The 261,800-nt window shown below is 52.3% G+C and overlaps 21 protein-coding genes, 2 long non-coding RNA genes and 5 other non-coding genes across 45 annotated transcripts; 9 read left to right on the plus strand and 19 right to left on the minus strand.

Annotated features, from left to right (window-relative positions):
* Window positions 1–299: 299 nt before the first annotated feature.
* FUNDC2 (FUN14 domain containing 2) lies at window positions 300–7,651 on the minus strand. Its single transcript, XM_005527439.3, has 5 exons — window positions 7,500–7,651; window positions 6,911–7,061; window positions 5,531–5,606; window positions 3,474–3,608; window positions 300–3,051 (listed from the first exon to the last, which is right to left on the minus strand). Exons 1-5 carry the CDS (start codon window positions 7,516–7,518, stop codon window positions 2,974–2,976), a joined length of 459 nt encoding a protein of 152 aa, XP_005527496.1. The 5' UTR covers window positions 7,519–7,651; the 3' UTR covers window positions 300–2,973.
* Window positions 7,652–11,724: 4,073 nt separating this feature from the next.
* Window positions 11,725–36,760, plus strand: F8 (coagulation factor VIII). 2 transcript variants are annotated; one of them, XM_014256491.2, is made up of 27 exons: window positions 11,725–11,979; window positions 12,373–12,549; window positions 16,108–16,232; window positions 16,533–16,655; window positions 17,086–17,298; window positions 17,840–17,911; window positions 18,333–18,440; window positions 20,217–20,438; window positions 20,696–20,930; window positions 21,338–21,512; window positions 22,435–22,525; window positions 23,167–23,378; window positions 23,677–23,827; window positions 23,973–24,182; window positions 25,405–28,066; window positions 28,389–28,554; window positions 29,380–29,577; window positions 30,668–30,896; window positions 30,992–31,174; window positions 31,374–31,490; window positions 32,698–32,769; window positions 33,079–33,164; window positions 33,638–33,793; window positions 34,586–34,730; window positions 35,574–35,722; window positions 35,989–36,165; window positions 36,387–36,760. In XM_014256491.2, exons 2-27 carry the CDS (start codon window positions 12,398–12,400, stop codon window positions 36,540–36,542), a joined length of 6,585 nt encoding a protein of 2,194 aa, XP_014111966.2. In that variant the 5' UTR covers window positions 11,725–11,979; window positions 12,373–12,397; the 3' UTR covers window positions 36,543–36,760. The 2 variants fall into 2 exon arrangements, with proteins under 2 accessions (XP_014111966.2, XP_014111965.2); XM_014256490.2 differs by lacking the exon at window positions 11,725–11,979 and adding an exon at window positions 12,045–12,255.
* A 5,463-nt stretch (window positions 36,761–42,223) lies between these two features.
* MPP1 (MAGUK p55 scaffold protein 1) lies at window positions 42,224–60,855 on the plus strand. 2 transcript variants are annotated; one of them, XM_005527436.3, is made up of 12 exons: window positions 42,224–42,418; window positions 48,802–48,945; window positions 49,285–49,363; window positions 50,356–50,441; window positions 51,571–51,639; window positions 54,473–54,669; window positions 54,935–55,041; window positions 55,941–56,021; window positions 56,576–56,656; window positions 56,997–57,199; window positions 57,570–57,644; window positions 59,634–60,855. In XM_005527436.3, the coding sequence occupies exons 1-12, from the start codon at window positions 42,311–42,313 to the stop codon at window positions 59,808–59,810; spliced, it is 1,407 nt and encodes a 468-aa protein (XP_005527493.1). In that variant the 5' UTR covers window positions 42,224–42,310; the 3' UTR covers window positions 59,811–60,855. The 2 variants fall into 2 exon arrangements, with proteins under 2 accessions (XP_005527493.1, XP_087918865.1); XM_088062739.1 differs by lacking the exon at window positions 42,224–42,418 and adding an exon at window positions 44,262–44,385.
* A 203-nt stretch (window positions 60,856–61,058) lies between these two features.
* Window positions 61,059–71,269, minus strand: DKC1 (dyskerin pseudouridine synthase 1). The gene is made up of 15 exons (XM_005527435.3): window positions 71,196–71,269; window positions 70,985–71,046; window positions 70,695–70,781; window positions 70,070–70,161; window positions 69,350–69,534; window positions 68,812–68,876; window positions 68,127–68,253; window positions 67,637–67,767; window positions 66,532–66,675; window positions 65,964–66,084; window positions 65,119–65,237; window positions 64,018–64,121; window positions 63,510–63,576; window positions 62,757–62,915; window positions 61,059–62,389 (listed from the first exon to the last, which is right to left on the minus strand). The coding sequence occupies exons 1-15, from the start codon at window positions 71,209–71,211 to the stop codon at window positions 62,321–62,323; spliced, it is 1,548 nt and encodes a 515-aa protein (XP_005527492.1). The 5' UTR covers window positions 71,212–71,269; the 3' UTR covers window positions 61,059–62,320.
* Window positions 64,762–64,837, minus strand: LOC148183090 (small nucleolar RNA SNORD83). The gene has a single exon (XR_015773920.1). It is a non-coding gene; the product is annotated as a small nucleolar RNA SNORD83 (small nucleolar RNA).
* Window positions 65,482–65,727, minus strand: LOC148183091 (small nucleolar RNA SNORD17). The gene has a single exon (XR_015773916.1). It is a non-coding gene; the product is annotated as a small nucleolar RNA SNORD17 (small nucleolar RNA).
* LOC148183092 (small nucleolar RNA SNORA36 family) lies at window positions 67,340–67,474 on the minus strand. The gene has a single exon (XR_015773915.1). It is a non-coding gene; the product is annotated as a small nucleolar RNA SNORA36 family (small nucleolar RNA).
* Window positions 67,853–67,928, minus strand: LOC148183093 (small nucleolar RNA SNORD83). The gene has a single exon (XR_015773919.1). It is a non-coding gene; the product is annotated as a small nucleolar RNA SNORD83 (small nucleolar RNA).
* LOC148183094 (small nucleolar RNA SNORD17) lies at window positions 68,465–68,710 on the minus strand. The gene has a single exon (XR_015773917.1). It is a non-coding gene; the product is annotated as a small nucleolar RNA SNORD17 (small nucleolar RNA).
* A 1,094-nt stretch (window positions 71,270–72,363) lies between the features above and the next one.
* F8A1 (coagulation factor VIII associated 1) lies at window positions 72,364–73,781 on the minus strand. The gene has a single exon (XM_005527517.2). It carries the CDS (start codon window positions 73,779–73,781, stop codon window positions 72,714–72,716), a length of 1,068 nt encoding a protein of 355 aa, XP_005527574.2. The 3' UTR covers window positions 72,364–72,713.
* A 1,244-nt stretch (window positions 73,782–75,025) lies between these two features.
* Window positions 75,026–81,487, plus strand: TRMT2B (tRNA methyltransferase 2B). Its single transcript, XM_005527516.3, has 12 exons — window positions 75,026–75,447; window positions 76,227–76,281; window positions 76,743–76,862; window positions 77,276–77,375; window positions 77,515–77,585; window positions 78,022–78,168; window positions 78,302–78,396; window positions 78,915–79,129; window positions 79,240–79,341; window positions 79,511–79,630; window positions 80,545–80,644; window positions 81,233–81,487. The coding sequence occupies exons 1-12, from the start codon at window positions 75,272–75,274 to the stop codon at window positions 81,357–81,359; spliced, it is 1,428 nt and encodes a 475-aa protein (XP_005527573.1). The 5' UTR covers window positions 75,026–75,271; the 3' UTR covers window positions 81,360–81,487.
* Window positions 81,488–83,170: 1,683 nt separating this feature from the next.
* Window positions 83,171–87,839, plus strand: TMEM35A (transmembrane protein 35A). Its single transcript, XM_005527434.2, has 2 exons — window positions 83,171–83,439; window positions 86,282–87,839. The coding sequence occupies exons 1-2, from the start codon at window positions 83,320–83,322 to the stop codon at window positions 86,666–86,668; spliced, it is 507 nt and encodes a 168-aa protein (XP_005527491.1). The 5' UTR covers window positions 83,171–83,319; the 3' UTR covers window positions 86,669–87,839.
* Window positions 85,475–89,180, minus strand: LOC148183095 (uncharacterized). Its single transcript, XR_015773890.1, has 3 exons — window positions 89,033–89,180; window positions 86,539–86,639; window positions 85,475–85,690 (listed from the first exon to the last, which is right to left on the minus strand). It is a non-coding gene; the product is annotated as an uncharacterized LOC148183095 (long non-coding RNA).
* A 191-nt stretch (window positions 89,181–89,371) lies between these two features.
* CENPI (centromere protein I) lies at window positions 89,372–106,149 on the plus strand. Of its 5 annotated transcripts, none has more exons than XM_088062586.1 (22): window positions 89,372–89,490; window positions 89,907–90,039; window positions 90,811–91,121; window positions 91,770–91,907; window positions 92,258–92,376; window positions 93,405–93,512; window positions 94,614–94,662; window positions 94,972–95,018; window positions 95,709–95,798; window positions 97,221–97,349; window positions 97,594–97,758; window positions 97,999–98,119; window positions 98,326–98,414; window positions 98,714–98,831; window positions 98,930–98,994; window positions 99,496–99,578; window positions 99,992–100,127; window positions 100,887–101,011; window positions 102,076–102,124; window positions 102,281–102,514; window positions 104,371–104,412; window positions 105,206–106,149. In XM_088062586.1, exons 3-22 carry the CDS (start codon window positions 90,923–90,925, stop codon window positions 105,335–105,337), a joined length of 2,238 nt encoding a protein of 745 aa, XP_087918712.1. In that variant the 5' UTR covers window positions 89,372–89,490; window positions 89,907–90,039; window positions 90,811–90,922; the 3' UTR covers window positions 105,338–106,149. The 5 variants fall into 5 exon arrangements, with proteins under 5 accessions (XP_087918712.1, XP_005527572.2, XP_087918714.1 ...); XM_088062588.1 differs by having other exon boundaries at window positions 89,377–89,490; window positions 89,875–90,039; XM_088062589.1 differs by having other exon boundaries at window positions 89,419–89,490; window positions 89,839–90,039.
* An 8,177-nt stretch (window positions 106,150–114,326) lies between these two features.
* DRP2 (dystrophin related protein 2) lies at window positions 114,327–143,216 on the plus strand. 5 transcript variants are annotated; one of them, XM_088062632.1, is made up of 24 exons: window positions 114,327–114,636; window positions 122,573–122,709; window positions 126,767–126,900; window positions 127,692–127,848; window positions 128,920–129,040; window positions 129,544–129,812; window positions 130,290–130,436; window positions 130,944–131,022; window positions 132,176–132,236; window positions 132,632–132,693; window positions 132,964–133,038; window positions 134,986–135,187; window positions 135,363–135,448; window positions 136,113–136,270; window positions 136,405–136,571; window positions 136,881–136,992; window positions 137,354–137,490; window positions 137,726–137,791; window positions 138,508–138,573; window positions 138,851–138,994; window positions 139,627–139,864; window positions 140,001–140,121; window positions 140,270–140,356; window positions 140,490–143,216. In XM_088062632.1, the coding sequence occupies exons 2-24, from the start codon at window positions 122,602–122,604 to the stop codon at window positions 140,633–140,635; spliced, it is 2,943 nt and encodes a 980-aa protein (XP_087918758.1). In that variant the 5' UTR covers window positions 114,327–114,636; window positions 122,573–122,601; the 3' UTR covers window positions 140,636–143,216. The 5 variants fall into 5 exon arrangements, with proteins under 5 accessions (XP_087918758.1, XP_087918761.1, XP_087918759.1 ...); XM_088062635.1 differs by having other exon boundaries at window positions 140,270–140,395; window positions 140,490–140,570; XM_088062633.1 differs by lacking the exon at window positions 140,270–140,356 and having other exon boundaries at window positions 140,396–143,216.
* A 957-nt stretch (window positions 143,217–144,173) lies between these two features.
* On the minus strand, window positions 144,174–148,126 carry LOC102110652 (uncharacterized). 2 transcript variants are annotated; one of them, XM_088062508.1, is made up of 6 exons: window positions 147,636–148,126; window positions 146,841–147,002; window positions 146,448–146,636; window positions 146,195–146,371; window positions 145,924–146,065; window positions 144,174–145,546 (listed from the first exon to the last, which is right to left on the minus strand). In XM_088062508.1, the coding sequence occupies exons 1-6, from the start codon at window positions 147,729–147,731 to the stop codon at window positions 144,294–144,296; spliced, it is 2,019 nt and encodes a 672-aa protein (XP_087918634.1). In that variant the 5' UTR covers window positions 147,732–148,126; the 3' UTR covers window positions 144,174–144,293. The 2 variants fall into 2 exon arrangements, with proteins under 2 accessions (XP_087918634.1, XP_005527571.2); XM_005527514.2 differs by having other exon boundaries at window positions 146,841–147,020.
* Window positions 148,127–148,211: 85 nt separating this feature from the next.
* TAF7L (TATA-box binding protein associated factor 7 like) lies at window positions 148,212–153,872 on the minus strand. 2 transcript variants are annotated; one of them, XM_005527432.3, is made up of 11 exons: window positions 153,663–153,872; window positions 152,637–152,715; window positions 152,338–152,471; window positions 151,865–151,991; window positions 151,608–151,666; window positions 150,533–150,605; window positions 150,014–150,130; window positions 149,724–149,912; window positions 149,510–149,622; window positions 149,172–149,231; window positions 148,212–148,629 (listed from the first exon to the last, which is right to left on the minus strand). In XM_005527432.3, the coding sequence occupies exons 1-11, from the start codon at window positions 153,726–153,728 to the stop codon at window positions 148,585–148,587; spliced, it is 1,062 nt and encodes a 353-aa protein (XP_005527489.1). In that variant the 5' UTR covers window positions 153,729–153,872; the 3' UTR covers window positions 148,212–148,584. The 2 variants fall into 2 exon arrangements, with proteins under 2 accessions (XP_005527489.1, XP_087918635.1); XM_088062509.1 differs by having other exon boundaries at window positions 152,637–152,824; window positions 153,663–153,860.
* Window positions 153,873–153,925: 53 nt separating this feature from the next.
* Window positions 153,926–157,769, plus strand: LOC102110788 (magnesium transporter NIPA2-like). The gene is made up of 5 exons (XM_005527431.3): window positions 153,926–154,274; window positions 154,378–154,434; window positions 155,440–155,530; window positions 155,749–155,909; window positions 156,827–157,769. Exons 1-5 carry the CDS (start codon window positions 154,157–154,159, stop codon window positions 157,444–157,446), a joined length of 1,047 nt encoding a protein of 348 aa, XP_005527488.1. The 5' UTR covers window positions 153,926–154,156; the 3' UTR covers window positions 157,447–157,769.
* Window positions 157,770–157,902: 133 nt separating this feature from the next.
* On the minus strand, window positions 157,903–160,367 carry TIMM8A (translocase of inner mitochondrial membrane 8A). 2 transcript variants are annotated; one of them, XR_001331779.2, is made up of 3 exons: window positions 160,175–160,367; window positions 159,113–159,806; window positions 157,903–158,964 (listed from the first exon to the last, which is right to left on the minus strand). XR_001331779.2 is itself a non-coding variant. In XM_005527430.3 (2 exons), the coding sequence occupies exons 1-2, from the start codon at window positions 160,295–160,297 to the stop codon at window positions 159,645–159,647; spliced, it is 285 nt and encodes a 94-aa protein (XP_005527487.1). In that variant the 5' UTR covers window positions 160,298–160,367; the 3' UTR covers window positions 158,986–159,644. The 2 variants fall into 2 exon arrangements, 1 of the variants encoding a protein (XP_005527487.1); XM_005527430.3 differs by lacking the exon at window positions 157,903–158,964 and having other exon boundaries at window positions 158,986–159,806.
* Window positions 160,368–160,451: 84 nt separating this feature from the next.
* Window positions 160,452–171,294, minus strand: BTK (Bruton tyrosine kinase). Of its 2 annotated transcripts, none has more exons than XM_014256392.2 (19): window positions 171,175–171,294; window positions 168,186–168,367; window positions 167,924–168,022; window positions 167,618–167,686; window positions 167,015–167,096; window positions 165,510–165,638; window positions 165,345–165,412; window positions 164,624–164,805; window positions 164,273–164,335; window positions 163,982–164,036; window positions 163,580–163,662; window positions 163,352–163,479; window positions 163,132–163,206; window positions 162,632–162,803; window positions 162,149–162,365; window positions 161,832–161,896; window positions 161,257–161,375; window positions 160,992–161,149; window positions 160,452–160,898 (listed from the first exon to the last, which is right to left on the minus strand). In XM_014256392.2, the coding sequence occupies exons 2-19, from the start codon at window positions 168,324–168,326 to the stop codon at window positions 160,827–160,829; spliced, it is 1,977 nt and encodes a 658-aa protein (XP_014111867.1). In that variant the 5' UTR covers window positions 168,327–168,367; window positions 171,175–171,294; the 3' UTR covers window positions 160,452–160,826. The 2 variants fall into 2 exon arrangements, with proteins under 2 accessions (XP_014111867.1, XP_014111868.1); XM_014256393.2 differs by lacking the exon at window positions 171,175–171,294 and adding an exon at window positions 170,056–170,145.
* A 764-nt stretch (window positions 171,295–172,058) lies between these two features.
* On the plus strand, window positions 172,059–175,150 carry RPL36A (ribosomal protein L36a; the record flags this gene model as incomplete). Its single annotated transcript, XM_014256536.2, has 5 exons — window positions 172,059–172,298; window positions 172,536–172,641; window positions 173,340–173,407; window positions 174,874–174,996; window positions 175,082–175,150. Coding segments are annotated over 5 exons (558 nt in total), but the record flags the coding sequence as incomplete, so codon positions are not given.
* Window positions 175,151–176,151: 1,001 nt separating this feature from the next.
* GLA (galactosidase alpha) lies at window positions 176,152–181,782 on the minus strand. The gene is made up of 7 exons (XM_005527512.3): window positions 181,613–181,782; window positions 181,238–181,412; window positions 180,863–181,040; window positions 179,291–179,382; window positions 178,252–178,413; window positions 177,484–177,681; window positions 176,152–177,300 (listed from the first exon to the last, which is right to left on the minus strand). Exons 1-7 carry the CDS (start codon window positions 181,780–181,782, stop codon window positions 177,037–177,039), a joined length of 1,239 nt encoding a protein of 412 aa, XP_005527569.2. The 3' UTR covers window positions 176,152–177,036.
* A 4,781-nt stretch (window positions 181,783–186,563) lies between these two features.
* Window positions 186,564–198,004, minus strand: LOC102110216 (glycine receptor subunit alpha-4). Of its 2 annotated transcripts, XM_014256444.2 has the most exons (10): window positions 197,877–198,004; window positions 195,249–195,382; window positions 194,849–194,916; window positions 193,202–193,425; window positions 192,992–193,074; window positions 192,668–192,808; window positions 192,370–192,584; window positions 191,967–192,116; window positions 191,032–191,136; window positions 186,564–188,648 (listed from the first exon to the last, which is right to left on the minus strand). In XM_014256444.2, exons 1-10 carry the CDS (start codon window positions 197,957–197,959, stop codon window positions 188,361–188,363), a joined length of 1,491 nt encoding a protein of 496 aa, XP_014111919.2. In that variant the 5' UTR covers window positions 197,960–198,004; the 3' UTR covers window positions 186,564–188,360. The 2 variants fall into 2 exon arrangements, with proteins under 2 accessions (XP_014111919.2, XP_005527485.2); XM_005527428.2 differs by lacking the exon at window positions 191,032–191,136.
* A 12,482-nt stretch (window positions 198,005–210,486) lies between these two features.
* On the plus strand, window positions 210,487–217,565 carry PLP1 (proteolipid protein 1). Of its 2 annotated transcripts, none has more exons than XM_005527426.2 (7): window positions 210,487–210,608; window positions 212,837–213,023; window positions 213,465–213,726; window positions 214,550–214,718; window positions 214,932–215,005; window positions 215,113–215,178; window positions 215,564–217,565. In XM_005527426.2, the coding sequence occupies exons 1-7, from the start codon at window positions 210,605–210,607 to the stop codon at window positions 215,633–215,635; spliced, it is 834 nt and encodes a 277-aa protein (XP_005527483.1). In that variant the 5' UTR covers window positions 210,487–210,604; the 3' UTR covers window positions 215,636–217,565. The 2 variants fall into 2 exon arrangements, with proteins under 2 accessions (XP_005527483.1, XP_005527484.1); XM_005527427.3 differs by having other exon boundaries at window positions 213,465–213,621.
* A 4,350-nt stretch (window positions 217,566–221,915) lies between these two features.
* On the minus strand, window positions 221,916–227,717 carry RAB9B (RAB9B, member RAS oncogene family). 2 transcript variants are annotated; one of them, XM_005527425.3, is made up of 3 exons: window positions 227,672–227,717; window positions 226,111–226,163; window positions 221,916–225,265 (listed from the first exon to the last, which is right to left on the minus strand). In XM_005527425.3, exon 3 carries the CDS (start codon window positions 225,228–225,230, stop codon window positions 224,625–224,627), a length of 606 nt encoding a protein of 201 aa, XP_005527482.1. In that variant the 5' UTR covers window positions 225,231–225,265; window positions 226,111–226,163; window positions 227,672–227,717; the 3' UTR covers window positions 221,916–224,624. The 2 variants fall into 2 exon arrangements, with proteins under 2 accessions (XP_005527482.1, XP_087918961.1); XM_088062835.1 differs by lacking the exon at window positions 227,672–227,717 and adding an exon at window positions 226,573–227,352.
* Window positions 227,718–237,343: 9,626 nt separating this feature from the next.
* Window positions 237,344–238,815, minus strand: LOC102109545 (thymosin beta-15A homolog). Its single transcript, XM_005527424.2, has 3 exons — window positions 238,701–238,815; window positions 238,277–238,381; window positions 237,344–237,843 (listed from the first exon to the last, which is right to left on the minus strand). Exons 2-3 carry the CDS (start codon window positions 238,374–238,376, stop codon window positions 237,806–237,808), a joined length of 138 nt encoding a protein of 45 aa, XP_005527481.1. The 5' UTR covers window positions 238,377–238,381; window positions 238,701–238,815; the 3' UTR covers window positions 237,344–237,805.
* A 4,229-nt stretch (window positions 238,816–243,044) lies between these two features.
* Window positions 243,045–255,024, minus strand: PRPS1 (phosphoribosyl pyrophosphate synthetase 1). The gene is made up of 7 exons (XM_005527420.2): window positions 254,755–255,024; window positions 252,420–252,603; window positions 251,980–252,078; window positions 250,208–250,332; window positions 248,314–248,487; window positions 247,421–247,580; window positions 243,045–245,140 (listed from the first exon to the last, which is right to left on the minus strand). The coding sequence occupies exons 1-7, from the start codon at window positions 254,874–254,876 to the stop codon at window positions 245,048–245,050; spliced, it is 957 nt and encodes a 318-aa protein (XP_005527477.1). The 5' UTR covers window positions 254,877–255,024; the 3' UTR covers window positions 243,045–245,047.
* A 1,326-nt stretch (window positions 255,025–256,350) lies between these two features.
* Window positions 256,351–258,517, minus strand: LOC148183096 (uncharacterized). The gene is made up of 3 exons (XR_015773874.1): window positions 258,383–258,517; window positions 258,232–258,300; window positions 256,351–258,147 (listed from the first exon to the last, which is right to left on the minus strand). It is a non-coding gene; the product is annotated as an uncharacterized LOC148183096 (long non-coding RNA).
* Between the last annotated feature and the right edge of the window lie 3,283 nt (window positions 258,518–261,800).

Genomic DNA, 261,800 nt, shown 5'->3' on the forward strand with positions numbered 1-261,800 from the left:
CTTGGGAATACGGGTGATCAGTGCCAGGATGATCAGCGAGATGGATTTATTAAGGTAGCCCAGGTTACCTGCATGGATGAGGGGAGGCTTGTGCCTTCACAGAATGGTTTATGTTGGAAAAGACCTTTAAGATCGAGTCAAACCATTCCCCCAGCACTGCCAAGTTGACCACTAACCCACGTCCCCATGTGCTACCTGCTACACTCCTGCTGCTGCTCTGGCTGTAGGTGCTCCCCTCAGTCAGTGAGACAGGAACGTGCTGGTTCCCAGGAAGCCAACAAACATCACATAGAGAAGCATTTAGAGCAAAACTGTTTAATAAAATATCACTTCAACAAGCATTTACATATAATATATAAAACCACTTTAAAAGCTTAATGTATTTGAAATCTTCTCATAGTGTAACAGATGTCAGAAGTTGTTGAAACACGACTAAAAGAAGCAGGAGGGGGGAAGGGAAGGGACACCTCATCTTGGCACCTGCAGCAATGAAAATGCATCCCCACAAAGACTGATTCAGCATCAAACCTTCCAGTGTGGACCCACAGCATCAAACAGTGCAGCCACGAGCCAACACCAGCACAGCAGAAAGATTTGCCACATCCTGATGTCCTTGTCCATACCCTGCCTACATTCACATCAAACTCAGCATAAATCTGTTAATTGTTTCCCCTTTCAGCAGCAATACAAGCATTTTAGCTCCCTCTATGGGCCGTTTCTCTCTGTAGCAGCAAACTGGGACTTGAGCAGAACTCACCCCACCTAGGGTAAGGCAGAAGTAGTGAATTATTTGAGCCCAAAAAACAACCCTAAGGTCTGCTAATTATTTCCTTTGAGCTTTGTCGTTGGAGACAGCTTTGTGGAGATCAGTGCATCTCAGAAGTTGTGTTCTGCAGCCAAAGAACAACAATGCTGTTGCCCTACAGGAACAAGAGATACCCTGCAAGACCAATGTATCAATTTATGCATGTTCACGTCTGCAGATCCTACAGAAAAGCAAACCAAATCCCAAAAAACCCCACTATCTGTCACTCCACTGCTAAATACCAATTTATTGAAGACCTATTTGCTGCATGCCATCACTCCTGCAGTCAAACATGGCCTTTAGGAAGGCCATTGTTAAAAGGATTTTACAGTGAGACCAGCTGCTCCTTCATTTTCCTTGGCCATCTATGGCAGGACAGGAGCTAAGACAACAACTTCTGTCTCTGCAGAATTACCTGCAGCCTCTTTCCAGATCCTGAAGGTAAGAAAAGCAGCTTACTCAATGTGGTGCTATATGGATGCTTCAATCAACAGAGCTGAAACAAAATTACCAAGTGCTCATGCTCGTTCCAAACCCTCTGGTGGAAGAACACACCATTTCAACTCTGCCAGCAGCTCCCAGGGGAAGATCCCCTTTCCAGCCATACTGAGAGCAGCAGATCACAGAGCCACTGCACAGTACTGGAAATGGGGTGCAGCTGCTGAGTCAGGTGCTGCAAACCACCCACCCATGAGTGTCATTATTCCCTACCACATTTCCCACTGAAGGATGAGCAGACTTTCCTATAAAACCCCACATTCTGGGCAAGAACTCCTCCCTATACCTGCTGGAGGACATCACCATGTTGTCAGGCAAGTCTCTATGCTCCCAGAATACCTCTGGGGGATTTCTGTACTACACACAACTGTGCTGAGTCAGACTGCCCAAAAACAGCTGAGCTCTGCACCTAGGCTGCCTCATCTCCTGCAGAAGGGCTGCAGCTGATAGAACTAAGCAAACAGCTTTTCTTGTGAAAATGGCAAACACAAAGAAAGAACAAAACTGAGGTGGAAATATGCAAATGAACCGCTCTCACAAGAGCACAGTCTGGTTTTCACAAAAGTTTTGTCATTTCAGTTGCTTGCAGAAACCAGGGAGAAGGAATTTGTGCTCTTCAGAGGCAGGTAAAGGACTGCACTCCAGATTTCACCTCATGCCCCTTTTTCCAGTAGAGCTGGCAACAGGGACCTGGACCAGTACAATGTACCCTAAGTAGGGATGCAGTTCCTGTCTACAATCCTGTCCCACACAGTTACAGCTCAACAAGCATCACCAACACCAAAGCAACCAGAGAAGGTCGTGGTAGACATGGAAACCCCAGTCAGAGGCCCAGGGTGATTTACAGTAAGTGGCACAGCTGAAATGCCCCTGTCTGACACAGCCAGGCTGGACCTGCTGGAAGCAGGAGAGAGCCTCAAATGCTGAGCAGTCAGGTGGCTCTACAGCACAGAACTCGGTGACTTTCAGAACACATGATGAGGAAAGGGCCTGGAGAGTCAGCCTCAGTGCTCAGTTTCCATCAGCAGTGCCAGTGCTGCAGCTCCAGTAGGGGGAAGGATACCAGCAGAGACAGCCAAATGGCCATCTATGTGCAGTGCAACAACAGGAGGAGGGCAGGAAAATCCATATTCCCCTGTCCTGGACACAGCTCAGGCTGTCCTCTGACACTTCTGCATCCACTCCAGGACAGTCAACCACATTTTGGATTGCACAGACCACCTCTGTGCAGAGGGAAGCAGAGGTTTTCCAGGTACCAGGGCAGGAATACTGAAAGCTAAGTTGTGGTGAAGAGCTTACAGCTGTTTGACACATATACTGGCAGACAAAGGTACACAGAACAGTCCTGAGCACCTGGAAGAAGCACATTTAAGAGGTTTCTCTGCCACTACATTTTTATGAAGTTGAAACTCAGAAAATTTGAGACTGGGCATATTTGGTGGGAAATCATGATACAGTGGGAGTTGTAAGCTTCCAGATCAACCCTGGCACACTAAGAGCCCAGACAGAAGAAAAATGTGGAAATCAGAAGCAGCGTTGTAAGAAGTAAGGGCTGGAACCTGTGAGCAGATGGGACCGAGTCTGTTGGCAACATCCTTTGACTTCTAAGTGAGAGATAACAGCAGTAGAGGAGGAGAGGGGTGGTTGGGCATAAGAGGAGAGTGCAGCTTCTAGGATGCCATTCCAAGCAGGAATCCTCCAGCAAATCCTCCAGTCAGGATAACATTCTTCTTCAGAAATATGATCACCTAAGCAGGGATGAGAAGAGACAACAGTGTTCAACAACATCAGGCCACCCACTGACCTTCCTGCTAAGAAGAAATCCCTCAGGCTGTTCTTTGAGGCAAGTGATGCTCACAGAGATGCCACTGCTCAGATTTGGGAAAAGCTTCCTACCTAATGACCTCCCCTCTCTAAATGCAACAGCACACAGCCACATCTTCCACCTGCTCAGCCATGAGCAGTCAGGTCCTCCAGGAGAATGCTATGGGAAATGACATCTTCCTAAACTTTAGGTAGACAACACCCATAGCTTTTGCCATCTCTCCCATTTTGCTGTCATGAAAGAATTCCCTCCTTGTATTTGCACAACTGAACGTCCATAACAGCTCAGGAGTAAATCCTGTTTTCTGCTGTCCCTCCAGCACATGCCCTGGGAGAGCTGTCTCACCTCATCCACTCTGCTTTTCACTTCTGGAGGCATTTTATTACCACTGCTGTGAAATTTCAGCTGCTGCTTGGCTTTGTTCATGTCCCGTTGTACTAGATTCCAGTCCACCTTGATGTATCCCGTGTGGTTTGCAATCTAGAGTTTTGAGGATTAGAAAAAAGTTCTTGACGTCCTGCATGACCACAGCTAAACAGACCCACCTTCCCTGACCACAGCCACCTCCCACTCCAGTCCTGTCCAGTGGGCACACTGTCTTAAAAACTGGACAGAACACCACCCCTGGAGCTGTGTCAAGTGTTCTGTAACATGTCACCCACAGTAATCCCCCAACAGCTGGGCACACACTGCACCTTAGCCTGCTTCAGCCTCTCTTCCGCAGTGTAAAGCTGGCATTACCTCCCCCTCACAACTGCCATGGATATTGTTAGGACTCCCTGCAGTTCTCCTGCTGCTGTGGGTGAACACAGCTATTAATAGCCCATTCCTTTCAAACTATTTTATCTGCTCAGGGTGATTCAGCTGTGGAACTCCCTCTGCCCAGAGCAAGCTTTTGACTTTAAGCAGAACAAGCAGAAGCAGGAGAGTGAGGGAGAATGAGTCACACACAAGACCTGTCTGCCGGAGGAGCAAACAGGTGAGAGCTGAACAAGGCCTGACAGCTGCTCTACCTGCTCCAGGATGCACCAGGAACATCCCAGGAGCTTCCCTCAGTGCCAGGGCTCTTGGAAACCAGCAGAATTGGTAGGGAACAGAGAGAGATCTCCTTTCTTTCCTCCTCCCCAGTGCAGTGAGCCCCATCTGTGCTGACTGGACTCCTCAGGAAGCCAGGCTGGCATGAAGCATATCAAAGATATGGCTAAATCCTTCTTGACATCCAGGGCTGTTCCTCCAGGGACAGTATGTCCACAGGCAAAGCACTCAGCATGGTAGCCTGTCCTGCAGAGCAGCACGGCTCACTGCAGCTGAAGGCTGTCTCATGCTCCACTCAGCTGCCCCTGCAGTAACAGCTCTCCTGTGCCTCTGGCCTGGCCTTTGGTAGCAGATCCTCAGTGGATGTGTTGTAGTTGATAGCCTGAAATGTATCTTTTCCCATCTTTTAGTTGTGATTCCCCCCCCAGCTTCTCTTTCTCCTGTTTACCTGGCGTCAAGTTACCATGGTTACGGAAGTTTCTCTCCTCAGCCCCACGGCGAAAGGCCGGGTAGAGTAAAGAGAGGACCCCGCTGGCATTTCCAGCTGCTTGAAGTTTCGTTAGCCCAGGAAAGCACGGGGTTGGGAGAACAGAACTCTTCTTTCCTACACGGAAGTTTGTAACTTTTTCCTGTCCCAGAATGCCTCTGAGCTATGGAAGCTGAGAGGGCATGCTTACCTTGCCTTCCCTTTCTTTCCCCCCTGTGTTGCCAGGAAACCAAGCCCCCCCTCTCTCCCCCTCTGCCCCTCTGTATAGAATACTCCCACACCTTTGTGGGCATTTGAAGAAGTTGGTGTCTGTTATTTTTTATCTTGGCGTGTGTAACCTTGATTTGTAGAAAGTTTGTAAGATGTACTAACTGAGAAAAATAATTGGTTCCCTCTCTGATGTTCCCTCCCTCTGAGAAACCCTGTTAAAAGAGACCCCCCCAAACCCCAAATCCTTTGTCTCTCATCCTTTGGATTCCCCTTCACAGAAATAAACTGTGGAATGCAAACCAGAGAGAGAGTCCCCCCCTGATTTCTTTACTCGCTCTATAGACTTGGATTCTTGAAGAAAATCAGTGAACCCCACAAACATATGCTGGCTCGAAACTCGAGTGAAGAGAAACCTCATCACTGAGCTAGCCGGGCCACACTCGAGAAGACTGAGTCAGATGTGCACTAGCATTCCTGGAGTTTATGACCCTGCTTTGCTGCTGCATCCATGTGCTCTGGAGAACACATACCTTTGACATTCACAGCCACACAAAGCCCCTGGCAGGGAGGGGGACTGACCCCACAGTTCCCAACAGGCAGTGGTTCCTAGAGAGACCTCTGTCCCCAGCAGCACAGTTCTCAGAAAGCATGGGCTGCTGTTCATACACACCTGAAGTAGGAAAAAGCCTCCTCCCACTGCTGTAGCTGCCAGCTTTCCAACTTTCTGGAAGATGAATCCAGTACACCTACAAATCAACTAGGATTCAGTCAGGAGAATGAAACCACACACACTACTCATAATGCTTCCCACAGGCAAGGCTGCCTTTGGCAGGAGTTACCCAACACTGGAGACAGCCTGACAAACAGCAGAAGAAACTTATATGCAACCAGAGAGAAGGATTTGCACCCAGCCAAAATTGATGCTTTATAGCTTTTCACTTTGTGCTGTCACATTCCAGCCTTTTTCAGTTTGATTCTTAACCTCATCCTTCTCCCAAAAGAGTAATCACAGACCTGTGATTTCACCAAAGTCAACAAGTGATTTTACATTTTGATGTTTTTTTTTAACCGGTATCATCTCGAAGGGGAATTTAGGGAGTACTGTTGTACTGTACATGTGCTGCTCCATGATAGAGCATGGGGAGCAAATCACAAGCCTCTTTCTTACTTATTTGTAAAGTAAGAAGTAAACAATTACTTACTTTATCTTTTCATTTCTCAGAAGAGAAAAATGATGGAATAAGCACACAGCAGTGATCTAAGGCTATACTGGTCTCCAAAATGGGTTTCCTGCTTTCAACATGAAAAACAGTCCTGCAGCCACCAGAACTGCAGCCAGCACCACCCCACTGCTCAGTCATGCAGCCACAGGCTGGTGCCACCCAAACCACACTTTCCTTGGAACACAGGTTCCTTATGAGCATTGCAAACAACACAGCAACCTGCCTTTACCCATTTCTGAATACACTTAGTGAAGATATGAGAGAGAGGTGGCCAGGTGACTCTTCCCTGAGAAGACAAAGCTCTGTCATACAGTGTTAAACAATTACCCTGTTGCCAGGTGAAGACAAGGGGAATGGTAAGAGGCAAAGCAGTGACTGCATAAAATTTTCAACTCAAATGATGCTGTGGGAACAAAGCTGCAAACAGAGCCACACTCAGTCCCAGCTACAAGTGAAAGGAAACCCTGGGAACTTCCAAACCCAGGAGGTTTTTAATGCAGATGCCTGAAGCACACCCACCTCCAGTGGATAAGACATCTTTGTTTCAAGGGGTGCATATTTGCCTGTCCTAATTCAACAGCACCACTTTTTGCCAGAAGTTAAAAATAATTGCAGTCTGGTGCAATTTTCTTCCCTTCGAGACAGTCTCAGCTCTTCAACTTATAGCCATTTAAGACCTCACAGAGCTCAGCAGATGATGCCAGGGGACAGCAGGCTGAGCCTTCTCTGAATGACTGCCACATGACTACCCAGCACCTGTCAGCGTGATCCCGAAGACCCAGCCAGCGCCTGCCATGAGCAGCGAGGGCAACCCCGGCACATCTTACCATCCCGTGACCCCTCCGATCACCAGCTGCGTGGCCACATTGTACTTCTCAGCGCTCGACCCCGAGTTGGGGGCGAAGATCTTGCGCCACCAGGGCCGGTTCTTGGTGTACTCCGCCAGGTCCAGCACGTTGAATGTCTCGTCCTTCGCACCTGCAGGCACCTGGAGAGGCTCAGTGCTGGGACCACCGTACCACAGCCCCCTGCAGCCGCCCGGTGCCTCCCCAGGGGCACAGGATCCCTGCCCAGACACACAGCTCACGGGGAGCGGCACTTCCCCAGGTCTCCGGCAATTCCCAGGTCCCTCAGCCCCCTCCCAAGGCCTCCGGGACCCCGTGCCCGGGACCCCTCATCCCCTCGGGGACGCCCCTCGCAGAGCGGCCGGGTCTGGGGACCTGTGCCCGGAGCCTCCCCCTCGGGCCCTCAAGCGGGGCCAGGCCCCGGCAGCCGCCGCCGCGCTCTGCAGCGGGGAGGCCGAGCTGGGGGAGCCGGGCACCCGCTGCCAGGAGGAGAGGGGTGGGGAGACCCGCGCCCCGAGCCATCCCCGGCCAGCCCGGCCAGCCCGGCCCGGCCCGGCCCGGCCCGGCCCACCTCCGCCCGGCACCGCCATGACGCCGCTGCGCTCCGCGCAGACGCGGGCACGGCGCGCGTCACCGGGAGCGAGGGGAGAGGGACGGGGAGAGAGGGACGAGGGGAGAGGGACGAGGGGAGAGACGGACTGCAGGAGATACGGGCGGGGACAGGGGCGGAGAGATGGGCAGGCACGGGGAGAGGGGCGGGAAGGAAGAAAGAGGGGTCTGAGGGGAGAGGGGTGCAAGGGGAGGAGCGGGAGCGCGTGTGGGTGCAGCGCGGCCGTGGCCGTGCCCCCCGGGCCTCGGCTGTGCCGCAGTGGTGTCCTCGGTGCTCCCCTCTGGAAGGGCTCCTGTGCCGCAGTGCTGTCCTCGGTGCTCCCCTCTGGAAGGGCTCCTGTGCTGCCGCAGCATCGCCCGCCCCGGGGCGGCTCCTCGGGGCCCCTCGGCCCCGCTGTCCTGGCGGGTGTGCAGTAGCAGCACTGCACCAGCGGCCTCCAGGGAGGGACAAAGGGGTTCCTAAAGGCCGCCGTGGTTTGCTTCCTCTGGCGTGGGAGCTCTTGCTTGTCTGCGAGCTGTCACAGAGCATAAACCGCTTTTTGCCATTGCTAAAAGGACCCCAAACCCAGCAGCGTTCTGGGCAGCCGAGCACCCTGGCACGCGAGCTCAGATGCGTTGGAAGCAGCACGGGAGTCCTGCTGGAATTTGCAATTTGGGCAGCCTGGGCATGCTGCCTGGTAGGAACACATTTTACTGTTTCCCCTGAAATAATAACACCTGATTTCTGGGCCATTACTCACTCGTGCTCCTCTAGAACAAATGCCACCTACTTCGCAGCTGGGGATGCACCTGCTGAGGGCGTAGCAAAGATGGAAATCCTGAAACAAAAAGAAAAACAAAAACAAACAACAAAAAAACCTTAAACAAACAAAGTGAAAAAAACTCATGGAGAGATTGTGACAGAGGAGACTTGACCCTCATTTGGGGTTAATGGAAAGCAGTGTGTGATTGGGACCAGGAGCACAGGCAACGCTGGATGGGTAGAGGAACAAATACTCTTCTAGGAACTAAGCACTCTTCTAGGAACTAAAAGCAGCACTCATCTACACTGGTCAGGACATCTTTGCATGCAGGTCAGGACGTGTTGGGAACTGCAGCAATATCCCATGTGTTTCCTGCACTGTCCTGATAAGGGGGAACGGGCTGGAGCAGTGTGTCCACATTGAGACCAAAGTGATAGGACAGCACTTCCCTGGGCACGGAAGGAAGTGCCCAGGGCTGGGGAAGGGATGGCTGGAGGCAAGTTGGCTCCTAGAAATCCAGTCTGAACACCAGTGCCAGGTGGCACTGGGGTGTCCTGCATATCTGGTACATGACAGACTTCCACCCCTGGGCAGCACATGTCCCTTGTTTTGTCTCCCATGCCCTGAGCAGAGGGATGCCCTCATGCCAGGCCAGGTGTTCTTTGGTACCTCCAGCTGTGGGCTCTCCTGCACACACAATCCCAGGGGCGTCTGATGGCCTGGGCATCTGCAGCATGGCCTCATCTTTCCTAGCACATGTGCACTTTCATCTGGTGCAAGCTCTCAGCTTCCTCCAGCAGGAGAGAAAGATCTCTCCTTCTCTCAAGGAGAGGTGACAAGGTGGAGGTGCTTCATGGTTGGGGGCTCCTGTGTGTGGGGTCAGGCACAGCCTGGTGCAGTGGGTGGCACAGGGATGGTGGGTGCAAGGACAGAACCCAGCAGTAGCACCTCAGCAGCCTACAGCCACTTCAGCTCCCTTCCAGGTGCCTTTCTGGTGTTCACCTTGGAGGCACAGGCATGAAACACCACTCCCCATCTCAAAGGCTTTCTCTCCCTCCTGGCACCACCACAACCTTCCAGCCTCCATGGCCAGGCTGAACTCACCAGCCCATGGGAGCTTCCAGTGAGTGCTTCTGCTGCCTGACTCATTCAGAGACGTCTCTGATGTGAGGAACAAGAGAGAAAGCAGAAATGCTCCACTGACTTATTTACTTATTGCAGGGAAATGCAGCAGAGGAAAGCAGGCTTCGTTTTGGGACCTCCTCCATGTCAGTATTTCTACTGTGATGCTAAGGTAGATCCATTAGGGATGGATTTTCTGGATACTCAGGGGTGCTGATGGCATCAGCCCTGCTGTTCCCTGGTGGTCCCTGTGTCTGAGTTTGCCCATCCAAGAACTGCACTGGGCTGCAGCCTCTCTTTGCCCCATCGCTGCTGGGGTGCAGTAACTTGGAAGTGCTGATATAAGGGGTCCTGCCTGGTGCTCCAAACACATCTGTGCCACGTGGCACAACCGTTTTCCAGGTGCCAGGAAGGGTGAGTGCCCTGTGTGTGGCTGCTGCTTCTGAGATACTCAGTGTTCCTGAGAAGCTTGTTCTCTCTCACACACAAAAAGAAAGTTCCAAAAGAAATGCAACATAGTTCAAATGATTTTGAGTAATTTTTATCTGCTCCAGTTGAGAACTGCACATTTCAGGGAAACAACCAGCGCTTTCTGCGTGTGTGTGGGTCCTTGGCTCTGGCAAAATATGTTTCTGTGTGAGTCTGCATGGCAGGAGCCTGTCATGGCTTTTCCATCACGTTTGCACAGGAGGACAGTGCCTTTGGGGATGGGCAGATGAGCTCCAGCAGGAATGCCAATACCTCTCTGCAGCTTTCTCAAAAGCACAGCTGCTGCCTGGCCCAACCATGGGTGATGCTGAGAGTTTGCAGAGGCTCCCACATGGGTTTGCAGAGCCCTTGGAAGCTCCATAGCTGTTAATGGCACTCACTGGCTGGGATCACACTTGCTCTTGCTGGGGCATGTGAGGTCCAGCTTGGCATGCTGGGCCAAGGAGGATGTCCAGTTGGGATGGGCCTCTGGATGTCCAGTTGTCCTTGGCCTGATTTGCTCCACACTGGCTCTTGAGTGCCTGCACAAAGCTGCCACTGTGTGCAGCTAAGGCCAGGATCTGAGCCCCCTCCCCAAGTTACTTCCAATTTTCACACATGGATTCCCTTTCCCACAGCCTTGAGTATCTTGATAATATTTTCTTTCTGGCCCCCTGGGTTAGACCTTGTCTCTCAGGTTTGCTCTTATTGCCCTGGGCCAGGAACCCGGAGCTGCCTCCCAGTAGCAGAAAATGGTTAATTCAGCACTTGCCAGTGTCACATCCATTAATTTCTGGCTGTGTCCAGGCTCCTGCCACTGCAGACCCCAAGGGATGCTTTTCCTGACTGTCCTCTGTGATCTCCAGTTGTCATCCCATGGTACCCAGAGCATCCCTACCAGGGTTAGAGTCAAGAAGCTTCTGTGTTGCCCCATGCAGAACTCTGGCACTCAGAGTTGGAGCACCCCTCCTGGAAGCCTATCCCAACCCTCCCACATGCCCATCCCATGCTCTCACCCTTCAGCTGCCCTCTTTGTGGTCATGTTGTCTGCCTGGCCATGTTTTCCCCATCTGCTTGTTTCTGGAAGCCTTTCCAGGTGAGTCACACAGCACCAGGAGATTCCCAGATGGGATGACTAAAATAAAGTCACATCCATAGCAGGGGACACTGGTGCCTGAAGCACAGCCCAGATCTCCTGTATCTCTCCCAAAAAACTCTCTTTTCTCCATTACTGAGTACTCTTCTGCTTCACTGCAGTAGGGCAGGATGCAAAGCACCCTGGGGCATCCCCAAATGTGACACACCATTTGCTTTGCCCCAACATACTTGCTGGAAAAAGTGAGGTGAGTTGTTGCTCACAAAGAAAAGGAGCCCCAGGCTAGTCATGGAGCCAACTGCGGGTGTACAAGCTGGAGAAAATGTTTCTCACTCACTCTTTGCCTCCCCAGGAGCAAAGTGGGTGGTGTGAAACAGAATCTGTTTCTACCCTGTGCTGAGGATTCATGTAAGAGACCCCCAAAAGCCCATCCCTCCACTGTCTCCACTGTGTCCCTGTTTCCCAATCACCAAGACCTGTCACATGGATGTTTCTGCGCACACTGGGACTGTCACCAAAGGGGTCACTGCCCCCGTTGCACTCCTGCTGCCCTGTGACATGATTTATGGGACATTTCCCTACCTCCCTCATCCAGGGGATGCTGGGACTGTGCAGGGCGTTCCTCCTCATCTTCCTGCCTTCGTGAGCCAAGGGACAACCACATGGTAGCGTGTGTGCCTGAGCACACGTGTGTGCATTGATGAGGGGAGGGGGATTTCATGGGCTTTTAAAAAGAGACTGAAAATTTGTGAGTAAAATGAAAGAAATTTGAAAAAATATTTTGGTGCATCTTCTCTGAGCTCTGCTGCAGGACCCTGGGAGAAGAGGAGCAGCTGGTGGGAAGGGGACTCTAAGGATCATCCCAACCCACTCCCTCCCATGTGGCTTGAGGCAAGGTTGTGTGGCCAAATCATCACTGTTTGGGGTGCAGGCATCCCAGAGACAGGAATAAATCACGTGTGTACATGTGCATCCCTGGCAACCCTCTCTCCTCTTCAGAGGTGACAGAGAAGGTAAGACCAGGCAAAGACCACACCTAAATTCTGCTGCCTCTGCAGCCCTCCCTTTCCTCATCTTGCTCCCAGACAGGAGCCAGGACACCGAGCCAGCTGGGTCCTGCAGCGGAACTTACCACTGTGCTTGCCCTCCCTTTCCTTTTGTTTTTTCCTCTTCTCCTGCCACTGCCAGAGGAAGAACAGGAAAGTCCATCATTCACATGCTGGTCTTTGCACAAACCTGCTCAAGTGATTCCCCTCCTGACATCTTTGAGAAACTTTTCAGTGCTCCGAGTGAGTGCTGGCTTTAAATCATCATCTCCGGTGGATTACAACAGCTGGATGAGAAGATAAAGGCTTTTCTCTCCTCTTTCCTTTCTCATTCCTTCCTTTTCACTTTTCCTCCTGAAGTCAGAGCAGTTCCCAGCCAGGAGGCATGGTGCTGGTGGGAGCCCTGTGCAGCCTTCTGCTCCTCTGCCTGGTTGAGGAGGGCATCAGCAAAGTGAGAAGATACTACATTGCTGCAGTGGAAACTGCCTGGGACTACACACACAGCGACCTGCTGTCCGTGCTGCAAGCGCCTGCAGGGTAAAGCTCTTCCTTTTGCAATTCTAGAACCCTGTCCTGGGTGTTCTCCCACACTGGCATGTGGCACTGTGAGCTTGGCTCCAGGCAGGCAGGTACATGGGGGCAACCTGGCCAGGTGGGTGCACTGAGCTGCTGGTACAGCTGGGAAGGGGTGGTGTGATGGGGAGTCACTAAGTGCAACCCCTGGTGAGGGGCAGGTGGAATTGAGAGAGAAAGATGCATACCTGCTCTTCATCACTGTCCTGCACTGTTTTATCTTAATGACATTTGCCTATAATCCTTTAAAATCTGTGCTAGGAGCCATGAGCTGATTTTCTACCTGTGTTTTCTTTTCTGCTCTGCATCCTGGGGGCTTTGGGGGGAGGGTTGAGGGGAGACAGGCACTTGTGACTCCCTGGGCACTGCAGAGGAAGGTTGGCTGTGCCCACCCTGTCATAACTGAGCAGCAAAAACTTTCCACTATGTCTGCCTCTGGTAAAATCCAGCTTTAGTTATTTATATCTTTGCATACATTACATTGCTGGGGCTGAAATTTTTCTTTAAGGAAATGAAAATAATTTGTAGTGCTTGGGCAATGAATGGTATTCATGCACAGTGGCAAAAAGGAGGAAGGCATGATGTTTTTGCATGCGTACTTTGAAGTAAGAAGGAAAAATGGGAGTTGCGTTGCTCAAGCATCAGGATGGTGTTGTTTGAAGACATATTTGGCTTGGACATGCATGGTTGTGAGTGTTCTGAGCATGGACAATGGATCTGGATGGCTGCACCCTTTGTGGATCAAGATGTGCCCATTCCCTCTGCCCTGTTTCCATATCCCCTTCCCCAGACTCTCTGCTGAGGCAGTAGCAGCCCATGGCCCCATCTCAGACCCACAGTGGCCTGAGCAGTGAGGAGCTGTGGTCAGGCACTAGAAGCCAGGCTCTAGGGATGACCCAGGTCAGCCTGACTAGCTGCTGTAGTCACTGTATCCCAGTAATGTTGGTTTTCCCCCTTTTGATTACTTCAGTAGGAAAATTGCATCCAGCACCCCCTATTTTACTAATCTCCCTTGCCCTGCTTTCACTGATGTTGCCCACAGATCCATTAGGCTGTGGTAGAGATGATGACGTTGCTCACACTGTTATTTCAGGCTTGTGGCTTTCCATTTCAGCACTGGCTTTATGATGCACTCGGGCACTATTTCTGACCCTGGAGTGACTCAGGGACCTGACCTTGCCTGGGGATGAGTGGGGCATTGGCAGGCAGCGTGAGGCCACTTGTCCTTCTCTAAAAATGGGGAAAGATAACACTGGCTATCTCAGAGGGACTTGGTTGTGTGCTCCAGTCTGGAGAGGCAGAGAATTCCTGGGCAGCTGTGCAGCTCCTGGGGAAGCCGTGCTGGGAACCAGGGCTTGCTTGTCATGGCTGTTCCCAGCTGAATGATGGTGCCTTTTCCGTGGCCCTGCAACCTCAGCCCAGTTCCCTGTGACAGAGGAGGGCACAGGAAAACAGCCAGGCTGGATACAAGGGGCATGCAGGAGTGAGCCAGGAAAGCATGGCAGGCAGAGCTGCCCCTGGAGCTGGGCTGTATCTGAGCTGTGTGTATGGTGTCTTCTGCTCCCCACGTTCTCCCTCAGTGCATCAGCATCTCATGGCAGCTCCCAAAGGTGCATCTCCAGGCAGGACCTCCAAACCCCTCGTATGTATCCAGGGGTTTCCTCTGGCATGTTTGTAGAAAGCTCTGTCAAATTAATGGGCTGCAACACACCAGGCCAAAGCTGCTCACACCTTCCCCATGATTTCAGTTTCTCTTCCTCCCAAACACAACCCCACCAGCAGGGTCGGAGCCAGGACCAGCACATCCTGCAATGGCCCCAGGGATCTCAGCTTGGACATGGAGCTGGTGGACACGTAGCAGCAGCCCATGTCTGAGTGTTTTGGCAGTGCAGGATGTCTTCCAGCTCCAAGAGATGAACAGATAGTGTGGCTAACAATGCTGATCCAAGGTGCCAGAAACTTATCGGCCTGCCTCAGCTTCTGCTGCCATTGGGAAAGGAAGTTCACTGGGACCCCAAGTACAGAGGAAGCTTGTCTCCTGTGGGCTCTGCTCTGCCAGCACTGGGACCCAGCACTAAGCCCTGTTGTCACTAGGTCCCTTCCCAGCCATGCCTCTGCATGCCAGCAAAATTCCCCCTGGCTCCAGAGGATTTCTGCCTTGTTTACTGAGCAGGACCAGACCATCATATCTCAGGGCTGCATTCTCAAATTTGGGCTTTCCATGAGCTAGAGATTAAGGCACAGCTTCTTGAGAGTGGACAGCTACCCTGCAGCACAGCTACCTTCCAGTGTGGGGACACACTGAAGAGCAAAGCTAGGGCTGGACTCCACTGCCATCAAGCCAGGAATGATAATGGTTCATGGGCAAAGTCATCTGAGTGCAGTGGCACTGGGCTGTGCCTGCTGGGGTTTCCTGCCAGCCTGGATGTGGTGTTACAGGAGCTGGGTGCCTGTGGGGTTTTCATGGGCTCCCATCCTGCTCTGCCCCTGAGGAGAGTGGGGCCCTGCTCTCCCCACAGCATCCCCCAGCTGCAAGTGGCTTCCAGCCAGTGTTGTAGGGGTGAGCGTGCATTGCTTTTCCTAAATTTGAGTCACACTGTCTCCTTCCTCTTCCGTTTGGGGAAGAGTCACAAAGGGAAACGCTGCTCGAATAAGGGTTAGTCAGAGCAGGACAGCAACCTTCCCTGCTTCTTAAGTGGGAAGAAAATACCACCTGGCTTTTGCTCCAAACAAAACAAGGCTGGAAAGGTCTGTCTGGTTACTGGAAATGGTCTTGGGCTAAATCAGCCTGTGAAATCCTTGAAGAAATTAATGCCTTTGTTATCCAGATAAATGTGCAGCATTCCTTCTGGAAAAAGAATTTGTTAAGCTTCTTACAGATAGAAAGTGGCCAGCAGAGATAAGTGGGGTTTGAAATACATTCAAGGCTCCTTTATCTTCCTGCTGTGAAGTGTAAATCCCATTTTGGGCAGAAAAGAACCAAATGTGTAGACATTGCTGAGACACAAAGCAAACTGCCACACCTGCCAGCAGCCGACAGTCTCTTTCCTGGGGGGCGGAGCTGGGGAGGATGTGAGTTACACATGATGTGATCTGTTTGCCACACCTGAAGGTGCTGGAGTTGGGGTGGGGATGGCTTCAGGGCACAGGTCACCATGGCACTGCCAATGCTCTGTGTCCCTGCTGCCAAGGAAACATGAAGCTGGACAAGGCATGAGGCAGGAGACTGGCAGCAATACCTGCTGCTGTGCCCTGTCCCAGCTGCATCTGGGTATGGCCTCTTGTCTTCTTCCATCATGACTAACACCACAACACTAATCACTGCCCTGTTGTCATCTGTATGATGAGCAAAACATTTCCAATCATACCTGGGAGCTGTCAGGAAATCCAAAGGACACAGCAGGGTGAGCAATCGCTGGGGCTCCAGCAAGCAAGCTGGTGGGAAGGGAAGGAAGAGGATGGCTGCTGCCCATGCATGGATGGGTCTGTGCAATCAGCCTTGGCTTTTCCTTCCTCCTGCAGCATTTTGGGGCATGCAGGCCCACGTCTGCCCCCAGCTGGTGTCCCTCCCCGCTACAGGAAAGCTGTTTTTGTGGAGTACCCTGATGGCTCATTCACACAGCCCAAGATCAAGCCAGCGTGGATGGGTAAGAAGCACCTGCGGTGTGGGGAGCTCCAGCAACACCTGACAGCCACCAAACTCATCCTGGGTTGGGTGCTTGCTTCTCTTCAGCCAGGAGCAGGAAAGCACCTGGGTGGATCCCAGTTTGGCAGAGCTCCTGGGGGTACAGAGAGCCTTGCTGGAGCTGATGCAGTTGATGCTGCCATGCTGCATGAGGGACAACCACTTGTGTGGGGCTTGTGGAAAGCCAGGACCCTTTAGGGTTTCTGGCACGTGTGAGCTGCCTGACCCCAGCTGCCTGACCTTGTTGTCTTATCCCCTTCAGGTCTTCTAGGCCCCACCATTCGAGCAGAAGTCTATGACACAGTGGTCATCACGTTTAAAAACCTGGCCTCCCGCCCGTACAACCTCCATGCTGTCGGGGTGTCCTACTGGAAGGCGTCAGAAGGTGAGCTGGGCAGCCTCAGGTGCTGCAATTCCTTGTGTAGCACCTCCTGCTCTGGCACCTGCCTGCCAGATGTGTATCCCACCCTCACCCTGCTATTCGTGTCCCTCTGTGAGGACAGATGCCATGCCCAGCCCAGAAATGAGCTGAGCAAACAGTGCAGAGCAAACCTGTATCAGTTATAGAGGTATTACAGGGGTTAAACCTTAGGTTGGATGCTTAGGGCAAGGAAGACTGTGCTGTCCAGCCCCAGGGCAGGTGGTGGGTGCACAGCCCAACATGTGAGTGTGGCACAGCTCTGTCACTGCCCATAGGACTCGCTCCCCTGAGGTGGAGAGGGGCTGTGTTCTGGGTTGGAGGAAAGGGCATTTCTGTAACCACGGTGGGCTGGGGATGAACCTTCAGTGACATCTGACCATTTCTTTGGTTTTAGGAGCAGGGTATGAGGATGAGACCAGCCAGACAGAGAAGGAGGGGGACAGGGTGGACCCTGGGAAGACACACACATATGTCTGGGAAATCCAGGAAAACCAGGGCCCAACGGAGGACGACTCAACGTGCCTGACCCACTCCTACTCCTCCAACACCAACAGTGTGAAGGATATCAACTCTGGTTTGATTGGAGCCCTGCTTGTGTGCCGACCTGGTAAGCACAGCACAGGGTGGGGACAGGCCACATGCAACCATTAATTGAAAAGCAGAATAATCACAGATGCCCTGAGGCTGAGAATGGCAGTGGAGTCAGTGAGCTGTGCTCAATGAAAGTGCTCCTGGGTTCAGTCTTGAAATCCTGACAGAACAAGGTACAAGATGTGACTGAAGTAAGATTGGTCATCCTTGGCTGAGACATATCCTGGAAGTAGTTGTCCAGACCCCTCTATAGTCACTGGAAATGACTGGGCACTGTCTGCAGGCTCCAGTGACTCACCAGGAGCAGCTTCTCCAGTGAGGAAAGGTCTAAGAGGAAGCAGTACTAAACTGACCTTTTGATGCCTTCTGAGGGCAGCTGCCTCTCAAACATGGACTTTTGGGGGCTGCAAGACTGGAAGCAGGGCTGTTGCAATTGTGAGACATGACAAAAGCAAAGCACAGCCTGACCTTGGTTTACCAGTTCTTGAAGAGCACAAGGAATTCTCTGGGTGGTGCTTGCTGATCTTTAAAGAAATCCATCTCATTGCATCTTGCAGGGACCCTGGCAAGTGATGGGAATGAAGGCCGGCAGAAAGAGTTTGTTCTGCTCTTCGCAGTGTTTGATGAAGGTAATTGTTGACTGACTGGTGTCAGGCCATGCATTCAGCCAGGTCTGGGGCATTTGCTTTGGTCATGGTGTGAGCACAGCTTCTCAGCACCCACATCCCTCCCAAGGGTTTAAGCTTGTGCAATCCCCCCAGCCAGTGTGCTCCTGGTGCAGTACTGCCCCTCCTTCCCTTCACCAGGTGCAGAGAGCTTGCAGCCCACCCAGCTCTGCCATCTCATACCCTGGCCTTGTTCCCATCATACAGGTTAAGAGGAGAGTCATTCCCTGTCCTGTGTAGTGGTCACCCCCACACCCATGCAGAGCCATGGCCAGGTGTGCTGTGGATTTCCACAGGCACCACAAATCCGACCTCCCTGAGAAGGTTTAATTTTTCTTTGAAATGTTCTCAAGTGAAAGCTGACTGCACCCTCCTCTCTCCACAGGGAAAAGCTGGTACTCTGAGCAGGGTCCCTCAGCAGCTGCTCAGCCCCAGGCTCACAACAGGACAGAGCTGCACACCATCAATGGCTACATCAATGGCTCACTGCCTGGTGAGTCCTGGTGGGACAGGGACAGCAGTGAGGGGCATGGGAGCTGCTAGGAGTAGGGGTGGAGCCAGGTCTATAAACTTGAGGTAGCTTGGGAAAGGATGTGAGAAAAGAGATCAAGAGGAGTTTCCAGGTGATGGATGTGTTAGGCTGTATTGACCTCAGAGGGAGCCTTTTATTTCAGCTCCTTGATCTGCCTTTCCCATTTACAGCAGGGCAGGAGCTGTTTCCAGCTGTCTGTGTTGCCAAGTGCAGCTGACTTCCTTGGAGGTCTAAAAGAATAATGCTGGTAGCAGTTTTATAGCCCTGTGAACAAGGCTGGAGGTAGCATTTAGCTCTCACTAAAACACCTTCATAGGATTTTGGGAATAGAATCATGGAATCTTTTAAGCTGGAAAAGACCCTTAAGATCATCAAGTCCAATGGTAAATTTAACACTGCCAAGTCTACCACTAAAACCATGTCCCTGAGTGTCAAATATACAAGTCTTTTAAATACCTGGGCAGCCTGTTCCAGTGTTTGGCAACCCTTTCAGTGAAGAAATTTATCCCAATATCTGACATAAACTTCCTTGGTGCAGCTAGAGTGATAAGGTCTTTTCTCAGACTTCTCTTCTTCAGAAGAACAAAATAAAAGGCTGGGTTTGACCTCAGTGAACACAAAAGTTGGTATTTTCTGGGTTCTCCTGGGAAAAGATCCAGAGCTGTCTGAGAGTAAGGAATCTCCAAGGCAAACTTGGATAGGGAAACACTATCAGGGGAGTCATTACCACCAGCAGCTTTGGTGAACCACATCCTAAAAACTCCCACTTGTGTCTGGCCATTCTTCAGTAAAAGGCAAAGCAAAACTCCCCTAAATTCCCTGTCCTGATAAGTTCATAAAGCTTAAGAGCTAAGGAAACCACATGGTCAACCTCTGTGTCTACAAAGTGGGTTTTCCCTGGAGAAATTATCCATCTCCACTCAGCATCCCCCTCCCTGGATGCAGGACCTGGTCTGAGAGGTGTCTGATAGAGAGCTGGAAATGGAGAGCTGAGGGCCTCAGGATGGGACCTCCACCCAATTTCCTCCCAGGCCCTTGGGATCTGTTCCAGTCACCTCTGCACTCTGCCAAAAGCAAGCACTTGACGCTGTATTTGACTTTGGCTTGAACTTCCAGGAACTTGGAACTTCCCTGCTAGATTACAGAGGCCTTCAGCACACATCAATTTCTCCCCAGGAAAGTAATTTTACAATGCAGTCAAGTTCTTTCTAATTTCCTAAGCACATTGAGCTCTTTGAGTGTCTCTGAGGAAGGAATTTTCTCCAGCACTCAAATAATCCTGGTGACCCCTCTCTGCCCTTTGTGGTATTTCAGCTACTGCTACGTGCTGGAGCCCTACTCCAGATTTTATGTTTTAGTATCTGCCTTGCCAGTGTTGTGATCAGACAAATGATTCTTCTTTTCCAGTGCCCAGTTTCCCTGTTTATAGAGTCAAGGAGCACATCTTTTGCAACTGCACTCCATTGTGAGCTCCTAACAGCAACCCTCCCAGAGTCCCCCAGTCTGTAAATCTAGTCTTATCTCAGGGAGATGATGTGACCTGTGTCTCTGTTTTGCTCAGACAGTCCACATTCATGTGTGATTTCTCCAGCTTGAAGCCAGCACAGGAGTAGGGGACTCTATCAGCATAGATAGAGTGTCAGACTCAGCGTCAAACTCTGAATCTAGGGCACCAAGAGTGGGGACAAGGGCTGGTTACAGTGCTGACTCCTGGGTGCTTTCCTTGTTTCCTGGCAGGTCTCACACTGTGCCTCAAGAAGCAGGTCCACTGGCATGTGATTGGGTTGGGCTCTGGGCCAGAAGTCCACTCCATCTTCTTTGAAGGCCACACATTCCTGGTGAGAAGCCACCGTCTCAGCAGCCTAGAAATTTCCCCTGCCACATATCTCACAGCCCAGACCACGCCAGGAACAGCTGGCTGGTTTCGGATGTTCTGCCAGATACCGTCCCATCAGCAAGGTAACCTTATTTTCCAAGAGCCTGGGGGAAAAGCAGTCCAGGGGATGGCCTGGGCTCAGGGTTCTGTGTGGTGCTGCAGCTCCAAGGCCCCTCCTGCTCCCTGGTGTTACATCCACCTGCAGTCTGGCCCATACCAGATGGCATGGGTTGATCCATGTTGGCTCATTTGATGGGAACAGTATGGAGAAGATTTCTCCCAGGCAGGGCCTATATTGGCACATCAGTGTGACCCTTTCTGCTGGCTTGTCTGAACCCAGCTGGCATGGAGGCCTATGCAAAGGTGGAGGAGTGTCCTGAGGAACGTCTGCTGAAGACAGGGAAGCTGTTAAATGAGCCAGAGGACCTGGATTACCCTGAGGAAGATGAGGAAATTTACCATATTATCCAAGTACGCTCTTTTGCCAAAGACAAGCCCATGACCTGGACTTACTACATCGCAGCTGAGGAAATGGACTGGGACTATGCCCCTGTGAAACCAGTGTCTCTGGACAGGTGAGAGTGGGCATGTGTGCTCATGAGGCTGCTCCAGGCAGCCCTGACAGCTCTTCCCTTTTTCCCCAAAAATTACTTTTCATTCTGCCCAACCTGGACAGTCTTGTTCTTCTTTATTAATGCTAATAGTATGGATGCAGGACAAGAATTGTCTTGGGGAGGCCATGGGAAAGCAGGACCTGACTTTGCTCCATTTTACCAAATGCCCTTCAGAGACATTTGTCTCCGGGGCATTTGTCTCTCTGCCACCAAGGAATCACCTCTGGAATCAGTCCCTTCTGAGCAGACAACAACTCCTGGTGAACTTCTCAGCCATCTGCCAGGTCCTTGGATGATGGAAGGTCTTGCTCTGTTTCTGACAGTGTCCTGCATGTGGCCACTTGCTCTTTCTCTGCCTTTGCCTGCAGAAACATGGCAAGCCTGTACCTGGAGCCTGGCCCACAGCGGATCGGTTCAAAGTATAAGAAAGTGGTGTTTGTGGAGTATGAGGACAGAACCTTCAAGAAGCGCAAGGTGTCCAACCAACAGGACAAGGGAATTCTGGGCCCTGTCATCAAGGGGGAGGTGGGAGATCAGTTTAAGGTAAGAGAAATGCAGCTTTCCACTGTGGAAACATCAGAACTTGATGCTGTTCCTACTAATAGCTCTTGTCTTGTGGCTAATGTCTGACTTAAGTCATTTAGGTGCTCTCTCATGTTTGGCAATATTAAAAGTTCACTGGAAAGGCAAATGCTACTGGCAGCTTAAGGTAAATATTCTCAGTGAGATGCACAGAATATGGCCCAGTCCCTCTGATTTGACTTCGTTGCAGGTGCCTAAGGAACTGTGTAAGTTAATACATGACATCCAGCACCTTCTTCTGAGGCAGGAGTGTCCTCTCATCCTCTACTCTTCTCCATCTGTTTGCTGTTACTTCACAGCACTGGGGACTGTCACTTTTGTCTCCCAAAGTGCCTCTCCTGACCACTTGACTTGTTTGCAGCTGGGAGGAATGGGATGGTTTCCAGCAGCTTCACATTTCTGCTCCCTCTCTGGGGTTCCCTGTGCAGTTGTGGGCATGTGACAGAGCTATTTAGAGAAATAAAGGAAGGGCTTCATGCAGTGAAGTGGGGAGCACTTTAAAGCTCTTGACTGCTGTGCATACTTAATGTCCTGGTCCTCTGAGGCCTGGATTGATGGACCCCTTCTGACTCATATGTAAAGTAAGACTAAAGACAGCAACTTTCTCTTTGATAAATCTGATATTTTCATGCCCTCCCTAAAACAGACACCTCCCAGAACAGTGGACAGTATACAGTTTCACCCCAGAGAAATTGTGGTTTCTTGTATTCTGACTTTGTGGTCCCAGACATGTCCGGGTACCTCCTGTTGATCATTGACAGGTAGCCAACCCCAGGGCACTGCTGTCTGGTGTTTCCCTCTCTGCAAGGACACTGAGAACAGCTTTGAGGGCTTACAGGGATCAGAAACCACCAAACATTCCTGCTGCCTGTCCTCATTTCAGATCGTGTTCAGGAATCTGGCCAGCCGACCCTACAACATCTACCCTCATGGCCTCACCAGCGTCAGGCCCTACTATGCTGTGAGACCCTCAGGTAAGGCAGGCCATGGGAACCTGGGATATCACCTGGGCCAGGAGAGTTTCCTGAAGCCTTTGGTAAGACTGTCCATTCATCCAAGCACCTACACTCTATAATCCCAGGCATTGTGATGATTCCAGGTTCATGTTTCCATCGGTGCCATGTAACCCTGTCTTTAAGGAGGGCTTCAGTGACGAGTGGGGGAAGGGGCATTCTCAACCAGAGAGCTGGGACCATGTTAATTGTTCCATCCTGGAGGCTTCCACTTTCTGAGGAGGCAGGAACCATCCTGGTGATCCTGCCTGTGTTTGCAGTTTATCTACAGCCCTCATTCCCTGGGCTCCTTCTGATCTGCATTTGTGTAGGGGTTCACTGTGACTTAGGCTCTCCCTCTCGCAGCTTTGTAGTTTTTGCTCTGGGGTTGTTTTTTCCCCCCCACATTTAATTCCCAGAACTGTTTTCACCCCTTGTTATTGTGCTTCCAGGACCATGACTTGTGCAAGGCCACCCCACATCCCACCAGGATCCTGGGATGGGCATGGGTTGTTCCCTCTGCAGCTTGTGTGGTCAGGAAACCTTTCTGAGCTCAAGTGGGATCACTCCTTGCAGGAGCAGCCCAGACATAACTGGTCTGCTCTTGGGTTGTGTGTTGCCAGAGAAAGATGTGAAGGATATTCCTATTCCCCCTGGGCAGTCATTCACCTACAGCTGGAGTCTCACCGCTGAGGATGGCCCAACAGAGGCAGATCCTCGCTGCCTCACCCGTTTCTACTACAGCTCCATCGACGCAGTCCGAGACACGGCCTCAGGCCTGATTGGGCCCCTTCTCATCTGCTCCAAGAAGTCCATGGATCAGAGGGGAAATCAGGTGGGTCTTTCCTTTGTTGCCTCAACTTCTAGGCTGAAAGGCTGGAATAACTGTGGTAGGTGAAATGTTTAGGTAAAAACAAATTTGTCTGTTTTGTTTTCTTCAATCCTATCAGCAGTCCTAATGCCTCTGCCTTCCCCATCCTCCCTCACATGCTCTCTTTTCTCCAAACCTGCACCCTAAGTCCTGTAAAATAGTAGTAAACTTCTCCATGCAACCATACTGAGAGCTGACAGCTACACTGGCACCAGGGGTGCTCTGATCAGACCAGGAATAATTTCTTCCTTCTCTTTTCTAGATAATGTCAGACAACATGAAGTTGGTGCTGTTTGCTGTCTTTGATGAGAACTACAGCTGGTACCTGGAGGAGAACATCAAGAGGTTCTGCTCTGATGCAACCCATGTGGATACCCAGGACCCCCAGTTTTATGCCTCCAATGTGATGCACAGTGAGTACCCAGCCAGGGGCTCCCTGGAAAGCCCCTGCAGACACAGGCTCATCCCTGCCCCAGGGAAGGAGCAGGGGATACACAGCAGTTCAGCAGCCATGGGAAGAATTTGGTCTTGAAATGTTTCACCCCTGTCCTCTTCCAGCTATTAATGGCTTTGTATTTGACAATCTCCAAACAAAACTCTGCCTGAACGACGTTGTGTACTGGTATGTCCTGAGTGTTGGGGCCCAAACAGATTTCCTCTCCATCTTCTTCTCTGGAAACACCTTCAAGCACAACATGGTCTTTGAGGATGTGCTTACTCTTTTCCCATTTTCTGGAGAAACAGTCGTCATGAGTTTGGAAAAGCCAGGTTAGTAGCATGGGCTATTCTGTAAACCATGGGCTTGGCATCCCAGCAGAGATCAGCGAGCGCCTCCAGCCAGTTCTCTGGTGCCCAATTCCTTTGGACAGCTCTGAGAGCAAAGGGATGCACAGCCTGCTGGAACAGCAAAGTGAGAGGCAGTGATTAAATCTTTCAAATCAAATAAATTGAATTGTGGTATTTTACTTAATTAGTAGGGTGTGTTAAGGTCATGCATGCTGCAAAACCAGTAAGCTGGCTGCAGTAACATGAGCCTGGTGGACATTTGCAATCTTGGCTCCAAGCTTGGAGGTCCAGGGGAGTGGCAGTGCTGTCCCAGCTGTGGGTTCAGCTGCTGGTCATGCCATTTATCTCCAGACTTTTGCAAGGACAGAAACAGCAGCCACAGAAAAGTCCTAGAAAAGATTTGCTTTAGAGTTCAGTTATATTTCCCCCCACTCAGCACTTTTTCCTTAGTGCTGGCAAAAGAGGTGCTGTCAAACTATTTCCTCACTCACAGAGGAGACACAGGATTTACCATGTGGTTGCAACACTGATATGATGATAATGGGCACTGCACCCTGAGCCAAGCTGTCAGGGTTTCTAGACACCGCAGGGAGCTCTGTATAACCCAGCCAAGCCTCACATCCGTTTGAGTTCAGATTCCTACCTGCTGCTCAGAAGCAGAGCAGCAGCTCAGCTGGCAGCAGGTGGCAGCTCTCTCCAGCAGCAGAGCCCAGAAATCACATATCTCACCCTCTCTGCTGGGAGCAAACACACTGGCTGGGGATGCGAGTGAGAGGCAGCCTTTCCTTTCTTTCCCCTTCAGTGGGAGAGATGTGGTGGCTGTCTTTGGGAGAGAGGTGTGTTTGACAGCACCAGGATGTCTTTGGGCGTGGGTTATGGTGACTGCTGCTGCTGGAGGCTCCGTGGGTTCTCACTGCATTAACTGCTCAGCTGTACTTGGGCCCTCACAGCTGTGTGTAGCTCACTATGCTTTGCCAGGAAACACCAGCCCTGCTGATGGTGCTTGCCCTGCATGTTGCCAGCAACACTATGGGTCCAGCTGTAAGACACTCTAGGGACTATGAAAGCATGGAATCACTACCATGAGCCAGAGGCTGCCTGAAAATATAGGTTGGACTAGCAAGGGAGCAGCACGGGAATGGCATCTGTTCCAGTTTCCCACTGAAGTGGGCTGATGGTGTCCTTTTGCCCTCTCTTGAGACAGGTGTCTGGACACTGGGGTGCCTAAATCCTGATTTCAGAGACCGAGGGATGCATGCCAAGTTCACGGTCTCGCAGTGCCAGTATGAGCAAGACACTGATGAGGAAGATTATGTGTATCACGATGGGGAGGAGGTTGCCTTTGAATTCCAGCCCAGGGGCTTCTCTAAAAGAAAGAAGGCCTGTGTGAATGAGCAACTGAACAACATCTCCTCTTCTAGAAATGAGACAGAGAAGATAAGATTGTGCCTGACAGAACACGGGGCTGTCCTGAGCAACAGCAGGATTTCTGATCCCTCTTCCAATGGAACGTCAACATTTTTAGGAGCAATGCAAAATCCACATGATATTTCCATGTCTTCCCTGCCAGAGAAAAGCTATGAGCCAGTGTCCTATGAGTCCTTCCTGGAGGATGAAGAATTGTCAAAAATCATCAGCCAGGATGAAGGGTTTGGACCAACTCCACCTGGAGAACACTTGGGGAGTGTCAGGGGAAGGGTCCATGGTACTGTGAGCTCAGAAGATGAGCAACGGCTGCACCAAGCCACAGCAGCTCTAGGAGATGCTCTGGCAGGAACAAAAGTGACAAAAATCCCAGAGGTGCAGGAGCCAGTAAAAGGAACGACAGTCCAGTCTGGTGGTAGGATAGAGAACCTGGAAGCAGAGCCTCAAAAGACAACTACTCATGCAACAAGCTTGTGGGACTCCATTGCTTATGCTGCTGGCAAAGCCCCTCTTCAGGAGAGCAGGAGCTCAATTCACCAGAATGATCTGGAGCACAACCTGGCACTTCAAGATGTGTCTTCACAGAGTAATGAGTTGCTAAAAGGGGCTGATAAAATATCCTTTAAACTGTATGACTCAGAGGAGACAATCATTACAGCACCATCTTTAAGTACTGATCACAACTCTTCCTCCACATTGAACAATCCTTCTGCATATCCAGATGAGACAGAAGATAATAGGACTTCTCATGCTGTGGTTCAGAGTCATGCCATAGAAAGCAATTATTCATCAAATGACCTAGATGCTAGGCTGGAAAAAAGGCTTCACAAAGTGGTTTCACAAGGCTTTTATGAAAGTTTTGAAGAGCAAAATGTTTCTTTGTCAGATAAACCTGTACCAGGAGAAATCTTCACAGCTGAGAGTAACTCCTTGCCTGCAAAAAGTGGCATAGAACAAGCCAGTAGACTTGCCAAAGGCACCAGCCTCCTAGACACCACCTTTGCAGACACCAATGACCTTGAGCCATCCAGCTATGTAATGACAGAAGAGAGGGATGAAGTAATTTTGAAAGAAGTGTTTCAGGATGCTAAGGAATTAGCAGAGTTGGACAGTATTGTATTTTCTGAATCAAATGTTGTGACCAATGACACCAGGCCATTCCCAAATAGTTTCCTGAAGAGCTCTGAGCAGTTTCTGAGACACAGAGTTACAACCAGAAGCACGAGTGGCTCTGACTGGAGACCTAAACAAGCCAGGTCACTGAAGAGCAGAGCTTTGGGTCTTCCCAACACCAGCAGCAAGAAGCTCTGCTCTGATGGTAAGACAGCAGAGCAGGATCTGGCCAGCCAGGCCCCTGAGACAGCAGTGAATAAGGAAGCTCCAAAGGCGTGTGGACCTCATTCCCCTTTTTGCATCACTCGCTTCAAAAAGAGGTCTTTGGTATCAAGTGACGCCTTGCCTGAGGTGATGGTGGCCCCGCAGAGCCTGGAAGAAAAATCCAAGGTGGCTGAGAGGAGGCTACACCCAGGCAGGGATGAGATGTATCCTGAGGGGAGGCTGAGCACTGACAGGGCGGTACAGGGCAGCAGTGAGCGGGCTCAGCGCAGCAGACGCTCCCTCCCCTCACGGGGAGCACTGGGGACACGACCAGCAGTGGCAGCGAGCAGCTCAGAAAGGCAGGTTGCTGCTGAGGCTGCACACCTGGCCTCAAACTGGGACCCAGTCTCCCCAGGGGCTGTGGTGAACACAGGGGACTTGCACAGCCCAGCTTTGGCCGAGCTGCAGCCAGGCAGAGCTGTGGTGCTGGGGGCTCCTGGGAGTGAGCAAGCTCAGAGGAGAAGCCAGATGGAGGAGGAGACGAACTCTGTGGAGCAGCTGGGTCTGTTCAGTCCTGAGCCTCAGCAGCTCAAGGCCAATGCCACAGAGGACCATGTGCCTGGGAGAATGTCTGGGCAAAGCCCAGAAGGAATGTCTCTGAAATCAGCCGTCAGAGAGAACTGTTCACTGTCTCCAAGTAGTCCTGCTCACAACAACAGCACCAAAAAGCCAGCACAGTATGTGCAAGATACTCCTCACGGATGTCAGCTGCTCAGCAGGGAAGATGTCCTCAGAGAAATAGGGAAGACAGAGGGCCAGGGCCTGGGAGAGCCCAAGGAGGATGGGGAAAGCAACAACACATCTGGGGAGAGGAGCCACATCCCAGGACAGGGGGAGGAACTGGCCCTGAACAATGAGACACGTTCCAGCCCCTCAAAAACTGCCAAGACAGACTATGATGAGTACAGCGACACAGAGCAGACCATGGAGGATTTTGACATGTATGGGGAAGAGGAGCATGACCCGCGCTCCTTCCAGGGGGAGATACGGCAATACTTCATTGCAGCAGTGGAGGTGATGTGGGAATATGGGGACCAGAGGCCCCAGCACTTCCTAAAAGCAATGTAAGTGTGATTTTCCTGCATGCATTCCTCCTGCACTGCATGTCATGGTGTGATGCATGAGATGGCATATCCTGGCAGGCAGGATCACAGTTCTGTACCAGTACAACCCAGCCAAGCAGCCCAGGGGAAGGATGGTCCCAGCAACTCCCCTCTGCCTTGGGAGGGTGGGGAGGGGTGTTAAACCTCCAGAAACTTTGAGCTTCCTTGCAAGTGGGTAAGGGATGCTCTGGCTCTGTATCCTCCCGACCTATAACAACCCTGCCATGGCTGTCCTCACTATGGGAAGTGTCACCTGACCTACCTAACTGGCATCCCCCTGCAGGGACCCCCAAAGAAGCAGGAGGAAGCATTCCTGGCAGTACCGCAAGGTGGTTTTCCGAGAGTACTTGGATGATTCTTTCACGCAGCTGGTGCAGCGCAGAGAGCTGGATGAACACCTGGGCATCCTCGGGCCCTACATCAGGGCAGAAGTTCAAGATGTCATCATGGTGAGTAGAAAGTTCCCATTTCCTATAAAACCATAAATTCCCCCATTATTGTTGGAGTTCAGCCAGAGGGAGTGCTGAGGTGGGCCTGCAGGCTCTGCAGTTCCCATGGGTTAACCTTCAGGGACTGGGGACAGGAGCTGCCCTGCTGGCATGTGAATGGCACCAGACTGGGAGGCAGAGCCACCATTCAGAGGGACCTCAGTGGCTGGAGGAATGGGCCAGCAGGAACCTCAGAGTGTTCAGATGCAAAGCCCTGGAGCTGAGACAGACCCAACCCCTGCAACAGCATGGCCTGATCAGCTTCTGGGCTCCATGGGGAGCCTTTTGGGTGAAGAGATTGCAAAAAGGGTAGTGAGCTAAGCAGGGCTCAGTACAGCTCTTTTAGGTGCTCTGTATGAGGGCCGGCTTGGGCTTCCCACACTACCAAAGGTCCTTCAGCACCTACCTGAGAAGAAGGTGAAAGGCTCAGGACTTGTGTCCCTGGAGAAGTTGCTTTTTCATTGAATTCTTCATTGAAATCTTCACCAGGATGGATTCAGCCCCTCTGGGCTCCAGAGGCAGTAGTGTAGCTGACCTTGCTTCCATTGAGCAGGAAAAGGGCCTCGTCCAGCAGACATGAACCCAGGATGTGCTTTCCACCAGAGATTGCACCACACAGCTGCAGCTTGTGGTTCAGCAGGGTTGGCCACTGCATGGAAACCAGCTGGAGGTCTGGGAACCAGGGACATCCTTCCCACCAGCTGGCTGGACCCACCACCAGGGTCCAGAGCATTGTCATCATTGCCCCCTCACATATTCTGCTGCTTTGCCTTCCCTCTGGTGCAGGTGACATTCAAGAACCTGGCCTCACGGCCCTTCTCCTTCCACTCCACACTGACAGCCTATGAAGGCACAACACAGCAGGGTGGGGTGGTGCAGCCTGGCGGCCACCAGAAATACTCCTGGAAAGTCCTGCCCCAGATGGCACCCACCACGCAGGAGTTCGACTGCAAGGCCTGGGCTTACTTCTCCAACGTGGACCTGGTAGGTGGGAGTCTCCATGGGGCATCCCAGGAAGGGGAGGTTGGCAGTATGCTGGGTCCTGACTGTGAGGCCAAGAAATTTCTTGTGGGGCTGTGCTGAAAGCTCCCTGGGGCTGTATAGATTCTCTGGTGTCTAATACAACAATGAATACATGCTGGTGCTCACCTTCCCTTCCCTTCCCTTCCCTTCCCTTCCCTTCCCTTCCCTTCCCTTCCCTTCCCTTCCCTTCCCTTCCCTTCCCTTCCCTTCCCTTCCCTTCCCTTCCCTTCCCTTCCCTTCCCTTCCCTTCCCTTCCCTTCCCTTCCCTTCCCTTCCCTTCCCTTCCCTTCCCTTCCCTTCCCTTCCCTTCCCTTCCCTTCCTTCCCTTCCCTTCCCTTCCCTTCCCTTCCCTTCCTTCCTTCCCTCCCTTCCCTTCCCTTCCTTCCCTTCCCTTCCCTTCCCTTCCCTTCCCTTCCCCTTCCCTTCCCTTCCCTTCCTTCCCTTCCCTTCCCTTCCCTTCCCTTCCCTTCCCTTCCCTTCCCCTTCCCTTCCCTTCCCTTCCCTTCCCTTCCCTTCCCTTCCCTTCCCTTCCCTTCCCCTCCCTTCCCTTCCCTTCCCTTCCCCTCCCTTCCCTTCCTTCCCTTCCTTCCCCTTCCTTCCTTCCCTTCCCTTCCCTTCCCTTCCCTTCCCTTCCCTTCCCTTCCCTTCCCTTCCCTTCCCTTCCCTTCCCTTCCCTTCCCTTCCCTTCCCTTCCCTTCCCTTCCCTTCCCTTCCCTTCCCTCCCAGCATTCTGCAGTTCCTTACCCCTATGCCAAATCTGTCTGAATTTGGCCGCTGGGTCCAATGCAGTAGGGACTGTTGGACACTTGGACAGACAGACACACATCTCTTGAAAGCACATGCAAACACTTGCTGAGCAGCCTTTCTTAGCTCAGGGCAGAGTGGGGATGCCTCAGTGAACCCAACATGTTCTTCCTTCCCTACACGTGCCCCACAGTGGGAGCCAGGCCAGGGATGCAGACGGGTTCCCCGCTTTTCACCCTGCTGTACCTCTTTCATCAGCACTGTCTCCTGCTCGGAGGCAAACCCTGATTTTCTGGCCCCCTGGCAGGAGAAGGACCTGCACTCAGGCCTCATTGGGCCACTGATCATCTGCAACCGTGGGGTGCTGAGCTACGTTTCCAGGAGGCAGCTGGCTGTGCAGGAGTTCTCCCTGCTCTTCACCATCTTTGATGAGACCAAAAGCTGGTACTTCCCAGAGAACGTGGACAGAAACTGCCGCCCTCCCTGCCGGATCCAGCAGGACAGCCCTGACTTTAAGAGAAATCATTCCTTCCACGGTGAGGATCCTTGCTCTTGTTCTTTCCATCCCATAACCTATACTGGGATGGAAATCTCAGAGCCTTGAGTCCCTCCTGACTGCTGCCTTTCCCAGCCATCAACGGCTACGTGAGTGACACCCTGCCTGGGCTGGTGATGGCCCAGCAGCAACGGGTCCGATGGCACCTCCTGAACATGGGCAGCACTGAGGACATCCACTCTGTTCACTTCCATGGGCAGCTGTTCAATGTCAGGACTAGCCAGGAGTATCGCATGGGAGTCTACAACCTTTATCCTGGTGAGATGCAGCACAGGCACTGTGCACTCCCCTCTGCCAGGGCTTCATGTTTGTGCCGTTAGGAAGTTTCTGTGGGGGAACACCAAGGAGGGGAAGTGGATCTGGACTATCCTGTCCCTGTGGTTGCACAGCACTTGGTACAGTGGCATCCCATTACAGGCAGTAACTCCCCTCTGCTCTGCTCTCCATTCCTGGCCAGGTGTCTTTGGGACAGTGGAGATGTGGCCCTCACATGCTGGGATCTGGAGGGTGGAGTGCAAAGTGGGAGAGCACCAACAAGCCGGAATGAGTGCCCTGTTCCTCGTGTACGACCTGAGTGAGTGATCTCTTTGTGCCTGACCCACCTGGGCCACAGCCATGACCAGTGTGTATTTGAGCTTCCTTCCCTACAGATCTCTCAGCATTTCTCTTGGGGTGACCCACGTGGGATCTACCAGGTTTTCATTCTGGAAGAAAGTCAGCAGAGAGCACAGAATCAGGGACACAGCTGGGGTGAAGGCTGGGAGACTAGCTTCATCAGCCTGCAAATATTTACTCCAAGAGCTCTTGTTTTCCAAATCTGAGGGTCCCTAGACATTCCATAAAATGCACTTACCCAGTCAAGTGCATGCATGGGCTGGTCCCTGCCCGTGCTGTCAGTAAGGTACAGTGCCCAGTTGCCTGGCCATATATCAGGAGGTAAAGTGAGGCACAGAGCAGTGACAGGAGATAGTGGGTGATGCTCACTGCAGGTTGGTCTAATAGAAATAACTCCAAGAGCAACTGCAAAATCCACAGTACATCTCTGATTCCACCCCAGAACAACATGAGTTTCTAACTCACCATAAGTAAGGACTGGGAAGTGGTGTGGGAGAGTGGTATTTTATCACTGTGACAGTCTCTCTCCTGTTTCTAAAGGATTATTAAATGTCAGCCAGAAAACTTTACCGTAAGTTAAAAATCCTCTTAAGATTTCAAATTTGCATTTTCTCCAGGAGCATTTGACACACAGTGGAGCTGCCAAGGTGTGACAAGTCGCTAATAATAATGGTTATTATAAGAGACAAACATCCCTCTGCTCAGCAGACCAGAAGAGATACAGAGAGAGACAGGGGTGTCAGGTAGACTTTCCTTTAGCAATGTGATATTTGTTTTCAAAAGATGCTGCCTAGCAACAAAAAGGCACAGGAGCAAGATGTGGGTATAAGGAAGAGACACTTGTCAGCACTGCTGGAACATTAGGACATAGGAATGAAAGGTCATAGACTCAGGGAAATGAGTTTGGCAGAAGGCTGCTGTGTCTGATGCTGGAAACTCTCTGCTCCTGACATGGGGGGTGTGAGCAAGAACCTCTGGCTATCCTAAAATTCAGGGATGGATGTGGAAGCCTCTGCAGCCTATCCCTTGGTGTGAGAGAAACAAGCCTGTGAGCTCCTTGAGGCTTGAAAACCTCCCTGAGCCTGAACACTGCTACCCTACTTAGACTTTTGTTATCTAACCAACAATCTATCTCCCTGGTTTCTGCCCTCCCCTGTTCCCTGCAGACTGCCAGAATGCCCTGGGTATGGCCTCACGTGGCATTGCAGACTCTCAGATCACAGCTTCGGGGCAGTATGGTGAGTAGCTGGAGGGCAGGTGGGGTCAGGGCAGCTTCAGCCAGCATAACTCACATGTTTGCCTGCCCCAAGTTCTGCTGTGCTGAGTCCCTGGGACAGGGATCCTCCATCTGTGCTCATGTCAACATCCTAGTCAGGATCTGGAGCCTTCTCACACGGCTGGCCCATTGTGTCAGGTCTCTGCCCCGCTGTGCATGGCTGCTAAACCCCAGGGTGATCCTCAGGCCCAGTCCTGTGGATGGACCTCTCACCACCTCAGGCAGCACCAAGGGCCAGCAGCATCCTTGTGTCTGTGCTCTCTCCTTGCAGGGCAGTGGGCTCCTTACCTGGCCAGGCTGGACAACACCGGCTCCATCAATGCCTGGAGCACCGACCGCAGCAATGCCTGGATCCAGGTAAGAGGGGCCTTGTGTCTGGAGGCACCACTGGGGGCATTGCAAGGTCATGCTCATGCAGAAGAGCTCAGGGATGGGCAGGGCCTCCCCTGCTATATCCTTCTGTTTCCTCTTCCCTCTGACTGGGGAGCACTAAGATCCTAATGGCAGCTGCTCTGCTCAGGTTGCTGCTGTCCTGACCCTCATATCCATCCTTAGTGCAGCAGAAAAGTCACTTGATGGTCCAGCTGCAGCACTGGATTGTGCAAAAATCCCCCAATGACCAAGGCAGAACAGCTCACCTCAGCAAAGGAGCTCTCCCCTGCTCAATCCCAGCTGTTGGCTGACTTGCACCCTTATGAACAACTGTTTTAATAACTTTCATAACCGGTGCTCAGTTATGTCAGGAGAAGCAAGTTTGTGGGTTTATGGGGCATTGCCTGAACATGGCTTGGGTTTTCCATCAGATGTGAATCCCTGACTTTCATTCTCAGGTGGATCTTTTGCATCCCACCATTATTCACGGCATAAAAACCCAAGGGGCCCGACAAAAGTTCTCCAGCTTCTACATCTCCCAGTTTGTTGTGTTCTACAGCCTTGATGGGCGAAGGTGGAAGACGTACAAGGGGAATGCCACGAGCACACAGATGGTAAGGTGAAGGGTCTTGAGCAGACTGCTTTCCCTGAATGGGGTGTCCTGGGGTGATGAGGGCTGGGGAGCTCTGTACACAAGGCAGAAACCTCCTGAGCCCCTGAGATCAGGGCAGAAACAGAGACCATTCAGTGCCAGGTGACTGAATCACAGATCAGAAAGGGACTCATTGTCTGTGTCCATCTGTCTTATTTTAAATTGTCTGAGCTACCTCTTTCTACCATCCCACATGGCCGTGAGATCCACCTCTTAATGTCATGTCGCATTTTACTTAGAGTTAGGCACAAGATTCTACCTGCATATCTTTTTTGACCTCAAAGGCAAGTTTGCCTTTCTAAAAATACTGTGCAGATGCAAATGATTTGGAAAATCTATAGTCACTAGAAAAAAACCCATAACCTAAATATGCATAAGCTGATCAATCCATTGGGAAAAGAGTAGCTGGAAAAGCCTCCATTGTGTATACCATCTGTGGCTACAACTTTTCCCAGGTTCAAATGTTTGAGGACTGACTTTTTTTCCCTCATTTTTCTCACCCTTGTTTGGTGAAAACGTGAAATCAAGTTAATTTGCACAGACCCGAAGTTTCTTCTCCTTTTCTTTCTCAGTGGCCCACTCACACTTCTTTGACCTGAACCTCATCTGAAATAATTTCCCTGAGTTGTCATTTTTGTAAAGATGGTGAAAAGATACAGAAGTGCCTGACATGAACATTCTTCTCCCCAGTAATCCTTGTCCTGTATATTTCTTTCCACTGGTACAACAATCCTTTTCCTCCCTTTCCCTGCAGCTGTTCTTTGGAAACGTGGATGCAACTGGAGTGAAAGCAAACCAGTTCAAGCCCCCAATCGTAGCCCGGTACATCCGCATCCACCCCACCCACTACAACATCCGGGCCACGCTGCGCATGGAGCTCCTGGGCTGCGACCTCAACAGTGCGTCCCACCCACAGACACCAACCACCAAAACTGGGCTCTGGTCTGCTGGGGTGCTGAGCACCAGCCCCATGTGTGCCAGGACTCCCAGGCACTTACGGAGGGGGAAGGAGGGAGCTGGAGATGGCACTGAGGTGTTGAGGGAACAAAGCTGGAAAGTCTCATTGTGGTCTTGGAGATAAAAAAACCAGAGGGAGAGCCTGGGGCCAGAGCTCAGCAGCCTTTTTACTGAAGCATAGGAACCTTCCAGCAGCAGCTAAGCTGATAGATGGGGAGCTGCTGCCCCAGTCTGGGGGAGCAGAAAACAAGCAGAGACAGATGCTGTTGGCTTTTACTCTGGTTTTACCAGTTGAAGGTGAGATGGCTCTGATCAACAGTGCAACATGAAGAAATGGTGCCCTGGGATCCTTTCTTTGGCTTTGCACACCTGCTCTGTAGCAGCTAAAAGCAGCAGGGGCTGTGCTGTCAGCCCATTCCCCAAACCTACCATCTGGCTCTGAAGCAACTGTGCACAGGCACACCTGATCACATATATGCAGGGTGTCTCCCTGCCAGGTATTCTTGTCCTTCCCCTGGATACAGGTTCTCCTTACATCTCCTTACACCATAAATTCTTCACATTCCTCTTAGATAAAATCTCCAGGGAGAAAAGAAGGTAGGAATAGTTTGGCCAGAGCCATGCTGCACACAGGGGCCCCAAGCAGTGCAGGGACCATGGCACTGCAGTAAGGCACAGAAGAACCTGTAGCCAGGGAAAAGGGCAGCTGGAGCAGTGAGCAGGCAGAAGGCATCTCCATAAGGTTACTGTTCTACCCCATGACAAATATTGCTCTTCTCTTCCAGGCTGCTCCATGCCCTTAGGAATGGAGAACAGAGGGATTCCTGATGAGCACATCTCTGCATCCTCCCACAGCGCCAACTTCTTCTCCAGATGGACACCTGCCCTGGCCCGCCTGAACCTTCAGGGCAGGACCAATGCCTGGAGGCCAAAGGTAGCCTGTGCAAGGAGATACCAGGCAGGCAGCTGGGACCCCAGCAGGGTCTCCCAGTCAGGGCTTTGTGGGAAGTGTGTGCAGCCACATGCACCACACAAGCTGCACACTCACTGCCACATTGATCTAGCACCCAGCAGCTCCAGCCAGATGCCTGGTAGGGCAGGTGAAGCACAGGGAAGTGCAGGGCCAGCTTGGCTTCAGCTGCAATGAGTGTGTATTTCTCATTGCTGCTGGAGGGCTGAAGGCAGTCTGTCCTTCCTCAGAGCAACAGCCCCAGAGAGTGGCTGCAGGTGGACTTTGAAGTAACCAAGAAGGTGACTGCAATCATAACCCAAGGTGCCAAAGCTCTCTTCACCCAGATGTTTGTGAAGGAGTTTGCTGTCTCCATCAGCCAGGATGGCGTGCACTGGAGCCCAGTCCTGCAGAATGGCAAGGAGAAGGTAGGCAGAGCTGCTCTGTGGCCAGAGCCAATGGCCACCCCCAGGGCAGCAAGCACAGCCCTTGGCAGCAAACATGCTCACAGGATTTCTTTCCAAGAGCAGTGAGCCAGGCTGTGCTTCCTCCTTCCTTAAAGCATTCCAAGGTGTGTTTGTGTGGGTTGACCCTGTCCTCACTATGCCAGCAGAGGAAAGTGCATCCCTGATTTCTCTCTCCTCTCCAGATTTTCAAGGCAAACCAAGACCATCAGAGCACAGTGACGAATACCCTGGAGTCCCCTCTCTTTGCCCGCTATGTGAGGATACACCCTCGCCAGTGGCACAACCACATTGCCCTGCGAGTAGAGTTCCTTGGCTGTGACACTCAGCAAGAGTACTGATGGCTGCAGGGCCAGCCCAAGGACACACATCTCACCAGGCACTGAGCCCTCCCCAAGGCTGGAGCCATCCCTCCAGGGGCCTGGCTGCCCCTGCTGCTGGGGAAGAGAAGGGCTGCAGAGCTTCGCAGTGACTGGGTTGTTATCTGCCTTTTCCCGTGTCTACCAGATGCCATACACTCAGATGTAATGATGAAGAATTAAACAGTAATTTTCCAGTATCTCTCTGCACTTCCTCCTCTCCTTTAGCCAAGGAGTCCCCAGGGGCCCAGTCAACATTACCAGAAGCTACTAAATAATTAGCCCCAGGGCTTCTCAGCCTTGTTTTGCACAAGCTCCTGCTGCCCTGGGCACAGTCCTGGAGGAGGAAGAGGAAAGATAAGGATGGGGGGTGGAGGCCATGCTCCAGGCTCCAGTGTCTGTTTCACAATCAGTGGGGATCGGAGACTGGAGGGAGACAGCTCTTGCTCAGCCTGACTCAGCACTGGGCTTTGGCCCTGCACTTCCCTTTGTCTCCTTTCCACGGTGCTCCTGCTGCTGTGGCTGGGTCCCATCACCCCACTTTCTGTTGCTGCCTTGAGCAAGCCCTCCTTATTCTCCACAGGAGGAGTTCTTTGGGTGCCTGTGGCTCCCAGGGACCCTGGTGGGACATTGACCCATGGATGAGCTGCCACCTTGACATAATCCCCAGCAAGGTGTGCAGTGGGCCAGAGCCATCTTCCTGATACCTGTGGCTTTCTCCCTCCCTGGCACCCACCCAACACAGTGGCAGATATTTCCCCTCCCAGGAATGATGATGAGCAGGGTGACACTGGCTCCTGCCTCATTCCTCTCATGGGCCGGAGACCTTCCAGAACAGCCACCTCACAAGGGTGGGGAGCACCCTTGTGGGAAAGGTGTGGGGCCTTCCTTGTTGGGCAGCACTTCTCCTACAAGCAGCTTGTGAGAGCTTGTGCCAGGGCAGTGAGTCCTTCATGTGTGATGGGGGAGCTGGCTGGCCCCACAAAGCCTCTGGCAGCTGGTGTGGGAGGGAGAGCAGGGTAATGAGGGGGCTTTGGAAAATGGCAGGAGTCAGCAGGTGTGGCAGGGAAAGCAGGGTTATGAGGGGGCTTTGGAGAATGGCAGGAGTCAGCTGGGTGCTGTCACTGTGGGATGGGCAGGATGGCTGCAGCAGCCCAGCAACATCCAGCAATTGCCTTGTGAACTTCCAGGGCATCAGAATGTCAGTCTCTGCTCACACCTGTATGAGACGTGGCCTGCAGCAGGTCCAAGAACAGCTCTGCCAGCAGCACAGGGGACAGCTGTGATGGGGCACCAGGGCTGTGCCATGAGCAGGGTGGTTGTGTGAGGGATGGCTGCTCTGCCATCAGTTGCACAGGGCTGTGTGGTGCACAGAGATGCTCCCCTCCACAGCCTGTGTCTAGAGGAAGCAGGGAGATGTGCTGCAGACCACCCCAGTGGTGTGACCTGTCTGGGAACCCACACCCAGAGCAGATCAGAAGCTGATATTTCAAATAACAGCTTGAAAAAGCCTCATGCATCTGCCACATTTTCCAAGCTGCTATACAGGGAGCCTTTGTTGTGGCCCTGGCAGTGATTACATTACAGCCCAAGCAGGAGATGCAATCACCCTTTGGCTTAATTGCATTCTGACAATAACCAGGCACAAAGGTGAGGAGAGGCTGCCTGGCAAGCAGTGGCCTGAAGAGAGGGATAGGAGCCAGGAGCTTCTCAAAGGGAGCACCCCTGCCTGAGGCAGAGTAGCCCTCAGCCTGGGAGGACAAAACCCACCACCTCAGGCCCTTCTCAAGGCATCCTTCCTCAGCTCCAAGGCAACTCCATCTCTCCTGTGCTTCAGCCCAGCTGAAGCATAAATACCCTTCAGGGCCTCTACCAGTGGATGCTCAGACTCATCTTCCCTCCAGAAAGATGCTGCCATGTTGTGGCACATTTGTCTGGTGACACAGAGTTAGATAAGAGGAAAAGCTCTGTGAACCAGAGCCCACTCTGGATTATTTTCAAAGAGGAAGCACAGCTGAAATCTCTGCAGGCGTCCCAGCAGCCTTCACCCACCAGCCCTGAGCAGTTCCAGGATGTTCTCCAGCCTGCCAGGCAGCAGGGAAGGGACTGTGCTGAGCAAGAGCAGTAGTGGGCAGGCAAGCAGGCAGATGTGTCTGAGCCTGCCAAGTTCTGGCATCCATTACTGGAAGCATGTCTTGACATTTATCTTGTGAGGAACAGAGACCAGACGCTGTTTCCTCACAGCACGACGCAGATCTGAAATGCATCACATCCTCCCCCAGCCACAGACGTTTCTGCGCAGGGGAAGGGCTTGACCAGCATGAAGCCCTCTGCCTTTCAGCCAGAAGATGCCCTGCCCAGTCACAACCCTGCCAAGAGCCCTGCTGCAGCACGGGCTGCCTGGCTGAATCCTCCTGGACCCCAGGGATCTTTTGTCTTTCATGGCTCAGGTGCCAGGGTTGCCTGGGCTGGGTGATCTGGTGCTCACACAGTTTTCTGGTATCTCCAGGAAGACAAAATACATCCTGGCTGTCTCTTTCTATTACAGCTCAAGCAGAGATTAATTTGAAAGCCAAAGTGTGTGAAGTTTCAATGCTTGGCCAGATAAGCCATGGGCCATGGAGGTTTCTGAATGGCCCTTCCTTCATGCTGGATGGAGAGATCTTGGTGTGGTCCCCCTGAGTCCGGTGTGGGGAGTGTTTGCAGGTCTTGCAGCTGTGCAGGTGGGCACCATTCTCTGAAAAAGATGCCAGCACATAACAGAAACAGGCAGTATCAGGCTGAAGAGAGCACCTGAGCAGGGACCATGGCCAATGGGGAGCAAAGCAGATTTGGGCAACCGCAGCTTAAATCCAAGCTCAGCCATGGAGCTATGGCCAAGCTGCTCACCACCTCCTCCACCTCAGTTTTCCCATATGCAACCAAGAGGGAATGAACAGACTTAAACATAATTTTTCTGTCTGTCAGGTGTCTCTTGTCACATTTCTCCCTCCTACTACCCATTCCATGATTAACTTCAGGGCTTGTCTCTGCTCTCTGTATCTTTTGCCTCCTACTCCACGTTTCTACCAGCCTGTTTCTAGCCCGTGAGGACAAAGAGAAGCCCTACACAAAGGGGCCCTGCCTTCAGCACATCTCAAAGCCATGCCCCACCAATCCCAGTGTGCGTCCACCTCCCCCCTCCTCCTCGCAGGCTGCTTCAGCTGCTGGGTGAGGATGCTACAAAGTGCTCTGCAGAGCCTTCTTGGTCAGCTGGGCAGAGATGGGGAAGATGAAGGCTCCGAGCAGTATTTTCCAGCCTGGCGGGCACATCTGCTGGGGCTGAAGGCAGCCAGGCACCCTTTGACTTTTCTAGTCCATTATTTTTTCATCCTAATCCGGCTGTCCAGGGAAGTCTGCAGACAGTCTGGGCCACAGGTTCCACCAGGTGCAGCTGCAAAACATGGCCCATTTAGCTGTCTTTTTTCTGCTCCTGGTATTGACTCACCTGATCTCCTACTAACACTTCAACCCTATCACGTGCTTGGTACACAGAGCTTGCTTAGCATTAGGAGCTAAATTTGCTGAAGCCTTAGACCACAAGTTGTGAATTTCCACCCAGATAGGCTGAACTTTTACCAAGTTAAGTAAAAGGGGGCCCCAGCGCTGGTTTGAGCTGGAAGATAAGGAAGCAGGGAAGGCTGCTACCATCATTAAGTCAGCTGACACAGCAGTCTTAGAGATAAGAGAAGGAACAGCCCACCTAGAGACAGTGAGGGAACCCAGTAAAGAACAGGAACACCCCAGATCCTAATATTACTAGTGGTCAGAACTGTCATGTGAGGGGTGGGGAACTTACATTGTAAGACTATAATTGCCCAAGGATTTTTTTGATTTTGGCTCCTCTTTGGAGGTACCCTGCTCAAGCTGCTCCACATATAAGATAAACAACCCATTTACTCAGTGGACCGGCAACTGTCTTCTTCAAGCAGGTCCAAGCCCTCTTGATGGTGGCATAAATCCTGGCAGGTGGGGTAATTCCTTCAACAAAGCCTAAGGCCCTAGATGGGCAGTGTGAGGCTGAGGATAGGGCAAGAAGTGGAGCTATGTCCAGGCAATGCAGGACTCCAGGCAGGCGATCCCACAAAAGTGCTCAACAGCTGCCACAGGAATGGGACTGCTGGGAAGAGCACTCCCAGACCTGTGTGCTTTGGGATTCTTTGGTCCTGGTAGCACTAGAACAGCTTGCTGGAGTCAGTCACATCAGTGCTTGTATCTCCCACACCTCCTTTTCCCTGCATCTCACAGCATTCTAGATTTTCTTATAGCCCAGTCAGTAACAGTTTTGTTCCCACAAGGCATGAGAAACTTGCTGTCAGAACATGAGATGGATTTTCCTTCTTTCTTCTCCCCTTCCCCTCCCACCCCCCTCTCTGTTTTCCTGTTTCCTTTCTCTAGGAGTTTGCACCCTTCTTCTCCTTGTATCTCTTAGGGTAACTTTAGACCAGCTCAGCCTGGAGAACTCATCTAGCAGCAGTGTGGGAGTCTGGCACATGGCAACTTCTAAACCTGCAGGATCCCAGGGATGGTGTGAAAAACCCTTTCAATGATTTCTTAAAGAATAATTCAGCAGAATTAACTTCCAACCTCAAATAAAGCTCAGACTTCACTTGGACCCTCTCATCAGTAAGACCTACAGTAAGGGCAGAAATGGTTTGACAGAAGTCCTTTGCACCACGCGTAGCTCACAAATGCAGGGATTTGCCATCCCACCCATGCAAGTTGAAGGAGGTGGGAGACCCAGAACAGCTCAAGAAGAGGGCTGTCCTTGCTAGAGTTCAGCAAATCCGTGTATATGTGAAGGGTCTCCTTGCCTTGGAGGTATGCTGGAGCTCTGCACAGTGGCAGAGCCCAGGAATGACCATTGGTTTGTGAGAGCCACCCACACACCAGTGCCACTTTGGAGATGTGCCCCCCATGCCCTTGCTGGGCCTCTGCCCAGAGTTTCCAAATGAGCGAGGATGGTGAAGGGCCTTGAGAGGAAGCCTTGTGAGGAGCAGCTGAGGTCACTTGGTCTGTCCAGCCTGGAGAAGAGACTGAGCACAGACCTCGTTGCAGTTACAACTTGCTCATGCTTGTTACACTTCATGCTGAAGCTGTGTCAGGGGATATTTAGGCTGCATGTTAGGAACAGGTCGTTCACCCAGAGGGTGGTCGGGCACTGGGACGGGCTCTCCAGGACAGCGGCCACAGCCCCAGCCCGACAGAGCTCACGGAGAGGTTGGACAGTGCTCCGGGCACAGGCTGTGGCTCTTGGGGATGTCCTGCACAGGGCCTGGAGCTGGCCTCGATGGCGCTTGCGGGTCCGTTTGGGACAGCTTGGGTGCACTCTGTGACCTGAGTGCTTGGGCACAACCAGGGGCAGGCACGGCCGAGGGCTGGCACAGCCCTGACGCGATGGGGACACTCGCACGGGGGAAAAGCCCCGGCGCGGCGGCGAGGCGAGGCTGAGGGGCGGCGGGCAGGCCGTGCGCGGCCCTGACAGTGCCGACTCCTCCACCCCGGCTCCTCTGCTTCGCTGCCGCCGGGCGGCCCTGCCGAGCCCCCGGCCCGTCCCCGGCCCGCCCCAGCCGCCTGGCCCCGCCCGGCCGCCGCCGGCCCCGCCGCACACGGGCGGAGCGAGCGGGAGCCCGCGGGGCTGCCGCAGCCGGGCCGGGCCGGGCCGCTCAGCGCTGCCGGGGCCAGCGGGGCCGGCCGCAGCTGCCGCCGGGATGACTCTCAAGTCGGGGCGCAGCGCCGGCAGCGGCAGCAGCAGCATGAGGACGGCGCTCTCCGACCTCTACCTGGAGCACCTCCTGCAGAACCGGCCCAAGCCCGAGGTGAGCGGCCCGGTACGCCCCCAGACCCTGCGCCCCGCTCCCGGCCCCTATCCCGCTCCCGGCTCCATCCCCGCCGAGCCCCGGTAGGGAGCCCCGGCGTGCCCCGCTCTCCTGCGGGCCCTTAGCCCAGCGCTGTGCGCCCGGCTCAGGCCCGGCACGGCTCCCCCGGGGGTCCCGCTCCATCCCGCCCCACCCGCACATGCGGGGCGAAGCACGGTCCCAAAGGTCCCGAAGGCAGGGACCAGGCTGCGCATCCAGCCGCGTGCCCTGTGCTGGTTCCCGGCGCCCCGGGAGCAGGGATGCTCGCTGGGGACCTGGGGTGCCTCCGGGGAATGGTCAGCCAGCGTAGCCGGCAGGGCAGAAGGAGCTGGGTGCAGGGGAGGAAGGCTCCAGCATCCTGCCACGCACGGATGTGCTTGTTTTGCTGCAAAGTTGTAGCTGGTCTGAACTGGAACTGCCTGTCACATGAGCTGATTCAGCTGCTGAGCGACCTCCGGGTCCACAGCATGGGCTGGAGGAGGGTGGGGGTCTCTTCCCCAGGGAAGGAGGATGCGGGCAGCCCTTCTCAGGCCTGCCAGGGACAGGGAGTGAGCCGATGGCCGCAGCACCCCACCTTCAACAGAAGGGGAGCAGGCTGCAGGAGCCCTCTCGGTTCTGCTGGGTGGGCTCCTTCTTCACTCAGTGTTGTCTGGGGTAGCTTGGGTGCAACCAGGAGAAGGTCGGCAGTTGCCAGCGTTGAACAGCTGGTGCTTTTCTCCCGGCAGAGATTTCCAGCTTTGAAAGACATCCTTGGTGAAGCCATGGCATAGTGTGCCTGGGCTAAGGTTCCCTTGCAATTGTGGGAAGCCTCTGAGAGAGAGTAGGGAGGAAATTTCCCTGAAGTGCCGTCCTTTGCCCATCGTATTGGACACTTAAATGTGCAAAAGAGGCTTGTCAGATCTGTCTCACACCAGTGGCTCATCTGCTTTTCATGGTTCAACCCTGGCAGGGTGCTTTGAAAAAAAAGTAGGAAAAAAATAATTAAAGCAAAGCATCTGGACCAGGCAACTGCTGAGAGGAGCTCTCCCATCCCTCTGCCTGCCAGATCCAGGCAGAGGGCCTGCCTGGCTGCAGAGCAAGGATAAATTGCCAATAGCAGCAGAGCATGGAAAGTGCAGGAGCTGCCCTACAGCTTCCTGGTGTTATGGTGTATTATTTTAGCAGGGATAAAGGGAGAGATGGTGAACTGAGATCTGCATGAGGCCTTTCAAAAGGAGCTCTGAAGGGCTGGCTTCCAGCAGTGTCCTGAGCTTGTAGTCACAGATACCTGTCTCTGTGTCATGGGCATGCAGAGATGGTGTTGGCCCGCAGTGGCTGTGGCCCCTCCATGAGACACCAGGACATTGCCCAGCAGCAATGTCCCTTCTTGGGAAGGGTGCTGAGTCTGCCTGGCTGCTCCCGGTCTGGAATCAAACAGGGTGACTGGGAGGTTTCTCTTCTGCATTTTCTGTGGCAGAGCCACATGCTGGGAAATGCTGTCCTGTGTTCCTCACGTGGTGACAGGGCATGCAAATCATGCAAGTGGAAGCCATGTTATTGCTAGAAAACAATCCCAGGCTTCTCCTCTTGAGCCTCACCATGTGCCTGCATATCTTTGCTGTATCTCCTGACTGACAAGTACAGATTTACAAGAAAGGTGTGGGCTTTATTCCCAGCTGTGCACCTGGTTGGCAGGATGACCTTGGGCTTGTCCCTTTATCATCTGTGACTCAGTTCCCCAGCTGTAAAATGGGCAGCGAACGTGACCTTTGGGAGTTTGGTGGACAAAAGGAGGGTACTTCTGGGGAGAGGTGATCTTGACGGTGCAGAGGGAGCAGAGGGAACACTGCACTTGCCTCTGGGCAGCAGTTCTCAGGATCTAGCTGGCAGCAGCTCCAAAGCAGACTGAGGCCACAGTTCCCAGGGACAAAATCCTGAATCAACCACAGGTAAAACCTGGTTGAAAGCTGAGCTAAAACTTCTGGCTTTGACTAATGAAGTGGGGATGGCTGGTTCTAACTTTTTAATCTCAAATGTATTTTGCTGTGTTGCTATGTGTAACAGCAACTGGGAAAAAGCTGTTTTGCAGGGCTTGTTCTGGAAGCTGGGATGGAGTGGCATGGCAGCTCCTCCTTCTGTCAGTGTTGTGGTTTCTCTGGCTGTCCCTTGGAGGTTACCAGCTTCACAAACACATCTGGAAGGCTGCATCAGCCTTTTCTGGTGGGAAGGTGGTGCCTCAGCAAAGCTGACTGCGCTCCCTTGAAAATCTGGCCCATCTCCATTGCAGCACTCTGTGATCTGGAGTCAGTGTGAGGGCACACAGAGCTGGCAGCGCCTTCTGGCTGCCACGACCATTTCGTATCCCTCCTATTTCTCTTTTCCCCTTCCCACAGAGACCTGTTGGTGTTGCAGGGCCTTTTCCCTGTGTCAGCAATGTAATCCTTTTTGGTTTAAATGTTTGTTGCTTTGATTCTTGTTTTTAAACTTCAGTCATACTGGTAGAAAGGGTTTGAGGTGAGATTGTTCCTGTGACTGTGCAGGCAGACTTGAGATGTCAGTACCTGGCAGAATGAATTAAATGTCCACGTGGCTGCTGTCTCCAGCCTGCTGGAGTAGCCCTAAAGCAGCTCCCAAGCTCAATTTTTTGCTACTTTGCTTTTTATACACATTGCTGTATTTTTTAAGCTGTACAGGACTGAGCTGGACGGATCCTGGATGGGGAGGGAGGCAAGGCTGGAAGCATTGGGGGGTGGGAGAAAAAAAATACTGCTGGATCAGGACATCTCTGCACCAAGAAGTGCCCCAATCTCCCTGCATGCCCCCATGGCGATTATAATGTGAGGGGTGATGATTCATGGAGGGAGCTGGGATTTTGTTCCTCACAGTGTGAGAAGAGTGTGTCTTCCTGCCAGCCAAGAGGGCAATCCCAGAGAAACCTGGCTCCAGGGTTCCTTCTTGCATCCAACCTGCTGTACTTTGGGGGCCTGCTTGGCAAAACCAGCAGTACTTTTCACCAGGTACTCACCAGGCAGCCCTGTTTTTCCAAGGCTACCTGATACAAAGTCTCTTGGTTAGGGCAGCGAGGAAAGCCCAGGAACCAAATCTCAGAACCTGCCCTTTGCACTGCAGTGCTGCTTTCCTCGAGTGCTGCTTCAGCCTCCTGCAAACAAGCTGCCCAGTTAATGTTTGATTTGCCCATGGCATGCAGCCTGGTGGAGCCAGCACAGCAGCAGCAGCAACCCTGGCAGACAGTGCTGACCCCACTGGGGGCCAGGATGCCAAGTCCTGGGATCCTCACCACATTCCCTGTTGGTAAATACTGCCCACGGAACTGCACTTCCCTCTGCCCCAGGGGCAGAAATCTGGGCTCTTGAGGAAAGTGCAAACAGGGGGTTGTGGGGCACCTCTGTCTGACCCATGGAGCTGCTGGCTTTTGTGTGCATTGCCACTGGAGCAGGATTTGTGCAGGAGGATTTGTACCCTTGTCAGCCGGCTGCAAGGCACACAGGGCTTCTGGGTGCTGGGCTGTCCAGCACCCCTAATGCACAGCTCAGCCCCACAGCCTCCTTGCCCCACATCTGCCCCAGCACGGGCCATGGCAGTGGCAGAGCCCAGGGCTGTGCAGAGCTGGCAGTGGCTGGTGGCCACGCTGGCTCTCAGCAGCACTCACAGAAGTTTCCTGTGGAGCAGTGCACAAGGAGCAGAGTCTGGCCTGTCAGCAGCGTGATTCAAAAGGCTCTTGAGGTCACAGACCATGCTGGGCCAAGCCAGCCAAGAGCGTGGCAGCTGCCAGGAGAGTGCAAGGCGATCCAGCCAGCCAGCTCATGTGTATGGGACATGAGAGCCACGCACGTCTCCTGTTTCTGGGTGGCAGCATCAGGGCTGAATCTGCCACCCCGAGGATCCTGGTTGTCTTTGTGACCCAGGCATTTTCCCATCACCATCCACTGGCTGCCCAGTGCCATCAGCAAAAAAGCCCAAACCATCCAGCATGGCTCTGGTATTGGAGGACCCTTCTGCATTCAGAGTTGCCATTGAGTGACTGGTGGCCATCCCCAGGCACAGCAGCCAGACTCTGGTGACAGACCTTGTTCTCCAGGAGTCACCAGGGAGACACTGGTGCTGCGTCAGCATTGAGGGCTGGGTGTTTTTTCCAGCTCTCAGCAAAAAGCAAAGGTCGGGGCCAGGAGGCTCAGCTGATGGGGATGGTGAGGATGTGAACTCCCAGTCCCTGGAGCAGACTGTGCTGTGTCCTGGGTCACTGGGCTCTGCTGAGCCTAGATGTTTGAAGCCAGGAATTGCATGGTCTAACACTTCTCCAAGACATGACCAAGATAAGTATGATCTGTGCTGACTCCAACCACCTCACGGGCACTTTGGCCTCAGGTCCAGCTGGAGAAGATCCTTGTCCTCCTATTCCTCCTTGCACCTGCTTGGTTTGGACCTGGTTTGGCAGAGGGGGACAGCTGACAGAGAGCTGGGGGACAGCTCTAGGCATACACACTGGATCTGTTCCTCTGCACTGCAAATGGTGTGGGAGCATTTGCTGAGTGCTGGCAAGCCAGGCTGGGGGGGATGGATGCAAGTTGTTCTTGCTTCCATCCTGCAAGTCCATGACCTGGGTGCTGTTCTGGGCTGGGATTCAGCCTTCTTCTCCACGTTTAAACCATTGGCAGCTGGAGCCCACATGGTCCCCTTTTGAAGAGGAGGTTGGTTGGCACTTTTGGAAGTAGTCGGCTTAAAAATAAATCACTGCATCATGGGCACACAGCTCCCTGAGCCCTTCCCTCCCTGGCCCATCCCCACCAGTGCCCTTTCTGGGGGCTGTGACAGTGACCATGCCTGACTCTGCTGCCCCTTTCTTTGGCTCCCTCCCTGCTTTCTGCCATTGCAGAGAGCTGGATCACTGTTTCAGCCAGCAGCATTCCAGCTCATCCCTACCAAAGCTCATATTATCGTGGTTTAGTGCCATGGCTGCAGCCCAGTAGCAGATGCTCTTCATGAGCCTTCCCCTGGCCTGACCAGATCTGCCTCCCCACCTGGCAGTGTGGGGCTGCAGCTTCTCCTGTGCTCCAGGCCAGGGGGCTGGGGTGACTGAGGGCGAGCTGGGGCAGGGTGGGGGTCAGGCTGATATTTCCCAGCTCCTGGCATGGAGCTTCTGGCCCTGGTGCTGAGTTGACAAGCAGGGCTGTGGTGGGGAGAGGTGTTGGCTCTGCCTGTCTGGGCATGGTCACGTCGCTGATACAGGACTGACGCCGGTGAGGACCTTGCTGGGCATCCCTGCAGCTTTGCTGGCTGTGCCTCAGCTCAGGCACTGCTGGGAGGGAGGGTGAGGGCTGCAAACTGGGCAGCAAAGCCAGGAGTCTGGTGTGGAGTGGGACAGTCAGGAGGGTTTGTTTTGCATCATGGGCTGGTGTGGGAATTTGTGGCAGGAGGGCATGCAGGGGCTGCAGGTTGAAGCTGGTCTGGGTTTTGCTGGGCCAGCACTGATTTGGGAGAGCTTGAGGAAAGTCCACTGCACTTGGGGATAAACAGGTCCATTTGTGAGCTGTGTGGAGACATTGTCCATCATGTCTGAGGGATTTAACAAGACTGTGTCAGGCTTTCTTGGGCTGTGAGGGAGAAGCTTACCAGGCCAGATGGATTTGGAGGTTTTTGTATGGGACCCCAAGCATTCTCCATCAGGCCTGGTGCCAGCACGTGCTGGAAACCAAGAACAGAGGTTTCCTCAGGACTGAAAGCCTGTGCTTGACTGCCCAGTGCAAACCAGCATGAAAGGAGCTGGGAGCTGGGATGGGGAGTGGGATGTTTCTGGCTGGCTTGGGAGCACACTGCCTTCAGTGCCTGGATGTTGTGTACATGACTCTGCACAATGTCAGTTGCCCAGAGATGTAGGTCAGGAAAGGTTCAACTTGCAAACTGAGCACAAACAAAGCCTGGCTCCAGTTCTCAGAGGTGTGTCCCAAACTGTTCTGCTTACTTGTTGAAGATGTCCTGGGCTTCAAGCTCTGCAACAAGCCATCTGTGGGCCAAGTGCTGCTGTGACACACAAGGAGTGTTTGTGACTCTTTGCTTCAGCAGATCAGCTATGGACCCTTTTGGCTTCTGCTTCCTGTAGCTTTTCCCAATTTTTCTTGCCTCCTGTGTTTCCCAGGCTGGAAAACTGCAGATTAAACTCACATCCACATCTCCAAGGCTCAAATTCTTCTGCTAATTTCCTTTTCTTGCCCTTAGTGTCTTATCCTCCCTCATGCTCCACCTGTGCCACAGGCACCTTAACACGTTTGAGTAGCTCAGCCCCAGAGTAGGGATCCAACATTCCCAGGTGGAGCCCCTAAACCGTGGTCTCTGTTTTGCCCCGACAGGCCATGACTCAGTCCCCAAACGCCTTGACTGAGGACATTTACACCAACGGCTCAGCGACCCTGGGCAGCCCCTCGCACAGCAACAGCCGCGAGGTGCGCAAGATCCGCCTTGTCCAGTTCGAGAAGGTCACCGAGGAGCCCATGGTGAGACCTGGCAAGGCCCCAGAGCTGGATGGCACCCGGGGGGTGGAGGGGCAGGTTGAGCTGTGCCAGCAGGCTGGCCCTGAGGGGAACAGGTCACTGGAGATCTTGGCCATGGGAAAAAGGTGCTGGACTCTGCCTTCTGCCCAGGGACCCAAAGTGAGCCCCACAAAGGGTGGTGATGCTTGTGCCAAGAGGAGCTGAAGCAGCCTAAGCTGGCCTAGCAGGGTCTTCCCCCGAGCCACTGCACAGCCCACTGTGGACGTGGGCTTGGAGAGGACTTTGTGAGGGCAGGAGAGCTCTCCCCTGCAGTGAGCAGTCATGGATTTTCCTGTCTTCCAGGGAATCACGCTGAAGCAAAATGACAAGCAGAGCTGCCTGGTGGCCAGGATCTTCCATGGGGGCATGATTCACAGACAAGGTAACAAGGCCTCTGTAGAAGCAGTGCATGGGGTGCACGTCTGCAGGTGGTTTCTTCCCATGCAGCAGTAATGCAGGTCCTCAGCACTTTCCCCCGTGTCATGGACATCTGTGCCTGTTCCTCCCCTAGGGGTGTGTCAGGAACTTGGGACTCACTGGTTTCTCTGCATGGTTGTCAAGTTAAAACACTGGAGGCTTTAGTGATAAATAAAGGGTTGGGGGAAGGGCTCTCCCAAAAAGGAACTGGAGATCATCTGTCTCTGTCTCATGATGGGGTCACTGTAAGAAGAGATGGATCATGCCCTGGAGACCATGGGGGAAGCTCTTCCCATTCCTAAAATGCACAGGTGGGACAGGCATCCTGTAGATTGGCCCTGCAGACCAAAAGAAGGTGCCAAAAGAAATAAATAGGTGCTATTTTCTGGTTTTGGGTCTTGCCAAGGAGGCGTGGATACGAGATGTTCTCTGCTTAGAAGAGGCTGCTTTTCCAGCCTTGGATCCAAGTGGGAAGTCTGCTTACCACTGCCAAAATAAGACAGGAGCCATTCCAATAACACTACTGGAGCCTGATTTTTAGTAGTATATCTGAGGCTGTAATCTGCCTGGGTATATAAACTGAAAACACACAAAGTCAGGAATGCTTGTGTTAAGGGTTCTGTAAGGAGGTTGTGATTGGCTTCAGGTGAGGTACTTGGGGCTGTGTTTGAAATGCTGATGCAGGTGCTTTGACCAGTCCAAAGCGCTTTCCATGCAGTGGAAAGCAGCCTGATGACCTTCAGACTGCCTCAGTATGTGTATTGGGTGGAGGGGGAAGAATTCATTCCCCTTGTGCTTTCCTCCCATGTGCTTAGATGGCATGTGTGGTTCCAGAAGCACTGCCAGGCAAACACTGCAGTGCTCTGGCTCTGGAGGCTGATGGAGCTGTGTAAATTTGGTTTGGTGAGCACCTCTTGTTCCTTTTCTGCGTTTTCATGTTTCTCACATTGCTGGCAGGCTCCCTTCACGTGGGTGATGAAATCATAGAAATCAATGGGCAGAGTGCGAGCAACCACTCAGTTGACCAGCTGCAGAAGATGCTGGTAGGTATCTGTGTGTGTCAGGGCTGTTTTCTGGGAAAGACCCTTTTGGCCTGCATGCTGTGAGCATTCATCCCCACCCCCACACCAGAGCCAGCACACAGCTGCCTACATACAGCACTGTGATGTGGCAGAAACCATCCTGCATGCAGCCCCGGTGGGGTCTGTGCTTGCTGCTTGTTTCTGGCCTCCTGGAGCAGCACTGAAGGCTGTTGACTGGGCCCCCGGCTTGTGCTGATCCTGTGTGGAGCTTGGAAACCACCTCTGTTTGCCAAGGCTGGTGTGCAGCTCCAGCCCAGGGCTGGCTGCGCTTGCAGACCTGAGCCACACATGCATGTCATGTTGGTGCCGTTTGCCTGCTGCTAATTCATGGTGATCCTGTCAGGCCCTTGCCAGAGACAGCTTTGGACAGGGCCTCAGACCTGCCTTGGGTTTGTACATTGATGATCTTGATCTATGCCCAGCATATGACACCTTGTTGGAGGGAGGTGGTGGTGCTGCTGAGGTCCCCCACCAGCAGCCTAAGCAGGAGGCTTGGCCTTGCCAAAGGTCCACAGGATGTCCCTCTTCCAGACAGCAGGATCAAGGAGGAGCTTCTTTGTTTTTGCCTCCTGAGAAGAGTGGTTGGCCCAGGAGGCCCCTCCAAGCCTGCACATGTGGTTGTCCCACAGGACCATGGGGGTGTGGTGATGCATGTGAGGCAACAGTTCACTGGCTTGTGGCAGGCAAGAGAGTGCTGGGCCTCTAATATCACCAGGAGGGCCAGAGCAAGGGGCCAGCGTGGAGGGCACCTGGAAGAATCAGCCTCTCCTCCCAGGTTCCTCACTGGAGCAGCCAGGGTGGAGATGATGCAGGTCTCCATGTTCATTCTGGTGGTGCTTAGCAGTGCCCACAGCCAGACCCTTGTGGGGGTGCTGGTGTCCCCCATGGGAATGGGACAAGCATGGCAAAGCCAAGCACAGCTATTTCTGACCAGGCTGTAGTGTCCCCCAGCACCACAGCACGATGGGGTACACAGGAGCCCTGCCTTTGCAGGTCCTGGCACTCAGCACCTCCCTGCACAGGTTGCTGCTGTTGACCTGCCTCCAGACACCACTTCCTCCAACTCTTCTTTCTCCCCTTTGTTCACTAGAAAGAAACCAAGGGGATGGTCTCATTAAAAGTCATTCCCAACCAGCAAAGCCGCCTCCCTGCTCTCCAGGTAAGTGCAGCCTCTGGACCTGCGGGCAGTGCTGGGACATGGCTGTGGGGCAGGGTGGGACCAGAGCAAACCATGCAGGACCAGCGCTGGGGAGGGAGCTGTGCTCAGCCAGGGCAAGGGGCTGCCTTGTCTGAGCTGCTGGAGGGACCTGTCCTCTGCTTACATCACTGCAAACAACCGTATGTTGGGCCTGTGTGGTGTATTTACCAAAGTGTGCATAGGAACCTGGGGCTGGGATGTCTGAGCCAGCAGTGCTGGTTGGGGATGGGAAAGCAGTGGCAGGTGCACACCAGGGAGCACCTGAGGGTCTCCTTCAGAGCCATGGCTGTTCGTGGTGGGGCAGCCCTGGCTCTGTGGTCCCTGCTGTCACCGAGGCCGGGTGCACCAGCCCTGGGAAAGGTGACGTCGGTCCGGATGCTGCTGCACACAGCGTGGGAGGAAGGAAGCAGTGGGGGGGACAAAAGCAGTTCCTTGCACCTGCTGTCACTGCCAGGATGTGGGGGCCATGCTGTGTCACCAGGGGGTGACACCTGTGTGGCTTTGCCTTGGAAGTCCTGCTGTGGCTGAAGTAGAATAGTGGGGAGGGCTGTGTTCTCTGCCAAGACTTCAGGGCCTGCTAGCTGGGTTGCTGTCTTGTCTTGGTGCAGGAGCCAACCCCAGTGCATGAGGGATGTCATGGACAACCTGTTGTGGACAGGCAGGGCAAGGAGAGGAGTTCAGAGGCAGAGGGTAGGGGCTGGATGGTGCTGGGTTGGGCTGAGGGAGCACATGCCATTCTTTACCGAGAGAAGAAGACGTTCTGAACATGGTGGCAAGTGTTGGTGACTGTTTCTTCCTCAGTCCATGCTGTCCCCAGTCCTGCTCAACCAGCTTTGCTCATGTGTTTATTAAACACTGGCCCATGCCTGTCCTTCCCTGCTGTCAATCTGCCCTCCCTGTCTGACCCAGCCAGCTCCAGTTGACCAACTCCATGCCAGGGGAAAATCTACCCCAGAGGAAAAGAATGCAGTTGCTGGTTCACCTGAGGCTGGGAAAGATACAGGGACAAACTCCTTCCCAGCACAGTTGTACTCCGTCCTGCAGTGCCCAGAGCAGTGGTGCTGTCTGCTCCCCAGAGCCACAGCTGCTCGTGTCTGTTTGTGGCAGTACCACCACCAAGAGTGGACTGTCCACTCCTGGATCCCCACCATCACCTTTGTTTCAGTGCCTGCCAGGCAGGATGGTGGAGATCTGGCATCATGATTTTCCCCTGCCCTGGCTCACGAGGCTGAGTGTCTCTTGCAGGTCTGCTTGGGAGTGGCTTGATGAGAGGAAGCACAGAGCATTCAAGGCTCTTGAGGTCCCCTCCAGCATATTCCCTGCAGCCCTTTGACTTTAAAAGACCAAGACTTCTCATGCTGAAGCCTGATTAGCAGCTGAGTAGCCCCAGAGAGGGGCTGGCAGCAGCAGGCAAAGAGCCCTGAGCAGCTGTGGGTGATGTGTGGAGCTGATGCCAGCTCCTAACTGCTGTAGGGGGGTCTTTCCAAAGTGTCCTGGCTGGGGACACCAGTGCTGCAGGAGCAGAGAGCTCTGGGCAGTGCCTGCTGTGTATCCCTCGTGTTTGTGTGGATGATCAGCTTCCTGGTGCCGGAGAGTGCTTTCAAAGCAAGCAGCAGTCCTCATCCTGAAAGGAGATTCCACTCTTATTGTTCTTCCTAATTCCATTTTTTTGTGAGCACTCTCATGTCACAGCTTGATCCATATGGTCTTTTCTGGCAGTGAAAGGGAACCATGTTTGTGTCCTGATGGCTCTGTGCCTCCAGCAGCACAGCTGAGGGAAATGGTTTTAATGTGGAACAAGGACTGCATGGTCTACCCTGCTGAGGGAGGATGAGTTTCTATTTCTGCCTATCACATCTGATGACGGGATAGGCATCACCCCATGTGAAACTCTTTTCCCCCTTGCTACGTGCTATGTTTCTAGGGTAACTTGCCATGGTCATGCTCAGTGTTCCCTAAACTCTGCTTTTCACTCCTAATCCTCCACACTCTGCCTGGCTTTGCCTCCACTCTGGTCCTGACAGGGTCATGCTGGGAGTGGGTGCTGTAGACTACCTGCCAAGGAGCTGAGCAAGCAGAAAGGACAGGGAAAGCAAACTTTCTCACACCTTCTTGGTTCCCGGGGCTTCCCCAGCCTCAGGAGGGTACACAGTGGCCTGGGAAGCAATAGCAGCAGCTCATTTCCAGTTGCAGCTGTGATGAATTGTAATTTTGTGACAGTAGCTGATGCCAAAGGGACCAGGAAACCCCAAGGCAGGGATGGATACAGCACTGCAGCCTTGGCTCTCCAAAGGCCTTGTGCCATGCAGGGATTGCCCAGCTGTGAGGAAAGGCAGCACAGAGCACTGAGATTGAGCCATGCCTGTCCCTGGGGTCTCTATTGCAACATCACCTCTGTGCTCACTCCACTGCAGACCCCAGTTGTGTACCATGTTGGTGGGACTCCTCTGTGGCTGGCCAAACTCACCAGCACTGTGCAGCACCCAGGGCACTGCAGGGAGGCTCCATGGCAGGGTTTGAACAGCGCCTATGGGTGGGTGTGTGCCTAGAGGCAGCAGCCCTGTCATCAGCTCCCAGTAAGGCCAAGATGCCCTCATCCATTCACCACCACATCTCACTACAATTCCATGCCCAAGACTTTCCCCCTGAGCTTTGTGCATCTCCTTTCACCCCACACAGCCTTTTGGGGCCTGCAGAGCCATCTCTGCAGTCACTGCTTGGGAATGCAGTGTGGGGGCCAAACTCAGCCACTCCGCATGGCCATGCTGATTCTGGTCTCCTCTGTCTTTTGCAGATGTTCATGAGGGCACAGTTTGACTATGACCCCAAGAAAGACAACCTGATCCCCTGCAAGGAAGCAGGACTGAAGTTTCAGATCGGTGATGTGATTCAGATCATAAACAAGGATGACAGCAACTGGTGGCAGGGCCGGGTGGAGGGCTCCTGCACTGAGTCAGCAGGACTCATCCCTTCTCCAGAGCTGCAGGAGTGGTAGGTCCCTGGATTTGCCCAGAAGGGCTGGATCTGGGAGTGGAGGTGGGAGCAGTGACCATGAGCTGTCAGGAGTTTGTGTTGGGTGACACCACTGTCACTGCTGGGACAAGGAGGAAAACGTCCCCTTCATGTGCTGCAGGGTGAGCCTTTGCCTGTCCCAGCAGCCAGCCTGTTTCTCTTGCAAGTCTGAGGGACAGTCCTGCTGCTGTCCCAGGGCTTGGGGTGACAGTTGGGCTATGGTGGTGTGCTCCTCTCTTGGCAGGCGTGTGGCAAGCGTCACCCAGCCCAGCCAGAGTGAATCCCCCAGCTGCAGCCCCTTTGGGAAGAAGAAGAAGTGCAAAGATAAATACTTGGCCAAGCACAGCTCAAGTAAGTGTGAGCAGGGCAGTGGGCTCAATCCCCAGCCCTGGCCATCCCTCTCCCTCTAGGCAGGGCCAGGTCTGTCCTCCAGCCAAACAGCCCAGCTGTGTCAGCTGTGGAATCTCAGGATACCCCACAGCTGTCAGCTTTTTTATTTTGAGTATCTTCTGCAGTCTTCATGTTCCTCATGTGGCCACAGCTGTGTCCCCATGTAGAGCACAAGGCCAGGGCTGGCTCAGCACTGAGCTCCTGTACTCTCCCCTGGTGCCAATCCCTTGCAGTCCTGGCCCTGTGAGCTCAGGCTCCCCTGCCTCAAATCCCACAGGCTGCTGGATACAGGGGAGGCAGTGGCAGTGCTGAGCTGTCAGCTGAGTGTTCAGCAGCCAGGGAACAGCCTGAACTGCTCCCACAGCTGCCAAGGCCTGGCCTGGTGGGGTAGGGAACTGCCCCTCAGCCACCCATGCAAGCACCCCATGCTAAACTGAGCAAAGAGCTGGCAAAGGTGGGTACCCAGAGACTGCTGGCTCCTGGCCCGGCCTGTGGCTCCAACCAGCAACAAACAAGGCTTAAAGTCACTCAGATATATAAAGCTCCCCCAGCAACAAGCTCCTTGCAGCATCCTGCTGCCTCCAACCCAGCTCCCAGGTCCTACTGTCCTGAGCAGAATTACTGAGCAAAAGCAGCCCTGGCTTCTTTGACAGCTCCCAGCACCCACTCTGCCCCTCACATGCTGCTTGCTGTTGGTGCTGCTCTTTTTCCCAAGCAGCCAAACAATGGATGAGCTCCCAGCCCAGTCCTGACCACTCCTGTCCATTTGACCTGGCTTTGGTCTGACACACACACACAGTCATGCTGGTGTGGCCAAGCCATTTCTGACCCCTCCATGTCTCGTTTCTCCTCCACCCCAGTTTTTGACCAGCTGGATGTCGTTTCCTACGAGGAGGTGGTGAGGCTGCCTGCTTTCAAGAGGAAGACTCTGGTGCTCATTGGTAGGTCTTATCCCAGGCATCCTCTGCAGCTCAGGGGCCGTGTGCTGGGAGCCAGGGGCAACCAGGACTGCACAGGGGCTGGGGCAGCACACCTCTTCAAGACCTAGTAAGGTCTGGGGAACATTTCTTCAGCCTGCAGCAGTCATCCCATAGGCTGACCTCCTCCCTGCAGCATTGTGCATGGTCAGGCATCTGTGCTGCAATGCTGGGGAAGAGTTAATTCAGGCATTTGCAACTCCTGAGTATCTTCATGGAAAATGTCTATTAAAAGCAGCTCTGCAGTTGCACCAAAGCAAGAGCTCCCATGCTGTGGGGACTGAGCACTTAGTGGTGGACTCCACAGGCATGGGCAGCCCCCACCCAGTCCAGCCAGGCTGGTTGCTCTGCAGGCAGCAGTGCTGTCTCTGGCTGGGACTGGAGATGAGCATCCCCAGGGCATGAAGAGCCTCTTCCAGAGGTAGAAGACACCACAGACCAGCCCAGAAAACACATCCCCAGCGTCTCCCACCAGGCTGCTCTGAGCCCAGCTCTAGTGTCCATCTCTCTCTCTCCAGGGGCCAGTGGTGTGGGCCGCAGCCACATCAAGAATGCTCTGCTCAGCAACAACCCAGAGAAGTTCATGTACCCACCCCCATGTAAGTACCAAACACAAGCTGCATTTCCTCTCACCTCTTTGATCCAGCACCTTCTGACAGCAAGTGGGAGGTGGGGAGATGCTCCTCCCTGCCCCTGAAGTCAGAAGTCCCCACATGCAAGGCCTCCCTGCCTGCAGTCCCACATGGACCCACCTTCAGACACAGAGGCACCCACACACAGACACCTCACCCTTTCCATCCAGTGCCTGTCCCCAGCTGGCTGAGGTCCCTACTTGTCCGAAGCAGTTAGCAGGGGATTAGTACAGCTTAGTCTTGATGCCTGCTCCACTGTTCCCCTCTCCTCTGGGGGTGGGCACTCACCCTCTCTCTCCCTCCCCAGACACCACACGCCCCCAGAAGAAGAATGAGGTGGATGGGAAGGACTATTACTTTGTCTCCACCGAGGAGATGACCCGGGACATCTCAGCCAATGAGTTCCTGGAGTTTGGAAGCTACCAGGGAAACATGTTTGGCACTAAGTTTGAAACAGTGCACAAGATCCACCAGCAGGATAAAGTCGCTATTTTGGACATCGAGCCCCAGGTAGGGAGCAGGGGAAGAGGTGGGGGGTCAGGGGCTACCACAGACTGCATTACCTGGTGCTGGCTGTGACTAGCCCTGCCTTCTCTATCCAAAGGAAAAAGCCAGCAAGCCCTGGGGTGGCATTTCCCTTCCCAAGACACGGGTACAGTGAGGGTGTTCCCTGTCACAGCATACACCTGGCTGTGACAGCAAGGCCACAGCCTGGCTGTTGTGGGAATGGGTGCAGGGACCCTTTCCCAGGAATCCACCCAGTGAGCTCATGTCCCCAGAGGTGTCTCTTACAGCCCCCATGCATCACAGGCATGATGCTGTGCTTGCTCCCAGCCTGGGGAAGGGCCAAACTCTGTTAACTGCACCCCTCTCTCCACAGACCCTCAAGATCGTCCGCACAGCCGAGCTCTCCCCGTTCATAGTCTTCATTGCCCCGACAGACAAGGCAGAGGAGGTGAGTGGCAGGGTTGTCCCCTCCTGTCCCCCTCTGGCTGGGCTGCTTGGTCCATGGCAGCACCTGCTGCAGCAACCCAGGGCCCCCCCACCAGCATATTCGTCTGCTTGGCTTTTGGTGGTCCAGAACCCAGCCCAGAGCTGAGAAACAGAACTGCCAATTCCTGCAGCTGTAAACTCTGGCAGCCCTCATCCCAGCAGCATAATCACAGTGGGGAGCACAGCCTAGCAGAGGGGCAGGAGCATTTATCCCACCATCAGCTATGCAAATAGACACACAAACAACTGCTCCTTTCATTCTCTGCCTCATTAGGATGCTGATCCCTTTAACGTGAGGATTAAAGCAGCACTGATAGCGCAGTTAACTCATTCAGTGCCAAGCATCAGGCTGGCAGCCACGGGCTGCCTCTTCCCAGGAAGCCCCCTGGATGCAGGGATGCTGCCTACCCTGCCCCACACCCCGGCCTGGCAGGGAGCTGGGAAGACAGAGGCCAACAAGAAAACGCAGAGCTGTGCTCCTCCTGGATTCAATGGCAACACGGCCATCTCCTCCAACCTATTAACTTTGTGTTTGTAAAGCTTAAGCTGCAGATAGTTTGCAGAGAGCATATTTATGCCACCTTCAGAGCAAGTGTTGTGCAGGTATTTAGAGACACATTAACTGCCTGATGCAGCAGGCTGGGGCAGGGGGAAGGGGACAGATCTCAGAACAGAAAGGGCCACTGTCACCCACCGCTGCCTCCTTCCAGAGAGGAATAACATCCTGCTGCAGTGGGCAGGGCCAGCACTGCTGCCAGGCACTAAATATAACCCTGCAGCTCTGAGGGGAGGGATGCAGCAGAGTTAATGTGACCCCGCAGAGCTCACAGGAACAAAAACTGCTGCATGCCCTCCCTCCCCACTCCCGACAGCTGCTGGCTTCATCCACAATGTAGGAAAAATTAATTTTTTAAGAAGAGATGAATATTTCCAGTAACTCTTTCAAGATGAAGGCAGCTAAGCATTATCTTTTTTTCTTTTGCCCCTGCAGTAATAATTATATTTAAATTTTGTCACTGCTGAACTGAACACCTTAAAGACAGAAGCCTGCTGTGCCCTGAAGGGAGGGTGTGGTGTTACTAATATTACTGTGCCACCTGTGACACGTTTTTACTGCTGACCACGAAAGGTATCACTGTTGTGATATATACCCAGGTGGTCTAACAAAAAAGCGACTGGTCTGATTTGGGTCTGTTAATGTATTTTTAGGTCTATTTCATCTATTGATAATAGATATAATTATATAATAGATATAATTAGATATAGATATAATAATAGACTGCTTAGGTCTATTAATATCTGCTCAGAGCAGAGCTCAGCCAAGCACTGCACCCCAAGCTGTCCCTCCTGCCCAGGCACAGAAGCTGCCTGTCGTTCAAGCTCCATTAGGAAATATGTGGAAACAGTCTGGACCTCATTGCTAGAGGCAGAGCTGCACTCCTTGGATGCCCCCACAAGCTGGGCAGGCCGGCCACACTGGCAGGAGGGAAGTGGCAGCTTGGCTTTTACTATCGAGGTACAGCACTAAAACCAGTGGAGAGGCTGGTAAAGCTCTGCCAACTGGTGCTGTTCTGGTCAAAAGCCAGTGGGGAAGTGAGCATTCTGCAGGGATCCCACCTCCAACCTCTGAGGCCTGGAGCTGGTGAATGCCCACCAGAGCACTGAGCAGCCTGCTGCTTGTGAACCTTCTCGCTGGGAGCTGCCACAGAGCATTTTAAAGGTGGCCTCACTCTGGCAGGTAACCTGATGCTCCCAGCACCACATGAAGTCCAGCAAAAGCCCCGGACACAAGCCCAGAGATGACACAACAGCTCCTGACCCACCCGACAAGCTCTAAGGATTCTCTGTGCTCTGATTCTTCACAACCACTGGAGTTTTGGTGTTGGGAGGGCGTTTCCCTTTGGGGTGTGCTGTGAAGCTCCTCTCCTGAGCACTGTCTTATCCCTTGCAGTCAGAGGCTCTGCAGCAGCTCCGCAAGGACTCGGAGAGCATCCGGAGCCGGTACGCACACTACTTCGATCTGTCCCTGGTCAACAACGATGTGGAAGAGAGCCTCCAGCTGCTGCAGGAAGCCTTTGAGCAGGCCTGCAGCTCTCCACAGTGGGTGCCTGTCTCCTGGGTCTACTGAAGGGGCACCCGAGCCCATCTGCTTCCCATCAACCATCCTGCAGCCACTGGGAAACACCTCCTCAACTTCCCCTGCCCCACAGCCCAGCACAGCTCCCCTCCTCTGCTGCTCCACGGACATGGTCTTGGTTCACACACACTCACAGGGTGCCCACTGCTCCCCTCCTGGGGGAACAAACACAGGACAGAAGCTGCCTGGGGGCCAGGCACCTCCTGTGACACTGCAGGGCAGAGCAGGGGCTACAGCAGAGCCCAGGTTAGCTCAGAGCACAGTTACCTGCCCTCCCTGGGCAAGGGAAAGCACAGTCCTGCTGTAGCACCCAGCTGACTTTCCCTGCAGCAGTCCCAAGTGGCAGAACGGGGGCTTTTCCAGGCAGATGTCTCCTGGCATGGCAGGAATGCACACAAAGCAAACCCTTCCCTTCTCAATCCAAGGGTTTCCTCTCACAAATGGGGAGGATGATGAATGTGGCACGGAGCACCCCCAGGCAGGCCTCACCCCATGTTCCCAGGCTGAAGTTTTCTCATTCACCCTGTGCAGCCATAAAAGGTGTAAAAACTCACTCTATTGGAATTCTCACCGTGCAGCTTGGATTGTTACTGCCTGGCCAGAGAAATCTGGGCAGCAGCTGAGCCAGTCCCACAGACCAAACCCCAGAGGGACCCTTCAATGGGTAATTACATCCAGCCACAACTATCTGTTGCATGCAGTAGAAAAGTGTCTACAAAGATTGTCCAGGCATGTTTTCCAGTCTAGGGTGTCTCTCACTGTATGCAAACATGAAAGCCATGTTCAGCCCTGGGTTTGTACTGACTCACAAGCCCCATGCCACCATGTCTGGGAAGTATCACCACACCCACCACGTAGGTGAAAAATCTCATTTGTGTGTTCAGTCAGCTACAGGGGCAAGGGGAAGGTGGTTAAAAAGTCTTGTGCAATTTTTTTTTTAAGGATGCCAAAAATAAAAATCTATGTGCAATAGGGACCTTTGTTCTGATCCACTGCAGGGAAACAATGAGCAGCAATAAATGTGCGCTGAAACATTGCCATGGCTGGTGTTTTACCTCACAGGCTGGGTGCTGACAAAGGCCCTTCTAGTGATGGTCCTCATCAACATGAACATTTCTCTGCCCCAGCAGCTTCTTCAAGAGAGGAGCAGAGGCTGGGCACGTGGTAAAAGCTACCCCCCCTGCCCCATGAATACCACTGACCTTTTGGGAGGAGCCAGAGGAGCAAGAAAGTCACCTGTTCAAAACCAGAAGTTTTATTTCTTTTTTGTAAAAAAAGAGTAAATAAAAATGGACCTTTTTTTTTTTCTGATCAGGTTGTAACACCCACCAGCTGCTGTCCCCACAGCCTGTATCTCCAGCAGTGGAGGGGAGGATAGACCACTAAGACTAAAGCAATGCACGAGGTTAAAACCAACAGTTAATAGAATCTCTGCAGGGATGAAACTCAGAACAAAACAGCCTTGGGTCCTTCCCCATTAGAATGAGCTAAATGCTGGCTCAGCACTAACCCTGTAACAGAGCAGAGACCTTCTGCCCCCAGCAAGTCATTCCAGATAGGCTAGCAACAAATTTATCTGAAACCATTCAAGCCCACACCCAATGCCCCTTGGCAGAGCTGCCTCTGACCAAGCTTTGCCTCAGGACTCCAGTCCCAGCAGCATCAAGAACATGTTGGTCGGTCACCTTCTGCCCTCCAGCCACATCCCCACCTCCAGCCTTCAGAGCACACACCTGAACCAGGCAAGGCAACCAAAAGTGTTGCAGTCCAAGAAACAGATAGAGAAGAGCAAAGAGGCAGCAAAAAGGAAACACTGCCCAGGTCACTGAGGCAAGGGGGTTTGGGAATCAGCACACACAGAACAAGCACGTCCTTGTGCTATAAACAGAACAGAGGAATTAAATTTTCTAATCCTTTCATGATAAAGGTGAAGAAAAGGAGTGAAAAATAATTTGGGTGTTCTCATTGAACTGAAGGTCAAGCCAAGCATGTGGCCAGGTTAAAGCAAAACATAGTCCTTCAGAAATAACTGATCTGACTGTCCCCATGCAAACACATTCACATGGGCTGTGACAAAGCCACTCTTCCAGGCAGCAACACATTCTTTAACTGTCAGGTAACAGCTTCAGCCTTGGGAGAAAAGGAAAGAGCCAGTACATTAGTGGGGAGAGAAAGATTATTCCACCCTCTCTAGGTGAAAACAGAAACCAAGGAAAAGCCAGAAGCTACAGTTTCCCTGAAGATACCGCATCTGTTGGCATCATGGTGCTCAGCTTTAGAGATCAATCCAGTGCAGGAACAGTGAGGCACCCTGCTCCTCTGGCAACCCTTAAAACAGGATGAAGAGGGGCACCTGAGCAGGGCAAACACCCACTCACTCATATAAAAAGAACTTGGAACTTGCTGGCTCCTCTGCCACGAAGCCAGTCCTCCTCTTTTCAAGGCCTAAAACTCCTTCCTCCTTACTGATGAGGTTGCCTACTTTGGACAGACGCAGTTGCTTAATCCGAGCTTTCTTCTACCTCTTTTTGCTTCTTCTTCTTCTTCTTGGTGCTGCTGGTCTCACTGGTCTGTGGAGAGGTTGGAAAGGTCAGCAAGCCATCAAAAAGGAATCCCCCACTGCCCATTTCAGGAGGAACAGCTCCATCCTAGAAGCAGTGCAGGCTCCCCACAGCAAACTCCAGCACCATCCTCCCTCGGGGACCATGACGGCACCAGAGCACAGAGGTGGCCTGGCAGGAACCCACCAAATGTTCTGGGCCACCTGCCCTATTCTCCCACCACCAGTTCAGTTTAAAATACATCTCTAATACATCCTCCTCTGCTGTGGAAGGCCTGGCACTCTGTGGACACACGCTGCATTAGTCCTGGTACTTAAGGACAGACAGCAACCTCCACTATGTTTGGACCATACCATGGCAGTACACAATTCCATACCCTCTCTGTTTGTTCTTCCCCGCTCTCAGCTGCCTCTCTGGCCCTCTTTTCTTTCTTCTTCTTTTTCTTTGCCTTTTTGCTCAGCTCCTCTGGTGGTGGGGTGGCAGGGGATGATGGGGTCACATCTTCCTCATTTTCACTCTCTGAGTCTCGCTTTCTCTGTTAGGAAAACACATTGTCAGAAATACCAACACCTTCCAACAAAGCTCAGGTGAGGAGAAAACTGCCTGTTTCAATACAACTTCATTTTACAGAAGGGTGACTTGCAGACTCTCCAGCATACACTGCCTAGGAATTGCCCCCTGTATTTTTCAGTGTTTCCTGTATCCCAGATATTAGTTTAGAACACTGCTGGAACCTTTCCAAGGACATGCAAAAGCCCCGAGTTAGGGAACTTTAGGTGCAACTCTTGCATGGACATTTCTGCAGCTCTCTGTAGCCTCCAAAAAGGTTCTCTGGCACAACAAATCTCTTTTGTGGCTCCATACAATATATTTCTTGTGTTGTGTTGAGGAATATGCCCAAGGACAGTAGCTTGGTGTTTGAGCTGCAAATTGTGCCCTGGGTGGTGGGAAATTGCTGGAGCCACAGGTAAGGAACTGTGAATGGGTGCTGACCTTGTGCCTAACAAAGGGCATGGAAGACCCTGGACTAAAAATCATCATTGGACCAAAATGCAGGTGCGAGGTATGTGCAGATAATGGGAATAACAGGGCCATAAAGTAAGAGCCAGAGAGCACTGGCAATACTCACTTTTGCAGCCCTGTCCACCTCTGAAGCAGCTTGGTGATCAGCAGCTGCTTCTTTCCTGGAAGTATCCCTGAAAGAAGAGATCCCAAGGTTGCACTGGACAGTTGTTGCCTCAGGCTGCTCTGGACTGGTACAAATCCCTGTCCTCTCACAAGGGCTCTGTAACCCACCCCAGGAGCTGGGTGGAGAAGTTGTTGTGGGGGAGACCTGCAGCCAGCACCAGAACCAGCTGGGCTGGGCAACAGCACAGCCTCCCCCATTTAATTTAGCAGACTGACTCCCTCTAAAACCACAACAGGCTAAAAAGGGATAACTGTCTGCTCAGAGCCTTTCCTTCCAATGCTGCCCAAGAGCAACACACTCCAAGAAATGCAACTGCATCTGACAGGTCCAGCCAGCCTTGGGCCAAGCCTAACATGATCCATGCACAAATAGCAGCATCCAGCCCAACCCTTGCTGCGTAGGGCTGCCCTCTGAACAACCCTGTGGGAGCCACACACCCAGTACCCACCTGTAATCCACATATTCCTTCTTCCATAACTCTGGTGTGCTCTCATTGGGCTTTCCATGCTTGTCCAGTAGACCCTTCTGGATCATCATCTTCTTCTGAGTGGCCTGAAAGCAAAGTGCAACAAGTCAAACTGCAGCTCCAGGTAGGAAAAATCTTCCCTCAGGCTAAGAGAAGGGAATCTAGCAACAAGCCAAGCCAACAACTACAGCATTACCTATTTACCACTGCTCAAAGATCTTAAATAAGACAGAACATCCCCTGCACAGAAGCCTAAATCTCAGACAAGAAGCACTTTATCAGTAAATAATGGATAATCTGAAGGGGCAGTCACAGCAACAGTAATACATGGAGGCTGGATCTTTGACTGGGTTTTTCCAGCTTAATGACCTGCAGCATTTGAGCTGAACCACTTGTTTGCGAGGTTTTGCCAAGGACTCCAAAATGCTTGAAGTGTTCTGTATTACCCCATCTTTGCTGTGAGACATGTGCAGGCTGCCCCAAAGCTTTCACCTGAACTACAGGAATGGGATGAGCCACAGCAGCTTGACACAGAGTTTTGAATCCAACCTGCATCAGGCCAGCCTGGCTGCAGTTAAGCTACCACCACATGCCTGAGGTGGGAGAGGAACCCAACACTGGGTGTTCCCACTGCTCCTGTCCTTCAGGCACAGTTTCCTGTCTCACAGTGTGAATTTCAGCAGTGCTGCACCAGAAGGAAAAGAAGCACCTGCCCAGCCCCTCCAGAGCCATCAGCATGGGGTGATGGATGAAGGTCATCTTTGCACAGAGTGCTAATGCCATCCACTTCACATCATTTGGCTCTTCACCAGAGGAGGGCTGGCACTGTACAGATCTGAGGAGCCCATGCCTCAACACCAGCAGTGGCCCCCAGGCTCTTTTGGGGGGGAAAGCCTTGCTTCTACCAGCAGTGGGCTGCCACAGCCCTGACGCTGGGAATTGCCACCATCACAGCAGGATTGCAGCAGGGCCCTGAAATAGACACAGGCACAGCTCTGCCTAAGGGTCCCAAAGTTCCACATCTCAACAGCTGGGCTCCCATCACTGCCCTGAGACTGACCCCACTCCCACAGGAGCGCTCACCTTGGGACCCAGCCCCCACTTCCGGGGATATGTGTCTCTCTCCATGATCACTCTCTTGATCTTTGCCACGAAGCCATGGTCACACGTAGAAATGACTGCTGTGGTCATCAAGGCAATGGCTGCAGAAGCAGACATGGAGGTCAGTAACTCCTAAAGAGCAGAACTGTGTCAGCCTGTTCTGCCTCTGTCAGCACAAAGATGACCAACATCTCCCACCAGTGTCACCCCAAGGACTCACTGACTGTCACACAGCTCCTCTGAAGACCCTGGTTAGAACTGGGCACCCTTTCAAGTCAAGCTGGCAGTTGCTGGAGTCTGTTTGCAGTGATCTACCAGGAGGTGTGATGTGCCTGGTGGCAGCATGTGATCAGACACCATGCCTCGTCCTAGTGAGGCTGGAGCCCCCAAAGAGGGGCTCCAACCCTGCCAGCACTGCTCCCCTCCTGCAGGCAGCCAGCCACACACCACAGCAGCTCCCAGTAGGACACTGGGACACTGCAGGATGTCTGGAGGCTGCACAGCACCCAGACCCTAGAACAGGAGCTGGGGTGCTGCAGGAGGGCAGCTCCACTGCACTCAGAGAATGGATAAACTGTGTCATCACCTCACACACAGCACACCTGAGCATCACACAGCTGCTGAGCCCCTCACACCTTGCCCAGGACTGATGCAGCTACTGTTTCTTAACATCCTGCCCAAAAACAGCTGCCTTGGGCCCACATTCCCTATCAGGAAGCACTAATTACACCTTCTGCACACAGGAACTAATTTGTGGTGCCTTTACTGTCACACAGTCTGTTATTTCTGCAATTAGCTGGACACAAAGAGAAAGAGGCATTTCATACCTAGGCAGATGGCTTCTCCTTTTGTGGTGATGACAACAATTTCCTGATTAACCTCAATCCCATCCTCATACCGCAGAACACCAGGCAGCATGATCTTGGCTCCATAGCAAATGGCATTAACCTGAAAATGTAGGGAATGGGAGGGCTTAGAAGCTATTACAAGAATTGAAGTACAAAACATCTCTAATTTTTAGCTTCCCACTGCCACCACCATCCCATTAATATCATCCCAAGGTAACTACTCATTTTTGTCCACTACATAAAACTTGGGAGCTTTGGAAGGAGAAAGCAAAGCGCCTATCACAGCAAAAAGTGTGTGAGGCGGATTTCTCATAACCATCAGCATCCTCCTCAAGTGAGGAGAGCAGATCCTCTGTCATTTAATTCATTGCTCATGCACCCTAGTGCTGCTCTGGCAGGAGCCCATATGAGGTTCTACACAAGTCACCATCAGGACAGCACAGGACATCACACAGCTCCTGATCCCCTGTGTGTTCTATCAGCTGCACAAGTCAGGAGGACACTTTGCAGTCTCTGTCTGTCCCCTGGCACTGCCTCAGGAACTCACTGCACTGTCTTTCATGACGAGCCTCTTGTGGGAAGTCAGCAGCTTCTCCAGGGGCAGGATGACCCTTCGCAGGTAGCTCTCATCCTTGTTGTTGTCGTACTGCCACTGGGCATCCAGCACGTCGTGCATGGTCACCATGTTGTCCTGCAAAGACAAAACCCTTCTAAAGTCTCCCACCAGCCACCAACTTGAAACATGCACAAGGGAATAGCTAAAGTCCAACAGCAAGTAATGTTTGAAAAAGGGAATAAAACCAGATGCCCATCACAAGCATGAAAACACAACTTAAAAGAAGAAAGAATACTTTCCATCGTTAGCTGGAGGTCAGCCTGGCTTGAGCTACCAGACTTCAACCTTCCTAATCTCAGACAGCATTTGGGTCTAAGGTCTGCCCACATGAAACCTTTAAATATGACCTAAATTAAATTCCTGGGGCTCCTAGACAAAGGTTAGTGGGCAGAAGTCTAAATTAGCCAGCTCTTTAATCTGTGACACTGAATAAATTCTGAGGCAGCTGTGAGCACCCAACACCTGGAATTCAGAAATGAGCCTGTGGTTACAGCTGTGCTAAGAGCACAAATGGGTGGGGAAGCACTTGCACTCTCATACTGCTGTTTTGCAAAAGAAGAAATTAGTTCTGGAGTTTGGACCAGCAGCAGGACCTGTCTATCACCAGAGTGCAAAGACTGTAAAAGAGTTCAAGATGACTTAAGACTGCTTCTCCAGGCTCATTCCAATGAGCCACATTCCCTGAGCTGTGCTGACTCCAAGCAGTCATTTCACACTCCTGAACTTGTGGGACACTGGGGTCTGTAGGCTGAGAAACACAGGTGACATAAAACAAACTTTCAGCCACCACAGTGCACTTCCCAGTCATTCACTATCCCAAAGTTTAATTACCAGAACAGGAGCAACATCCTGAACTGAACTCAACACTTTGGTTAGAGACCACCTACAGCAAGAGCTCTCACTGCTTGGGGGCTATTCACAAAACTCCCTGAGCCTAAACCTCCTCCTAACACTGTAAAACTCACACAGTCCCAAGGAATTCTTGCAATTCTGACAGTTTCAAATGAGCTGGTTATAGTTTGAGGTGCCACTGTACCATCTCTCCCAGGATGCCTGAGCGGACTCTGCGGAGCTCCTGCATCTGGCCCCCCACGCCCAGCAGCAATCCCAGGTGAACACAGAGGGTTCGGATGTATGTGCCCGCTTCACAGCTCACCCAGAAGATACCTAAAAGGCAGGGCAGGATACAGAGTTTTTAAGCAGAAAATAAACCACATCCTTCAAGAAAAGCTGTATGCTCAGCCCATCCCAGAGCCATCAGTATGGGGTGATAGATGAAGGTCATCTTTGCCCTGAGAGCTAATGCCATCTAATTTACATCATTTGGCTCTTTACCAGCGAAGGGTGCAGCAGTACAAAAAGGGATGAGATTTGCTTCCCAGCACACCGAAGTAATGCATGAAGCAGTTACTGCTGGACAATGGGAGGATTTAGGTCTTAAGACATCTGCCAAAAGCAGCACATTTCACAGAAAATTTTATCAGTTGTCAGTTTTACAGGAATAGGGCAGAAAAGCCCTATTTTACCTAGTCTTCTCTCAGGATCATACTCCACCAGCTTGCTCTCATAAATGGTTCTGACTCTCAGTTGTCGTTTGACAGCAGCAATGAGGGGTGGCCGCTGGAACAGGGCACCTGTCAGGGTTTCTATGGCCTAAGGAAGGAAGGAGAAGCAAGAGTTCACACCTGTGCCCTAATGCAGGAGCACCCTGGAGTCTGCAGCAACTGTGTCCACTTCCAAGAGTGAGAAACCACAAGGTTTATCCTGATTTGGTGATGCCATATTTAATAAAGCAAGTCCAAGCCAGTGATGTGATCGAGATGCCAGTGAGCACTGCCAGGATTTTTCCATTAGATGGCAGCATGTGATCAGACACCATGCCTCGTCCTAGTGAGGCTGGAGCCCCCAAAGAGGGGCTCCAACCCTGCCAGCACTGCTCCCCTCCTGCAGGCAGCCAGCCACACACCACAGCAGATCCCAGTAGGACACTGGGACACTGCAGGATGTCTGGAGGCTGCACAGCACCCAGACCCTAGAACAGGAGCTGGGGTGCTGCAGGAGGGCAGCTCCACTGCACTCAGAGAATGGATAAACTGTGTCATCACCTCACACACAGCACACCTGAGCTCCATTCCTGGCCCCTCATCTCCCACCAGTGCCCAGCACTCTGCATGCCAGATGCCAGCATGGCTAAGAGCACATGAGACTTACCCTGGCCAGCTGAGCCTCACTTTCAATGGCATTGTGCAGCCGAACAATTCCCACATACTCTTTGCCTGAAAGAATGACAAGAGCAGTCAGGAGCGGCCACTTGAATTTGATGTTGACCTCAAGGTCCATTCTGCTTCACAGCCACATGTCCCCAGAACCCTGAAATCCTAACACCCCTTCTAGGAAATGGGCATGTTTTATTACAGAGCTGGCTATTCTTCCAGGGAAATAAATCTAAGCTACATGTATTTCTTCTCTGGACTTGTAGAGGCCGAGGCCGTAAGTTCAACTAGTAGATAAAACCATGTCAGAGGTGTTTTCACTGACTTAAAACAGCTCAAGCACCAGAAAAGCAATGGAAAAATCACCTGAGGCAACACAGATGTGTCCTCAGTGGGTTGGAATAACATGCAACCCTTAAGGTCAAGGCACTGAAAACTAAGATTGGCCTTTTCAAGTTCTAGAAATCTTCATATTGTCTCCAAAATCACTTCACACATCCCTGGTCACTGCAGATGGCCCTGAGCATCAAACAAACCTGCGCTCTGTTGAGATTTGACCAGCCGTGTTGCCCTCTCGATGCACACAATGAGGCACCCAGTCACCTTGGGATCCAGGGTGCCACTGTGCCCAGTCTTCTCCACGCGCAGGATGCGCCGGATCCACGCAACCACCTCGTGAGAGGATGGATTGGAGGGTTTGTCGAGGTTAATAAAGCCAGACCTATAGTACAAAATGGCAGGGAATGGGAGCTAAGCATCAGGCCAGACATGGCAACAGTGCAGTGACTTTGAAATATTGTCCGGGCTGCAAAGAGATGTATTTCTATACAGCCAGATAAGCAATGAGCCTCCCAGCAGCTCTCAGTGAGCCCACACCCACCTGCTCCATGCACAGCAGATTATACAATCCATGCTCAAGGAATTCTCCCTTGCCTTATCACTACTATGTATTTTAAAAAAAACCCAAATTCTACAAACTCCAAGCAGTTTCAAAGCCCAGCAGGCTTTGAAGAGACTTTTCCAAAGAGCCCAGAGAATTCCTTAGGTGGTTTGCACGTCCATCCACAGACCTGCTACAAGCCCAGAATAAATAAAACTTTACAGGAAGAGATCAGTGGGTCCTATTTAAATGCTCGGTGATTATGGCAAGGCACTGAGTGAAGAACAAAGGTACAAGGGGAATCCAGCCAGAAAGTATTTTGAAGGTGTTAACTGTCAAAAAAAATATAAACCACTCTGGCCTGTACTGAACTCACCTAACATAGTCAGAAATCTCTCTCTTCAGGGGATTAGAACCGGAAGGAAGAGGTGTGTAGTGTGCTGTCCTCACATTTAACTTGTCAAAGTTCTATAAAATCCAAGCAGAAGTTACAAGTCTTTTAAAGCTCCCTTGATTTCAGTGCTGCTGTGTTGCAGTACATCTCCCCAGATACATCAGGTCTGATTTGTACATTTAAGTGATAGAGCCACTTCCAAAATGAAAATGACCCAACAATGAAACTACAATAATATTTTACAAAAATCGAGAAAAATAGAAATCCTGGACTGAAGGAGATAGGAAGGCAGTACAATATATGCATTGATAATGCAGGATAAACTGAACATTCCCCAGAAACTCAGCAGAAACAACCTGGAAGTCTACACGGACTACAGGCCATGGCCAGACCCAAATTAAAAACTCAACCAATATGGCGGGATCTTTCCAAGGCATGGAAAACTCACAAAACTGAATTGATACTGCTGGAGAGAGTGTGTACCACGATTTCTGCAGGCAGAGCACCACGTGCGCTGCTCCCTGCAGCGGGGTTACACCTCCGGGGGCAGAGGACAAAAGGAGCGCCGACACGGACGGGCCACGAGGGTGAGCAGAACCCGCCCTACCTTCAGCAGCAAGGGCCACTGCGACGTGTCCAGCTGGGCCACCCGGGATTCGGGCCTGATGAGAAAATCCTCGGTGTGCTGAATGTCCTGGGGAGGATGAATTTAAGCGGGATCAGAGAGGGGGAAGGCGGCGGGCCGCGCTCCCGCCGCCGCACGTGGCCCGGGAGGCTCCGCTGCCGCCACGCGGGGCGAGCCCGTCCCAGCCCTACCCTCGGTCCCACGGATGGGGCTGGGGGAGCCCTCCGGCACCCCGAGCACGGCCCGATACCCTCCCCCAGCCCCGCTCTCACCGCTATATCATCATCGGCAAGCGCCCGCTTCTCCTTCTTCCGCCGCTTCTTCGTGCTGGAACCTGCGGGAGCGACACGGCGGGAGTGAGCGCCGGCAGCGCGGCAGGGCCGGGAGGGGAGAGGGCCAAAGGCCCAGGGGGACAAAGCCGCCCGCAGACCTTCCCCCGAGCCCTCCCCGTGCCCCTCCCCGCCGGTCCCCACCGCTGCGCACCGTCCCCGTCCGCCATGGCCGCGCCGCGTGCTGTCCCCGCCGCTGCGCCCGCCCCGTCCCGCCGGGCCCCGCGCGCCGCGTCACCGGCACCGCCCGCCCGCCCGCGCCCCTTCCGCCGCCAGAACCGCCCCCGGCACCGCCCCTCCCCGCCGCTAGCGCACAGTTACACTCGCACTAACTGCTTCATCCGCTGGAATTTTAAAAGGACGCGGCCGTAAGCAATCTCGGGTTTTTAGTTTTGCCTCCCGGCCTGGCGCATCCGCGGCTGACTTAAGTCGTAAAATAACATCCAGCTCGGATCCGAGCCTTTCTCAACTACAATTTTACCTTGTCAAAAAGAGGCTTGTGGTAATTTAGGCCTCTTAAAATTAGTGGCTTCTCTGTTTGCGTTTCAGAGGGGAAAACGGCAAGTTCTTCATTACTTAAGTGTGGGAGGTGAAAAACACTGGAAAAGCGTTTGAAAAAACTGCAGTCTCCAGACCCAAATGTTAAAATCAGATGTTATACCACTGTTTAACAGAATTACCTCTTACCTCTGGCTCCTCTCCCACGTGTACAAAAGGGATTGCTGTCTTTCCGAAAGCTTCAGCCTCTGCAGGGTCTCTGGAAGTGCTGGCTGACAGGGCTTGTTTCACTGCCCAGTAGCTGGGTAGCCTAGAACTGCTCTTTATCCACCCAACATGCACGCCCCCGAGGCGTCTCCAGCTTCCAGGATAAAGCCTGCCCTGCTTGAGGTTGTGTATTAGCACTGCTGGAGTTGAGCAAGGCCTGTACCCAACAGCTGAGTGCACCAAAGCCAGAAGAACCTTTTCTCCTCTAAAGACCAGCTGCCTTCACCTAAGGGTCCCAAGAAGCAGAAAGCAAGAGACAGAAGTGCCTGACAGCAGACACGTAGAATTAAGCAAACAGTCCACATTGCAATAACTCTTGTAGCTTCACCACCTCCACCATTAATTCTGTTCCCAAATTCCCTCAGCTGAAGTGGATTTGCCACCGTGCAGGCTCAGTTCTCTGGGTTAACAGCTGCTACAGAGACTGGAGTCAGGCCACCATCATCTCAGGAACCACTTGCAGGTCAGCGACCAACTCCCTTCACCCACCACAAAACTCAGGGGCCTTGTGTTGGCTGCAGTGTCAGTTGTTTTCAAGAGAAAGAAAAATGAAAATATTTTATATGGGTTTTGTTTGTTTTTTGAAAGGCAACTCTAACAACATTTGATTCCTAGATACTCAAATTCTCCAACACATGCAAATTGCAGCCAGTCTTTTAATGAACAGCTTCCTTCTGCCCTAAAATAGCCTGCTTTAGGGCTACACTTTTGCCAAGCATGACAACTTTCAGTTCATACAGTGAGCAGTTTACTATGACACAAGGCAAACGTGTAGGTGAACGTATTCTCTCATCAACCATTACTTCATTGAGTTACAGAACTCGTATTAAAAATAAATAACCGAATAGAGTCTGTGCTGGAACTGTCTGAAGCGACCGGTCCGACCTGTCCCCGCGGGCGGCGGCGCTCAGAGCCCCTGTCCGGCGGGGCTCAGCATCTCCTGCAGCACGAGGTGGAGCAGATGGTTCTGCTCGGCGGTCAGCAGCGGCCACAGCTCGGCCTGCAGCGCCTTCAGCGCCTCCGCGTCCTTCTCCTGGCACGCCAGCACTGCCGACTGCAGCAGCAGGAACAGCTCGGCCGGCAGGTAGCTGGCGGCCGGCGGCAGCCCCCCGCCCGTCCCGGTACCGCTGCCGGTGCCCGGTCCGCCATCGGGCGCCTCCCAGCAGTATTGCTCCAGCGTGCGGGCGTGCTCGGGCAGCAGCTTGGCGGGCGGCGGCTGCAGCAGGAGCAGCAGCAGCACCCGCGACACCTCGCAGCGCGCCAGCACGTCCAGGAAGGCCCCGCCGGGCGCGGCCCCGGCCCCGACCGCACCGCCCAGCCCGGCCCCGGCCAGAGCCTGCGCCCGCGTCAGCGTGGCCAGCGCCCCGGCGTAGTCGCGGGCCAGCAGCAGGCAGGACGCGCGCTCGGCCAGGCAGCGGAGAGCCTGCAGCGGCAGCCGCGCCGCCGTCAGCAGCTCCGCCGCCCGCTGCAGGGGCGCGGCGGCGCGGGCGGGCTGTCCCGTGTCGCGGAGCGCCGCCGCCAGCTCCAGGCACGGCCCGGCCGCCAGCGCGGGCTGTCCCCGCTCCAGGTGCAGGCGGGCGGCGAAGGCCCCGCAGCTCTGCGCCGCCGCCACGGGCTCGCCGCAGCCGCCGCGCACCCCCCGGCGCTGCCCCAGGCCCCGCTCCTGGCGCAGGAAGAGCCGCGCGGCCTCGGCCAGCGCGGCCGCCTCGGCGGGGCCGTGGAAGAGGCTCTGGGCGCAGCGCGCCACGGCCAGCTGGCACCAGGCGGCGTAGGGCAGGCTCTCCTGGGCGCGCAGCCCCCGCGCCAGCGCCGCGAACTGCTCCGCCGCCTCCGCCACGTTCGGTTTCCGCAGGAACCGCCGCCGCAGCTTGGCCGACACCAGCCGGTACCGCGAGAGAAAATCGCCGTCGCCGCCGAGCCCCGGCCCGGAGCCGCCCGCCCCGCCGGGGCCGGAGCCGCCGCCCGCCGACAGCATCGCGGGCCCAGCGCGGAACTGACGCGCCGCGCCGGGCCGCGTTCCGCCGCGCGCCGCCGGCCAATCAGCGCCCGGCCCGCCCCGCGCGGCCGACCAATCAGCGCTCGCGCCGGCGTCTCGTGGGCAGTGGGGCGTGGCGAAGGCGCGGCTACTGCAGACGGCGCGTCCCAGCTGTCACCACCCACGATGGGCGTGGCCACGCAGCACAGGCCCCGCCCACGGGGCGCGGTTAAACGCCGCGAGCACCGCCCCAGGCACGCAGCGGGCCTGAGCAGTGTTGCGCCCCCTTGCGGCGTGGAGGATCTCCGCTCCTGCTCCGGCCTCACCGGGAGAAGACGGGACGAAACGAGGACCGGGACCGCGACCGGGACCGAGACCGGGCGGGGAGACTGCCAAGCTTGGAGCTCTTGGGGAAAACAGCAGCAGCCAGGTTCACACAAGAACAATTCACCCAAATGGTAGAAGGTGGGTGGGTGAGCCTCCTGGCCAAAGGATGTGTGGCTGCAGGAATTTTAGGTGACATGGAAGGGTGGCAGGTATCACAGAATCACAGAATCACTAGGTTGGAAGAGGCATTCAAGATTATCGAGTCCAACCCATGTCCTAACACCTCAACTAAACCATGGCATCGAGTGCCCCATCCAATATTTTTTTAAACACATCCAGCGATGGTGAGTCCACCACCTCCCTGGGCAGTCAATTCTGATACTTTATCACTCTTTCTATAAAAAAACTTTTTCCTAATATCCAACCTCTATTTCCCTTGGTGCAGCTTAAGACTGTGTCCTCTCGTTCTGTCAGTTTCTGCCTGGATAAAGAGACCAAATCCCACCTGACTGCAACCACCTTTCAGGGAGTTGTGGAGGTAAACTAGTGGACAAGAGAACTCTTGGGGTCCCTAAGTAGATAAACGATGCCTGACTCGGGGAATCCCCAGCGCAGAGATTATTTGGTGCCCGAGGGAGTTAAGTGAGCATGTGGCCACGTGTGCTTGCGTGATCCCCGCTTTTCCTTCCGCATCTGCGGGAGGCACGGCCTGGGCTGGCTGGGAGAGGCTGTTCTTGCCCTCCTGTCCACATGTACCCAACTACACCCATCCTGCGAGGTGACACGGTAGACAGCCTTCCCTCCTGCTCTCTCCGCTGTCCCGAGTGTCCCATCGGACAGGCTCGGTGGCAGGTGGCAGGTGGCACTGAGCTTCCAGTGACTGACCAGCTCAGCGCGGCCACTCAGTTGCCGTGACACTTTGCTAGCCGTGTCCGACCGGCTCGGGGTGAAAGCTCAGCCCTCCCCAGCGCCGCGGGCAATCCGCGGGCAGCACGGGGCCGGGCACGGGGAGGTCCCCGGGCTCTCACCGCGCCCCTTCCGCTCCCGCCGGCAGCCGGTGCCGCTGCTGGAGCGGGTCCCTGTCACTGCCCGGAGCGGGGCCGGGTCTCCAGCCCGTGCCGCTATTCGGCTGCCCGCGGTGGGCGCAGCCCCTCGCCCCTGCCATGGCTCTGTCCTGCGTGCTGAGGCCACCGCGCTGCCACCTCCGCCCTCCGCCGCTCTCCCCGCTCAGCCTGCCCGCTCCGCACCGCGGCCTGCTGACAACCACAGCAGCAACGTGCCAAGGGAAGAAAAAGGCCAGGGTGAGCTGCATCCTGCCAGAACCTTCCTGGGAGGAGAGGTATGGCTTCTCCAAAATGATCGAGCATTTTTTCAAAGCAGCAAACACCTAAAGCTGTGGACGTGGTGTGTTGAGGGTTTACTTCCACCCTGTAGGAACAGAAGATCCAGGGCTCGTTTGCCTGGAGTCTGGCCTGGGGAGGGGATAGTGGAGAAAACAAATACAATGTTCTGAGAGAAAAGGAGCAGATAATAATTGCCATATTGACAAGCAAAAAGTGATAGTCTATTTGCAGTCCTCGGGGTAGTTGGCACTGGGTGCTTTGGAAGCAGCTCCAAAAACCCTAGGTAGGCAATAGCTGCAACTTATCCAGCTGTGGGGTGCTGTTCCCCATGGTTGCAGAGAGTCAATTATGAGTGCTTGAATCATATCACTCACCTCTTTTTTGCGAGCTCTTTTTAGGGTATATGTATACACACACACACACACACACACATATATATATATATATATATAATTTTTTTTAAAACCAGCTTTTATATGTTTTGTTCTTGCTTGTTTTGCTTTTCATATGAGTAGTGGCAAGTTCTGAGGTTTATCTCTAAAATACTTCTGTGTGGGTGGCTGGGTCAGTGAGAATGGGCAGCTTGCAATTCCCTCCTGCTGCACACAAACTGCATTTCACTGTGGTGCCCTGGGAGTCTGGGTGTTCACAGCCAGCCCTGGTGCAGAGCCCACACGAGAACAGTCCTGCCCATGACGTAGCTGACAGGGATGTTATGCCGTAGGAGTCAGGAGTCGAGTAGCTCTGGGCACTGCCTTGCTGTTCTGCTTTCCAGGTTAGCAAATGCAGTGACACCACTGTGGAGACTTCCCTACCAAGAGCAGCTGCAGGTAAGATGAGTTTACACAGACTTTTCTCTGTTGTGTTGCCCCAACTGTCCCTCCTATCCCCTTGAACAGTAGCCCTTAGCATCATAATGCTGCAAACTGTTCAGACCCCATTTACTGCTGCTTTAATCCTGTTGTTGTGAAGGATAGAACTGGGAGGTTCCTTGTAGTACAGAGGATGGGCATTTGCACAGTGATCCTGGCCTCTGTGAGACTGCTCTGCTTCACTGGGGCTTCAGGTTAGACAAAATGTTGTAGGCCAGTATTTGGGGACTGCAGACACGATTTTTCTTTCTTCCTGTTTCTCCAAGCAGCTGTGGTTATGAAAAGGACAGAGTTCCTCTGGGGCTATATTTTCACTTGCAGTTTTTCCTCCTGTTGGACTCCCCAGAGGTGGGTGATGAAGAGCTGCCCACCATTGTGTGGTCCCATGAGAGTGTTTCTGCCTCAGAACTCCTCTGCAGGTCAAGTATGAAAGCCAGAGGAAGATTTTGCAGACATTGGCAGCTCGTCTTGAGGAGCTGGGCATAGATGCACAGAAACCTGGTGGGCTCTGCTGTCCTCTGCAGCCTATAGTCCCTTCGGTGAGTGTGCCATGGGAATGCTCTTCCCTCTGAGCCACGAACAGCCTCTCACTCAACAGCTCAAGACTCTCATGGGGGGCATCATTTGCCTGCAGAGAGTGTCTGAGTCAGTCCTTGCTAACTTGTGCTTTGCAGCTTGTGACTGCCAGGGAGTGAAATAAACCCAGTGCTTAGGAACCCTTTTTTTGTGCCTAAAAGGCCTCCCTATTAAACCTGTCACCATTCTGTCACAGAGAGCTACTTTTGTCTCCAAGGGGCAGTACTGGGGTTCTTGTGCACAAACTTTGTTTCTGTGTTTTGCCCATTCACATACATCTTCCCATGTTGGCAACAGAATAACCAGGCTGGTTGGCTTTCCTCCCTTGTTTTTTCTTCTAATCCAAGGCTTTGCTTTTCCTTCTTTTCTCCCTCAGCCCATCATTAATGGCTACCGAAACAAATCAACTTTCTCTGTGAACCGAGGACCAGATGGGAACCCCAAAACTGTTGGGTTGTATGTAGGAACTGGCAGAGGTCAGTGCAGGACAAGGAACTCATAGAAAACTGCTGGCATGAGCTGTGAAAGGCCTCTCCACAGTTTACCATGTCAGATGCTACGGTGCTTTACGTGCCCTGAACCAGAGCAATTAAATACCCGGCCATCTCTCTACAGGAAGAAATATTGTCTGTGTGAAAGCAAATCATGTGGAGAACATACCTTCAAAACACAAACAAGTAGCCCAGGTAAATAAATAAGTCATGTCTGTCCATTCACTGTGGAATAGAGAGACTGCAATAACTCTTACTTGGGAGAACACTGTAATTTTTATTATAATGTGTTTTCAAGTCCATTTTCATGTTCTGAAAATTTTCATTCTAGTTGGTGGATAAATACTTTTATAAAAACTCACATGTTAATATTGCAGCCCATAAAGTGTCCCAAGTAATGAAGTTAATCAAGTGACAATGAATTCCTGCCAATCTATTAAAATACATAAGAATTGCAAATTAGAATTATTAAAATGTGTTGTCTTGCAAGAGCCTGGAAGGAGCTTTCACCCAATGTATGGAAATCAAACAGAAGAAGCAGACTACAGTGGTGGAAGGGCTGCCTGTCTGGGGGTTAAGAGCAGGGCAGTTGTCTTCATGGTACTAAAGGTGCCATTTCCCCTCCCCTCAGTGCTATGAGGAGTTCATCTCTCGCTCCCCCCTGGACTCCTGCATCCTCTTCCATGAAGGTGGACACTGGCGAGAGCTCGTGGTTCGTACCACCAGCTGTGGCCACACCATGGCTACCATCACCTTCCACCCCCAGCAGCTGGGCCAGGTGAGCACATGGAGGACAGGGCAAGAGGCACAGCAGATACCTGGCTGAGCTGAGCCTGCTGGGTGTGTTGCTGGGGAGAGAGCTCTAATCAGGTTACCCAAAGAGGCAGCTTTTCCTTTCTTACTCTTGACAGGAGGCACTGGCTACTCAGAAAGCATTGCTGAAGGAGTTCTTCACATGTGGGCCTGGAGCAGTCTGTGCCTTGACTTCACTTTATTTCCAAGAGAGGTAAATGTCTTGACAAGGAAACACAGCCACCTCCTTCTTCTACCCGCTTTCTGACCAAATTCAAATCCCACCAGTTCAGGGAGTGCTGGAAGAGAATGACAGATGTTTGGATCCCTCTTGGAGATGTGTCTTTAAGATGACCCCATCTTTTATTTTTCCAGACTTATTTGAACACTCTATGGTTCTACCTCATGGGAATTATGCGTCTGGGAAACTTAAAGAAGAAACTTCCAGTTTCTATCCCAAGACAGTAAATCACATTAGCAGCAAAACTGGGGAATAGGCCCGAGGAATGCTGCCTTCTGCTAAGTCATTTTGATCCTTTTAATGAAATTTAGGCTGTGCAAGTCACAGATCCCTTTCAAAGAATCAAAATGCTTTAATCTTGTTGAAAGGCTCATATGAAATATAAGTCACTGGGGGGAAGAACCATCTTTTGCTGCCCATGAGCACCCTGGGAATGGAAACCAGCTCCTCTCTGCTGCCTTCTAACAGCTGTTTTTTGTGTGATCTGCCAGCACCATGACACGCTGCTCCCACGAGCAGTCCCCCTACCAGCTCCTCCACGGAGCACCACACATCTTTGAAGAACTGCTCGGCCTGAAGTTTCGCATCTCTCCAGATGCCTTTTTCCAAGTCAACACAGCTGGAGCAGAAGTTCTGTACCAGGCAGTCGGGGAGCTCTGCCAGGCTACAGGGGACACTGTTCTCCTTGACATCTGCTGTGGAACAGGTGGGTTCCTGGGCTCCCAGAGCTTTGCATTCCAGAGCTGATCATCACTATGTTAAGGCCTGTTTCTTCAGCATGACTGTATGGAGTATTTTTGTTTCCTGTGTTTCCAGGCACAATTGGTCTCTCTCTGGCTCACCAGGTGTCCAAGGTTATTGGTGTTGAGGTGGTGGAGAAGGCAATAGAGGATGCTCAGTGGAATGCAGCATTCAATGGTGAGTTCAAACTTGCTGTGGCAAAAAGTTTCAAACTAAATGCTGAAAAATCGGAGTAGAAGTGAGCAGAGGGACCCTCACCAGTTACCTTCACACAGCACAGGGTGGTTCATGTTACACCTAACTCTTGGTGAGATTCAGTTCATGTGGTTGCTTTTTTGTTTCACAGGGATCTCAAACTGTGAGTTTCACAGTGGAAAGGCAGAGGCTGTGTTACCACAGCTCTTGGCATCGTGGGAGGATGCCCGACCGCTTGTTGCTGTGGTGAACCCTTCTCGGGCTGGCCTACGTGAGAGAAAATGCTATTTATTTTCATCTTGTAAACAGAGAGTTCTGAACAAGTTCTGTGAGACCTGTTATACTGGCTCCAAACCCTTTCTTTGCTTAGTCTCTCATTTCTTGTCACTGACAGCAGCTAAAATCCCATAAAGTCTGCTGTTTTCAGCACCTTCATTGTGCTTTCTCTTTAGCTCTAATCTTTTTTCCATCTTTCACACAATTTCACAAAGGCTCACACAATTATTTAAGAGAGAAGGGACCTCTGGAGGTTGGTGCTGCAATCTCTCAACTATAGCAAGGCAAACTTCAGAGTTTTATAAAGTTGCATAGGGATATAAAGCCTAGCTGAGGTTTGAATGTGTCCAGGGGGTATCTCCTCTCCTGAAAATGTTTTCCCTAATATTTTTAATCATAATTTTCCCTTGCTGCCATACATCTAATACTTCTCATCCTCTTCTCATGCCCCTCTGAGAAGGTTCTCAGTTATCTGTAATCCCCCATGACATCCCTGAAGATAGCAAATGGATCCTTGCTTACATTCTCTTCCCCAGCCCTCAAATTGTCTTAGTGGTCTTCCCTGGAGTGGATACTGGGAACTCAGATGCACTCTCACAAGTGTGTGTGGAAGATTTTATATGCCTTTGCTTAATTGAGTAACATTTTTTCTCTCATTCTCCATCTCCCTGGGAAGCAGAGGGACTTCTCCCATTGCTCTCTGCAATTGGCTTCTCTCATTGGCTCCCTGCCTGCCAAATTGTCTAAGCTGTCAGGAGTGTGGGTCACACCTGTGGTCTCCTGAGAGACTCCAAGACAGAACATGGCAAAATATGCATCTGTATTTTTGACAATTCTGTGATGCTGTTCAGTCATTACTTCTGGAGAGCTCAGGGTGGTGGTGGGAAAGCAGGCTGTCTGTTTTTTCAGATTACAGGGTTGTACGAGCCATCCGGAACTGCAGGTCCATCCGCAGGCTGCTCTACATCTCCTGCAAGCCAGAGGGTGAAGCCATGAGGAACTTCCTTGAGTGAGCACTCTCCTCCTTTCTGTTGATCTCGGTTGCAGACCCTGTTAAGTCCAGACAAGGCATCAGTGAGGAATAGAAAATAATTCAAACATGGCACAATGACATCGTGCATCCTTCTGAGAAAAAAAGCACATCTGGATGTGAGATACAGAGTCCATCGGGTTCACTGCAGGGAGGTTGGCCCCTCACCAAGAAAGTGGAGCCAAGGGGATTTGTCACCTGCTTAGGGGTTAATCATGTAGCTTTATGTGGTCAGCCTTTAGCTGGGGTAGACCCAGGTGATAAATCTGTCTGCAGGCAGCCATAAGGGCAGTCCAAAACTGAAAACAGAGTGTCTTTCAGCTGGGATGACTTCTGAGGAAAGGAGCTTTAAACTTGCCACTGACTGTTCAGCTTGTCCTTGAGGTTTTCAGAGCTGGTTTGGGATTCAGTATTGATGGTTCTCCACCTCAGGCAGTGTCAGCTTCAGACTCCAAGGAATGTTAGTCAAACACACAATACCTCCTTTGTGGATCCCCCTTGGATTGTGATACCAGTGGTGGGAAGGCTTCTGCTACAGGTCTAAAGGATGCTCTTTGCTTTCCACAGGCTGTGCTGCCCACCTGACCCACAGAAGAAGCTGGCAGGGGAGCCATTTGCCCCTGTGTTGGCTATTCCTTTTGATATGTTTCCTCACACTGTTCATTGTGAGCTGGTGCTGCTCTTTACCCGCTGAGGAGGCAGGAATGAGCTCTGAGAGCTTGGGAAGCAACCTCTTCCTGTCCTGAAGACCTAATGTAGTTAGGATTTTAACTTATTTTCTGTGAAGTTGTATAAAAATAAATATTTTTGTTTTTTCTTGTACTTTGGGTTGCCTAGCAACACTGTTCTGCAAAGAACTACTTGGATTTCTGGGGTGAAAAGGTTCTCTGTAGCATTTCATCACCCTTCCTTCCCCTGCAACTTGGGCTGCTGGTTAAGCAGCCTGGGAAAGAGTCTCTCCCTGTGTTGAGGAATATGTAGCTCAGTGATTGAGCTGCAAATTGTGCTCTGGATAGTGGGAAATCGCTGGAGCCCCAGGTAAGGAGCCTTGAGTAGGTGCTGACCTTGTGCCTAACAAAGGTCACGGGCCTTCCAGCGCTGGCTGGGTGTGGGTGGCTCCTCCCCCACAGACTGTGCACAAATTCATGAAGTGAGAAGACACCAGACTAATTTTCCACTCGTCAGAACTGTTGTGCAACGGGTGGGAGATTTAGGATATAGAAGAGTATGAAAGCCCAGGGATTCCTTTGTTGGTGTCCCTGCTTGGAGGAGGCACCAGCTTTGGCAATGAGATTTTTCTATAAAACAAAATAAAAAGAACAGATTTCAGTGTCTCTCTTTCCCCATCTGTCTCCCCCTTCTCCAGTAATAATTGCTGATGCCTAAATATGAAGTGCCCTGTGAAAAAATCAGCTGCAATATTTTCCTCTTCAGGATGTTCTGCAATAGCTAATTAAATTTTTTTCTTGTGTTTTGTATGTGTCCTGTCCTGTTCACAGTGTTATATTTCTCCAGCTCTTCCAGAGATGGAGCTGCTGTAATGGGGAGGGAAGTCTGAGTGAGCAGAGTTCCCTTGTGTTGTGTGAGTCCCAGACTGTTTTGAATCAAGGCGGATAAATTCTCAAGGAAAGTGTGAGAGTTGCCTGTATTTTTCAGACTTTTAACTCCAGTCCTCAGCTTTGAATAATAACAACAACCAGTTCTCAAGCTATGGGAGCTCAAAACACATGTGTTTAGGACTTGAGAATGACTACACCATAAAGGGAGTGATGATAAGGTTCCTGACAAGCATAGGAAGTATCACTCTTGCACTATCCCATGATTGTAGGTTTTTACACACAGTTGCAGCCTCTTGTTTTCATTTTATACCAAAGGATGCAATATTCCAGCAGTTCTGTTTCATGTAATTATACCTTGGTTTCTCGCTGCGAGATCTGAATAAATTTCTGCCAGGTTTTGGTCAAAAGGAAATTTGTTGCATTAATTGCAGGGGAGACAATGACTTTAAATCAGAATATACCAGAGGATCTTAAAACCTTTCCCCTAGCCTCTGGATAGCTGAACATGCAGGATGGGTTTTACCTGCAATGGGGGCGGATGACACAAGTGGCCTCACCTTCCCTTTTGAGCATCAGGTTCCAGAAGAGCCACAGGGACAAAACATTTATTTTTCTTTCCTGGTGCAAATAAACACAATATGTCGTTCGCTATTTATGAGTATCTGAATATCTGAAACTGAAAGCTGTCTGTGTACAAGAGACCCCTGCCCACTTTCCCTCCACAGCACGTTACTCCTGTGCCCTCTGCTAACGTCCTTGTTTCCTCACTAATGAGTAAGTGTGCTCTGTCTTTGGCTGCCATCCCACGTCCCTATAATTGACTCAGTTTCGGCTTTCTGTGGGCGATTTATGGAACACGCAAGGTAACAAGAGGATGAGCTCCTCTCGGCGCTCCAGTGCTGGAGCTGAGTGGCTCTGGCTGCAGGGCTTTAGGACCCAGGGGTTGCTGAGTGGAGGAGGCTGAATCCCCTCCCGCTGTCATCCTCCTGCCTCTGCAGCTTTATTCCTACAGCCTTCAATGGTGACGGACTCCCTCCCACCCGGGCTGGCAGCCAGAGCCACAAGGCCTCGCTAGGACCGGATCCCTGCGGCTCTATGGCATCTCCCAGGACCATCACCATCGTCGCCCTCTCGGTGGCCCTGGGGCTCTTCTTCGTCTTTATGGGGACCATCAAACTGACCCCCCGGCTCAGCAGGGATGCCTACAATGAGATGGTGAGTCGGGCAGCACGGAGGGAGGTGCTTTAGGGCTCTTGCCGCAGGAGCACTGGGGCACGCTGGGGGTGACTGCCCTGGAGCCCCGAGCGAGGGGCAGGAGAGAGAAGAAGCTGATCTGACTCCTTACGTGACAGACATGGAGAGAAGCCAATAATACGCAGTGCCCAGGATATCCTGGCAGCCCTCGCCTGGGCTCCAGCTGAGCCTATCCACGGAGAAACCTCTGGTGGATAAGGATGGGGAGGGGAGGCAAGGAGGATGGGGTGGCACAGCACACACAGCCTAAAGAAGCTGGGGTCACAAGGGTCTCTAAAAGCAAGGCCTGCAGAAGTGCCAGACATGCAGCAGGCAGGGACAGCTGATCCCTCAGGGGAAATCTATCCACTGGATGGGGGTAGGAAAAGCAGATGCCTGCTCTGGCAGATGTTGATTCTCAAAACTCGATGCTTTAAAGCAAGGATAATGATACTGACTTGACTGTCCCTACCTCACCAGACTTATGCAGGGATTAATTAATGATTGTGAAATGCTTTGAAATTCTTAGCTTGCAGAGGAAGGTATTATTATTAGTCTTCTTATTCTCTTTGGCCTGGGGAATGAGCCTCTCCCCCTCTTGCCTAAGAGGAAGGGGGTGAGGAGAAGATGGAGAAGTTATTGTGTGCATTTCTCACCTGGTGAACTGGTTTATGCTCCTCTCTGCTCAGGGCCAGCCCTGCTGCAGAGCACTGCCAGCTGTGAGCTGCAGGCAGGTGGGAGACTGGCTGCCACATTTTGCTTCCTCATCTGTGTTCATTTATTCTCCTGCCCCCCCCCACCCCCCGCTTCCCCAGTTATTTATTGTGGTGTTTGAAAAGATTAGTATAATTTTTGTGCCCCTAAAAATATAGTGCTAGAAGTTTCCAGCACATTCTGTTCTCTCTCCCTTTGCTCCACCTGCCCAGCTGCTTTTCCTTAGCTCTCAAATAACATCTGAATGGCAGTGCCTAGTCTGCAGCCCAGCACAGGGATCTCACAGAGGAAAATCCCCAAGAAGTAACTCACGGGCAAGAGACACATGAGGTAAAACCCCTAGAAAACAAAGCTCTTAAGCTTCTGCTACAGAAAAAAAAAAAAAAAAAAGAAAAGAAAAAAGCAGAGGCTTTAGGAGCATTGCAAAATGCTTGCTCTGTAAAATATTTTGCATCTGTGTCCCCTTCTGCTTTATCACGAGTCAGGCCTACAGGTAGGAATGATCTCCGGTTTTATAAAGCAGCTGTTACACAGTGTCATTATTTTTCATAGTCCATATTGTTACATATTCATGGCTCATTCGGCTCTCCTGCCTTTGCTGTGCTACATACTGTGGTGGTCTGCCAGGTCATGCAGACAATTAGGAAAAACCTGACCTTGCTAATCCATAAGGATGGCTTTTTGCCCCCAGAAAACAAAGAACCTCTGTTATCTACCTAAAATACCAAACTTGTAGTTTTTCATTCAGCAATAAACACATTAGCTTGCCCATTAAAATACCTAAAATACCAGAGTACTCTAGGACATGCTTATAGTACATTTCTTAAAAGTGTGTTTTTCACTACTGTTTAAAAATACTCTGCTCTGAGGTTTTAGTCACTGATGGTTTAAAATACATCCTTACAATGCAAACACTTGGAGTAAATGTGTCATGATATCTTCAATTATTTTGTAGCAAATATGACAATGCTGGATATTTTTTAACCACCTGTGAAGCATCAGAGCCTCTCAGAAGGAAGCATCAAACTCTATGGAGACGCTGGAAAGTTCTGTATGCCTGTAATGTAGATTTCCAAAATTGTATGGAAGTAAATCCAGAGTCTGATCAGTGCCTGTGAGAGCTGAACAATCTTGTACCTGGGATTTGGCTTCCATTTCCCTCATGCTGATTAGAAAACAGAGAACACAATGTCAATAATGTCTTCAGGGTTATTATACTCTAGTAAAAGTGGAAATAATTTTGGTGTCATGCAGAATATAGAAGCTTTATTAAAATATATATCTATAAAAGGAAATACTTGATTGCAAAACAAAAAGAGAAAAAACCCCAAACAAAACAGTAGGGCCACCGACACCTAATGTTCAAATGCAAGAACCTGGACATGTGTAAGGACAAAGGTTGTTTCTTTCCCCAAAAGAATGAGGCAGCTGTGTAAGCAGGCTGTCTTGCAACTTACACTGCTTCTAAATCCAGCATAAACCAGGGAGCAAATAATGTCAAATGTCAGCTTGCTTTCACCTGAGGAAAGAAAGGATCATAAAGGTATGTAAGCACAGGATAGGACTGGTGAATCTCAGCTTTGATGTTTAGTACCACCCTAAGCCTGCACTGCCTATAACTACTGTAAGCTGCTTGGGAATACTGTAAGTTGCTTTGGGATGTTGTAAGTTGCTTTGGAGTAGAAAGAGACTTGTATTTACTTCCTGTGCTTTGGCTTTGCAGGGATTGGGTGAATTAGCCAATTTTAAAGCAAAAGGTACTCTTAGAAAGAGGTTTGTTTGTTTTAACAACATGGTTCTGCACTGCTAAATCCAGCAATCTGAACCTCAGATTCCAGGGTAAGGTACACCTGGCCTGGCTGTAGCTCCAAAGATGGATGAGAGGTTGCTGAACTGTTTTCCAGCGAGGAGACAACAGCTTAGAAAGGGGAAATTGCAGATTGATAATTTAATACACCCCCAAACCGAAGCTTTACAGATTGGGTATTGTGCCAGAGGGGTCTGTGACAACTGAAATAATTTTTAGGTCATGTTGCACATCAATCTGTTTCTATGGAAGTCACCTTTGCCTTCACTTTCTCACATGATGTCCTTGGCTGCTTGATTCCAGAAACGAGCATACAAAAGCTACGTGCGGGCCCTGCCCATGCTCAAGAAGATGGGAGTCAGCTCCATCCTCCTCCGCAAGAGCATCGGCGCCCTGGAAGTGGCGTGCGGCATTGTCATGACACTGGTGCCTGGTCGCCCCAAGGACGTGGCCAACTTCCTGCTCCTCCTCCTCGTGCTGGCTGTGCTCTTTTTCCACCAGCTCGTGGGGGACCCCCTCAAGCGTTATGCCCACGCCTTGGTCTTTGGGATCCTGCTCACCTGCCGCCTGCTGATCGCTCGCCAGCCCGAGGAGCTGCCGCCAGAGAAGAGGATGCTGTCGGTGAACGGGGATGAGCAGCCACTCATCCATGAAGCAGCTCCTGAGAAAGGCAAAATGAAGGTATCCTAGTTGAGTGCATGTGAGGAAACACGGACCCTCGAGGCAGCTCTCTCCAAAATCACCCAGAAAATTTGGTTTTTATTTACCTACTTGCATTTTTTTTTTTGTGTCTGTCTAAATAAAGTTGCACTTGGGGTCTGAGAGATACAAGGTATGTCTACACTGTAGTCTTGCTTTTGCTGCTGCCCTGTAATGTAGAAAAACACAAGCTAGCTTCCACAGGGACAGCTTGGAGGCAGCCAGCAACACGGCTGGAGCAGTGCTGGCCTCAGCAGGAGCTGCAAAACCAGCCTGAGACCCTGGTCAGAGACCTGGGTGGGCAGTCAGGCCACCCTGGCACTGCTGCAGTGGGGAGATCGGTCCTGAGCTCCAGCCCTGAGCCCCATGGCAGCAGAGCTGGCCTGGCTGCACTGCTCTGCCCAGAACAGTGGCTGGGCAGGACATGACCAGTGTCCCTGAGCAGCCCCACCACACATATCTGCATTTCCCTTTCCGTGGTCAAGAGGTAAAAGGGACCTGTTACCAAAAACATGCTGTTTGTTGTGTTGGAGAGAGGGATTCCTTGGGCTTTGCTGCCTCTGTGCCCAGTCCTTTCTATGGAATGGTTATCCAGAGAGAACATGGGATGCTCTGTTTACATCTTCTTTGATTTCCATGCAGAGGCTCCAAAACTAGGACAATGGCCTGATAACAGTTGATTTTTTGCCTGCTTCACACGAGGCAGTGGCATCTCTTTACCCTTCTTGGCAGACAGTAAGGGTGCCTGGAGAGGGGATGGGGAGCAGAACAGCCCAAAGAACTCCAAAATATCTCTCTGATGTTGGCAAGTAGCATTGTGCTCCCCAGTTCCCTGCAAGTTCCTCTTTTTCCCTCCCCACAGGTACTGTGACTTTATAGAATTGTTGTTTATTTCTGGTAGATGAGGGTCTGAACAATTGCAGGTACCTCACTGCTCATCCCACCTACAGCCTCAGTGAGCTGGGATAAGTCCTGTTACCAGAGCCTGAATCCCTGTGTTGTATCTGAAATCTTAGATTGTCATAAGGAGCATGTGTGACCTCTGAAATTTGTCTGGTTTTCTTAATGTTTGTCTGTTTTCAGTTTTACATTTTTTTTTATTTTCTCTCTTTTTTTTTTTTTAATTAGTCAAAAAATAAACATTTTGAAATTTGGAGAAAAATGTCTTTACAGAAACAAATTTCTTATTTGAGAGACATGTCTGAAACATTTTCCTCTGGTCAAACACTCCACCTAAAATGGGTTGAATCATGTCAGGCAATTTGAGAGACAAGGTGATGCAGAGTGGAAGTCAGATAAACTCTACCTGGTTATATATTAATAACCACAGATACTTAAAAGAGACATTTGGGTATCTCACTGAAACAGTCTCAAATAAATTTCTGCTACAGTTCAGTGCAGCAGTGAGAAAAGGTAACTCAAACTGTCAGCATTGTATCTCTATAAAAATTGATGATGGATGTTCATACACAGTTTTCTCCTGAAGTTTGCTAAAACAGCCCTGTATAAATAAAATTGCATATATATACACATATATATGTACATATACATACATACATATATATATATATATATATATGCGCTGAAAAAGCCTCCTCCCAGAGCTCCAGATGGACTAGATTCTTATTAGATGTGCACCCTGAGCAAAGGAACCAGAAGGCCGCCTCTGTTAGACAACCTCCTCTTCAGAGATTATCTCAAGGTCACCCAAAATATATATACAGAATTCCCTTTAGTTCCCAAAAGATGCTTTAACTACCATGCCCCTGACTGGGGTTATTGTGTTTCAATTCAGAACTAAATAAAAATACCACTAACTCAAACCCACACCATGCTGTGCATTCCTACACAACTGAACTGCTGCAGCCCTTTCACCTAGGCATCCAACCCAGGAAACCTTTGGAAGCAATTGTCGTGTTTATTTTTTGTAACATTCCTCACTGAACCTTGTAGAGATGATGATAGTAAAATAAAGCATCCCAAGGAGCAAAGGCTATCTCTGTAAAAGCTCCAGTCTGTTCAGTGAATACTAAAAAATTCCCTTTTTTCACATTTGCAGGGATATGAACAACCGACCCGCAGCAGTGGCTGCGTGTTGTTTGTTAGAGAGCTAGACAACTCATCTTGGAGCCCAGTAACAAGAATTCTGTATTTATCTTAGCGGGCTGACCTCTTTCACTGCCCCCAGCATTAAATAGCTATTTTTGGACGCTTCCAGCCATCTGCTCGCTGGAAGTGACAAGAACAGATCCACTCCTTTTGTAAGACCTCGATGCTAATTTACTCTTCTTCTTTTTTTTTTTTTTTTCCCTTTAATTCTTTCTTTCTGTTTTTTCCCCTCTTATCTCCACACACCTCATTTCGTTCCGGTCGGCCTCAGGGTTACTGTCTCGCTTTATATACGCCTTTTCCCCTCTCACCCTCTTCTTTAAAACGTAATCTCAGGCTGACGTTCCCTGCCCGGTAGCTGAGGAGACACCTGAGGGGAGGGAGCACTTCCCCTCACGGGGAATTCCCGCCCCGCCCGGGCCGCGCATGCGCAGGGGCGCCCGGCGCAGGAAGGGCGGAAGCGCCGCCGTCATTGCCGCCCACAGCGCGCTGTGGCTGCGCTGCGCATGCGCGGCCGGGCGGGAACGCGCCGGGCAGGGGCGGTGCTGAGGGGCGGCTGCGGTCATTGCGCATGCGCGGGGCGGTGGCGGCGGGGTTTGAACGTAGGGACGGTTGGAGCTGGCGGGAGGCGGCTGCTGAGTGGTCAGTGGCCGTGTGGAGGGGTGATCAGTGCTCAGGGCAGCAGGAGGCTTGGCCCTGGAATGGTGAGTGGCCAGAGCAGCGGCAGGGTCAGTGATCGTGGCAGCAGGGGTCGGTGCCCAGGGCAGCGGGAGGGTTGCCCTGGAATGGTCAGTGGCCGGGTCAGTGGTCGTGGGAGGGGGTGGTCAGTGACTCCCCCCTTCCCCCCGCTCGGCTCCCCACTGAGGGCCAGGGGGCCCCGCCGCCGCTCTGAGGGCCCCGGGGCCGCTCGGCTGGGCTGGGCCGGGAAGGCCTCGCCTCCTCTGTCCCCTGGGGATGCTCCGGGTGGCCCTGGGGCAGTCGCGGTGGCGGCTGCTGGGGAAGAGGGTGAGGAGCGCTGGTGCCACATTCCTCTTTTCTGAGGGGCTGTGCAGGGCTGGGCTCGCTGTCAGCCAGAACTTCCCTTCCAGCTGCTCTCCTCTTCACCAAACCTTTCTGGTAGAACTTCTGCAGGACAAAAGAAATCAAAACACATGTAGAGAAGGTGTTGAGGGAGCTGAGAGAAAGCTGTTGCTGTACTCCAGACTGTGGTCACTGAGCTTTGCTGCACGGGAAAGTGACAAACAAACCTATAGGTAAATAGTGATGATTCTAACTTGATAAGGAAGTGAGAGATGGAGAGGGATATGAATTGAAAGTCATTCTGTTTTATTGTGTCAGGAAATAGGTCCCAGCAATCCAGGGATAGGGGTGCACACTCTACCATGTTCATGAAATTGTAGCAAATTTTCTGATTTTGTGGGTAAAACGTTGATCTCCAGCATGCTGAAGAGAAAATGCCACTTTTTGTGCCTGTATTTCACCCACTGCTGTGCAGTTTGGCACTGTTGGTAGCTCTTGTGCCTCATTTGGAAGCTTATCAAAATTTCTTAATTTTTCTAATCCAAGATGGTTAGTAGGAGGGCTGCAGAAGAATCTAATTTTTGTGAAATAGGAAAAAAAGTGTTGCTATGATCCTCTACCATCTGTATGTAACCTTGCAGAGAATCATGACTTGTTGACTGTTTGTATTGGCATACACAATACAAGTAAGGAAAATAATAGTGTACAGAATTAACTCAGAAGAAAACTTGGTTGTGTTTTGTTAACTTTCTAGTTATGTTGATTTTTTAATCAAAATGCGATATGCAATTGTATCAGATAATATTTTACTTGAAAGGAGCTTGTGTTAACTTTTACTTGGGATTTTTTTTTCTTTTTTAATGTGAGATGAGAGTTTTGATACACTATTGTCTGTGCATCTTTGAGGATTTTCTCTGATCTTTTGGGGAGCAGTCATCTCTAAATTATTTCTTCTGAGTTTAAAATCTGCTTGTTAAGAAAACAAATGTTTCTTTTCCTTGCAGGGAACCAGTTCTCTGACATTCGTCGGCTGATCTCTTTTCTTGCCTAATGAAGGATTGGCTCTCACATGACAAATGAGTAAAATTCTCCATTCTCAGCTGTGAGTCTGAAAAGATGCAGCGAAGGCAGAGTTCCAAGGCCCCAAGGCAGTCTCTGCAAGGTCATCATAAAACCCAAACTGATCTCTCTGCATGGCGAAAAGGAGGGAGAATTGACTCTGAAAAAAGTTTGCAGAATCAGCAATCTGTTCATGATCAGAAATACGATAGCCAGGAAGGATCTCTAGAGCAAGCTTTGAGCTACTTGGAGAAAGGTAAGAGCATTTATAGGGTGGCTATTTAGGATCGAGAAGATAATAACTACATTCTTAATTAAAAAAAAACCCCTAATTTATATCTGTTTCCCCTCTTTAATGCTTGAGGTATGTATTATTTGTTTAGTATCGTAGAAGTTTTGTGTTACTATGTAAAGAAAAGGGAATAGCATAGAATGGTTTGGATTGGAGGTACCAAACACCCCTGCCATGGGCAGGGACACCCTCCAGTAGATCAAGTTGCTCAGGGCCCCATCCAGCTTGGCCTTGACCACTTTCAGGAATGGGGCAGCCTCTGCTTCTCTGGGCAGTCTGTGCCAGAGCCTCATCACCCTCACAGTAAACAATTTTATCCCAGTATCCCATCTAAACCTCCTTCAGTTTGAAGCCATTTCCCTTGTCCTGTCACTACATGCTCTTGTAAAAATTCTCTCTACATATTTCTTATTAAAATATTAATAATTTTACTTCTGTTTTCCCTCTTTAACCCCTGAACTATGTAATGTTTCTTTAATGTCTTAAAAGTTTTTCTGCTTTGTTACTTAATTTTAAAATGTCAAGAAGATGTGCAGGGACAGCTCAGAGAAGCTTTAAGTTAATTTCTGTTCAGAAGTTTCATCCTGTGCTTGTACTATTTGTTTTTCCTAGTTCAAGACTGTGTTGCATTGAAGAAGAACAGTGTTCTGCAGAAACACTTGAATACAGTGGAAAGCACTGCCCTGGAACAAGGGCTGCCCCCTGAAGGATTCGAGATATTGCTGAATGTGGCGCTCAGTGGCAAATTTGGTACAGCATTTCTATACTGCTGGTGTATCTTCTGTGAATGTGCCTTTCCCCTGAAATCAAACCTGCTGAGATAATGTGTTTACAGTACTGTAGCATAAAATTATTTTTTCTGACATGCTTTGGTATCGTCTCCATTTTCTTTTGTTAAGCTGCATTGAATTATTTGTCATCATTTTGAGGTATAGGCAAGTCCTTAATAAATTCTTATAAGTCCTTATACACTGTTATTTGAGCAAGGAAGCTCTGAATCATTTTGTCCAGAGGTAATTTTGCTGCAAATTAAGCTGCAAAACAATATTGAAGAACCTGGTACATGAGCACTATCTCATTTGAAGTTGTTTTTTTTCCAGCTGATACAGTGAATACTCGTTTATTGAAGAGCCTGATTCCTGCCTCAGTGATACCAGAAAATTCTGTGGTTACAGCTGTGTCTTGGCTCTGTGTCAGCAAATGCTCAGGCAACATCCAGGTAACTTAGTAAGTGTTTACAGTAGTTGTTGCTTCTGCACTGTAACCATAAGAACATGTTATTTTGGGGAGTCAAAAATCCTGAGGTTTTAATGTACAGGGTACATTTTAAATGACAAGGTACTGTCATTTAATAAGATTGGCAGAGATGCCCATTGCTGGAATGGCAATGGGAACCAAGAAGCACATTAAAAGTGTCAGTGGAGATTTGGTTCCTGCTTGTCTTTTATCTTTCAACTCCTCAAGAATGGTGTCTCCACAAACATTGTGAAATACTTCTGCTGCATGAGGTGTCCCTTAGGTTATGTGCACATTGGTTGTGGCAACATGGCTTAACATTAGGAAAAGAGTCTTTTTACGTTCTCATGGTCTGCTCAAAGATTTATGTGATAGAACCATTTAGGCTGGAGAAGATGAAGACCACAGGATCCAACCATTAACCTAATGCTGCTAAGCCAACTATGTCCCCAGGATCTACATCTGCACATCTAAATCCCTCCAGGAGTGCTGATTCAGCCACTACCCTGGGCAGTCTGTTCCAGTGCTTGATAGTGATGAAATTTCTCCTGTTAACCCATCTCAACCTCCCTGGCAGAACTTACTGCTTGTTTCTTGTCCTATCACTTTTGTACTTAGGAGAAGAGGCTGGCCCTTGCCTCATTTCAGCTTTCTTTCAGCGAGTTGTAAAGAGTGAGAAGGTCCCCCTTGAGCCTCCTTTTCTCCAGGCTGAGCCCACATGTGTCCCATTTATCAGATTCCCTCTCTCTCAATCACCACTGATAACTAAATAGGGTCCCATGGTTATGGAAACCAAAACCCAGTTGACACCAATCATGGGGCTAGTTGTTTACCTGGTCAATCCCTTTCTGCATCTAAATTACCCCAGAACTGTTTGTCTGTAGCTCTCTGGTTATCCTTGAGAATGTGTATCCTTACTGATTGTGTCTTGAGCTGACTTCTGTTTCCTCTGCCTTGCTTTTGCCCGTCACTTGATGTAATGTGTTTTTTTGTTTTTTTTCCTGTCTGCAGCTGCTTTTTTTAAAGTGGCTGATCACAGTGTTTGACTTCATTGATCACAAGGAACAACTTCATGCCCTCTATGGTTTCTTCTTCTCCTTCCTGCAAGATGAGAAGATGGTAAGGAGAGCTGAAGAACATATGGAGCTGACAAAATAAACCTAAATGTTCATTAGTAGTATGCATATTAATGCTAGAATTAGTCTGGAGTAGGTGTTGGTTAGAGACCATTTTCTGATGTCTGGATTTCCTTTTTCATTTTCTCTGTGCATTATAAGACTGCTGGGTAATTCAGATCCATAAACAGCCAAGTACAGTAAGGTTGCTGTGCTCTGTTTGCTTAAACATGTATCCAAGAATTGCTATGTTGTATCACAGAGAGTGTGACCATTTATTCTGTCTAAATTCCCAAGAGTAACAGTGGTCTCTGGGATTGTCAGACATCAGCAGGTAAAGTCTCCTGCTCTTGAGCAGAAACTGACTTGTACCTTGGGCAAAAAGAAAGAAACATTTTAGAGCAATGTTTATTTAAGGTAAGAAACTAATTACTGTTCTACTTAATTAATTTGAAATATAGCTTAAAAGAGAGCATGCAATCAGGCAATTTCTGCCATATGGCAACTGTAAAATGTAGGAATTTTGAGGCGTTTGAAATCAGTGCATACTAAAATGATCTTGGCAATCATGTTAGGTATGAGATTGTTAATATTCTTTCAGTTTAAGATATTTTATAGTTAAAAAAAATCCCAAAGTTCTGAGTTATATTTCTTGTCATGTTTTTAATGGTTTTATATTAACTTTAGTTATAATCTTTCCATAAAACTGGATTTAACTTCTTAATGTTTAAAATTGCTTTTTCAGGCATGATGGGTCAGCTGGAAAGTGCACCAGAGTTGGCTTGAAACTAATTTAAGACCCTTTACAGCCTCAGCTGCAGTTAAAAGCTCTAAAAAAGTATACTGGTTCAAAGGTGCTTTTCCTTTAGAAAATGTAATTTTCAAAAGCACTTTCACTGCTGACTCTTGTAATTTCTAGATAATGTTGCAAAAGAAATTATCCAAGTTAATTAAATAGCTTGGTTACTGTCAGGACTGCTCATAGTGCAGTGATGAAGTTTTAAATGAAGTTGATACATGGAGCTTTCTCTTGTGCCGCTTTTTTGCGTGTCCTGGCTGTGTGTCTGCAGCAGCAGGAGAGCTCATGGCTGCCTTTGCTTTGCAGTGCCCCTACGTCTGCCACCTGCTCTACCTGCTGACCAGGAAAGAAAATGGTGAGTCTTATCTGTGTGAGCTGAAATACCATTTTATTTCTGATCCTGTTTGCTGGTACTGCCTTTTTTTTCCAATATAGCTGATACAATGATTAGCCAATATTGTGCTTTTAATGCAAGGACGTTCAGGCAAAACTTTGTGTAACACTTGCTGAATTGGAAACCTCTATATTACCCTAGAAATAAGGATTACTGGTTCTGCTTGCTTTTTCATGACTTTATATAATAAAAATGTTACATATATAACTTTTGCTTAAATGTCTGATACGGTATTTTTAAAATCCTTTATATTCTTAATTGTTTTTCCAGTCAAGCCTTTTCGGATTAGGAGTCTGCTTGACCTCCAAGCAAAAATGGTGAGTTTATTTCAGATGTTGTAGAGTTTGAACTGTGGTTAATAATGTGGTTAAAAATTTAACTTTGTAAGACTAATGTCCTTACCGAGTGGAGAAGAGTGGATGGACTTGGAATTGTAGGTTTTAGTCTTTATAGCATCAAAGTTTCTCTCTTGGGCATGCATCCCTAATTTTCATGTGTGTTTTGTGAGCACATGCAGTGATATATGCAAAGCTCAGTGTTTGGTGACCAGGTATGGTGAAATCTCTGAAGCAAGGGGCAGCTTCATTTATCTATTAGTATTCAATTTTCTATTCATCTTCCTTTTTCAAGTGGTACCAAAAGTGTCTGAAAAATGTGAGATTGTAGAGGACCATGCTCCCTTTTTTTAAAGAAAAAAAACATTGCTATAATAACATGTTTTTTAGACAGCAGAAGACTTTATTATCACTTTGATTTGTTGAATTCCCTTTTATCAGTTATGATTACAGAAAGGTCTTCAGACTTCTTCCTATAGTTATTTATTGTTCCATTTTTTGTTGTTTTTGTCACTTTCACTGTTGTTTATCTGTGTTTACTTGGTGATGTGTAGCTCTAGAATTTTAGCTTTTACTGATCACTGGGGTTTTTTGCTTTTAAAATACAGCATTCAGTTTCTATATTAAAAACATACCCCACATGTTTTCCCTCTTGTTCTGTTATTTTGACAGGGAATGCAGTCTCATCTACAAGCTCTGCTATCACTTTACAAACTTTTCTGCCCAGAGCAGGTGACCATAACCCTTTCTGGGAAAATGAAGGTAAGGAATTAGATTTAGTCAGTTCAGAACCAGGATTTACTACAGTATTTGTATGGAGCTTTCTATTTAAACTGTAGCTGATTTACTAGTGAAGATTAATTCTATTTCCTATTTTCACTGAGTAAAATCAGGTTTAGATGAGGATTCCTTGTCTTGCGTTTGTTTCCTCTTTAGTACAATGAGCAGATTTAGTAAGGAATGACATCTACCTTTGTTTTATGAGGATTACTTTAATCCTTCTTTTGGTGTTCCTGCTGGGTTTGACTTGTTTCACACAATATTAAGTTCTGCAGGAAACAAACTGTCTAATTTGTCAAGGTATTGTTCTAATTGCTGCCATTCTCAAGTACAAATGACAGTGGAGCTCTGCACTTGGAGAGAGAAGAAAGCAGTTAAAAAATGTAGGAAACTGATTTGTCAGAGATGCAAGGAACAGTAAAAAATGACTCCCCTTTTAGAGAGGCCTAAGAGAGGTGTGTATGCTCAGCCCTTTGACCAAGTAGAAACATGTACCAGAGCCAGATATATAAGAGAAAAGAGCAGCTGGTGCTCTTTGCTGCTGCTGCAACAAAATTTTCTTTCAGTGGGATAGACTTAAAAGTTTGATATTTTTGTTGGTTTTTAGAACAGACATTTAATTTATTTGCAGGCAAGTTGAGTTTCTATAAAATAAAATTTGTTTTATTTCAATCTGCTTGTGTATTTATATTCTCTAAATTTATACTCTACATTGTGCTGCACAGTCATCTGTTGGAGAATTTACATTTTTTAACATGCTCAGAAGTGCAGTAAATTACTAGGAACTAGATCCCAAATATTTCTTCAACTGTCTTTATGAGCACACTATGTTGTGTACTAAAAGCTTGATTAACTAGGTCCAAGACAATCTGAATACTTTTGTGATGGTTGGCACTTGATTAAAGTTTAAAGACTGATCGGCATTGAAATGTCAAATTTATTTCTTTTTTGTGCAGAAAAAGTGTTAGCTTTTCCAACTTTCTGTGGTAATACCTACGTTAGTTTATTTGGTTACTCGTAGCATTATGTTATGCGAGTGTCACTGATGCTGAATTCAGGAAATTCTTTTATTAACTGCATGAGCATACCTTGGTTATGTTTAATTTTAACATATACTTGAGATTTAATCTATGAATTGATGATTGGTTTGAATTAAGATTATAAAGTAAAAGTGTTGGAGATCCCTTCTGAAAAGGGGGACGTTGTTCCAAAGGAAATAAAAGCCCAACTGTTGAATTGTTGACCAAAGGTGATGAAACTGGGGAATGATGAGAGTTCTGTGCTGTGAAAATCTATCAAGTGTCTCTACATGACTGTGGTGATGTTTATCAGAACAGAAACTAATCTTTCTGTTGCTTTGTCTTAGCTTGGCTTCTTGCATGGATGTCTGATTTCTGTTTCCAGAGTTACTTCAAGAATTCAGAGGGCCCATGGAAAGCAGCAATCACTGCAGTAAGGCAGAGAAACCAGGGAACCTCTCCTCTGTCCCAGGCAGTGTTTTTAGGCACATCCCAACCTCAGTCACGAAAAAGGGTACGTTATGGGCCTAAGACACACCTAGAAGGTGCCAAGTCATAGTTTTCATTATGAATATTGGCAAATAATGGGAGTCTGGCTTTATTTTGGCACAGGAAAGGGGGGTGTAATTATAGAGAAATGCAACAGTCAATTATAATGAAAGCCTGGATACCTTTTTTGTAAAATTGGTCTTTCTGGGAACTGTTCATGAGTGCAGCCAGTTCCATTGGAATCTGAGTCATTTTTTTCCTTTCTACAGAAATGGAATGCCCAGTTGGTTATACCTGCAACCAGTACAAACACAAATAATTTAGAAGAGGAAGGGGAAGAGAGGAGTGTTTATTTGTACAGTACAAGCAGGTCTTTTCCAGTGGAGCAGCTGCAGACCTTCCCTCAGCTCCTACAAAATATCCACCATCTAGAGGTGAGTTTCAGAAAGGTCTTGCTGAATGTTTTGGGAGATCAAAGGATGTTCCTCTATGCCCTGTTTATATGTGAGTAGTGTGTGGGCTATCTAATTCTAAGAGAGCATCTAGTCCTAACTGAGGATGGTGGATGAGTCCTGGGAATGGTCTTGTTGCTGGTAAAAAGATTGAATATGAGATTCTCTGGCAGTTTATTGATGTAAATACTGAATAATTATTCTTTTCTTTTTTTCTTGCAGTTTCCTTCCCAGATGGGTTCAGTGCTAACAAACCCCTTATTGCTCCACTACATGAATTGTGTGAAAGATGAATCTATTTACCTGAGGCTGTACTACTGGATGGGCCAGATGCTCCAGGAAGGTAGGAACTTCAGTATTAGCTTGTGAGGTAGGGAGCTAAAGGGTGTCTGAGGCTTTTGACTTTTCTTCAATGGTACTTTGCTATTCAGATTTACAGAGATAACCATAGAGTGTTAAAACAGCTACTGGAGGAGAACTGAATTTGGTTTCTTGTTGTGCTTGTTCTTGCTGTGCTCATATTCAAGTACAGTATTCTCTCCTGTTCAGAATGCACCTGGTGTGTGCTTGATAAACCACATGAAGAAGAATTCAGGAGCTTCCTGGAAACTATCTACAAGGCAGAATGTTTGTTGCAGGTAAGTGCATGTTTTGTGGAAGCCAAGGGTTTCACAAAGTCTTCCCTTAAAGAACTTCTGGCACTTATCTGTTTCCTGTAGTATTTCTGAGACAGTGACTCAAGTGATAAAAATACCTTTATGTATGGCAAGTCAATATTCTGGAAATGGCCTTGTTTTCTGCAGGAAAAATAATCTAAGAATAATAATTTGAATGTCCTGGTGGAAGTAGGTGTAATCCTCTTCCCTTCTCCAGAGTGATGTGAGTGTGGCAGGGTGCAGTCAGATGAATTTTTGAATGCTTCTCTTCTGCTTTGCAGGAGGGATTTTCTGCCTGTGAAGAGTTCCTTTATAAGACCCTTCCTCTCTGGGATGGTGTCTGCTGCCGCTCAGAAATCCTCAAACTTGTGAGTTGGATCCCCCTCAGCAGTTCCTCTGGTATGTGCTGCAGATCCTTTGGGTGACTTGGACTGTGGGGCTATCTCAGGGCATAGAATTTGTGCACTGATATCCTATTGCTTTCTCATTTTTTTCAGACATTAAGTCATATCTCTATGATCCCCTGGCACAGCTCTTTTTCACATCATCTATTTACTTTAAGGTAATTTAAATGAATATGATGGCTGTTTACTTCTAGTTTATACTCCTATCTGTACTTGTGTTAGGTGTAGCAGACTGAGGGATTGTATAGGAAACATCCTTTTGAGAAGTCTGTGCCCAAACAGGATAAAATATATACTTACAGTTTAACTTCTTTAGGAAATTGATGCCTTTAAGATATCTTCCTTTTTTTGACTGGAATTAAGCTGGGGCACTGGAGATAAAAAGAACTGATAGCACACAACACAATAGTTCAATTAACAAGTTTAACTACTTGTTAAAACTGGTTTTTTGGTGTTTTTTCACTATTTGAAATTCACATTCTCCAGAAATGCTATATACAACACATACATTCAGTTCTAGGGGTTGTGCAACTATGTCACTGCTCTTGGGACACTCCTGGCAGCTTTCCTTGGATATACCAATTCTCAAGGCATTCTTTGTTTGGGATTATTTGCTTGCATAAATTGTCATCAACCTGATTTCTTTTTGCCTATTGCAGTGCAGTGTTCTTGAGAGCCTGAAGGAGCTGTTGCAGAACTGGTTAAATTGCAATGTGATTCAAGTGGATTTGGAGTTTTCTTTGTAAGTTTGACTTTAAAGAATGCAAACCATGTTCTGTACATTTCTCACCAGTGTATTTAGATCTATATTCTAGCCCTAACACCCAGCATAAAGACCAAACAGAAAGTTAATAATGCTGTTATGATTCTGCTATATTGTAAGCTACCTTTTCAGGACTGTTCTTTGTCTTTCTTTAGAAGCATTTCTGCTGACACTGGAAATTGAAGTGTCCAGAATTCAAGATCTGGTAACACTGATATCTGGGTGTTTATAATGGTGCTGGTAACAATGTGTTACTGGCTGTATTGGAGAACAAGTGTCTGTTGTTGAGTATTTGATGGGGCAAAAGCATAAACTTTAATTTTGTTTTACTATTTTCCATGTTGCTGTTTGCAAAGACATATCTGTAATGTTGTGCCATGTCATTGCTGCAGGAACACCACCCTCTCTGGACTAGTGAATGTGGTGGCTGAACTGGTCCACTTTGTGGGATGGATCTCTACTGTTGCACTGCGTTTGGAAAACAATTCCACATTCTTGATGTACTTCATTCTGGATTTCTATGAGACTGTGTGTATCCCAGTCATTTTGTCTTTTGTTTCAAGTACTCCTAAGGCTGTTTGTATTTTTAAGCTAAAGCATAAAACATCTTCCTCATTCTAGTTTACAGAACTTTTTGATCAAATGCAAGAATATTCCAAATACTTGGTAGATGTACAGGTGAAAGCTGCTATTCTTGCATCTACAGGCAGAACTAAATATGCTGCTAGAAAGTGTTTGCTCTTAATTCAGAGGTGAACTGAGGAGGGAGAAGTAACAGTAGGGCATAACCTGCTTTTTTAATGTTGACTTAAAGAAAAGAACAGTGATCAGTTCAATTTCAACCTACATATCTTATTTTTTTTCCTTAAATGTTTCCTTAAAAATGTGGGTTTTTTTTTTTCTAGTTTGTGCTGTAGGCAATCAAACAGCATCAAATGGCCTTAAGTCTATTCTCCAGCTTCCTCATGTCCTCTCTGTAGTTGTGCTTACTGTGAACTCCAGCCATGCTGTAACAACAGCAACAGCTCCTACAATTTAGGTTGGGAATAGCTGAAAAAACAGTGATAGTCCTGGGATCTGTTTGTAACTGAATCGTCCATTAAAAATGCACAAAATTAATGGGTAACAGCACTTGCATAAGACATCCTGGCCTTCCCTTTTGGATGAAGTTGATGGATCTGGCTGGAATTCAGTGTCATGCTCTCTGTTGCTCTTACATCCTTGGAAGTTTGTAATAATCATTGCTTTGGCAGTAATAATCAGCCTGGATGTGCTTCATTTCTGCAGGTGTGTGACATGTACCTGAAGTACAACCTGCCTTTGCTGATAATGCCTCCTGCTGGGGTTTTCTACCCAGCACTGCTCAGCATGGATTCTGTCAACTTGAATCAGCTCTGCTACATTATGTACAGGTACTACGACAGGTGTGGGCTTCAGGGACTCCTTGTCTTCTCTGTCTTTTGGAAATGAAAGGACTTTGTTGTAAAAACCTGGGATCTACTTCTTGCTGTGCAAGGCAGAGGTAAAAATTCCTCTTGTGTCCAGCTTTCATGATAAATGATTTTATAGCTGTAGTTCCTCTTTTTTTTTTTCAGTCTGTTATCCAAAACAGCAGGATTCTGACCTCTTTCCTGGTGTTATTTGCATATCTTTGATATGTGAAGGAAGAAGTTCCCATATTGTTTTGAGAGAACTAAAGTCAGCCAGCTTGAGTTAACAATAGTAACTACACAACTTCTCAGTCCTGTACTTTGGCTACTACACTTGAGCTTTTCCTTACAAATTCTGTCATGTGCTGAGCAGGAAGGACTTCTTCCACCTCCAAACTCCAGGAATTTGGGACTGCCTTGTGCTGGTGGCAAGGCCAAAGACAGGACTGTTTATTGCTCTGCAGGATCCACCACCAAGGCTACACTTCTTAGCCTTGTTAGTTCCAGTGGCTGCATCTGAGGAGAAGAGTGGTCAATAGCTGACAGCTGGTGCAGGGCTCTCCATGTGGCTTTTCCTCTAAGGAATCTTCAGGGTAATTAACATGACAGGAAGGTCTCTAGGAAATAAGAAGAGCTAGTGCTTATTATATAGAACAACTGTCAAGTTGCATTACTTCCAGTGGCTTCTGTTTCTTTGCTTAGTGAATGAAAGTCTCCCTTCTTAAAAACACACTGCATTTCTCTGCTGATTTTAAGGCTGAATGTCCATTCTTTTGTGTTGCCTCTATGAAGGTGACTGTCCCAGGCAAAACTGGTCATGTGTGAATCATTTAAGAGACTAATATTATTAGATATGTTCCTACTCTGCCAAGTGATAAAGTCCCTTTGAATTCTTTTTCATGTCTCTCTTTCACTAACAAAGTTTGATGATCTTTCTCATGGTGGAAATAGGTTTTCTTGATAAATTCCTCCAATGTTTTTCAACACAGGTGCATAGTAAAAATTTATAGGCCCCTAATTTTCTCTTTCTTTGTTTTTTTTTTCAGGTATCGAACCAACTTGGTGGCTGCAAAAGAAAATGAGCTGAATAAAAAGGTATTGTGGACGCATCTGTTATGTCCTAGAACAGACTTTAGCAAGGAATTGGGTTGAATGGAGGGGAGGTGTACTAATGGCCATCTTTTAAAGACTGGAGGGAGCACACAGCTGCTTTGAGGATGTTATTTATTGATTTTTCTTTTTCCCCCTCAGAAAATACTGCAGTTCAAGTTCAGTAACCAGACATACCAAGAGTACAACAAGTACATAATAGCTATGGTGGGCTGTCTGTGGACATCCAGTGCATTCCAGAAGGACATTCATTCTCAAGGACTTCGTATGGATGATAAGCTGCTGAGTAAAACTGCAGTGAAGGAAATAAAAAACAGCTTTAACATTGTCTATCATCCAGCCTTGATGGGCTACTCTCTTCAATTCTTGCAGCAGGTAATGGTGTGGGCCAAGATTTGGATCTTTCATGGCACCAGATATTCTGTCTTGACTGCTTCCCTAGAGAAGTGTCTCTGTGTCCTGGCTGACTGGAAGAAGCATCTTTCAAAAGCTGCTGTAGCATTCTGTGTTTGTCAGATTAATGGCACAATTTGAAGAGTCTTACTTTGTGTGGGATGAAAGCAGTTGAATGTATGAATGTAGCAGTTTTAGATGTGAATTTGTACTTATGACAATTTTGAGCTAGAACTGAAATTGCTAATTAATGAAATAAATGACACTTCTGTAAAAGCTTACCAGAGGTGCTTTCTGCCCCACAAAATAGGCAGAGTGATCTAAATATTTAAACTCTAGAAAGTCAAGAAATACATGGTTAAATTATATACAGCAATTCATGGCAGAATTTGTTAGCAGTGCTTTCTGCCTCTTGTGGTAGCTCTTTTTGCTTATTAAAATAGAAATCCAAGTAGCTGCTTCAAGAACAGAAGCAAGATAACATGGAGCTGTGTTGTCTTGGCTGGTGTGAGTTCTGCCAGGAGTTCTCTTGAACTGTGAGTCTTATCATGTTTTCAGTGCAGCTGCTGAGGGAGGGAGCAGTTTGCCAGAGCTGTTATTGCTCCAAGATGTGTGTGCATCTCCAAGAAACCAGGTTTGGTAGGCTGTCCAAGGACACAGATGCCAGTTTGTTGTGAGAAACACTGGCAGGCTCGAGGCAATAGGTGTGACTCCTGAAATGAAGCAAGGGGCACCTGAGAAGTTGAAGCAAAGAATTCTGCTTAGGAACACTTGACAAATTTGTCTTTATGTGCTCGGTGTCTTGAATCAAGCTAGTTTGTGTCGTACTGCTGATTAAACTCAGGTTTTGTCTTTGCTCAAGGAATCTATTTTGGTTTGGTTAGACCAAGGAAAGGAGTTGTATATTTCTTATCTCTCTTGTCCACATAATTTTTGTTCTGGGCTACCTAGAATCATGGAATATTCTGCAGTGGAGGGAACCCACAAAAATCATAAAGTCCAACTCCTGCCTCTGCAGAGGAGAAATCCCAAGAATCCCACCCTGTGCTTGGGAGTGTTTTCCAGACACTTTTTGCATTCTGTCTGGCTTGGTGCTGTCACCGTTTCCCTGGGGAGCCTATCCCGCTGCCCAGTCACCTTCAGTGGGAAGAACCTTTTCCTACTATCCAACCCAAACTCTCCCTGACACAGGTTCCTAATTCTTCTTTGTAGGTTTTGCACATTAAAAAAAAAATCCCAAACTACAAACCAACAACCATAACACAACCAAAAACCACCCAACCTCAAAATCACTTAAAAAACATCCAAAACCTTCTGGTGGGGAATTCTTGCATTCTCTTCCTACTGTAGAACTAGGAGAAATTTTGCTTAGCAGGTATGACAAATGTGTTTTACAGCAGGAGGAAATGATGTTGAGCTGCAGGGACATGTTTTCCTCAGCAGTGCTGAGCACCAGAGGGCACTGCTCTGCAGCACTGGGGGAACACAAGCACTGCTCTCAGTGTCAGTTCTCTCTTCTTGCTCTTTCTCATTGTTGTGAATTTCTATTGTTTTGAAAACAAAACTTTCACACTGTAGAGAAACAATGGTAAAGATACCTTTGCATATTCCTGTTGCTATCCTGTAATGCTGCAGCACAGGGCAAGAGGGTCCAGATATTACCTTGCCACTTATGCACAGAGTATGATGCTGGAAGCCCCCTCTAAAGCAGGATTAAAAATCCCTAAATTTCTTTGCATGCCTACAATTCCTGCTTTAGGAGAGGACTTAGCAGAGACCCAGCAACCCTGGACATACTTTTTATCTGATTTGATATTGTTTTATTCCCTTTCCTTAAGGTTTCTCCTGATGATACCACCTTAAACTTCAAATTAATTAAGGTAAGATTTCTTGTTTTGGTAAATAAAGCAGGCAATTTTCAGCAGCTGTGTTGAAGAGAATGAGGTTATAATATTCACCAAACTCACAAATGCTGTAGAAAAATTCTGGAAGGGGAAAAATTCCAGCTGTAGGCTTTGATTCAATTTTTTAACAGGGCCAAACAAGAGGACATCAGCACTTGAGAAGTTACGTATCTGTGGCTAGTGATTTGAGATTTTATGAATTTCCTCCATGAGTCAGTGCAATGTCAGGACAGGGCTGTTGTTCTCTGCAGCTCCAGAAAAAGTTACATTCTTGATGCACTTAAAGTTCATTGATAATACAAATTCTGCTTCATATTATATTTCTGAGACAGATGTGTAACTTTGTTACAGCTTTGAACAGGAATCCTCCACTGAGCAAATACAGTGGCACTTGGTTTCCTTTCCTATGTCACAGTGTACTTCAAACCTGATCTGGAGGAATCACCCCTAGTGATGGAAGGAAGGCTTTAATATCCACGCTCATTTAGTTCCTGACATATTCCCTGTTGATCCAATAGGCTGTTCTTTTTAGGACTGGGATTTATAAAACTCTTTCAGTATTAAAGAAAGATCATGATTCAGTCTAAGAATGTGTATTGTGTAATTGTGGGCCTTTGGGGACAGCAGGTGACCCTGTAGACCTGTGGGTATTTACAGATGTCACACAACATGTGGATATTGTCCCACAGGAAGGCAGAGTTTGCAGACCTTTTCAAATTGGCTTAAGGTAAAGCTTTGTTCTGCTCATCTGACTCTTTCTGGTTTACAGGGGAAGAAGTGGGACTGGTATCTGGAATATCTCTATTCCCAAGGTTTGAAGGGGCTGAAGGTCTTTATTGAGAGCAGCATCAGTCGTGTTTCCCAGGCCTCTCGCAGCAAAGCAGGGAATGTGGAAGCGTGACCCTGGGACTCACTGGAACTCTGTCATCTGGAGCAGAGTAGCAGACTCTAAAGGACTCTGTCACTAATTCTTCCTTCCTCAGAGGAGAGAAACAGAGCAATTACTCTAACCTGAACTTTTGTACTGACATCTCTCTTATGAAAGTGAAGACACAGATGTTGAGGCTGGCTTGGTTCACTAACACCGAACCCCCTCTTGTCCCAGTTAAACTTCCTGGTCTGAAGCCGGTGAGCTAAGTTATGTAACATCTACCTTTTTCACTCTAGTGTTTCTCTGTTGGAGTATCTGTTTTGAATGAGAAACAAACATTTTCCATCTCAAAACTGCGGTGAGCAGTGGTGCTTCATTTATAAGTAATGTTGACCCCTGACCTGCTTTACTTAGCAGCACGTAATCAGCCTATCAGGGGTGCTGTGCTGGATTGGAACAATATGAATTTCCCAATCCCCTGTTATACCCCATATGACTTTTAACAGGCTGACCAAGCTGACTTTCCTGAAATTAATTTTCATTTTGAGGCCTACAGAACAGTTTTCAAGCAAACTTTGGTTATAATGATCTTCTAGAGCAGCTGGAAAGTTTGGTGTTCACTTGATGGTTTATTGATTTGAGCACTTGTACAGTGTTGCCACCAGCTCACCGTTTTCTATATTGACAAATGCAAATGTAACTTTTCCTTTTTGTGTTTGCAGCTCTGTAGGTGTTGTATATTATTTGCATATATATGTATAATTTATTTTCTGTAAAATATTTCTAATGTGTCATTTTGAAAAAACTCTTTTACAAAATGTATCTTCTGTCATTTCATTTCAAGTCTGAGTAAAAGCTGAGAGAAGCTGAACTGATGTTTCCAAAATCTAAATGAACTGTATTTTTCTGCTGTAAAACAAGGTTGTAAGCACTTGAGAGTTGGGTTAGATTATACTGAATTTTACATTGTGAATCTGTACTTTGATTCTCTAAAGGAATCAGTCCTAAGAGCAACTCTGGAGCCACTCAAGATGTTTGCTTTCTTCATCCCTTCAGAATCAGACTGGTTGAGTACCACTGTTCTCAGCTCAAGTACATCTGGTTAATATGCCTAAAGTATTGCCCTTCTCATTCATCTGTGTTATCCCAAGTAGTATAAGTGCTGCTTGCTAATTTTTGTCAAGAGAAACAGATCTTCAAAACCCTAATTATATTTTTTCAACAGGAGAAACTCCACATATTAAAAAATCCTCCAACTGGATATGTTTCAAGACATGGCCCTAACATATTTACGGGTTCTATAATTTTTCTGTGAAACTACCTTCAAAAAGAAGTTGGAAATATTATGTCCACTTATGCTGGAGAGGCTGTGTACTGCAGTCCCTAGGGATACCTTAACCCTTAGCTTTTGTCCTTACACCATGCAGGTGTCTTCAGATGCTGACCAGACTTGTACTTCCACACTGGGACTCTGTACAACAAGGCTGGAGTGATTCCCTGGGGCCACTGACAGATGTGTGCATGGCAGCCTCGTTCAGTAGGGAAAGGAGCAGGGGCAGAACATCTAAAAGAAGCATTAGCCAGGGAGAAAAGGCTTCCTGTTGTCTAGGTGCTGTTTGGAGTTTGTGGAAGGTGCATTCCCGTCAGACTGGAGGTGCTGCCAGAGGCTTCACTTCACTCGTGAAACATGCCTGGGTTCTTAAGAGTGTGTGTGATTATGTAAATGTATTTAAAGGAGCTTATAGCAGAATCCTTTGGGATATAGTGAATGTTTTACAGTTACTGGTCCCTGACATCAGTTTTCCCTTGGGGTTGGTGTTTGGTTGAGAAAGCACAGAATCATATTATGGAAGACATGCAGCATCACAAGACTTTATTATACCCTGGATTGTGAAAGTATTTAGGCAGACTGTGCACAGTTTTGACATTCAAGTACACAGGCTGGGCACTTGGAGGTGCAGAACTACAGCAACAGGACAGATAACATGATTTTAATGTGTTGGGGTGGTGACGTTGTTACTTTTTGTGGTTTTTTTGTTTGTTTGGTTGGTTGGTTTTTTTTTGTGGGATTTTTTGTTTTGTTTTTTGGTTGTTGGACAAGATGCCTGTCTAAAATCCATCCCATGCAGCAAAAATGTGCCTGGTATTATTGGATTATTGGCCTCTAGAGATTATTTCTAGCCACTTTATGCTGTGGTAACTCTTGTCTTTTTTGACATTTGGACATTTTTTTTCTCTTTTTTTCCCCTCTAACTATCTGAGTAGCATTGCACTTGAGTGGAAGAATGGCCCTTTTAGGGAGGAATGTGCCACTGTACCTTTTCACTTTTCTTATCTTTTTTCCCCTGCTTGCTCTTTGCATTTGAGTCATCACAGCAAATTTTGCAGACCATTTTCTGTGAAAAGCATGTGCTCAAAGACCTGGCTGACCACAGCTGCTCTGTCTGAGGACTAAAATGGACGTAATGAAGACCCATCCATTTCCTGGTAAGTGGCAAATGAGTGATTTACCTCTCATGACTGTTTCAGCCCATTGTAAGGTAGGTGGACACTATGAAATCATAGCAGAAACAACTGTGCTGGGGTATTATTTGTCACAAGGCTTCTACAGGCTTTTGATTTAGGGGTTTTGTAGTATCATATACAGGCCATGGCAGTGGCCATTTCATTTTAACTGCATCCTCTGGTGTTTCTAGTAGCTTTTTAGCTGATTTGAAAAAGTGAGGCCTCTCCTTTGGAGAAATCTCTAAGTGGGTAATAAACAGGATTTCAAAGTACTGGGCCAGAATCCTGTCTGGGGTAAGCAGCCACTGCTCCACTAATTTCTAATGGATCTGTGTTGAGTTGCACCAGCTGAACATCTGGTCCCCAGTTCACACAACCAAAGCCATTAACCCCTCCCTGTCAGACACAGTGAACATGATGCATCTGAAAATCCAAATGCCTTGGGCTAGAGTTAATCCAAATTCTTCTGGAGCCGTGTTTGCTTTGTGTTTCTGTTTATAATTTCTGGTTTGTGGTGGGAGACTCATTTGTGCTTCTTGATGCATCAGAGCCTTTCAGAGAGAGCCTGCTCTGAAAGAGTTAATAATTTCAACCTGTTTTTAGCTGGAATGAAGAAACTGGTTCCTCTGTATCCCTGCTTTCTATTCTTTTGTTGGCCTACTTCCCTCTGCTTGCATTTTGCATTCCTAATGCCATGAATAAATCAGGACCCAAGGATTTAGAAGGTGGTACAGCTGTAACCACTCAGGAAATTGAATCTTGTGAGCCTTGTACTGCAGCTCTAACAACTGCCAATATGGGTCCTCCTGAACCCTTCTAATAACATTTAACTGCTAGCAAAATAAAATTCACTTTGCCTTTTTTTATACAGTGTTTGAGATTTTTGTGCCTCTACCCAGTGTCTCCTCACTTGGTTACCTTTGTCTTTTAGGCAAGGCTCAGTTGTAAGGCCTCTAGGGCAGGGTAATCACCTCCTGGCTGCTGTGACAAAATGGCTTATCACAAATCTGTGCACAGTGGAGACAGGAACAAGGGAAACTGTGGGATCTGACCTGGCAAAGGGTTCATTTTCTCTACAGAATCTCAGCACAGTGAAACTCCTGGCTGGCTGTTGTCCTAGATCTTCTGATAACTTGTCATTAATAATACACTGGGCTGATTTGTAGTTCCGTGGCTCCTGAGAGAGTGTGTGAGGGAGCTCTTTATGTGCTTTTTAGTCAGAGGGTGCATCATGGATGAAAAACAACAGAGATTGGTAAAAAGCTTGCTCTGGATGATGAATATCTTGAAAGAACAGAGTCTTCAAGTATTTTCTTCCAGGAAAGATGATTTATGTTGTATCAATGGGTTTCCCTCATTATGGCTCTGCTTTTTAAAATGGAAGCAACAATTGTGGTCTGATGAGGGCTGGATGCCACCAAACCTTGCTTTTGACCAAGAATTCCTTTTATGTCCTTAGCATTTGGTGATGTGGTTTTGGGCACAGGATTCCTGAGAGAACTGTATGTATCTGTTAGACCTGTCCAAGTAATTATAGTTGGCAAGGGAGGTGTTGAAGTACATAAATAACGTTCTGCAAGGTGTGTACCTTTGTGAAGATGCCTCTCTGCCTCTCAGCTTCCTGTCTTGTAGGAGTAAAAAGTCTGCATAACAGAGGGTAAGATTTTTTTTTTACAGGCTTTAATCTCCAGGCTTGCCCTTGCACAAATGTAGAAATCAAAACAGTTGATCTTCAAAAAGAAAAAAAGAGAAAGATGCAGGTACCTACATAGGCTCTAAATACCATTTTAACCTTGACAGTGTTTAGAAATCTGTAGGCTGAGGCGTGATCCCATTCTGCAGTTTAATGAGTGAACATGCATCAGGCAAGCTGTGGTACCTGCCAGAAACGTGACACAGGATGGGCTGTTCCAGCACTGGCTCAGTCATGGGATATTTAAGTCACTGTAACGTGGCTGAGCTTCAGGCACTGGGTTTAGGCTGCAAATTGCAACAGATTTTACACTCTGCCCAAATCCTTTGGGCTCTTCCTTTGAAGAATTCAGGGATAAGCTTCTGCTGTGAACATATATTTTTACGTGCAGCTGTATCCCCATGCAGTCTGACTTGCACTGCTCCAGTGTCTGTGCTGCCTGTGAGTGCCATCTCTGCAGGAAGAGGCTGCTCTCTGCAGGTTTCCTCCCAGCCCTCTCTCTCGGGTCTCTGGGCCTGTAACATCCCCATCATGGTTTGTTGTGCACGGATCACTAAGCAGTTTCCTTTCTCTTAGGGCACCTCTGTTCTGTGTCCAACTGAATCTTCAGCAGCTCTTGTGGATTGCTTTCCTGCTCCTTTGAGTGCACTGCCCAGTAAATAAGGAGGGGGATGGAGGCACATTGTAAACATGTTGGCAGCTTTTGAGGAACAAAACAGCCCCTGAAATCTGCCTTGTGTGCCTTGCCCTCCTCTCCTGTATGCTTTTGCTTTCTCTTCTACCATTTTCTCCTTTCTCTTTTTTTCTCCATCTCTTTCCCAACTTCTTTTACACTCTTTTGTTACCCACCCCTCTTTCTTTTGGCACTCTCTGCTCTGAAAAGATTTCCTTCCTCCCCTATAGACTCTATTTCTCATTTTGAGGAAATTGTTTCAAGGCTTGTGTGGGAACAAATGAAGAGAGGGATTAATTCTGCTTCTGAGTGCATGGCAGCTGTCTGCTTGTATCAGTTCTCTGCCCATTCTTCTCTCTCACCCCAGGTACCATGTGTTTAGAAAGTACCCTGCTGCTTTTCTAAATGTTTTCAGCAGGGTAGAATCTGCTCTGGGAAGGTTTTTCTGCTGATTGATGCTAGCAAAAGAGGTACATTTATTTATTTGATATCAGTTATTTAAACAAAACAAAAAGCCCCCCAGGATGGTACCATATCCAGTCAACTAAATAATTTTCTTAGGGCCCTAATTCTAGTTTTGTTAATTCTTGTTGAAGAGGGGCTCTTTGTGCTCTGATCCCAAGCCTGCTGGCCTGTCTAATGTACTGGAATTGATGGGCAGGTCTGTCCCTTTGTGCATGACCTACTCCTCTGGCTTTCCCTCCCCAGGCAGGAGCAGCACAACCACTGAGATCAATGATCCTGAATCAAAACAGGTACAGCTGTTTGGATGTGGGCAGCTGTGAGAGAACCCAGTCCTCTCTGATGCTTTAATTAGGATGAGACCCGGGTGAGGGAGCCCCGTCTCAGGAAGATTGGGATTTGTAGGCTCTTGGGGAGAAATTGAATTTCTTCAAGCCATAAGGGACCTTGTCCTGGCTCACAAGCCTTTCTCTGAGCTCCTCTTCGGCAGATGGATCCACAAGGACTGTGGGTGTATGGCTCTAGGGAAAGTGCTGCTCTTGGTGTCTGCTGTATCCTCCTGTTAACAAGGATAAGTCTACATTCTGTTGCTGGGTAAAGCATTGTTCTCTAAAACACTTTAACTGGGATAAATGGATAAATATGAGCTTTACTCCGAAAGGGAAAGAATGTACCAAAGTTTCCAAAGGATGCTTACAATACTTCCTCTTCTGTACCAGAGAGATGAACTTGCTCTTTCAGGAGATGTGATGTTTCAAAGGAGGGAAGAGAGGCTGCACGTTTTGGGAACCAATTCCCTGTTACAAGGACTATTTTAGAAGATAAAGTTAATTGGTGGGAACTTATGGGAAGAAAAATGTAAAAATAATAGCCTTTAATTATATTGAGCCCTGAAGTTTTATGTTGAAAATGTGAATGCCAGAATTTTATGTAATGTTTTTATTTGGTTGGTAACGCAAGAATAATTAGTGTGATGGATATTCCAACTTAAAAGTGATTAATAATAATGGCTTTGTATAGGGAGAAAATAATACAGAATTTAGGCTGAAAGTAAACACAGCCCTTATTTCTTAGCTTTTAAAACTTTCAAACTAAAAATACTGTCAGTGTGTGTGTCTCTCTCTATATATATGCCAATTTTATGTCCAAGCCTTATAAAACCTGTCCCAATTTTTACCTCTTGTATGATTGTACACTGTATTTAGCACTGTGCATATTGAGATGTCCCTGTTGGGAAGGTGGACATTGTTAGTTTTCCTAACAAGATACGTATTTGCCGTTTCATGAAACATAAGTCTGAAATGTTTCATTAGGGGAATATATGAAGTGTATCTTCTGGAAGCTTAGCTCTTGGAGTTCCTTGGGAGATTTTTTTGGCTTAAATTCTCTTCAGAACTCATAGCACACCAAATTTAGCCTCTCATCTCAGAAACCTTCCCATACACTTAAAAAAGTTGTAGTGCTTATGTGAAAACTGCGATTATGACACATCCGAGTTCGTCTCCCTCATTCCCTTTGAGTTCTGGATTCCTCCTTTTTTTGCCCTAATTATATCCTTAAAACAGAAAGTATTGGAGGACTTGGGAAGATGTTCCCAGCCCTGGAAGCAACCCTCCCAGCAGACATTCTGGTTCGCCTCATAATTTAAACTAAACTGACACAAGAGATTTTTTTACTCTACTGCATTTAAACAATCAATAATTTAGGATGCTTGTACTGCAAAGCACCTTGTTTTTGTGGTTCATGCTGTCTGTTCATGCTTCTGTGCTGAGTGCATGTGTAACTTGACTTGATATGTTTATCCATGTTGTCATGTCCCTTACAGATGCTGGTGGTGACAGATACATGCTGCTATCGGATTTGGCCATGTCTCTGTGGAAAATGGTGTCTTTGGAGCTGCCTGGACAGCCCTTCCAGACTCTGCTGTTATTTTCCCCCTCGCTCTCCTTATTTAACCCAAGATTTATTATTTGTGTATGTGCACAAAAATAGCCCAGCAGTCTCTGCTCATTTTTGTCTTCTGATCCATATCTGTTTTCTTTGGTCTAAATACAGCTTTCCAGGAGGGATTTTGTTGCATCAGTACAGCTGTTGTGGAAGCAGAAGCTGTTGAAGAAGCTTTTAAGAGTAGAAGGTGTGGAGTGAATAAGTAATTCTTGGGTTGGTACTCAAAGTATTCAGTGTTGCTCCTTTTGGAACCAACTATAAGGAGGTTTCTATTTTAAAATCTCCTTCCAGTGCAGTTACATGAGTTTTGTGTCTCACTGCTCTGCTCCTGACTCCTGGTGCACCTGTCTAGGATGAAGGGAGAACTTAGGGTTGGTCACCCACCTGCTGCAGGTTCTAGCTGGTACCATCACAAGGAGCTCACTGGTTTCTTGAGGACACTCTCAAACATGTTTTACACAAAATCAACTATATTTTGAGTTTTAAACCTCCATGTTTAAATTGGTGACTTTGAAAAGCTTTTGATCCATTCACATCCCCATGGTGTGGGATCAAAGTTTTGCTCTGTAAGACGCCCAGACTGGCTGGAAGGAGGTCATGGGCTCCCCAACCTGCTGGGGCCGGGCCAGGGGTGGGTTGGGCATTGTCCCTCTGTGCAGCATCATCGTCCTTAAACCCACAGGAAGCCTTGTGATGCTGCAGAGAGTTTGCCACTTGTTATTTCCATCGCTGGCTTGGCCAGAAGTGATTTTTCAGGAATGTTGTGGAGTTGTGAAGCTGTTACATTTGATGGGTCTGAGTGAGCCAAGTGAACCTGGATTTTGGGATGCACCTGAGATGGGGAATAAATGTATAAAAATGGAAAATGTTTACAAACACCACTGATATTTCTGGGTAACATGACTGTGTCAGCAGAAAAATAACATATTTAGTCTGTCAGCTCTGGGAAAAAAAAGGGCTAAGACTCATGAAAGACCACTCTGACAAGGACCAGGAAGATTGTATTTCCCAAGTTTTAATTTTCCCATGGAAAGGCTGAGACAGTCTTGTGCTTAAAACACAGAGCTAAGATTACATTTGAATCCTCTTTCTCACCAAGTAATTTAATTCTCTTTCTTTTTGTGTTATATGAAAATAACATCATTTGGTGACTTGTGCAGTTTGAAATCCTTAGGTGGAATGATGTGAAGAACTGTAAACTGTTATCTGTGGACCAAAATCCCAACTCTGTGTCTATGTCCTCATCCAAGCTAGCAGCTCAAATCCTCCTGTTTCTTGTGAGCTGAGACAAGATACCCTGACATTTAAAAGATCTCCCCAGCCTGGAGAATTGCCTTCTTTTACTTATTTTTCTTTTCTAAGAAGAACGGGAAGCACATCCGAAATGAAGTGATAATCCTATTTTTGCTCCTTTAATTTTGAAACGGGCTATTCTTAAATTATAAAGTCTTGTGTCAGATACCCAAATTGTGGTTAAGGAAGGAGGCGAACGTGTCTGGCATTTTCCAGCACACGCGTGGCCATATCCAACCTAAAATGAGAGACGCCAGCCCCGAGAGGCGGTGGGAGATGTCGGCGAGCAAGAGGGAAGTGTGTCTGAGCCCGGCAGCCCGTGTCAGGTCTCCAGAGGTCAGACCACGGCGCTTTCTGTGTGTTTGTACATCTCCCCTCCTCCCTTTCCCCCTCTCCATGTGTATTTTGTCTCCTCCTCCCGTGCGTGCCTGTCTTTGCATCTCCACTCTTCTCCCTCCCTCCTCCGGATCGATCGCCGGCCGAGCTCTCCGAAGGGCCGGGCACTTGGTGGGCTCGTCCTTGTTCCCCGCTGTGTTTTGCCGAGTCAAGGGGATCTCTTTGGAGGCTCGGCGAGATGCTGCTCGTGGTGATGTGATCGCATAGCAACACAGCAGCCGGGGCGGTGGAGGAGGAGAGGCAGCGGTGCTGAGGCTCAGCATGCATCCCTGTCACAGGGACTCCTCTGCTGATTCACACGCACAGCCCCTCTCCCCGCTGCCCGCTGCCCCCGCGGCTCAGACCTGGCGGACTCGGAAGGTAGGCCATGACAAAATTTGTTTCCCACTCAGATCCTGGCTGGGCTGGAAAAGGGGAGAATTTAGACAGATGGTTTAAGCTCGGAAATGCGCTCTTTGGGGGTGTCCCTTGGCAGCAGCGCTGCCCATGCATGTGCGGGTGAGGAAACTTGCAGAGAAGAAAAGAAGGGTGTCAGGGTGAGAGCAAGAGAGGTGGCCAAAACCATTTCCACCAGGGAGAGGCTAGGCACCGGCTAGGGATGCGGATTCCCGAGGCAAACAACAGTCTCCAGCATCCCGGTTTCGCCGGCTTCGATGCATTTCACATTGAAGGCTTATTTACCCTGGCAGTGTTTCTGCCTGGGCTGAAGGGCTGCTCCGGGCAGGGTGCATGGTGGCCTTCTAGCATCTTCCTGGGAGGATCAGGCAGCAGGGCAAGGCAGGGACCCAAAGATTCCTCACGTAGTAAGCAAGGATCAGCCCACAGTCCTAGGTCTGCCCTTTCCATTCACTACCTTACACGGTCCAGCCTTGCTCCTTTATGTGTCCGCCCTCCCCTCCCCCAGCTGCTCCCCAGCTCCTTTCACTCATCTTTCCTCCTCCTCCTCCCCTCTCAAGGGCTTCTATTGCCACCACTGACCTTCTCTTGGATGCAGGCAGCCCTGGCCGACTGCAGGATTGCCTGCAGGCAGCACAGGACCTTTCCTGCTCCCCAGGGCTCAGCACTCTGCCTCCCTCTCCCTGCCAGACAGGACAGCCTGGGCTGTGATTTCTCAAGATTAAGTGCCACAGATTATTACAGGTCCCCAGTCCAGCCTGTATCCTTCAGCCTTCCCTCCAGCACAGCATCACAGCTGTGGAGGTCCACTGGTGGAAGTGCCAGCATTGTATTTATGGGCTTTTGATGCTGAGATTGCCCATGTGCAGTGACAGGGGTGCGGAGCAATTACTCTCACACCCTTGAATGCCATGGTTTCTCTGTGAGAAACCAATATTTGTTTGTATTTTGGGTTTTAGTGCTGAAAAAAAAGAAAGTCCATTAATTTTTTTGTCAGTTTGTTTTCCTTGTTGTTCCCTAATCCAAGGTCCCTCAAACCTCTCCTGCTGCTGCTCACCTCTGTCTTGGACCTGTGAGAGTTCTCACTTGATTGTTCTTGTTAATGGCCTTTCCTGCCTGACCAAAGTGCCCTTGTTGAGGAAGCTGTGTGAGGTCCCAGCCACAAGGTTCAGCTGTGCCGGGAGGGTTTCCATTCTCCTGGCACCCGTGTGTGGCTCGTGTGCCTGCCGTGGCTCTGGTGCCATCTCACACCCTCCCCTGCCAGCTCCCCGTGCTGAAAGCTGCTTTCTCTGCTGCTGGGGGAGCTGTCCAGGCAGCGTTCTGGAGACAGCAAGGATGTGGTGGCACTCTGGAAAGGAACTGGAGCAGTCTCATTTTGCAGCAGTGTCCAGGAATGTGGGTGCCTGGAGAGCTGGGAGGGGAAGCGTTGGAGTGGGCACTGTGATGGGATGCTGTGTTCAGGTCCTCTCTGGCAGCTGAAGGAGCTGAGATGAGATGAAGACCATGTTTCTGGATTGACACCTGAGACAGAGCAACGCTGCTCTCTAAAACTGGCCAGCACTGTAACTGTGAATGGGGCTGCTCAGGTTGGAGTGGCTCTTTGCAAAACTAAACAAAGTGAGACAGGAAAGGGATTAAATGAATGGGCTCAAACAAAAGTCCTGAGTTCTGGAGACATGGTGAATTTCTGAATATAATCATGTTTTGAGAAATATATTCAAGGCTTTCACTTAAGCCTGGATGTCTATGATAAAAGCATAAAAGGGGAATTATGAGTCTCATGAAATAAGACATACTGACCAGAAAGAATTCAGTCCTCAAAGAAGTCTCATTTTCATAGGTGTATAAAGATGAAATTGATCTTTTCAGAATTGAGCCAAAATAGCTCCCATTTTCCTTTGCTGTTTCCCTTTGCATAGGAATAAGGTCACTGATACATCTCAAGTAGGGAAAGGAAATGTGACTCCATGGGGCACACAGCCTGGTCATTTAATTCATGGCCTCAGAAGGCCAGAGAACCTTGTGCTTTGGCAGGGAGTTTATAATAAAGACGACCTTGGGGGCAAGGCAGAATGTCGCGTTTGGAGAAGCAGGTGCCAGCTTTACAGTGAGAATGAGAAGCAAAGTGCCAAGGAAGCCAGGAGTCAGCAGCATTACCTTGGCCATCATAACTGAGTGTGGGTGTGCTCTTCCCACTGTTGCTGATCACTTACACAGCGTGGCAAATGGGTGATGTGCTTTTCACAATGCAGCAAAACTTGTTTGCTGCTTCCAGCAGCAGGGAAGGGAAAGTTCAGGTGCTTAGAGGAGAAAGGCAAAGACAAGGCTTGAGGTTTTTACTGGTTTAAATTGGCAGGTTTCAGGGGCCACTGAAAGGGGCCATTTCTGAAGGAATGCATTCAATTTTTATGCTTGGTGCAACCTTGTTTCAGTCATTAAGCAAGTGATTTCCCCCCTGTGCTGCTGTCCCTTTTGGGAGGTTGCTGCTTGCCCTTCTCCTGCTCCTTCTGTCTGCCAGGTCTATCAGGCAGCAGCTTCTCTGTGTCCAGCACTGCAGGGCTGTGGGCTCACAGCTGGCTCCTCTGCCTGCTTGAGTCATTATTTAAGTACTTTAATCTGCTAAGATATGGAGAGAGTTCCTAGGAAAAGTGAGCCTCAGAGAGAACAACTTAGAACCCAGCTGGGAGTCTGAAATGACATGCACAAGAAATTTAGGTTTTTCAATCTTCCTTAAAAAAATCCCATAAGTTATTTTTGAGCAGAGAGAGGGCTAGTCAGTTCTGCATGACCATGTTGTGGGCATACACCCACACTCACCTGGTGAGGTGGGGACATCATCATCACAGTTTCCTAGTGCAAAGCCAACTGGTGAAATTTTTCAGTTTGAGATTTTGTGAATGTGTGTATTCTGTTGGGAAAATGGGGAGTGAGTGAGCCAGGGCAAAGGATGCTGCTTCCTTATTAAGATGTGTGGCACCTGTTTATCCATTGAATTAAAATAACATTTTGGTTATGAGCTCAAAGTCCAAGTGGCCATTTAAGAAAGGAGCTCATTAGATGTGAGAGTCCCCATTTCACTCACCCTCAGTGAATAACACATCTTCTGTGCTGCTTGCTCACTACCAGATACAGCAAAGGTTTTATGGTAATTCTTATGGACAGGTGCTTAATTGAAGCACTCTTCATTTTAATTAATAAAGGGGATCTGGTTCTTTGGTGGAAGTGCAGTGTGAAGCCCAGTGGCAGCTTTGGTTTCTGTGATTTTTAGCCCTCAGATGATGGGGTTGGAAATGCTCCCACATGTGGAAGATTGCTGATAGTCCCCTTTCAGGGTACACAGCAGCACATAACAACCAGGAGGATGTTGGGATGATTTTTTGTGGGCGTGTGTTTGGGTATCTATTCTGGCTTTGTAAAAGGATGGAGATTAAGGGCCTGTGCTCTGAGAGGGAACTGTGTTGTTTTTGTGTTGATCCCAGTGGGACAAAGGTTGCTTCTCTCTCACCAAACCTTGACCAGTGGCGTCTTGGGAAGTAGGTCATCTGGCCCATGATCTCAGGCTTAAATTATTTACTTACAAGTGCAGAAAACAATTTTTGCTGAAACAGGATGTGTTTTTAAGCTGTTGAGGGAGTCCTGCTGTCTGTCAGCCTGGGAATGCTGCCTTTGTTAACATCTACATGGGAGCTGAACTCCGAAATATCCACAAGCCTCCCACCTTTCCCCTTAAAGGACACTGAACATGCTGAGCTAAAATGTTATTACTTCTCTGTACAGTAAGTTAAACAACAACAAAGTCATTAACATTTCCAGCAGCAGGGAACATGTTTGTATTTCCACTCTCCTCATGGGATAAAGACTGAGCTGAGCTGCCTTGCTTCAAGATGTTCCCATGTTTTTTTCCTTATAGGCCAAGATCTGAAGTGGAAAGTTTCAGAAAAGTATGTTGAGGAGGAAATTAGCAATTCAAAGCATAAACCATGTGATTAAGAGACCTCTTGATCTATATGCTGTGTTTGCTGCTGTTATGTGTGGTAGAGAGCTGGAGATTCAACATCTGACACTACATTCTACTTCCTGTGACAGGTTTCTAATCCTGGGGGTTGCCTTTAGCTGTGGAGGGTCAGCTGCAGTGTGAATTCCCTTGACATTTGGGAGAGTTTGGATATGGGTTTGTATCAGGAGGATTTCAAACAAATGCAGCAAAATTGGAGAATACTGAGCACCATGTGCACTTGCCTTTGGCTGGGATGGAGAAGAGGTGTTGCAGGAGCTGGGACACAGGCTCCAGCCAGCCAGGGATGCTACTGCAGCAGGTCTGTAAAGCAGAGAGAGCACAGAGATCCCTGAGTGGAGCAGTGAGCTCTGTGACAGAGCTGAAGCCGAGCTGGTTGAGCAAAGGCTATTCCAGCTGCCTTTGTCAGACTGCCTGGGAAGCAGTGAGTGGGACAGGCTCTCTAGCACTGAATTTGTAACAGCTACAGCTCATGTAGGAAGAGGCAAAAGGCAAATATTTTTGTTTTAATACACTTTAATGCCCAAGCATTCAGCTGTTGAAATGTAACGTCAAGATTTTTGGCATTCTCATTTTTCAACTAGATGATCATCAAGGTCTCAACTGTGGTAGTGGCTTGGGTACTGAAGTGTTTGGAGGCTGTAACACAGCACTGTGGAACATGTACTGCTTCCTTTCTTAAGGTGTACTGAGAGCAGAGGCAAGTGTTGGGTATTGTTCATGTGGGAGGATGCAAAGCAGCACCAGGTAACAAGGTTGTACCTGCTCCTTCTGAGGACTGATCTGACCACCTTTGTACCTGGAGTGGGACCTCCAGCAAAGATCAGGTGAGAGGCACCAGTCTCAATCAGAGATTTCCCTTCTTGCTGTCTCCACTGTGAATGCAGTGCCCCAGTCCATGGTGACTCTACAGCTGCTTCTTGCAGTGTCCACCTGTGGGAATTCTCCTCTGCTTCTGCTCACCTGAGCCTCGATTTTTGTTCTGCTTGCACAGAAGTGTGCCCAGGGGACCAAGATCACTTTATATCCATTTGAATAGCCTGACCATGTTGTTCCCTTTGCCTTCCAAAGGAGGATCTCTCCATGTAGAGGTTTGGAGTAGGCTGTGGGGATGATAGTTTTTGTTGTCTGCACTTAAATCTGGCTTCTATGATGCTGAGCCTTGGCTGTTGTGTGCTGGGTCTCCAGCACCAACCTAAAGCAGAGTGCAGAAAGTGAATGGTGGTGTGGGAGAGGCAAAGTGGATCACAGGTTTGGCTCTTGACAGTCACAGAAATCAGGCAATAGGAATTTAGCCAGGAAGCATCCACAAAATCTCTACTCCACATGCTGCAGTGCCCAGACACAGAGCTGTACAGAAGCACTAAAGTAGGAGTGCCAGAACTGGAGCTGTTTTGTGTGCCTCGGCAGAGAAGCAGAGCAGATCAAGAGCATTTCTCCTTGCCTGGTTCCAGTAATAGCAGGGAATTTGGCAAGGGGTTATAGGGAGCTGTTGGCTTGCCTGCAGACGTGCCTCTCCGTCTGGTTGTCTCTCTCTCCCCCTGAATGTCCTCCTTTGTGCTGGCTGCTGTGCAGCTCAGCCAGTTCCACATTATCTGGGTTGCCTACCTCTGGGCTTTGTCTTTGCTGTTGCAGAGTGTCAAAGGGCAGCTGAGCCACTGCCCTCCAACCTGCTCTAGTGTTTGTGGCAGCAAGGTATTGCACAGGATGTGACTGGGTGGTACCCTTTGCTTGGCACTCAGCTCGTTCTGTGACTGCTGCCTTGGACAGGCTTTAGTTCCCCGTGCCATCTGTGTCCTGATGGGCTTTGTCGTCCCTGGAGGAGTTCAAGGAGCCCAGCACTCAGGAGGTGCAGCAATGGCTGTCCTTATTTCCATGATGCTGGCAGGGAAACCCTCCATGTCCAACGCATGGATACCTGCAGGACAAGAGTTCCCCAGCCCTGTCTCAGAACTGCACCTGCCCTGTGCATGCAGATCTGTCACTCAACAAAATGCAGTCAGAGCAGAGCTTGTGACCGTCCCAGTGCTGCTCCTGTCCTGCGGTGCTGGTGGCAGGAACGAGGGGCCAGGCTGTGCTGGGAGGACTAAGAGCAGAGAGCTCCTGTGTGTGTGGTGGTGGAGGACTGGCTGAACTTATCTGGCCAGCACACATCACTGCAGTTTCACTGCACTGTGACACAGAAAAACCCAGGCCTCAGGACGGCAGCTACAGTGAGACATCACAGAGCCTCACCGGCAAAAGCCATTGATTTCCCAGTCCTGGGGAAGAGCTCAGTGGCATCCCTCTGACAGAGGCTTTGAGGAAAAATAACTTTCCACACTCTGAGAATTATATCTCGGCTAGACTGAGATTCAGAGGTCATTTAGAGGAACAGAGTCCAAATTGCACAAACAGTGGAGGGAAAAGGAGGTGGTGTTACTTTCTGTCAGAAATCTTCTCTACCCTAGGAGTTGGGTGTGGTGAATTCGCCCCAAGAGGCTAGGGGGTTTTGAAGACCCTGGAATTCATAATTATTAATGTGGGTCTCATAATCCCCTCATAATCCCCTGCCTGCATGGGGAGAGGAGCAGGGATACAGAGCCTGCTGCAGTGTTCATTGGTGCTAATGGGCAGGAGAGAGAGAGGATGAGACCTTGGATTGTCAGCCTGCTGGAGAGCTCAGCACAGGCTGTTCTGCTGGAAAAGGAGAGAATTATGGCTGTAAAAATCACTAAGAGATTAAAAAAAAAAAAAGTCATAACAGAATAATCTCTTAATGTGTGTAATTGAAGGGAGAGAGGCAGTGAAAGCTCAGGCAGGGGCGTGAGGGATGTGTCAGAGATGGGCAGTGCACACAGGGCCGGGGGGATTTCTCCTCACCCCTCTGTCCAGCGTGGCTGCTGTCAGTGCAGGATGTGCTGCCTGCTCCTGCCCTGCCAGGGCCAAGCAGGAACATTCCCAGCTGTCCAGCTGAGCTGGGTGTGAAGGAGCCAACAACCTTCTTCCATCAGCATCACTCATTCCCCTGAAAGCAGGCCCGTCTCCACACAGACGTGAGCTCTGTCTGCTGGAGCAGGTGATTTTTACCTTCTAAAAGCAGGAAAGCACTCACCAAGTTTTCTCTGAACTTTATTTTTCATGGCTTTCCATAAAGCTGAGATGGTGCTGGCAATGAAATAAATCCCTATTTTAGCTAATTTAGAGTCCAAACAACAAAACCCAGCAGCATTTTGACCAGAGGTTGCATTTCTGATCTGAATAGAACAGTCTGATAGAATAGTCAAGGGGCCACTGCTAACTGGTTTTTACAGGTCATGTAGCTCAAAAATGGGGATAATGAAGGGGATTTTATAGCTCAAAATAAGCAAAAACTCATAAAAAGCTAGCTCACAGTATGAGATACGTGAAGCTGTGGCTCTAGGCAATTCGCCTTCTGAATATAAAAGGAAAAAAATATGCTTGAAGATGTTGTCTCTTATGGAGATATGTCTGTTCTGTCTGAACATAAGTTCTTCTGGATTAAAAACCATACTGTACCGCCTGCTAGGAAGAAAGTGAATGTTATCTCACAGATACAACAGTGGTCATGACAGTGAGATTCTCTCTCCCTTCCTTTAAAGCCGTGGGCATCTTGTACAGTTCAAGAAACCCAACCCTTTCTAAAAGTTCAATATAACCTATGGGACTTACTAGCTGTGTATCAATACAGCAAATTGCATAGCCAGGTGGAAAAAAAGAGTTGGATGTTTAGATGAAGCAAGACTGCAACACTAGGAGAAGTATATTAAATTAAAGAATGCTTCCTTTTAGTCTCCAGCTGCCGTGGAGGCAGTGCTCCAGGTGGCTGGGCCAGCTCTATGAGGAGGTGCAAGCTGACCCAGGGACTCTAACGCTGCTTTTCAGGTGCTCCATCCCCATGACCATCAGTTCTGATGCAGCCCCTGGTGATGCAGGAATGGCTCTATGTCCTCCCGCGATGTCCTGAGTGGCACATCCCGGACCAGGCGCAGCACAGCAGCACTGCCCGCCCGCTGTCTCAGGTAAGAGCTGGCTCTGGGTGTCTTTCTCTGGCAGCTTTTTGCAGAGGTTGCAGATTCCTGTGGGGCAAAGCAGGCCCTCTGTTCCTGGTGGCAGGGAAGGCTGTCAGCTCCAGCCCCCCGTTGGCTGCACTTCAGGAGAGCGTGTGTTCTCCTCCAGCTCTCTGGCTGCAAAGTGTTTCCCAAAGTAGGGGAAGAGAGACAACCTGCAGAGCTGGATTTCAAGGCTCTTTCATTATGAGGAACGAGAGGCTACTGTTAACAGCTCTTATGTATTTGGTTGGGCTATTTTTTTTCTCCTGGAAACTTGGAAGAATGTCAGCTTTTGGTGATAATGTAGGTTTTCTACTCTTCCTGGCTGCAGAGAAGAGCTTGGAAATAAGCTCCTGGTGGATGCTGAAAGGAGAGGAGGAATCTGACCTCTTGCTAATCTAGTTATATTGAGGGACAGATCTTGGTCTCCCTCCTCCTTCCCCCAGGGTCTCTGAACCTCAGGCCAGGCTCCTCACCAGAGGGGGAGGGAAGGTCTCTGGGGACCCCTGGGTAAATGGCAGAGCAGAGTGAAGAGCAGAAAGGTGTGCTGGCAACTGTCTGCAAAGCTGCCTGCGCTCTGCATGGAGCTGCCTTGAGGTGGTTTGGCACCTCTGGTTTGGGGAAATGCTCTGCCAGGTCATGGATCCCTCTTTGCCAATTCTGGTCCCAGGCTACCTCTCACCTGACTGGACACTGATGGACAGTGCCAAAGGTTCCCCTGGGCACTGGCAGTGAGGTCCCAGCTCTGCCTTTTCCTTTTTTGTCGTGCTTCAAGAATGAATAGCAAGGGCTGAGCTGACCGTCAGCCTGGACCCGTTCTGCCTCAGGGAGCTGGGACCTGCAGCAGGAAGGCAGAGCTGTCTCTGGAGAGGCTCCAGCATGCAAGGCTGAGGCAGGGGGACAGTCTCTTGGTGGCTGAGTCAGGGTTTCTTGGCCCCAGGGTGGCTGTTACAATGCTGCTGCCGGGCCAGTGCACGGGTGGTTGATAAACAGCCGGGCAAATGAAGTGAGGAGGGAGAGGGAAAGAACAAGATGAGCAGGGAAAAGCCTTCCTGACCTGCCTGAGCAGTCCAAGCCTCTGTGAGGGGATCAGAGCCCTTTGGGATTTGCTGGGAGAGAGGAGGGGACTGGGAGCAGGAGCAGCGTTAATGGCAGCTCCCCTTGTTTGAAGGGGCTGCTGTTGCCATCTAGGAAACAGCCTCCCTCTCTTGTCCTTGCTAGTCCTGAAAGCTCCTGGCAGGCTGCAGACAACCTTAGCTGTGTCCTGGCCTCACTGAAGCCCCCTCCTCCAGTGTGGGAGCTGCTCTCCCATCTCTTGGGCCCGATACGTGCTGAGGACAGGAGCTGGCTGTGCTGGTCCCACAGGGAGGGACAGCACCCGTCAGATGTGCAGGCAGGGAAGGAGGGGAAGAGAGGGAGAGATACTGGGAGCTTTTCTTTCCCTCCCTGTAGGTGGAAGAGAGCATGATAAAAATTCTGGGCGTCAGGACTGTGGGGGACACAAGAAGCCAGCCCAGAGCTTTTTGGCAAAAAGCAACTATTTGCACTTGGTCCAGGCTGGCATGAACATCTGCTGGTACCCGACACTGTGCTGGGGCACGTGGGGGACAACAAGGGCACCCTTGACTTTTTTGGGATTAGATCTCAAGAACCTATTTACCTTCTGGGTCACTGAGGCTTGATGGGATGATTTCCTGGATAAATCCCTTCCCTGGCAAACACCCCTGTCTGCTCTGGATGTGCTCCAGCATCTGAGCCAAGCTCTCTGCTGCTCATCCCAGCGCATCCCCTTTGCCCTGCCCTTGCAGGGATGGATCTTCCCCAGTGCCCAGGGCGATGACCCTGCACACGCCTGGTGTCCCACCTGGGGTTGCCCTGCAGCGGGCACATCTCTGCCCGCCGTGTGCTTCGAGGGCAGCCACGGGGTTAAGGCAGGTTGGAGGCCGCTGGAATGCCGCTGGACAAAGCTGGGATTGAGGCTGCCTGTGAGGCACTGCCGCCCCCCTCCACATTCCTGGGGGGTCAGTGGCCAGCTCTGCCGGGCACCCGGTGCCTGCCCGCTGCCCTCCTGGCTGCTGCCGCTGGCAGCCGGCGGGGCAGGAGCGATGCTGCTCCTCCGGCGGAGCTCCGGGGCTGAGCGCAGAGAGATGCACTGGCCACAGCCTGCGTGAGTGTTCCGTGCCCGAAAATAAATCTGTTCCAGGCTGGAGGGGGAGTGGGGGTCCAGGCTGCTGCTGCTGGGGCTCTGGGGAAGGGATGCTCAGAGGGAAAGCACTTATTTCTCCCTCTGCTCGCTCGCAGGGGTTTTGTCCTAGGGACGCAGATGTTCAGCACCTGCTCTCTGTTTGGTCACTGCTACATGATTATCTACGGGGCTTGGGAGTTACAGGCATGGTGGGCTTTTAACTTATTTAATAAGGCTGGGAGGACTGTGCTGTCTGCAGAGCTGTGCTGCAGTTGCACCCAGGTAGAGCTGATCCCTTCCTTTGGTATCCCCTGGGGTAGAGGGGAGGGCTGGAGCATTCCCTGGCAGTGCCGTGGGACTGACCTACTTCAGTGCCAGGAGCACCTGCACATGCAGAGTATTGATTTTCCTATGTGCAAGCAGCAGCTTTAGCTTGAGTGGATCATTATTCGTGCCCCCAAGAAGCCTGTGAACTCTGTGGGTGATGGTTTTCTCTGTTTTCTTCGTGTTCCTGGAGTGGCAGGATGGGAAGGCAGAGAACAGCCTGTTAGATGTTTTTAGATGAATCAAACTTAGCACCAGTCTTGGCGATCATTTGATTTTTCTCTGAGAACTGGTGTGGAGGGGGTATTTTTAGCTGTGCAGCCAAATTCCTTGTCTGGTTGTTTTCTCCTGCCTGTTGTTTTCCTTGGCTTGGCTGAATCCCTTCTCCAGACACCTCCATGAGCCCTTGGACAGCACAAGTGACAAGAATCTACTCATTCCCCTTGGAAGAGCTGCTGCTTTTCCCCCAAGGCAGCTGCCCTTATCTGGCCTGTTGTATGCTGTTTAGAAAGTACTAACACATTTAATTATGGTTGATTAAGCACCTGGGGATAATTACCTCAAGCGAGCTCTAATATCAAAGCAGCATTCGATCGAAATGTTGCTGTTTCTCCAACACAGCTCACTGATGTCTCACTTATGGGGAAGTGTCCACGTGTTTTGCTCAACAAACTGTGTTTTTTGGAGAGAAAATCCCCCCTCACTCACTGAGTCCTGTGTGAGGGGCTTCTGATCCTGCGTGTTGCTGTCACCAGGACGTGAAGCAGAGTGCTTTGTGAGCAGGGGCATGATACAGTGCTAAAGGCTCAGGAGAGGATTCCAGCAAGGATTTGTTGTCCAGGGATCAGAACCCAGTTTTTCCAGCTGGACATGCTCCCCTTGTGTGGCTGGCTTAGGATTTGCTGTCTTCTCTCCATGGCCTTTTGCAGCACCCTTCCCACGGCTGCTCATTCTGGAGAGCTGCGGAGGAGAAGCAGCATCTGTGGAGGAGAAGTGGCTTCTCAGATTTGCCACGCAGGCAGGGAATATCCTGGAGCCTTTGTAGAGGAGCAGGTGGCAAGTCCCAGTATTGGGGATGGCAAAAAGGATGTTGGCAGATCCCCTTGGTCCCTAGGAACAGCAGGATCAGCCTCCTCTCAAAGCACAGCAGCTCTGTATAACATGGGAAAAATCATCATTAGCCCTGCAGGCACTGTGACACATAAGGACCAGCTCTGGCTTAGCAGCTCTCAGTGAGATAAGCTCATTGCTGGATAACTGAGGAGAACAGGAGATGTGCAGCAAGCCCTCCCTTAAACCTTTGCCCTTAGTGCTCCTGGAGCTGGCACCGCATCCTTCTTCCAGAGACAGCCAGGAGTTTCCTGGGAGCTGCTAGCAGACCACTTAAGGAGAAGACAGCTCCCTTGAGAGTTGAAAAGCCAGTCAGGGTTAGGGCAGAGTGGGGTGGGTGTCCCCAGGTGAGTTCCCATAGCACCAGGCAGCAATCTCTGGATGCAGCGTGGTTCTGTTTCTGCCCAGGTTGAAGCCTCGCAGGATGGTGCAGGACCTTCGTGTGTAACCCCCCGGGCTCCAAGCAGTGCTGCCGGGCCCCAGGCCCCTCTGGAGATGAATCTTTGCTGGAACGAGATAAAAAAAAAATCCCACAGCCTTCGGTAAGAGTCCTGCCTGGAGCAAACTCCAGGCTAGCCTGGCCTTCCAGCCCTGCCTGCTGCTTGTGATTGTCAGGAGGTTTTTGAACTTTTTTGCTTGATGAACCACATGAATTCACAGTGACCTTGGCTCAGCTCCCCCTCTGGTGCACAGACTTTTGCATCTCCTTTTGCTGGAAAGCATCTCCTCTATTTCTACCCATCCCATCCTCTTCTCCCTCCTGCTTGCTTTCTGCTGCTCGCTCTATCCTCTGCCACCTCTGCAGTTGTCTCTTTTTGCCCCAAGGCTTTGCCTCCACCTCCTCTGTGCCTTTCCCTTCCCTGGGAGCCCTCTCCACTGCATGAGGGGAACATGCCTTCCAGACTGTCAGAGTTTGCAGCTCCACAGCCAGCATGACAGAGAGCTTAACTGGGGCGTGTTAATTGTCTCCTGCCTTAATCCAAGGCTCCTGGAAGCTGCCCAGACATGTAAATGCCATTCCAAGCCCCCCTTGCTAGCCAGAGCAGTTCTGACCCACAGGCAAACACAGAATGAGTGTCCTCTACTCTGGGCTCCAGGGTGAGGAATAGCTTCAGTTTCTTGTCCCCGGTGCCTCCATGCCTCACCCCACCTGGCAGTGCAGCCTCTCTGCTGGCTGGGGGTCATGCACAGCCCGTGCTAAGGTGTGCTACCAGTCCCTGAGGATGTCCTGGGGGTCAGCACCCAGCCATGGTGCTGTGCTTCCCCTCCTCAGGGAACCTGCTCCTCTCCTGTCTGTCCGTCTGTCATCTCACTGTCCTTGCTGTCCTGCCAGGGCTCGGCTGGAGGCCTTCTCTGACCACAGTGGGAAGCTGCAGGTGCCTCTCCAGGAGATCATCGACTGGCTGGGGCAGAAGGATGAGGAGCTGTCGGCACAGCTGCCCCTGCGGGGTGATGTCCTCCTGGTGCAGCAGGAGAAGGAGACACACGCGGTGCGTTCCTCGTGCCTCCCCTGTTCTACTGTGATGGGCTGTGCTGGGCAGCCCTGCTTGGGACCCCTGCCTCGTGTCACTGCCATGCCACAGCCTGTGGGTGCACCACTCCTTGAGTGTCTCCATCTCTGCTTCCTGAGAAAAGGCAGAGCCCATCTGGTTTTAGACAATAAACTCACGCTGTAGCCTCAAGTCACCTGCAGCTGGTAGTGAACCCTGTCATTTGTAGTGGCTTCCCTGTGCCCTACCTCTCACTGGCCTCTGCTTTTGGGATCCTGGAGCCTGAGAAGGCTGGTTGATCTAGGGGCAATCCTGTGGCTGGGACATGAGTGATGCCTGCAGGGACACGTTATCATCATATCTGAACCTGGGGTATACCCGGGCAGATCAGAGTTTCCTGCTCCCATGTTCACAGCATTTTCTTCTCACTGCCAGTGGCTGTTGGGCTTTAGTTGTTTCTACCTTGAAAACAAAATTTAGATGTTTACTGCTGCTGTCCCTCATCCTTGCTGGGGCTTCCCAACACACAGCCCATCCAGCAGACAGCACTGGTGTGGGAGCTGTGGTTGAAGGGGAGGAGAGGACATACAAGACTAGCATGCCTCTGAAGTCTTCTCTGGCAGATGTGCTGCTTTGAGGCATCCTGCTGTTCCTCTCCTTGCTCCTGCAGCAGCTGGACCTGTTGCTGAGCAGCTGCTGGAAGGGTTGTTAGCGTGGCCATGCTTTCACTGGATGAGTGAAGAGCATCTCCAAGCAGTGCATCTGAAAGCACCATAAATAAAACAGCTCCTCTTGTGCAGCCCTGGCTCAACATGCCACTCTGGGCTTGCAGTTCTGTGTCCACACTCCAGCAAAGCTGCAGGCCAAACCTCTGCAGGAGCCACCTTCTGGCAGGTGGTCATTCCTTCCCTGAACTGCAAAAATATTTCTCTTAACACTGACTTCTCTCTGTGCCTCCAGTGAGGTTTGGGCCTTGGGGTGAATAAAGCACTGCAGCATTTGGCAAGGGGGCAGCCAGGGCACAGCTTTTTGGCTCAGCCTGCTGTCTCATCTCTGTGCTCTACTCTCCAGGCTTTCATGGAAGAAGTGAAGTCTCGGGGACCATACATTTACTCTGTCCTGGAGTCAGCACAGGCTTTCCTTTCCCAGCACCCATTTGAGGAATTAGAAGAACCAACTTTGGAAAGCAAAGGTCTGTGGAGCTCCTCCTTTTTTTATTCTCTGGTTTCTCAGCTCCTCCTGGGCTGGCCTGGAGAGGGTGGAGTGGAGGTGGCTGCTGTGGCACAAAGCAGCATATCAGTGCTCTGCCTCACACCACTGAGCCCAGGCTGTGCCCAGTCCTTTGGCCAAAGGTCAGGCTGGTACAGAGCAGTGTCACTGTCCCTGGAAAAGACAGAGGCTCCTGGTGCAGTCCATGATGAGGGCACCTCATGAGGCAGCACCAGATGTGCTCCAGGGTAGGTTTTTAAAAGGCAGCACAGCTTCTGCCTCTGAGGATAGAGAGGCTTGATACCTAGGGGAGCAAGCTGGTGCAGAGATGGATACTATTATTACCTGTTTTCCTTCCCTTTTTCCAGTTTTCCTTAGATTTTTTTATTTCTCATTTCCCTGTCCTCCCTCCACCCCTTGCCCCACTCTCCTGTGGGTTGGGCTCTCAGTTTTGCTCCCTGTTCCCATCCTGCTTTGCCTTCACAGATGTGTCTCCCCGGCACCGGATCCAGAACATCAGCCGCTTTGTCTGGAAGCAGGCCAACGTGGCCAGTGAGCTGTGGGAGAAGCTCACGGCCCGGTGTGTGGACCAGCACCGCCACATTGAACGGACCCTGGAGCAGCTGCTGGAGATTAAAGGGGCTATGGAAGAGCTCAGCACGACCCTGGACCAGGCTGAAAGTGTGCGGGAGACCTGGGAACCCATCGGGGACCTCTTCATTGACTCCTTGCCAGAGCACATCCAGTCAACCAAGGTACTTCTGGCTCTGAGAAGGCGCCAGCCTTGGCTGTGGAGGTTCAAGCTGCTTCTCAGGAGGACAGAGCTGCTCCCATGGACTGCTCAGTGCAAGGCAGCCTCATTACCTGGGATCTCAGGGCCAAGGCCTCCTTCCCACAGCCCCTGTGCTTTGTGAGGGGAGTGTTGGCCAGCAGTGTCCTGAGCAACTGGCCATGCTGAGCGCCTCATCATGGCACAGACCTCACATAGGTACAATGGTTCAGCACAGCTGAGTCACTGTCCCCTTTTCATTTAGCAGGAGTAATCTGCAGCCTGGTTAGTTTGGTTGGGTGTTTTTCCCCCTGCTAAGACACTCTGTGGGAGGGTTAGTCAGCAGTGGCTTGGCAGCCACTAGCCCACCCTAGCTTGTAGCAAAGGAAAAAATCCAAGTCCCAGCTACTCACCTGCTTCTTCTCCTCCTTCCCCTGCTCTGTGCCTGGACACTGGACTCCAGCTGTTCAAGGAGGAGCTCTCCCCCATGAAGGATGGGGTGAAAGTGGTCAATGATCTTGCACACCAGCTTGCCATCTCAGATGTCCACCTGTGCATGGAGAATTCCCGCACCCTGGAGCAGATCAACACCCGCTGGAAACAGCTGCAGGTGGGAAGGGGTCAGGAGCAAGCAATACAAATAAACCATGGGCAGGAGGCTGGGAAGGGCTGTCACTGCTGAGCTTCAAGGATGATAAAGTAAGGTTTGGCACAGCAGGATGTTATAGCTGGTGTTCCTGGGAGAGATGAGTGTCAGTTCAGTGTGAGGAAAGAGTCTGGTAAATCTGCAGAGACCTTGGTCAGGAAAAGGCAGTGGGAGGAGTTAAGGGAGAATCAGGATGTGTTAGTGGAGGGGGTCAGTACCAGCTGTGAGCTTTGATGTCTGTGAGAGTACGGATACAGGTGAGCTGCAGATGCGGCTGTGCTGCCTCAGCCTGGGGGAGGAGGTGTAGAGGGTTTAGCAGGCTGGAGGAAGACACAAACACCAAGACAGGAGAGGAAGGAAGAAGCATCTGTGTGCTGGGGCATGTCTGAGGCCACCCACAAGCCTTCCTGAATGGGTCATCAATCCAAAATGCCTGTTGGACTGCCAGTGAATTGTTTTTCAATTGTCCAGGCCTCCATAAATGAACGCCTGAAGCAGCTCCAAGATGCCCACCGTGACTTCGGACCAGGCTCCCAGCACTTCCTCTCCTGTACGTGAGTGGATCCCCCTGACTTCTGCCACAGGGTTGCCTCAGCAGAGCAGCCTGGGTTGTGGTACAGGAAAACAGGGTGCAAAGTCCTTTTGCTGAGCCCAGAGCCATGCACGAGGCTGGAAAAGAGCCCAGGCTGGTGCACAGGAGCTAAATCAGGAGGCTCCAAAAGTTGGCATTGTGCTGCTCACCTTGTGGGACCAAGGGTGGGATGGGAATGTGGTTTCCCTTCAGAGCACAGAGCTGTGACACTCGCAGCAGCAGCAGCTCCCACGGGACACTGGGACTGTGTCAGCCTCAGAGCAAGACAACAGATGGCAGGAAGAGGCAGTCCCTCTTATCCCGTGTTAGTTATTTGGAGGCTAAAATTGTGCCTTTTCAGGAGGTTTTCATTCATGGGGCGAGGCAGAGGGATGCTGTTTTTACAGACCAGAGCTGTTGGCTGACAGTTCTCAGACTGCAAAGGGTGAGCAGCAGGTTGTGCTCTGGAGCCTGGGGTCTGTCCTTGGAATGCTGAGCCCTGCAGAGTCTCTGGATGTCAGTGGGATTTGCTGGCCTGTGCTTCTCTGCAGACTGTGTTCTCCTATCTGAAAGGAAGAATGACTTTTCCATTTGCTGGAATGGATATTCTACCTGTGAAAAAGAAAAATAAGTGAGGGTCATGCCATGGCTTCCATCCTCTATAAAACAGGGTGGCAGGCAGGTGGTATGGGATGAATCCTCATCTTCCCAAGATACTGCAGCTGGCACACAGAGCAGCAATAACAGGAACAACAGATGTTTGGGTGTCTGAGCCTGGTCATAACAGGCAGTGCTGTGTCTATGTGCCCTGCTATGAGCCCTGCCCACTGATGACCACAAGGTTGCCTTGGGCATCATCAAAGCATCAGGGAATGTCTCTTCCTGAGTTCTGAGCTCAGCCAGATACAAAGCCCCTGGCTCAAGAGGCAAGATATCTCTAACAAGACCAGCAGTCTTGAGCCTTTTTAATAGGCAGCATCCCTTGCCTGCACCAACGCCTCCAGATGGTGATTTGGAAAGTCTTTTCAGAGGCTCCCACCTGTTGGCACAGTCCTGCAGGGCTGGCGTCAGAAACAGCATCAGCTTAGAGGAGCATTTGGTGTTGATCTGACATGTGCTTCTCTCCTTGCAGCCTCTGTCCAGGTCCCCTGGGAGCGAGCCATTTCCCCCAACAAAGTGCCATACTACATCAAGTGAGTGTGTTCCCAAACACTGCCCGAGGTCTTCCCTGGCCTGGCAGGATCAGGAATTGGGCACCAATTAGGGGAGTGGGTCAGTGAATGGACTGGAGTGAGAACTCACCTCCAGTGAAGCAGGTCTTCCTCATCCTGGCAGATCCAGGATTTCCCTGCTGGGATGCCCAAGATGAGGGGAAACCCCAGCTGGAAGGAGAGGGGGCTGGCAGCAAGTGGGGATATCCTGCTGTGGGCATCCTTCATGCTGCTGTGGCTGGGGACTGTGCTCAGTCTGCAGTGTCTGCAGACACTGAAACACTTGCTCCCAGCTCTGACCAGGTCCTTTTTTTAATCTCTCATGGCAGCTTTTGGTTATCAGATTGACTCTTGGTCTCCATCTATTTTGCTTCCAGCCACCAGGCCCAGACGACGTGCTGGGACCACCCAAAGATGACAGAGTTGTACCAGACGCTGGGTAAGGAGGCTGTCACAGAACCATTCGAGTAGTCCTTGCCTTTTTGCAGCATGGGGTGCACGTGAGATTCCCCCAGGCCACCTGCTCCCTTCTGTGCCCCAGGGTCCCCCAAAGCAGTGGGGTGTGACCCCTGCCAGGCTCTGCTCCACGCTCTCCTGCGTGTGCTCTGCTTCTGCTGGTGAGGCTGGGGTCTGAGAACTGCGACTGCTGCTTCCTGCCCTGGAGATAGAGATGTTGTGGTTTTATTCTTGTTTTCCTGTGTCTCTGCAGCGGATTTGAACAACATCAAGTTCTCGGCATATCGGACGGCCATGAAACTCCGGCGGGTGCAAAAAGCCCTTCGATGTGAGTGTGGGAAGGGTTTCTCTCCTGTTGGGCCTCCCTCAGTGAGGGCATTAAACTAACACAAGCTTTTATCAGCACATCAAAGGCAGGAGGCACCAGGGGACAGGTAGCTGAGGCGAGAAACCAGGAAGATCAGCCTGGGAAGCTGAGCAAATCTCAGTCTGTGTCAGCGCCTTTCTTTACAGGCTTGGGGTGGAAATGACTCAAGGGCAGGTGTTAGCCAAAGGGATATGAGAACAAAGTGGTCCAGCTCAGGGTTACAAAGCTGTGGGATCAGGCAGGGGGTCACGAAGCAGCTCCAAAGGAACATGGAGAAGGTGTGGATATAACTGAGAGATGAAACCAGCTTCACTGGCAGGGACAGAGAGGGATTCACTGCTTAAAGGGGAGGGAGGGAGCCAATAAACCTGACTTCTGCACTCTTGGTGAAAACTGGAGGATTAATAGCTGGGTGAATTTAATACAACAGGAGTTCAAGCATCTCTCAAAGAGGTAGCTGCTTCCTGGAAACTGCTGAGGAGTTTCTGGTGGAACTGGCAAGCAGGCAGATGGGAATCTGATAGATGCAGCATCCTTGGCTGCTCAGAGCTTTAGACAAAGCCTCTCACCTAAAGCTCTGTCAAAATTAAGCAGCAGCAGGCTGAGGGAAATCTTCCTCCTGAAGTAATTGTTCATGGAGGGGAGGAGGTACAGCCAGGCAGCAGTGGGGTCCCAGGCAGACCTGTGCTCCTTGGCATCCTGTGAAAGGGCTGGAAGGCAATGAGTCAGGGTAAGAGGAGGTTGGGTTCTCAAGGAAGTCAAACCCTGGCTGTGGAGCATTTCCATAACACTGTGGTGATCAGGCTGTCCAGTACCCAGGCACATTCAGAGGTGATGTAATGCAAATGGAAGAAAGCAGTAGTTGGCTTTTGCCACCCTGTTAAGGTGTCCATGCAGCAGCAGGCAAGGTGTGGAGAGGAAACAAGGACAAAGAGGAGAGCCCTCATGTGTTCTGCTTTTGCATCTTTGGTTGTGTATCTCTAGCATCTCACATGCTGCACTGTCGCTTTTTTTCCACCCCAGAAATGACTTGAATAAGTGCTCTTTACTCAAGATATACTTGAGGAAAGGGCAAGGAGGTTGCCAAGGCAGCTTTCCCATAATGAGAAGTTTGGTAGAGTGGCTGTGTAGGAAAGAGGCAGTGAGGGATAGATCAGAGCCATATGCAGTCGTGGGCAGTGTGGACACGAGGGTGGGCAGGAGCGATACTCCCTGGCACAGGAACTGGGGCTTCCCAGTGCAAGTGTAGCAGCTTTGACAGGAGAAGGGAGGATTTTTTCAGAGTGAAGTTACAGTGTGGAAAAGGCACACAATCCCCTAGGTACAGTGAATTTAAATGGTCTCAAAGATGGAAAGACTTTCAGGAAAGAAATATTGCTGGTTGCTGACACAATAGAACGTACAACCTGCAGCTGTAGAAATCTGAAAGCAGAGCAGCCGGGGCAGCTCATGCTGTCCTACCCCTGTTTTGGGTTTGTGTCTTAACTCTCTCACCCATGCAGAGCTGGAAATGGGACTGATCCATCTCTGGGCAGTTGCTTGTAGAGCCTGTGTGGGTCTGTGCCCCCTCACCAGCCCCACAAGGCCTGGCATGTGCAAGGAGGCCAGCACTGGGCTCTGCACAGAGCCTCCCATGGCTAGCATTTTCATGGCCATGGCTGGACACAGCAATGAGGAAGGAAGGTCATGGAAAATGGTGGGTCAAGGTAGAGATGTGGTATTTTGGGAGAAGTTTACAGGCAGGAGAGAAATTCTAGGAGCTATACCCATCCTACTAACATCTTTCCCAGCATGGTGGGACTAACACTGCCCCAGATTAGGGCAGGACTGCATCTCTCTCCTCTTGGTTCTCACCTCTCTCATCTCCCCTCTTTCCCTCTGATCCCTCTGCCTGTGCTTTCTGTGCAGTGGACATGGTCACCCTGGCCACGGCTTTGGAAATCTTTAATGAGCACGACCTGCAGCCCGGTGACCGGGCGATGGACGTGGTGGAGGTCATCCACTGCCTGACCGCCCTCTACGAGCGGCTGGAGGAGGAGCGGGGCATCCTGGTGAACGTGCCCCTCTGCGTGGACATGAGCCTCAACTGGCTGCTGAACGTCTTTGACAGGTACCTGTCCCTCGGTGTCCCCTGAGCCCTGGGGCTGCTGTGCTTGGGAGGAAACCTCCCTGCTGCTCTTCCAGCTGAGGGGAGGCTGCCTGGTGTGTGCTTGCCTTGATGATCCCCCTGCCAAGAAAACCCACTCTGGAACATTTGCCAACCTGTGCAATGTCTTGTCCTGCAGTGGCCGCAGCGGGAAGATGAGAGCTCTCTCCTTCAAGACGGGCATCGCGTGTCTGTGCGGGACAGAGGTCAAGGAGAAGTTCCAGTGTGAGTCCCTTGAACCTAGAACCTGGTGGGAATTCACCTTGGGAAAACAGGAGTAGTTTTGTTTCCTGGCTTAGACCATCCTTGCCCAGTGAGAACAAAGAAAAAGCTTTCCTGCAGTGACTAAGCTGCTTGCATCATCACCTCTCCCTCCCTCCCTAGGCCTACGCCACCAAGATTAGGAGGCGTTTTTGTAGACTGACAGGTGCTGCAGTGATCTTGCTTGCATGGCACTGTAAGGAACAGTGCAGAGAAGGCACGCAGGAAAGTTATCCAATGCTTTCCCGAAGGAGCATACCAAGGGGTGCATGGCTGGGGGGGAAGCAGGTTTCAGGCAAGTTGTTTTCCTCACTGCATTTTAACCATGGAATGTTGTGTAGCATAGGGAGTACCAAGGGGTTAAATAAAGGGATCGGGCTGATTCACAGAGGACAAGCTAGCTAGGGCTGTTTAACAAATGCTGTATGTAACCCCTGTCCGAAGAAGATGCTAAACTGGTTATTAGGAACTGAAAGGATATTGGTGAAAGTTATTTAATCATAGCTCAGGTTTCTCCTCTTACTGGAGCTCTCTGCCAGAGGTGGCCAGTGGGTCCCTGGTGTGGCCCACGCTCTGCTCCCAGTGCCTGCCTGGTGCTGGGTGTCAGCTGTGTCTGCCGTGCCCGCAGATCTCTTCAGCCAAGTGGCGAACGCCGGGGGACTGTGTGACCAGCGGCACCTCGGCGTCCTGCTCCACGAGGCCATCCAGGTCCCACGACAGCTGGGGGAGGTGGCAGCTTTTGGGGGCAGCAACGTGGAGCCCAGCATCCGCAGCTGCTTCCGCTTCGTGAGTGCGGGGCCACGGCCCTCGCCCCGTCTGCAGCAGCTGTGCTGGGGACAGGCTCCCGAGGTGGCAGGGGACCTGCACCCCGCCACGGCTGGGAGCCAGCTCTGAGCAGCCCCTTCCTCTCCCCTCTCCAGAGCAATGGGAAGTCTGCCATTGAGGCATCCCAGTTCCTGGAGTGGGCCAACCTGGAGCCACAGTCCATGGTGTGGCTGGCGGTGCTGCACCGGGTGACCATGGCCGAGCAGGTGAAGCACCAGACCAAGTGCTCCGTGTGCCGGCAGTGCCCCATCAAGGGATTCAGGTAAGGGTTCTGGTATGGGACCCTGGCCCCAAGGGAAGTGTGTCCTGCAGGAGAGAGCCCAGTTTGCTCTGTGCTCTTGGGGGAGCCTGGAGCTCTGCAGCCAGCAGTTTCAGGCTGGGCAGGGCAGGTGACAGCTAAGGGGAAGGGAGCAGAGTGCTCTTCTGGGGACTTCAGCCATCAACACTGTGGGTTCACTGCGGTGTTAGAGCAACACAGGGCACCTCTGTCCCTTCCCACTGACCTCTTCTTGGGCTTTAAACATGTTTTACTGACCTCCAGTGCTTCCCTATGGCCTCTTGACCTCTCCAGGTATCGGAGCCTGAAGCAGTTCAATGTGGATATCTGCCAGACCTGCTTCCTCACCGGGCGAGCCAGCAAGGGCAACAAGCTGCACTACCCCATCATGGAGTACTACACCCCGGTATGGAGCTGGGCTGGGAGGGCCCTGGCTCAGAGCAGGGCCCACTGATGGCAGCAGCCTTGTGATGCTTAGGCTGGTACAGCCCCACAAGTGGATCCCTTGTGTAGTTTTGTACCCTCTGCATGCTGGAGGCTGCCTGTGTCCCTGCTATTCTGGGGCTCTCGTGGTGAGCAGGATGCTCAGTGCCCAGCTTGGCCCCATGAGAAGCTTACAGAGCTGCTGTGTGCCCTCCTTGCTTCCTCAGTTTTATCTGCCTCTTGCCTGTGGAGCTCATGCCCAGCCTGAGGGGATATCTTACTGTGGGTGCTGGTCCCCCACTTTTCATTAAACAGGCACCTTTGTCATATTTGTGTCTCTGCAGACCACATCCAGTGAGAACATGAGGGACTTTGCCACGACACTGAAGAACAAGTTTCGCTCCAAGCAGTACTTCAGCAAGCACCCACAGAGGGGTTACCTGCCCGTCCAGTCTGTGCTCGAGGCTGACTTCTCTGAGACGTGAGTTGGCTGTGCCCTGGGTTATCTTTTGGCCCAGAATGAGACGTGGGTTCTGTGGATGGAAAGAGCATCTCAGCTTGTACAGGGCTCCTGGGGGAGGGCTCTGGGGGTGATATGGCACCTTGTTCTTGAAGGAATGGAGATTTCAGTCTCTGTCCAACCCATCCCTGGCTCTTCTCAGCCAGGTGAGATCAGTCTCTCCCAAGCCCTGCTGACCAGAGTGCATCTCTTGCAGCCCAGCCTCCTCCCCGATGTTACCACACGCCGACACACACTCCCGGATCGAGCACTTTGCCAGCAGGTACCACCACTGGGCTCTGCTGCCCTGACTGGGCACAGAGCATGACCCTGATGGGTGTGGGGTGGGCTTTGGGGCAGATATATGGTCACAGACCTCCCCACCCGCCCCAGCATGCTGCAGAGGCAAGCAAACCTGCCTGGAATATGGCTGATGCTGTGTAAATTGGCAGCAAGGACCATGCATTTGACAGCAGATGTCTCGGTGGTGTAGCAGCCTCCATGTGCTGTCCTGCTCTTCCCAGTGTGAGCTGCTGGATGGATCCTCAGCAGGCACATCCCTCTGTGTCTTGTTGTGCTCTGTGTCCTCACTGGAGCTGTTTGCCAGCTTCCCACTGCTGCTGCCTTGTGGTTTGTAGTGCCTCTGTCCTTGCTGTGGGGACCCAAGGGGTACAGGGAGCCTGTACTTGTAGCTCAGGTCCTAGGCAGGAGCTGGAATTCTTACACTGCTTTCCTTTGCTTGTGAGAGAGGAGGATGAGCTGATTGCACAGCAGCAGCTCTTTATTCTAGAGATTCTGACTTACAGCCAGAGCAGCAGTGTATTTTGGTTTTTAAAAAGGCAAAACTCTCTAGAGGTTGTACAGAGGGACAGACTGGTGCAGGCCAGGTGGGAGACCCTGACAGAGAGGACTCTTGCAGGGGCTGCTGCAAGTAGGATGCACTGAGCAGACATTTAGGGTGTCTCTGACAATATCTCAACCTTTACCTCTTCCTCCCAGGCTTGCAGAGATGGAAAGCCAGAATTGTTCCTTCTTCAGTGATAGCCTGTCCCCTGATGACAGCCTGTGAGTTCTCCTTTCCCTTCTCCTCACCTCCTGATGAGTCAGGGCTCCTGGGGCTCTATCCATGCCTAGCCAGGGTACAGAAATGCTTTCCTTCCCATTGAGTGAGAGGCTCTTGGGCACCCCCAGCTACCAGGGATGCTGAGCCCTTTCTGAGCTCTAGACCTGGAGCTGCCAGGAGCTCTGCTATGAAACTGCCTCCCTCCATGCTGTCCTTCCCCAAGGGCACACAAATCCCATGATTTTCCTAATTAAGGTGTTTCTCCACCTGCTGCAACAGGGATGAGGACCAGTACCTGCTGCGCCATTCCAGCCCCATCACCGACAGAGAGCCTGGGGGCAGCCAGCAGGTTCCAGGAAGCCTCAACATGGATGACAAGGGAGAGCTGGAAAGAGTCCTGGCCCACTTAGAGGATGAAAACAGGTAGAAACATGGACAATTCTGAAACTGGGGGTTATACCTGAGAGGGAGGAAGGGACTGGAGAAGCCTTGTAGAGCTCAGAGTGGTGCCAGGGGATGCTGCTGGGCCTGGAGGTGGGGGTTGCAGATGCTGAGAGGGCAGTTTTGGAGGGTGTCTAAGCAAGCTGAGCACTAAAACTCAGTGAGGGTGGGCTCTCCAAGGAAAGGAGATGACTTTATATTCAAAATATAAAAATATATTCCTTCCTACATCCACAGAACCTGTTCCCTCCTGAACCCCAAACAGGTTGAGGTGAGCCCAGGGCACTCTGTCTTTCTTGTCCCTGAGCCCCTCATGCACAGTGGTATTGCTGCTCTGGACCACACAGGGTGAGGCTCTAGGCAGGGCACACCAGCTCAGGAGGAGGTGATGCTTTCCCTGCCCTTGTTTTCAGCCTCTTGGGAAGTGGTTGCATACCTGTGCACCCCCTGTGTGGGGTAGAACCACAGCCAGGCCCCTCTGCAGTGCAGCATCCTGGCCCCTAAGCTTCACAAACAGCAAAGCTTTGTCTGAGTCGTGGGCCAGCCCCAGTGTGCAGCTCCTGGGTCAGTCTCTAGGAGGGATTGAGGGGATGCTGACCTGGGCTGTCCTGCAGGATCCTCCAGGGAGAGCTGAGACGTTTGAAATGGCAGCATGATGAGGCAGTGGAGTCTCCAACCTTGGCTACAGGCTCTCCTGAATCAGTGCAAGACCCGCGTAACGACGAGCTCCTGGCAGAAGCACGAATCCTCCGGCAGCACAAGAGCCGCCTGGAGACACGGATGCAGATCCTGGAGGACCACAACAAGCAGCTGGAGTCACAGCTGCACAGGCTGAGGGAGCTACTGCTGCAGGTTGGCTCAGAGCAAGGATGGGGTGGGTTTTACCACAGCAGAGCTGTGACAATGGCACTAAGGGCATGGGCAGAGCAGGGGAAGCCAAGGACAGAGGATCACGACAGCCTTCTCACAACAACTCTTCTCACTTCAGCCTCCAGCAGAGTCAGAAGGCAATGGTTCAGCAGCCTCGTCCTTGGCTTCATCTCCACATCAGTCAGAAGGCAGCCAGGCAAAGGAGAGAGAGCACAACACTCCTGACACTGAAACTGCAGGTGAGGTTTGGGCTTGGGCTGAGCCCCTGGCCCCGCTCCCTTGTTTCCATGCTGCAGGAAGCTGCCTGCTCCCTGCTGTCCTGAAGAGATGCAGGCAGTCGGGTGGATGTCCACTTTTCATACCCACCTGCCCTCCTTCCTGCTGCAGACGAGGTGGAAGCCAAAACCCAGGAAGTCAGCATGTGCCTGGAAGACATAATGGAGAAGCTGCGGAGCGCCTTCCCCAACTCTCGAGGTACTTGAGTGAAATCCTCCTCTCTTACTGCTCCCTCAGGTGAGGTTTTCCCCACAGAGCCCTGCCCTGGTCCCAGCTTCCCTGCGACAGCTGATGACCCACAGTGCTTCAGCCAAGAGCTTTGCTGCTGCAGTGCTGCTGGGACAGGAGCGTGGCCTGGGAACGGAGGAGGAGGAGGAGGAGGCTTCACACCTGCAAGGAGAGGAGATCAGAGCTGCCAAGAGCACAGACCAAACAGATCCCTGTGATGAGCTGCAAGGCAGCCTCCTGCCCTGCTGAGGACCCTGCACTCCATGGGGCTCCCACCATGAGGATGGACAGACCTGTCAGCACCACCTGCAGCAACAGCTTTGAGCCACCTCCTGGCTTCATCCCTGTCCAGACCCCTCTGCAGGAGAGGTTGAGGCCCCAGTAGCCTGGTGAGATGGAAGCAATGGTGCAAGCTCTCCTGGCTGCTCATGGATGGCTCTTCCCAGCAGGGATGGAGACTGGGGGATGTGTGTGCGAGTGGCACCCCACTCAGCGAGGTTTTGGTGTTGGTCATTCTGCTCTTTCCCTCTGTGCTCCAGTGCAGGAGCAGCACTCGGTCTCTTGCCCAGGCTGCCAGAGGGAGACATTGCTTGGTGCCAGCACTAACATGAGGTGGTGGTCTGCCCATGCAGACTCTTGCCCACTTTCTGCCATCCCTGAGCAGGATCCTTCTGGCTCTGCAGCAGCCCCTTTCTAACCAGGTGGCTCTGGGTCCTGCTTTCCTGACCTGTCTATTTCTCTTTCAGGTATGACCTCCCTTATCTAACACCTCCTGTGAGCCAGAGGCTTTTCCTAACCAGCTACCTGGCTGCTTTCCTCCCCCTCTCTCCCTGCCATGCTCCCTGTGCTGCAGCAGCCCTCACACAGACTCCCTCCGAGCTGGTGGTGCAGGATGCTTGCCAGCTCCAGAAGATCTCAGGGGAACATAGGTCATGCAGGAGTGGGACTGTGGGCTCCCCAGCAGGCTGGTTTGGTCACACAGTGGCTGAGCCTGGGTGGGATGGTTCAGAAGAAAGAGCTGAAGCCATGAAAACTGCCTGTCTCCCCTGGCACCCGTGGGCTGCTGCCTTTGCCTGTAGCCCTTGGGGGATGCAGAGCTCAGCATCCCACTCTTCATTTGTGCCCAGGAGCCTCCAGGTCTGTGGGCATCAAAACACTCCTGGAGCCACACAACTTTTAAAATAACTCTTTATAGCAGTAACCAGCTGCCAGCCTTATGGTTTGAACTCTGCCACCCAAGGCTCTGCAGCCAGCCAGGCACATACCACCAGGAGAGAGTCTGTGAGGTTTATGGAGTAGGGATTGAGTCCATGTTAGAGCTTCAGCCCAGCTAGTAGCCTTATATTGAGAGGGTCTTTATAACAGAGCCTTATTGTTTAATTTGCATATATTTCTATATATTATATATATATACTGTACTTAAACACTCTCATGGACTCACTCTATTAAACTCTAATACCTTAAGTGTAGCTGCCCTTCACTTTCAGACCAGCCCAACTTCTGCTCCCAGGGGAGCCAGCACCTTCCCTGTTGCTGGTGTTGCCTTGCAGGGCTGCTGTGAGGGAGCTCAGTGAGGGCTGGACCCACAGCAGGTACTTCATCCTGACTGGTTTCCTGGGAATCTGTGCCTTTGCCATGGCACAGAGAGCCTGTCCTGCACAGACCCAGCTCCATCCCTGGGGAGCCTCAGGGGTTTCTCCAGCCACACTCCAGCCCTGGGGCCACCTTGGTCTGGTGCAAGTGCATGGCAGTGTGGGTGGGCAGCAGGACAGGCAGGACCCCTCCTTGCTGCCCCCAGGGAGCAGCTGCCCTGCTGCTGTCCCCACCTTTGAGTTGAGTGGGGGGCTGGAGGCCCTGGTTGGGAGGGGTCCCATGGGGCAGTGCAGGGAGGCTGTTCTGCCAGCTGGCAGGGCAGCTTGGGGCTGGTGGCTCCAGGTCCCCAGGGGTCCCTCGGGCTGGCTGTCTGGTGCTGTTATGTCGAGAAAGAGGCAGAGTCAGGTGCTGCAGGGTAATCCAGAGCTGGGGCTGAGATGGCCCTGGTGCTCTGGAGACACAGGGTGTGGAGAGATGAGAGGCTTGAGCCCTCGGGACAGGGTAGGGCTGCACACTGAGGTGAAACATCCGATTTAAACAGGGCTTGCAAGGACAGAGCCAGGGCTGTTGTTGCTGGCTGGGATGGGACATCATACTGAACTCTCTGGGGAGGTTGTGACCAGGGCAGGGTGTCAGCCCAGGGCTGTGGGCTTGGCTCTGGGGTGTTGGCAGAGGTGAGGAGCAGTTCCCACACCAAGGACAAAGTGGTGTGAGCCTTACAGCCCGGACTATTGAGCATGTAGTGCTCCAGTGTCTGCTGGCAGCAGTGTGGGTGGCTGTCCTTGCTGTCCCCTGCCCTGGCCAGGTGAGTGGCAGGATGGCAGTGTGGTGGCATTAGGGTGGCTTTGGGCATGCTGTGTCAGGCTGCGGGTGAGAGGGACCACAGGCCAGCCTGTGAGACCCAGCTGGACCCCTCTGTTATCCCAGGGACACGGGATGGAGCCTGGGGAGCAGCAGAGTGAGGCTTGGCCTGAGGGTGTGGTCAGGAGTATCCAGCCTTGGGGGGCACTGGAGGAAGAAAAAGGGCAGGATGAGGACAGAGCTGCTGGCCCCAGTGGCAGGTGTGGGGAGCAGAGATGGCCAGGTTGGGTGCTTGGGCTGTGTTTGGGAGCCAGGGTGTGTCAGGGAGGGGAGCAGGGTGGCTAATGCTCTGGTAACCATGTACTGTGGTGCTGCTGTCCTCACTGCTTTGTGGCATCTCTGCTCTGGAAAGAGAATAAATTTGTATTTATACTGAGAGCTGAAAAAGTGCTCTGGCCTCCTCTATCTGTGCGTCTCGGCTGAGTCAGCTCCTGTTGCTGTGCCATCCTGGCACTGCTCCTGCAGGGCTGCTGGGACACTGTCACTGTGTCACCCTGGCTGTCCACGCCACTTGAGGCAGAACAGCAGCTGTGAGCAGAGCCCCAGGATCCCCAGACACAGGTTGTGTCCCCCAGCCACCCTCTTCATCCTCTTCCCACAAGGTCTGTTCAGGCCATGTGGCTGCCTGAGGGGTGGGACAGGGGCTGTGTGGGGACAGTCCCTCTTTGTCACCCAGGAATTTTGGCTGTAGGAAACCCTTCAGCCCCAGGCAGGAGGTAGAGAGCAGTGGGATGCTGGGCAGGCAGGGCAGTCCTTTCCCTCCCTTCTCTCTGGAGCTCCATGAAGTTTTCAGTGCCCAGAGGTATCTGGGTGCCTCAGGTGCTGCCCGTGTTCGCTGTGCCTTTGTGGCACAATAATTCAGATGAACAATAGTTCAGGGTAAGGCCAGGGGCTCTGGGGCTCTCACCACTGCCCAGACTTGGCTGATGGTGAAGCCTGCCCAGGACAGACAATTTTTGGGCTGGACCTGTTCTCACCCCTGCCTGGAAGGGCTGGCACTGCTGGGAAAACCCTGACACGGTGCCACTGCGGGGAAGTCTGGGGACACTTGTGCCAGAAAGATTCAGGAGCTTAAGAGGGGTGAAATGCAGCCTCCTTCACCACCCCTGTCAAGAGCAGCACAAAGTGCCCCATGCCTGTGCCACAGGCTGCAGGAGGTGTGCAGTGTGATCAGGGAAGCTGGGCACGTTCAGGAACAGATCCAGCCTCCGGTGCCAGGGAAGAGCTTTTATTTCTCAGCCAGGAAAGCTCGGTGGCGCCCAGCTGAAAGGCGCTGGAGCCAGGGCAGGGCTGCACAGTGGTGTCAGGGTGAGGACAGCATTGTTCCCCCGTCACTGCCAGGCCAGTCCCCAGCCCCGGGGCTCCCTCCCAGGGTACAGGAGCCCTGCTGCCTGTACTGTGCCTCTATCAGTGGCCTGGCAGCTGTTCCCCCAAGCAGGGTTAAGTGGCCTGCTCAGGGCTGCTCACAGCCCTGCTCTTTGCTGCGCTGCTCCAGGGGTGCAGCATCCCCTGCTCTGGCTGCTAGGGGGGACGGGGGTGTTTTTTCTCCTCCACCCAGCTCCTCACCTTCCCCAGGGGTGAAGCTTTCTGTGGGGATGTTGGCTTCCCCAGCATTTTCTTGTCCACTGCCTGCTCCCTGCTTCCTGCAGCTCACCTCTTCCAGAGCCTCCCCAGATGTTTCATTCTCCAGCCCTTTGCTGGGAGGCCCCAGATGTGGGGCTGTCTTTGGCTGAGCCTGGGTCTCACTCCCTGTGCCAGCTCCCTCTGCTCCACTGGCTCCCTGCTCCAACCCCTGCACTAACCCTGCTGCCTTTGTTTCCCCTATTGTCCCCCAGTGCCCTGCTTCAGGCTTTTCTATTTTTGCTGGTAGACACTCTTTGTCCTTCTTCACTCTCCCTTTCACTACTGCCTCCTCCTCCCTCTCCTCTTTTTCTTCCTTTTCTTCTTCCTTCTCTACTTCTTCATCCTCTTTTAATTTCTTACCTTCTTCCTCTACTCCCCTCTCCACCCTCTTCTCCCTCTCCCCTTTGTCTTCCTTTTCTTCCATGTCTACCTCCTCGTCCTTCTCCAGTTTTCCATCTTCTTCCTCTGCCCCCCTCTCCACCTTTTCCTCTTCTTTTTCTTCCTTTTCTTCCTTTTTTTCTTCCTCTTTCTTCTCTTCCCTCTCCTCCTCTTTCTCATCTTCCTCCTCTGTTCCCAGACTCTCTGGCTTTACCCCACAGGTGCCCAGGTTTGCTTCTTCCCCCACTGCTGTCCAGTCCCTCCTTTCCACCTCTTCTCCCACAGGCTCTCCCCGGGCTTCTGCTCCTCCTGGTGCTGCCCCTTCACCCCCAGCCCTGGGGGTCCCTTGTTCTGCCTGAGGAGCCCTGGGTTGTTCTGTTACTTCAGTCTCAGCCCCCTGCTCCCCCTGCCCAGGGGTCTCCTGGACCCCAGCCTCACCCTGAGGAGCCCCATCACCCACCTCCCTGCTCTCCCACCCCTCACGGGCCTTCAGACCCTGGGATGACTGGAAGAGGCCCTGGTAGCGCTTTCGATCCTCCACGTGCTTCTTCCTCATCCTCTCGCCCAGCTGCTTCAGCTCCTTCTTCACCGCGGCCGCCATGGAGGGGTCGAGGTGAGCCACGCGCTGGAAGTCCTCCCGTGCCTCCCTCTCGTTCCAGACAGCAGCGTGGGCCTTTGCCCGCTTGAAATAGGCCTTGGCATTGTCTGCCAGGAAACAGAGCCCTCACTGGGGGTCCTGCAGCTCAGGGCCACCAGCCACAGGGGCTGGAGACCCTGGGGACCAGGGGACGTGAAGCTGTGGGGTGTGGGGTGGTCACGGGCAGCAGGGCACAGGGAGTGCAGGGATCATCGTGGAAAGGGGAAGGATGGTGTGGTGAGTGGGGGGACATTGTGGGCAGGGGTAACCAGTGACATGAGCACTATCATGGGCAGGGCAAACTGGGACACAGGGATCCAGATGACACGGATGCTATCACAGGCAGGGGGACACAGGATGAGCATTGTCACGGATGGGGGATTCAGAGGATGGAGTCCCTGGGAGCTGTGGGCACAGCAGGAGGGGGGATGCAGGGCACAGGTACCATTGTGCTTCTGGAGAAGCTCCGTGGTGTGCTCCAGCACCTCGTAGTACTCGCCGAGCTCCAGCTGGCACTGGCAGTAGTTGAGCACCAGCGGCGTGACCAGGTTCTCCAGCTTCAGCCAGTCATCCTCCCACGGCTTCTCCTGCCCCGTGAGCAACCCTGGCTCATGGCTGTGTCCATCCCCTCCCAGGCACCCAAGGCACACAGGGAAGTGCTTTGAGGTGTGACCTCACAAGGCAGGCAGGGATGGGGAGGTGTTGGTCCTGCTCACCTTGGCCTGGAGGTTCCTGAGGCAGATGACAGCCTCCTGGTACTTGGCCGCCGCCTGTGCAAACTCCCTGCGCAGGACGAGGCGGTTGCCCTCGCTGTGCAGTACAGGCACTGCTGCCAGCTTCTCCTCCTTGCTCATGGCCCAGGTGTCACGTTTGTACGCTGAAGGGTCCTCCACCTGCCCAAGCAGGAGGAGCTGAGCGGCCTGTCCCAGCTGTTCCTGCTCTGGCAGCCATCCCCACCATCCCCCTTACCCGGAACAGCTCCATGATGAAGATGAGAGGCTGTGGCGTCCGCTGCAGCTCGTCCAGGTCATCGTAGCCCGTGCTGTGGTAGTCAAACATGTTGCCCATGCCACAGCGGTGCTTCTGCCCTTCCAGGGGGTCCCGTCCCTCTGCGATCCTCCGCATGCCCCTGGAGACCAGGGCATACATGCCTGTGTGCTGCAAAGAGGGGAGTGCCCCGCTCAGCCCTGGGGGGCCATCTGCACCCCCCTGTCTGGGGCAGACCCCTGGTGCTGAGGCCAAGTCACACCCTGAGTTTGCACCAGACAAGGCCAGAGCATCTCTGGGATGCAGATGACACAGGTCCTGTGTCCTGGCTCTGCAGGAAGGAGGGAAGTGGGCATCTATGGGCCCCTCACTCACAATGGTGTCGCACCAGAACTCAGCCACCTCCCCAATCCTCATGGAGCTGAGCAGCGTCTCCCAGATCTCCAGCTTGAACATCTTGCCCATGATGATCTCCATGGGCATGCCAGCTTCCCGGCTGTCATCGATCACCGTCCGCTCAAAGTCATCCTTCAGCGTCTGGAAGTGGAAGGTGAACTGCCCCAGAGAGAGCCCAGTGGTGAGATCTCCATGGCAGCCACAATGACCTCAGCTGTGGAGTCAAGCCTGCTCCCAGCACTGTGCTGAGCTGACTGACAGCTCTCCCTCCACAGCAGGAGATTGTGCCTCTTGCCCACTTGAGACAGCAAGCAGATGGTCAAATGTCTTAACATCCATCCATGCTATAGCTCGCTTCTCCCTGTGGGTCCCCCTTTCTAACCCAGTGCACAGAGTGCTCTCACAGTGTGCACCAGGACTGGTGGAACCCATGGTGATCAGAGGCTGGGAAATATCCCAGGAACAGCCCATTGGCACATCTCATTCCTGCTTTGCACGTGGCAGGAAAGGCAGATTTCAGCAACCTGCCAGGGCTGCTGAGCTCCAAAGGTGCCAGGGGGAGGAGGTGTCACAGGCACAGCGCAAGGTGAGGCACTGCCAGCTGTCCCTGTGAGAAATGTGTCTGCTTGTGCCCAAACCAGCCCCTCTGCACCCCTGTTGTGAGGGCCCTCACTCTTCCCCAGACCTGGAGCTGGGCTTGTGAACCATAATGGGCAGGGATGTCAGACCTGCTCCCACTCCCAGGGCTCTGCAGGAACAACCCAGACAATTTACCTTGCTCCCATCCTGCAACTTCGGCAGCTCCCCTCGGCCTCCATGCAGAATCTTCTTTTTGACCCCTTCCACATTCAGCAGGTAGGTTTCCTCCATGGCTGCCCACAGATCACACGCACCCAGAACACTCTGACCCTTCTACAGCTCCATGTCTTCTTTAGGTGTCTCTTGACTATCTGGACATACACATTGTCTTCCAGGGCTCCTGCTGACCTTTTCCTTTCTGTGCTGGGGCAGAGCCTTCTTCCCCTGCCCTTGGGTTGTGAGAGGAGCGTCCCCTCCTAGCACACACTTGCTGAAGCCCCCGTGTCCTCTGTTGCATTCTGTAACCACCCTCCTAATCCTCTTCCCACTGTGTCAGGTTAATCTGGGATTTGCCTGCAGAGTCTATGGGGAATTATAGGAACTCCCTGATCAGGAGAGCCTCGTTCCTCCCACCGAGTGACAGCACTTTTGACCCAGCTCGATGAAGAGCACTTGGGGGAAGGAGCCCAGCGATGACCCACCAAAGATGCCCAGGCATGGCTCCCTGCCAGGGGCTGTGTGGTTGGAAGACCACAAAGGAATAGACCAGAGTTGAAAAGGAAACTTTACTGAGTTTGGTTTGCAGATATAAGCATTCCTCAAACACCAGGCCACAGCCCATCAAGCTCAAGAGTCAGTAAGATGCAGAAACCAGCACCATGCTGTCCCAGGGAGGCCAGTACTGGCTATTTACAGTAAATCTGATGTTTTGGCTGCTCTCACAGACATAGTCCAATTCTTTAGCTCCACCAGCCAAACCCAGCACAGTGGATGTGAAATCAGCTTTGGACATGGACCCTCTACCACTGCCCAGCAGCACATGTGGCAGCAGAAGTGTGCAACTAAAGCACCAAAAAATCAAATACTTCAGCGTGGCAGCTGACCACCACTTCCAGCTCTACTCATGAAGACCCAGGCCCACTCCTCACTTCTCCATGAGGGACTCCAGCTGCTCCTGCAGGGATGCCATCTGGGAAGAGGGAGGGAGACATTACATAAGGCACATGTGGGACCCGAGGCAGCCCTGGCCTTTTTGTGTTCTTGCACATCTTCCACCCACACCAGTGGCTGGCTGTGTGTTGCCTGGAGCTGTGCTTGGGCTCCTCTGGGACAGAACTGGCACTGCCCACAGGGATCTGAGAGTGAGAACCTCCTGCCTTGGTACCTGGCTGGAACAGAGCTGCCCAGGCAGGAAATCTGCCACAACCCTGCAGCCACTGCCTTCCTTGTACAGGTTTGTGTATGGTGTTTTACCCCAGGCAGCAATCCTGGCAGCTCTGGGCTGCTAACTGGACATGTTTTGGATCCTCCAGAAAGAATGCTGCAGCCAACCCTACTCCTTGTATCTCCTTCTGCCTTGGGAAGCTCCATGCAACTACAGATGAAACACAACCCCACGTGACCTGTAGCACTGGAGCTCACAGCAGCTGCTGTGGTAGAAGACTCCAGGAACTCTGTCAGGCCAAGCCTAGAACCGTGTTGTGCCCCAGTACCTCCCATTCCACTCCTCACCTGCTGCTTCTCCCGCTCTTCCTGCTGCTTGAACTCGTCCAGCACGGCCTGGAGACGGGTCTGCAGATACAAACAGGGAGACCACAGTGAACAGTGTGTTCTCAACAGAATGGGTGCTGCTACAATGTGTCAACTGGTGCAGTGACAAGCACCCCCTTATCTCCTCCAGTGTCAAAGATTACTTTGCCTTCACAGGGAAATGCTGGAGTGTGTATGGCCACACCACAGCAATTTTTAACCCAGCAGGCAAAGGCTCCTGGCATCTCCAAATCAGCCTGCTGGATCTGATGGTGATCCAGTGTTAAGTAGGTTTGAAGAGACCCCAGGATAGCTCTCACCTTGAGGGCAAGGTTCTCCACTTTCATGATGAGATCTTCCTGGCGCTTCCTCCTGTCTTGAGTTTCCTGGAGTTTACTTTTCAGGTTGTCAATCTGCTTCTGGATGCCCATGGCTGGAAGGGAGAGTGAGCTCAGACCCAGAGCAGCAGCAGAGCTCGGAAGCACAGCCTGCCGGGCATCCCAACAATTCTGCCATGCTCTGCTGGCCACTCACCGATCTGGTTGGACCCCTCATTCTCCTGCTGCTGCCCATCAGACTCATTCAGCTTGTCCTGCAGTTGTCTCTCCAAGTCTTCCTCGGTGTCCATGATGTTCAGGTCCTCATCATCATGATGATCCCTCTCATCTTCATCCTCACTGCTGCTGCTGATATCATTAAATATCTCCCGCAGTTCATCATGTTCTAGGTGGGGGTAAAAGAGTTAAAACACAGCTCATGACCTGCCAATGCCCTTTGCCTGCCAGGAACCACAACTAGAAATAAAACAGCCTTCCCCACTGCACCTGAGGAGCCATGGCCTTGCTTATGCACTGACATCCCCGGGGAGGAGATGTCCAGGCTGGTGAGTGAACCATGGTTGTCCACTTCTTTTGTTTCATCTTCAGCAATGACTTCCCAGCCTGACAGCAGGAACAGGTGAGTCAAGGGAAAAAGAGGAACTTGGAAGATGCAGTTGTAATGGAAGAGGCTAAAAATGGCAGATGACTGCCACTCCAACTAGTCTGGCCTTGTACCTATGGAAACCCAGGATGAAATATCCCAGACCTCTTCTCTGATGACTTCTCTACTATTTCAGTTCCTTCTCAGTACAACTGCACAGTCCACAAGAAGGTCACCTTGAGGAAACAATAAGCTTTGAACAAGGCAAAGATGAAGCTCCAAAACTTCAGTGCCTCTTGTGTGTTTATCTCCCAGTATTCCACATCCACGCAAAGCTCAACTTGTTCTTTCCAGAACCCCCAGGTCCCACACAGGTCCTGTCCTGTCCTACTCTTGAGCTTTTTTTCCCACTAAAAGGATACGGACACTGACAGCCTCAGCATCAGTGCTCAGGAGACGCTTCACTTCTTTTTCCACATCAGGAGACTCGATATACTGGGCCAGAGAGAGGAAAGAGAACAGAGACACTCTTAAATGCCTGGTGCATGCTTCTGGTGCTGGCCAACTACAATCCTCTGCCTCTGGATAGAGTACTGTTTCAAGGCTTTCTTATCTTCTGCTTTCTGCTCAGAATTTGCTCATATTTAACTGTGAAGTAATTTATGTGCCCCCCCAAAAACAATCCATCTTTTTTGTACCTTGGTAGGTTGAGTGCCCTAACTTTTCTGCTTATACTACATATTTTTTAAGACTTCCTGTGTTTATGCAAAAAGTCCTTGAGGTGTTGACGGTCAACTCAACTCAACTCAACTCCTTCCATCCTACTCAAAAGAAAGCTTCATTTTTCACTTTTAAATTAGTCAGGATTTTTACTGCAGTGATATCAAATCTCTCCTGTGGGCTACAAGAATGTCTCAAGTAATTTGTTTCCCAAATGTCATGCAAAATCACACTCAACCCTGTTCTCAGAAACTGCAAAGGAGAGAAGAACAAGTCTTCCCAGCCTCAGGGTGCTGCATCTCCCCAGCACCTTGCCTGGCTTGTGCATATGCACAGAGACAGTCTCTGTGCTCCATCTGTTGTCACTCCCCCGGCTGAAATGACAGTGGTACTATTTGGGGAAGGGAATGGGCCATGCATAAAGAGAAGATTTAAGCTGGGAAAGCAGGAATGAGTGAAGCCTCATTTCCATGTGAGTCTTTCTTCCTTTCTTCTCTATGAGCTGGAAGACATGTGGTGTGTCAAGGCAGCCACAGGAATGAGGTCCAGCAGTACTCTGCACAGAGGATTTTCCCCTCAGGAGTATAGAATACAGAGGAAGCACCCAAAGAAGTGTTTAAATCTACTATCCAACCATCATCCTCATCTCAGGCAAGGAAAAGTGAACAAATGTTACAAAAACACATAACTTCTGGACAAATCACCATGACAGCTCTAATGTCTCTGCCCTCCTAGCCCGTGGGTATTTCATCTGCCTCTGGGTGAGAAGCAACTCACCTTCTTCTTAGCCGTCTTCCGGAATCGCCGCTTCCGTACATTTTTCAGGGGAAGAGTGACTGTGATAGAGGAAACAGATTTCATGTGTCAGACAGATGGCCCAGTGAGACAAACATGTGTCAGAAGGGAGAAGATCCCTTCTGCAACAGAGAGAGCCGTGGAAAGGAGCAGCAGCACCACCAGTACCTGGCAGCTGTGAGCACCCTGCTCAGATGTGGAGTATTGGGGTGGAGGGGCTTGGCACAGCCTCTACTCACTGCCATGGTTCCATATGAATTTCTTCTCCCTGTCCTTGTCCTTCTTCTTGTTTGCCTTGGGGTCAGTGGTCACAGTTTGCTCTTCCAAAGGTGGGTAGAGATCACCATCCACAGTGCAAACAAGCATCTGGAATCCCCACATGCACACAAGGATGTGAAGGAACAGTGACTGCCCGCTGCATGTTGTGAGCCAAAGGGATTCAGGGGAACAGGGTGTGGGAAACACAGTTGCACCCCCGGCTCAGCTGGATACAGCAGCAGTTAAGCTGTCACAAGGACAATCACATTTCACACTTCAGGAATGAGGTTTCTAAACACCAAGTGGAATGGGGAATTTTAAACTGCTAATACTGTGAGATACAGGAATTGGGTATGTTATAATGGGTGTCCAGTTGCAAAAGTGTACAAGGGTTTTCCTGGAGAGGGGACCAATGAACGAAGCTGTTGGTGCAGGCAAGAAGGACAGCTCATACCTGGCAAATATCTGCTGTCTTGTAGAAGGTTTTCTTGTCAATGGTTTTTAAGCTCTCAATGATGCAGGGCAGATCCACCAGCTTGGCTGCCAGTGGCACCCGGTCCACACGGACAATCCCATGGCGCCCGTCCGCTGGGGACACCCAGGGGACAAGTCAGTGCTGGGGCTCAACAGCCACCCTGGGCAGTACAGCCCTGGGCAGCAGGAACTCCACAGGACAACACATGCAAGTGGCACAGCTTCACCTGTGGACAGGCAGAGGTGCCTGGACCAGATGCCCTGGTCCTGCTCACTCACCATGCAGCTCAATGGTGAGCCTGTCCTTCAGGTTGACATTCCCGGACTGGACTGCTCGCCGCACAGTCGAGGCATATTCCTGAGAAGGGAATTCTTCAGGAGCGGATATGCTTCCTCCAAGAATTACCAAAGGCTTCTGCCCAACCTTCCCAGCTTTAAACACCTGCCATCCACATGCTAGACAACAACTGCAAGACCCACGGTGAGCTGCACCCTCCTCTCAACACCAAGTTAACCTCATGGCTCTGCTATTCCCAGTGCTCTCCATACCCCTGGCATGACACAGCTGTGACAGAGGTGTGAGGTCCCTGACAGAGACACCTGCCAGAGCCCCACAGCACCGTGGGGTTAGAGCTCCCCTCACCAAGCCCTTGTGGTCTCAGCAGGACACAGTCTCAGAGAATCCCAGAATAATGGGGGTTGGAAGAAGAGATCATCCAGCCCAAACCCCCTGCCAAGTCAGGGTCACCCGAAGCAGGTGATACACGTACACATCTGGCTGGGTTTGGGATGTCTCCAGAGAGGGACATTCCACAACCTCCCTGGCCAGTTGTTTCAGTGCTCTGCCACTCTCAATGGAAAGTTCTTCCTCATGGTGAGGTGGAACTTGTGCTTTAGTTTATCATCCTGTCATCCCAGTTTTCTGGGCACCAGAAGAGAGTCTTAGCTTTAAGCACCTAACAAACAGCAACAAGGGCACTTATAGCCACTGCAACTAAACAGCCAGTACTTGTTAAAGCTGTACGCTTACAGAAAGGTCCTCCCAAACCCTCTAGGTTGTCTCTGAGCCTCCTACTCTGAGTGGCAGGAGCACCTCTCTAGGGAAGGCCGTGGAAAATCCATTCAAAATGTTGGGAACAGGCTACCCAGGCCCCAGAGCACCCAGCCTGCTTCCACATCTCATCCCAGACCCGCAGCTTCCCCACTGCCTTGTTCAAACGCCTCCGGCAGCCGCTGCTGGCCGGCAAGCCGGGCTGAGCTCGGTGTCACCCGATGGGGCCGCGAGGGGACGGGCCGAGCTCTTACCGGCGGCAGCCGCAGCACGAACTGGCTCTCGAGTTCGTGCGGAGCATCGTCCTTGCCCTTGCTCATGCCGCCTCCTCCAGCCCTGCCAGAAATACGCGGTCACCTCGCCCTCGGGAAGGCTCCTGCACGGAGACCCCGGCCCGGGACGGCTGCCAGTGCCTCAGCCTCCCACAGGCCCGGCCTCAGGCCCGGCCCCGCTCCCGGCCCCGTCCGCCCCGCGGAAGCCGAGCCTGGCGCCCCGCCCCTTCCGCTCCGACCCCGTCCCAGCCCCGCTCCTTCCCCGTTCCAGCCCCGCTCCGACCCCGTCCCAGCCCCGCTCCTTCCCCGTTCCAGCCCCGCTCCGACCCCGTTCCAGCCCCGCTCCGTCCCCGCTCCTGTCCCGCTCCTTCCCCGCTCCAGCTCCGCTCCTGTCCCGCTCCAGCTTCGCTTCGTCCCCGTTCCAGTCCCGTTCCTTCCCGTTCCGTCCCCCCTCCGCCGGCGAGGTGCCGGTGCCCATGGGGGCCGGGTTCGGCGCGGGGCTGGGGCTGGCCCTGGCCTCCAGCGCCTTCATCGGCGGCAGCTTCGTCCTGAAGAAGAAGGGGCTGCTCCGGCTGTGCGGCCGCGCCAGGGCAGGTACGGCCGCTCCCGGGGGCTGCTCCCGCTGGCTCCCCCGAGAATCGTGACCAGGATTGTGTTTGGCTTCATCTCAGGTGTCTCGTTTTTCCTCCGCATTCAGGGCAAGGAGGGCACGCGTACCTGCGAGAGTGGCTTTGGTGGGCAGGGCTGCTGTGCAGTAAGTACCGCGCTCACACTGTGGTAAGGCACGCTTATCATGGGATCACGGAGTGGTTTGCGTTGGTGGAGACCTTAAAGATCATCTCTTTCCAACCCCCTCCCATAGGAACACCTTACTCTAGACCAGGTTGCTCCAAGCCTCGTCCAACCTGGCCTTGAACACTTCCAGGGATTGGGCAGCCCGTTACAGTTCTCCACACTCACAGGGAAGAATTTCTTCCTGGTATCTTATCTAAACCTACTCTCTTTCAGTTTCAACCCATTCTCCCTTGTCCTGTCACTACCCTTGTGAAAAGTCTCTCCCTCTTTCCTGCAGGCTCCCTTCACATTCTGGAAGGCCACAATTAGGTCACTCCAGAGCCTTTCCTCTTAAGAGTGTGGTTGTTTCCAGTCGCTTTCATGTTTTGTTATTACCATTTTTGTTTGACTGCTTGAGTTTTATCCAGGTTTCTGATGATGACGTTGATTTAATTATAACTAAATTAAGTCTTGTGCATTACCAGGTTTCTCTGCTAAGCAGGAGCTGAAGAGCTGGTTTAGCTGGGTTGGGTTAAGTGCTTCTGAAGTGGTCTGCCCTGAGGATGTAGTGATAATGGCACATCCAGTACCGTGTACAGCAATTTCAGCAGCTTTACTTTACATTTTCAATATTAAGAACCAACTATAACTGATTTACCCTTTAAAAAGCTGCAAAAGCTGTTCCAGGCTAAGGAACAGATGTCTTTCAGCTTTGTGGAAATTACGAAAATACTTTCCTGTGGTTGCTGCTCACTGTAGAGGCACATGTGACTAAGGATCACTGTGCAGAACACTGAGCCTTCTCTTCCCAACACAACCTGTGGGGCTTCTGCTGGTTCTTGTTGGTGCTGTTCTTCCCTGGTTGCTCAATATACCTCAGAGAAACAGGATGCTCAGGAGGAAACGGAGGCTTTTCTGACTACACTCAAACTTGTATTATGGTGAATTGCTCCCACTTTGATGCTCACAGGAGTTTCTCTTGCAGTGGGAGTTGGAGAAGCTGCAAATTTTGCTGCCTATGCCTTTGCCCCTGCAACACTGGTAACTCCACTGGGTGCTCTGAGTGTCCTTGTCAGGTAAGCAGCTTGAGAAACAGCCTCACTTCACCTGCCAGCCCTTAGTGATGAAAGCAGTTGCTCTCCTCTCTTCCCTTAGGTATCCATTTCTTGTCCTAATTGATGATTTGATTTTCAATTTATTTTGATTTAAAATTTGATTTTTAATTGCAGTTTTGATGGGTTTTTTGTTTGTTGTTTTTGTTTGTTTGTTTTGGTTTTGTTTGTTGCCTTTTTAGTGCAGTTCTGTCTTCCATCTTCCTGAATGAGCAGCTGAATGTTCATGGGAAGATTGGCTGTATCCTGAGTATCCTGGGCTCCACTGTGATGGTGATACATGCTCCACAGGAAGAAGAGGTTTCCAGCCTGGAGTCAATGGCAGAGAAGCTGAAAGATCCAGGTACTGAAATAAAAGGATTCCTGTTTACTTCAGGCTAGTGACATTAGAAGGTGGGATACAACTTGGATAGATTGGAAAGGACTGAACTAAATGGTAATTGAGCTGTTTCTGTTCTCCACACACCACTGGAATCATTAATAGTTACCAAGTGGACTGTTTTTTTTTACTGTCTGTGAGGTATAATGCAAAAAGTGCGGAAATGAGGTGCAGCTGTCAGCAGAAGGGATTAGTGTGTGGCAGTACCAGGAATTGTAGAGGGAATTCCTGTACCTAAGGGTGATAGTGGTGTGGCTGAGAGAAGACAGAAGAGGAAATTCAGGCAGAAGAATTTAAGGCAAAAGAATTCAAGGAGTTATGCCCAAGATCAGGTAGTCCTGGTATTTATGTTAGAAGATGAATCAAGTCACAAGGATATGATGTAGGAAATAGCACAAATGGCAGAATAAGCCAAAGGAGATGGAGGAAGGAAGTGTAAGAAGAGAAAAGCAGAGTAACAGGTAGATGTTGCTGCTCTTTGGGGGGAGCACTGGCAGGGTACTCCTGTGATGTGGCCCTTTTTCATCCCACCAGTCTGCAGAGTCCAGCCATGGCTTCCCAAGCCTTCTGTCATCTTCCTGGGCCTCCTGCTGGACTGGTCAAAAGCCCCCCAGCTCTGCTAGTGCTCTGGAGCCTGGCTGTGTGCCTGCCCCTCCCAGCAGACTGTATCCCCAACAGCCTGCCTTGTGATGACCCTGTCATGAGCTGCTGTTGTCTCTGCAGCTTTGCTCAGGCTTTCCAGCTCTGTTCCCTTCAGATGGAGGCCAGAAAGGCTGATGGGGCAGTTACCTGCCTGTCCTCCATCTCTACTTGCTCTTCAGTCATATGTCACTGGTGCTGCTGTGTTCTGATGGGAGTTCTTGAATTTTTCTTTCCCCAAGGATTCATTGTATTTGCTCTGTGTGTCCTGGTGAGCTCCCTTCTGCTCATCTTTGTGGCTGGGCCCCGTTATGGACAGAGCAATGTCCTGGTTTATGTTCTGGTCTGCTCTGCCATTGGCTCACTGTCCGTATCCTGCGTCAAAGGCCTGGGGATCGCCCTGAAGGAATTGTTCTCTGGGAAGCCAGTCCTGAAGGAACCCCTGGGCTGGGTGCTCCTGGTGTGCCTGGTGATCTGCATCAGCATCCAGATCAACTATCTGAACAAAGCCCTGGACATTTTCAACACCTCAGTGGTCACACCCATATATTATGTGCTGTTCACCACAGCGGTCATGATGTGCTCAGCCATCCTCTTCAAGGAGTGGCAGCACATGGTACTGGACAACATCATCGGCTCCATCAGCGGCTTCCTCACCATTGTGTCCGGCATCTTCCTCCTGCACGCCTTCAGGGACATGCCCTTCACCCCCAACCTCCTGCCCCTGTTCCTGCAGCCAGGCAGGGCAGACCCACACCCATCCTGGAGCAGTGCAGACAGACATCAGTCCTGTCAGCACCAGCCTCTGCTGCCCTCGCAGGACAAGGGCTCTCAGAGTGCAGAGGAGGAGGAGGAGAAGTGAAAGCAGGTGAGGAAGCATCTGAACTGCTCCCACTGCCAAGGCTGAACATGCTGCTGCAGGAGCTGTGAGCTACCTTCTGCGTGCCCCAGGTACCACCCCACTGACAGGAGGCTGACAGGGCCAGCAGCCTCCTGTGGCTGCAGACAGGAGCCTTGGGAACTGCCCAGTTCCTGGCAGCCTGTGCTTCTCCACTGTTCTTTTATGTGAAGAACTGATCTGCCCTCATCAGGACTCAGACCTCGGCTGTGCAAATAGAGGCCTGCAGCACTAACACAGTGCTAACCCTGACTCCACGGCAGGTCACACATCTGGGGAGTATCACACTTTTTTAAAACCAGAATTAACAGTTACAAAATAATTTAACATGGTGCTAAGGTTACATGGAGAGAAGATGGATATCTGGCTTTAAAGGTGACATACAGAGAGTATTAATGCAAAAATTCCTCTGTCAAGTACTTGGTTTTGCTCACTCTGCTAGAATTTATTTACAGATTCACATCCAAAAACAGAATACAGCCCAAACTGGGAAACTTCAGTGGTGCTGCCACATGCTGCTGTGGCTCTTACAGAGGGACCAACCTCTTCATGCAACGTCTGCTGTGCAGGTTGATGAAGCTTCCTGTATTCTATTAAAAACTGATCTCTTCAGTTACCAAGTGCTAAGTGATACATTTATACCAAGAGCTGGGTGAACACTGGAAGGCATGGAGGATCACAAGGGTAGGAAGAATTCTGTCAGTGCTCCAGAGAAACTCCAGTTAGGAGAGGAGAGGGAATTACCTACTCTGGGAACCTAGTCCTTAGCTATTGAGGTAAGTTTCTGACCGATAACTAGACAGCTGTGTCCTTACTGACACAGGTTTACATCTGCATAGCTGCTGAACATCCTGAGCTTTTTCCCAGGAAGGCTGCTGGCTACAAGCCACCCACATTAGGAGCTCACACGCTCTGTCCAGCAGCCCTGCAGTGGGTCAGTGTGCAGAACTGCTTTACCAGGCAGTAAATCATCACAGCTCTCCTGTGTAGAGCTCCACTGTCAGTGTCATTCCAGGCTTCCCAGAGCCCTGCAGCATATGAGCACTGCTGAAATGCTGCTGCCTTCCCAGAGAGCTGATCAGTAGTTGGTTGTTTTTCCAGTTTGAAGCTCCTCTTTGTGTCCTGGGGGCAGAAGACACACCCACAGGCCTCCCACCAGTGACCTCCACAGGTGAAGGAGCACCAGGTTATAAAGCAGGTGGTTAGCTATTCCCTACATTTAGTCTCTCTAAAGAAACGACTCTCCAGGACAGCAGGAACTGTTAACCTTTTGGGGAAGAAGAGGAAAGGCCACAGCCTCTCCCAGAAACAAATTTGATTCATGAGATCAAATTAATTGAGCAACGAATCAGAATTCAAAAAAGGCCTGCTAGCCAAAAGACAGTTATGCCCCCTTCCTACTAATTTTGCCATAAATAGTGTCACTGGGAAGAAGGGGGAGTGACAAGAAGGCCAGATTTTCCATTCTCAGCAGTGATATATCTGAAAAAAAGGAGAATCTCATATTAAAAATTGACCCAGTTATTATTTATTACATTTACCCAGGGAAAGCAGTTAATGGAGCAAGTCAGCATTGACAGAGTTGTGCTGCAGTGTGAAAATTGGTCACTTGGTCATATGAATGATTTACCTATGGAAGCCTGGAAGTATTTTCCAGCAGTGGCACTGGCTGGGATGATCACTGTTCCCAACATGCTCTTCTTGCTCAGGGTGCCTGTCCCAGCCTGTGCAGCGCAGCGATGGTGCCCGGGGGCAGGTGAGGATGTGCCCAGGAGGGCTGGTTTGTGCAGCACTGTTTAAGGCAGCAACCGTGGGCTGGCCTCACCCAGAGCCCAGCTTCCCATCAGCGCTGGGAGCATCTGTGAAACGAGCACCAGCACCCCTCTGCTCAGCCCAGGGGGCACATTCCAAATGCTCCCTGCGTGGCATCGCGGTCCTGGCACAAAGGCGGCCGCTGGCCCGCGGGGCCGGGAGCAGCACATCACCCCGACGTGGAGCATCCTTGTGTCTGTTGTGGGCTCTCATCTGGCTGCAACTTCCCCGAGACTGGCATTTAATTAAATCCTAACCCGCCCCCCGAGCTGATCCTGCCTCTTTCGAGCAGCGGAGTGACCAGGAGTGGGCATGGGCGAGGGCCTGGCCTGGCGGGTGCTGGGTCCGGCTCAGTCGGACAGGCTCTCCGAGAAGGCCGACTTGGACTTCTGCGTCTGCTCCAGCCGGTTCAGGATGAACTGGCTCGTGTCGATGAAGCGCTCCACGCAGTTCACGAAGCACGTCTCAGCCCGGCTGTCCAGCTTGGGGCCCGGCTTGTCCATGCACTTCTCCTGCACACAGCGGGGTCCCGTTGGTCCCGGGAGCACCGCAGCCCGACCCTCCCACCCGCACCGGGCCCTGCCTCTGGGCATCTCCAGCCCTCGGACACGCTCCCCCCACCTGGAGATCCCGATCCTCTCGGGACCCTCGGGCGCATCTGAGCCGTCCCCACGCGTGGCTCTCCCGCCCCGCCGTGCCCGGAGAGCCGTCCCCTCCCGCCCTGTGCTCACCGGAGCTGGGGCTGCTCCCACGGCGGCTCCATTTTGTCCCCATCAGCCTCCTCCCCCCGGGGACAAAGGTCTGCGCGGCCTCCCAGCCCGCCTCGCCCCACCATCGCGACCGGGTCACCGGAGCCGGCGGCCCTGCCCGCCGCCCGTACCCAGCAGAGCTCGGTCATCTGGTGCACCAGCTGCTGGAAGCGCTGCTTCTGCGTCTCCACCTCGATGAAGCGCTGGAGCTGGGGGTCGGCCCCGCCCAGCCCGGCGGCGGACGGCGCGTCCATGGCGCTGCCGGTGTCCCCCCGGGCCCCCCCGGTGCCGCCGCGCCGCGACCTTCACGTGCCGCCGGTGCCGCGCCCGCCCCTTCCGCCCGCGCCGCGCCTGCGCGCCCGCCCGCCCGCGCCCCCTGCCGGCGGGGCGGAGCGGCCGCAGCCGGGAGGCCGTGGAATGGTTTATTGTCCGGGAACGCACCGGAGCGGGACCCCCCCGGAGCGGTGGGGCCACGGGCTGTGATGGGGCACCGGGGATGTGACGGGACTCCGGGCTGTGATGGGGCTCCGGGGATGTGATGGAGGTCTGGGGTGTGATGGGAGTTCCGGGGATGTGATGGAGCTCCAGGGCGGTGATAGAGTTCCAGAGATGTGATGAAGCTCTGAGCCTGTGATAGAGCTGAGACATGGCCGTGGGGGTCCCCCAGGCTTCTGCACGCCCATGCTGTGTCTGTGACAACCGTGCCACGGTACCAGCCGTGTGTGGGTCTGTCCTGCTGGGCAATGGCAGCGCTGGGCAGGGGTCAGCGGGCAGGACCCATGGTCAGCATTCCTCATCGGCGATGTCCAGGATGCTGCCCAGCAGCGTGCTGAAGGTGGGGCGCTCCTCAGGCTTCTGTGGGGTGAGAGGGGAGCCTGGCTGGAGCCCGTGTCTGCCCCAGCTACACCAGGGTGGCTGGAGGTGGCACCGGGGGTGAAAGCCACTCACCTCATGCCAGCAGCTGTACATGATGGCATAGACCCGCTCTGAAGCCGCCTGCGGCCGGTACAGGCGCAGGCCTTGGATGACGTGCTCGGTTGTCTCGCTGTTATTAAACCTCTCGTAAGGCATCTTTCCCAGGGAGTAAACTTCCCACATCAAGACGCCTGTTGGGGGGAACAGCAGGGAGAGCTCATGGCATGGGAGCACCTGTGCGTGCACCTGGTTGGCAAAGCAGTTCCCAACCTCCAAATCATCAATGCTGTGCTCTTACCAAAGGACCAGACGTCAGACTTGCTGCTGAACTTGCTGTACAGCAGCACTTCAGGAGGAGACCACCGCACTGGAAACTTGGACCCCATGGAGCTTGTGTACTCATCATCTAGCACGTACCTGCAGCAGGAAAATGGGTCAGGGTGCCTCACTTGGACTTCACGTTTTGCTCCTCCACACAACTGACCAAGCCCAAAAGGAATGGGCAGCTCAGAATGATCAGAGGCTGCAGCTCTGCATGGGTTTCAGCAGTAAGTGTGTGTTAGTCAGGATTGCAGAAGAGATTGGCTGACATGGAAGCACAGCAAAAGGGGGATGTGGAGAGAAATCTGCAGCCAGGAGACTGGAGGTAGGGGAAACAAGATGCAAAGAGAGGGGGGAAAGGGAGCAGGGGAAGTAAGAAAGGGATGGTGGAAAGTGGAGAAGAAGTTTAAGCCACGCAGATGAAATGGGAAGACAATGGGAAAGCAGAGCTGGAGGGTGGTATGGGCAAAGACTAAAGTATAGAATTGATGGAAGGAGGAGATGGATTACTGAGACAGACACAGCAAAGTGACACAGACACATTTACCAGACCTGGAAAGACCAAAATCTGACACTTTCACAATTCCTTGGTCATTCACCAAACAGTTTCGAGCAGCCTGTGAATAGAGAGGTGGAGGCAGTTACTTCTACCTGCTCTTGCCTCTTCCATCCCCCTGTAGCAGGTGAACTTCATCTCATCCCCACCCACTGAACACTTGATCTCACTTTGTCCTGCAAGTACACCTGGACTGGGGCAAGCTAGAAAGTCCTCAGCAGAGAGCAACCGAGGCCTCCAAGCATCCTATTTATCTGTGTAGGGGCGACTTCCCCAGTGGGATTTTGCCTGAAGAAAGCAGCCACAGCCCTACCAGGTCTCTGTGCAGGAACTGCTTGGATTCCAGGTACTCCATAGCTTCACAGACATCCTTGCACATCTCCAGCAGCTCAGCAGGCTGGAACCGCTGCCGTGTTTCCCTCAGGAAGTTCAGGAGGCAACCATTGGCCATGTACTCGGTGATGATGAAGATGGGACGCTGCTTAGTGCAGACCCCGTAGAGCTGCACCAGCTTCTCGTGAGACAGGTTCCTGTGTTGGGGACAAAGGCAATTCTGAGCATCTAGAAAGCCAGGCAGCAAAGGAAGTACCTGTGAATAAGGAGAGTTTGGGAAGAGAAGGTGCTTCTGGTCCAGCTGACAGTGGAAAACCAAGGAATCAGCAACAAAATTAGTGGGATTTTGGATGCATTTTGCAGAATATGGGATTGCCCAAGACTGTCCCTCCACACCTCCCAGGAGTGCAGCCATTCTGGCAAGGAGCATCTAGCACTGACCTGCACAGTGCTCACCACTTACATCATGACTTTGGCCTCATCAATAAACTCGTCCTCTGACATGGAGCCCTCCCTGATCATCTTGATGGCAACGTTGTACTGGCCTCTCCATTTCCCGTACTTCACCACGCCAAACTGCCCCGTCCCGAGTTCCTTCAGGAAGGTCAGATCCTTGGGGTCAATCTCCCATGACCCTAGGACAGAGAGTGTGAGTGTCATGTGGGTGCAGGTTGCCTCCCTGCATGGTGCTCACAGTCATCTGGTGTAGCAAGCCCAAGAAAAGCTCACAAGCATTTTCTGCCTGAAAATTCATCCACAGAATCAGAGACCTGCTACTCTAGGGAATGGGAGCAAGGTACCTTGTGGAGTCTTTGGTCAATACTGTCACCAGAGGGCAGTTGGGAAATGGTTCCTGGGAAGGCTATGAGCCATGGGACAGCCAGGATCCCAGCCTGGGAAAGTTGCTGCCAGCAGGAACAAACCTGCAACCAGGCAACTGTGAGGTGGCCCAGACTGGCTTACCATAGCCAAGGCCAGCTGTGGAAGGAGCACTCTTCTTGTGCTGAGACACAGGGTACTTCAGTCTGGATATGAGCCCTGAAACACAGCAGCAGATTGCCACTCTAGGCTTACCTGCACATTCCAGCAGGGAACACAGTTCCTGCCTTCGGCACAGGAAGGTGGGGATACTGCAGTGCCAGTGAAAACACTGCTGGCTCCACACTGGCTCCAGAACACTGACCTGCAGAGTTGTGCTGGTGGTAGGTGATAAGCTCTGGGATGCTGTTGAACAGGTGTTTTTCTGCCAGGTAATACTGATTCTGGGGGGTGCAGCAGACGACATAGTGGCGGATCGTGCCTTGGGGGTCTCTGGAGAGGGAGAACTTGAGGTCAGTGCCATGGGGAAGAAGGGCAGGGGGTGAGAGGTACCCGTCTGAGGGAGGAAGAAGCTGTTCTTAGAGCCACTTACGCAGAGGACTTGGCATAGACAGAGACAGTGTATTTCCCTGTCTTGCTGGTGGAATCTCGGACAATGAAGCCCCCTTCCTTACCCTAAAACAGAAAGGGAAAGGGCACTAGGTGGTTGTGGGGACTGTGTGTGACTGTAACAGGCAAAACTTAAAGTGAGTGAAGATCACTCATGGCTGGAGAGGATGCAGTGTGTCCTACTTCCAATCCCTGCATGGGAGGCAATCTCTTGAACTGGCTGCCTGAAGGAGGTGACATTGGGATAGGGAAGGTTCCTGGGGCTGTTGGGGAAATATTCCTCTCCCAGAAAAACCAGGGTTGGTGCCATGCTGGACATAATGTGAGAACAGCCCATGGAGGGCTGGTGTGTAGACCAGACCCAGCCTCAGGAGGCAACACTTACCTCCTGTTTCAGCAGTTGCTCCGCCTGGCTCCGAGTGATATTCTTTGAGTACCACCTGGAACATGGACACAGCCATCAGGGAGATCTCCACAGCCCAGTCTGACCCTGGCCCAGCCAGGCCGTGCAGAGAGCAGGGCAGGGATGGCTGCTAGGGGCTAGAGGCTGTCAGAGAAGGTGGAAGAGGGAGAATGACCCAGCCAGGCTGGGCTCATGGGCTGTGCAGGGGTAACAACCAGATGGAAAATGTCTCCAACCAAGTGCAACTTGCCAGGTCCCTGTGCCCTCTCTTACTCAAAGATCTCCAGGGAATTTCTGGTTTCAGTGACGTAGTTGCTGGGGATGTATCCTTCCCTCCTGCAGGAGAAAAGGGGCTGGTCACACTCTGATGGAGGAGGCCAAGGGGAAAGGATATCCTCGTCTCAGGAGGCTGAGTAGAAGTGGGTTCAAAACCTGGTGCAAACCCATCTGGGGAGGACTGACATCCCAGCTGGCTTCAGCCTCCTCCCCTGGGCAGCCCGCAGGTGGGCAGGCAGCCAGTCCTCACCCTTGGGGTGCCAGAGGGGTGTGTTTGCCCACCAGTGCCTGAGCACCAGGGCAGGGCAGTGCTGCAGAGCCATGGCCATGGGCAGTGGGAGCTCTCACCCATTCTTGTCAAGGGCTTTCCACCAGGGCAGGTGGCTCTCCTCCAGGATGAAGTACTCCTCGCCCTTCTGCAGCTGCAGGTCCTGTGCGTTCATTGGCTCGTAGTTGTAGAGGGCCACCACCTTCTTCATCTCCCCTGCTGTGCTGGGGGCTGGCTTGGGAGGCACAGGCTTCATCACCATCTTCCCACAGGGAGAGGGAGAGCGTGGGACATGGTCAGGCTTGCACACACACCACGTGAGACCCTTCCCAAGCCTGGCAGGGCAGAGGTCTCAGGCAAGGTCAGCACAGTGTTTGTCTCAGCTCCCACATGTATCTCTACCAGAACACAAATTTTGTCTCCCTGGACTTTTTATCAAAACATTTTTCCCCATCTCCACAAAAGATAAGTGTTTTCTCTTTACCTTTTGGCTTAACCAGTGAGTCCTACATCAACTGATGTAGACTGGACGAGTCACAGGTTAAGCCAAAAGGTCTCTCTCAGCTGTCCTGGGAAGCCTTAGGGTTGAGATCATTTGACTTTGCTATTGGCCTTTGGGGTCCATCCCCTGCTTCAAGCTCCTTTTCCCTTAGGTCACCCCATGACAGTCACCATCTTGACATCCCTCCCCAGAGCAGAGTCCTGGCCTGTACACCTCTCAGCAGTCATTGATCATGTTGGCTTTCTCCAGGTAGACCTTTTCTCCAGCACCTTGGAGCAAACCCTAACGCTGGTCTTTACCTGGTCCTCCTCAGGAGTTGGGGGAAGGGGCTTCTTTGTCTTGCGATGTGACCGCCCGACTTTTAAACCTTCAGAACAGAGGAGAGGCTAGGGTGAGAAAAGATCCCGGTCCCTGCCTGTGGGTGCCCCCCCAGGGCAGGGGGATGAGGGTGCCTGGTGTCTTACTGCCATTCCTGCTCTCCAGAATCTGGCAGCCCATGGCATTCTTGGCTGTCTGGGAGCAGCACAGGTACTGGCCATCGATCCAGAAGCAGGGGTGGTACTTCTGGACCAGGTCGCTGTTGTACCGAATCACTGTGGCAGAGGAGGAAGATGTGTGTGAGCCAGCCTGCTGCAAGAGTGCTCTGCTCCCTGAATGCAAGTGGTCAGCTGCATTAAATAATTTCCTCTCAGCTGTGCTGCTGTTCCTTGTCCCCTGATGTTCAGATTTCCCTCAGCTTACCACTCTTGTTTCAGTGCTGTGGCTATGCAATCCCTGTGCCACAGGGAAGGGCCAGGCTTGGCTCTCAGATCTGATTTAAGCTCTTGAGCAGCTCTGCAGAGGGGCATGAGCGCACTTGGAGCCAGTAACAGAAGGACTCCTGCTAGCCCAAATATCCAATAACCCCCAGGCTGCTCTGGCCTATGGTTGACAGCTCTTTTGAGCCCTTTTTTTCCAGAAGTGGGGTGGGAGGCCAGTGCTGTGCCTGGCTTTTCCATGGGGAGAGGAGGGCACTGCCACCACACTGTGCCTGCTCAGAGACTTCCCCTGCAGAGAGAATATTCCCCTGCCAAGCAGTTTCCTCATGCTTGTCCCCAAGCTAGAGGGACAACTGGATGTGCCTAAACACTGCCAACAGCCTGGGGCTGGCCCACAGCAGCTGCACGGGGTGCAGAGAGCCTGTTTTCTGGTGGACTAAGAGGAGGACATCTCGTCAGCAAAAAGGCAGCATTTTGTCTCTCTTCCTTGTGGATTCTACACTGGCTTGAGCTGCCAGAGCAGCCCTGCTCCCTCAGCAGGGAAGTGGGGAGAGGACTGGCTGCTCTGCTGGGGCTCTTGTGAGATAAGCGACTTCCCCGTTATCGGCCTGCCCCTCTTCCGCCTCGCTCGAGCTGACTTCCCCGTGTCAACTCAAGCAGCTAATCCCACCCTGCCAGCACAAAGCCACGGAAAGACACACACACACGCACCAGGAGGCATGTACAGGCGGCTCCAGCTGATTTTGGGTGGTTGGAGCCCCTTGGCACAGTGCTGGTGCAACACATTCCCAGCTCCAGGAGGGAGCACCCACCCAGCTGAGTATTAGCCCAGCATCACTGAGCAAGGCTCGGGGTGGTTTGGAAGAGATGCACACTGGTTCCCAGCAAGCTTGTTGTCCATGTTTCCTAAAGCACTGGGCACTCAGCCCTCACATGCCAAGGCAGCAGGGCTGTATGGCCACAATTGCTATTTCCTCTTGCCCTCAATGATTTCTGAGCCTGCTTGAGCCACTTTGGAGCAGGTTTGTGAGAGGGCAAGGAGCCTCAGCCATGGTGCTGCAGAGGGCAACAGTGCCCACCTGCCCTGGGCAGGAGCAGCTCGCTCTTCCTCAGGCATGGGATAGGTAACCATGAACCAGCAAGCTGCTGGGAGCCTGGCACTGTGGGTCAGGCACAGCTTCCCAAAGGAGCTGCAGAACCCCTGCACTCACCACTCTTCAGCTGATGGATCCAGCGCTTGCGCAACTCCTCTGTGGGCGAGAAGATGTAGAGGGGCCCTTCATCGTAGACCACCTGCAGGACCACGAACCTCAGTACCGCGGGCAGAGCTGGCTGCCAGGGGGGAACTGAGCCTTTTGGCCACCCTGAGCCCTACTGGTGTCTGCTGGCCCCGCATGGTGCTCGGTGCTCGAGGGACCGTGACAAAGAGGTTAAAAATAAGCCCCCTCCCCCGAGACTTTCCACTTCCTTCTCTGACTTTCGGTGTGCCGGGGGTGCACTGGGTGCCAGCAGGGCAGGCAGCTGGGCTGGGGGCTGAGTGTGCAGCCAGCATCCCTCCAGCATCAGCCAGGGGACTGAAAGGGGCAGGACAGAGCTCTGAAGCAGGTTTCCATCTTAAACAGAGCTCGGGGCTCAAAGAGGTTCACCTGGCTGCCCCATGCAGTGTGGACAGCAGCAGAGTGTCTCCAGGTAGTTGAGTGACACCTGGCACTGGGGCAGTGATGCCGTGTTTGATCCCAGGCCCCTGTGGGGTCCTCCCCTCACGACCTGCTGCCAGGCAGAGTAGATCAGCAGAGGCTGCAGCGAAAACTCACCTGGAAGGGGTAGGGGAATCTTTCGATGATTGAGATCTGCTCCATGTTGTTGTAATCCTCCCCTTTCCTCTGGAAGAGAGAGGCAGAGATGGATGCTGGCATCCTGTTGCTCAGCTGCTGGCATCTCCTCTGGAGCAAGACCACAGCTATTGGCATCCTCCTGCTCTGCATCAAGCTGGACCCCTGATATGGTAAGGACAGAGCCCCCCACTCCCAGTAGGGCTGTCCCCCACTGCCACCACCCCAGGGACTCTCCCTACTCCCCCAGCGAGGGGACAGTTGCAGGGACCCTGGGACCCTCCTCACCGGGACCTGTCGCTCAGGGGGAGGGTTGTTTTCAGGTGCCACTGTCTCCACACAGGTGATCTTCTCAATGTCCACGGAGCCCTTCTTACTGCCCCGGCGCTGCAAGAGACACTCTTAGTTCAAATAGTCACCATGTGGAGACCCAGAGAGACTCAAACTGACCCCCCTCCCTGTCCAACCAGCCTTGGGCTACGTGCTGGCATGGGACAGTGAGTGACCCCTGGACACTGGCATGGCGCAGCCCCTGTGGCTGCAGACTCACCCCCCGCTCAAAGTCATACTCGTAGTAGGACAGCTTGCTCTCCGTCAGCAGGAACAGGCGCTTCTTGAAGTTGAGGGGAGATGTTTTCTTTTTCTGCTGTGAGCGCTTCAAGAAGATGCTCTCCAGGATGACACTGGCCATGTCAACCCCCTGGTCTCTCCTGTGCTGCACTCACCAGGTTGCTGTGGACAAGACAATGCTGACACGGTGCTTGCTCAGCCCAAAGCCTGCTGGACCTCGCTCAGGTGCACTCTCCCCCTTGCCCCAAGGGCAGACAGGGGGTGTTGGGACCCCCACAGCAGGAGCAACCAGCCGCAGAGGTGTGAGGGCAGGTCAGTGTGGGTGGTTTGTGATGTGACCTCTCCTGGCCCCTCTCACCAGCCTGCAGACAAAGCCACCACCCGGATGGCCCCTACTCCTGCTGAAGAGGCCCCCAGGATATGCAAGATGGACAGAGAGAGCTGGGGAAAGAGGGAAAAGGGGGAAGCCTGGAGCCCCAGAGAGGAGAACGGAGCCGGCTGTGACACCCCGCAGGCGCTCCTCCCCTCCAGCTCTGTGCATGTGAGTTTGTGTGGGCTGTTTCCTCCTGCCCCACCGCAGCCACTTTGTGCTGGGGACGTGCTGATTTGGCAGAGTGCAAGGGGTGGCCACGGGAGACCAATCCCTAAAAAGCCATGGGTAGGTCCTGACCCTGAAAAGTCACAGTGCAGTGCTGCTGAGAGCACGGAGTAGCCCCAGAGTCATCCTTCCCCTGTGTGTCCATGGAGCCCGCAGGAGTGCAGGGATGGAGCTCAACCACACTTCCTCCCCTGTGAGCAGCACTTGTCAGTGGCCAGGCTTGAAGGGCTGCCTCCAGCCAGCAGGCAGAGAGGTTAAATCCTCCCCCAGCCATCAGCAAAGCTCCCCTGAGCCTCTCCAGGGCAGGGCAGGGCAGGGCAGGGCAGGAAAGTGCTCACGAGAGCTCTGCATCCCACTGCTGCCTGGCCTTTAGGGGCTGGAAATTCCCTTGGCCCATCCTTGGAGCAGCCCGTGTATTTCATGGTGTACTCAGGAACTGTGACCCCCAGGTGGGCCCCCAGAGCCACGTGGCTGGAGCTGTGGGCTGTGACCAGCACCTGACTGCAGTCTGGGGAGCTAATGAGTGAGCTGTGTGGAACCACTGCTGAGCTGGGATCCCCTGGAGCCTGGCTCCATGTCTCCTGCCTGACCACCTACAGTCTGTGCTTCCCCTTCACCCACACCTTGTTCCCTTTTTTTCCTCTTATAAGCACAGCTTTGGAAAGCAACCTGGGAGAAGCTGTTTTTCTCTCCTGCTCCCCACAGCTCATCTCCTCAGGGGGAGGCTCAGAGGTGGGCCAGAGTTAGGGGTTCAGCCCCCCATTCCCCAGCTGAGTATTCCATCCACTCTCCCCACACAGGAGGTGGGCATTGGCTCGCTCACAACAGGGGTCAGGTGGGGAACAAAGATGCCAGGAGCCAGTCCCATACACTGTGCCTCTCTCCAGGGCATGCCCCAGCATGGGGATGAGGAGCAGAGGTGTTTTCCCACCTGCTGGCAGTGCCCACAGCACTGGGGACAAGCAGAATTCCCTCTCCCAGGCTTCCCTCTTCCCTCCTTGTGACTCTTACGGCTCAGACTTTTCCAGCTTGTTTGGGTGGTCAAAAAAAAAGCCCCCAACTTAAAAAATTAGTCATCAGTCTTCTGGAAAAAACAGCAGCCTGAGCATGCTGACTGAGGCCTCAGCAAGTGGGATCTGGGGTCCCTGCAGGTGGCTGGTGTGCCCCTGACCCCCAGACTGCTGGCAGGGTGGTGGATGAGCCCCAGGTGATCCCATAACCACCCTGTAGCCCTGTGCCTCATTTTCCCTACTTAGAAAGTGTGGCTGCTGATTCCCAAGAGCAGGAGGGCTCCTGTTGCCCTCCCTGGCACAGACACAGGAGCTGAGCAGAGGGGCCCTGGGCTCCAGCCCATCCCAACTGCAGTGCCGGGTCCCTGGAGCTTTCCCTGGAGTCACAGCAGCGGGGTCATGGCCAGCAGTGCCAGGCAGGTGGGACACATCCTCACTGTGTCCTCTGGATGGAACTGCCAGAGGGGAAAGGACAATGAGTGTCTCAGAGGGCTGTTGTGCCCCAGCACGGCTCAGCCTCCCTGTCCCCAGCACTGCCACCAGACCTGCTCTGTCCCTGCCTGTCCTCGGCGTGGTGGGTGCCCCACAGGGCTCACCCCCACAGCCACCACTGCTGTGCTGTGACAGCAGATGGGTGGGTGGAAGCAGGTCCTGTGTCCCATAGCTGGTGTGACTTCCTGCCGTGCTCACACCTCGGCTCAGCGTGCTCTGAGACCACCAGGCCCAGCACACACTGCTGGCCTCATGCCACTGGACACTGTGTCCCAGCATAGGAAGGGTGACAAAGTGTGAGTGACAAACTTCACAGCCCCCATGCTTCAGGTTGAACCCTGAGAGTGCCAAAAATGATGGGTGGGAGGGATAGAGGGGGAAAACTCCTGCATGCGAGACTTGTAAGCAAACCCAGGGCTGCACCCCAGCAGCGCCCACAAAAAACACAGATGAGGAATGGCCAAAAACACTAGCAGAACCCCCAACCCCTGCTCTTGGCCACCCCTTGGGTCCCTGGCATCCACACACCACTGTGATTTCCTGCTCCAGCACAGCCTGCAGCCCCTGGCACCCCCACTCCGCCCCACAGCCCCATGGCCAGGTGACCGCGGTCAGATGCCACCTGCTTAGAACTGGTTAGGCTGTGGGACAAGGCAGAGCCCTCCCAGCTTGGCTCACCTGCCCCGTGTGTCCTGTGCCCAGCATGGCTGTCCTGTCCCCGAGGAGCTCAGCAGAGGTGTGAGGCCACCAGCACAGGCCACATGGAGGCTCCCGCCTCCCCTGCTGTCCCACAGCCACATCAGCCAGGCCCCACTGGTGCCCAGGAGCCCAGAGCCCAGTGCTGCCCCATGCCATGGCTCCATACTCACCGAGCCCTCCCGCCGCCGCTCCGGCTAGCCGGGGATCCTGCCGTGCCCACCCCGGCGGGTTGGGGTGGCTGTGGCAGCAGGGACGAGGAGAGGCGGTAGGGTGCTCAGGGAGGAAGGATGGGGCCGGCCAACCCCACCCTTTCGGTTCCCCTTTTTTAGTTTTCTGACTCAGAGGCAGCATTCGTGTTTCCTCCTGCAGAGAGCTGGGCTGTTGCCATGGGGTCACCAGGCCACCGGCCACAGGCCATGGCCAGAGCCTGCCTGGGCTGTGGGCAGTGCCAGGTGTTGGCTGAGTTGGCTGACCATTCTTATGTTGTCCCAAAATGGGTTCTTTCACCCCATGTACGTGAGGCTGATCCCCAAACAGAACCGAGGTATTTGGTTTATTCACAGTTCTGTGCAGAAAGAGGTCTTGGTGGCAAATTTACAAAGCCAGCAGAGTGACTATCTAAACTTTTCACTGTTTATACATTTTTGCAAATTAAAACATTAATCTTCATTGGCTACAGATGACATAATTCATTAGCATTCTAACTTGTACTGTTAAATGATTCCCTCGCTTCTTATGTTAATTAGGCCACATGTTCAGTCTTTCTCTTTGTTTGGGTCGGTGGTCCGTGGGTTGGTGTTGTGATCTCCCCATGCTGGAACCTCTCTTATCCACTCAGAGCTGATTCAGCACAGTTGTTGAGTTAGCTTTGCTAGTTACATCCTTGTCTTGAGAGTTCTGCCAGTTGTTCTTGTGCTCCTAAATTCTGAATTCTCTGTGCACACTATCAGTGGTAAATCCTTCTTCCCAAGCCTTGTTAACTCCCAGCCAGGTCTGAGATCGCTGAAACTTATCAAGCCCTAAACCTTAACAAGACAACTCTGTTGACAGATAATTTGTCTTTGAAACACCTGGACGTCACCTGCAGGCGGCAGATCCCACAGGCCCCAGCCCGGTCACACCCAGGCCCACACCCAGCCCCCTGCCGCCATGGCTGCCGCTCTGCTCTCCTCCCACCGCCAGGGGGCGCCGTGCCCCGAGCTCCCCTGCGCTCTCCTCTCTATGGTCCCCAGCTCACATCCACTTCCGCTTCCGCCCCGCGCCTCCTCTCCGGGCTGCCGCTGCTGCCGAGATGGTGAGTGCGGGAGCTGGGCCGGGCTCCATCCGCCTGCATCCGCCTCGGGGCTGCGGCGGGCCGGGCTCCCTCCGCTGCCATGGGTGCGTGCTGGGCGGCCAGGCCGGTTCGGGGGCTTCCCCATCCCCGGATGGCAGCGCGGGGCCTGAGGGAAGGGGAAGGGCGGGAGCGGGGCCTTCGGAGCGGGATGTGGCGTATGCGCAGCGGCCCTGACAGACTTCTCTCCTTCTCCTCCAGGTGAACGTGCCCAAAACCCGCCGGACCTACTGCAAGAAGTGCGGGAAGCACCAGCCGCACAAGGTCACGCAGTACAAGAAGGGGAAGGATTCGCTCTACGCGCAGGGTGAGGACGGGCTCGCTCCGGAGAGCTGCGTGCGCTGCGGGTGTCGTGTGCCCTGCACGAGTGGTGTTGATTGGGAACATTTGTATGGCTGGGGAGGACAGCTTGACCTAAAGGATGTTGTGTACAATAAAGGGAACTAAAAAAGTAAGACAAAGGGAGGAAGCCTAAGGACTTGTCAACCCAGCGCAGTTTGGGATGGTTATCATATAGAAATGTTTAACTAATTAGAGAATGTGCTCTGGGTGAACCAAGCTGGCTGTGAAAGCACGACTCTGGAGCCCAAGCCTGCTGAGCACGGGCTGTGAGTTTACAATGTGCTGGGTGTTAAGTCAGGTGAAAGAAAGTGAATCTAATGGTAGCTCTGCCAGTAGTGATGTGCATTAATTATGCAAATATCACCTGAACAGGAGTGTATAAATGTTTTTGGCCCTTCGTGTGCTGGCTTTGAGGATTTACCATGCAGCACCCTTTTCTGCATAGAACTCTGAATAAATCAAGTCCTTTGACCTTGTGTGTCTGCTGGGTGCACAGCGAGGGAAATATTCCACTTTTGGGGATAGTACAAGAGCTGTGGCCATGGGCCAAGCACGAGGCTGCTGGAGGAGGGAGGCCCTTGTTCTGCTGGGATTTAGGAATTGCCAGTTGTGCTTGTAGCATCTCCTTGGTTGTTGCCTGACCTGAGCCATTTTTTCCTGCAGGAAAGAGGCGCTATGACCGGAAGCAGAGTGGATATGGGGGCCAGACAAAGCCCATCTTCCGTAAAAAGGTGAGTGAGTGTTGTTCCTCAGGAACAGGAAACTTCCTTGGCAACCCACATAGCCAGCTGAGGGAGGATTCCTCAGTGCTCTGCTCTGGCTGTGTCTCTGTGCTGCTGTGCAGGCACCCCCTCCTCATCACAGAATGGGTTGGAAGGGACCTTAAAGGTCATCTTGTTCCCACCTTGCCAGAGGCAGGGCCACCTTCCACTATCCCAGGTTGTTCTGAGGCCCATCCAGTCTGGCCTTGGATACTTCCAGGGATGGGGCAGCCACAGCTTCTCTGGGCAACCTGTGCCAGACCTCTGTCAGTGTGAAGCCATTTCCCACTGCCCTGTCACTCTGTGCTCTTATGAAAAGTCCTTCTCCAGTTCCCTTGTAAACTCCCATCAAATACATGGCTCATCTCCTTGTTGTCCTGTCTCATGGAGATGCTCCTCATTTGTAGGGTGACTTGGGCTGTGTTTGCAGAGCAGGTTCTCAGCATTGATGCTGCAGGGGAGTGGGGTCTTTCTGGGAGGGACATCTGCAGTGAAAGGAATGTTTCTCTCAGTGCTTGCCCAAGGGGAAGGGCTTGGCAAAGGGAAAGGAGCTGTCTGCTTGTTTGGTGTGGTATTTACAGTGGGGAAGCAGAACCCAGTGGGTGGATTTGTTACTTTGTGTGAATTGTTTAGTTATGGTCATAGAGCTGCTTGGCTAGTTGTTGGGAAGCCCTGGTGTCCTGCTGGAGGTGTACAGGAAACCTTCCAGCAAGAAGTAAAAAATAAGGCAGAAGGTTTTCAAGTTGACTTTGTGCCAGGAAGGGGGGAAAGAAAATGCTTCTGCAAGCAGGGTGCACTAAGCAGCTGCAGTGCTGGCACTCTCTACCTGTACATTGCAATTCGCATTTCTGTTTTTCCGTCAGCATTGTATGGATGACTACCTGAGGTTTTTAGCTGGTGGTTACAGCCCTGACCAGCTGCTACAGCAGCATCCCAGTTTTGGATTCTTTCCTCTGCAGTCTTCCAGGTTTCATCCAACTTCTGAGTAGCTGCAGGGCTGCATTGAGCCTGTTGTGTCACTACTGCTTCCAGAGAAAGTTTGCTGGTTGTGTTGCTTCCAGATATTTCTTTTTCCCAATTTTCTTCTGTATTTCTCCTGAGCACTGCTAGTCTGTGCTCCCACACCGCAAACGTACAAGTTTCTTGCTCTGTTCAGTGGAACAGACTTCTCCAGCATGGCTGATCCCTGCAGGAACCAACCCTGCCCTAGTGAATGCTTTAGCCAGCACCCTTTTTGTGGAGATACAGATCCACTTTACTCCTGTACTGATCTTTAAAGTGTCTTGTTTTCAGTGGAGCCTCACTGTGTTTGTAGTCTCTACACTTTGGGAACAAACCAAGTGTTCAGGAGTGCAGGGAACAAGCTCTCCCTGAGAGCAGCAATTTGTCTACTTGGGGATGCCTGGTTCATTGAAGCACCTTGCTCCTCCTCCCAGGCCAAGACCACCAAGAAGATTGTGCTGAGGCTGGAGTGTGTGGAGCCCAACTGCAGATCCAAGAGGATGCTGGCAATTAAGAGGTGCAAGCACTTTGAGCTGGGAGGAGACAAGAAGAGAAAGGTGAGTTTGTGTTCTGTGAGTGGCTGAGAAAGGGGGGCAATACCCTGTGGTGAATAAACTCACTCTTGTCTCTTGCTTCTTACAGGGCCAGGTGATCCAGTTCTGAGCATCATCCTACTCATCGTTACGGACCGTATTAAAGTAATTAGATTGATCCCTTGCTTTTTTAATGTGTTTTCTCTTGGGGTGGGAGCTGTGAGTACATCGACTCGGCAGGGAGGTGTTGCTTGCAGAACCATTTAACAGAACAGTTTTTGACGTGGCTATTGAAAAATGCCTGCCAATGGCTGGGATCTCTTTACTGTGTTTCCAAGAGGTGTTTTGTAATGGGTTCCAGTGACCTCTCTGCCTGAACATGGTGCAGGCTCGTTTATGAACTCCCCTGAACAGTCCCTGCACTTGGCTGTAGGCCCCTTTTTATAAACTGCTGTCCTGCCTTGAGGAGCAATAGCCTTGGAGCAGCCAGTGGGTTTGGTACCTGCACCATTAGGCAGGTGCCTAATTCTAATTAGATCATTAGGCAGGTGCCTCTCAGCTGTGGCAGCTGAGAGGTGAGGGACAGCTCCGTGCCTGTGGTTGCCCCTGGCACATGGTGCAGCAGGCCTCAGCTGCCTTCCCCTGTGCTGTTGGCTTCTCTTAGCATTTTCCTTGAAGGAAGAAGGCCAAGCACAGCAGTGAAGTTTCAAATGGGCAACAACCAGAGTGTGGTAGATTGTGGGGATCGCTTCCCCTTAGAGAGGAACTTTTCTGTGAGTAGGAAGTCTGCTGGTAGCAGGTGCTGGGAATGCAATGCAGAGTTCATCCTTAAGGAAAACTTCCTTATAGTGGAAATGGAGCTGGAGGATGGAGAGATGCTTCTTCACATCTTCATGATTGAGAGCACTCAGTTACTGAATGTAGGGGAATCTGTTTTTGCTTATTAAATATTGGCTGATGTGATGGCCTATTCAGATTTGTATAGGCAGTGGTGGCTTTGGCCTGTGGTGTGGACTGTATGGCTGTATTATGTCAGCTTCACTGAGTGCTGTTTCTAGTAATCATCAGAAATTTCACAAAAACTTACAGAACTGGAACAAACCGACCTGGTTTCTAAACCATGTTTCAATTCCAGATATCATGCTGTACTCTTGTACACTGCAAGTAAGAAAAAACATAGCCTTTTAAAGGGATTTTAATCAAAGTGCTTAATCACAGAACAAATCAAGAAATCCTGATTGTATTGCAGTCAGAAGAGAATATACTTGCACATGATGGTTGCTTAAGTGATTATCCATCCTCCTGTCTTGGAAAGCCCATGTTATTTGACCTAAAGGCTCCTGCCAGCAGTGGGAAGCGAGCACACAGGGATTTCTGGGAGGCAGGATTCCTGGAGAAAGGGGACTTCAGTGGCCATATGAAGAGTGGAGAGGGAGTTGACATCTAAACTGAAGTGACAGCCACTGGTGAGAGATTCTTGGAATGAGGGGAAACCCTCAAAAACTTGAGTCCTAAGGCATGATAGCAGCTGTCAAGAAAGTTGCTGAGAAGTGCAATGGTTCATGTCAGTCCCTGAGTTGTCAGAAAATGGAAGTGTATGTCCATGCTCTGAGTGAAGTGTTGGGTTTCCTCAGCAGGGGTGGGAGCAGCTTTTCTTGGACTGTGTGCCCTAGTCTGAAAAAAGAGAGCAAGGTGGCCAGGGTGTGTTTCCCTATTGTCCCTGAAATGCTCAAAGACAGCTGTAAAATGCTGCCTGTGCAACCCTTGCCTTTCCTTGCTTGGTAGTGGCAGTGGGTGTAGACAGGAGTTGCTGCGCTGCTGGAGCCCTTCCATCCCCTTGGCGAAAGAGTTGGGTGAGATGCCAGGGAAAGGGACACTGCTCTGCTGTTTACCCTTTCTCTGTTACCTCTTGATGATGGAGTGATGGCTATTTGTCACATTAGGCTGAAGGTTCAGATAATGAATGCCTGAGAAAAAAGGCACCTGCTAGGAAGAAGGAGATTTTTTTCCTGCCACAAGTTCAGCCAGAGCCTGAGGCTTAGGAAAAGATTGTCTCTGTGCTGCCTATAGTGGCAGGACTTTGAGCAGCACTGTGCCTGTGGGGTTCACCTCCACGCTCAGGGAGGAGAGCCAGCTGTAAACGCCCCAGTCCCTGCTGGCTGGCAGCACCTGTCGGATGGAGCAGGCCGGATTGCAGGCCAGCCCATTGCCAAGGAGGGTGAGGGAGAAGGTGAAGTTCTGGGGTCCTCCAATCTCCTGATGGTTCAGCACTGCCACAGCGTAGGCTCGGCCAGACAGGGGCCGCTCCCACAGCTGAAAGTTCTTGTCCTGCCAAGGAGAAAACAAAGGCAGGGCTCAGGCTGTGGGAGGCTGAAGTGGTGATCTTCATACCTGTCTGTTCCAGCAGGCTTCAGGAACAAAGGGGTTCACTGGCCTCCTGTTCCCAAACCCTGAGCACCTCTCCATCCCATCTGTGCCCCACTCTGCAACCCCAGCCCGCTCCTGCTGTACCTTGACAAGCTGGTATCCCTGCTTGCCCAGTGGATCCTGGTTGATGGCGATCACATCTTTGTTCTGGAGCAGACACTTGGCCTCAGGACTGATGTGCCGCAGGTCGTTGGACATGAACAGGGGAGCGGCCATAATGGCCCACATGGCCATCTGAGTCACCGACTGGTCCCAGCTCAGCCCAAAGTTTCCAATCACCAACTATGACAAGCAAACAAAAAGTGCCTGGTAACGCTGCCTGCTGAGGAGAAACTGGGCCAGCAGAACCAGGAAATCAAAGGGTGGGACTTCTCTGGAGCCTGGCTAGATAGGCTGAGTGCCAGGGGCAGGACCAGCTGGTTGGAAAAAGCAAGGCATGACTGCGTGGCAATTTAGGATGAGTCCCTGGTGGAAGTGAAGAAAGCTCTTTAAGTGGCTAGGCAGTGTTGAAGAATGCTTTTGGATTCAGATCCTTGCAATGCATCTAGGGGTTTTCACTCTGGTGGGACATCAGCACTTGGGAGGCTGTCCCCCACACCTGTGTTCTGAGCTGGTACTGCTTGTGGAGGCTGCATGACACAAAGATGGTGCTTCCTTGGTACTATCCATAGATGCAGTTCTCTTTCCCTTTCTACCCTGGACCTTATCATTATGATTCTGATCCTAGGGTCCCATCAGAGTCCTGCCCCTCAGGGTTTCTCCCCTGCTTCTCTCCCTTCCCATTCTTGGCCCACAGCTGAGGGAAGGTTTTTTTGCTGATGCTTCAAGTGGGGTGGGTGTTGCTGTACTTGCCATGTCAGGATCATTCCAGCCGCCTGGCCCAGCTATCTTCACAATGGTGTCCTGGTGAAGTGCTGTCCAGTCTAAGATACTCTTGATACTGCTCCAGGAGTCATAGACATCATAGAAGTTCCTCCAGTGGTTGCAGTACTGCTTGATCTCTGTGTAATTGGGCTGCCAGAACAATGAGTGTGGTTAGACAGAGCACCTGACTGTACAGGAGTGTCAGCAAGGCTAGACTGGACCAAAGGTAGCTTGGGGGAGAACCAGGATAACAGCTTGTATCCCCATCTGGATGATCCAGTGCATGTCGATTCCCTTGAATGCTTTGTGCCCAGTAACTCCACTCTTGAGACATGGTCCAGACATTACTGCTCCCCTAGGGAGAACTGTTGTGACCACCAGTTCTGTTAAAAAATTTTACTGAAGGTGTGACAAAGCCAGTGGGATTAAACTGTAATATCCCAGTAATTATTGCTATTTCTCGGGTTTACACCCTTTGGTGAGTAATGCATTTAATTCCAGTAGGAGGGAATGGCACCATCCTGTCACAGTGGCACAGAAGCCAGCTGTGGGTGGAGGGCAAGGTGTCAGCCACAGACCCTGGCTGGCAGAAATCTGTCACTGAACAATGTGGAGGATGTCACAAAACCTCTTGGGGTCCCCAGAGCTGTCTGTAAGGCTGAGCCTGCAGCATTCTGTGTCCAGGAGGAGTTACACTGAGCTATCTGCTAGGCTGTGTGTCTGCACTGCCAATGGTTTGCTGCTTAGCTCCTCAGAGAGGAAGCAAGATGGATGCTGTGGTTTTTTTGGCACACTCCATCTGGGCTGATGATCATGCTGCAGGATCCTACTGAATCTGTTTCAGCAGAGCAATGGTTCAGGAATGCTTCAGGGCTCTGGAAGAAAAAGTTTTTTCCTCCATTTTACAGCCTTGTTCCCTGTCAGAATGGAGAGCAGCAAGTTTCTCAGGATGCTGTTTTGCAATCTCAAATGTTTTTCTATTTTTCCCACTTGAGCCCCAGGATAAACCTTGGGAGGCACTTCTTACCTGCTGCACAGGCCTCAAGTAGAAAGGCCACTCGCAGGAGTACACAATGCTCCTTCCAGTCTTGTTCAGGGCCAGAGACATGCGCCTGTATCCTAAAGGAAGAGCACAGACAGAGGTTGCACAATCTCCTTGGTCACACAGCTGAACTAGTCCAAGACAGGTTCAGGTTTCAGTTCAACTCTTGCAAAATAAAGATTGAACGCATTTTTGTGGCTGAGATACCACAGGGAGGACATTAAAGTCTGCTGTTGGCCACCTGCCTCCCAAGGACAGGAGCTTTGCTTGGGCAGGCTGTTGCTCCAAAACTGCTGATCCCTTTGTACATACAGCCAGAGGAAGAGGTTAAAAGCTTTCCTCTATGGCATTTTTCCTCTAGATACCCAGGAAACACAAGTCAGTATCTATCAAGCAGTGCAGCTTTGCTGGGTAATGTAGGAGTACGTTCTCATGAGGCACTTGCGCCATATGGACTGGGCAGGAATGCAAAAGCTCTAGTTTTTCCTGTCCTTGTCCCCAAACAGCCCTGTTAAGTCCCTTCCAATTGGCAGAGAGGAAATGAAGTCTGCTGTTTCCTCTGGAACTGCTTTAGTACAACTGGACTGTATCTGGGTTACACATATGATCCAACAGGAGCTCTCAGCTCAGCTGTCACTCAGGGTGCTGAGCTGTGCTCCTGTCTGTGGCAGTTGGCATATGCCCCACCATCTGCTTTGTGGGATTGTCACTTGGGCAGGTTCTCTCTGCCAGGCAGAGACAGGACTTTGTGCAGGATTCCTGCTGCCAAGCATGGTGGTGCTGATTGTGCCAGCAGCCAGAGAACCCAGTCAAGAGAAAAAAAGCTCTCCAAGTTAAAGTGTTCTACCCACAAATCTACTCCTGTGGTTCTGGGATTTGCGTGTGCTTCAAAAGAGTTTGTAGCAGGTCCCCTCAGCACAGGGAGCTGCTGAGCTTTCAGCTGCTGGCTTGCCAGCCTTTGTGCAAATAACTTCTGAAGTAGTATTTACACTGGTGTGCTTTAAAAGGAAAACCTCAGTAGGAATTTTATGCCATAATTCCCTTCATTTTTATCTCTTAAAAGCCTTCCTAACTGTTCCTTTCATGGCTGACACAAGCTGTTCTAGCTTCAGGCTGATTCACATTGACAAGGCCCCACCAAAGGGATTAAGGGTTAAGTGTGTGAAACGCTCTGGGCTCCCCAGTACAGGCACTGCAGAAGGGCAAAGCCTGTGCTGAGTTAATAGCTGAGGGAGCAGCCTGTACAGCCACCCCCAGAGCACACAGCTGATGTGTCTGTGCTCTGCATGATCCACACTCTGAGCTGAGAAAGCTCCTTTTCCAAGCTGTCCTTGAAGGAGAGCACCAGGAGACTGGGCAGGTAAAAACACTTAACACAGCAACACTCAGCACCTTGGGTTTAAGAACAGAGCCTCAGATTTGCTTTTGTAAGCAAGTCTCTTAAATGAGTATATTCAGGGAAAAGCGAGTTCCTGGAGCCTGATGCTGGGCCTAGAATTGCTGCTGCTTGCAGAATATTCCCACCCATGGGAATAGCTGCCTTGAGCCTATGCCTACCTTCTGCCAGCAGCTCCAGTGAGTCAGAGTTGCAGCCATCAAATTTGAGCAGGTCCACACCCCAGGAAGCAAATGTCTGGGCATCCAGCTCATAGTAGTTGTAGCTGCCAGGGAAGCCAGCACACGTCCTGTTCCCAACATCGCTATAGATTCCCAGCTTCAGACCCTTGGAGTGGACCTGTGTGTGCAGACAAAAACAGACCCTGGGATGGTGCAGCAACAAGGCAGGAGGAAGAGGATTTGGGGCAGGAAGGGAACCAGAACCCCACGGTGGGGCAGGGCCTTATCTCAGCAGTGCTGCAGCCGTACCCACCCAGCCGTCCCACCCTCCCCTGCTCCCAGGCTGGGTCACCACCGTGCCACGGTGGCACTCACGTAGTCGGCCAGCTTGCGGATCCCACCGGGGAACCGTCTGGGGTCCGCCTGCAGCCTGCCCTGCTTGTCCCGGGTCGGGGCCATCCAGCAGTCGTCGATGCAGATGAACTCGTAGCCGGCGTCCCTCCAGCCCTCGGCTGCCATCCTGTCCGCCATCTCCACGAACAGCTGCTCGCTGGGCACGGGCAGCGCGCACGACCGGGAAAGAGAGCGGAGAACGCCTGATGTCTACCACGGGCACAGCCACGGGGCTGGGCGGGCAGGGAGCACACGGGGGAGCGCGGGGAAGGCACAGCGGGTGCCAGAACACCGGCCCGGCTGCCCGCTACCTGGGCTGCCCCGGGCTCCCCGGGTACCCGCGCCCCGCGGCGGTACCTGACGCAGCGGCGCGGGTCGGCGGCGCAGTCGGTGCCGCAGAGGAAGCGCTCCCAGTGCCGCCAGCCCATGGGCGGTGTCCGCGCCAGGCCGTTGTCCAGCGCCAGCGCCGCCGCCACCGCGGCCGCCGCCACCGCAACCCAGCGCAGCATCCACCGCACCGCCGCCATCGCCCCGCCGCGCCGTGGAACTGCCGCGTGACTGACAGCCCGGATGCCCAATCCTCGGGGATTCGGCGGGCGGGGCTGGCCGAGAAACCAATCATCGTGCGGCACCGCCCGCCCCCACCGCCAATCCCGGGCAGCGAGGCGTGAGTAGCCCCGCCTCCTCCCGCGGGTCACGTGGGGCGGCATCACGTGACTGGGGTGGAAGGTCCCATGGCGGCAGGGTCGGGTCTCGCCGGCGCTGCCGGGAGGTGCCGGGGGAGCCGCGCCCGGGGCGGCTCCGTCCGTGTGGCCGCCAGCAGCGTGCCCAGCTGGCCGAGAGACCAGCGGCACCTGGCCGGTGCACCAATAGTGTGGCCAGCAGGACCAGGGCAGTGGTTGTCCCCCTGTGCTGGGGCCACACCTCGAGCCCTGTGTCTAGTTCTGGTTCGGTTCGGGAAGGACATTGAGCTGCTGAAGCAATAAAGCTGGGGAAGGGTCTGGAGCACAATGAGGAGAGGCTGAGGGAGGTGTGGGGGCTCAGCCTGGAGAGAAGGAGGCTCAGGCGTGTCCTTATCGCTCTGCACAACTCCCTGACAGGAGGGTGTAGCCAGGCGGGGCTCAGGCTCTGCTCCCGGGGAACAGGGGACAGGATCAGAGGACATCATCTCAAGCTCTGCCAGGGGAGGTTTAGGTTGCATATCAGGAGTAATTTCTTCACAGAAAGGGTGATTAGACATTAGAATGAGCTGCCCAGCAAAGTGGGGTCACGGTCCCTGGAGGTGTTCAAAGACTGGACGCGACAATCGGTGCCATGGTCTGTTTGGCAAGCTGGTGGTTGGTTGTAGGTTAGACTCGAGCTCAGGGATCTTTTCCAGCATTAATGATTCTGTGTGCTCAGCAGTTCTGGGGCTGCTTGAGGGGCTGGGGGCTGCTGAGGGCAGGCTGTGGGTCTGTGTGGGTTCTGTGTGTCAGCACAGGGTCCTGGAGAAGAGGGCATTGTACCCCATGGGCTCAGGACTTGGTTTTGGCCCCTGGGCCCTCTGCCTCAAAAACTCTGAGAAGCTCCTGAACGAGCCTTCCTCCCGAGCACCTCTCCCTGTGCTCTTCTGTCAGATCCAGCCAGATCCAGAGTGTGGATTATGGCCAGGCTATTTGCTGCCTCTCTGCCTGCATGTGTGAGCTCTTGTGGTGTTGGATCCAGCCTGTCTGTGCTTGGGATGCTTGTTCCCATCCAGATCTTTGCACTCAAAGATTTTGGTCTCTCCTCACCAAGTTTGGCCACAAGAATAAGTCGTGGTCACTGGGCATGGCCCCAGTTGCACCAGTTACATCTGACTGGCAGTTGAGCTGAGCATCTCTGGAAATGGGCAGTGCTGGTGTCAGTAGGACCTGGAGAGCTGTAAAGGGTATCTGTGTGCCAGCCAGCATCTCTGAGGTGAGCCCTGATTTATTCCCTGTTTTCGCAGGAGCAACGTGGCTGTGAGCAGCACTGATAGCATGTGTGGCCTGTCAAGGAGACTTGGAGGCTCCCACTGCCAAGGCAGCAGTGGGAAATGGGATGTGAGGAGCCAGTTCTCCCTTGTGCCTCTCTCCCAGGGCTGGACCAGCCCTACAGCCCCACTGGAGCTCTTGTGGGTGCCACCAGAGCAGGAGGAGGGGGGCAGGATGGAACCACAGCAGGGCACAGAGCTCTGGATGCCATCGAGGCATCTCGCTAGGTGTCCTCCGATCCCTGCTCTGGCACATCCAGGGAACAAAAGCTCTTCAGAGCCCGTGGGCTGATAATCACTCCTTGTTTCAATGCTGGAGTCCTCCCCCTGTCCCTTGGGGATCTGAAGCGCAGAGATTTCTCAAAGTCGGACAAAACAAGACACCCTGGAGGCTGGAAAACCTCATGGCTTTGTTTTCTCTTGTGCAAAACGATACTCCAGAGCTGGGCAGTTATCCCCTATTCCCAGAGTTTGGGAGTGCTGCAGGGCTGGTCGCTGCTGATCTCTGTGTTCCAGCACCCCCTCACTGTTGCTTCCCAGGTGTCTTGCCTGTCCCCATGAGTACCTGGCTCCCACACACCCCTTGGGATGGGGCGCCGTGGGGTGCTGTGTGGGCTGCATGTACTGGCTGGTGTCCCCAGAGCGGTGCAGGCTGGTCCCCAAGCCATGCTGTGGGGTGGATGTGTCCATTGTGGTGTGGGGTTTGGCAGGGCTCTAGTGCAGCCTCTCTGAGCAGGTGGAGGTGACAGGCTGTGGTGTGATGCCACAGTTTCAGTGTCAGGGGATGCCCTGGGATGCCTCTGTCAGGGGGACAGCTCTTCCAGGGCTGTGCTGAGGGCTGGGGTGCTGGCACAGCCACTCTGCCAGAGCACTCTGCTCCTGGCCCTTTCCTGTGACAAAAAGCTCAGGTCCCCATGGGGGGTGTGGTCCTGTGAGGGCCCTGTGCCCGTGGCATGGCCGATCCCAGCAGGGCGCACTGCCAGTCCTGCTCCTGGTGCTTTTTCCCACTTGTAAAGGGGCATTTTCCCACTTGTGTCCATTTTGCCACTTGTAAACGGGCAGCCCTGGCCTGCTCAGAACTGTCTGACTTTTGGAGCTTGATATTTTCTTTAAAATAATTCTGTGCTCAGGCAATGTGCAAAGGTTTCTCAGAGCTGTCAGCTGTTCCCGTGCCATTGTGCTGCCCTGGCCTTGTTGGGGTCAGTGTGAGACAGGCTGTCCTGCAGGCATCACTTTGTCTGCACAGGATGCTTTGCTGAATCTCTGGCAGTTGGAGTTGCCCCGCAGGAGCTCCATGGATGTGGGCAGAGGCCCTGGTGAGGGAGAGGGGGAAGAAGGGAAGGTTTGACACCCTGATGCTGCCAGGGACAGCAGCAGAGCTCAGTGCCAGCAGGGTCAGGCCCTCTGTGGTTGGTGGGACAGGGGCCTGGCTGGCATGTCACTGCAGTGCCCAGCCAAGGGCACATTTCCTTGGCCCCACACGGGCCCCCCAAAGGACCCTTGGGGCTGGCAAGGGGCCCTGCTGCCCCCAACCTGTGTGTGCTCCTGGCCCTGGGCATGCTGCAAGCAGGAGTTGGGAAGCTGCCAGTGCTGATGATGCTTATTTTGCTGTCTGGGAGTTCCATTAACCTGGTGTTAATTTCATTAACTTCCTTTTAAACCAGCAATTAGCTTGGCCATGGCTGTTGGTCCTGTGCCCACAGCTGCTGTCTGTGGTGACTGGGATGCACCCGCCAATGCACAGCCTTGAACAGGGAATGCAAAACTGATTCTGTCCAAAGACTGTGGGCTTTGCTGGGGGGCTGGGCCACCTGGACTCGTCCCTGGCCATGCTGTGAGAGGACATGGGGATCAGCACCCCTACCCCAAGATGTGAGGGACTCACTGGAGCTTTGTGCTGGAGGTCAGTGGCAGCCCTGCAGCTGTGAGGGTGTCCCAGCGACTCCCAGTTCAAACTGGGCTGCTGGGAGGACCAAGGGCAGGACCTGAGTGCTTCTCCTGACTCTGAAACTGCCCTCAGAGACACCACAAGTACTTGCAGAGCCATGGGGCAGTGCTGCTCTTACGCCTTTTCAAGTGCGATGCCAAAATGAGCTCCCCCACCTTGCTATGAGCGGTGCCTGGGACCCAGGGGCTTTGGAGGGGTATGTTGGGTTTTTACATTTTTCATTTTTTTCTGGGATGTGCTGGTCCCTGGAGCTGAATGGCTCAAGGCTGACTGCAATGTTTGTTTCCAGACAGACACTGAGTGCTCAGACGTGATGTTCTGACTCCAGAGCAGGGAGTGAAGGGATCGGTACTGGTGTGAAATACCTCACAGCTCTCCCCTTGGCTGCATCCTCTCTGGGTTTGGGGTGGGGACAGCAGCAAGACCCTGGGGAAGCTTCGTTTGTCCCATCTAAAGAACAACCCCAGCACCAAACCAGCGTGGGTGCAGCTTGCTTTCTCTCGTCCCTGCCTCAGCAGGCCCTCGGTGGGGCCGGGCGGGCGATGGGGCTGCGAGGTACCAACAGAGCTGGTCTGTGAAACTTGGCCGGGAGCACAGAGGGAGATTGATGTTTGCTCGGGCCCTCAGCTGCAGGCTCTGCCTGCCCCTGCACCAGCTGGGGACAAAAGCCCCGGCCCCGGGTGGCACTGCAGGGCTGGCGTAAGCCCCCCAGGACAGCTGGCAGCTCTGTAAGGTTGGCGCCTGCCCAGCAAGCCGGAGTGGTGGGGCCGAGGGGCCACGCAGGGAGGTTTGCCCTTGGGATGCTGCACATGCTCGGGTGTCTGAGCTCCACCGCAGAGCTGGAACCCCCCCTGGCCCCACCTCTGCCTCATTCTGGGTCCTGTCCTTTGGCCAGGCCTGGATGGGTGGAAAGGGGCTGGGGTGACTGTGGGGAGCACCCCACAGAGCTGGGTGGGGAGAGAAAGTGATGAGGTTTGGGGCTGAGGGCTTGCAGGGGGCTCCTGCACAGCCCTCCTGGCATCTCCCACGTGGGATTAAATGTGACAGTCATCATTATGTCAGAAAAATCACCCGTGGAGAGGTAATGATATTTATATGGGTTAATGGTGGGTCAGGGCTCCTGTCCCCACAGGGCAGTTGTGCCTTTGTCCCCTCCCCACAGTGTGAGTGGGAGCTGGCTGCAGTGTTCTTGGCAGAGACAAATCCCCGGCACACACCACCGAAAATCCCAGAAAGCTTTATTTGCGTAGGAAGATCAATGCTGTTTAAAAACCCACCACTGCTGGAGGTTGGCGTGGCTGCCCAGTGCCTGTGGGTGCTGCTCAGACACTGGTACCTCCCTGTTTGGCACTGCCTTGGGTGCTGGGGAGCCAAGGGTGCCTGCAAATGGGGCCTCCCCAAAAGCAAGTCTGGCCTGGACACACGGTGGGACCTCATAGGGGACCCCACAGCAGGGGAGGCATGCACAGGGCTGGCAATGGGATGGAGCTGGCTCAGCCTGTCCTTGTGGGTCCTTCAGTCCCCTCCTGGGGTGGCCTGGGGCCAGTTCTCTGTTTGCCCCATCTGTGAGATGGGTGCATGTGGCTGAGCACTCCTTGGGGCTCAGGGGGCTCAGAAGGGCTGGACGATGCTGCCAGTCAGTCCTGCGAGGAAGAGGGTGATGAGTGGTGCCTGAGGAGCCAGGCCAGGGATCACAGCAGGGGTTTCTGCCTGGGTCTGGTTTCAGAAGACAGCGCTGGCCTCCTGCCCGTGTCCCTCTCCTGCCCTGCAGGGTCCATTCTGCCATGGCAGGTGGGTCACCGGAGCACTCACTGTGCCATGGGGGCACCACAGCCTCCAAGGAAAGGGGTGAATCCTGTTTCCATCCTGCCCTGTCTGGAAGACTCTGGGCCCTCTCTTGCACCCATGCCCATGGGGCCGGCTGGGCTGCAACCTCCTCCAGGCTGACTGTGGGCAGAGGGAAAGGAGAGCATCACCACACTCCTCTCTGGAGGACTTAAACATCACCTGTTGCTTTTATTTCCTGCAAAGCATGGAGGGTATCCAGGTCTGGAGGGCTGGAAGTCTTGCTGATCTTGTCCTTTTGGGGTCCCAGTTGCTCTCCTCTGCAGTGGAGGAGTATTAGGGATGAACTTGCCCAGGGGATGCTGGTTGCTGGACTGGGGAATGGGGCGATTTTCATCTCCATCTCTCTTCTGTCACCATGGTGCTGCAGGAATGCAGCAGTCTCGGGATGCCCCACTCACTCTGCTCCTCCAAAAGGATTGGCCAAGCTTTCCCCACTACTTTCATCCCAAAAAGCCTCCCTTGGAATATGGGCTGTGGGCCCTACCTTGCTGATAACGTAGTGCCATCTCCCCAGTGCCAAGCGACTCCCATCTGCAACTGCGGTGGCCATCTGTGGCCCTTCAGTAGGACTGAGTTTGCCTGCTGCCTGCCTCAGGGCTGGCGTTTCCTTGGAGCCAGCAGAGCCTCCTGCCCACTGTCCCTGTCAGTCCTGCCTGCAGCCCTGGGCATCACAGACAGTTCTGAGCTCTGCAGGGAGGGCAGCATCCCCGACCTGCTGCTTTGCTGGGTGTTGGAGCTGGGTGGGGCTGGAGGGGCCCTGTCCATTGCTGGGCAGGGGGCTATGGGGCCACAGCCAGCACCCCAAAGAGTCCAGGTGCAGGCAGGAGTGCTGCCTGCTCTTTCCTGGCTGCTGGGGGCCCACAGCTCAGTGACACAGGCTGGAGAAGCAGCAGCCTAAAGTGGTAGGTGTGGAGAGGGGGAGGGTATTTTTCTGGAAGGTGATGTTTTCTGGCTACTGGCTGTGCCAAAGTACCCGGGGGCTCTCCTGGGCTTCCCCCAGCAACACAGCATTCCTGGGGTGTAGCTGTTTCCCTGTGCCCTGACAGCACAGCATCCTGGGGTACCTGGGGGTGACACCATGCAGGAAGCAGGAGGGGTCCATCTCTCCAGCTGACCATGGGGACCTGTGATTGTTGATCCCCCACTTTGTGCTACGGAATCCAGTGGGGCACGGGAGCTGCCACATGTCCAGGCTCCGAGGCTCAGCCCAGCTGTGCCACCGCTCCAGGATAAAGGGAAATGTAGTTCTGGCTGAGCTTGTGGCACCTGGGCACACTGTGGGGATCACACCAAGAGGCAGTCATGCTTTTCCAGCCTCAGGGCACCGAGTGGATGTCCTCTGAGCGCAGCACTTTGTAAACGACCCAGTAGAAGATATTGAAGACCAGGAAGGTGAAGGGGAAGACGGCTCGGGAGATGGTGTCGATCCGCTTGGCCCGGTCGATGTAGCGCCTGCGGAGGCTCTCCCCTTCCCGCAGCACGGCGCTGGCTGGCGGGGGGCTGTACACGCCAGGGCCCTCCCCAGCCCCCTCCTTGGGCTGCAGGCAGGGGCCCAGCCCGTAGCCTCGCAGGTAGAAGCGGCTCTCGCGGCTCAGCTCTTCCTCCTGGCGAAGGGAAAGGCCGTCAGCCAGGGCACCTGTGGGTGCTGGCGCTGCAGGGCTGAGGCTGCACGTCCTGCACACCCTGTGGTGCTGGGTGACGAGGGTCTGTGCGAGGCTGGGCGCTCTGTCAGACACCCCCAGCCACGCAGGGGGCCGGCAGTGCTGTGCACAGGGTACGGGCTGAGCACTGAGCCCCTGCCTTCTCATCCAGCATGTGTTTCAGGGTGCATCCAAAGGCGACCCGACCCTGGCAGCCCTGCACATGCCCCCAGCTTCCTCCCAGCTCCAGCTCTGGGGCTTGGGAAGCCTGACTCTGGCAGCCAGAGGGATGGGAGGTGAACTGGTGGAAGGGGGCACATAGGGGGTGCAGGGTGTATTTGGTGCAGGGAGCTGAGGTGTGCAGGCACTGCTGTGACTGCTGTGTTTGCTGTGGGGTGGAAGTGTGACTGTGATGGTGAATGGGAGGGGATGGGCAGGTTGCTGGGGCTGAGCAGGGCAGGGATGCAGGAACCTGGCTACACCAGGGCTTGCAGGGCACCCCAGTCTCTCCAAGAACCCATGCTCTCATTTCTCCTCATGTCTGCTTGGCAGAGACTGCCTGGTGCAGCAGAGGAGGGAGGCTGAGAGAGCTGGATTCCTTGCTGGTCTCTCTGCCTTTGCTCACCCTCTCTCCCCTTGCTGGCAGAGGGCTGCAGAGAGGGCAATGTGCCCATGGAATCGCATGTTCACGATCAAGGCTGCAAAACTGCCGTGAGAGTCTCTGGCCGCAGCCCACTGCCATTGTTCAGGGCACGGATTGGGTGCCTCAGGGGCTGGCCAGCAGTGCCTGCACTCCTCCCCATCAACAGCTGTGCACGGTTTGCCACTTGCCTTGTCCTGCTCTTTTAGCCTTGGTGAGGGTTATGTGCGCAAAGATTTGATGAGGGATGGGCATGTGCAAGCACAGGCTGCACATCTGGCTTTTTGCTGAGCCCCTGGACTCATTTGGTCTCTGTGGCTCAGCTCAGCTCCCCTCTGCCTTTGCTGGTGCTGTATCTGGCTGTGGTGTGTCCCTTCTTCCAAGGCCTGCTGCAGGTCAGTGCCTCACTTTGTGTCTGGGTGCTGTTTTGGATCCCAAACACCATCTCTGGCCAGCACTGCCCTCCAGGACACAGAGGCTGCTTGCTGAGCTCAGCCCCTGCAGGCGCTTGGCTGGCACAGGGGCTCTCATGCAGAGAGTTTTTACTCTGGCATCTTTATTTAACTCAGCAATCCACAGGCTAAGCAAGATTTTACAGTGGGAAGAGCAGCAGTAGCTCAGATTGCTGAGGTTAGTTGTCGTTTGCAGTACAGTTTTATTTCCCTGCCTCAGGCTGAGTGCCTGCAGCCAGTCTGGGCAGGGGGAGCTGGGGTGCTCTGTGTGCCCTGGGGACCAGCAGCTGCTCCCCCAGCTTGGGGAGCCAGCAGGCCTAGCCTGCTCCTGAGCCTGGTTTTGGATGGTCTGTGGGAGGGATTTACCCTCAGGCTGTGGAACCCAGGCTTTGCTTTCCCAGGCACAAGAGCTGCGTGTAGCAGGGCTCTGCTCCCACCTCTGACTGAGCAGCACCCTGGGGTGTTCCTGCTGCATCTAGTGCTGTGCCAGCAGCACCCTGGGGTGGCTCTGCAGCCTCCACCTCAGGGCAGCTGCACTTTGGTCTGTTCTAAGCCAGCAGATGGTCCTTGGGTTGGACAGAGCCTCCCGCTCCCTGCCCAGGCTGGGTGGGTGTTGATCTCCAGGAGTCATCTGTGAAAGGCAGGGTGCAAAGATGCCTCTCCTGGCATCCAAGGGCTGATGATGGTGTAGAGGTGAGGGTGACCAGGCCTGATCTCCTCTTTGGAGATGTGGTTGACCCCCTGCATCTCCCCATATCCTGGGAGCTTGCCCTGCCCCACACTTCTTCTCCCTATGCCTCAAGCTGCAAAGTGCCTGTGTGCCCTGAGCAGCTGCCTGTGCTGGAGTGGCTGCAGGCAGCCAGGAGTGCCTGGAACCTGCCCGCAGGGAGGCAGAGCCCTCACCCTGCCAGAGGTGTGGGCATGGCTGGGGAGCTGGGCAGCAGCCCAGGAGCAGCCATCAGCCAGCCTCAGCAAAAGGGACTATGCCGGTGCTGCTTTACAGAAGGGGAACCCAAGACATGGAGTGGGGGTGTCTACGGGGAAATCTGCTCCGTTCCCATCCCTCTCTCAAAACTTTTGAGCCCAGGAACTGGCAGCTGCATCCTATGGGCACATACTCTTTGCAAATCACTGGCCTGCTTCTTCCACAGGCCCTTGCTGATCCCCAGGGCTGGCTCCTGGGGGCTCCTTTTGGGGAGGGGAGGGTGAGGCTGGCTGGGGAAGCACGGGGGGCTGCCGGAGGGTCGTGCTTTACCCGGGAGCTGGAGAGCTGCGAGAGCGTCGCGTAGGTGTGCTCGCTGCTGTGCCGGCTGCTCAGCTGCCGCAGGGACTCCAGGCTGGCCGTGCCGCTGCTCAGGCCCTTTTGGCATCCAGCAGTGTGCACCAAACAGAAACAGGACAGCGGGTGACCGAGGGCTCTACCCCGCTCCCGGGGCAGCGGCTCTGGGTGCCACGATGGGGATGGTGGGGAGTCGGGGGCTCTGGGGGGGGGAAAAAGCCCCCACAGTGTGCCCTGGCAATGGGACCTGTCTTCAGCACATGCTGAAGGGATTTAGTTGCATGGGACTCTGTGAGCCTGTGTGGTGTGTGTGTGTGTGTACTCATGTCTTCTGTGGAGATCTGCTGCCTCACAGAGTGTTTATGGCAAGAAAATGAGTGTGGGGCAGCCACATGCCTACCCCAAGCTTCTTGCAGGCCTGATGCCTGTGTTGATGGGCTGACAGAGGGGAGGACTATTGCCATGAGTGAGGGATCCTGTCTCTCCAGATGGTGCAGTGCTCCCTTCTGCAGCCCAGACCTATCCCTGGGTGCCACCAGGTCCCTGACACAGCAGTGAGTCCCTGTCACCACTATGGCACAGCAAGGAGCCCAGGTTTGGAGCTGCAGCTAAGGGGAAAGGCTGTTTTTTCCCCCCATCCTCACTGTTTATTTTTCTGCATTTTTAGAGGAAGCAGAGCCTGAGGATGTCCCAGCAGCAGAAGGACAGCACCCTAAGCAGGGTCTGAAGCACCCATGGGTGCTGTGCACTGTGCTGCAGTGCCTGTGGGTCCCCGGGGTGCTGGAGGAGCCATCTGGGGCAAGGGAACACAGCCCTGCCCTGGGGGCTGCTGAGAAACTGTCCCTGCAGCCCTGGGGTGTCCCCTCAGGGGCTGAGGATGAGCAGATGTCATGAGAGAGGGGGGGACTCACCATCCTCTGCCGTCGCTGGCGGCGGCGCAGGCGCATGAACTCCTTATGCTGGCGGGAGACAAAGTTGACGGCTGCGTACTCCAGCAAGGCAGCGAAGACGAAGAGCAGGCACACGGCCATCCAGATGTCAATGGCCTTCACATAGGACACCTGCCGGGGTGAGAGGGGGCTCAGGGACCCACTGCCCCCCACTTTGTTCATCCCCCCCCACTGCCAGCTTCGTCCCCCTGCCAAGAAGCGTGGGAGCCCTCTCAGCCTGGGCACACGGGCCAGGGCAGCGTTTCCCCTCAGCACATGTGGTGCCCCAGCTGATGAGGCTCCAAAACCAAGCCATTCCCAGGGAAAGGCTACCCCTGCCCCTAGGGCAAGGCGGGGGGCTGCAGCGGGGGAACCCAGCACTGACCTTGGGCAGGGAGGCCCGGGAGCCGGCGCTCTGCGTGGTCATGGTGAGCACCGTGGTGATGCCCAGGCCCACCCGGGCTGGTGCCGCATCCATGTTGATCCAGAAGGAGACCCAGGAGAGGATGACAATGAGCAGGCTGGGGATGTACATCTGGATCAGGTAGTAACCCATCTGCCTCTCCAGGTGGAACTTTACCTCAATGCAGGTGAACTTGCCTGTAGGGAAAGATGGCCCCAGTGGGTGAGAGGGACCCCTGGGTCATGGCGAGGGGATGGCAGCAGGTCCCTGGGGTGCTCACCTGTGTTGTAGTACTTGGTGCAATAGCCCAGGTCCTTCTCATCCCTGAGGATGAACTGTGGGAGTGTCAAGCCCTCTGCCACCTGCACAGCCTCCTGCTCCTCCAGCCACTCGAAGATGAGGTCGTTCATAGTGTAGCCAACTGGAGGGGATGTAGGGAGCCATGGGATGGGGACATGTACGCTGTTCAACCCCACCCTGAACTTTGTCCTGCTTCTGTCCCTCAGAAAAAGTGAGCTGGCAGCTTTTGGGATGGCATGGAATGGGAGGGGATGGGATAGGAAGAGGGAAATGAAGCACAGCTTGAACCCCCTGAGGTACTCACAACTCTCCAGCTGCATGGTGCATGTCTGGATGTCCATGGGGAAGTTCTTGAGGTCCATGGGGCAGGACAGGATCAGTGTCAGCCTGGAGGAGGCAGAGGAAAGGAGGGAGTTGTTGGAGCTGGGGCAGACAGTGGGGAACAGTTGCCACATGGAAGGCAAGAGAGCTTTGCCTCCCCACTCAGGCACTGCACCAGAGGGGAAGATTCTACCTAATGCTGTAGAGCACATTGCCATTCTTGAAGATGCGCAGGAGCTTGTTGTCGGTGGTGACCTCATGGAAATTGGCCCCTTTCTCATTGGCAAAGAACAAGTCTGGCTTCCAGATGGAGTCGAGCATGGAGGGGTCGAGGTCGAGGGAGTCATCGGGGTACTCCCGGTAAGCCAGGCGGGGGTCGTTCCACTGCTGCCGCAGGAACACGTTCACCCGGTAGTCCTGGGACAGAGGGCACCACGTCAGCTGCGGGCACCCCGTGGTGCCTGGGGAGGAGGAGGAGGAGGAGGGATGGAGGAGGTGGAAGGGGCTGCGTCCCCTGAGGCTCAGCCCTGCTGTTGCTGCGTGCCTGACACTAATAAAGCGTGGAGCAGGGGCAGCTCAGGAGCCTTCCCATGCTGTTGGCAGCCAGGGGAAATTAAAAAGCCAAGGCCACAGCAGCTGAGAGGAGAAGGAGGAGGAAGACCAGTAACTGCTGCCTGCAGCATTCTGCACAATGCTCTGTGGGCCTCTTGATAGTATTAAGGCTTTTGCAGAAGCACAAATAGGACATTTTAGCCCTGGGACTTTCTCTGAGGTGTTCCTCAAGCACCCAAGGAGGTTCAGGATGGTGGGGGACTGCATCCAGCTGCCCCACTGTAATCCTTTTGGGGGGGAGTGTCTTTCTTCCAGCTCAGGCACAGGGAATGTGACCCACACAGCCAAGCTTGTGTTAGCTGACCCCAGAAAAGCCACAGCCGTGTCCCCACCGTGGTGCCAGGATGGCTCAGAGAAGGGGTCACAGGAGCCCCTGTAAGCACAGCCATGGGCACTGGGACCCACATGCTCTCCTGCAAAGCTGCTGCGAGGAGAGGAGAGGAGAGGAGAGGAGAGGAGAGAGGAGAGGAGAGGAGAGGAGAGGAGAGGAGAGGAGAGGAGAGGAGAGGAGAGGAGAGGAGAGGAGAGGAGAGGAGAGGAGAGGAGAGGAGAGGAGAGGAGAGGAGAGGAGAGGAGAGGAGAGGAGAGGAGAGGAGAGGAGAGGAGAGGAGAGGAGAGGAGAGGAGAGGAGAGGAGAGGAGAGGAGAGGAGGAGAGGAGAGGAGAGGAGAGGAGAGGAGAGGAGAGGAGAGGAGAGGAGAGGAGAGGAGAGGAGAGGAGAGGAGAGGAGAGGAGAGGAGAGGAGAGGAGAGGAGAGGAGAGGAGAGGAGAGGAGAGGAGAGGAGAGGAGAGGAGAGGAGGAGAGGAGAGGAGAGGAGAGGAGAGGAGAGGAGAGGAGAGGAGAGGAGGAGGAGAGGAGAGGAGAGGAGAGGAGGAGAGGAGAGGAGAGGAGAGGAGAGGAGAGGAGAGGAGAGGAGAGGAGAGGAGAGGAGAGGAGAGGAGAGGAGAGGAGAGGAGGAGGAGAGGAGAGGAGAGGAGAGGAGAGGAGAGGAGAGGAGAGGAGAGGAGAGGAGAGGAGAGGAGAGGGAGAGGAGAGGAGAGGAGAGGAGAGGAGAGGAGAGGAGAGGAGAGGAGAGGAGGAGAGGAGAGGAGAGGAGAGGAGAGGAGAGGAGAGGAGAGGAGAGGAGAGGAGAGGAGAGGAGGGGAGGGGAGGGGAGGGGAGAGGAGAGGAGAGGAGAGGAGAGGAGAGGAGAGGAGAGGAGAGGCCGCCACGCCAGCAAAACCCTCACCATGGTGGTCTCGGTGACGGAGCCAAAGCTGTTGATGAAGATGTTGCACGTCACGTTGACAGGTGGTCCTGGAAAACAGCGTGAAGCCTCCTCTTGCCGCCGGCTGCCGAGACACGTGCGCTCCGCGGGCACACGCGGGGACACCGGCTCCGGCAGGCGCACACAGGCGTCCCCTGCCTGTCCCCGGGGTGTGGGTGAGCCCCAGCACACCCTGCAGGCACTGCAGCCGCCCGTGCTGTCAGGCACAGTGAGTACACAGTGCTGGCAGGAGTGGCCGGGACACCGGGGAGGGTGTTGGGACACGGGGATGTGAGTCAGGGTTCTGCCCCAAAGCCCCCGGGTTTGGGCAGCCAGAAGCATGGATCTGCCAGGTTTGGAACCCTCACACCTTCTCTCTTACCTTTGAAGTTGGGTCGAATGCGGGCGTCGTACCCTGAGGTTCGTCCCATAAGCTTGTCCAGGAAATCAGAGGGTGACATGGGCTGGGGTGAGCTTCGGGACCCAGCTTTAATCTCCTCCCGCCCTGAGACCAGCCTGTGGGGCAGAGGAGGCAGGTCAGCTGCTGCCTGCTGGCACCAGGAGTCTGCAGGCCCATTTTGGCACCCTGTGGGGACACTTGGCTGCCAGGGCAGGCGGCTGTGCCCGTGCTGCAGCCACTCCAGTTCCCAGTCAGCATGTTGGAGGGATCCCTTCCTTCTGCTGCGATCCTGGTGGCTTTCCCCCTCACCTGAGTGTCACATGTCCACATTTTGCCCGTCCCTGCTCCACCACGTCCCTTGGCATGGGACTGGGTGCCAGTGCCTCTTGGCTCCAGGGCTGTGGTGAAGACAGGGCACAACCAGTGCTGGAGGGGGAAAGCAGGGAGGCTCCTCGGTTTCCACCTGCATCTCTGGCTTGAGTTACTGAGCAAACAATCACACATTGCCTGTCATGGACTCATGGCTTGGGGGACACAATGACCCTGCCTGAGTGAGGAGGTGTCCAGAGCACAGCTGGGTTCTGACACCTTGCCAGGGGCCAAGGAGATGTGGCAGGAGAGGAGCAGCAAAGCCCACCTCCATACTAGCCATGGTGATGAGCTCTCCCACACAGCGCTCCGAATGATGATGGAGATTTATTTAAACTGACTCTGGAGGGGATATTTTTGTGAATGCATCTTAGCCTGCCAGCTTCTCTCTTCCTGTCAGTCTATAATGATAATTTCAAGGAACAATGCGAGAGATGTTCACTCACCACATTGCCAGGCATGTGGCTGTGATGGAGAGGAATTAGCCAGAGATCTCTGGGCACAAAAGAAGCTTTGAGCATGCTGCTGGTGCTGCTGCATGCTGCCTTATAACTCCACCAGATCTATGCCCAGGTGGATCCCACTCCTCCTTGGTGCTACAACCCCATCACTACAAGAAGAGGGCTGGGAGCCCTGTGGTCCTTCCTCCTACCTCTTTTCAAAGGGGTGAAATTCATCCTAGAGGGGTTTATGTGCACCCTTACGAGCTAGAAATGGTCACAACCAAAATATTCCAGTGGGGAAGGTTTTCCTTTAATTGGAGAAGGGCAGCAGAGAATACCTGAGATTCATCCTAATCAAGAGCAAAAGGCTGGGAGAAATTCCCTGCCAGGAGCTGCACGAGCATGGTGTGGTGCCTTTGGGAGGAGGGCTGCAAGAGGCCAGGCTAACGAGGAGTTAAGTGAGGCTTCTGCCTACCACACAGCTATGAACCATGTCCTCCTCAGCAGGAGAGGACAGTGAGGGTTCTCCCCTGGAGCACGTGGGAGGGAGGCTCCCGGGTTCCCTTGGCAGGTAGCTCCTTGAAGAGGCTCAGATGACTGCCTGAGCCACAGCGGATCTGCAGCTCAAACCTGCGTGGGGGATGCCAAAATGCCCAGAGTGCAGCCACTTCCCACGGCATCCCTGGCAGGGCCATGCTGGGACGAAGCTCTTGGGCACAGCCCCTGCCTGCAGCTCCCCACTGGAGGCACTGCCTGCCCTGGGGCCTCTGCCCCACCCTGGGCTGGCCACCGCAGGGCCCTGGAACTCAGCACCTCTGTGGAGCGAGTGGACGGCAGGGCTGGAAAATGCTGATGTCTGCCTAAAAACGCTGCCCTGAGACAAGCAGATTCTGCACGTGAAGCAATTCTATTTTACCCATCCTTGCCTTAAATGTTGCAAATTCCCCCCATGCTGCTCCAGCCATACTGAGTGGTGGGAAGGGGACCGGGATCAGGCTCAGCCCAGGAGTCCCGCAGCCCTCAACCCCTCCCTTCCTGACCCACTCTCCTTTGCATCCCACCTTGTCCCATATAACATCCGAGGTGGGCAGAGATGGAAAAAGGGACTTGGGGGACTTTAGATTTTCCACCCAAGTGGGACAAGGGTTGTTCCTGTACCCATGGGACCTGGGGCACCCCCCCCCCCCCCACTGTCCCGAGTGACCTAGGGTCTGGGCCAGGGACTGTCCTGAGCTCTCCTCCCCCCAAACACCATGAGCCAAAAGGATCTGGACGTCTCAGGGGCTTTGCAGCACCAGAGAAGGAGCTGTCTGGGAAATCACCTGGCCCAGCTCTCCCTTTCTCCCGCCGTGGTGGCAATACTCTCCCGCTGGCCCGGGGCCAGGGGAACCCTCAGGAGCTGCTGGGGACAGGCAGGGTCTGGCTGGGCGCAGCGGGGGACTGGAGGGGAAAGGTCTGCTGGGTCCCTTGGAGCGCTGGGTCAGGGTCCTGGGGAATGGAGAGCGAGGCCAGATTTGCGGGAGATCCAGATAGGAGCTGGGAGCGTTCTGTCTGGAGCATCAGGCCCCGGAGACAGGTCCGGATCGGGGGTCGGGATAAGGGTTCCGGGGCTCGTCCGGGTCTGAAAGGGGATGCCCAGGTCCCGCAGGAGAGCTCTGTCTCCGAGAGGGGGTGATACCCGGGGGCCGGAGGGGAATCGCGGCTCCCGGGGGATGGGGTCCGGGTGCCGGGGGAGCGGCTCGGAGAGCAGCGGTCCCGCAGCCCCGCGCAGCACCGAGCACCCGCGCCGTGCGCTCACCTGAGCGGGCCGCGCCGGGGCAGGAGGCAGCCGAGGAGGAGGAGGAGGAGGAAGGCGAGGGCACCGGCCCGGAGCGCGCCCATCCCGCCGCAGCCAGCCGCCCCGCCGCCCCGGGCGCACGGGCATGACCCGGCCGGCGGCGGCGGCGTCCCCGCTCCCGCTCTCGCCGCACCGGGGCCGCCGCCGCTGCCGCCGCCCCCCGCCCGGTCCCGCTCCTCATAGTCCGGGCGCCCGCCGCGGGGTGGGCGCCGGCCGGCTGCGGGCCCCGGGGGCCGGGCGGGGCTTTGCCCGCCGCGGGGGGCAGGAGGCGGGCACGGCAGTGGGGGGCTCCCGTGCCCGCCTCCTCCCCGTCCCCTCGGGGCCCTCTGCCGCCCAGCCCGGGCTGTCCCGGAGCCCGCGTCCCCCGTGGGGGCTCCTCGGAGCGGGGACGGAGCGACCCCCGCGGGGTTTGGGAGGGTCCCGGGGCGCACCGAGGTCGGGGCCGGCGGGGTCTCGGGATGCGCCGGGGCTGAGGAATGTGGCAGCGCTGATGGCTGCGCAAGGGATGCTCGGAGGACGGGAACAGTACCGGGATCAGAGGACGTGCGGGGCTGAGGGATGTGCGGGGATCGAGGGCTGTGCGGGGGCTGAGGGATGTCCCAGAGGAACTGCCCGTCGGATGGGGGGGAGCGGCTGGGGAAAACAGGGCTCCTAAATCCTTCTGGCTGGCCTTGGGGCCGCAGCTCAGCTCCCTCCTGCTGGGGGGGGACTCCTGCGCTTGCGTTTCCCAGAGGCTCAGCGGATGGACGAGACTGTCCTGGGTGAGCTCCCCGGAGAACACAAGATGGACAGTCGTGTCTGCGCGATGCGGGAGCTGCAGCGGCTGCCAGGGAGAGGGAAACCAAGGCACAGGGAGGGGAGCTGCCTGTTAACCAGAGGCAGGGCTGGGACTCGGGCTGCTCGGCCGCCTTTGCCCTGTCCCCTGAGGCCACCCGGCCAAGCCGCAGAGTCGCCTCTGGTCCAAGGCAATCTATGATTAATTTGCAAGGAAGTAAATAGTATTTAAAAAAGATAAAAGTGAAGAATAAATGATTCCTGGCAGATATGTCAGTCAGGTTTCTGTTCACTCTAGTGTGGCTGGCTCATCTCATTTATTTGTATTAATTGCAGTCTGGTAATGGCTGGGAGCTGCTGTACAAAGCCATTGCCACAGGGGTCCACAGAGGAGGATCTCAGAGGAGAAGGAGAGCACGGTGCCCCCTGTGCCTGCTCTCCCCAGGGCGAGTGCAGGACTTGGAGAGGTCCCCACTGGATCTGCTGCAGTGTGAGCGAGGGCTGGCTGTGTGAGGCTGAGCCCAGGGTGCCTGGCCCAGCAGGGCAGAGGGGGCTGCAGGCGGTGGCCAGCGGGCACTTGGCTTGAGGCAGCGTGCAGGAGTCCTCATCCCCACTCATCGGCTCTCCCAGCACCAGGAGCTGGGCCAAGTCTCCTCTGATTACCGTTGCCATTAATGTTTACGGTGCCACGGTGCTGGGAGGCGCAAGGCACAACGCGGAGCCCCAGGGAGCAGAGCAAACGCACGCTGTGTGACAGCTCCTCTTCCTGACACTGTCCGAGCTAAACCGACCTGACACTTCTGGGAGGAGGGGAGCCAGTGCATCCTCTCTGCTCTCTGGGGAAACTGAGGCACTGGCACGGTGTCCCTGCATCAGCTGAGGGGCCTGAGGATGGTCAGAGTGGCTGTGGGGCCAGCATGTCAGGTGGCCACAAGCATGGGAGCTCAAGATAACCAGCTACAAGCCATGAGTGCTGTGGGTGCTGGGACTGAGCTGACGAGTCTCTTGCAGAGGCCGGTGAAGCCAGTGTGGCTCCCCGATGGGCAGCACTGTGGGGGATGTTGCAGGCACAGCCCTCCTGCCCGCCTTGCAGCTCTGCAGGCAGCCAGCACTGCGAGGAGTGAAGCAGGGCTGAAAGTAAGCTCTGAGAAAATGAAGTCAGCGAGCATCCCATCAGGAGGGCAAAGGCAGTGCTGATTTGTTGCTGGCTGGGTCGGGGGAATGGAGCAGCAGCTGCAAAACCAGAGCCCCAGCAGTGCCCAGGGGACCCCAGGATGGCGCCTCATCCCCACCAGGGGATTTTTGGGAGTGACAAGAATAGGCTTATTATCCCCCATGTCCCTCAAATCAAGGCCAGAGGTGTTTTTTCTGTAAACAGTCGAGATTCCAGCCAGCAGGCAGCTGTCAGCATTGGGCTCCTGGAGACAGGCATCCACCACCAGGTTGCCCTGTGGCTGCTCTCCCCAGAGGCAGCAAGACTGGGCAGGGGGCAAAGACCATGCTCTGATCCAGTGGCTGCCAGCCTGGTGCAGCCCCCAGGGGGACCCCTGTGTCCCTGCCCCAAAGGTGTCCCTGTCACCTTGCCAGGCTCTGCTAACAGGAGACGTGCAGGCAACAGAGACTGGGTTTGCTCAGATGGGGAGAAAAGTGAGATATATTCTTTCCCTTTCCCTCCACTATCTCTGAGTTCACATCAAACTGCTTCTTTGAGGCCAGACACTTACCTGTCTCAAACATGCCTGGCTCCAGAGCCTGAAGAAGGGCTGTGCCAACCCACACTGCCTGTACCCTAGCCCCTCTCTGCTGCTCAGCCCTGCAGTGCCACATCTATAGATTTAATTGTGTCTGATAAATGAAACCCTGAAGTGGTTTTGCAGACAACACCATTACAAGGTGAGGCTGAGTCATTCAACCCCTTGAAAACAGGTTTGGGCTTTTTTTCCAGAGAAAAGGTTCAGGTGCTTAAGCTCAGTTTCAGGATAAAGACCAGCTTTGTGCTATTTGTGTTGAGGGGTGAGGGAGAAGAAGGACAGCAGGCAAAGGAGTGCTCTTTATTGTAGGACCACAAAGTCATTCTGCTGCTTCCCACTCATCCTTGGTCTCTCCTTTGGAGAGAGCACAGATTTGCCTTTGCCCTGGAGCCAGGAAGACCTGAAGCACCAGGAGGGACAGAAGCTTCAGGTGGGCACAGGTTTGTGGGGGGCTTTGAGCAACCTGTTTCAGCTTGGAGGGTCAGTTGCTCTGGGGAGGGCTTGGTAGCAGCTCAGAGGCAGCTCCTGCTTTGGGAGCATTGCTTGCTCTGCATCTTTCAGCCCCAGACCCGGTGAAGGTCTGGAACGTGGGCCAGGACAGGATAACGACTCTGCAATTCATCAGGCACAATCTGACGCTCTGGGAGACTGTGCTTGTTGTAATTACAAAGCACCACATCACAGGCACCTCCATCCTGTCTCCTAATTCTCTCCTGACTTCTTTCCCCTCTCCCAAGACTACCAGCCAGCCCAGCCAGCTCTGGGCATCCCTCCTGTCTCTTGTGGCCCAGGACTGGGATTTTCTTTTGCAGAAATCAAGGTGTGAAACAGAGCTGCTGCAGAGAGCTCTGCCAGCCAGCCAGCATGCAAGGGCTGCTGTGCACTTGTCTGGACCAACTGCTTAAATGCTTAATGAGCCCTGGGGAGCAAAGCACTCCTTGTGAAAGATTCAAGTTCTCTGTTGCCTTCAGTTTAGGGCCATGTCAGCTCCCTTTCCCTTTTTTAATCCCCTGACCAGTGAAAATAAAGGAGAGCAGGCACAATCTCATCGCTGTTTCTAAGGAAAGCAGCAAAACAAACAGGAAAACCCCACGTGCCTGCACTGGGGGAGAGAACATCCCCCTCCACCCTGGGGGGACACAGAGGCAGGCTCCCCCAAAGCAAACATTTCGAGGCAATTATTGGGGTGTGAAAATAATGCTGGAGCAAACACATTCTGGTGGGTGGCTGTGCTCTGCTGCCAGCCTGCGGCTCTCCATGGCTGCCCGGCCTGAGCCTGGTTTGGACACTGTTGTCATGTAATGTCACTGCTTTTCCAGTGTTGTGCTGGTCCCTGCCTTTCCCTGGAGAAGCTGTATAATAGGCTGTGGGTGCTTTTCTTTCCCAGCAGGAGCAAAAATCATCTCATTGCAATAAATGGGGAAGGCATCAGTAACTGTGGTGGTGCTTTGGTGGAGGGACTGGACCAGAGCATGGGCAGAGAGCCCAAACGTGCCCCCATTCCTTAGCAGGGCAAACAGGCACTGGATCCAGGTGTAGCCACCAGAGGGACAGGGCAGGATGTCCCTTTCTGTGGCCTGGAAGGTCACGGGGGATATTTGGAGCTGCTCCTAAAGGAGGGTGGCACCATGGTGTAGGAGGAGGGGACAGGTGGCACTGGGGACCCCAGTGGGGGCTTGGTGTTTATGCGGCAGTGCCAGCAGGACCCAGTGCCTCACCAAGCAGGCCAGGGTGACCCAGAGGGGACTGCAAGGTGAACTGAGACGTTGGTCCCAACTCCAGCAAATGTTGCTCTATGATTTTGTGGCACTTTTCCAGGCTAAAAATACCCCTGATGCTGGTGCTGGGGGTGGGCTCTGCGCGCAGTGGCTGTGCAGGGATGCTCTGTGCTGCGGGACTGGCCAAGGGCAGCTGGACCATCCGGCTGGGGTGGCCCTGCCAGCAGCCATGGGGCTGCCCCTCCTGCTCCATGAGCAGCCAGGCGCAGAGGTCACCTCTCCTCTCGCTCCAGATGACCTGGCACCTCTCTCCAGGGCTGTGCCAGATGCAGCTGCTCATCCATCAGTCCCCAAAATACTGTGTGGGGACAGAGCATCCTCAGGGAGCACTCTGAGCTGTGTTTCAGCCCAGCACTGCGTTCTTTGCTGATCCCAGAGGGTCACTTAGGCTCAGCTGGGAGCTTCTCAGGGGGTGGGACGGGCTCCTTTTCCTAACGAGACGCAGGGAGGCCTGAGGACTCAGCCCATCACTGTGGTTGTGGGGCTGCTGCCCGTGCTAAGGAAATGTGCCCCCAGACCCTGCACACAGCTGTGGGGGGACATCACTGCTGTAAGGGCACTTACCTGTCCCTGTGTGAGCCTGTGTCCCCCTGAGCTGCTGGGAGCTGGGTTTGGGACACCAGAGTGACTGGCTGGAGGGGGGCAGGGTTGATGAGCATCTCTGAGGTTTGGATGCAATCCCAGCGTGGCAGGATCCAGCTGGGTCAGCCCCATCCCACTTCAGTGCCCTCCTGGCCATGGGGAGCAGCTTAGTCCTGCTCCTCTCTGCCCTTCCAAGCAGATCACTCAGAGCATCCTGGAACCCTGAGCACCTTCCCTGCAGGCTGGGAGGCCTTTCAGCTGTTGTTCTGAAAGCCATCAAAGAAAAGAGTCCAGTGCTTGTTCTTCAAAACCACCCCGTCATCAACAGGTGCTTATCCTCATCTGCCTAACATATTTCTGATATTTTATGGCAGGTTCTCAAGGAACTGTTTTGTGTACATCCCACCCATCACATCCAAACAAGTGACTGCCACCCTGGCCTGAAGACATGGACTGGATGGTCCAAACCTCCCTTTGTCTGCCCATGGGCTGCAGGCCTTGTGTCTCCTGGCCCTGGCACCGCTCTGCCTCGGGTGTCTGGTACATGTGGGGTGTATTTGCAGATAGAGCAAGCGAGGAGGGAACTGCAGACAGAGGGAAGGCTGGAGCAGTGGCACTGCCTGATCCTGTGACCTTGGCAAGCCAGCAGGATGAACAGGGAGATTTAATTTAGATAAGTGTCAAGCAAGACTCTTGGGGAGAGCAGCAAAGCCTGGCACAGATTCCAAAGCCCTCAGAGGACGCCTCGCTTCCCCAGGGTGCTGGCCTGACCCCTGCTCTGGCTGCCTCCAGCAATTCCAATGTCTCTGGAAAAAATCTACTGGACTTTGACACTGCAAGACCCCTGAGCCCTAACCTCTGTCTTCCCCTCACCCTCTGCAGCTCTTTGCCCTGCCTGACCATGGGAGGGGAGGAGCTGCTGTGCCAAATCAATGCCTCAGCAAGTGCTGGGCTAAGGGGTGGCAGGGGGGGAGTGGGAACAGGGTCAGTGTGGTCCCCCAGTCTCCTCCCCATTTGGGGTACCCAGCTCTGTGCATCCTTGGCCACGGTTGCCATGGTAATGCACATCTCTCCCTGCAGCAGGAGCACTGGGGTTTGATGAGCTCTGTTCACTGTTCTGGCTTCCACAGCTCTCCTGCCCTCAGCCCCAGCAGTCTCCAAGCAGGAAAGCAGAAGGAGATGACCAGGAGCAGACCATGGGGTTGGGCTGTGTGCCATTCCCTGAAGGCTGCCTGCCCCCATCTTACTGGATGGGGCTGGTTTTATTTATTTTTTCTTCAACTAGAGACCTCCAGGAGGAACAAGTTTGGAAAATGGAACATTTCACATCAGGTGGCAAGAGCAGGGAATAAAGAATAAGAAACCAGGACCCGTGCCTTGTGCTCCCTGCCCTGTGGCCCTGCTGCTCCCCTGCCCCTCAGCACGGCCACTGTGGTGGAGAGGGAGGATTTATTCAGATGCAAATCCCCCCACTGCTGCCCAGATAAAACATCAGGCTGCCAGGCAGCTGGTTCCAGGGGAATATTGACAGTGGCAGTCAGTGTGTGGAGCTGCCACGGTGGCACCTGCATCCCACAGAGCTGGGAGATGTCACTGTGCCAGAGAAGCCATGGCTGGGAGGGGACAGCATGCTGAGTGCCACTGGGCTGGTGTTGGTCGTGTGGCTGCAGAGGATGGTGCCTTGAGGAGCCTCCTGTGATCCCAGGCTCATCCCCACCCCATCCTCTGCTTCCCACTGCTGTGGGCTTTGTGCTGTCTGTTCTGGGGTCCCTGCTGCAAGTGGCATCTTGGCAAAGCATCTCCTCTGTCCCCAGGTCACCACCTTGCCATCCCCAGGGGCTGAGGCTGATTCCCAGTGCAGCTGTTGGCATGGGAGGACCACACAGGGACATCACTTCAGAAAAAGTAATACCTGGAGCCACAAATGAGTCCATGGTCTCCAGGGACACCCCAGCACCTGCATGGTGTCCATGGGGTGTTCCCAGCTGGAGGGGGGCACAGGAGGGTTTTTGGCTGCTGTCTCCAGTCCAGTTTCTGAGAGCTGCCTGTGCCTGCAGCCCTGGGGAGAGGCAGTGGGTGCCAGGTGGGGAATGTCTGCACCTCTCACACCCACCTCCTGGTCCTACTGTTGGCTTTGCTCCCCAGGAAACACCACAGCACAGTCTCTGTGGCTCAGGCACAAGGAGCTGTGACAATAATGCCACCCTGGGGGCTGTCACTGCTGTCCTTTTGCTGTCCAGCCCAGCCATCACCTCCCAGTGCCCACTTGCTCATCCTTCAGGAGAGCCCCCCCACTGCAGCTGGCACCTGCTGGGCATCCTGCCAGCCTGAGGAGAGGGCTCAGAGGGGCTGGGTCAGCCCCTGTGCCCTGGTCCCTGGGAGGGGCATCACCCTGGCATGTGTGGGACCGGGGCTGGCATGGGGAAAGGCCTGAGACACATCTTCCTGGGCTCTAGAGGGAAGTATAGGGACAGGCTCTCCCTGTGCAGGAATCCAAGACTGAACACTGCAGGCACAAATTCCACTGCTCAGGGGCTGTTCTGACTGACCCAGGACCCCCCTCTGCATCTCTGGGCCTCCTGTGGGCTCAGGGAAGGTATGGGATGAGATAACACCTCCTGGGCTGCTTGGAAGCACATGAATTCATCTCAGCCTTTTCAAACCCTGGTCCCCTGGGCAGCAAGAAATAAATGGGGACACCCCAGAACTGAGAACTGAGCCACCCTCCCTCTACACTGCAGCTTCACAGAGCCAGAGCAATCCTGGGCTGTATTTGCTGTTCTCATATACCAGCCCCTCCAAGGAGGCAGGATGACATTTGTCTTTCCCTTCCAGGATTTTCTGAAAAGTAAATGAGAACAGTTCAAGAATATGACCCCATGAATGGCAGAGTGAGAGAGTAATGAACAGCCTGGAAAACATCAGAGTGAGGCATCTGTTTACCCTCCAGTAGGAAGAAAATCAAGGAGAAAGGCAGTGGATGTGAAAGGCAAATCTGCTGGAAAAGGAGCCAGGGGAAAAGAAATCACCTTCTCCACAAACCTGTAATTAATCTGAGGGACTCATTGTACTGAGTGAGAAGCTTTGTGGGAATTTCTTTTGAAATTAGAAACCGCAGTAAAGAAGTTGTTTGTACCACTGCATTATCCCCAATTACTGCAGTAAATACCAGGGCTGTTTGGTGGATAAAAGGAGCAGTGAGCAGCCAGGAAGCCTTCCAGTGCCTGGGCTGTCCTCCCATCAGCTGGGCCCTGGGTGAGGGCACTGCATGTGCCATTGCTGGCGCCTCTTGGGTGTACCCTGTGCTCTGCTGCCAGCAGCTGCCTGAGCCCCTGATCCCCCCAGGCACAAACACAGCCTGAACACCTGCACTCACCTGGGTGACACAGCCAGTGAAAGCTGTGGGGACAGCGTGTGTCACCTCCAGGATGGCAGGCACCCTGCCCCGAGCACGGCTGGGGAGCTGATGGTCCCTGCTACCCCCCAGCACTGAGCCCAGGCACAGTGCACAGGCTGGACAAGATCTTCCAAACTTAAAAACCTGGTAGGTTTAAAAAGTCAGGCTCCTGCAGAGGGAAACATCAGCCAGAGACCAAAACAGAAGGGCAGACATCTGCTCAGCTTCTCTGCAGGGTGACTGCGTGGGAGGTGAGCTGATCTCGGTGCCATCCCTGCTGGGCAGCACCTCCTGGCTGCCCCTGCCCTCCCAGATAAAGTCTGGACGGGCAGGAGATGAGTGCAGGTGCCAGGTAGGCAGGCTTTGTCCCCGGCTTATCCAGCAGGGCTTTGTTGAACTGCCTGCATCCCTGCTTGCTGGGGAGGGTCCTGAGAGCCCCAGAGCATCCCTGGGGGGCTCAGGGTGCAGGGTCCCACAGCCACGGCTGGCACCTCTGCCCAGCCCCTGCTGAGCCTCACCAGGGTTTCAGCCTCTCCTCTCCTGAGCAGCCCTTCCTCTACAACACTGGCCTATCTGTCTGTCCTTCAGCACTCCTCCCCTGTCCTCTGACAGCCTCAACCAGCTTCTTCTTTTTTTTTAATTTAATTTTTATTAGCACATTTTGCAGCCTTGCAGCAGCCCAGGAATACAAATAGGACAGCGAGGACAGCCAGGCCCGGGCAGCGGCAGCGGGGCTGGCTCCGGAGGGAGTCCTTGGCACCCCGGGAGGAGACAGCTGGACAGATGCTGCTGGAGCCACCACAGCCTTCCCACGGTCACTGTCTCCTCTCGGTTCAGCCGGGGCCACCTGGGAAAACAGGAGATTTTGCACGGCAGGAAAATCCCTGCAGCTCGGGTTCCCTGGCCGCGGTGGTTTCACCCTGCTGGGGGTGGGAGGTGGGTGAAGAGGAGACTTAAAATCAGCAGCAGATGACAAGAAATTCAGCCTGACCGGGGAAGCGAGTGGCTAAAAATAGCAGCAAGGTTCTCAGCTGTGACAAGATAGGCTGGGATTTCTCCTGCTGACAGATGTATAATGGATAAGGACACCGCACGTGCCGCTGCTGGTGCCTCTCGGGTGCACCCAGGGCTGTGCCTGCATTTTGGGGAGCACTGGGGGGGCTGGCTGTGTTTTGCAGGGTCAGCACACCCTGATTTTGGCCACTGTGCGTCTTTGCAAACCCAGCCCCGTGCCCAGGGGAGTACAGAAAATGAGGAGTGCAGGGAGTGCAGCCCCTGTGGGGCTGTAAGTGAAGAAATCAATTAGCAGGGAATACAAATCCTCCCTGAAACTGCAGGAAACCCCCTTCTCCCAGCTGGCCTCCCTGCTGCCTCCTGCCTCACACCAGGGAGGGCTGCCTGCATGCCCAGGGTGTGCTGGGAGGGGGTAGGACAAGCAGGAGGCTGTCCTGTGCCATCAGGGTGATGGGACAAGTGTGACAGTCTGTGGTGGTTGTGGATGAGACACAACCACACAGAGACAGGGACAGGGACAGGGACAGGGACAGGGACAGGGACAGGGACAAGGATGATGCTTTGGTCCTCTGCCCCACATGCTCCTGTTTGCTTTTCCATCTAATTTCTTTGCCCTAAAGTATGGAGTGGCATCAACCAGCGGTGCCTGTGTGGCTGTTCCTTTGCCATTGATGTCCCTTGCTTGTTCCCCCCCCAGCCCCAAGCTTGCCTTCCCTGTGGCCCAGGGGAAATTCTGAGTCTGAGCTGTGGTTGTGAAGAGAAAAACCCACAAAAATTCCAGAGAGTCCTTTCCACGTGGGGAGCACATTTAGAGATGTGCCTGTGCCCATCCAACCACTTCATTTTGGTGCAGCCCTTTGCAGCATCTCAGTGCAGATTGTGGGTGGCTGGGGAAGGAAAACCCGCTCCAAGCCTTGTCCTCGTCATTCCCCAGCACACCTCGCAAGGGGCAAAGTGTGGCAGTCCCAGGCTCTGTTAATGAGGGCTCATAGCTAAGTTCTTCATTTCCCCAGGGCGTGGGGGCGGTTTTGGATGAAATTGGTCACTGCCCAAGGGTCAGAACAAATTGCAAGGTGATCCATATTGATTTATAAGCATGTTTATTTTTACCAGCCTGGCGTGTTCCCCTCCTGGCTGGCAAGCAGGGATGCGTCCTCCCTTCCCCACCTGAGAAGCAGCAGCGTTCTCTCTGGCAGGGATGAGCCAACAAAAGAACTTTGATGTGGGCTGGCAGGAGCCCTGCAGCTCCCCTGGGGCCTCATCCAGCCAGGGGCTGAGCTGCAGGATTGCTCTGAGCATGCAAAAGTGTGAGGCTGGGTTTGCAGCAGAGGCTCTCACGAACTCTCCAAGTGAAATGCAAAGAGAGAGGGATGCAGTAAAGGCTTTCCAACATCCCCATGGCCACAGGTGGCCCCAGGGCTCTGGCCCCTGTTGTGCAGGCACGGGGCAGTGTTTGGGGTGGGCTGTGAGCTGCCCACCCAGTGCCTTGGGGCACTGCACCCTCCACGCTGCCACAGGAGAGGCAACTCCAAAAAACCACTTTCCTGTATATTTTCCTCTCCCTCAAGCCTTAGAAATCCAAAGGGGGGATGATTTCTCCCTTTTCCCTGTCTTGCAGCCCCTCTCTGGAGCATCCATGGAGCACTGGCAGGAGGTGGTGAGCTGGTCCCCACTGCCACACAGGGCTAAGGGGTTTCCATCCCACTTTTTGTCATCCACCTGCTGACAGAAAGTGCCCAATAGCCAAGAATCTTAAGCCACTTTGTGTAGAAATCATAGTCTCTCTTAGCTGCTCACCTTGTGCCCAGTGAGGTAAAACTCCCACTTCCCTCCAGAGTGTTCAGAAATGGCAGAGTCAGCAAGCCTGGAGCTTCTGTGGAAACAAAAAGAGGGGCTGGTTTGTTTTTGTCCCATGTCATATTTTATTCTTCTCCTGTTATGTTGCATTTTATATGTTTTATTTATGGGGGACTTTTTATGTAATACTTCTTCCTCCTGGTGGCTGGGGGTCCCTCCAGGCTTCCCTGGGATGCAGGCAGGGCTCTGCTGGTTTCCAGTGGCTGGAGGGGTTCTGGGTATTTCCACAGGGGTGTCACCTTCTCATGGCCATTTCAAGGTGATCATGGCCAGGTGACATCACTCTCAGGCCACCTGGACGCCACCTGGGCTGTTGCCACAGTGGTGGCAGAGGCTCCCCCTGCTCTGTTGTCCCCTCCCATCCCACACCTGGCTAAGGACACCAGGCAGCCCCTCTGCCATCCTGCCTTGCAGTGGGAAACTGAGGCAGGGAGCGGTTCTGTGGGGCCAGCAGCTGAGCCCCGCTGATGTGGGGTGCAGCTGGCCACCACACAGCCCTGGCAGCATTTGCACAGATGCCCAAGTGGCGTTTTCCCCCAGCCCACCTGTGGGCAAGCCAAGGTGTGGCTTTTTGGGTTGGTTTGGAAGCAGCAGGGTCCCCACAGCGTGACCCACCCTGGTTCTGGCCTGCCACCGCCCAGAGACCCGCCAGCCCACCAGTGTCCCCAAGCCCAGGGACGGCCAGGCCCTGCCACCTCGCTGCCTGGCACAAAGTGGGGCATTGAGGGACACAGCAGGGCTTTGTCCACCCTGTGCCTGCCGGGAAGGGGCCGGTTGCCCTCTGCAGGCTCCCTCGGCCCTGTGCTGCCTCCAGAGCTGCAGGGAACCAGGGGCACCCACGGGCCCCCAAGGGACCAGGCTGCACCTGCGGCAGCCCTGAGCCCACGGGGACCCACGAGTGTCCCCACGAGTGTCCCCACGAGTGTCCCCACGAGTGTCCCCACCAATGCCATTGCCCCACAGGGGCCACGGGGCTGGGAGAAGTAGCTGCAAGATTCCCATCAAAAAGGGGAAAGCTTCCAGTTTGGAGTCCCCAAAGCTGAAAGCAGGTCCATGGGATGGGGAACCCCTCTTCCCTGCTGCCAGATGTTGGGAATCAGGGAGGTGACAGCGGGACACCACTGCTGTCCCACAGGGCCAGACTCCCACACTGCCTCAGTGGGCAGCTTGGACAAACACAGCCTGGTGGGCCTGGGGGATGTCCCCAGAGCCACCAGTGAGGGGGGACAACCCCCTCCCCTGCCTCTTCCTTGTGCCGGAGCCTTTTGCCCCGAGAGCGCTGAGCGGGGCCATGGGGCAGCCCTGCCCAGGCACCAGGAGCTGGCAGCCAAGGGGTGCTGGGGGGGCCGGGAGGGCGGGCCCGGTCCCTTTAAGGGGGGTGGCTGTCACTCAGAGAGCCCTTTTCTTTGCTGGAGAGCCGGACAGGCACCCAGAGGGGGAAATACAGGGCGTGGGACCGCCTGGCAGGGGAGGGCTCCGCACACAGCAGCGAGGCAGCAGAGCGGGCGCTCGGGGGAGTGGACCAAGTCCAGCACCATGGGTGAGTATGAGGTGAGGGTGGGGACCACCTGGAGGGCTGCTGCTGGTGTCTCTGGGGACCTTATCCCAGAGCAGAGCCCACTGAAACTTTCCCCTGGCGCCGGTGAGGTCCTGGTGAGCCCGGTGTGGCCATGCCGGCCATGGGAGCTGCCCAGGGAGGATGCTCTGGCACGGCAAGGATGGCGTTTTCTTTCCCAGGGCAGTTTTCCGTCCCCGTGAGCTCGTGTGCTGTCTGTGGGGGCAGATGCCATCCCCACAGCCTGTCCCACCCGAGCTCTCACCACGTGGACTGGAGAGATGAGAGCTCCTGCCTGGGGCTGCCGGGAGCTGCGAGGTCCAGGCAGGGCGCTGCGCCTGTCACAGCTCGTGCCACTTTGTGTGTCAGCAGCCTTGGGAAACTGATACAGCAGAGCTGATACTCACCAGTGTACCCCTGGAGTGTCGGGGTTGCTCTGATCCTGGGGGTGCTCTGTTCCCGGGGTGCCTCGTGCTGCTCCCCCCCGCCTCCTCCTCCTGTCTGCAGCACGTTGTTTGGCGCTGGCAGGAGCGGAGCCTGGGTACAAGGCTCAGGATTGTGTGGCACAAGGGCTCTTTCTCCCCTCCTTTCCCCTCCTCAGGCTTCCCCACTGCAGCTTCCCAAAGCAGGGGGGCTGTGGCAGGGAGCCTGTCAGGCCCTGCTGCATCCCGGGACTCGCAATCCCCTGGGAATGGAGATGTTCACTGGCCCGGAGTGGGCACCTCCGTGCCATCTCCCAGGTGGCCAGAAATAAAACCAGAAAAGGCGAGTTTGGCCCATCACCCTGCTGGGTGGGTCCCGGCGAGGTTGGGAGCAGCGCTGGCCAGGATGAACGAGGCCCCACCTGGATCTGCTGCATCCAAGGCAAACAAGAGGGAGGGGTCCCAGCGCTCCCCTATAGCGCTGCCTTTGTTCCCTGTTTGCTCTTGGCATGGGGCAGCCACTGGGGTGGCAGTGCCAGGACAATCTCCCATTGTCCTCGGTGCCACTGCGCAACCGTGCTCCCAGTGGGGAGAGGAGAACTGGCCAGGACCCCACGGCTTCCTTGTGCTCTTGGGGAGGAGATAAGCACTGTGGGGTCTGTGGAGGGAGCGTGGGTTTGGCGTGGGTGCCTTGTTGGCACTCAAGGCAGAAATTCTATGCCCAGATGGGATGTGCCCAGGCAGCCACTGTGCTCTGGGCAATGGGGTGCCAGAGCCACGTCTTGGGGAGGGGAGCAGCTTCCCTGCACGCAAGTGTCACGCAGCCAGGGCAGCAGCTTGTCCCAGCTTAGCTGGAGCCAAATGCTGGTGGGTGCAAACCCACCTGGCTGTCTGCCCCCAAAGCAGGCAGGAGAGCAGCTGCCTGGGCACCTCCAAACCCAGCCCACTGGGAACTGAGCCAACACTCCTGCACGTTAGAGCCCTGACGTGCAGAAGGAGCAGGTGTCCATGGCCTCGCTGCTGAAAAAATCCAGCATTTAGGCACTCCAAGCAGCACGCTGCTGTGTGTCCTTGCTTTCCCTGCCCACACACGGGTCCTGGAGGACTAAACCTATTACACAAGTGCTGTCATTTGTGAAACTAACACGGCTCCTTCCTACAAGCACATCTGCCTACATAAAGGGGTGGCTGCAGCCCGAGCTGACTGCGGGGTGCCAGGCAAGGGATGAGTGCCCAGGGTGCCACCTGGAAGTCCAGAGTGCTCGGGGTGTGTGCTGGCTCCTACTGTGCTGCCCCAAGCAGGGCCACCTTGCTGGATCTTCCCTGGAGTTTGTCTCTGTGGAGCTGCTGGGTTCCCCTCCATCTTTGATGGGAAAATAAAACTGCAGGCAGCTGGCATGGCCGCTGCCCGCAGCGGGCTGTGGTGGCAGTGGGGAGCCCATTAGCAGCTTGTTTGCCAGGTCCCACTGGCATTACGCTACGTCACGCTCTATTTCCATCTGTTTGTCACAGGTCAGCGTGGCTGGCTCATCTCAGCTCCTCACAGCCCCTGTGTCCCACGCTGCCACCATCCCTGGGCACCCTTGGGTGGGCTCCTGAGCTGCTTAGAGAGCTCTCAGGGGAGCTGCTGGGTTTGGCTTTACAGCACTGCAGTGGGTCATTTCTGAGGTTTTCCTGTTCCCCTCTTCCTGCCAGGCACCTTTCTCCCGCTGTGCTCGTGGTCCTGAGCTGTAGGCTACAAGCAATCCTTGTCCTGGCAGTCCCGTCCCACCTCAGCTCTTCTCTCCATAGGTTTACTCGAGTGCTGTGCCAGATGTCTCATTGGGGCACCCTTTGCTTCCTTGGTTGCCACTGGCCTGTGCTTCTTTGGAGTAGCGTTGTTTTGTGGCTGTGGGCACGAAGCCCTCACAGGCACCGAGCAGCTCATCGAGACCTACTTCTCCAAAAACTACCAGGACTATGAGTTTCTCATCGATGTGTAAGTACCCTGCTTCAGAGCACCCCCTTCATGCCAGGGCCCCTCACAGCTTCATCTTGCTCTGTGCCAGGCTGAGGTGTCTGGCTGGGCTGGCCAGGGCCAGGCTCTCACCCGGGCACCAGAGAGACCCCCAAGCTGCCTTTGCCCTTGGTTCCGTGGCAGGGTCCAAGTGGCCACTTGTTTTCATTTCACACCAGTTTTTATCTGACCCTTGCTAGGTGTCCTGGGTAGAGCTGGACCTCTGCACTGGGTAGGTATGGAGGATGTGGGGGAGTCGGTGGCAGCCTTGCTTACCACAGCTTTGCCCCAGCTTCCTCTTCTTGTGGCTTCACCCTCTGTTTTGGTCTCCAGTGTGGGGAGAAGTGGCAGTGGCCAGGCTGCCAAACACAGGGCTGAGCTCTCTAGCACCTGAGCACCCCTGCCCACTCCTCTTCCCCACAGCATCCACGGTTTTCAGTACTTCATCTATGGCACAGCTGCCTTCTTCTTCCTCTATGGAGCCCTGCTGTTGGCCGAAGGCTTCTACACCACCGGTGCCGTCCGGCAAATCTTTGGGGACTACAGGACCACCATCTGCGGCAAGGGCCTCAGCGCAACGGTAACTGGGGGCCCGAAAGGGAGGGGAGCGCGAGGCCCCCAGCGAGCTCACTCGTGGCAGCGGGTGTGTCATTGTTTGGGAAAGTGGCTAGGACATCCTGACAAGGTGATCTTAACCGGGGTTTGGCACCCCTTCGCGCGCCCCAGCGGGTTCACCACGCTCGGTGTGGCCAAAGGGCAGGAGACTGCGGCCGTCCGGGTTTTGGGATATCCCAAAGGGAAGCACAGCCCTGCTGTCCTCCCCCAGGCCTGCTGTGTTTCCTGGGGACCAAAGCAGCCCAAATAACTATGTTTAATAAAACTGCTTCGTGTTTAAACATAGGCAGGGGGAGTCGGAGCATCCCTGCAGTGCTGGCAGCTCAAAGCTCTGTGACACCCGGTACCCCGGGGTCATCCTCTGCCCCTTGGTTCATCCACTCAGCTATGCTTGGGAACCACAACAAAGAGCTGGCAAAGGGATCATGTGGCCTGGGGGAGCAAAGGGGCATGGCTGTGGTTCCCTCGGGGGCTGGTTGGGGTGGCACCATGGAGGGAGGGCAGGAGAGCCACGTTGACCCACCAAGGCAGCTTTTGCAGCTGCTCTCCCCAAGAGACCAAACCCTGCTTGGCCGTGGCCACGGTTACCCCCCCCTAAACGTGGCAGCCATCCTGCGGCTGCTGGTCACCCTCATGCACACACAGCCAGGTGTGAATCTGGGACTGGCACTGGTCCTGTGAGCTGCAGGAGCCCCCAGCTTGGGCTGCTGTCCTGTGCTGCCTGCCTGGGGACACGCTGGGTCTGGCAGGTGGTGCAGAGCTGGGTGCAGGCAGCATCGCAGTCCCTCACCTTTCCCACGCCCTTCCCTGCCTGGGAACCTCGCGCTCCCCTGTCCGTGTCCTTGGCCACTTGGTAACCACGGCTCTGCCCGGGTTTGTCCTGCCCCTTGCAGTTTGTGGGCATTACCTATGTCCTGACCATCATCTGGCTCCTGGTGTTCGCCTGCTCCGCTGTGCCTGTCTACATCTATTTTAACACTTGGACCACCTGCCAGTCCATTGCCAACCCCACCAAGACCTCGGCCAGCATTGGCACCCTGTGTGCGGATGCCAGGATGTACGGTGAGTGCCTGGGTTCACCACCCAGGAGCCAGGGCTCAGGGCAGAGGAGAGGGGATGGAGGGCAGGGCCCAGGCATGTTGGGTGGGCTAAAGCAGGGCAAGTATTGAAGAGCCCTGAAATGCTGGGGGTTGTGTGACAGGTGGCTGCAGGAAGCTGAGCAAGGAAGTCAGCTGTCAGCCATGCCCCACTCACCTGGCTCCCACATCTCCACAGGTGTCCTGCCCTGGAATGCTTTCCCTGGCAAGGTGTGTGGCTCCAACCTGCTCTCCATCTGCAAGACCAGCGAGGTAACTCCTGCCACCTCACATGTGCTCCCCTCAGTGGCACGCCTTGGCTCCGGCCCCCCCAGGCAGCACATGGGACCCCGTGAGCTCACCCTCCTCTTCTCTTGCAGTTCCAGATGACTTTCCACCTCTTCATCGCAGCCTTCGTGGGGGCAGCTGCCACGCTGGTCTCACTGGTGAGTCAGTGCTCCCCCTGCCCAGCCGTTCTTCTCCGCCTGGCAAAGATGTGGGGGAAAAGGACAGCGAAGGTGGTGGGCATGGATGGGACAGAGCCTGTGCTCGTGTCATTTTCTGGCACGTAAGTGCAGATGGTGAATCCAGGCCATAAGGTAGAGGTGGCTGCAGGAGGGGATCTGGAGAGGCTTTAGGAGACTGCCTTGTCTCCCGCTGCAGTTGCACTGAATCCTCTGCCTTTCCCCAGCTCTCCTCTTGCTTTACACCAGCGACACGACGCTGCCGTGTCCCGACGGTGCAGTGGGGCTCTGGGGCTCTGCAGGGCACTGCTCTGCTGGGGTGTGGGGCTGAGGGCCACCCCCTTGCTCACTTTCTTCCTACCCACAGCTCACCTTCATCATCGCTGCCACCTACAACTTCGCAGTCCTCAGGCTGATGGGCCGAGGCACCAAGTTCTAGCCCGTGCGGCGGAGCCCAGCCAGACCAAACGCCCTTCTTTTCTCTAACCCTGAGGCTTTAACACTGCAGCCACCTGACACCAGGTCTCCTGCGTTAACTCTGCCTTCGCTGATGACTCCCCTCCTCTTCCTCCCTCGCATCCATTGTGCTGAGCGTGACCAGGAAGGAGAGCTTCCCACCAATGGACGCCTCTTCATGCACTTTTCTCTCGTTGCTCATCCGTAACCGGTTCGCTCTAGAGCCAAGCCCATCAAAACCAGCAAGAGAAGAGGAGGGACTTAATCCAGTGTCCCAGTGTTGCCTAGGGATGAGCAAAGGCCTTCAAGCTCCTGGGAAGAAGAAATCCATGTAGGTTACTCCATGAGTAGCAGGAGGCTACCTAGAGAGAAAAGGAAGTTGGCCCAGTCCTGGTACCATTGCTAGAGACTCTCCTGGAGCTGTCTGCTGTCACCACCCATGGATGGAGACTAAGAGAAGGATTTTTTTTCCCTTTAGCAGAGAAAGATGAATTTAACCTAAATCACCTGCTGCAGCCACGGCAAAGGGAGTTCAGGGCAAGGATCTTCCCAGTGTGGAGAAGAGAGTGCTGATCCCAATGCTGATAAAGCCCTAACCCAGCTGCCCCTATTAAAGCCTAAAGGAATTTGGTGTCTCTGTAGACAAGGGGGACTCTTGGCTTTACCCTCCAGGCAGCAGAGTGGCAGCAAATAGGTTTGACTGAGGAGGGGACAGCTCTGCACCAAGCCCTGGGAGCGTAAAGCCAGAGCCATCCCTCTGTAGGCAGGGGATAACCCTCGGGACCGCGTGCCTTGCCTGCCCTGCCAGTGCCCTTCACAATGGTGCTCTTCTCTGGGGTGACATCTGCTTCTCTAACCTCCGCTGCACCGGAGAGCTCAGCTCGCTTCTCCTCCTTGTCAAATGTAACTGCTGCTCCTTCTGTCCCTCTCGTCCCCTCACTTTTTTCCCTGCAAGTCAGGACAGCTGTCTTGTGCCTGCCAGGGTGGGAGGGACTGGCAGCATCTTGCTTCCAGGTGAAACCCGTGAAGGAATTGAGGAGGGAAGGAAAGGTGGCAGTTTGGGAGTCTCAGGTGCAAACACAGCCCATCTCTGCAATCCAGATCCTTTCTGGTGCCAGTCTTTTCCCATGGAGAGGGGTAGGGGGGCAAGGGCTTGGGTGGAGACCTCTCCTCCATGACTGTTCTCCAGCTGGAGGAAAGCCCTCTGGCTGGGTAGCACGGGTCCAGCCAGACCTGCAGAAGTGCTGTTTCCAGTCCTCCCTGACACCTGATGATTTGTTTTGCTCTCCCTGCCTCTCTCCCTAATGCTAATCTTTGTGTTTATTTATTGGAGAAACTACTTTCAGTGGCAGACTGTAGCTCCATCTTGCATGGATTTCTTTTTTTTTCTTTTTCTTTTTCACGTCTGTATTATTGTTATATATATTTGTAAGTGCTGGTTTCAGCAGGGGCAAGGATAAGGAGGCAGATCTGCTGAGCAGTGCATTTGAAGGATCCTTGCCACCAGGAATGCTGAAATAGATTGGCCAGGCTACCAACGCACACGGGATGGGGAGGGGGGAGATGCCAGGAGGGGTGGCAGGGTGGGGAGAAACCAGTCAAGATCTGGAAATTCACATCAATGCTATCTCTCTTGGGGGTTTGCCGGGGTTTTTTCATATCCATTTAACAAAAAATAACCAGGTCCTCCTTCCCACCCTTGTCCCCAGAGCCCCCACACGCACACACACATACACAAAGACACACACACAAAAAGAGTTAATCAACTGAAAGTGTTTCCTTCATTTCTGATCTAGAATTTCAACTTGTTAACCAGCAATAAAAAGGAGCAAGTTTTTAGAGACTTATCTTACAAGATGTATTTTATAAAAATTAAAGAAAATACATTAAAATTAAGAACATTCTGAACAAGATGTACGTCTGCCTGTCCATTTGTTGTGCTGGCTTTCCCACCTCCCACCCCCAACAAGAAAGAAAAAAAGGGGAGGCTCTCGAGGGAAAGGGAGGCTGCAGAGGAGGAGGTCTCAGAGGAGCAGCACTTGCTGATCCATGTGTGGGCCAGCAACCCCTGCAGGGCTCTGCCCACTCCAGCCACGAGGTTCATAACTTTGACTTCAAAATCATTGTTCCCAGCTGGGGAGGGTCCTTAAAACCTCTTATTTCTCCTCCAGCCACCCTGAGGAAAGCTGGGGTCTTGTAGCAGCTGCTTGTTTGTGTTTGGTGGTGGTGCTGCCCTTTAACACACGGCCCACGTGCTGGCAGCCTCTGCTATGTCTCCTCATGTAGCACAACAAAACCACAACAAAACTAACAGGACAGCTCAAGCCAAGCTGGCTGGCACTAAGGCAGCATGTGTGGGTTGAACATGTCCAGAGCCATGCAGGGTGGGCGATTCTCTTGCTTGCAGAGAGTGCTGTGTGGAACAGGATGGTCTTGTTTAGGCACAGAGGAACCCTGGGCTGCCACAGAGCCCTGCATGTCCTGTCTGTGGCTGCATGGTAGCATTTGCTGCAGGATTGTTAATGGGGTGCACGGTGCTGGTGAGTGGGAGGGCATTGGCTGCTGCCTTTCTGCCCCAGAAAACCCTTAGGTGCATCCTTCCACAGCAGCTGCTCAAAAAATATTGATTCAAATGTTATTTTTCTCAGAAATCTCCCCAGGAGCTGTGCTTAGGGGCTTCCAGGGAGTGAGGCCACCGAGGGATGCTCCCAGCCCCACAGGTCTGTCCAAAAAATGCAGATTTCAGGCACAACCACATGTCCAGGAGTGGCAGGGGGGGACCTCCACTACTCTTCCTAAATGGGACTCTAGCCCAAATCCCACTTCCCCCTCTCTTGCCTGGCTTCAGCCCCCTCTGAACAGGCAGCAAAGTTGCCCCTGCAGCCTGGCCGGGGGAGGCTTAGCTCATGCACTGCTGCTGCCCCAGCTCAGTGGCACAGCTCGGCCTCGCCCTGGCTGACAGAAACCCATGGGGCTGCAGCCAGCATCAACGGGGCCCTTTGTTCCCTGCGTTCCCAGATGCCATCACCCTCCTCTCCCCATGCTGAAAGGGTCCTGTGTGTGCACAATCAGCCACTAGGCAGGAGCGAGCTGGGGAACAAAACACCATCTCTTTCCCCTGGCAGAGACTGGTGCCCCCCCGGCCGGGGTGAGGGCTGGGGACAGCAAGTGCGAGGTGGTGTGTGAGAGCAGCAGCAAGGCCAGCCTGCCGGGCAAGTCCGAGGCCCAAAGGACACACGTAGCCTCATCAGGTGTGCCCTTGGCCATGCCCCGCTGTCACCCCACCTGGGGACATGGGACCTGCCCTCACAGCTTTCCCAGGCACCCAGCGCCTCCAGGAACTGGCTGAGAAAAGACAGGGAATAAGCTCTGCCCCATACCAAACCACAGCTCTGTAAACCAGCCCATCAGGAGAGCTCGGAGCAGGGGACCCAGTGCAATCACCCGTTTTCCCTTATCTAGAGGCTAAAGTGTGACTATACTTTGCTCCCACAAAGGCTGGATCAGGGAAAGGGACCCTGGAGCAAATCACATGGGCTGGCTTGCTGGCAAGAGGGCGAGGCGACTCCCATCCTCCATCCTGTGCCTGCCGTCCCGGGAGACGGCCCTGTGCGCCTTGGGGAGAGGAAAAGGGAGGGGAGAGGATGGTGGCACCCAGAGGGTGTTGGTGACGACCACGGGTCCCCAACCCTGCGCTCAGGCAGCCCCCAAGGGCGAAGGGCCGCCGGGCTGATGCTGCTCCATCCCCGGTCCTGCGGCTCCTCCCCGCGGCCGTCGGCTGCAGCAGCGGCTCCTCGGGCGGCGAGACAAGCGGCGGCGAACCCCGGCTCCCCTCGCAGCCCGGTCCCCGTCCCTGCGCTGCCCGGCCCCGGCTGACGGTGCCTCCTGCGGATCCCTCCCCTGAGCCTCCGGAACACGGAGAGCCCACCAGGACACACGGAAAACACCACCAGAGGCTCACTTCCTTAGCACGGATTCGGACTCAGCCCTGGGAAGGCTGTGTAGGATGATGTGCTGGTTTCAGCTAGGACAGTTTTCTTCACAGTGGCTAGTACAGAGCTGTGTTTTGGATAAGCCATGCCTGGCAAGCAGCTCTGCCTGCCAGGGTCGTGGCATAGTACTGACACCTGTTCACCCTGGCTAAAGTCCTCACCTGCATCTGATCAAGCACCCAGCTGCTTTCTCTCCATCTCTGCACAGACCAGCTCTGCCAGGGAGATGTCTGAAGATGAGGAGGGAATAGTAAGTGGAAAGTCACAGAATCACCGAGCAGCCTGGGTGTGGATCTGATTTCTCTGAGCCTGAGAGAATTACAGCCTGTCAGTGGCTGATCTGTTCCCAAGGGCTTTAGAGTGTCTCTTGCTCAAGGTCTATCTCTGTAAACAATTTCACTTTCTCAAAACAGTTCTGTACAGCTGTGGATATTGTGTTTTCCTCTTATCCCACCAATGGGATAAAAGGTGGTGTTCTCTTTACCAATCATGTTAAACCTGTAGTGTAAGACCTTATAAAAGCTGAAAAATTCGGGGAATAAAGGCCTTTCTTAGCAACTCGTTCTGCTGCGCACTGTGAATGAATCCACACTTCTACATCGTGTCCAACAGCGACACCTGGGTTCAAAGGGACCTTAACAATCATCCAGTTCTGACTGTCTGCCATGGGCAGGGACAACTTCCATGAGACCAGGCTGCTCAGATCTCCATTCTGCCTGGACTCAAATACTTCCAGGGACGGGGCAGCTTCTCCAAGCAACCTGTTCCAGGAGTCCTGTACCTGCACGTGGCCATGTGCATCAGCTGACAAAGGACCCCAGGAAGTCGTGAGGAAAGAGCTGCTGCCCCAGCCATGCAAGCACTGGGATCAGGGGATATCTCTGTCCATCTCTGATTGCTTTTGTATGAGCAATCACCTCAGCAGGTAATCCACCATTTCACAGATTAGCCCAATCTCCCTGTCAAGGACTCTGACTCACCTGTGGCCTTCAGAGAACCACTGACAGAGCTGCCATCACTTCCCACCTGGGCAGTGCGGTGTGATCCTGAGTCCAGAGGAGAACACTCCAGTGCCCCAGTGTCAGAGCTGTCCTCAAGTGCCTGTTTGGAACTGGAGCTTGGAGTAGAGTTCAGAGGCTCCTAAAGAGCCATTTTTAACTCTTTATTCCTTCTGCTCAACCTCAAATTCACACAAGAATATGCTGCACCCAGTGATCACATGAATCTCCTCAGAGTTTTATTGCCTTGAGGAGCAGCCCCAGAGCTGAGGAACAGCTGCACTCAGGGGGCACCCTTGGTTGCCCAGAGAGTAGCCCCAGGGTATCTTCAGCCACCAGCATTCCTCAGAGAGTGGCTCTTGATGAGAATCCAGTTTCCTCAGCCCACCACCCAGCAGTTGCATGGCCTTTCAGGGGCACTACCTGGCCCAGAGCAGCAGAATCCTCAAGAGGGCCGTGGGAAAGATGAATGGGATCAGGACACTCCTCACCCCTCCTCCTCTCCAAACACACTGGGCTATGCTACAGCATCTGTTCAACACAGAAGCAGCTCATTGCTTTCCTTTGGAAACACTGCTTTGCCCTCCAGGGATCCATCCTCTCCCCAACCCATGACAAAATCTACTGAGCCCTCTGACAAACCCTTCCTGAAGTGAGGCAGCCTCACCCAAACCCCACAGCGCTTCCAGGCCAGAGCCATCTCCCACCAGTGTTGACTCTGTTTTCAGCTGCATTTTGAAATGGCTGCAGTAAGATGCTGGAGGACCCCAGATACTCCACCCCCAAAATGCAGAGTTTCCAAGGACTTTGAACCCTACACTGCCTCCTGGAATCATGGATAGCGCAAGCAGACCTGGGAGGAAAATAAACTAAAAGGTTCTGCCAAAAGAAACAGCAGGCACAGGCTCTGCAAACACAGAGAGTCTCCCGAAATAAGCAGCCATCCTGGCAAGACAGCGAAAGAGAACAAACCCCATATGCTGATTTCCTTCTCAGCATCCTATGGAAATCATGCCTGGTTAAAACCCCCTGGAGCCCGAGGAACCAGTTCCAAGATCACCGGAAGAATTCACCTGAAAGTACTGGACTTGCTGCTGAGAGCCCAGGCTGAGATTTTAAAATGTAGTGACAGAAGGAAGCCATGTGGAATATTTCTGTTCTGAAACTGTTTTCTGTTTCTCTTGAAAAGACAAAACTGGTCACTGGATTAAGCTGTTGAGTTCTGATCCTTCAGCTCCTGGTCCAGGTAGGTACATGAAGGAATATCCCTCTGATCCCTTAGTGACTTCTCTCTGCCAGATGCTGTAACTAACCCATCCTCAGAACAAAAGCTGACTTGAACATTGATAAGCCAAGAAGGCAGCCACTTCCCAAACTAACTTGAATACATCCATGTTTTATTTGCTTAAATAAAGGTAGAATTTGTTTTTACAATTCCAGTTCTGTAGCAATAGCAACAACCGCAGCAGCACGAGTGGACATGGGGGAAGGGATGGCTGTTGGCACTGAACTTGCAACAGAATTCAAAAACCTGGCTCCTTTGGGAATTGTGCGTTTCATTTAAAGTAAGTTAAACAATTGAAATATATTATACTCTACCTTTTAAAAAAAATCCACACAAGCCTAATATAATAGGAGTTTTTTAATATCAAAAAAGTCAACGATCCAATGTCTGTTAGAAAAAAAAAGTGCTGTGTAACACGTGCACAACGAGGCTCTTGAGCTTTAGCTACCAGCATTGACACGCAGAGAGTGCTGCAAACAGCTGCACGTGTGCCTCCTGCACCGTGGCATGCTGAATCTGCCCTCTTCCACAGGAGGTGCCACTCCTCACACAGGAGATCCATGGGGAAGTGGCAGGTTCACCTGCAGGGAGCTCCCTCAGCAGCCCCCCCTGGCAGGGCCAGACAGCACACAGGGGCTTGAGTCCCTTCTGACCCTGAGTCCCTGTGCAAACCAGCTCCAGGGAATGAGGCTGTTCAGGGATGGAAACTGGAACCACAGGTCACAGAGCCTGGGACCTTGAAGGAAATATCAAGCAGCGCTAATGAAGAAAAATCTAGAGGCCTCAGGAGGTCAGACATAGTTAAATAAACAGTAACTATAACATCCTGTAGAAATCTCTTTCACCTACAGAGGCAGAACCTTCTCCTTAAGGGACCTGTTTTTCCAGAGACTGTAAGAGCTGTCTAGATTGCATTCACACCCCATGAATACAACTGTTCAGGCCTGTTTAGAAATTAGATCCTCCTAACTAAAGCATTAATACTCCAGTCCCTTCCACCCATGGTTGCCCTGCAGAGAAGGGTAAGATCTCCCTGGGTTACCCCAGGGGAAATGGGGGAATGCTCATGCTCTGCATGCTCAGAGACTGTGCTCTGATGGGGACAAGCCAGCAGCACAGGGCAGAGACTGCCGTGCTCTAAAGCACAGCTTAAGGGAGGGTTGTTTGATTTGAGCTACAAAATTTACCATCCAGCAGCTGATCACAGTGGGAATCACAGCTGGCAGCCAGCAGATACGTGCTCAGGGCAGGCTCCTACGTGCCTCTGGGCAGTCACAGCTTTGGCCAAAGGCTTGCACAGGAGGTTCAAATGGCAGAGACAGCAGTCAGCAAGCTCATCTCTGCTACACAGCCAGCCTGGACTAACACCTCACAGAGGGCAGGAGGTGGGAGCAAAGCCTGGCATCCCTTTTAGAATGTTCCTTGGGACCCCCATGCCCATTTTTCAGCCACCTTGGACAGAGAAAGTGGTGCAGCTTTCTCCCCACTGGATTGAACACAGCAGTCAGTTAACCAAGCAGACAACTGACCAGTCTGTCATAGGAATTACAGCTAAAACATCCTGGATTTCCCACGAAGGATCAAGGGCCAGGCCGATGGCATGGGCTAACTGTGCTCAGCAGCACTGTGCCTGACACCACAGGTGAATGGCTCCATGCTACAGCATTCAGATGGGAACATCCACTGAAGGCATGGCTCTGCCAGCTAGGGAGGCACAGTGGTCACTGGTGCCAGACAGCGAAAAGGTTTAACAGCTGACCACGCATGAGTCCTCCAACCGCCTGCACACCTAGGAGACAGCCCACCCTGCCATCTGGTCTGCTAGAGCACATCACCTGAACACAGTGATTAATTGTGACAGAAACCAGCTGAACTCCACATCTCCTGAGTAACCCTTTGACATGACCCAGTGAGCATCCACATTGGTGTTTTTCACCCAGGGCTTCAAGGCTGAGTTTCCACAAGAGACAAGGAAACATGTATTCAACAACAAGCAGACAGTCTCTCCAAAAAATAACACACATACAAGACAAAGTTAGAGGTGAGGAAAACCAGACCAGAAATAAGCAGCTATGAAGAAACAATGCTGTCACAGGCCTGTCTCTTCTTCATATGTTGCTTCAGGTCAGAACTCTAACAATTCTCATCACAATTCAGCCTCGGGACACAATGCATTTATCCCAAACAACAGACACAAATCCCAGCCACTCCAGTATTTGGTTTTCTCACAGTCACAAGGGACAGTCTTTATGACAGTTTTCGTTCAGTATGCTGAGTGGGATTTCCTTTGGCAGTATGGTCATGAGTGGGTCTAATATTTTTTTTTAGTTCAGGACTAAAATACTTCAGTGTCTAGGATGCTCTCAGCTTTGCTCTGCAGGCAGTTCTTGGTACAGAACAAATCCCTATTGTCTTTAGGGAATTTAAAGGACTTTAACTCAGCCCTTTAAACCTGCTAAAACAGGCAGAGATGGAAGTAAGACTACGCTCACATGCTCTGTTAACAGCTCCTTCCTGCAGATACATGCTCTGTGCCTGAAAACTCCAGGCAGGATTCAGATGGTGAGGCTGCAGCTCCCCAGTGAGCAAAGCACCTCTTGTCCTTGTGGCCACCCTCCTCAGAGTGCCCCAGGGCTGCCCAGGTGTGTTCTGATCCAGCTGCTGGCTCGAGTGCCGCTCCCAAAGCAGCAGCCACTCTCAACAACAGGAAGAGCCTGATTTGGAGCTGGAGTTCAGGTCAATGGTGTGGCCCAGCATGCAGTGTTCCATCTGCTCCTCCACTGCCAGCACCTGGCGCACAGCTTCCTCAAAGGCCACTGTTACATTGGTGTCATCCTTGGCACTAGTCTCCAGGTACGGATAGTTACCGTTTTCCATGCACCAGGCCTGGGCCTCCTCTGTGCTCACCTGTCTCTCCAGTTTGTCTATCTTGTTGCCCAGAACTACAAATGGGAAGTGTTCAGGGTTCTTCACATCAGCATAATAGATAAACTCCTTCTGCCAGTTACTGAGGTTCTCAAAGCTCTGCCGGTCATCCACGCTGAAGGTCAGCAGGCAGCAGTCTGCTCCCCGGTAAAACGGCGTCCGCAGGCTCTTGAACCTCTCCTGTCCTGCAGTGTCCCAAATCTGGAGGGTCACAAACCGCCCGTCCACCTCCAGGTCCCGGTTTAAGAACTCCACCCCAATCGTGTGGAATGCCTGTGAGTCAAACTTGTTGGTGACGTACCGATTCATGAGGGAGCTCTTCCCAACTCCACCATCTCCAAGGAGAATGACCTTTAGGAGCAAGGATTTCCCACTCATTGCAGCAGGACGGAGGAGCAGGGTACCAAGGCAATCTGCAGGGTTCAGAAATAGTACAGAACAGACATTTGACTTGTGGGTTCTCCAGAAAGACGCACAGAGAACAGAATACGGTATCCCCATTTCTCAAGTTTTGTATGTAGGAGGAAATGTCTCTTTTTAGAGAGATCTTATTATCCTAATCTCTCTTATTAAAAAGTTAGAGCTGGGAACTGGACAAACTTTCAGGCACTGAAGTCCTCCATCAGGTCCAAAATGGATGCAGCACATGAACCCTTTAAGTGAAAGGTAAAAACAATTGTTCAGAGTTCAGTATCAATTACACCACTTTTGGTGAAAACTCTGTATCAGAAAGCTTGTCCAGTTTTTCCAAACACATCAGCACTACTTAAAACATCTCTCTGGGCCTGCATCCTGTGAGGCTATCACAGAAACAGCAAAATCACCAGGGGTGGCCGTCACCAGGCCTTTCTTTCCAGTGTGCCATCACCAGCTAAATAATTTCTCCTCTCTGACTTGCTCTACTGGAAGGATGTAATAGACGTGCAGGTCTAATATCAACACAAGTAATTTGTCAAGCCAGTTCTTAATCACCCTGAGGATGCTGACTCACCTTGCCAGCGGAGCTACGCGTGATCTCTGCTGCTCAGAAGGGGTTTCCCAGGCACAGGGACCAGCTGCTCTTTGCTGGCAACGCCTGTCACAGCCTAGTTTGCTCAGGCTCAGCTGCAAGTCCACATTACAACAACCCAGACACCACAGGTTCCTTAGTCAGCACCCTCAAGGCCAAGTGCCAATGCATCCTCCCCCTCCCACGGACACTCTGCTAAGGTAAAGGCCTGACATGGAATAAGAGGTTTGTTTGGCTGTTATACTGTACCTGCTCTGTCTCCAGGATTGTCCAGGAAACACCTTCCTCCAGTGTAACAGTTACTAAAAAACAAACATCAGTCATCAAGGTTATCAGAGCTGCCCTCATTGTCTTTCAGTTTGTGATGCTGATCAAGGATGGAAGGACAACAGAAGAGCTCTAGGAACCTGCATGTGCAGTACTGATGGCTGGAGTAAAACAGCAAGAACAAAACACTGAGGAGTTTCCCTTCCCCACAGCCCATTTCTGACCAGGGCAGAGTGAGTACAGTGTGCCTGCTGAACCCCAGGTAAGAACAGAACAAACTGAAGGAACTCTGACATGTTCACATATCACCTGTGCTGTACACCCTGTGTGAGCCTGGCTGTGCACCCTGTGTCTCCCCTCAATCCAGGGGAAGATATTAACTGTGATCTGTTTGTCCTACCTACTCACACACCCTGGAATCTGATTTGAGGATTGAACACGTACCTGAATCTACTAACGAGGAAAGTGAGCCAGCTGGTAACAGCAGACACAGAGCTTGCTTACACCTGCCACCAACACTCCTGGGAAGGGTGTGGATGAGTAGTGCTGCTTAGTGATGACATCTCCAACCCACTGAAGCAGGAGTGTGTGGCACTGCTCAGATCAGCACTCCTATTCCTTCCAGGCCAAACCCTGCTTTCTGTCTTAACCTCGGCGGGCCCTGATCAACCTCGATTCTGCTCTTTCTGCAGCCCTTTCAAACGGTGCTTACCACAAAGCCAAAAGCAGAAACTTCTGCTTTAAGTGAGTTTCTGCACTTTCTGCGCAAAAGGCTCACAAATTTCACTTCCCTGTACAGAAACATCTCCAACCAAGCACAGCAAAGCTAACCTGATGGGCTATTTGAGGAGCACTGTGTGACCCACTAGTTCTAAAGCAGCCCTAAACGCAAATGTCAGAAGAGACAAACAGGAACTAACTGCAGCACAGGTCCCCATGGCCCATGGCTTAGGGGAAATCCTGCCCCATGAGCAGGTGAGCTGTTCAAAACCCTTGTTCCTTTCCCAAACCTTCCTGAGGGATGTTTAAGCCAGTCATTGTCACCAAAGCTCCTCCTGGCACAGGCCATCAGCCCCGAGCAGAGTTTCTGTTTAGAAATGCTCTGTTAGCAAGTGACTCTTTTTTGAAATGACTAATAGGTTATGTCGGGCTGCTTCAGAGCCTGCAGGTCAGCACGCTGCCGGCAGCCGTGACACAGCCTTGACACCTCGACCCCGTTGCGAGCTATTCCAGAGGCTGAACCCCACTGAAGCAGGGCCGACCCGCTCCCGCAGGGCGCCAGCACCTGTGTGCAGGTACCAACAGCGGGGTGGGCACGCCGGGTCCAACTCCCCCCTTCTCCCCAGACCCCGGCTCGGCGGAAGCGATACCCTCCGGCGGGTCCCATCCCGCCCCACGGGAGCGGCCAGGGAGATGCCCGCAGCCGAGGAGCGGCACCCGCAAGGGACCCCCTCGACCCGGGCCGGGGTGAAGGGGCGGCTCTCCAGCTCCCCCCCACCGCGGGTGCCCCGACCAGGGGCGGCGGCGCCGGGCCCGCCCTTACCTCACCCTCACCGCCCTCCGGCCGCCGCCGCCGCCCGGCCCGCGGGGCGCAGGTGCCGCTCAGCCCCGCGCCTGCGCCGCGCACGCGCCTCCCGCCGGCCGGTAGGGCCCGCCCCGCAGCCCCTCACGGTCCGCCCGGCGCTCCCCTCACGCTGCCCCGCATGTCCCCCTGTGGCCCCTTAGGCCCCTCACGCTCCTCCGTGTCCCCCCGTGTCTCTTCAGCCCCCTCACGCTCCCCCCGTGCTTCCTCAGGCCCCTCACGGTCCCGCGGTCACTCCCCTCACGCTCCTCCGCATGTCCCCCTGTGGCTCCTCAGCCCCCTCACGCTCCCCCCGTGCCTCCTCAGGCCCTTCACGGTCCCCCCTTACAGCCCCACCTGTGCCCCTTCGCTGCCCGCCCTGTCACTCCTCTATACCCCGTCCTCTTTAAAGAGGACATTAAAGTGTCTCCCTGTGCCCGCGGTCCCGCACTGCTCGCCCCTGGCACTCTCCTCAGTGTACAGTCCCGCCTGTGCCCACTCGCAGTCCCCTGTGTCACTCCTCACAGTCCCCGCATGTCCCCTGACCCCCACATGTCCCCTTAATGCCAGTCCCTGTCACTCCCCGATCTCCTGTCTCCTCATGTCACATCGCAGCCCCTCACTGCCCCTCCCTGTCATTCCCCTCACAGTCCCCCCTGTGGCCCCTCACTGCCTGCCCCTGTCACTCCTCTCACAGTCCCCCCATCCTCACTTTGTCACTTCAGTGACAGCTGCCTGAAAGAGCAAGACTTCCCCCACCCTCACAACTGGCAGTGGGACTAGGAGTGAGAACATCTTTAAGGAGGTTTTCGGGGAAGAACAGCTAATATTAACATTACAGAGAGTTGAAGGGGAAAATTGTGGTAAGGTCACACCAGCCTTGCCCAGACAGAGCAGCGGGAGGGGGGAACCAGACCCCCAGGTGGCTGCAGAGGGGTTTTAGGGAGCAGATTGTGTGATCCCCTGTGGCTGGCAGCATCAACTCTTCTTCCTAATAGTGCCTGGTGATCGCTGGGAGACACCTTTGAAACTTGGGGACACATCTCACTGGGGCTGCAACATGCCTTTGACACCTTCTCCAGGGAGGGAAGAACAGAAACCCCTGGTACGGACATCTGGAGCTTTCAGCCATCTGGATCCTGCATCAGCTCCAGGGCTGAATGGGTGCCACAAAAGTGCATCAATTCCCTTCTGCCCCCGGGAAAGCATGAGAAGGGAGGAGGATTTAAATTAAGCCAGGGATTATATTAATACTGGCCTCAGTGATCTGTCAGAAGAGATGGGGAACAAGGGGAGCCTAGCGGGGTGAGGAGCAGCTAGGCAGCACAAGGGCCCAAGGTTGAGACTGTTGGCAGTAGGGGACCAGGGCAGCCCGGGGAAAATGTGGGAGCTCCAGGGGTGTGTATTTCGGGCACCACTGTACACAGCAGCCCCAGGGCAGAAGCACAGGATGCTGCTGGTACCAGTGAAAGATGCAGTCTGCCCCACCCACTGGGAGATCCCTCCAAACCAGTCCAGATCCCCATGCCAGCTCTGTCAGGACCATGCATTGCTGGAGTGAGCCTCTGAGCATGGCACACTTGCCCCTAACAAGTTCCCTTTGCCTGGCAGACACTCAGTCCTGTTATTTTCCAGTATTTATTAATTAGTGATCTGATTTAGCATGTAAGGGGCGAGCCCTGATCCTGAACAAGAAAGAACCACCACAACAGATCCTGCCAAGGCAACTGAAGCGTGGTGCTCTGCTGCAGCACTGTGCTATGCTCTGCCTTCCTGCAGCACCTCTGTCAGGCCTGGCAGCCACCTAATCCTCAGGGGATGCAGCCTGCAGGGTTTAGGGAGGGCAGCACATCCCTGCAGCTCAGCCAAAGACACCACATGGCCAGTGACCCCAGCTGACTGTGTTCATGCTCTAGGGGCCCCTGTGTACCTCCAGGGTAATCCGTGGGTGCTGGCAGCTGTTGGAGTCACTTGCTCAAATGAGCAGGGATATGCCTGGTCTGGTTTGGCTCCCAGTGGCTGTGCAGTCTGGTTGTCTTGCTGACTTTTTGGCATCCGTGGTGGACACCAGTTACCCACCAAGCTGCTCTAGCACTCCTTTCCTCAGCAGGATAAGGCAGGGAGAAGGTAAGATGGAAAAGAACTTGTGTGTCAAGATAAAGGAAGATTAATAAAGCAAAAGCAAAAGCTGCATGCAGAAGCTGTGGAAAGCAAAGGATTTATTCTCTACTTCTCATCAGCAGGTGATGTCCAGCTGCTTTATAGAAAGTAGGGCTTAAGCTCTTACAGTGGTTGCTCTGAAAGATGGTTGTCTTCTTGTGTCTACAGCAATTATATTGATAGCCTTCTTGGGATTTCCTCCTCTTAACAGCTCTCTTCCCTCTCACGTCTCATGCATGGGCTTTCTTCTTAAAGCTGGGTTCACCATCCTACTGCTTGTTGTCCTCCCCTGCTCAGGTGAGAAGAAACAGAGTACACCACATGCATCTGGGGCTCACTCTCCCTCTGACCATGACAGGAGGGGACTGACTTCTTGGAGTGCTCCTGACAGCCAAGACAATGGCTTATAGGGATGAGGAGGGACAGATAATTCATCAAAGTTCTGGAACCAAGAAAATGTTTTCTTCACAGCTGATGTTTTCATATCTGGACAATACATTGCTGCCAGACTACCAGAATGACACTGGGGCACTCTGAATCACGTTCCTCCACACAGCCTGTGTGCACAGAACACCCTCTGGATCTTTGGAGACATCATCATTGTCTAGATCACTGTAGATAACCTCCAGCACAACTTAATTCTCTCAGGTGCTGGATGTCTTCACCTGTGCTGGTCCACTTTCCTTAGTTCACAAGGTCTTCCCTGAATAGATATCTTGCCCTCACACTTGAGAGGAGCTGCCTGCAGAGACTGTAAATTGCTGCCACAAACCACCAGCTGTTAATTAGCACTTTTAAACAGCCCATGTAAGGGTAAGCAAGGACCTCATGAGCCTTCACCATAAAGTCACCCACATCAATCCTGGGTAAGGAGAGGGAGATGTATTCCCTGATCCTCTCCGCAAGGCAGCTCCCACAGCAGAGCAAGGCCGTCATTGCCAGGGCAAAGCACAGAGCCATGGTTTGTACTAACATGTTCCCAAAGCCCAGCAAAGTAAAGAGATAAGACATGCAGCCAACAAGCACTGTGACCCAACAGGAGCTGCCTACTTAGTAACTACTATGACTAAAGCACACTTAGCACAAGTTAAGGAATGGGCTTATCTGGGCATGACCTTGTGCTGGTGGGAACCTTCTGGGAGCAGCACTGCCCTGGCCCCATGGGCAGGATGGGACCTTGCCTGTGATTCCTGGGCACCAGTGGGATTTGTCTGGAGATGGGGACATGGCCCAGGAGCCATGTGCTGGGTGAGCAATGCCAGGGCTGCGGGGGCTGCACTGGGGCAGGGACTCTACAGGGCGCAGGGCTGCTTCAGATTGGGAGGTTTTACTCCCCTGGCTCAGCTGCATCCCTGCAGAGAGGCTGCAGCACGTGTGCGGCTGCTTGGCTCTCACTGCCAGCTCTGGGAGTTAGGGCAAACAACAGGAAGCTGGTGCCAAGGTGAGGAGCCCTGATCCAGCTTGGACCCCCTGCTGGCCTGTGGTCACACAATGCTGCCAGCTCATGCCCCCATTAATTCACCACACGTCCCGTGCTGCAGCTGGGGCTTGGGCCTCTGCCTTTGTTCCAGCCCCGGTGCACGGCTCTGCAGCTGCTTCTCCAAGGCGTGTGCCCGGCAGCAGCTCCAGCCCGTGGCGTCTGCTCTGAAACACTTCCCAGCACAGGAACCTCCTGAGCAGTCCTGCCACCCCTAGCCTTGGCCACTCCCTTTTGCCCTGAGCCTACAGCTCTGAGCAGGTTGCCAGGTACCCCATCATCCATTTACCTCCCCAGGAAAGAGCTCCATAGGTGGAGCAAGATGGGGAAGACTCCATCATTCATCCCCCTCTACCCCACACAGCTCAACCTGCCCTAAGGAAGTGACCTGGGTTGTTTTTGTGAGCTGGTCTGAGGCAGCAGGGAGGAGGACATGCCTGGGCTGCAGAGCTGCCTCTCAGACATAACACTGCAGGCAGGGGCTTGTCCCAGCTTCAGTGCAACCACAGGCCTGGCAGTGGCTGAGCCACACACCACTGCCCTCACCTCCCCGCTCATCCCCAGCTCTTCCCCAGAACCCCTTGGCTGTTTTTTAGGGACATGTTAAATGACAAGGTGGCAGAGCAGGTAGCACCATAGGAGGCAGCACCAGACATAGTTTTACCCTGATGTAAGTGCACAGACAGGATGGTCCTTCAGGAGACAGCACAAGGCATCTGTTGCAACATGCTTATCTGCTGCCCATGGCTCCGGAGCTGGTTCCTGGAAAACCACAGAGGAGTCTGTCAGGCACTGGCTCAGAGCCGGGCAGAGGGGAGCTCAGCCGGTGCTGCCACAGACTCTGCTCTGGGACCTCACAGAAAAGGCACATGGCAGCAGGGCAGAAGAAGGGGACAGGACCTGGACAGGGGGATGGAGAGAAGCTGCTCCTGTTGCAGCTCTGGAGGTGCCTCTGCCCTGCTTGAAGGTGATTCAGGGAGAAAGTGGCAAAAGATTGAATTCCCAAGCTGACCCTGCACCTCACCCACTGTGCCAAGCTGGTACCCTGCATCATGCTGTGCCCAACCTGGCCCCAGGTTCCCCGTGGGCAGCAGGAGATTCCCATACAAGTTCTTCCAGGCAGGTTTGGGGCTGTGATATCACAGGGTGCCACCAGCACTGGCAGTGGGGCACACAGGCTTGGGGACAGCAGTATCCAAGAAGAGGACACTGATCTCTGCCCTGTCCAGGCTGAGTGAGTTGACAATTCCTTATCCACCATGGAAAGGTTTTGATTTTGTTTTTCCACCCCTCACATTATGAAGGTGCATGAGCAGTCTCAGGTACCCCTGGTAAACTTCTGTCAGCTGTGCCACGACTTGGGCATTGGGTGCATCCCTGCTGCCATCACTGCCATGGGTTTGAGCCCCCACCTTATTTTCCCCTCCATTTCCTGGGATGTCATACCCCAGCTGTTGCCTGTGGAGAGGAATAAATCATGGAGAGGGGGATATGCATTGGGAAGAGGGGAACAAAATGGCTTTTCATGCCATAATCCTTTGTAATAAAACACCAGAGGCAAGAAAGATGATAAACAATGTCTCCTGTGTGAGCCAGCTGCTTCCTAAAATAAAGCGCTCCTCTGCTCCGTCAGCTGCCCCGGCTGGGGTGCAAGTGCGGGCGCTGCCGCAGATACCGGAGCCGCGTTCCCGCAGGAGCACATGCTGCCGCAGCTCCGGGCACGGCCCCTCAGCCCCGCGGGAATCTGCAGAATGCAGCGGGGGGAGCCAGAAGCGAGCGCTGAGCTCCGCCGTCAGGAGCCGGCTGGAGCCCCCCGAAGGGCTCAGCATCCCCGGCGCCAGCAGCCCCCGTGTGCCCGGCCCAGGCACGCAGCCAGGCTGCTCCCACCTGCGCCAAGCAAGTGCGGGCAGCGCGGGGCTCCAGGGCCGCTCCGTGCCTGACTTCCCGGCTTTGTTTAGAGCCAGGTGCTGGCAGGAGCCCGGTCCTGAGCAGGAAGCTCTGCGTGCTCCCGGTTCATCGCTGCTCGTGCTGAGCCCTCCTTGGCAGAGGATGAGTAAGCTCCTGCCGGTAAACCTGACCTCCAGGGCATAATTTCAAGAGCAACAATAACTTTTGCACTGCTGGGGAAGGTGTTGGGTTGTGCTGAATGTGTGAAGCCCACAGGCCAGTTTCCTAGCACAGGTGTCCAAGGGTTTCTGTTTCACCCTGTGGATGCTTTTGTGGGTGCAAAGGGACAGTGGCTTTCCCTCCCCATGGTTGTGGGTGTTCTTTAGCACAGTTCTCCTTCCCACCACTTGTCCACCAGCTTGTCCATCCATCCTTCCCCTGTCACTAAGTGGCCCCATCACACACAACTCTCGCACACCATGGTGGCCTACTATCAACTCTTTTGCCAAAGGACTGTGGCCACTAGCCCACACAACATTTTCATTTCTCCACTATTGCTCCTTCTCTTCTTTCTTCCTCTTTTACAGCCACATCTTTCCTCTTTAACTATCCCCATATACAGATAGATCCCCCCCAAACACTCCCAGCAGAGGTTTTCCCTGGCAGCTCATGCTTGCTGCCCTTGGCTTCCCCTCTCAACCTCAGCCACCATGGGGTGGTTTGAGCTCTGTGCTTTGCAACATGTCTGTGCAGACAGCAGAGACCTGGCAGGAAAAGGCCAACCCAAGTGGCACAGAGGAGGTGGCATGTTTTCCCCAGGGATGCAGGGAATAGGTAGGTGGGAGTGGGCATGACCCACGCGTTGGGGAGCTGCATCATTCACCTGTCTGTGCAGCCTGGCTTCACCTTATCCTGTTTGCTCTGGTGCCAAACACACACCTGTTAAAGGTTTTTTTGAACCATCCAGAGTTCAGGTTGAGGCTGGCAATTTTCTTCCATCCAGGAGCTGCCTTAGGCCTTGATCACTGACACCTCTTGGCTCTCACCATTTTCTGCTGCAGTTCTGGGAGCTGCCAGACTGTGAGTGTAAGAGGGAAAAGCCTGGCTGTCAGAGTGCAAAAGCCTCCCTAGCCCCAGGTGAGTTGTGCTACAAACCAGTGTGGTGCTGTGGGACATGAGGAAGTTGCCACAGACTGGCAGGGAGCCGTGGGGCACAGGGGAGCTCAGTCCAGGGCCATGCACAGGCTGGCTCAGGCACCTCCTGCCAGAGATGGGGTTAGGATCCTCCACATGTGTGTGTTGGGCCAAATCCTCTCCTGAGTCAGAGGGGATGGAGCAGTGGCAGGGGCAGACACCCATCCCAGCCACAAACCCTGATCTGAATTCACCTTTTGCTGCTGGTCACCAGGTATTTACCCAAATTCCTCCTGATGGTGACTCAGCCTTCTCCTCCTCTGCAGTGAGGCCACAGCTCACCATCTCATTGAGCATGGGAGGAAACCACCCAGAAACAGCAGGATGGGCCTCAGCATGGATTATATTCTCCTGACATTGCCAAGAGGGGCTGACATGAGTAACTCACCTGGTGCCCAGCGAGGGAAGGGTCATAGAGCCCTGCCAGGAAGGCCCAGCTCCTGGAATGGCATCCTCTGTGCATGGGGGCCTGCTGGGGCAGCTCATGCTGCTCAAGACACCACATTTCTAGGGGACATCAGTCTGGCAGGTGTCCTGGCTTCCCACACGCCTGGCAGCTGTGGGCCCACACGTGCCAGGGTGAAAAGGTTAAGGTCTGGGATAGGGAGGGAAAGTGCTGATATAAAAGGCTTTTCTGTAATGGTTCTCCCCTTACTGGCTCAAACTCTGCTGGCAATAGGGTAATTTTGGACACTGGTTAGCAAAATAGGTAGCTCTTTACCCTCAGTCTTGAGGATAGGGCATTTAGGTGTGTAGATAGGGCATTTAGGCAATGTGTTTTGGTACTTTCTGTGCACCATTCTGGCAGGGATGTGGCTGGAAGAAGTGCCTGGACTGCCCTCATTTAAGGTGTGCACAGGACATTGGCCATAAAACACATGGAGATGTGTTTGCTGGGGAGCTGCTGCCAGCTGCAGCTGATGTTCCTGTGTCTGGGCTGGGACTGCCAGCCCCTGGGGTAGCTTCCTTGGGGCACAGACCTGGCTGTGCCAGCACTTAACCCCTTGTCTAAGTCTGTATTGCTACATGCCTGGCTTGGCTACAGTGAAAAAGCAACCCAAACCCAGATGCATCAACACCTCTACAGCTCCCCAGGATGAGGGTTCCACAGGCTGCTTCCACAGACTCAGGGTCAATGCTGGAGTGCCACCAGCTTCTGGCACCAGCCATCCTGTCACGTGGAGCAACCCACAGCCCTGGCCGGCAAACCAGCTGTGTCTGTAGGATTGGGGTGTCCAGCACCCCTGGCAGGCTCTGCTGCCCTTGTGCACAGCACAGGGTGAGGGGGAAGTTATTGTTAGCACAGCGGTGCCAGGGAGGGGACACTCCTGCTGTGGCCTTGCAGATGTCCATGTGACTGAGGGAGAGATAAGTACCCTGCTGCTTTACCCTGGTGCTTTTCCATGCCCGCAGAGGGACCTGTTGCAGCATGCAGCAGGGAGAGGCACAGGGCGGTGTCAGGAGCAGCCAAGGTGCTGTGGGCAGCCACTGAGACCTCCCTAACCCAAAAAGCAGCACTGAGGAGGGGAGATGAGCACTGCTACTTTGTGTTTCCATCACAAAATCTTCACTTGGTTCAACTCAACCTCTGGCCCTCAGGGATGAGGAAAGGGTTCAGGTTGGCCTTACCTGCCTGCCCCTGCACCATGAGAAAAACCACCTCTGAGCAGGGACACATTGTCATCCTGACAAACCACCCTAGCTGATGGCACTGGGAGATGATTCCCACATGTAGGATAGGGTTCTGTCCTGGGGACATCAGGGTGCTGAAGGAGGACAGCCACCCTAGTATGTGCTGGGTTTCCCAGTGCTCAGCCCAATGTAGCAGCAGCCCCAGCTGGGCCTCTGCATTGCTTCCCACTGCCCTCACCCCATGGAAAACCCCACATGCTGCCCTGACAGCGCACAAACACCAAACTCTTACCTGCAGCTCTTTCAATTCTGCTTTTTAAGGGGTGGAGGCAGTGGCAACCACACAGGCAGTGTTATTTGCAGTCCTTGGCAGGCAATGTGGGTGGAGGCACCAGGCAGATAGGCACCATGTCCAGACAGGCGCAATTGCCCCGTGTTTGTCCCCAGCTGACCAGGCTCATTAGGAGCACTGACTAAAACTGTTAGCTGGCAAGTTTTGGCTGGTCTGCCTCCACCTCCTTCATAAGTGGCCTGGTGCGTTCACTGACCCTGCAGGCCAGGTGGAGGTGAGGAAGTCCTGGCCATAGCCAGGAAGCCTCAGTATAAACCTGGAGGCATAGTCAGAGCTTACCCACACTGTGCTGGCAGCCAGCTGCAGGACCCAGGGATCTCCACCCCTGCAAGGCAGGGCTGGGATCAGCCCAGAGAGTACCAAGGGATCTACTGCATTCAAACCCTTAAAAAGTCCTTACAGGGCTGCAAAAACCACCTTCAGTCAAGGGTGGAGGTTGGCTCAAGGGGAACAGAAGGGCAGTGCCACGCAGTGACGGGAGAACTGTGCTCCAAGAACTGGGTGGGCAGAGCTGGCCTAGCCACCACACCAGCAGGACCCAGGCCAGCAATGTCCACTGCCAGCACCTCCAGCCATGCTGACAAGGCATCAGCCCAGCTCCACAAGGTTTTAGGCAAGGGACACCAAATTTTCCAAGGCAGGAGGCTCAGCCCTCACATAGGCAGCAAGACCCAGGTTAGCATCTGCTTCTAAATGCACAAAGAAACCAAAATGGTGGTGGAGCACAGTGGCCACGGTCATGCCAGCAATGCTCTCTCCCAGCTCCCCCAGGAACCAATCCCCAAGCAAACACCAAGCTGGATTCACCCTACAGGGAACCATCCCACATCTCCCTCTGAGCAACACTGAACTACCAGCACTGCTGCAGCACCAGGCAGAGACCTTCCCACCCTCCAGGGCAAGCCAAGCTACAGCCAGAACCTTTGTCAGGGAAGAAGCCACGAGCCATAGGTAGATCATTACAATTTTTTATTTTATAATAAACTTCTTATTTTTCCCCAAGGAAGACAAAAAACTGTGAGTGAGGCTACAGAACACTGTCAGTGAAGAAATATGCAAGACAGACCCAGGCCGGAGGTGAGGCCAGAAAGGTTCCCCACTCCCCCAGGCAGAAGGGGTCAATGCCCAGAAGCCTCCATGGCCCTTGCTCATCTTCCCACTGCATCAGAGCAAGATCAGTGCTGTCACAGGAGGCAGCTGAGCAGCAGAGATGGCATCAGGTCAGGCTACTGATGGACTGAGAGGACCACACTTTGTCCCCCCACCTGCCAAAGCTGCCAGCAAAGTGGGACAGTGTGTTAGGTGATACAGCTGTTTTCTATACATGTATGTGATGTAAATTTAAAAAAACCCACATGATTCATTTCAAAGCAAAATAATTGAGTAGTTGCTCCTCCTGCCAGGCAATCTCTCTCTAGGAAGACTTCACACATTCCTTCTCCTGCTCAATAGCTGCAAGAGAATACAGGCCCATTAGTCTCTAGTGCTTCTTTTTTTTGAAGCACACACTGGAGAAGGGTTTCAGAGGACTCACTCAGGCCCTGGTGGCCAATTTTGTGGTTTAGTCACAAGTGGGGTGGTTTAACAGTCAAGTTAGAAGATGACAAGCCACACGTATGCGTGGCAGCAAATCGGGCACCTGTCTGTGTCTGTCCGCAGGAAAGTGATGCCCTGAGGAATCAGTTTAGCTCAACAGCCCTCTCTGAGTGCCCATGCCCGCTGCCCCGGGCTGGACACACCTCTGCCCGTGGCTTTCCCCGGGCCAGAGCGCTGCCGCCCCAAACCGCCCCTCTTCCCCTGATGCCTCGGCAGTGAGACCGGCCCCCGAGGGCACTGCCCCACCGCCCGTGCCTCCCGCCTCGCCAGCCCCCGGCCCCGCACTCACTCTCCTTGGAGGGCAGCGTGTTCTTCTCCTCCGTGTTGGTTTTCTTCAGCTTCTTCTTGTCGAATTTCTCCACCTCCGAGAGGTCTGGTTTGTCGCACATTTTGCCTGCGAGACCCCCGCCGCAGTCAGCCGAGGGATGGGGACGGGAAGACAAAGGCGGCCCCGGCCCCCCCCCGGCCCCCGCCGCGGACAATAGCGCAGGGCGGGGCGCGCCGCCGCCCCGGGCACCGCGCCGCTCCCCGGGCCCGGGCAGCCGTGCGGGGCGGCCCCCGGAGCCCGCACACGCCGGGGGAGACCCCCTCGCAGCAGGCAGCCACGTCCCCCCGGGACCCGCCGCACCCGCAGCCCCCGCCCTGGGGCGCCTGGGCGAGTCCCTCCTCGCAGCAGCGCTGCGCGGGGTCCCCCTCCGCGGCCCAGCCCGTACCTGCGGCACTGTACGGTGCGATGTGCGGTGGATAAGAGGTGCGGTTGGTGCCGGTACCGATACCGATCCCACTCCTCGCGCGTCCAGGTGAGTCTGGAGCGCGCGCCGCGCGGGGCGGAGCCTTTTATACCCCGGCCGCCGCCCAGCCCGAGCGCCCATTGGCTGCCCGCCCGCCGGGAAGCGCGTGGCCCGCCAGGGGGCGGCCGTTCCTGCCGTGCCGCGCGACGGGGGCGCGAGCGGGACCGAGCGTGAGGGGCGTGAGGGAGACGGGGAGGGAGGGGGCAGCGAGAGAGGGGACTCGGAATGAGGGGGGCAGCGGGGACGGGGACACGGCTCACACACCCTCTCACAACACACACGGACGGGCGTCGCGCAGCTCCTGCTGTCCCCAGAGACAGGTATGGTTCCGACTGCCCCTCCTATGCACACACGCACCCGGGTGCCAGCTGTGAGGGGCAGCAGGCTTGTCCCCATGAGACCAGATGACTCCAAAGCCACTGAACCCCGACCAGAGCAAGGGAGGCAGTTGTGGCCTGTGTGTGTGTGTCCAGGGATGCTCCCACTGCTGAGGCAGAACTTGAAATAAAGCAAGCCTTGGGCTAAACCCAGCACCTTATTCTCACACCTGTGAGAGACACTTGGCCACTGCCCAGCTCGTGTCTACACTGTCTTTGGCCACAGCACTTTCTGGGGAGATCTGGTCACTAAAGAAGCAGCATGGGTGGACAAGAAGCTGGTCATACAGGTTCTTGCTTGGCTGAAACAAGCCTGGGGAGCAGCACAAACTGTGCAGGTGGGCTGGTGTGCAAGTGGAAGAGACACCTTTGGTGGGAAAAAGCCGAAGGGCAGTACAGGCAGCCTATCTGATCCCAGCAGGAAGGATAGTGGCAGTCTGGGGGGCACTTGCATGCTGGCCCCTAGGATAGAGAGGGGCTAGAGGACCAGGAGGATCCTACAGGTGCTGAAAAGAATGAGAAGGGGAGGAGGCAAAAGAAAAAGTATCCTGACAGCAGATAAGGCTTGCCAAAACCTTTCTGCAGAGATCTTGGTGCCATGGTGAACAGGAACCTGTTACAGAGCACCAAAGGGTGGCAGCTGTACTGCAGCAGCTCTCACCTCCACCTCCTCCTGGCCTGCCAGCCTCTGGGTTTTGCTCAGGGCTTATTGGAGATTTTGCAGAGAAAATCCCCAGCAATCCGGAGGGAACACTTGCTTTGTGTTCTTTAGCAAGACGACTGCCGTCTTGGCAGGAGGGACTGGTGCTATCCAGCGACAGCAGGTCATGGCCGGAGGTGGCCCTGTGCCTCAAGCCCTGAGGCACCTTCTCGCTCCAGCCAGAATATGGGCTGTGAATTCAACAAGCACCAAGAGCTGGCAAATGCTGAAAAGGCCTGAGGCCAAGATCTAAGGCCAGCTTGCTCCTATGAGAGGAGTCTGGATGGCAAACAGCCTCCTGTGCCTGGGGGGAGGGAGAGGCTGCAGGCAAAGTCCAGGCCAGGCTGCTCCCAGAGCAGCTCTGATTTGGTTGTGTGGCCCCGGCAGGGCCAGGTTTGGAGAGTGCCACAGAGCCAGGAGCTGCAAGCCCAGGCAGGGCGGCCTTTGTGCGCATCTTTCAAACCCACCCTGCAGAGCCTGCATCATCACACAGCCCAGCCTCAGTGAGAAAAGGTTCATCTTTCCTGCACAGCCAACGAGAACCAAAACATCCATTCAGTTTCAAAATGAACGCAGGAAATCGTTTTTGCCTTCATGCAAATAGACAAGTGTTTTACCATGTGTTTACTCTCTGGCTGTACACACCTTCCCCTCAGCTTCCCCCTTTGCTTGCCTGTTCTCCACACGCTTCTCCTTTGTGGATGCTGCAGTCTGACGTAGCTTTTGTCCCTGGCAGGCAGTGAGTGCGAAAGAACCTGATCCCCACCCTGCCTGTGCACAGCCCCTTGCCAGCACCAGCTGTCCCCAAAAGCCTGCTCACCATCATCCCAGCTCCTCAGCAGACCAGCTGTGCCCGCCACTGGCAAGGCACAGCCCCTGGGCTGATGCTGCAGCACTTTGTAACCCCCGGGTCTTTGTCTGGGCACAAAGCCACCACGGTGGCCACGCAGGCAACGGAAGGGGAGCTCCCCCTTCCTCAAGCCACAGGCACCATCACACTCGTACAAACCGCGGCCAGAGCAGCTTTAAAGCCAACCCTGTGAACTGCCAGCAGGGGAGAGGTGGGGCTGCTGCTGGGGAGCTGCTAAAACCCATCTTGCACAAAGAACAAGAAAGGAGCTTATATCCCAGCAAGAGCTTTTCCCCCTGACAAATTAGCAAAGCCTCCCATAACTGCACAACCAGCTTCTTTCTTACGTCTTTTGGCATTTCTGCTTTCAATAATTTATAATAAAAGAACTGAGACATCAACAGATAGGGAGAAAGCAAAAACAGCCCTGACCTGAAATAGCACAGACTGACTGCCAGCCATTTTAGAGGGGTTTTAAATCTTACTCGGAACACGGCTGCCAGGGCTGATACAGCCTCTCTGATAGCCATTTCCAGGAATGCCTTATTCTCCTGTACAGGAAAGAGGCAGGAAGCTTTCTCTGACCAGGGGTTTTTCTCAGCCTCCTGACCCATCTGCCTGCAGGCACCACCATGACAGCTGCCAGGCTGAGCCACTCCACGGGGTGACAGCACTTTCTCCCGTTTTCACCCCAGCCTCCTGCCACAACCTTCATGTCAATCAGGGCAGAAGCAGACAGTCCCAGGAAGGCAGCCCCACACTGGGGCTGCTGTGTCTTACAGGACAGCTCATTCCTCCTGTGGATGTTGCTGCAGTTTGCAGAAGGGCTTGCTAACACCATTTTCCCCTTGCCTGACAGCACCAAGACAAGGTACTGCTTTCTTTAGATGACAGAAACACCAACTCCAAGAGACCTCCTTACATCAGTAAGGCAGGAAGGAGGTGCCAGCAAATTATTTTGAGGTGTGTCTTATTGTGCTTTAAACAGCAGACACATCCTGCTGTGTCCTGCACACCTGGGTAAGCTCAGCTCCCACCCTTTGCATTAGTTTCAGGTACCCAGGCAGGTGATTGATGTGTTCCTTGTTCCTGTGAATTAACAGCAGACAGGCAGGAGATGGCTCCTGGCACCAATACCAGCATCCTCACACCTGCAGCCACACTCTGGCTGTGCCTGTGGCAAAGGGAGCTGCTGGAGTCCTATCCCCTGCTCCTCCAGACCTCCAACTGCAGGGGCACAGCAAATGACACAGTTGAGATTTTCTCCTGGAAAATAACTTGTTTTGCACAGTAGTAACTCAGGCAGCTGTGAGGAAAGGCCTAATACACCCCACAACTCACCTTCAGATTTTGGTGAAATCTCCATCCCTTCTGAAGTTTTCAGAGCAATGTTACTACTCAGGTATGAGAACTGTCCCAACGAAGTATCTCCCATTCTTTTTAAGAGATACAATGTCTGTGCATTTAAGCATTGCAATTCAAGCATTAAGCAATTGCACCGTATTAAGTCTGTGCCCTCTCCCATCTTGAAACCCTGGTTTTATTAAAGTAACATTATATAATCACTAATAGCAATGGTCTCCAGCTGTACATATTGCTGTAACACTCTTTTTTTTATCAAAGAAAGGTGAAATCTGCTACATAATCGTGACAAGACCCACAGCACCCACCTTGCTATCTGCAGGGGAAAAAAACCAACTTTTTTCATTTATTCACTGGCCAGTACTGCAAGACATTTTAACAAATGGATGACAATTGTGATCCTGTCTGCCTGAGGCCATGGCCATGCTCAGTCTAGGCCTGGAAGTCTATTTGTAATGCCAAGGACCTTTCTCTAGGCCTGCCAATCTCATGCTTCTGACTTCATTTATACTTTCCCATCTGCAACACACAATGAGAAACGATCAGGCTTTAGTCAGAACAAGTGTTCCTCAGGACATGATCCTACTGTCTCTGATGATCAGCTTTGTGTGAGACACAAATTCTTCATTTGTACTTGTTAAAATATTCAAGCTTCCCCCACCTGAACATTATGTGAACAAATCTGCTCAGATACATAATTGAACAGTACTAGAGAAGCCACACTAACACCTCTAACAATTAAGTCCAGGAAATCAAACATGGACAAAAGCAATTGCTCAGTGCTTGGTCCCATGCTTCTCCTTCCATGCAATGTGAGCAGTGCCGAGGTTCAGCTGGGCCACATGCACAGGTGTTAAACCAGATGACCTTCCAAGGTCCCCTCTAAATAAAATCACTTCATGATCTGCCCTTAAAATGACCCAACTCAGAAGCTTCATGTCACTTAAGATATTTAGAAGCATTACAGGCAGAGGCTGTGGTTTTTAAATAAAAGTTTAATTCCTTCATCAGGTCTTAACTTTAAACACAAATGCTGCTGAAAATCCTCCCAGCGCTGCTCTGATGTCCTGGCTTTTGGCTCTCAGAGCAGCAGCAGGATTGCAGCAGGAGGTGGGATCACAGACTCTCAGGAGAGCTCAGTGCAGGGTGCAAAGCAAAGAAGCAAGAGATGCACAGTTTCCAGACAAACACCAATTCTTATACAAAAAGAAATGCTCTACACTAATAGAAGTATTAATGTTGCCACAGGACAGGAGTTTAGGAAGGGAGAGAAGTCTTCGGTAAAAGGCACAACTAAAGAAGTACTTCCTTAGATTTTAACCACATCTTTCAGTTAGTTTCACTTATACCCCAGCCCCCAGCCTCTTAAAGCCATGCTTGGTTACTCTAGAAAGTAATTTCAAGTTCCTTCTTTTCCCTTTTTCCCTTCCTCCAGCTCAAAAAAAATAAAAGAGGAGTGCTTATAAAAAAAAATAAATCAAAAACCCAACCAAAAACAAACAAAAAAAACCCCAACAAAACAAAACCAGAATAAAACAATTTGGTCTATCAACCGTAAGAGTTCAAGAGAGACTTAGCAGTTTACCTTACGATTGTCTGGTACATTTTTTAAGTATTCAAGTTTCAGATGATACTTACTACATCCAAGAGCCTCAGCGAGCTCTGGTTTTGGTATTTCTCTTTCAGGCACTTTGTGGCCTGTTAGGTTGGTGTTAAATCTGCAGTTTTCCCAGCATTATGTATCACCAGCTTTTTCAACCCATTGCCATGAACACTCCTGAGAAGCATCAGACCCACTGCAAGGGTTCCCTCAGGTTTTGTCCTGCAACCTGCACTTTTCCTTGGCTTAAGGTATTCTGCAAGAAGCAATGCTTTCAAGGAAAGGCAGACAATGAGCAGGACAATGTGTCAGTAACTTCCAGGATAACAGGACTGTAACAGGCAATGAATGAGAGGCTGAGCCTGCTGGACACAAAAGCTGCTGTGTTTCAGGTTACCCCAGTGTCTGAGCAGGCACTTGCTTGATGCAACAACCCTGCTGCTGTGGGATAAAGAGGCTCTGTTTACTACTGTACTGGTACAAAAAAAGGGTCAGGGGGTTGCACAGCAGGTCAAGGTGCAGCTGCAGTACATGACAGCAGTCCTCTAGTCAGCTAGCAAGGCTAACAGGAAGCTGCGAAATTGAGAAGCTGGTTTTAGCCTGCACTAGAAACCAAAGCACACAACCACCACAAGTTCTCTAGGTCAGAGTTTTCAGAAAAGAACACTTATCCAGGATGCACCTTCCCCACACTAAGCTAACACAGCACTACAGACTCTGCTCTCACCCTCACTTTGCTGTGTAGTGCACTAAAGGGCATTTAATTTCATCAACAATTAAGAGGAATTCAAGTTTGCAAGCTACACTGATGTCCTTTCCTGGAAGGAAGCTGTAGCAGAACCACCTCCTAGATGTCCCCCAGGGCTTCACCAAGGGTCAAGCTTGGCCAAGACACAAGCCTTCCCCACCACCCTCCAAGGGCTCTCTCAGGTATGGAGTGGTAAGACAGCCAGCAGTCTCTTGGGCTCTTGCTGTGGATCCAGATCAACGTGTCCTAGGGAGCTCTACTTCCCAAACAATTTAGGGTGCGCATGCCAGATCATCTAACCCTGCCCACAGACAAACCCTCTCCCTCCCCCCTCAAAATAATTGTGGCAATTAGCCATGTGTCAGTCCTGCTCTCCACAGACCCGAAGAATTGAGTCAGTGCCACTGCTCAGCTCCATGCACAGGGGTGCTGGTGGAGTTGGCTGTTACAGAGATGAGCTTTCCCCCTCCAGCCTCCCAGTACTGGGAACAGAGCCAGTAAGCCTGATTTAAGCAGGAGCTGTGGAGAACTGCACTGGAACAAGCAGAGTCTTCTACTGAACTTTACAACAAGCTGAACAACTTTTGGTTTAAAAAAAAAAAAGCCATACAAGCAGCAGGTGACATCTGTTGTTATAAAGGGACATGGCTGAATAGGTAGGAAACAGATTCCCCATTATGAGTCCTCCTGATGGCCTCTGCAAGGATCATTGAGATGTCAATCACCTGGAAGGGAAGAAAGATGTATCAGCATCATTGAGAAAAGACATCAAGCCTGAAAGAACAGCTGGGAAGTCAGAGAGAACCTAAAAAATAAACTCATCACCCACATTTACAACATGCCAGATGCAGACAAATTACTTCTACACAGGATTAGGATTTAATTACATACAACCCTACAAAGAGCACTACAAATATTCTAGCTGGTCTGTCAAAGCTACAGTCTCCTGTCACCTTGCTTTGCTCAGACTCCCTAGGCTCAGTCTGTTTACCACAAGACTCTTATTCACTTTGTGCAGAGACGTTAGGGCAGTCTAAATCAAGATGAAATCACTTCCCCTGAGCCAAGAGGCTTTACCACTGCTGCCAGCAGTCTGAGAGATGAAGCTGCTGTACTGCAGCTCAGCTCCCGGGCGTTGTGCTGGCTCCATCTGGTGGGGTCAGACAGGTACCCGGAGGAAAAGTCGAGTCTCAGCCAAATCCCAGCTCTGAATCCCCACAGCTACAGCATTTCAATATATCCAGTCTAGTAAGAATCACCATATTCATGGTGCATTAAAGAATCCAAGCAAAAACCATATTTAATATTTTTTATCTTCTAGATAGTTTGTCTCTGAAGGAAAGAAAAAATCAACAAGCTGGAGAGTAAAGCCTGAGCCTTGTGACAAATCCTTGAGCTCTGTGCTCCTCAACATCAAAGTATCAAAGGTATCAAAGGAGAGCCTAGAAAAGTGCTCCACTGCAAACTCTGGCTACAGCTACTTACACAGAGATTGCCAGTTTAACATTTTGCCTACAGCAGCTGCTGTGTGGAGCCTGGAAACAAGGTGCAGCACCAGACATGTTTTACATGTTGCAGGAGTATCACCCAGAAGTTAAGGCTGAAAGAAATGCAACCCAACAGCAGCTTGCAATGACCTCATAACGTATTTCCAAAAGCAGCTTAAAATTGACTGCAGCTTCAACCAGTTCAGCTCCCCTTTCACCAGCAGCCCAGTAGTGGGGAAGTTTCCACACTCACACCACAGTATTGGCTGAGTGTGAGTAGTGCCAGAATTTCCCCAAATGCCTGTATCCTAGATATTGCTGCTGTGAAGCCAAGGCCTATCTGGAATTAAATCTGGCAAAGGATGTCAGGGACAACAAGAATGTTTTCCTTTTGTTATAGATAAATTTGGCAAAACCTAAGAATAATGTGTGCCTGTTACTAAAGGGAAGTGGGACCCTGGTGACAGAGGATGCAGAGATTGCAGTTAGCGATCACCTGCTTTGCATCAGTCTGCACTGACAAGCAAGAGACTGGGGTAAGCCAATATTGGAAGGAAGACTTTTCCTTAGGGAGGATTGGGTTAGAGGACATTTGGCCAGATTGATATCCACAAGTCCATGGGCCCTGATGGGATACATTTATGAGTACTGAGAGAGCTGGCAGGCATCACAGCCAGGCACTCATGATCCATTTTGAAAGGTCCTTGAGATCAGCACAGGTGCCCAAGGACTGGAAGAAAGCAAATACAATCCAGAATTACTGTCCAGTCAGCCTCACATCAATCCCTGGACAGGTGATAGAGCACTTCACTCTGGAGGCCATCTCTATGCAGATGGATGACAAGAACATGATCAGGAACAGTGAGTGTGGATTCACCAAAGGCAAATCATGCTTGACCAACCCGATCACCTTCTATGAGGAAGTAACTACCTGGATGGGTGAGGGGGGAGCAGTGGATATTGTCAACTTCAACATGGCTTCTGACACTGTCAGTCATGAAATCCTCACAGGAAAACTCAAGAAGTGTACACTGGATCAGTGGATTGAGAACTGGCTGAACAGCAGATTCTGGGGCTCGTTATCTGCTTTTAGTTTTCATATGGATGGCAAAGGCTGGGCATAAATTGACACACAAAACAAAGCTGTCAGCACCAACATCAGAAGTTCCTGCCTACCTCTGTTTCAGCATTGCACATCATCAGCACATCACTCCTCCAAAGGGCACACATCCAACTACTTGCCTACACTGTTGGCCCCATTAAATCAGACACCTGATCTAGGTAAAACAAGCCTTAAAAAAAAACATCCTTTACTGAACTGTTTGAGATGAGCTGGAACAGAAGCTGCTTTGTATCAGTGTAACATGTCTGTTACCCCCCAGCAATAGGGCCAAGAGAAGTAGGCAACACTGATGGCAGAACCACTGTCAGCACTACACATTATTGTGGTGTTTTCACCCTCAACAGTGAACAGATAAGGCTACCACCTCCCAGCAGTGACAGAAAATAGATGCTCACCTGGATTTTAGGGCACTGCTTCATCTTGTCCTCCTGGGGTATTGTGTTTGTGACTACAACTGCCTCAAAACAGGCATTGTTGATACGGGAAATTGCTGGCCCAGAAAAGATCCCATGAGTTAAGATGGCATAAACTTTGGTGGCTCCAGCTGACACAAGCCTGCAAGGGGGGGAGTAAAGGAGAAGGATGAGTAAATTCCCAGCAAGTATTAAACTGACATTAGTGCAGGGCACATGGTAAGCATGACAGGAGACAGCACCATGTGCTTAGGGTACAGGCTACCTTTGATTCCCCCTCTTCTATAGGCTTGGGTAAAAAACAAGTTTTACAAGTACCATGAAATCCACCACAGGCAAAGCACACACTGAAAAAAACCCATTGTTCTTGGCTCTGGAATATTTGGAACAGATCATACAAATCACCTGTAATTTTTGCTTACACAAGGTAGCAGATATTTAATACTGTGTTAATACTTTAATACTGCATTTAATACAGTATGAAATACTGAGCTAATATTTAATACTGTATTTAACAGTTAGCCACCTTGCATATATTGGTGTTTCTAGTGTAAAAGGCATGAATGATACCAAAGTTTGAAAAGGTTATTTCTAATACAAAACTAGCTGATGGATGAGACAACACTTAGCTCTACCTGGGATGGTCAGTGATGGCCCATTTTCAATGCAGGAAAAAAAACCCACTATAGTCTTCTACCTATTCCCACTGTGAGAACTTTTACTGGGTTTTCCTCCTTCTTTTGTATGACATGAATAATCAAGAAACTGCATGAGCCTTGTGAAACTTGTCATGCAAATAATCTGCTTAACCCATTACCCAGTGTTCACTAAGAGCAGGTGCCTGGGTTAGGAAGGCAGCAGTCAGCCCCACTCACTTGTCTGCAGCGTGGCAGATGGTGCCACACGTATCTGCCATGTCATCTACCAGGATGGCCACTCTGTCCTTGACGTCCCCCACCAGCACCATGCGATCGACCTCGTTGGCCTTCTTGCGCTCCTTGTGAATGAGGGCAAAGTCTACATTCAACCGATCTGCAATGGAGGTCACTCTGAGGAGAGAACAGTTTCCAAACAACTCTTAACTCCACACAGCAGCTTCAGCCAAAGCTCTCTCAATATCAAGCACTCTGCTCTAAGAGGAGCTGTCACCACATCTGCTACTGCTCCCAAGCAATTAATAGAGGGCACTCTGCCACCTTAGTTTCCCCTTCAAGCAGCTAAACTGTAACCTCTGATCTAATCTCTCTCAGTGACAGCAAATAGATCTCATCTTTCATCATGACCACTGTAAACTAATTTGCATTTAAGCTGAAAACAAACCTTAAACCAGCAAGGTCAGCACACTTGAAGTGATCCAAACACTTGTAAAGTTGTCATCCTTGTAACACTGCTCTGGGAAGGCTTAAGTTGTGCTCTGACAGGGCTTTACTGTCACTCTTGCAAGCACTCAATCATCATGCACACAAGCATTAGCACAGATTGTGACAGGGTTACACACTCAGGAAATTCAAATACACCATCTCACATATATTTCCATTGAAGTGACTGCAGAACAACCTTACTAGAGGGATCTTAGCTTTATATATGGATACTGATGAATAGTAAAGAGTTTAAAAGCAGTAAGAGCAGAAGGAGTAAAACACACATGCCCCCAAGAAATTTTACACTTGATGTAAGTAGACTCTTAGTCCCACTGGACCAGACTTACCATCCTGGTGGTCCTAGATAACTTCCTAAACTGAAGTATTTGGCTTTGCATATCTCCATAAAATACTGCACCAGCCAAGATCGACATATTTCAGTACAAGAGGCTTTTGAGCAGATTTTTCATGAGTCAGATTATATCTGGCTGGTTTGGCAATTCATATACCGTGTTATGCAACAAGCTACAGAAATAGCTGAATATACAGAAGGTTTTGCCCAGTCTGTGGACCACAGCAGAGCTACAGAAGACATACAGTGACCTACAGTGTCAGTGTCTCTTGACTGTTTGGAACACATCACTTAAAACATTCTGAGACATGTGAATCAGATTGGCACACACCAACATTTTGGTGTGACAGTCCTGGATTAAAGAATACATCTGTGTCCCTTTACTGTTCACATGTAGCCCTCAGACAGAAGCATCAAGGAACAGCCTAGTTCCTCCTAAAAAGCACCTGAGAACATTCTGAGCTGCCCACGAATTGACATGCTTGTCTGCAAGGAGATGGGAGATTGTCAGGCTATCAAAATAGAAATGTGTTATAACATATGCTGCTGCTTTTTGGAAAAGAACCATCTATCTTCCTCATTCTCAGAGAAGATGAAGAGTGGAAGCAGGCTTAAATCACAGCTACATATTCAAATTCAGGGTAATAAAGTAAGAAAATGCCTCAACAGACTAAGTTGAATTCTGCAAAGAAAGCAGCCTGGATAAAAATGTATCACTAATCATCAGCAGTAAGCTTGCCCTGGCATAGGTGTGTAAGCTACACCGTTTCCTCCTTCAATTGGCATAAATACCCTTGTACAAACTGGTTTAGTCCAAGGGATGTAGCTGTTGTGCATTTCCTACCTATGCAGCTGTGATTCTAGCAGCTATTTAATCCTCCATGTAGCCCAAGAAACCTTCTAAACATTCCCTAGGAAGAATATCTGACCGCTCTTCACCAGCTGTCCCAGACTGTCTGAGAGAAGGCAGACTGACAGAAGGAACAGGCTTTAAAAATAGGGTCACATTGAAGTAAACACAGAAGCAGCATCTCAAGCTACTGTGTGACAGCTCACCTCTTGGCTCCACCAGCATCTGGTGAAACAATGGTGCAGTTCTTCCACTCTGGAATATTCTCTTTGATCCATTTCAGTACAGCAGGCTCGGCATATAAATTATCAACAGGGATATCAAAAAAACCCTGCCAGGAAGACAACAGGAACAGATATAGACGAAAGTCCCATTCCAGAAACAGTTATAAGAAGCATTTTATATCATCAGGCATACAGTCATCACCTTTCCACAGCTTTCAGCTTTCCTTTTTACTTCCCTTGATGTAAGGGCAGTAGTCTTTGGGATACACAGAATAGTAATGTAAGAGAGCCAGAAATAGCTCAGCAGCATAAATAACACTTTACATCTAACACCTCCACAAAATGAGACTAGTTCTGTCCTGGGGGCTGCAGAAAGCCTGCAGCAAATGCACTCATTTCCAGAGCAGCTGGCTGCCTGTTTACAGTCAGTCTTCAAAGCTCATTACCTAAACTGTTCACATCTACAAAACAGGCTTGAGTAACATCTGTCCTTAAACTAATGCAGCTGGTTCTGTAACTTTACAGTGACCCTGAAGAGTTCTCCAAATCTCATAGGTCACTAAATGCCAGAAGTTAACCCTGGAGTAACAGGCAGAAGAGGGGCAGCTACTCCTGAGGAATCCTCCAAGGTACAGGGTAACAGACCCTTCTCACCATCACTCCTTTTGTGCTCAGCAATGCAGCAGCTACAAGAACCAGGCTGAAACCAGCCAGATGCTGGAAACACATGTTCACAAATGATCCTATTAAATCTCGTCACTGCTGCTGGTGCAAGGTCAGCCCTATGGCACACACCAATTCCAAGCCCTTAAGGAAAAGGGGGACCCCCTTGGGCTCAGTTATTTCATATTCTTTCTGAGAGCCTTCTCAGCTGTGCCCCCACAGATGTTTTTCATCTGAGACAGTATTTCTGGGCCAATCATACTGAAGTGTGAATGACTGCACTTCCAACTGTTAAAACAACAGCCAGCCCACTTACTTCACCAGGCAGTAGCTACCTTACCCTTTGAAGCAATAGGAGACATCCTTCCCTTTGCCACACCCCTCTCAGCTGCACTGAGTAGGTTTCTTGGTCTTGAGCACTTGCTCAGGGTGGAGAGAAACAAAATCAAATTGAGCTTGCAGCCCTTCCTCTCCCTGGCAAATGTTCTTGCCAGTTTTCTTACACAGCATAGGTCAAGACTTTGGTTGCTCTGTGAGATATTTTGTTCATAAGCCAACAAAGCCTATGAATGATTTTCAATTCACTACCAGCATTGGAGAGAAACAAGACCAGCTTGTGTGGGAGGGTGGCACTGTATGGATACAAGTGGGATTGCCCATCTTGCCAGAGACAAGCAATCAGATCACTGTCCTGGCCAACAAAACCCACAAATGGAGCTGTGCCAGGACACCTGAGGGCAGAACTAACTGCTCACTTCTCCAAGAGAACACACCAAGCATCTGAAAGCTCTGCCCAGAATTTAAGGATACTCCCCATCTCAGATTCCTCCAAGGTCTAGTGAAGAATAAAGTGTCACCGTGTGGTAACAAAGCTGTAGCATCATTTACACAAGACAACACACTCAGTCTGATGAAGAACAACTATGCTTTCATTTACAGGTTAACCTGTTACCCACCTCCTCATCCAGTCCTAAATACCCAAGTCTTGATCACTGTAGTATCTCAAAAAAGCAGATGGCTGGAAAGCTTCCAAAGCAGTCAAGAGGCTCAGACTGGAACTGGTTAAGTCTTTTCCTGATTTTTGCTCCTACCTGAATCTGAGATGCATGCAGGTCCATGGTGATTATATGATCTGCACCTGCCACAGACAGCATGTTTGCAACCAACTTGGCAGAGATTGGAGCTCGACTCTGGTACAGGAAAAAAAAAGACAGTATAAGACAAGTTCAACTCCTTCATCAAGATGTCAGCCTTCTGCTTCCAGGCAGTGATTCAGAAGCAGTTACTAAAAGGAGCACTCATTAACATTGCATCTTTTCATCAGCTAGTGATTAGACTTTAGCATATTTTCAAGAAGAACTAGATCTTTATGAAAAGATCATTTTGCAGTCCCATGTCCCAAAATGTAATGAAATGAAGAGTTTGGATATTCAGAGGAGGCAACAAAACTTCATTTAAATCCTCTCCAGCAATCAGAACTTTCAAGGTGTGCATTCAATTCCCCTGCAGAAACCTTTACCACATCCCTTACCTTGTCCTTTTTGTCCTGCCGGGCGTAAGGGAAGCAGGGGATGACAGCTGTGACTCTGCTGGCTGAGGCAATCTTACAGGCATTTATCATGATGAGGAGCTCCATCAGATTGTCATTGATTTCCCCACAGCCACTCTGCACAATGTAGACATCTTCCCCACGAACACTCTCACCTATTTCCACGCTGGAAACAGATGAAAAGAGTTGTAGCCAAACACAAATTAAAGCACAGCCATTACCCTGAGCCTGCAAAGCAACCAAGGCACTGCACTCCCAAGGGTCTGTAGGTGACAGTGCCATATAATCAAAGCTGTTGAGCAGGAATACTGCTGTTTATTTGCTCAGTGGCTATTTTACAGAGCTCACTGATCAGATTTAATGGTCCAGCCTGAAAGGCTAAAAGCACTCAGCCTGTGCTCTTGATCTTAACACAAGTTGAGCATGTAAACACACTCAGGAGCAGGCCTTGTTCCCCTGGAATCAAAAGCACAGCCACCTCTAAAAGCAGCAGCAAACAAAGGAGCAAGGACCATGGCCAGCCACCAGACAGAGTGGGGTCAAACTGCTACCAAAGCAACACCACAGCCAATTATCAGATTGAGAGTCACAACAGCCATTCAGTGGCTCCAGCAGAGGAGCACTCCAGCGTTTCACTCTGGAAAGGCTTTTGGGGTTAATTTCCTCCTGGATGCAATACACACTAATCCCTGCTGATGGAGGGCCTGAATACAAGCCAAAGGTTCTGTTTGCCAGCAGCAAAATGCCAGTTCCAGTACACGTATGGAGACACCAGAAAGGGTGGGAGAGAAACCACTTCACTTACAGAGCCCCTCAGGGTAGAGTTTTAATTCTAGTATTTCCTTCTCTGACCTTTCTGATCTCTTCTTCAAACTTCTTTTGACGACTGTTCTCTATTTATAGCTTTACTGCTCAATATCCATCAGCGAGCTGCTGTCATCTTTACTGCCCACTGACTTACAGGAGGCATGCATCTCTCAGGGAGAGCCTCAGTCAATGAGAACTCTGTTGTGGAAGTGTCACAAGTGTCATCTCCAATATTAAGGTGACTTATGATATTTATGGTACAAAAAAGCCTATGAATTATTCTGTTGAAACTGCCTTACTCTTTTGGGGAAGCACCTGCTGTCAGTTTATTGGGGTAAATAAGATGTCTTTTACGTCTTTAAGTCACGTTATCTGCTGACATAGGAACCTGCTGGCCAGCCAACTAGACGTGTAAGAGCAGTTAATAAAGAACAATGAGAAAAGCGCAGGGGCGGTAAATCAAACAGAACTTTTTGTAACTCTCCTTTACAACTCTTTGTACTACCTCTGAGGTTTTACAATCAATACCCATGGAAAGAGAAACATAATACCCTACATCACGTGTACATCCTGGATTTTCTTGGAAAAAAAAAATACTGTTGCCAGAAGAAGTGGGTTGGAGCAATCAAGGTTCTTCGTGTTATACTCCGTGGTGAAGCAAGCTTAAGTAGCTCTGAACAACTTTAAACGTCCTTTTTAGCTTTACGTAGGATGGCAGCAAGATTTTTAAAGCACAGATATATGAAACAAGGCGAATGTTAGGTTTCAAAGCTTGAGGGAAAGACTGCACGACCGCAAACGCACCGTGGGATGCACGGAGGTGTGAGCCTCTTCTCTTTCCTTAAGAATTCTATCAACACTTTCTAAGACTCTGACGCTCCTCAGAGAAGTTTGAAGGTACATACTGCATTCTAATCACAAAATTACCAAGCCTCAAGTCATCAGAGTTTAGATTTAAGCATGAAAAAGCCTAATCAGTGTAGGTGTAACTCCGAGAGATGCCGTCCCATCAGTTCGCGGATTTGAGGTGGAAAGGGCAAGGTCCGGGTGACGAATTTCACCGCTCCAACGCTTGCCACAGCGGCCAGGTCACACAAATCCTCCAATTTCAGGAGCCCCGTGCGGCCCCGGGTCCGGGGGAAGCCCCAAAGCCGGCGGTGGAAGCCCGCGTGCGGCCGGCGCCGTGAGGCGGGGGCCGCTGAACGCACGGCCCGGGCCGCACATGGCTCCCGGAGCGCACCGCGGCCCGGCCTCGTCCCACACCGAGACCCAGCTCTGCCCGGGGAACGAGCGTGATGCGCCCGAGGGCTTCGGGGCAGCAGGGGCCCGGCGGGAGCGCTCCAGGGATGTCTCCGAGCGCGGCTCCGCTGCTCACTAGCCGGGCCCGACCGCACAGCCCCCGAACTACAACCCCCATCACCCCCCGCACGGAGGCCGCGCGGTACCGAGCGCCGCAGCGCCGCGCGGCCTGTCGGGAGATGTAGTGCAGCCGCACCCCGCCCCGCCTCACCATGTCTCCTGGTTGCTGAACTTCTTGGTGACCACCTTGCCCAGCTCCAGGCCCAGGCGGTCGGCGATCTTCTGGGACAGGTCCTGGTGCGAGCTCCCGCTGAAGATCTTGATGTTGGGCATGGCGGCAGCGGCACCCTTTTTCTCCTCGTCCTCGTCGCTCCGCCACGCAGCGCCCGCGGCTGCCGCGCGGGGACCCGCCCGCCTCCTGCGAGGACGCGGCACGGTGGGTGCAGGTCACACCAGTCCCCTCTACGCCGCCATCTTACCCCTTCCCGCCTGCCGCGCCAATCCTTTATAGCATCTCCCCCCGAGGACACGCCCCCTCTCGCTTTCCATTGGCTGCTCTGCCGCAGGGGGCGGGACCCCGCTCGCCGGGGCGGCCGTAATGGGCGTGATTTGGGGCGTCGCCTTCTCCTTGAGGGAGAGAGGCGGTGCGCGCGGCCCCCGTTGGGGGCGGGGCCCAGGGCAAAGAACGGCTCGCGATTGGTCGCTGTGTGGCGGCCTGGGCTGCGATTGGCCAGAGCGACGGCGGCCGGAGCGCGCGGCCGGCCCTGCCCCACGTGGCCGCGGCAGGAGCAGCCGCCCTCCCGGCGGCCATGATGGCGCCCACCGCGCCGGGGGGAAGGAGGCGGGCGGTGGCCCCGCTGCCGCCTCACGGCGCCGCGCCCGCGCCTCCCGCCCGCCTCCCCCCGCCGGGCCCGCCGCCTGCGAGCCCCGCGGCGCCGCGGCGTCCGTTACCTCAGCATGCCGGCGTGCCCGCGTCCGCGCGTCCGTCCCCGGCGCCCTGCGCGGCGCTGCGCTGAGCTGAGCTGGCGTCACCCGGCGGCCCGCGTGTGAGGCGGTACCGGGTGACACCGGGTGGCAGCGAGCCCCGCTGCGGCACCACCGCGCACCGGGCCGGGCCGGGCCGGCACCGCCGGGAGTGCCGAGCCCGGCGCTGCGGAGGCCCCGGCCGTGCCCTTCGAAGGTTGTTTTGGTTTCGGATCAGGGCTGCTATTTTAACAGGCTGGTTAATTCCTGAGGGGTTTTTACGTTTGTGGTCGGGATTTTGTACCCAATTCCATACCAAAATATATACTGATACATATACGTATGTATGTATGTATCTGTCTTAAATGTATATAAATGTGTAACTAACTGTAGTCTAATACCAGTCTTCTGTGAATTATTGGTTTGTATGTGACTGCATCATGCACATTAATTTTTCTTTAGCGAAATTAAACATCGTGCTTAAGGGTTTTTAACCTTTAAACCTGGATTGTTAACCTTTAAACCTGGATATCATTGAATCATAGAACATCCTGGGTTGAGAGGGAAGCACAAAGTCCTGACTCCTGGTCCTGCACCATGACACCCCCAAGAATCCCACCACTATGATTTTTATAGTGGCTTATTCTCACTCTAAATTTTTTTATCCAGTCTCCGGTTGTTAATAGGCCAATATAGTCCTGCCCTTTTTCTAATATTTAATTATCTCAAATCACTTTTCACTACTTTGAAGGAAATGGTACTCAAATTTTAACTTATATTATAAATCCCTTAAAAAGAGAAGGCCCTGTGGTTCATCACAGAAAATGCAGGAATTGATTATTGCTCACATTTCTGTGTTTCTGTCACACAACAAACAGCAAGTCCAGGGTAATGATGACACTAAGCCATGACTCTCCACTCTCTCTCTCTGCTTCTTATTTTCCCCACAAAGTGAAGGAGACAGATTGACACATATATATAAATAGACAAAAAAAAAATATTAAAAATAAGCCAGAGACAGCTCCTTCAGAATGTTCATGCTGTTGTGCAATTTCTACTCGTGTTACCTGAATTTCTGAGAGATAATAAACTTCTGCAGTGAATTTGACATTGATTTGCTTTGAGTCCTTGAGAATTCAACTAGAAGAAACCATCCACAAACCAGGTGGGGGGCTGGCCACATTTTCTTTATTTTCTTAAAACTCTCCTGGTCCCCAAATACTGCTGCCATTATCCCCAAGGACCTGCAAATTAATGACTATAAAACCAAACTTTGAGGAAGTTTTCTTTTACACTTTTTACGGTGTAATTAAATTAGGAATTCAACTGCATTAAAATATTGATTCCCATGCTTTGCATTGATGGAACTGGAATATTAATATTGGTAATTTTGATTATTTCCTGGTGTAGCTGTAGCAGATTTAAGATGCTGTGAAAGACAACACATCCAGGGAATGGGGAAGGAAGAACTTTGCTTCTAATTTGTTGCTAATCACTACTCATCTTAACAAAGAACAATCATTTTAACAAAATTATTCTTAACAGTGAAGAAAACTTCACTGGTGAGTGGCTACCTGATGGTTCAAGTGATGGGATTTGTGGATACCTCCCAAATTTCCAGTTGACACGTTCTTGTCCCAGACCCACATCACTGCAGCCATTCACTGCTGACTCCTGGCCTTTGGTCTGGGCCACACCTTGGTTTTGAAATTTTTGCTTCACTCTTGTTTTAAATCCCCTTTTTTCTTCCCTGTTCTTGAATACAGAATGAGAGTTTTCTGTGCCCAAACATCCCAGGTTCCCCTGAATTTATTTGTGAACCAGGCACTGGGACCCTGAGGCTGAAGGCAGCAGAGGGTATATTTAACATGTAAATTGTGCCTCTCATTGATGAACCCTGCCTGGGCTTCCCTACACAGCAATCTGGAAGTAGCTTTCCTATCATGTTCCTCCTGGCATCACAGAAACGCGATTTGGAGGAGTGAGAAATCTGACAAAAAATCAAAAAAAAACCAAAAACCCAAAACCAACCAACCAAAGAAAAAAAAAAACCAAACCCTGGAACTGGGAACTTGTTATGTGTAAAATCAAAGATACATATTTTTTTCCCCTCTCTGAGCTGGTGGCCAGGTGTGTTTTCACACCCACCTGCTTCCCTCAGGATTTCAGCCTCCACCGTGCCTTTGTAGATTAGCCAGGGCTTTGTTCCTGAGGACAAAAGTCCACCTCCACTAACGACTCACAAAGCTCTTGGAACAGGATAACCTCAGGGACTTGCTTAAGGAGAAGCTCTTAATGCACCAAAGACTAAGTTAAACAAAGCCAAAAACTCGCTCAGGAGGTTCCTCAGCTACAATTTGACTACGAGCAGCCGGTTTTGCCATGCAGGCAAAGCAGCTTTGAAGAGTGAGACGTTTATCTGGTTCTTGGGATGAAAGGAGAGACTTGTGTAGTTGCATCCATTGAAAACCAAATTTGCACCGGCTTGGGAGTCAGATCTTCTGTCAGAGGATGCTCAGGGAAATGATCACAGATCATAAAAATAATCACAGATCGTGAAAGGGCATTGGGGTGTCTCAGCTTTTGTGTGGATGCCCTTAATCAGAATTAAAGCACCTCATCACAGCTGGCATGCTTCATTCTGAAAGCAAAATACAATAAATTGAATTATTTCCTTTCAATCTAAAGGATTTTATTTAATTTTCCTGTGGTTTACAGTACGTACAAGCACAAGCTGGCCTGGAGAAGCAGAAAGGAAAAGCTCATAGCCTCAGGTGCTGTGTTCCATCAAGTTCTGTAAATTGTGAATCAAATTACCGTCCAACTAAGGAGAACCTGAAAATACACAAACAGCCCCCAATTTTTTTTTTACTTACCTGATTCTAAGGAGGTTCAATTAAATCAGGAATACCTTTGTGTGTCACAAGCTGAGAATGAATTTTCTCAAAATTCAAGCAGCACATTAACAGCATCAAATTTCATGGCGATGTCAATCAAGACAAATAGCCCACGTCCCCCTCTTGGCACTTTCCTGCATACAATTGCCACTTAATTACCACCAGCCACTAATCAAGAGCACATTTTCATGCAAAAAGACTGTGGCTGAGGGTTGTTATTTCTTTCTGTTGCCTTGTGACTTCACTGCCTCACAGCCGGTTCTGTTAATGAATGGCACTTGATGGAAATAACACCGGGCTCTGCCCTTTTGCCTTGGTGGCTGAAAGTAGGAGCCGGGAAAAATTAGAGGTAAAAAAAAGGTAAAGAAAAACAGAGGTAGAGACAGGGTGGGAGGATGGATAAGAAAGTAGAGGCTGAGAAAAAAAAAAATTAATGCCAAAAAAGTTGAGAGGCTGAAAAAGAGAGGCTAAAAAGGGGAGAGAGGCTGAAAGCTGATGCAAAAAAGGGATGAGAGATTGACGTGAGGGCAGAAGGAGAGGGGGAAAGTTTAGGGATGGTGTTCACCCTTTGCACTGTAAATATTACAGGACATTGCTGGACCACAGCCACCAAGGAAAAGCACACCATTTGTCAGGAAAAGGCAAAAATTCTGGGAAATTAATGGTATTGTCAAGTCTCCACTGGAACCAGTACAGACTTAGAGATCGCTTTTAAAGGATCCTGACTGGTTCCCTTCGTGTTCCTGATCTTTCCACTCAGCGTTTTTACTGTGCCTTTCTAAAGAGCCCAGGTAAAAATATGAGCAATGATCTGTCTTGCCTTAGGAAGAGGTAAAGTGGGATTTAGTAAAGCATTGTAAAATATCAACCTGGTGCATGTTCCCAGCCCTTTCATCTTCTCACCAGCCCTTGGCGGGGGAAACAAATCTTAGAAGGGCAACACTGGAATTTCTGCCACTTTGGGCATGGTGTGTTTGCTTTTTAATAACTTTACCAGTCCAGCTGCAGAAAGCCCCCTCTATCCATTCTGTATGTGGGGGACAGGTGACAGCAAGGGGCACCATCTCAGCTGGCCTGGGAGGTTGTGCAGCAGATGCAGTGGGATGAGGTGTCTGCTTGTGCCTTGATGCGGAATTACATAACACAACACAAAAACCTTTGGAAAAAATTCCTATCAAGTGTACAGACTGTTTTTGTGTATATTAGGTATGTTTGGGTGCTGTAAGTAGGCTGAGATTACTGTGTTCCCTGGCAGCCTTCTCCCATGTCCACAGAAAGCCATAGGTGTCCTGCCCAGCCCCACTGTGACTGCCCTCGTGAGGAATTTGTTAGGATATTTCACTCAGGAATCCAGACACTGTGCTTTAAATGAGGATAAAATTGAAACATTACTCACTTCCATTTGACTGTCAGCTCCTTTGGGCATGATGAAAGCAGCAGTGGGTCCCAGCTATTCAGCTTGCTCTGCTGTTGTATCTGGGGCTCCTGCAAGTCCTCTGTAGTGTTGCCAAGATCTTGGAGAGGATGGAAATCCCCAGAAGAGAATGCGACTGCTCTGCCATGGGGATTAGAGTTCAAAGTGCTCTCAGCCATGGTGCCCAGTTGTTGTCTCCAGCTGACAATAACCAGCAAAGTCCATGGAGACATAAAACTTATCTTGGGATTGCTGCTTGAGGCCTGCTGATTTTCCAGCCTCTGCCTTTGACCCTTTCACCCCTGACAGCCAGGTACTGAGGTTTAGCCTCAGCTGGCAAAGCAGCACCATACAACTGAACAGATAAAGCAAAAGCTGCCCAAGCAAGCAAAGCTAAACAAGGAATTCATCCAGTGCCTCTCATGGCAGGCAGGAGTTCCAGGAAGGCAGGGCTCTGTGACATGTAACAGTGACTTGGGAAGACAAACTCAGAATGTCTTCCCTTCTCCCCCAGCTTTATGTGCTGAGGGTGATGCCACACGCTCTGGGGTACCCCTGTGGTCAGCTGGGACCAGCTGTCCTGGCCGTGTCCCCCAGCTCCTTGTGCCCCCCGAGCTCCTCAGTGGTGAGGGTGAGGAGCAGGAAAGGCCCTGGCTGTGTGTAATCCCTGCTCAGTGATAACTCAAACATCGCTGTGTTACCAGCCCTGTTTCCTGCACAGAGCCAAACCCAGCCCCACAGCAGCTGCTGTCAAGGAAATTAACTCTACCCCAACCCAAACCAGCACACCAGCTCTTCTGTTGGTCTCCTGAGCATTACAGGGACCAGCAGTAGCCCAAATTTTGTTCCTTTTCTATTCATGGTCACTGACAGAGCCTTGGTGGGAACTCTTTGAGAGCAGACATGGATTGGAGATTAGGGGAGGAGCAGATTTTTGGGGTGCAGGGACATCAGGATGCTGATGGCTGTGCCGTGCTCTCAGGAGCTTGGGAAGTTCCTGGAGGAAATTTGCACCAGCCGTGAGGCTACAGCAAAACACTCAGGGTGAGGGCAATGTGAGAAGGGCAGGTGCTGCTGGCTTTGCTCTGAGAAGGTGCTGAAGGGCAGTAAACACAATCTGCCACTCTCAGACAAACTGCTCTGGTGGGAGGGGGTGCAGAAAAATTGGTTTATCACACAGTATTTTAACTTGCTTTGACTTCCTGGGGCACAGTGGCTTTGAGGTGGAGAAGTGTTGGAGCTAAATGAGAGCCAGGCAGTCTGCAGGGAGATAAACTAGATGGGCAGTGAAATGGGAACTAGATTTGGGGAAAAAACCCACTTTTAATTCTCTGTGCTGTGTTCTGATATGCATTTTAAAAAAAATATCTGTGATTCAGAACCATTAACAAGAACATTTTACTTGGATCATTTCCTTTGAGAATATTTACAAATCCCTTACACACCTAAGGGATGAGTAGAGCACAGCACCATCATCCTCCGATGTATGTACCAGTCCAGCTCCTCTGCTCACACAGGAACATCTGGCTGCTCCTGGATAATATCCCTGTACAAATAACAACATTCTGACAGTGTGCTTCTTGCCCTCTAGATGGTACTAAGCACCGAGTCTGAAACCGCTGATTAAACTGCCTGCTGTCAGTAACGTTTTCAGGCTCCGGGGGTTGTTAGAAAACCTCTTGGCTTTTCCATGTTTTTGATCCATATCCAGCTTTATAAATAGGTGAGTTTGGTCCCATTCAGTGTCATCGTTAGTTCAGCATGGGAAATGGTGTGATGCAGATTAAAATAATGAGCCTGGAGGCACAGAGAATGTGTGTGAGTCTCAAGTGCTGCCGCCTTTGCTTTAGACAACACATTCAACCCCCGTATAGAGAATGACCCAGTTCCTATAGGTCTTTTTTTTTGTTTGTTTTCTTTGTTGGATCCTTATTAGACTTGGCTTTTATAATTCCTAGAGGCTTTGGGGTGTATAGAGAGAAT

This window comes from Pseudopodoces humilis, chromosome 15 (genome assembly GCF_049639895.1).
Source record: "Pseudopodoces humilis isolate 2021_Gansu_Grassland_sample_001 chromosome 15, ASM4963989v1, whole genome shotgun sequence".
NCBI classification, from domain to species: Eukaryota; Metazoa; Chordata; class Aves; order Passeriformes; family Paridae; genus Pseudopodoces; species Pseudopodoces humilis.

Bases quoted from the DNA above. Each gene is read 5' to 3' on its own strand.
- TAF7L (XM_088062509.1), bottom strand. From the start codon at position 153,709: ATGCTCCGCACGAACTCGAGAGCCAGTTCGTGCTGCGGCTGCCGCCG. The intron at 150,131-150,532 runs GTATCCTTTTAG...TCCTGCTGTCAG, and splicing joins TGCTGAGGCTGTCAGTGTCC to GCTGGGAAGTCATTGCTGAA. The intron at 149,623-149,723 runs GTGAGTGGCCAG...TCTCCCTTCCAG, and splicing joins TGAGGGGTCCAACCAGATCG to CCATGGGCATCCAGAAGCAG.
- FUNDC2 (XM_005527439.3), bottom strand. The intron at 5,607-6,910 runs GTAAGATGTGCC...GTTGATTTGTAG, and splicing joins ATCGGAGGGGTCACGGGATG to GTGTACTGGATTCATCTTCC. The intron at 3,609-5,530 runs GTGTGTATGAAC...TCAAAACTCTAG, and splicing joins GAGGCTTTTTCCTACTTCAG to ATTGCAAACCACACGGGATA.
- DRP2 (XM_088062632.1), top strand. From the start codon at position 122,602: ATGCAGCCCCTGGTGATGCAGGAATGGCTCTATGTCCTCCCGCGATGT. The intron at 132,237-132,631 runs GTGAGTGTGTTC...TTTTGCTTCCAG, and splicing joins AAAGTGCCATACTACATCAA to CCACCAGGCCCAGACGACGT. The intron at 140,357-140,489 runs GTACTTGAGTGA...TTGCTGCTGCAG, and splicing joins CGCCTTCCCCAACTCTCGAG to TGCTGCTGGGACAGGAGCGT.
- PLP1 (XM_005527426.2), top strand. The intron at 213,727-214,549 runs GTGATCTTAACC...TGCCCCTTGCAG, and splicing joins GGCTAGGACATCCTGACAAG to TTTGTGGGCATTACCTATGT. The intron at 215,179-215,563 runs GTGAGTCAGTGC...TCCTACCCACAG, and splicing joins CTGCCACGCTGGTCTCACTG to CTCACCTTCATCATCGCTGC.
- LOC102110652 (XM_005527514.2), bottom strand. From the start codon at position 147,731: ATGGAGGAAACCTACCTGCTGAATGTGGAAGGGGTCAAAAAGAAGATT. The intron at 147,021-147,635 runs GTAAATTGTCTG...TCTCTGGGGCAG, and splicing joins AGTTGCAGGATGGGAGCAAG to TTCACCTTCCACTTCCAGAC. The intron at 146,637-146,840 runs GTGAGTGAGGGG...CCCTCTTTGCAG, and splicing joins AGTTCTGGTGCGACACCATT to CACACAGGCATGTATGCCCT.
- MPP1 (XM_005527436.3), top strand. From the start codon at position 42,311: ATGACTCTCAAGTCGGGGCGCAGCGCCGGCAGCGGCAGCAGCAGCATG. The intron at 50,442-51,570 runs GTAGGTATCTGT...TTTGTTCACTAG, and splicing joins ACCAGCTGCAGAAGATGCTG to AAAGAAACCAAGGGGATGGT. The intron at 54,670-54,934 runs GTAGGTCCCTGG...CTCTCTTGGCAG, and splicing joins TCTCCAGAGCTGCAGGAGTG to GCGTGTGGCAAGCGTCACCC.
- TRMT2B (XM_005527516.3), top strand. From the start codon at position 75,272: ATGGCTCTGTCCTGCGTGCTGAGGCCACCGCGCTGCCACCTCCGCCCT. The intron at 76,863-77,275 runs GTGAGTGTGCCA...TTTCTCCCTCAG, and splicing joins TGCAGCCTATAGTCCCTTCG to CCCATCATTAATGGCTACCG. The intron at 80,645-81,232 runs GTGAGCACTCTC...TGCTTTCCACAG, and splicing joins GCCATGAGGAACTTCCTTGA to GCTGTGCTGCCCACCTGACC.
- CENPI (XM_088062586.1), top strand. From the start codon at position 90,923: ATGCAGCGAAGGCAGAGTTCCAAGGCCCCAAGGCAGTCTCTGCAAGGT. The intron at 92,377-93,404 runs GTAACTTAGTAA...TCCTGTCTGCAG, and splicing joins AATGCTCAGGCAACATCCAG to CTGCTTTTTTTAAAGTGGCT. The intron at 98,415-98,713 runs GTAAGTGCATGT...TCTGCTTTGCAG, and splicing joins AGGCAGAATGTTTGTTGCAG to GAGGGATTTTCTGCCTGTGA.
- GLA (XM_005527512.3), bottom strand. From the start codon at position 181,782: ATGGCGGCGGTGCGGTGGATGCTGCGCTGGGTTGCGGTGGCGGCGGCC. The intron at 177,682-178,251 runs GCAAGTACAGCA...TGCTTGTCATAG, and splicing joins GCTGGAATGATCCTGACATG to TTGGTGATTGGAAACTTTGG. The intron at 177,301-177,483 runs GTACAGCAGGAG...TCTCCTTGGCAG, and splicing joins AGGGATACCAGCTTGTCAAG to GACAAGAACTTTCAGCTGTG.
- F8A1 (XM_005527517.2), bottom strand. From the start codon at position 73,781: ATGCTGTCGGCGGGCGGCGGCTCCGGCCCCGGCGGGGCGGGCGGCTCC.
- DKC1 (XM_005527435.3), bottom strand. The intron at 64,122-65,118 runs GTGAGCGCTCCT...CTTTGCTTTCAG, and splicing joins AGTGGGGGCTGGGTCCCAAG to GCCACTCAGAAGAAGATGAT. The intron at 62,390-62,756 runs GTATGGAATTGT...ACCTCTCCACAG, and splicing joins GGGAAGAACAAACAGAGAGG to ACCAGTGAGACCAGCAGCAC.
- PRPS1 (XM_005527420.2), bottom strand. From the start codon at position 254,876: ATGCCCAACATCAAGATCTTCAGCGGGAGCTCGCACCAGGACCTGTCC. The intron at 250,333-251,979 runs GTAGGAGCAAAA...TCTTCCTGGCAG, and splicing joins TGCATGCATCTCAGATTCAG to GGTTTTTTTGATATCCCTGT. The intron at 247,581-248,313 runs GTGAGTGGGGCT...CCCCCCTTGCAG, and splicing joins ATCTGCCACGCTGCAGACAA to GCTTGTGTCAGCTGGAGCCA.
- LOC102110216 (XM_014256444.2), bottom strand. From the start codon at position 197,959: ATGGGCGCGCTCCGGGCCGGTGCCCTCGCCTTCCTCCTCCTCCTCCTC. The intron at 195,383-197,876 runs GTGAGCGCACGG...TCTGCCCCACAG, and splicing joins CCCCGGCGCGGCCCGCTCAG to GCTGGTCTCAGGGCGGGAGG. The intron at 191,137-191,966 runs GTGAGTCCCCCC...GGATGCCAAAAG, and splicing joins GCCAGCGACGGCAGAGGATG to GGCCTGAGCAGCGGCACGGC.
- TMEM35A (XM_005527434.2), top strand. From the start codon at position 83,320: ATGGCATCTCCCAGGACCATCACCATCGTCGCCCTCTCGGTGGCCCTG. The intron at 83,440-86,281 runs GTGAGTCGGGCA...GCTTGATTCCAG, and splicing joins GGGATGCCTACAATGAGATG to AAACGAGCATACAAAAGCTA.
- LOC102109545 (XM_005527424.2), bottom strand. From the start codon at position 238,376: ATGTGCGACAAACCAGACCTCTCGGAGGTGGAGAAATTCGACAAGAAG. The intron at 237,844-238,276 runs GTGAGTGCGGGG...ATTCTCTTGCAG, and splicing joins CACGCTGCCCTCCAAGGAGA to CTATTGAGCAGGAGAAGGAA.
- RAB9B (XM_005527425.3), bottom strand. From the start codon at position 225,230: ATGAGTGGGAAATCCTTGCTCCTAAAGGTCATTCTCCTTGGAGATGGT.
- F8 (XM_014256491.2), top strand. From the start codon at position 12,398: ATGGTGCTGGTGGGAGCCCTGTGCAGCCTTCTGCTCCTCTGCCTGGTT. The intron at 22,526-23,166 runs GTAAGGCAGGCC...GTGTGTTGCCAG, and splicing joins CTATGCTGTGAGACCCTCAG to AGAAAGATGTGAAGGATATT. The intron at 36,166-36,386 runs GTAGGCAGAGCT...TCTCCTCTCCAG, and splicing joins TGCAGAATGGCAAGGAGAAG to ATTTTCAAGGCAAACCAAGA.
- BTK (XM_014256392.2), bottom strand. From the start codon at position 168,326: ATGGCCAGTGTCATCCTGGAGAGCATCTTCTTGAAGCGCTCACAGCAG. The intron at 163,207-163,351 runs GTCAGTGTTCTG...GCTGTGTTTCAG, and splicing joins CCACCAGCACAACTCTGCAG to GGCTCATATCCAGACTGAAG. The intron at 161,376-161,831 runs GTCTGGTAAATG...TTCCTGCTGCAG, and splicing joins TCAGATTTTGGTCTTTCCAG to GTACGTGCTAGATGATGAGT.
- LOC102110788 (XM_005527431.3), top strand. From the start codon at position 154,157: ATGGGGGCCGGGTTCGGCGCGGGGCTGGGGCTGGCCCTGGCCTCCAGC. The intron at 154,275-154,377 runs GTACGGCCGCTC...CTCCGCATTCAG, and splicing joins GTGCGGCCGCGCCAGGGCAG to GGCAAGGAGGGCACGCGTAC. The intron at 155,531-155,748 runs GTAAGCAGCTTG...TTGCCTTTTTAG, and splicing joins GCTCTGAGTGTCCTTGTCAG to TGCAGTTCTGTCTTCCATCT.
- TIMM8A (XM_005527430.3), bottom strand. From the start codon at position 160,297: ATGGACGCGCCGTCCGCCGCCGGGCTGGGCGGGGCCGACCCCCAGCTC. The intron at 159,807-160,174 runs GTACGGGCGGCG...CGCTGTGTGCAG, and splicing joins AGATGACCGAGCTCTGCTGG to GAGAAGTGCATGGACAAGCC.